At 48.4% G+C, this 277,345-nt stretch overlaps 13 protein-coding genes, 1 long non-coding RNA gene and 8 other non-coding genes across 36 annotated transcripts in view; 12 read left to right on the top strand and 10 right to left on the bottom strand.

Annotated features, from left to right (window-relative positions):
* CENPT (centromere protein T) overlaps positions 1–4,229 on the bottom strand; it is a 20,921-nt gene extending 16,692 nt beyond the window's left edge. The window contains exons 1-3 of one of the 3 annotated variants that reach the window (XM_067302817.1): positions 4,061–4,229; positions 2,028–2,154; positions 1,403–1,496 (exon numbers count right to left, since the gene is read on the bottom strand). In XM_067302817.1, coding sequence (XP_067158918.1) covers positions 1,403–1,496; positions 2,028–2,154; positions 4,061–4,135 — 296 coding nt within the window. In that variant the 5' untranslated portion in view covers positions 4,136–4,229. Of the gene's footprint in view, positions 1–1,402; positions 1,497–2,027; positions 2,155–2,720; positions 3,036–4,060 lie in introns of those variants that run through there. The other 2 variants (XM_067302816.1, XM_013942737.2) reach the window with 2 other exon arrangements.
* Positions 4,230–4,527: 298 nt separating this feature from the next.
* On the top strand, positions 4,528–7,676 carry THAP11 (THAP domain containing 11). The gene has a single exon (XM_067302818.1). It carries the CDS (start codon positions 4,650–4,652, stop codon positions 5,382–5,384), a length of 735 nt encoding a protein of 244 aa, XP_067158919.1. The 5' UTR covers positions 4,528–4,649; the 3' UTR covers positions 5,385–7,676.
* Positions 7,677–13,877: 6,201 nt separating this feature from the next.
* On the top strand, positions 13,878–49,855 carry NUTF2 (nuclear transport factor 2). 3 transcript variants are annotated; one of them, XM_067302949.1, is made up of 5 exons: positions 13,878–13,985; positions 30,557–30,681; positions 35,890–35,961; positions 41,294–41,392; positions 49,324–49,855. In XM_067302949.1, the coding sequence occupies exons 2-5, from the start codon at positions 30,583–30,585 to the stop codon at positions 49,435–49,437; spliced, it is 384 nt and encodes a 127-aa protein (XP_067159050.1). In that variant the 5' UTR covers positions 13,878–13,985; positions 30,557–30,582; the 3' UTR covers positions 49,438–49,855. The 3 variants fall into 3 exon arrangements, with proteins under 3 accessions (XP_067159050.1, XP_067159052.1, XP_067159051.1); XM_067302951.1 differs by lacking the exon at positions 13,878–13,985 and adding an exon at positions 14,362–14,527; XM_067302950.1 differs by lacking the exon at positions 13,878–13,985 and adding an exon at positions 14,546–14,677.
* Positions 49,856–52,245: 2,390 nt separating this feature from the next.
* Positions 52,246–92,204, top strand: EDC4 (enhancer of mRNA decapping 4). 3 transcript variants are annotated; one of them, XM_067302812.1, is made up of 29 exons: positions 52,246–52,363; positions 57,025–57,181; positions 58,316–58,427; positions 59,546–59,645; positions 61,263–61,452; positions 62,496–62,643; positions 63,180–63,284; positions 64,846–64,955; positions 65,546–65,629; positions 66,193–66,288; positions 67,320–67,422; positions 67,921–68,101; positions 70,329–70,401; positions 70,876–70,967; positions 71,632–71,828; positions 74,228–74,316; positions 75,120–75,273; positions 76,276–76,739; positions 78,433–78,534; positions 79,519–79,671; positions 81,062–81,098; positions 82,134–82,314; positions 84,165–84,320; positions 85,185–85,300; positions 86,060–86,225; positions 87,253–87,439; positions 88,710–88,929; positions 89,670–89,833; positions 91,187–92,204. In XM_067302812.1, the coding sequence occupies exons 1-29, from the start codon at positions 52,285–52,287 to the stop codon at positions 91,377–91,379; spliced, it is 4,209 nt and encodes a 1,402-aa protein (XP_067158913.1). In that variant the 5' UTR covers positions 52,246–52,284; the 3' UTR covers positions 91,380–92,204. The 3 variants fall into 3 exon arrangements, with proteins under 3 accessions (XP_067158913.1, XP_067158914.1, XP_067158916.1); XM_067302813.1 differs by lacking the exon at positions 79,519–79,671; XM_067302815.1 differs by lacking the exons at positions 89,670–89,833; positions 91,187–92,204 and having other exon boundaries at positions 88,349–88,796.
* Positions 92,205–93,142: 938 nt separating this feature from the next.
* On the top strand, positions 93,143–98,769 carry NRN1L (neuritin 1 like). The gene is made up of 3 exons (XM_067302947.1): positions 93,143–93,264; positions 97,504–97,663; positions 97,831–98,769. Exons 1-3 carry the CDS (start codon positions 93,207–93,209, stop codon positions 98,102–98,104), a joined length of 492 nt encoding a protein of 163 aa, XP_067159048.1. The 5' UTR covers positions 93,143–93,206; the 3' UTR covers positions 98,105–98,769.
* A 12,730-nt stretch (positions 98,770–111,499) lies between these two features.
* PSKH1 (protein serine kinase H1) lies at positions 111,500–160,677 on the top strand. 3 transcript variants are annotated; one of them, XM_067302810.1, is made up of 5 exons: positions 111,500–111,533; positions 112,043–112,216; positions 113,492–113,642; positions 114,774–115,805; positions 152,640–160,677. In XM_067302810.1, exons 4-5 carry the CDS (start codon positions 114,861–114,863, stop codon positions 152,955–152,957), a joined length of 1,263 nt encoding a protein of 420 aa, XP_067158911.1. In that variant the 5' UTR covers positions 111,500–111,533; positions 112,043–112,216; positions 113,492–113,642; positions 114,774–114,860; the 3' UTR covers positions 152,958–160,677. The 3 variants fall into 3 exon arrangements, with proteins under 3 accessions (XP_067158911.1, XP_067158912.1, XP_013798203.1); XM_067302811.1 differs by having other exon boundaries at positions 111,504–111,533; positions 112,049–112,216; XM_013942749.2 differs by lacking the exon at positions 111,500–111,533 and having other exon boundaries at positions 111,954–112,216.
* Positions 160,678–163,140: 2,463 nt separating this feature from the next.
* Positions 163,141–165,887, bottom strand: CTRL (chymotrypsin like). Its single transcript, XM_013942723.2, has 7 exons — positions 165,836–165,887; positions 165,468–165,571; positions 165,160–165,239; positions 164,642–164,723; positions 164,345–164,525; positions 163,608–163,741; positions 163,141–163,370 (listed from the first exon to the last, which is right to left on the bottom strand). The coding sequence occupies exons 1-7, from the start codon at positions 165,885–165,887 to the stop codon at positions 163,209–163,211; spliced, it is 795 nt and encodes a 264-aa protein (XP_013798177.2). The 3' UTR covers positions 163,141–163,208.
* A 1,638-nt stretch (positions 165,888–167,525) lies between these two features.
* On the bottom strand, positions 167,526–177,176 carry EXOC3L1 (exocyst complex component 3 like 1). Of its 3 annotated transcripts, none has more exons than XM_013942751.2 (13): positions 177,069–177,176; positions 175,751–175,911; positions 174,257–174,476; positions 173,281–173,941; positions 172,978–173,095; positions 172,663–172,788; positions 172,283–172,383; positions 171,723–171,833; positions 171,431–171,560; positions 170,185–170,307; positions 169,561–169,716; positions 168,888–169,012; positions 167,526–168,323 (listed from the first exon to the last, which is right to left on the bottom strand). In XM_013942751.2, the coding sequence occupies exons 1-13, from the start codon at positions 177,109–177,111 to the stop codon at positions 168,137–168,139; spliced, it is 2,262 nt and encodes a 753-aa protein (XP_013798205.1). In that variant the 5' UTR covers positions 177,112–177,176; the 3' UTR covers positions 167,526–168,136. The 3 variants fall into 3 exon arrangements, with proteins under 3 accessions (XP_013798205.1, XP_013798207.1, XP_013798206.1); XM_013942753.2 differs by having other exon boundaries at positions 171,431–171,521; XM_013942752.2 differs by having other exon boundaries at positions 172,663–172,764.
* A 1,528-nt stretch (positions 177,177–178,704) lies between these two features.
* E2F4 (E2F transcription factor 4) lies at positions 178,705–193,329 on the top strand. Of its 3 annotated transcripts, none has more exons than XR_010885309.1 (11): positions 178,713–178,860; positions 180,733–180,842; positions 181,358–181,519; positions 182,081–182,124; positions 185,154–185,215; positions 185,543–185,828; positions 186,483–186,674; positions 187,816–187,863; positions 189,125–190,537; positions 190,633–190,677; positions 191,028–191,046. XR_010885309.1 is itself a non-coding variant. In XM_013942712.2 (10 exons), the coding sequence occupies exons 1-10, from the start codon at positions 178,714–178,716 to the stop codon at positions 191,141–191,143; spliced, it is 1,212 nt and encodes a 403-aa protein (XP_013798166.2). In that variant the 5' UTR covers positions 178,705–178,713; the 3' UTR covers positions 191,144–193,329. The 3 variants fall into 3 exon arrangements, 1 of the variants encoding a protein (XP_013798166.2); XR_010885310.1 differs by having other exon boundaries at positions 190,459–190,537; positions 191,028–191,044; XM_013942712.2 differs by lacking the exon at positions 189,125–190,537 and having other exon boundaries at positions 178,705–178,860; positions 191,028–193,329.
* Positions 193,330–193,796: 467 nt separating this feature from the next.
* Positions 193,797–205,495, top strand: ELMO3 (engulfment and cell motility 3). Of its 3 annotated transcripts, XM_067302808.1 has the most exons (21): positions 193,797–193,811; positions 194,115–194,197; positions 194,290–194,330; positions 194,758–194,830; positions 194,905–194,955; positions 195,464–195,633; positions 196,380–196,479; positions 196,583–196,734; positions 197,694–197,772; positions 198,478–198,528; positions 198,890–199,012; positions 199,251–199,382; positions 199,704–199,808; positions 200,348–200,456; positions 200,701–200,837; positions 200,951–201,114; positions 201,304–201,416; positions 201,704–201,808; positions 202,373–202,455; positions 202,873–202,953; positions 203,927–205,495. In XM_067302808.1, exons 2-21 carry the CDS (start codon positions 194,120–194,122, stop codon positions 204,137–204,139), a joined length of 2,160 nt encoding a protein of 719 aa, XP_067158909.1. In that variant the 5' UTR covers positions 193,797–193,811; positions 194,115–194,119; the 3' UTR covers positions 204,140–205,495. The 3 variants fall into 3 exon arrangements, with proteins under 3 accessions (XP_067158909.1, XP_067158908.1, XP_067158910.1); XM_067302807.1 differs by lacking the exon at positions 193,797–193,811 and having other exon boundaries at positions 194,080–194,197; XM_067302809.1 differs by lacking the exons at positions 193,797–193,811; positions 202,373–202,455 and having other exon boundaries at positions 194,080–194,197; positions 203,927–204,012.
* Positions 205,496–205,646: 151 nt separating this feature from the next.
* On the bottom strand, positions 205,647–209,234 carry LOC136992893 (uncharacterized). Its single transcript, XR_010885333.1, has 3 exons — positions 208,071–209,234; positions 207,173–207,838; positions 205,647–206,542 (listed from the first exon to the last, which is right to left on the bottom strand). It is a non-coding gene; the product is annotated as an uncharacterized lncRNA (long non-coding RNA).
* A 267-nt stretch (positions 209,235–209,501) lies between these two features.
* TMEM208 (transmembrane protein 208) lies at positions 209,502–215,628 on the top strand. Its single transcript, XM_067302806.1, has 6 exons — positions 209,502–209,579; positions 209,651–209,746; positions 209,925–209,984; positions 210,260–210,396; positions 214,055–214,139; positions 215,176–215,628. Exons 1-6 carry the CDS (start codon positions 209,574–209,576, stop codon positions 215,311–215,313), a joined length of 522 nt encoding a protein of 173 aa, XP_067158907.1. The 5' UTR covers positions 209,502–209,573; the 3' UTR covers positions 215,314–215,628.
* A 1,067-nt stretch (positions 215,629–216,695) lies between these two features.
* On the bottom strand, positions 216,696–242,181 carry MATCAP1 (microtubule associated tyrosine carboxypeptidase 1). Its single transcript, XM_067302805.1, has 6 exons — positions 241,611–242,181; positions 234,977–235,120; positions 221,049–221,181; positions 219,859–220,164; positions 218,688–218,785; positions 216,696–217,748 (listed from the first exon to the last, which is right to left on the bottom strand). Exons 1-6 carry the CDS (start codon positions 242,130–242,132, stop codon positions 217,584–217,586), a joined length of 1,368 nt encoding a protein of 455 aa, XP_067158906.1. The 5' UTR covers positions 242,133–242,181; the 3' UTR covers positions 216,696–217,583.
* Positions 242,182–243,453: 1,272 nt separating this feature from the next.
* On the bottom strand, positions 243,454–253,473 carry LCAT (lecithin-cholesterol acyltransferase). The gene is made up of 6 exons (XM_013942719.1): positions 253,296–253,473; positions 249,022–249,178; positions 247,556–247,671; positions 247,063–247,158; positions 246,510–246,734; positions 243,454–244,655 (listed from the first exon to the last, which is right to left on the bottom strand). Exons 1-6 carry the CDS (start codon positions 253,441–253,443, stop codon positions 244,015–244,017), a joined length of 1,383 nt encoding a protein of 460 aa, XP_013798173.1. The 5' UTR covers positions 253,444–253,473; the 3' UTR covers positions 243,454–244,014.
* Positions 253,474–262,319: 8,846 nt separating this feature from the next.
* On the bottom strand, positions 262,320–262,391 carry TRNAE-CUC (transfer RNA glutamic acid (anticodon CUC)). The gene has a single exon. It is a non-coding gene; the product is annotated as a tRNA-Glu (tRNA).
* A 1,293-nt stretch (positions 262,392–263,684) lies between these two features.
* TRNAN-GUU (transfer RNA asparagine (anticodon GUU)) lies at positions 263,685–263,758 on the top strand. Its single transcript has one exon. It is a non-coding gene; the product is annotated as a tRNA-Asn (tRNA).
* A 2,140-nt stretch (positions 263,759–265,898) lies between these two features.
* TRNAH-GUG (transfer RNA histidin (anticodon GUG)) lies at positions 265,899–265,970 on the top strand. The gene has a single exon. It is a non-coding gene; the product is annotated as a tRNA-His (tRNA).
* Positions 265,971–267,072: 1,102 nt separating this feature from the next.
* TRNAI-UAU (transfer RNA isoleucine (anticodon UAU)) lies at positions 267,073–267,166 on the bottom strand. The gene is made up of 2 exons: positions 267,129–267,166; positions 267,073–267,108 (listed from the first exon to the last, which is right to left on the bottom strand). It is a non-coding gene; the product is annotated as a tRNA-Ile (tRNA).
* Positions 267,167–268,550: 1,384 nt separating this feature from the next.
* On the top strand, positions 268,551–268,644 carry TRNAI-UAU (transfer RNA isoleucine (anticodon UAU)). The gene is made up of 2 exons: positions 268,551–268,588; positions 268,609–268,644. It is a non-coding gene; the product is annotated as a tRNA-Ile (tRNA).
* Positions 268,645–269,746: 1,102 nt separating this feature from the next.
* TRNAH-GUG (transfer RNA histidin (anticodon GUG)) lies at positions 269,747–269,818 on the bottom strand. Its single transcript has one exon. It is a non-coding gene; the product is annotated as a tRNA-His (tRNA).
* Positions 269,819–271,958: 2,140 nt separating this feature from the next.
* Positions 271,959–272,032, bottom strand: TRNAN-GUU (transfer RNA asparagine (anticodon GUU)). The gene has a single exon. It is a non-coding gene; the product is annotated as a tRNA-Asn (tRNA).
* A 1,293-nt stretch (positions 272,033–273,325) lies between these two features.
* On the top strand, positions 273,326–273,397 carry TRNAE-CUC (transfer RNA glutamic acid (anticodon CUC)). The gene has a single exon. It is a non-coding gene; the product is annotated as a tRNA-Glu (tRNA).
* The last annotated feature ends 3,948 nt before the right edge of the window (positions 273,398–277,345 follow it).

Here is a 277,345-nt window from a genome sequence, read left to right as displayed (position 1 = left end):
CAAGTGTTGAGGTTTGGGGTCTTTTTCCCTTAAAAAACATATATTCTCTACCAGTCAGAAGTGTAACTGAATTTCATTGCTTGTTATGAACATAATATAAGTATTAGAATTAACTAGCTTGTAATGGGAAAGAAATGTAAAGCAGTGGAAAAGAAAACAAGATTGCTTGTTCTTTGCATCTATTCTGGAAGATGATATTACAGATAGGGAAAGCAGTGCATTCACAAGTTGAAGAAAGTTCATGCTAAGTAAAGGAATGCTGTGGGGGAGGTTTTGGTTTGTTTGTTTGTTTTAAATAGGTATAGACAATTTTTTTCTTAACTTCAACAACTAGCTAACATATGGAATATAAAACCCCACAAATATCCAACTGCTTGATCTCTTCAGTTAAGACAGGCTGATGAGAAGCACATTCAAAGACTTTTAGGAACTACGCAGGCAAAATCAGAAAGGAGTTAAAATAATATTGCTCTTCTTTTTAAATTAAAATAAATAAATAAATAAACAAGCTACTGCATTTACTGAAAACCTCAGACTTTCTTCCTCTATTAAACAAGGAGAAACCTACAAGTCAGTTTAATATTTTGCATGACCTGTTTAAGGTTGCTTATTGTCAATGCAAAACATTTATATCTAAAGACAAAACAGAAAGTAAATTGCATTATTTAAAAGTCTACTCTATTTTGCAGTGAGCAAAAATGCAAATAAGCACTCTGACAAAACTGGCTGGACCACATTAAGACCTATCACTGCTACTGACATTATTCTACCTCATAACAAAGTAAGCAGAAGGAAACATGCCATATTCCAATCATTCCAATTCAGTTCGGCTTATTAACTTAACATATTAACAGAAGCTAAATGTGAATAAAAGCAGCTGAGCCTCAGGCACACCTCACCTCCAACCAACTCCACAAAAAAGCAAGTAACTCTTAACAGTCCAATACAAGGACAATGAAGATGCAGTAACAACCTAAAAAGCTACAGTGGCTTACTCACTGGATACAAAACAGAGCAGTTGCTCATTCCCACACATTACACTCCAGGAGCCTCAGCCTGTGACCTGTAGCCTTGGGGAGGTCCAGAAACTACTATTTTGGTTTCTGTCATAGATAAATAAGGAAAGCAGGCTTTCATCAGGAAACTTAAACTTATTGTATCCAGCACTTCCACTGAAAAAAATATTAAAAGTCTGCAAATGAAAGAGGGGACTAAGCACAAAACTTAGCACACCTTAAAACTTAACACAAAAAATACTTTTAAAGATGGAAAGATGTTTCTGAAAATCCTGCATGACAGAATGCAATTTTGATCACTTAAATATAAGTAATAAGTCCTGCTTCCCAATCTCATCAATGTCATAGGAACTGCAGCTATATTTGGTAGATAAAAAATTACTTACGTGCTGGAAATCCTCTTAGAGGGTGGTTCTAATCCAGCCTCTTCTGTTTCTTCATGTTTAGATATCTGAGGTGCTAGAGGTGAAACTTGTGGTTCTGCCAACAAACCAAAACACTTCATTTCCACAATTCAATCTAGCAAGAATGTTAAAATGTAACAAAGTGTCAAATATACACTGCTTTCCTTACATTACATTTATTAATGGATGAAAATAGAGAGCTGGTAAAAACAATTTGGGATCTGCTTCTAGGAAAACTGGCACATACAAGGCTAACACTGACAAACAGCAGCAGCCAGCATTCCACATACTGCAGTAGAGGTGAACTGAAGTTTGCAGCAGCGAGTACCTCTAATTTATACATGATCATACAGCTAAAGGCAACACTAAGATTACTTGCTTTTCCCCCAGGATAAGACGACTGAGTGAAGAGAATTTTCAAGAATGTTTTCATCAATGCAAGACCTGGTCTTTGAAACAGAGCTGTCTCACATGACCTCATTCAGCTGCCACTGCAGTGATCCCTCCTCTTTTATAACAGGCTACAAATGAACACCTCCTATTCTCAACTTTGTTGAAGCACTGTACTTACGCTCTTTGCTTTCCTGAAAAAAGATGTTTTACTTACGGGTCTGGATGATTCTTTTGAGCATAAACCGTGGAGTGTCATTATCAAGGTCAGGCAACATAGTTGGTCTCTGCTTCAGCAAGGTGCTTCTACCAAAATTGTTTTCCTTTATTGAATCAGATGCAGTCTAAAGAAAGAAATTGAAGACATGCAATTCAAAATCTCATCTTCATAATTTAAAAAATCTTTGGATAAAAAAAATTCAAAATCTATCTTCTAACAGAAAGCTAAGCTAGTTAACAAGCAATATTTTTGAAATTCCTCAAAAGAAATCATGTATATTTGCTTTTTAAGAATGCTATCCTTTCATTTTTGGACTGAATACAATTCATGATGGTACACCATCAAGATAGGTTTTGATGCATAACTCTAAACATGGGCAAAAGTCTCAGGGATTCACAAGCACAGAGCGTGTCCCTTTTTGTTTTACAACCCTGACCTAAACAAAAATCAAAAAGGAAAAATAAAGAAAACATAGCCAAGGCTGTAACTGTCCTGCCACACAGTTGACCTGACTATTCTACAGCTTCAGTGAGAATGAAATTGGGGAACTAGACTAGTCAGTCTCACCTCGATCCCTGGGAAGGTGATGGACCGACTAATTCTGGATACTATTTCCAGGCACATGAAAGACAAGTTGTTGATTGGGAGTAGTCAGCATGGATTTACAAAGCGGAAATATGCTTAACCAACCTGATAGCCTTCTAGGATGAGATGACTGGCTTAGTGGATGAGGAGAGCAGTGGATGTTGTTTATTTCAGCTTTATTAAGGCTTTCAACAGTCTGCCATAACACCCTCATAGGCAAGCAGGCAAGAAGTGCAGGCTAGACGAGCAGTGAGGTGGCCTGAAAACTGACTGAATGGCCAAGCTCAGAGGTTTGCGATGAGTGGCATGAAGTGTAGCTGGAGCGCAGTAACTAGCGGTGCACCGCAGGGGTCAATACTGAGTCCAGTCTTCATTCAGCTTACTTGTTAATGATCCGGATGATGGGGCAGAGTGTTCCCCCAGCAAGTATGATACAAAACTGCAAGGAGTGGCTGATACACCAGAGGGCTGTGCTGCCATTCAGAGGGACCTCAATAGCCAGGAGAAATAGGCAGAGGGGAACTTCATGAAGTTCAATAAAGGGAAGTGCAGAGTCCTGCATGTTGGGAGGAGGTCACATGCAAAGGGCTACTAAAATGATTAAAGGACTGGAACATCTCTCATATGAGGAAAGGCTGAGTGAGCTGGGATTGTTTAGCCTAGAAAAGAGAAGGCTTGGGACGATCTTATCAGTGTGTATAAACATCTGAAGGGAAGGTGTAAAGAAGGCAGGGCCAGACTCTTGTCAGTGGCACCCAGTGACAGGATGAGAGGCAATGGGCACAAAGCAAAATACAGGAAGTTCCATCTGAATCTAAGGAAAAAACTTCATTATTATGAGGGTGGTTGAACACTGGAACAGGTTGCCCAGAGAGGTTGTGGAGTCTCCAGCCTTGGAGATATTCAAAAGCCGTCTGGACAGGGTGCTGGACAACCTGCTGTAGCTGACCCTACTTGAGCAGGGGGATTGGACTAGATGATCTCCAAAAATCCCTTCCAATCCCAACCACTCTGTCATCTTGTGAAGTTCAGGGGAATCAGGCACATTTTCCAAGTTTAAAGACTAATAACTGCAAGGAAGTTTCCTTTTGTTCTCCGGTTCCTGCTCTGAGGAGCTCGTTTTCTCCTTACACCGGGCGAAGACAAATCCGGTGCAGCTCAATCCGTCCCGGCTCCGCGGCAGCAAACGCTGGGCAACCCCAGCGGGACGGTCAGCCCCAACGGCCGGGGCTCACTCTGAGCCCAAGCTGGCTCTTCCCGGTTTATCGGCCGATCACGCCGTGAATCCCGTCCCTTCCCTCGGGCAGCGCCGTCGCCTGCCCAGCGTCGCCCGCCGGTAGCACAGAGCCTCATTGCTCCCCCGCCGCAGCGCGGCCGCGCTCCCGCCCGCCCACCCACCCCGGGAAGCCGGCCAGAGAAGGTAGCACCCAGGCCTTGCACAGTACCTTCCCCGTGGCCCGCGGAGTCTGCCGGCCGCCGCGGCTCGCCCTGCGCGGGGCCTTGGGGAGGCTGGCAGCCATAGTGCGAGGAACCCGAGCAGCCCGCTCGTACCACGACGCTCCCTAGGCAGCCCCGCCGGCTTAACGGTTGCGCGCGCTCCCGCCACTATTCGAGCCAAATCTCGCGAGATTTCCGGCACCGGCGCGCGGCGCCCCACGGGACGGGGCGGGGGCTGGCGCCAGCCTCGCTGACCGGCAGAGGGCGCCCCGCCCCGCGGCCCAGGAGCATGCCGGGGGGCGCGGTGTGCGCCGCGATGCACTCTGGGAGCGGTAGTCGGGGAGCGGAGCCGGAAGGCTCGCGCGTGTCCCCCGGCGCGCGGCGCAGTGTGGGGCAGGTAGTTCCGGCGCGGCGCGCGGCGGCGGCCCGTTGCCGCGGAGCATTGTGGTCCGCGTAGTTCCGGTGCGGCCGCGGCGGGCGGCGTTGGCGGGCGGCGAAAGGCCGCGGTTGGCCTTGTGGGATCTGTAGTTCGGCGGGGCCCCGCGCCCGCTCTCCCCGCTGCCGGGGCCGCCGAGGGTCCCCGGAGGCCGCCCCGCCATGCCGGGCTTCACCTGCTGCGTGCCGGGCTGCTACAACAACTCGCACCGGGACAAGGCGCTGCACTTCTACACCTTCCCCAAGGACGAGGAGCTACGGCGCCTCTGGCTGAAGAACGTGTCCCGGGCCGGCGTGAGCGGCTGCTTCAGCACCTTCCAGCCCACCACGGGCCACCGCGTCTGCAGCGAGCACTTCCAGGGCGGCCGCAAGTCCTACCTGGTGCGGGTGCCCACCATCTTCCCGCTGCGCGGCGTCAACGAGCGCAAGGCAGCGCGGGCCGCGCGCCGCCCCCGCCCCGCCGCCGCCGCCGCCGCCGCCGCCGCCGCCGCGCAGGGCCCCGGTCCCGCCGCCGCCGAGGCCCCGGCAGGGGGCGCGGCCGAGGACGTGAAGCCCATCGACCTGACGGTGCAGGTGGAACTCGGGCCCGGGGCGCCCGCCGGGCCTGGCCCCGGCTCCGGGAGACTGACGGCGGCGGCGGGGGAGGATGGTCCGGCGGAGGGTGGCCCCCCGGACCACTCGTACTCGCTCTCGTCGGGCACCACGTCGGAGGAGCTGCTGCGGAAACTCAACGAGCAGCGCGACATCATCGCGCTGCTGGAGGTGAAGATGAAGGAGATGAAGGGCAGCATCCGCCGCCTGCGCCTGGCCGAGGCCCAGCTCCGCGAGGAGATCCGCGAGAAGGACCGGCTGCTCCACGCCGCCAGCGCTGGGACCCGCAAGCGTCACGGCCTTTGAGGGCCAGGACCGCTGGGGCCCGACTTGGCCCGGCCCTTCGCGGGGGGGGGACCTGGCCTGGCCCTTCGTGGGGCTCTCCGGCCCCCCGGGGCCGGGGCCAGCCGCAGGCGGGGCTGCCCGAGCAGATCCTCTGCCTCCCTCAGGAGAGGCAACCAGGACAGTGTGAAGAAGCAATGGGCCTCGGCCCACTGCCCCCTAGCTCCCACAGCCCGGCCCTTTCTGCCCCCCTGCTGTTGAAATTGCCCAAATGCCAGACAAGCCTGTACTGTTGGATTCCCTGGTGTAGATGGGGCAGCCGCTGCCAACAAGATGACAAGCCCTGTTTTGAAGCCTATGTCATCCCAGAGTTAATACTGCCAGCAGCTGCCAGCATCTTGTCTATGCTGGGTCCATCAGCATCCTCTCTATGCTGGCAGCTGTGGGAAATGTTTGTTTTGTTTTAGTGTAGATGGGACCTGTGTCACCACTAAGTGGACATCAGTTCATCAGGGTATCAGTTTTCAGCAAATAAACTCGCTCTGTGTTAAGTGAGGTAGCAGCAACACTACCCCCTGGAGAAGGCATGTGTGAAAACATGGTTGGCACTGTACCCTTCATAGGAATGAACAACGTTTTGGTTGGCCTCACTCAGCAGAGGCATGAGGAAAGCTTTAGAAACCCTCTCAGGGTGATGTGTTTCTTCAGTAAATTACTGATGCCATAAAAGACTGCCATTTCTAGTGTGAAAGAATCCCCAAATTAAAGAGTGCTCTTGTACTATGTAGTGTTTGCTTTCTCTGCAGTACATATGTATCTGTTACAGATGTCTTGATGCTCTCAACACTAGTAAGGATTATGATCTGGTAAAATGAATCTGGTGGCATTTGATGGCTGTAGTTTATCTCATTGGCTTAAGAACTCCCTCTAATGAAACAGAGGCTTTGTAGGCTTTGTAACATACTGGGATTTAAATCCTTGGCTTTCATTCAGAGAACTGGGATGAAACAGTTGTAAAAGAAGCAAATTTATCTGCAGTGGTTGCAAACCCTTGCTGTCTAATCCTAAACTAGTTGGCATGACTAACAGTCTGTACTTTAGGCAAGACCTCACTGAAATGCGCTTGTGTGCTCTAAACCAAGATTTAAGAGTATTGTAACAAATCTACATGGAATGATTGTGTAGTGTCTGTTTCTAGCCAGCGTTAGTCCCCTCACTTTCAGCAACAGTAAACCAAAACAAATCTGGCTAGAAAGATGATAAGGTGAGAGTAGCAAGGTTATTAGTTTGGCCTAAATATGTACTTCCAGATTAGCCAGTGGAACAGATAGTTCAGTGCTTTAGAGGAGAAGGATGATACCTGGCACACCTGCATGGCTCTGTCTCGATGCATACATAGGAGGTACAGTTTAGATAGTGACATATATTTAAAACAAAAGGCAGTTCACCACAGTGTGTCCATAATTACATTAGAGGGAATGCCCAGATGTTTTCTGGGTCTATAAGATCTTTTTCCTGTAATCAGAGTGTGTTACACTCAGTAGATCAGGATGTCAATTTTACTAAATTTTATATAAGTATTTTCTAAATGTTAAAAGTATCTTTAGTTTGAAAATATTGTAATCTTTGTAACACTGGCTAACATAACTTTACAGCTGTCCACTGTTGTTGTCTGTATGACTGAACAAAAGGGCACATTGGGATTTGGTAGCTGGAGGTTTATCTCTTGATCATCTAGCCGGTTCAACTAAAAGCACTGGTTGTCACAGCCTGCTATGTGATGCATGGGTCATTTCTTTATTAATGTGTGTATTGAGTTGGATGGTTGACCATGAGGATACTACAGATCTATTCATGTACTAAATACTTCCCATTATTTCATTTTAATTTATTTTCTCCAATTTGATATGTAGCTCTAACTTCAGCTCTGTGGTGTACTGATTTTTCTGCAGTTCAGGTATGCAGCAAGGTTGGTTTTTTTGTTGGTTTTTTTTTTTTTTTGGTAGGGAAATCATTAGCAAATACCTGCTACACCATCTGATTTAACATATGTAATTGGTCCAGCAGATCTATGCTCCCATCAAGACAATAGGCAGCACAATGTCTCTCCTTACAAACGAGACCATTTGTGCATCCTAGCTTCTTGAGAATGTGCGTGTAGTAACAGTCATGGTACTTTTTTACCATTGTAATGCACTTCAGGATGTTCAGCCATTTGGCCTGCTGGACTGGTTAACTGCTGGACTGTTCCACTTCTCCAGGTTACACTGAGGTGCTAACATGCTTAATTTTAATAAAGTATATTTTGTTTTGTTATGTTTCCCGTTTCCATGCTGTATAATTGTGAGGGGGTCTCAGTGGGGCTGTTCCTGCAATTGGACAGCAGTTGCAGTGTGTTCTAGTCCAAGCTAGAACTTGGCAAACTGTCCTTTGGTTTAGACCAAAGGGACTTTCTAATCACCGCAAATAACAATATATTTAAATATTTAACCTGCTGCATTATTATTGACAATAGCAGTTCCACAGTATGTCTTATCTCAGGACTTCCAAGTTTCCTTTTAAATACCTCCTCAATGCTTCCACTGTCCCAGTGAGGGTAAAGTTTTATCTCTGTGATAGTCTGACTTGCTGAACACTCATTTTGGAGGCTGAAGTATTACTGCGAATGGAAATAGGATGCCTACAGCTAGGTTGACTGGATTCTGAAAGGTTGGTGGCTGCAGCTTGACTTCTCTTTTGAAAGGGCTTTTTATTCTTCATGAATCCACAGCTGCAACAGTGGGGATATCTTTCAATTCACATAGGATGAGGAAAGAGGACTTTGAGGTCTGTTCAGTGTAATTATGTGCCTGCCTACACACAGGCTATAGCTGCTTCGATGAGCAAACAGCTATTAGGCCAAGGGCACTCTGTAAATAGTCAGGAGTGATTTGAGCAGTGATAACCAGACTTCCCACCTGGCACTTCCATCAGAGAGACTACGTGAGTCTCACATATTGCACAAGGCTGAGGAAGGAGAAAGCATGGTTTCCTATGAACCAGTCTGGTACAGCGTGCAGGGAAGAGCTAGCATGTTATATGTGTGAATTTGTAATTGTACTTCTCAAAGTTCCTAATTTCAGATTTTTTTAGAACTGCTACTCTTGAGTAATTGTAAGGGGCAAAAAATTACAACTGGTGCCTCAAACACCACATTCTTGGGTTGCACTAGAAACATTAAATGAAGCTGTATGACAAAAGCTAAAACTTTTCCTCATGCACACTTTCTCCCAATTGCTGCTAAATTAAGGTAAGTAAGCAATTGTACTGGCAGTGAGTTAAGGAGCTGATTCTGTAGGAGGGCACCTTAATATGTAACCAAATAAACTGTATTACTGCTCAATGCAAATGCTTTTTCTTCCATTTCAACTCCTCACCCTTCTGTATCTTCTATTCTGATCTAGTGTATCCCCTTCCAAAATTTTTCTTCTACCAGCATCAACTGTTTTTGGTTGCTACATTCCTGCATGTATATTACGAAACATTAGTCTCCCCAAGGGGACCTAAAGACTCTTAATGTAAAATAGTTTTTATTGTTCTAAGAGAAAACCTTAATTTGATCTTTATAACAATCACCCCTAGAGATTAATAGTAACTCCCTTTCTGGGTCTTGTACCAATTTTTCAGTTATTCTTTACCCCAGTGGGTTACTAATTTTATTTTACTTAAGATCATGCATTCTTACTCAAGGTCCTCAAGCTGCAGAGCTCAGACACTAAATAAGTCAGGTATTTTCCAAGTAGCCTATATCAATTCTTTATGCTCAGTGTGGTGGCAAAAGTGAATGTACTAGTTCAGCTTTCCAGTTACACAGGAAATCTAGAAATGTATATATATACACATTTCTATTTAATTTCCCCAGCTATATCACATTTTGTCAGCATTTTTAGGATTACATGGCTATGTGGATGAGGCTAATACAGTCTGCCTATAATGGGAAGAGCTGCTACTCGGATTACCAGCTGGTTGATTGTTTTTTTTGGTGCATGCTGACTGATAGGCCAAAGAGGATTATATCTGTAGAAAGTTTCTCATTGTTCCTTCCCCCATCTCCCCACCAGTTTACAAAAATCACACGATTGGTTGAAGCTCAACCATTAAATGCTGAGCAAGCATATACCATTGGCTAGACTGAGTGAAAAGAGTTATCAACATGCTAAAGTATTTAGTCTTTACCTAATGGTGCTATGTATCTGTATGAGCCATGCAATCCACACTTGAATCAAATGAAAGAGCCATTCTTCTGAAGGTTGTGAGCCTTTGGCAGATGCCTAATCACTTGGCGCTACCCACACTGAAGGAACGGTTTGCATTTCCAAGGTCTAAGGTTTCTGAAATTTAATAAGGTAAAATCAGTCTTTGTGAGAACAGAGTATGAAAAGAACTTCGACCACAAAGCCCCGTAAGAGCACCTGTAGCCTGAATTCAATGTTGAGTTCTTCAGGATCAGATAAGGATGGGAAGGATTAGAGTTCATAATCTGATGCTGCTTTTACGTGACAAGAAACATTAACAAACAGAAACAAACAGGAGAAAGACACAGTCAAGCATAAACCTCCTTTTTCCTGTAGATGAATCCTTAGTCCTCATTCATGCACACACACAAGGTTTGCTCAATTCACCTGCACTTTAAAGATGAGCATTGCTCTTTTAAATTATTGGCCAGATGATTGTTTTTATTTTATTCTCTAGTGTTTATCAAAAGTTTGAGAAATTCCTCCTCCTCTTCCACTGCTAGAAATCCTTTCTTATGTGTTCCCATTCCAACTCCACTTCTGGTTTCCCTACCCTGTCTTCTGCCTTTAGTTTCAGAAACTGGCTTCTCTTACAGTACTTTCCACTCTTCCTACATCTGCTCTGTGACCAGGGCCCTGATCAGACAAGAAAGGAACAAAGCAGAAGTTACTGTGCCAGTGAATGTCACTATGCAAAGACTAAAGACTCCTCTGGGAACTGGTGTTCTAGAAAGCACAGACTGATAAGCTGGATGGTATTTCTCTGATACAACCTCCCAAATCTTCCCTGCTCTTTGTGCAGAAAGCAGAAATTCTGGGCTGAATCAGGGCTAAATTAAGAGAGATAAAAGCAATAACTCCAACCTTCTGTTCTTTACCTTTCTTTTCCTTCTCTTCGCCTCACCACATGCCCTCTTTTTTCTCTCATGATGGAGGTGCTGTGGCCTGTTTTGGGGCACCTCCCTCCTATGCAGGTTGGCTCCCCTTGGTATTCCTGATCAGAGCCCAGGAAATGTATGACAGGCTCCTTGTATCATCCCCAGATCCAAGGCAGCAGCCACAGCCTCCCAGTACCACTGACAACAAGGCAGCATCTAAGGCTTTCACTTCACCACTGAGTGGAAGGAAGAGCACTTCCAGGGTCCTCCCCAGCCTGAGTCAGCATCTTAAACTCTTCATTGTCACCTAAAAAGCAGCCAAGGAAACTTTGATCACATCCAGTCATGATGGATGCTACAGAGCCAAGTGTCTACTTTTGTCATGCTCTTTCATACAACAGCCCCTTCATCTCCTTGATTATTTCATGGTGTTTAGATTGCAAATGTTGTGGGGTAAGAATTGTCTCTCTTGTCCACTTCTATATAGTCACCAGTAAAACAAGGCTCTGAACCTGTCTAGGTTCCTAGTGACACCATTCCTACTACCCCTGCTAAAAAATAAGAGTTAGCATAACTCAACTGCTGCCCAGTTGATTCTCACTTCAAAGGGCAGATTGTTTCCCAGTAGAAATACTACAGCTCAGATGGATGTGCTGGGGCAGCTGCAGAGACCAGCCTGGCAACTTCAAGGCAACCAGCCACACCTGCCCTTGCCCCACAACTGTTCTGAAAATCATTATGTCAACAAAGAACAGAAGCTGTGTGTTCTTGTGGATGATGCTTTTACCATCTGCTGACAGACCTTCACTGCTTCACTCTTCTTCCTGGGTTAATGCATGCCATTCTGAAGAAATATGATTTATGAACAGCTCTCATGCAAGTAAAACATCCCTGAAACCCAATTACCTCCTTCTCAGGATGCTCCCTTCAACGTTAACCATTTCATCTTTACTTTTCCTCACAAATTGTACAGCAATCCTCCCTCAAATTCTTAATTTCCCCGAAAAAGTAAAAACTATGCTGCACAGAGCAGAAGGGAGTTGCTGTAGCTGTGTAGTCACATCCTAAGACATCCTTATCCCACTTTAAAGGCTACTACAGGAATATCAGAAGGAAAATCAATACCATTTGTGTACACATCCCAGACTTGGGCCCTAAGTTTGGAACTGTCTTCACAGAATCACAGAATGTTTGAGGTTGGAAGGGACCTCTGGAGATCATCTAGTCCAACCCCCCTGCTCAAGCAGGGTCACCTAGAGCACGTTGCACAGGATCGTGTCCAGGCGGGTTTTGAATATCTCCAGAGAAGGAGACTCCACAACCTCTCTGGGCAACCTCTTCCAGTGCTCTGTCACCCTCACAGTGAAGAAGTTTTTTCTCATATTCAGATGGAACTTCCCGTGTTTCAGTTTGTGCCCATTGCCTCGCGTCCTGTCGCTGGGCACCACTGAAAAGAGTCTGGTCCCATCTTCTCGACACCCTCCCTTCAGATACTTGTACATATTGATAAGATCCCCTCTCAGTCTTCTCTTCTCCAGGCTAAACAGGCCCAGCTCTCTCAGTCTTTCCTCATAGGAGAGATGTTCCAGTCCCCTAATCATCTTTGTAGCCCTCCGCTGGACTTGGTCCAGTAGTGCCACATCCCTCTTGTACTGGGGAGCCCAGAACTGAACGCAGTACTCCAGATGTGGCCTCACCAGGGCTGAGTAAACCACATCAAACCACATCAGCTAGAAGAAGGGACACTAGATGGTCCATATAAGGTAGATCATTATCCTTTTCCTTTCATATGACAAAAAAATTAAAAGTGGCTTTTCCTATATTTTCACAGCTTGGTATTGGTGCGCATCCAACCCAGTTCCAGCACATTCCTAGATAAATCTGATGGCTGAGGCTTGCTGTGCACAAAACGTTTATCTATGTAAGGGAGTCACAGACTCCACTATTTAAAAACTAGTTTTTTTTCATAACAAAAATCCTTAAGGTAAGTCTATGAAGAACTCTGTTCAGGATGGTATCAGTCATTACATTGACATCTTTCCCTGCAGAGAGGATGTCTGCAGTGGCCACAAAATACAGAAGACATAATCGTATCTCAGGCTGGCACTTAGAGATCTGATAATGTGATAAAGCCAATGAAAACAATGATAAAAGCCAATGAAAAAGCTCATCATTTTCTACCAGACATGAAACAGCTGCTCAGACACAGAAGAATGGAGAGAGGAAAGAATCACCTATTTATTGTTCAATAACTCTTTGCTTGGACTCAGAAATATCAGCCGCCTGCAGTCTTCATTTTCAGGCCATGTGGGATAAAAAGACATGAGATGGTGACAGACACAGGGTTGGCGCTCAGTTTTACCTTTTTTTTTTGTATAGGAAAAGCCTCCCAGCAAGTAAGACACCTGTCAGAAGGCACTTACTCTATTATTACCACATTAGAACAGTTTAGGAAAGAGGCTCAGTGTTAGCCACTCATATCTCATTTTCCTGGTAATGCCCCAGCTTCCCCGGCCTTCAGCAACAAGCCCAGACAAATGCTTTATGCACACAGCTCTTTCCAGTGTTGTGCAGTGCTGTCTCTCTAAGAAGCAGAATGATGACACTCAGGTTTGCCTGCAGAGACCTGGGAACCTTCAGGGCTGGGCCAAATGCAGTGCTTAGCACAGCACAACTGCTGAGCTATCTTTCAGACTCAGTCCTGTAATCTAAATTGCCAGATAACAAAGATGTCTGCACCTTTATACACCTCCCCTGCCACTACTTGCTGCTGCTTTACTGAATTTGGTGTGGGCTTCCAGTAGTATTAAGTTCATGTTTTTTTTAAGACGCTCCTCTGAAAGTAGTTACTTGAAGTATTCTTCCACTGTACCACATCCTTGTGTTTTACCTTCTTTCAAGACTCCTGAACTTCAGGATGCACAGGGCCAGTGGCTGCCGGACCACTTGCCTCCCAACAAGCCACCCCTGACCCCGAGGGCAAAGGCCTCCTGCCTAGGAAGTGCCTGTGGATGCCTGTAGGTAGCCCTGGGGCAGGCAGGAGGCCTGCATTTGGCAGGGAGAGGTGACAGGGCCCTGCCGGGGAGAAGACCCAAGCAGGGAACGGGTGGCTGACCCAGACTGGGAGGGCCTCACAGCGGAGGGGGAAGGGAAAAAAAAACCCACCCGCCACTATCCCACAATGCTCCGAGGCACAGCCTGCGGGGTCAGCAATGCGCGGTCTCCTTCCCTTCATTCAAATGAGCCACCGCGGGCGGCGGCGCGGGACACGCCGGGAGCTGTAGTCCTCCACGCCCCTTTCAGCGCTCTCCCGAGCGTAGATCCAGACTCGCTTTCCCGGCGTGCCGCGGGGCGGGGAGACTAAGGCGGGGCCGCGTCGGGCGGGCGGAGCGGGCAGCGCGGGCGAGAGAGGCTCAGGGGATTCGTGCCGCGCACGGTGCCGCCGCTGCTGCCGCCATAGTGGGAGCTGCGGGGTGAGTGCGGGAGGCGGGGCGGCAGCGGGCCCCGAGCCGGGGGGGGGGGGGGGAGTGGGGAGCGGAACGTGCCCGGGCGCAGGGCGCCGCCCCGCGCTCGCCGGCCGCGGCCTCGTGGCCCAGCCCCGTCGCGGGGCGCTCCGGGCAATCGCGGGCCTGGGCGCTGGCGCGGCGGGGCGGGGCGCTCGCGGCGGGAGCCGGGGAGCTGGAGCCGCCCTGACCTTCTCCGTCTTTGAGGCGCCGGCCGCACGGTCCCCGGGGGGCGGCGGCGGCGGCCGGGGCCTGGCGCCCGAATGTGCTGGCGTGGGAGCTGAGCCCCGGCGCTGCCCGGAGGGCTGGGCCGGGGGCGTCTCCTCGCCGGCGGGCTGCGGCTCGGCGGGCGACCCCGCCGCTCGGTTCCGTGTGGCCGAGCCCCGCCCGCCTGCCGGTTCTGGTCCCGGCAGGGTGGCCGGGGACCGTGGCAGCGGGCCGGACGGCGGGTGCTGCCGGCTTTCCCTGTGTGAGACTTGTCGCGCGGGGGACGCGGGATAGCGCTTTGAAAGGTGCTTTGGGATGGGGGGAGGGCCCCTCACCGCGGTTGCTCCGGCTGCCTCGGCTGCATTAGGGGCTTCAGCTGGGGTGAGTCCAGGCGATAGGCTTAGGAAAGAAATCTCTGGCGGCAAATGAGAATAACAGTTCCTCAAGCTGACAAGGTAAATGCTGTTCTTCTGTTCCACGAGAACACCAACACAGCCTTTTAAAGCAAGTAGCTCTTTAAAGGAGTGTTTTTCATGCACACTGTTCAAATGCTCCTGGGTGCAAATGATCTGTCTAATCTGTGCTGAAAGCTTCACTGTTATAACTGTTTTAGGCGTTGGGACTTCTTGATGCAGATATGTCCTCGAAGCCTGCTGCTTTGCTGATGATGCCTGTCTGTGCTCTGTGGTGGTCTTGCTTTACTTTGATGTGATTTGGTATCACAAAGGGGAAAGGCAAAGGCACTGAACGCTCAGAGTAAAATCTGCAAGTAGATAATTTGCATTGTTTCAAAGAAGGTGTATCTGAGTATGCTTTAGACTTCAGGTATTTGGTATTCTTACTGTATTACTGTCTTACCAAAAGAGTGTGCAGAGACTGAACTTAATCTGGCTAATGTGTTTGAATCACTTTGTCATGTAGAAAAACAAAAGGTTCACACTTCCTTGGAGTAAAACTAGCAAGGTGCGTATGCTCAGTGATCTGCTATAGACATCTATTTTTTTTCTTTGCCTTGCCCCTTTCTGGTGTGATTCTGCAAGAGCTGATTTTTCTTCCGACATTGTACCTGTTGTTATTTTTAGCTCTGAAAACTAAGAAAGGCTGCAGAAATTTACAGTAGCAAGTATTGTATGCTGTGTTTTGTTATAATGAGATAACTTTCTGTAAGATGTTAAAGTCCCCAAAACACTGTTCTAATGGTTCAAGTTTAACTTCCTGTCTAACACAGCCTATAATATTCAACTGCTCATTTTCATTTGAAGTCAGTCATTTCCAGGGAAATGTGTATTTTGGGTATGGGTTTATGGCATATACATTATTTTGCAGTCTAGCTGGAACAAAGCACAGGTAAGCACTTGAAGACAGATAGGAATTGGTTGCTCGAAAATTAAATCTGATCTTCATCAGCTGCCTTCTTAAGTTGATATTTATATTTTTGATTTCTCCTGTTCTGGGAAAAGTTGTATTCAAGTAATACTTCCTGTATTTGTGTGTGGTGACCTTTTAAAGTTTTCTTTTAGCAGGAGAAAAAAAAAGACATTTCACAGATTACTAGGTAAAAGTAGGGAAATTACTATATGTAGTATCATTTTTATTAGCAAAACATGTCATCTAATTTAAAATAGAGGAGTATTTTGTCTCACTGCTGGACTATTTAATTGTTTTGCCACTGAGATCCTAATTATTTAATGCTCCTCCCTAAAAGATTGCCAGTTATTCAGTAGCTGATTTGAAATACATTTGCTTTAACATCAGTGTTTATTCAGTTCCTTGGAAAAATGCAACTGATAACTTCTGCAGTTCTGTCTGCTGGATTTCTTTGTCTCTGTCATATTAATAGTGTGATAGCACAGCGGTATAGTAGGTTTTATGTAAGGATTGCAAAATATGCTAATAGCTGATAACTTTGTGACTTCTTTCAATCACCTTAACTTCCCAAATATGGCATCACAGATATTTCCAGAAACACAGTGAATCTATGGACTACTGTGCGTTTGCAGGGGCAAAAGAGAAAGCAAAACAGGAGGGAAAATGTGTGGTTTTGGGAAGCGTAAGATGAAGTGTTAGGTAGATATCATAAGAAAAGCTTCAGTAACTTTTTTTGAGGCATGTGTTGCATATCTGGAGCCCAACCAAAGGCCTTAGACCATATGAAGGTGAGGTTTAACAAGTCGTGCTTACACACAGGAGAAGCTTGTAGATCATAGAAATTTTCTCCAGTATGCTTTATGTTTTGAATCTTGCTGATCAATAGCAAAGTAATACTGTGGCTAATCCTAAAATTGTGGGATGATAAAATGCAGAATAGCAATGTAGTCTTGGTCCTCTTGCATTTGGCACTGCACCAAAACAGAGTTATGTTTTTAGGGATGATCACCTTTGTGGTATCTACTTCAGGGCTGTTATTCATGCAGTTGCCTGCTTTGTCATTATTTTCAAATGTTCAAGCTTCAGTTGCGAGCAATGAGAAAACTTGCAACAGTCAAATAGTAGTTGATAGAAGATATGTTTGTAATAAAAATTAATACTGAATATTATTGTGCTGCTGAGTCTTATCACTCTCTGAACAAACCTGGTTAAGTTTTAAGTAATAACAACACAGCTAGGCACAAACAGTCCTGGAGATTCCTGCAGAGCATTGGTGACAACTTCTTGACCCAGGTGGTGGAGGAGCCAACAAGGAGAGGTGTGCTGCTGGACCTGGTACTAACAAACAAAGAAGGACTGGTGGAAGATGTGAAGGTTGGGGGCTGCCTTGGCTGCAGTGACCATGAGATGGTGGAGTTCAGGATCCTGCGAGGAGGCAGCAGGGCACCAAGTAGGATCGCAACCCTGGACTTCAGGAGAGCAAACTTTGGCCTCTTCAGGGACCTACTTGGAGGAATCCCATGGGTTAGGGCCCTAGAAGGAAGGAGTGTTCAAGAGAGTTGGTTAATATTCAAACATCACTTCCTCCAGGCTCAAGAGCGGTGCATCCCTATGAGTAGGAAGTCAAGCAAAGGAGGCAGGAGACCTGCATGGATGAGCAAGGAGCTCCTGGCAAAACTCAACCAGAAGAAGGAAGTCTACAGAAAGTGGAAAGGGGGACAGGCCACTTGGGAGGACTATAGGCACGTTGTCAGAGTATGCAGAGATGCGACGAGGAAGGCTAAGGCCCGTTTGGAATTAAATCTGGCAAGGGATGTCAAGGACAACAAGAAGGGCTTCTTCAAATACATCAGTGGCAAAAGGAAGACTAGGGAAAATGTGGGCCCACTGCTGAATGGGGTGGGTGCCCTGGTGACAAAGGATGCAGAGAAGGCAGAGTTACTGTATGCCGCCTTTGCTTCAGTCTTTACTGCTCAGGACAGCCCTCAGGAATCCCAGACCCTGGAGGCAAGAGAGAAAGTCTGGAGAAAAGAAGACTTTCCCTTGGTCGAGGAGGATCAGGTTAGAGATCATTTAGGCAAACTTGACATGCACAAATCCATGGGCCCTGATGGGATGCACCCATGAGTGCTGAGGGAGCTGGCGGACATTATTGCTAAGCCACTCTCCATCATCTTTGAAAGGTCATGGAGAACAGGAGAGGTGCCTGAAGGCTGGAAGAAAGCCAGTGTCACCCCAGCCTTCAAAAAGGGCAAGGGGAGGACCCAGGAAACTACAGGCCAGTCAGCCTCACCTCCATCCCTGGAAAGGTAGGTGATGGAGCAGCTCATCCTAGAAGCCATCTCTAAGCATGTGGAGGACAAGAAGGTGATCAGGAGTAGGCAGCATGGCTTCACCAAGGGGAAATCATGCTTAACCAATCTGACAGCCTTCTGTGATGGAATGACTGGCTGGGTAGATGAGGGGAGAGCAGTGGATGTTGTCTCCCTTGACTTCAGCAAGGCTTTTGACACTGTCTCCTATAACATCCTCATAGACAAGCTCAGGAAGTGTGGGCTAGATGAGTGGACAGGGAGGTGGATTGAGAAGTGGCTGAATGGCAGAGCTCAGAGGGTTGTGATCAGTGGCACAGAGTCTAGTTGGAGGCCTGTAGCTAGCGGTGTCTCCCAGGGGTCAGTACTGGGTCCAGTGTTGTTCAACTTCTTCATCAATGACCTGGATGAAGGCACAGAGTGCACCCTCAGCAAGTTTGCTGATGATACAAAACTGGGAGGAGTGGCCGATACACCAGAGGCTGTGCTGCCATTCAGAGAGACCTGGGCAGGCTGGAGAGGTGGACGGAGAGGAACCTCATGAAGTTGAACAAAGGCAAGTGCAAGGTCCTGCACCGAGGGAGGAATAACCCCAGTCACCAGTACAGGTTGGGGGTTGACCTGCTGGAAAGCAGCTCTGCGGAGAAGGACCTGGGAGTGCTGGTGGACACCAAGTTAAGCATGAGGCAGCAAGGTGCCCTTGTGGCCAAGAAGGCCAATGGTATCCTGGGCTGCATCAGGAAGAGTGTTGCCAGCAGGTTGAGGGAGGGGATCCTGCCCCTCTGCTCAGCCCTGGTGAGGCCACATCTAGAGTACTGTGTTCAGTTCTGGGCTCCCCAGTACAAGAGGGATGTGGCACTACTGGACCAAGTCCAGCGAAGGGCCACAAAGATGATTAGGGGACTGGAGCATCTCTCCTATGAGGAAAGGCTGAGAGAGCTTGGCCTGTTTAGCTTGGAGGAGAGAAGGCTGAGAGGAGATCTTATCAATGTGTACAAGTATCTGAAGGGAGGGTGTCGAGAGGATGGGTCCAGACTCTTTTCAGTGGTGCAGAGCGACAGGACGCGAGGCAACGGGCACAAACTGAAACACAGACACTTCCATCTTAACATGAGGAAAAACTTTTTCACTGTGAGGGTGACAGAGCACTGGAACAGGTTGCCCAGAGAGGTGGTGGAGTCTCCTCTGGAGATATTCAAAATGCGCCTGGATGCAATCCTGTGCAATGTGCTCTAGGTGACCCTGCTTGAGCAGGGGGGTTGGACTAGATGATCTCCAGAAGTCCCTTCCAACCTCAGTGATTCTGTGATTCTGTGATAATTTGGTAGAGGGGAAGGTGATAAAATTGATATGTGACATCTTTGCTTCCCTAATTTAAAGATTAGTTCCCAGTTTTCTCTTTAACTGAAAGTTCTCATGATGATATGCATGTATATCTTTTTTATGTGGACTCTACAGATTACTTGATATTTTGAGGAGATTAAATGTTTTGTTACCCTGTCTATAAAGGGAAGGAAAAGTAGTGCAACTGCCCTTCTTGGCCCCCAACACTTTAAAGCTGACTGGTCGTGAGTTCCTCCTGGGGAAAAGAAAGAACTGACTTCAGCCTTGTAATTCTATTGTTGGATTGCCTCAAAAATACCCTGAGAAACTGCCAGATGTTTAGCTTTGTGGCTTTGACTTAAGGATAAGAAATTTAGTCTTCCTATCCAATTATATCTATAAGTTTGAAAATCATCTAAGCTGGCTATTTGTGACTGTCAGGTTGCAGATAGGATGAGAATCAGACTGTAGGCACAGTGAAAACTTTTCTGGAGTCCTCTCCAAATTGTTTTATTTACTAATGGCTTTGTACTTGCCAACATTTGTAACCAAAAAATATATTTCAGGTTGATATATTTCTTGCATTAATGTGTTTTAATGGATTTGGAGGGAAAAAAGAGGATTGAGAAGGAAAAAATCAAATATCTTCCTTCTTTCTCAGAAAGATGCAGTTTTTGCCCTGTCAATCTTCCCTTTCCTCTCTTTGCATCTTTCTGCTGTGCCCATACCTAGACTTAATTTTTTTTAAGTCAGAAAGGGTGTTTAGAATAATGTAATTTCTTGCACAGTGCAGCCCATAGCAATCGCTAGGTGAGAGTCTCTGTTGAAATCAACTTCTGATTAGTCTGGAACTGTAACTGTCAGGTTGTTAACCTCTGTGGATCCATCAACTGCTGTGGAGAAGACAACCAAGAGAAGCACTTCTTTTCAAAGTCTAAATGCAGCAGTTTGTAACCTCTAGTGGAAACTTCAGAGGTTTGAAAACTGAGAAAGATTGATAACTGCTAAGTCAGCTTTTTTTTTTTTTTTTCCTTAAGAAAGAGGTATAGTGGATTTAAGATAAATGACTGATAATGTATGATGTCTGGGTTCTGATGAACTGAATGTGTTCCAGTATTTCATCATCTCTGTTAATGTGCATTCTGTTTAGCTTGGAGAAGAGAAGGCTTGCCGGGGGGGGGGGGGGTGAGGGGAAGTGGGCAGGTGGAATGTGACTTAATTGCAGCTTTTCAGTATCTACAGGGTGATTAGCAAGAAGACAGAGCCAGGCTCTTCACAGCAGTGAATGGCAGGAGGACAAGAGACAAGGGACAGAAGCTGAAATAAGAGATTCTGACTGTATGTAAGGGAGGACCTTTTCCCCATGAGGATGGTCAAGCATTGGAACAAGTTGTCCACAGAAGTTATGCAGTCTCCATCCTTGGTGGTTTTCAGGATTAGACTGGATAAAGGCCTGAGCAAGCTGGTCTGATCTCCCAGCTGCCCATACTTTGAGCAAAAGGTTGGACTAGAGATCTCCTGAGATCCCTTCCAACCTGAATAAGTCTGTGATTTTTCTGATAATTTGTTTAGTTTCTTCTCCTGTTGACAGCATATGCCTTTGCTAATGAAAGATGATCTATTCAAATGATTTCTAGTGTAAGTTATTACATGAGCTGCTTGAGAGACTGATTAATCCTGTGATGCTGGTTCCATTGGGTTCCTAGAAAGTGTGCCCAAGAGGAGCTCCTCTCTTTTTAAGTCTTAGTGGCAATAGAAAAGAGATTGAAGGAAAGAGTCTTTAGCTCACTATTTTTATTCTGAGCCATCAAAAACAGATATAAATTTAAGTGGTATGAACATGGTAGAAATTGCATGACCAACTGGAACTGAAACAACTGAGTTCTTTTATTGTCTTTATTTGCTCATGTTAATGAATAGGGAAGGGTGCAGTGACTGGTAGCCTAATCATGTTTGCTATGGAGTTGCATGTACCCTTGGACCAATACCACCAATTTAAAGAGCATTGGTGCTCTCTTGTTACACTGAGTATCAAATTTTCCAGAAAACAACCTGTCAGCTTGACATTTTTCATTCAGCCATGAGAAAGTTTATTAACTTTGGTGCAGTGCTGTGTGGAGTCAGCTTTAATATTCTGGGAATGTGGTTTAGAGATGTTCAAATTACTTGTGGAAGTAGTGTAATCATACTCAGTAACTGGATAATAGGCAAATATTTTCTTTCCTTGTCTTCATTAGCATGTTAAAATGTGTCATTTGAGGCTTTTGTCTTTAAATGCTATGTTTTCTTTCCTGATGTTCTCAAATGGTCAACCTCACAGATCAGAAAGTCTTTACTTAGCTTATTTGCTCGTGATGGTTGTTTTTGATTCTTTGAATGCTTTCTTTGTGTGTGTGGAAATCCCTGTGAGTCCACCTTAATATTCTTTAGCAATTTACATTACACTATGCTATTGCTTGTATCTAAATGATAGTTTTAGTTGGCATTTTCAGAAAATGTAGGATTTCTTAGTAGTGCAAGTCTCCCATGCTTTGATTCAAAAAGACTTCTTTTTTTATTGATAGCAGTTAAGCTAACATGCCCAAGTGTGATAATGCAGTAAGTGTATAGACAAACACCCCCCCCCCCCCCCAAAAAAAAAAAAACCATAAAATGTTTCAGGGAAGGTGATCTGTGGGTTTGTGGGGCTTTCCTTGTTTGTTCGTTTTTTTGTCTGTTAGCAGGCAACCCTTTCTCCTTCTGTCAAAATAAAAAAGATGGCTTTTCTCAAGTTACAGCTCCAAGTACCTCTGGTGATGCAGCATCAAATCAATCCTTCCACTCAAGTAGCAGTGTGCTGACTGAGAATCATCTTTAGGTTGTTTCATGGTATCTTGATTGTTGAAGGTAGCAATGGGAAGAGTTATCAACCAAAACTTTTACAGAAATTGGTCGGTTGAGGACTGTGGTCCCCTTAGGAGTCCTGAGCAGTCCTCGTGTGTTCCTCCTGAACTCTAAAGTCCAGAATTAAGAAGGCAGGGAAGGAAGTGGGATGAGTGTAGAAGCCTAGATATGAATACCTAAGCCATGTCAAGTAATGGCAAAGATTCTGTTTCTGTATATTGTGGATAAAAAATCTGCTGCCTAAGGACAGTGTAACCCCAGTCTAATTCTGGATGGTTCATAGCCATGTGAAGGCTCCTTTCTCTTCCAGTCTCCCTCTTTCTTTCTTTCCTCCTTGGTGCTACTACTGTCTGGGGCAGGCATGCTGCTCCATGTGTTACTGGTGCCATCTGCCACATGCTGAAGCAGATGAGGGGGAGAGGCTAATTAAGGCAGTTGTCTCACCTGTGGACCAGTATGGCTGGTGGCACTGGACATAAAGCTGAGGAGCCTGTGGGGGAAGGGAAAGGCTTCAGGATGTAGTGTAGTCTTGGGCAATTTGGCAAAGTTGAGCAGCAACTGAGCAGTATAAATGGTGGGGGGCTGTGCTGCCATGATTGTGGGGCTATGTGGAAGTCCTGTTCATGTTGGGGGGGTTGGGGGGCTTGATTGTAGGTAGGAAAGCCTGATGTCATGGGCAACTCGAAAGCCCTGCATGGTGTAGAGTATCCTTCCATCTCCTGTATTGCAGGATGCTGAACACAGGAGTATTGCTGTATGATCAGGATTGCTATGTAGCCCAAGGAAATATGCAACAGTGGCAGTGCGGTAGTGAGTCTTAAAGAAGTGCTGTGCTGTATGTGGAGTGAACATGGAATGAGGAGGCTGGGGACAGGCTGTGTGCCATGGATCACCATGTAGGATGGGAATTGTGGGAAGTTCAGTGAGTGATGTGTAGAGGTCAGGAGAATATGCTTGAGGATATGCTGGTGTGTGGTCTGGCAAAGATATTGGAAAATTTGTTTTGGACATCATTAGGGGAAAGTCCCCTCTAGAGTAGTGAGCCTAATTCTGCGGCATCAGCACGTACCTGTTAGAGAGCTGCTGGCAACTGCTGCTGTTTTGCAATGATATGGATTTCAATTTGAACACTGACTGCCAGGTGGTATTCAAGATGGGGATAAATTGTCTAATATGAGCAGGTTCCAAGACATTTAAAAAGTAATGTGAGTTAAAGTATTATACTCCATCTGAAGCACATTGGTAGCTCAGCATTGCTACTGTGCTTCTGGAAAGAAACTGTTAATCAAATGGGCTGGGACATTCTTAAGTGGAGGCAGTGAGGTAGGTTTGGTTTGAAGTGAGAAAGGAAAAAATTAAATTGGCTTAATGAAGCTGTCTCCTTTTCCATGGTAAATTAATGTTAGATGTCAAATGTATATGAATATGCAGTGGTAACTTTTAGCAGGTGTTTCTAAAAGGATAGACAATGCCACATTTTCTGTGTTTTTGAGCTTATTGATACCATTCTTTTACCCAGTTTTAATATTAACTGTATGTCCTTGCCCCTGTAACCAAACTTAGAATGAACAATGGATAGAGTTGAGCGTGATGGCTCTGAGGCAGATGTGTTGTCCTCATGTTTGAAAACATCAAAACACATGCATTCTTCCTAGCTTTGGAACAGATGTTCAGTGGTTGATGAAAGCCCTTTATATTACACTTGCATTTATCAGGCTGTTATTAAAAGATATCAATACAATTTGATATGGACTGTATCTGATTTAAAGGCACTGGGCTCGATGACACAGATCTTTCCTATCTTTTGTTCTTTCTAGTATGTCTCTAAGCTGCTTAAACCTGTGGTGACATGCAGAAAACGGTGTGGAGTAAAAGGAGGCAAATCAGAAAAGGGGGAAAAAATTGCTTTTTGGCAGGGGGACAGGGAGGAAGAAGATGTTAAGCAAAACCATATATGAATAGCACAGGGAAAAAAGCAAGATCATAACAAAAAATTAATGAAGGATCACTAATTTCAGCAGCATTTTTTAAGTTTGGTTCTCATTTCTGTGGCAAAATCAACATTATAACTGGGCAAATTTATACTGATTTTTATTTAATGTTTTTTGACCTGCCCAAATACAAATTTCTTTGTGAGCTAACATACTAATTTTTAGTTTCAGAAACCATTCTCCTACTTCCTGTATTTAAAATAAATATCCTTTAATTTCTTACAGTCATAAAGCAAAGGCTTTCTCAAAGTTTCAGGATGAACAGAAGGCATCTGGTGCTTGAGTGAGAGGGTGTTGTGCCTCAAGGGCCAAGTCTAGATGAGATGCGGTACTAGCATACAACTTAATCTCAGGTTGATATGATGGTCTAGTGAGCTATTAAGGGTAAATACACATGGTGTATGAAAAAAAGACTTCATTTAGAAAAAGCTAACCTTTTTTAGCCTCAAGAGAATAAGCTGGTGGTTGTTTGCTATGTACTAGCTCAGCTTGCTGTTAGGTGCTTGGCTGTTTAACATGGTTATCTGCAACTAGATTTGCTCTTGAATGTTTAAGAAGGGTGTCTGGTATTTATCGTCCAAGTTCATAGTGGTGCAGTTGTACCTATGATGGTTTCCACCACAACCACTGTCCTTACCATTCCAAACTATATACCTTTAGGTACCTTCAGATCTTGAATGGAAGCAGCAGACTTCAAAACTAAATACAAGTACTTTGTTTTCCCCCAAAAGTCATAAGAATCCTCTCTTAATGGCAGGGTAAGCATTACCAAAGTAGATTTACAAGGAGGTTCTGCGGCTCAGTAAGCACCTCAAATAGAGCAGATGCTGCATTCTTCTTCTTTTTTTTTTTTTTTTTTTTTAATCTACAAGAGATTCTGGAGGAGCTGAGAAAGGGAACTACAGCCTGGCACAGTCATGTGATCCAGGGTTTCTTCATCACCACAGAAAGCGCATGTTTCAGAGGACCTGTGAACTATGCCATGGGCATGCTTGGAACTGCTGCTTCATGGAGGAATTTCTAGCTTATGTCCCTGCTGGGCCATGGAATAGCTCAAACTGTGAGCTGTCCCATCGGGGTTCTTCCCCTTCTGATGGTAAGCCTTGTGCTTGGGCATGATAGGAAAGTGAGGAAATGAGAGAAGGAAAGTATAGGTGTTTCTGAGGTGTGGACAAGCTAGATGTCACTCAGCATGTTGCAGTGTGCAGAGAGAAGGTTACAAGGGAGGCTTGAGGAATAAAAATCTGAGAAAAAGCTTTTCTGGGGTTAGAGTAGATGGCTACTTTCCCCAGGACTCTTGAGATAGTGTTAAGGTGATCCTCCTCTTCAGGGGCAAATCAGAAGGGATGTGGCAGATGTCATCCCAAGTGCTGGGAGAGCAACATAAGGCCTATCCACTTCTGCTGATCATAGCCCAAACTGCTCTCCAGTTTTGGACATGTTTGCCAGGACTATTCTGTGGCACATGGCAGGCAGAGATGCATCTCTGTCACCTGTGAATGGAAGGAAGGGTTGTGCTGCAGGAGCTTAGCTACATGCAAGCTGAAATCAGTTCTTACAAGTTTAGTTACTTTTTTTTTTCCTCTCTCATGTGGTCTAAAATGTAGAGAGGATGGTATTAGGGAACACAGATTGTAAGGGGGTTGTCTTGAAAGCAAGAGACAAATCCTAGCCTGTGGCACATCAAGAATTTGGTGGGAGGGGTGAGAACGACAGAGGGAGGATAGTGTATTGACATGTTTGACAGCAGGGCAATAAGTAGGATTGCAACCCTGGGCTTCAGGAGAGCAAACTTTGGCCTCTTCAGGGACCTACTTGGAGGAATCCCATGGGTTAGGGCCCTAGAAGGAAGGGGCGTTCAAGAGAGCTGGTTAATCTTCAAGCATCACTTCCTCCAAGCTCAAGAGCGGTGCATCCCTATGAGTAGGAAGTCAAGCAAAGGGGGCAGGAGACCTGCATGGATGAGCAAGGAGCTCCTGGCAAAACTCAACCAGAAGAAGGAAGTCTACAGAAAGTGGAAAGGGGGACAGGCCACTTGGGAGGACTATAGGCACGTTGTCAGAGTATGCAGAGATGCGACGAGGAAGGCTAAGGCCCGTTTGGAATTAAATCTGGCAAGGGATGTCAAGGACAACAAGAAGGGCTTCTTCAAATACATCAGTGGCAAAAGGAAGACTAGGGAAAATGTGGGCCCACTGCTGAATGGGGTGGGTGCCCTGGTGACAAAGGATGCAGAGAAGGCAGAGTTACTGTATGCCGCCTTTGCTTCAGTCTTTACTGCTCAGGACAGCCCTCAGGAATCCCAGACCCTGGAGGCAAGAGAGAAAGTCTGGAGAAAAGAAGACTTTCCCTTGGTCGAGGAGGATCAGGTTAGAGATCATTTAGGCAAACTTGACATGCACAAATCCATGGGCCCTGATAAGATGCACCCATGAGTGCTGAGGGATCTGGCGGACATTATTGCTAGGCCACTCTCCATCATCTTTGAAAGGTCATGGAGAACAGGAGAGGTGCCTGAAGGCTGGAAGAAAGCCAGTGTCACCCCAGCCTTCAAAAAGGGCAAGGGGAGGACCCAGGAAACTACAGGCCAGTCAGCCTCACCTCCATCCCTGGAAAGGTAGGTGATGGAGCAGCTCATCCTAGAAGCCATCTCTAAGCATGTGGAGGACAAGAAGGTGATCAGGAGTAGGCAGCATGGCTTCACCAAGGGGAAATCATGCTTAACCAATCTGACAGCCTTCTGTGATGGAATGACTGGCTGGGTAGATGAGGGGAGAGCAGTGGATGTTGTCTCCCTTGACTTCAGCAAGGCTTTTGACACTGTCTCCTATAACATCCTCATAGACAAGCTCAGGAAGTGTGGGCTAGATGAGTGGACAGGGAGGTGGATTGAGAAGTGGCTGAATGGCAGAGCTCAGAGGGTTGTGATCAGTGGCACAGAGTCTAGTTGGAGGCCTGTAGCTAGCGGTGTCTCCCAGGGGTCAGTACTGGGTCCAGTGTTGTTCAACTTCTTCATCAATGACCTGGATGAAGGCACAGAGTGCACCCTCAGCAAGTTTGCTGATGATACAAAACTGGGAGGAGTGGCCGATACACCAGAGGCTGTGCTGCCATTCAGAGAGACCTGGACAGGCTGGAGAGGTGGACGGAGAGGAACCTCATGAAGTTGAACAAAGGCAAGTGCAAGGTCCTGCACCGAGGGAGGAATAACCCCAGTCACCAGTACAGGTTGGGGGTTGACCTGCTGGAAAGCAGCTCTGCGGAGAAGGACCTGGGAGTGCTGGTGGACACCAAGTTAAGCATGAGGCAGCAAGGTGCCCTTGTGGCCAAGAAGGCCAATGGTATCCTGGGCTGCATCAGGAAGAGTGTTGCCAGCAGGTCGAGGGAGGTGATCCTGCCCCTCTGCTCAGCCCTGGTGAGGCCACATCTAGAGTACTGTGTTCAGTTCTGGGCTCCCCAGTACAAGAGGGATGTGGCACTACTGGACCAAGTCCAGCGGAGGGCTACAAAGATGATTAGGGGACTGGAACATCTCTCCTATGAGGAAAGGCTGAGAGAGTTGGGCCTGTTTAGCCTGGAGGAGAGAAGGCTGAGAGGAGATCTTATCAATGTATACAAATATCTGAAGGGAGGGTGTCAAGAGGATGGAGCCAGACTCTTTTCGGTGGTGCCCAGCGACAGGACGTGAGGCAATGGGCACAACCTGAAACACAGGAAGTTCCATCTGAATATGAGAAAAATCTTCTTCACTGTGAGGGTGACAGAGGACTGGAAGAGGTTGCCCAGCGAGGTTGTGGAGTCTCCTTCTCTGGAGATATTCAAAACCCGCCTGGATGCAATCCTGTGCAATATGCTCTAGGTGACCCTGCTTGAGCAGGGGGGTTGAACTAGATGATCTCCAGAGGTCCCTTCCAACCTCAACCAGTCTGTGATTCTGTGATGATACCAGCATCTTGGAGACCATAACTTTGGATGTCCACTAGACTTGTGCAGAATTCTAAATCCTGGGCCTTTTTCTGGAAGGTGTTTTGTAGGTCTGTCGTGAAACTTGGAGATGGCAAGAGTGTGTTATGAAAGTACCCTATTGCATGTTCCTGTTCTTTATTGGTTGTAGGTGAAACTAAAGGGCTACTACAATGGGTTCATGTAGATGTAGTTCCCATGGGATTATTTGGTATGTTCTTGAAACTTAACTTTCCCAAATGCAAGTGTAGGATCTAAAGAGTTTCACAGTTCTGTAGTGTGATAAGTCTGTTACAGCTGGGGAGATACGCTGGCAACGTATACTTCCATTGCTCAGGCACAGCCTAGATCTCTTTCACACCAGCATGGCTTCTGATAAGTCTTTTAAGGTTTAGGATGAAGGCTGTTTGAATACTATGAAGTGGTTTTAGGGAAATTTTCTTACAAAATGAATCCTTTAATACAGGCCAAAGTTATTTATTGCCATGTCTGTTCCAGGTTAGGCTGGTATGTGGCAAAAATGGTTATGCAATTGATATAACTTTTCTCCTGTAAAGAAGTGAGTTTGAGTTGTTTGGGTTTTTGTTTGTTTTTTACCCTGTTGCACTTGGATGGATTTTTCAATTTGTGATCTGTTTTCACAGAGTGACCCTGTTGGGTAAAACTTCTTCAGACTGAGTCATGTATTGCAAATATTCATGGGACAAATGCTGATTGTTATTCCAGACTGTGTATTGTAGACTTTCTGGACCAGTTCAAAGATTAGTTAAATAGCAGTAAGTCTGTGACTTTCTGGTCTACTTTAGCATACAGGATTACTGGTTTTGATGCTGATCATGTTGCCTAGAAAGTTGATGTTAGATTAAAATTGTTTCAAAGACAGGACGAGTATGTTTCTCACAAGTTCATTTCTGACCTCAGTCTTTCATCCCTGGACAAAATAAATTTCCAAGGTGCACTTGAGAACAAGCCTTCAGCTATCATCAGCTGTGTGTCAAAAACCGTGGAGTCTGTAGCTTGGTTTTGTGGCACATCATTACAACCAAGGCTCTTCCTGCAGAGCTTTTCCTTCACAGGCTACAAAACATCTCTTTCTCAGAAGGGATGACCACACTGTCACACAACTGTGTGAGTAATTGACATCCAAAGAGCCCAGAATAACTTGTCATGTCTTGTGTTCAAAAACAGAATTTCACGTCCTGCATACTTTCTAGCCCTGCAGTGCAATACAGACTGATAGTTCGAGGGTTCCTGGTGAGGTATTGCAGAAAGAGCCTAGGGACTGGCAGATCTTGACCTTCATCCAGAATAATTTAGTTTTCTTGAAATAAACTCAGACCTTAAAATGGAATGTAATGGTTTTTAAGCATAACATTTTTTTTCTTTGTGTTTTGACTTCAGCACAATTCTTCAGCTTGGGAGGTCTTTTAGAGATGGATCAGGATAAAGAAAAAACGAATTTGTTTTTGAAAAGTTCTATGGGAATGTAGAGTTGCTGTCTGTACTGATCTTGCATGATAACTTCTAGATCTGGACCTGTTTGGACTGGTGCACGTGACATATGTTTAATTCTCAAAAATAGTAGGGACTGATTTTTCAGAAGGGTTCGATACCTCTGAGCTCCCAGTACCTTCACTGGGAACTGCAGATGCTCAGGACAGTGAAAAATCAGGATTTGCATCTTTAAATTACTACAGCTTCAAAGATGCATGTCAAGTATACTTCAGCCTTATTGGCAGGATGAAAGAGTAAAGCAGGTCTTAAAGTAAGCTTGTGTTATGCAAAAAGCTAGTGGAAGTGAATTAACTCCTATTGTATACCACTGAAAGGACACTTTATTCCTCAGAGTGATCTGTGGCTGGTGAAATATATGAGGAATCACAAAATTGTTGGGGTTGGGAAGCATCTCTGGAGATCATGTGGTCCAACCTACTTGTTCGAGCAGGGTCAGGTAGAGCAGGTTGCCCAGGACTGTGTCCAATCAACTTTTAAATATCTCCAAGGATAGAGACTCCACAACCTCTCTGGGCAACCTGTTCCAGTGTTCAACAACCTTTACAATGAAGAAGCATTTTCCTGTGTTCAAGTGGAATTTCCTGAGTTTCAGTTTGTGCCCGTTGCCTCTCGTCCTGATGCTGGCCCCCACTGAAAAGAGTCCAGCTCTATTCTCTTTTCACCCACCCATGAGATGTTTATAGATAATGATAAGATAACCCCTGAGCTTATTCTTCTCCAGGCTAAACAATCCCAGCTCTGTCAGCCTTTCCTCCCATGAAGGATGCTCCAGTCCCTTAATCATCCTTGTGGCCCTTTGCTGGACTTGCTCCAGTAAATACCTGTCTGAGGGATTGCCATACTTCTTCCAATTGCCGTACTTCAGCAAATTCTGGCTGTCTGAGGGGTCTGCGTTTACCTCTGTTTAATACACAAGCCAAATACTATGCTTATTTGTGATTGTTCTCTCTGCTGATTTTTTTGTTTGTTTGTTTTACAGTCACTGGCTTTGGGTGAGGATTCAGAATGGGAGACAAGCCTATCTGGGAGCAGATTGGGTCCAGCTTCGTACAACATTACTACCAGCTCTTTGATGCAGACAGGACCCAGTTAGGAGCAATATATGTGAGTATCTCTAGAAAGGAAGTTGGGGCTCTGTCCCATAATCTGTCTAAATTTCCCTATTTTGATGTGTGGGAATACACAAGGTGGGCTAGTGGGTTTCATCCGGACTCCAGAATATTAGTCAAGCAATTGTACTTTCTGAACTCTTATTTCTTGCCTTCCTCTTATATGTGTCTTCTATTTAGAGCTTTGTCTGCCTTGTTGATTGGCAGTCAATCTCAAAAAAAAACAAACAACAACACCCAAACAAAAACAACAAAAACCCAACCCCCCACCCTCCCTCAACAAAATGGCTATAGACAGTGGCTTGCAGTGGGAGAGACTGGTGATTATCCTGTGATTAAATTCTCTGTAAAAGCAGCTGTGCTATCCTTAGTTTGCTGTTAGTTTATAGGCTTGGATTTGATTGGACACCTGTTAGGGTGGTAGGCTGTGGATTTTTCTAAGTCCTCCTCTGTTTAGCAGTTCTTACAGGTGTTTTTTGATCTCATGCTGTATGTTTTTTCAGAATGTTAAACTTGGTTTAAATTTTTAAATCTAGTTTAAACTTTTAAACTCAGTTTAAATTTAGACTTTTTTAAATTAAAAATTCTTAACTTTTGCCCCTTATTTGGGGCAAAATAAATTTGGATTCCAAAATTAAAGCCTGTAACTAAAAGGCCCAAGGGAGTGTTGGCCTCTAGTCCTGGAGGAGGACATGTTCTACAGAACATGCAAAATGCTAGTTGAGATTACCTGTGGTGAGGAATGCTGCTGGGTGGCTGAGTTGTTTCAGTAGGACACTCAAGTCTTGCAAGTCTTTTAGCATGTCCTGCTTTTCTGACCCTTGCTGGATGAATCTCATGCAGCTCTGCCAAGCTCTTGAGTGTTGGAAGTTCTTGCAGGAATACCATCTGACACCTCTCCCTCCACCTCAGCAGTCTCCGCTAGCACTGATAGCATTACTTTTTTGGATTCTTACTCCTTTGTGTATTTGCTGTCTGCTAGACTGTTGGCTGATTCTGGACAAGGAGCTGTGAGCAGAACCTGCAAAGTGAGAAGACCAAGTAGCCAGTATTTAATCCACAGCTCTAAATATGAAGCCTCTTTGCAGTTTCTGGCATGTTATGACCCAAACCTCTTCCAGCTGCAGAACACTGATTCATTCTACTGAAGACTAATGCATTCCTGGAAACATGGCCTTTCATTCAGTAAACACCTGGGCATTTTCTACCCTTGGGGTCCTGCTGCCTTTCATCATTCAATGGAGATTCCTATGCAAGTACAGGCAGGAGAGCATTAGGAAGGTCACTGATGTGTTTTACAGAGTTTCTAAACTATGGAGGGTATGGACCCTGGTTTTGTGTGGCTAAAATGCAGCAAGGATACAACTTCTCTAAATTAGAGGAGATTCTGTAGAAATGTTCTGCTTCTACTGAAGCCTTTTGCCTTCTGAGACCTTGTGGGATTAAATAGATCACAGAATCACAGAATCACTGAGGTTGGAAGGGACCTCTGGAGATCATCTAGTCCAACCCCCCTGCTCAAGCAGGGTCACCTAGAGCACATTGCACAGGATTGCATCCAGGCGTGTTTTGAATATCTCCAGAGAAGGAGACTCCACAACCTCTCTGGGCAACCTGTTCCAGTCCTCTGTCATCCTCACAGTGAAGAAGTTTTTTCTCATATTCAGATGGAACTTCCTGTGTTTCAGTTTGTGCCTGTTGCCTCGCGTCCTGTCGCTGGACACCACCGAAGAGAGTCTGGTCCCATCTTCTCGACACCCTCCCTTCAGATACTTGTACACATTGATAAGATCTCCTCTCAGCCTTCTCTTCTCCAGGCTAAACAGGCCCAGCTCTCTCAGCCTTTCCTCATAGGAGAGATGTTCCAGTCCCCTAATCATCTTTGTAGCCCTCTGCTGGACTTGGTCCAGTAGTGCCACATCCCTCTTGTACTGGGGAGCCCAGAACTGAACACAGTACTCTAGATGTGGCCTCACCAGGGCTGAGCAGAGGGGCAGGATCACCTCCCTCGACCTGCTGGCAAGGCTCTTCCTGATGCAGCCCAGGATACCATTGGCCTTCTTGGCCACAAGGGCACATTGCTGCCTCATATTTAACTTGGTGTCCACCAGCACTCCCAGGTCCTTCTCCGCAGAGCTGCTTTCCAGCAGGTCAACCCCCAACCTGTACTGGTGCGTGGGGTTATTCCTCCCCAGGTGCAGGACCTTGCACTTGCCTTTGTTCAACTTCATGAGGTTCCTCTCCGTCCACCTCTCCAGCCTGCCCAGGTCTCTCTGAATGGCAGCACAGCCTCTGGTGTATCGGCCACTCCTCCCAGTTTTGTCTCGTCAGCAAACTTGCTGAGGGTGCACTCTGTCCCTTCATCCAGGTCATTGATGAAGAAGTTGAACAAGACTGGGCCCAGTACTGACCCCTGGGGGACACCGCTAGCTACAGGCCTCCAACTAGACTCTGTGCCGCTGATCACAACCCTCTGAGCTCTGCCATTCAGCCACTTCTCAATCCACCTCCCTGTCCACTCATCTAGCCCACACTCCCTGAGCTTGTCTATGAGGATGCTATGGGAGACAGTGTCAAAAGCCTTGCTGAAGTCAAGGGAGACAACATCCACTGCTCTCCCCTCATCTACCCAGCCAGTCATTCCATCACAGAAGGCTGTCAGATTGGTTAAGCATGATTTCCCCTTGGTGAAGCCATGCTGCCTACTCCTGATCACCTTCTTGTCCTCCACTGCTTAGAGATGGCTTCCAGGATGAGCTGCTCCATCACCTACCTTTCCAGGGATGGAGGCGAGACTGACTGACCTGTAGTTCCCTGGGTCCTCCCCTTGCCCTTTTTGAAGACTGGGGTGACATTGGCTTTCTTCTGGTCTTCAGGCGCCTCTCCTGTTCTCCATGACCTTTCAAAGATGATGGAGAGTGGCTTAGCAATGACATCTGCCAGCTCCCTCAGCACTCGTGGGTGCATCCCATCGGGGCCCATGGATTTGTGGGTGTCAAATTTGCTTAAATGATCTCTAACCCAATCCTCCTCGACCAAGGGAAAGTCTTCTTTTCTCCAGACTTTCTCTCTTGTCTCCAGGGTCTGGGATTCCTGAGGGCTGTCCTGAGCAGTAAAGACTGAAGCAAAGGCGGCATACAGTAACTCTGCCTTTTCTGCATCCTTTGTCACCAGGGCACCCACCCCATTCAGCAGTGGGCCCACATTTTCCCTAGTCTTCCTTTTGCCACTGATGTATTTGAAGAAGCCCTTCTTGTTGTCCTTGACATCCCTTGCCAGATTTAATTCCAAACGGGCCTTAGCCTTCCTCGTCGCATCCCTGCATACTCTGACAACGTGCCTATAGTCCTCCCAAGTGGCCTGTCCCCCTTTCCACTTTCTGTAGACTTCCTTCTTCTGGTTGAGTTTTGCCAGGAGCTCCTTGCTCATCCATGCAGGTCTCCTGCCCCCTTTGCTTGACTTCCTACTCATGGGGATGCACCACTCTTGAGCTTGGAGGAAGTGATGCTTGAAGATTAACCAGCTCTCTTGAACACCCCTTCCTTCTAGGGCTCTAACCCATGGGATTCTTCCAAGTAAGTCGCTGAAGAGTCCAAAGTTTGCTCTCCTGAAGTCCAGGGTTGCAATCCTACTTAGTGCCCTGCTGCCTCCTCGCAGGATCCTGAACTCCACCATCTCATGGTCACTGCAGCCAAGGCTGCCCCCGACCTTCACATCTTCCACCAGTCCTTCTTTGTTTGTTAGTACGAGGTCCAGCAGCACACCTCTCCTTGTTGGCTCCTGCACCACCTGTGTCAAGAAGTTGTCACCAGTGCTCCGCAGGAACCTCCTGGACTGTTTGTGCCTAGCTGTGCTGTCTTTCCTGCAGATATCGGGGTGGTTGAAGTCCCCCATGAGAACCAGGGCCTGTGATCGTGAGCTACTTCCAGCTGTCTGCAGAAGGCCTCACTGACTTCCTCTTCCTGATCAGGCGGCCTGTAGTAAACACCCACAACAGTGTTACCCATGCTGGCCTGCCCTTTAATCCTTACCCATAAGCTCTCAGCTTGCTCTTCATCCACCCCTAGGCAGAGCTCAATACATTCCAGTTGCTCTCTCACATAAAGAGCAACTCCACCACCTCGCTTTCCTGGCCTGTCTTTCCTAAAAAGCACGTAGCCATCCATGACAGCACTCCAGTCATGCGAGCTATCCCACCATGTCTCTGTAATGGCAATGAGATCATGGCCCTGCGACCGCACACAGATCTCTAGTTCTTCCTATTTGTTCCCCAAGCTGCGTGCATTGATGTACAGGCATTTCAGGGAGGTGATCGAGCATGCAGGTTTCCCAGGAGGGGTAAAAGAGGGTCCTCCATAGCCACATCCCATGCGCACTTCCCTGGCTGCATGCACCTGCTGGAGGCATCCCAACTTGAACCGTGTTTTGCCAACTACCCTGTCACTATAAACTCTCCCCTTCCCCCATCTTTCCTAGTTTAAAGCCCTCCTTACCAGGTTGGCCAACCTGTTGGCAAAGACACACGTGCCCCGCTTAGTGAGGTGGATCCCATCTCTCCCCATCAGTCGTCGATCTTCAAACAGGGTCTCGTGGTTGTAGCAACCAAAACCCTGTTGCCAACACCGGTGGCGCAGCCAGTTGTTAACTTGGAAAATCCGAGAAAGCTTCTTAGCTGTTGCTGTTGTACTTATCATATAGCATAGTCAGGAGGTCCTCCCTCATATATTACAAGAGCTTGTAGACTGAAGCATTGCAGTCATTTCATTCCAGATGGGGCAGTCTGTTAGAAAACCTTTAGATGCACATTATGCTGTTCTAGATGTGAGTAGGATATGCAAATCAGTACTTGAAATGTAAAAAACATGGTGGTGTAACTCATTTTGTGAGACTTCTTCCTATCTTTTTGTCTCTTCATGCTTTACTTTGTGTCCATACCTTTAGATTTTTCTTCTGAAAGCTAACTTTGATCCAAAGGAAGGAACTCTTTCACTGGTAGAACTGTGACAGTGAAATTTCATCTACTTGATTTTTAATTGACTTTTCTAAACTGTTTTAATTGCTCTTTGTGGTTTCTTTCTGTCTTCTTTTGCAGTAGTTTCCGAAAAGCTGGATTCTAAAGGTATATGCCAAGTAAACAAATCTTACCAAGATTGCTTAAGAGTTACCTAAGCAGGTTGATGAATTTGTTTTTCTTTCCCTTCAGATTGATGCATCATGCCTTACGTGGGAAGGACAGCAGTTCCAGGGCAAAGCAGCTATTGTTGAAAAACTCTCTGTAAGTGTGTAATCCTTACTGAATGTTCTGGGAAACGTTTCTGAAGACTGTAAATTAGTCACTCTTCAGAATCTGAACTAGAAGTTTAGCAGCTTAAAACTCTTGAAAATGAGACTTGTGCTTCCAGGTTACGGTCTTCAGAAAATGTTACCTGTGGTTTAATTCTGTGTGGTGGGGTGTTAATTGGCTCTCTTAGTTTGCAAGATTATTTTGTGACTCTGAAATTAGATTTGACATTGCTAGCTTACTTTTAAAAAAAGTACAGTCCATACTGCTGACCCTTGATCTTTTTTAGAACAATGCTGTGGAAGTAGCACAGCAAACCTGTTTGGATTTGCATGTGGTAAAGATCCAGCACGTTATCGCTGCCAGGAGCTTTCTGTTTTCTGATACATAAACTGCAAACAATTTCTGTAGCATAGACCCTGGCTTATTCTAAACCCAGAGTTCATCAGCTATTCAGAAGTTATGGTTCAGGATTTTGAAACTAGTGCTTCCTTTAAGTGGGAGGAAAGCATTTCTTACTGTATAGAGAATGTGAGGCTCTCACTCTATGTTCACTTAGTTAAACATGGAAAAAAAATTATTCTTTTGAGGAAAATCTGTGTTAATGGTCTAAAAATGGGTGTACCTGTGAGCTGTCATGAGATTAGAAAGTTTGTTCCTCTTGCAAGATCTGTAGAGGGCATGCTTTAGCTCTTCTGACATTCTGCTCAGAACATGGTCTATCAGGCAGAATAAGACACCATTCAGAGTCTTCATTACTCTCTGAGAAGAAAAACCTTTGTTACTTGAACACCTGTCTAGTTGCACAGCTATTGTTCTTGTGTTTTGGAATCACTGCTTTCATTCAAGTTCTCTTCAACTGTGAAGACCGTAGTTTGTCCTTGGATCTGTATTTTAGGTGCCTACTTCGCCTTCAAGAAGGCCACGTACCTCAGAAGTAACACAGCTTGCAATTGTTTACTCCCAGATAAGGCAGAAGATACTCAAGCTGCAGAGCTGGCTGTTTGTGTACTCACTGTTCCTTAGACTTCTGGGCTAGCAGCCATTTAGACACCCAACCAGCTAAACATTTGCTTGGCTAGTGTCTAAAACTGTTGCCTTGGATCTGTCCCAGTGCAGATCAGCCCATTACCCTCCAGGGTGATACTCACTTTCTTCTTTGCCTTCCCTGACTGTAGCAAAAGTCAGACTTCCTGAATTCATGTGCCTGCTGCACAATCTTGCTCAGTGAGTGGAGGCACACTTCTTGGCCCCAGGGGGAGCTTTTTCTGTCGCTATCCATTTGATTAAAGCAAAGAAGAAACGCAGTGAAATTATTCAATGCCCTTCTGCTGACATGGCTTGCTATGGAGCTGTATCAGCTTACCCCAACTGTGATGTCTTTCAGCATGGCTCTGTCAGCACCAAGCTACTCGGGCTCTGTCTGCGGTTCAACCTAATGTGCTTGTCTAGCCCGTTTCTGCCCCTGGAGCATCTGACAGTGCAGGTCACTGACAAAATTTGGCACTTTTTGCTTTTGCGCTCTGTGGTTTTGTGTACTTCAGTGCCTGACCTAACCAGTACTGTGCCCTAAGCACCAACAAGATCTCTCCTGTATAACAGCAACACAGCAGCACCTTTTCAACCCACTCTGTGTCAGATGATGCTAACACTATGGGACAAGGCTGGAGTGACATTGGTTTGCCAATGCTGGTGCACCTGTAACAGAGTGGACAGTCCTTCTTTCTGTCTTAATTGGTGCCGGACTTGGGAATCATCATCTCAAATAGAATGCCTGCCCTCTTTGGTGCAGCCTGTTTTGGCTTAAGCATTTGAGATACTCCTTTAGTTCTTCTAGGAGCTACACCAAGGGAAGAAGCTACACCAAGTTGCTTTAATGACAGAATATCTCCAGACCTACTTTAGCGCATGGTGGATTGTCTTCACATCTCTTAGCAGAATTTTGTCACAGCGTGCACATTCTGCATTAACCAGACTTATCCAGAATCTCATCCCGTAAATAAGGCATTCTTAGATTTAGCGTGCTGAGTATTAACAGGCCTCTGCCACAAGGTAGGCAGTTCAGAAAATAGGTTGGTGTTTTCAGGTAGTCTAGGAAGTGGAATGTGTTTATGCAGCACAGCCAGCTCCATCAGAGAAAGCCAAGAGTGCCCTTCCCTTAAGTGAGATTGCAAAGAGGATGGATGCTAGAGAGGATAGAATTTGCTTCTCATGCCCCTTGTTTAGCCTGCTAAAATACCAAGCACTTCTTGCCAGGCGTGAGTTTTTAAACTACTTGACAAACTTTATTTTTTCAGAATTTGTCTTATCTGACTTCAAGAAAGGCTTTGGAAGCCCAGACAAGTTCTCAAAGAGGCTGAAAGCTTTGCTTGTTGTATAGTTTTGCATTTGTGTTAGTCACTTACATTGTACTATACATCTCAAGAAATGCTTCAGTACAGATGCATGTTCATCCTTTTGAGGGAGTTTCCCTCTATCCTTAAAAAAACAAACAAACAAACACCCCAGTGATCTTTCCTATTAGCTGATTCTACTCTGTCCAGCAGGATTTTTCCCCCCTGGGTCACAGGAGAAATAGTTTACTCAGCTGGCTGACCATTGGGGTCACTTTCTCTGCAGGTGACATTCAGATACTTGAAACAGGCATCACCTTACCCAACCTTGTCTTCAGTTTGTGTCACTGCTTTGGGGGGCCTTGAGGGAAGGGAGGTCTTTCCTTCCTCCCTGTTTTCTGTCTCTAATCTCACCTCTCATTGGCATCTCATCACACTGGAAACTGGGTTCTGGGTACAACCACATTCATTTCAGTTCAGCCCTCTACTCAGCCTTTTTAAGAGACTTTTCCTGCAGAACTTGTTCAACAGGAAGTTAATGTACTGAGGTAAGACCAGGTTTCACAGTGCTCTCACTTTTGTCTAAGGGAAGGTGTCCAATGTCTAACTTGTATGTTCAAGTTCAGAACAGTGACCCTGGAGAATCTTCTGCTGACAGTTCAGAAAAGACTGCTCTGCGGTTTTTTGGGGTTACAGGATGTCTACTCCACATTATAAACAAGTTGGCTCATTTCTCTTCAGTTCGTGGTAGATCAGGATCGTTATCAATTTAGTGTACTCATGTTCAGCCTGTTTGTGGCATTTTTCATCTCCCTGCCTCCTCCCCACTGTGTACTCGCCAAGTCACTTGTGATGGCCACAGCAGACTTTCTCTTCATGTCTTGTCATGATTGACTGATAAAATTAAGACCAGGTTCTGTTTGATGCTGTTTTCAAGGCACATATGAGTATTCAGAAATTATGACTGATCCTCACTCGGCTGGTGGAATTTTTGGGCAACTTGTAGACTAATTTGAAGGCTTACCTTTCTCCAGACAGGTAGTAGTGTCAGCTGTCAGCTTTGATTCAGCATGTGTTACCACAGCAAACACTAGGGCTTGCTTTCCTTTCTGGCCTCTCCCACTAGCAAATATGTTAAGTGTTCCATACCAAACTTCATCTCAGGACCAGTGTCTTTGGATCTCTATTGTCTGTGTATAAGCATAATGCTGCTTACTCTTTGGGTCATCATTCCCCAGCCTTCGAAACATTCCTGTTCTGAGAGCTCAATTGTATCAGCGTCTGCAAGCAAGTACTTAATTATCCCCTTCCAGCATTTGTTGTCTGATTGCAACAGATGGGGCTCTTGGTAGTTGGAACTTGCTTAGACAGTTGACTCAAGGTCATGGTTCTTTGAAGAAGTGCAATCTCTGCAGTAGTATTCTGGACCTCCATCCGTTCAGACCACATTCAAGTCCTTGTGAATGCAGGTGATGACTGATAGCTCGTGCTGCATAGCACACTGCAGTTCCTAAGAACCAGCTCCTCCTACTGTGTTAGGAGGCACTGAAGCTGTGGCTCTCGGACTGTATTACTTATGCTGTACCCCTCCAGCTTTGGATCTGAGGCAGGAGGCTGGGTCTATTTCAGCAGATGTCTTTCCTGAGTGAGGGATCCCTTGGCAGATCTGTTTGCAGTCTAGGCCAAGAGGAAACATTGCAGACTTTAATAAAGAGTGTTCTTCTAATGTTCCTTTGTGACTGGAGGACTGCTCTACGCTCTTCCTTTGCTTCCCCAGGTCTTGATTCTTCCAGAGTTTTCTGTGTTCTCTATTAGCCAAAGGATTAGCTTCCTGATACCCTTCCTGAAGCCTTACGCTTGTAGGGCGAAGTCTAAACTTCACATCCTTGATAGCAGCAGAACTCTTGTCTTCTGTTCTTAGACCTAGGCCTTCTATTAAGTCTCTCAGGCTGGCTCTTTCCACTGGAGGGAAATGCAGTGCTTGTCCAAGTGGATATTTGGATATGTCTCAACCTGTTCTGGAATTGAGAAAGTGGAGCAAAGTGGTCAGAGCACATCCTACAGGTTCAAATGACTGCATGCCACTGCCCTGTGTGACGCCTTGACTCTGGATATCAACTCTGTGATCACTTGGAGCTCCATCCATGCTGTATTGCCACTTCCATCACTAATGCGGCATTTGATAGATCAGTGTCAAAATTGCGTTTGTGTGACAGGACTCTGAGATCCTCGAGGTATCTGTGTTCACAGCTTGGAGTCATCTCTGGCTGGAATGTGAATGTGGCCTAAGTTGAAAGAGAGAATTGTTATTCGCCAGTGTCTGGTGTTTCTCAAAGTGTGTACTTCACACTTAACTCCAGGTGTACTCACAACTGCTACATAAGCATGGAAAGCTTTTTTCTTTTCAGTATCTGTCTATGGTTTGGTCTCCTCCTTGCCCCTGCTCCTGCCTGGCACATGGCAGAGATGCCTGTCACCATTTCAGTTCCCCTCAGACACTGCTATCTAGGAAAGAATCAAAGGGAAAAAGTAGATATGTGGATTTCAGGTACTGAACACGGATTCTTGGTCAGCCATCTTTCCTTTCTGTTCATAGCCAATTTAACGGGGAAACATATTTGGAGTTGCCTGGTAAATCCCACATATTGGGTCACATCATCTTAATACTGTTCAGAGCACAGAAGTTTTGTGCTTTCATCATACAAAGTTTTAGCCTGTAGATGAGCGGAAGCTCTTATGGCACAGTATAATAACACTAGGAAAAAAAGTGCTACTTAATGTATGCGGTGACATACTATTTTATGTCTTGGTGCTTTAAAAACATGTAACTGTCACGGTCAACCCAGCTGAGCAGTGTTGAGTTGCAACAACTCTCCCTGCAGTACTGCCAAAATATTCTAATTCTTCAAATGTTAATTTTTCTTGATCTTTTGGAAATAAGTTAAATTATGCAATGATTGTACATTTCCTCATTTTACTTTTTTTCATTGTAGAGCCTTCCTTTCCAAAAAATACAACACAGCATCACAGCACAAGACCACCAACCTACACCTGACAGCTGTATACTCAGTATGGTAGTGGGACAGCTTAAGGTAAATTCTTTCCATTACAGGGTAACAAATGCTTATGTCTTTTTTTTTTTTTTTTTTTGTAGAACACTAAATCATCTGATTTCCGAAAAGCTTAAAATGCTCTCTTGGGTGGGGAGGGAATACTGGTAAGCTTACATTGCAACATCGTTCTTCTGCTGTTCAAGACTGACAAGAAACTTCCTCTCTCAAGATAACTAGCACTAAGTAAAAATGTCCTGTAACCTAGCAGACATTTCTTCTTGTCAAGCAAAGCACCATGGCCTTTACTGTGTATACGACTATAATACAGGCTCTGAAGACATCAATATCTTCCTTACTCAGTTACAGTAAGGTTTCAGTGTCCTCAGTTGCATTTAAAAGTATCATTATAGTGTTCTTGGACACTGTAAGCACATCTAGTTTAGTGTTCTTTCAGCCCTTTGAAACACATGCATCATGCATTGTGTTGTGATTCAGTAGCCTTTTTTGTTAGCTGACAACCCTTCAGTAAGATCATGCTTTCCCTTTGCTGTCATAGGACATAAGAATAAAATTCTGGTGTTAATGCAGTAGTCTGTAGTCAAAACTGGGTCAACAATGGGAATGTTGCCTGTGAGCTGAAACACTTAATGTTGAAACAGCTCCTTCTTGTGAAGAAGTTGGATCACTTTTCAGACTGTAATATGGTTGCATTGCTGTTTAAGTTATGGTACTGAACAGGATAAAATTACCAGTCTCCTGTTCTTCTGAGGAAATGTTGCATCTTCAATATACCAAGGCCACAGACTTGTAAGTTAATAAGACTATTAACAAAAGAATTTGTCCTGGGATCTGCAAAGTCTTCTGCATGTAAAATCACTTACAGGCAGAACTTGCCCACAGTGGGGCAGTGTTTGTTTTAAAAGTGTGAAATCACCATAGACCTGTCAGAGTTAGTCTTTTCAGGGTTTGGTTCAGCCATGCTGTCAAGTCTGGATTCTGAAACCATCCAATCTTTAGAGCTACTTTGCTCAGTTTCTCCTAAAATTGCTGCTTAGACTTCCTTTTTCTGCTAACTGTGAATGGCATTTCTAGGATCAAAGCCTTCAACCTCCCACAGAATGTTCTGTTAGCTAGGCAAACCTGGGCCTGAAAGTTTGAATCTGCTTGCGTCCTCAAAACGCTTAGCTGGCCTTCATCATTCCAGGCTGGCCAGTGAGAAGAGCAGTTCCCAGTGTATTGCATCCACTTCTAAACCTTACATAGATAGCTTTGGTTCTCAATAAAGTTGCTTCCTAGCCGCAAGTTGGATTCCAGTTTTCTTGTTGCTCGCTCCTGCCTGCACATCCTCTGTTGAGGAAAGACAGCCACACGTGGCCACGGAAAGCACTGAATTCCGGGGCACGTTTGAAGTCGGGCATGCGCATCTCATCCTTCTGAGTTTTGGGTGTGCACAGAACTCAATGATGTGACAGAGGCACATTTTGACTCAATGTTTTGGACTGGACACAGCTGCAATGGTTATGCACTGTCATGCTTTTAAGGTTATTTGCATAATCATCAAACAGATTGCAGCCTGCAACAGTGATTCTGTGTTAAATCCCATGGCAAGAGATGAAGCTCTTAAAGAGATTCTGTAAAGCTTTGGGATATTCTCATGCTGTAGTATGGTCATTAGGCTGGTAGATGCAGTCTGGGAGCTTTCCATAAATACCATTGCTTGGAGCAACATTTCTTACTGTGCCATTTTTATCCTCCTAACTATTTCAACTTGCTGAGCCATACCTGAGTAATTCAGGGATCACATCATGGTGCATCTACTTGGAAAGAATATGTTGGATTAAGCAGAATATTCACTGTTGTCATGACCATATATAACCCGTTTGTGATTTTTTTAGTTGGAGAGGCAACTTTCTTCCATTCCTCACATGTGTGAGGCTTCAGTCTTGGCTTCAGAAAGCAGAGTTCAATGCTTGGGATTGCTGCCTCTCACTGAGGAACTGTCCAGAAGTTCTAATTTGAACTTTCTGGCTTTTTGCTTCTGCCTTGTGTGATACTCATTGTTGCAGCTGGACAAATGAAATAACCAGTAACAGTTTATAACATGATGTATATGGTAACCACTTCTGTTAATACATGAAACTGGTTGTCACATGCAGACAATACTTTCTTTTGTTGTGTTAATCTGTGTATGTTAGCACTGAGATGGACTAAAATGATTGCTATTCTAGATTCAAAGTAGTAACTAAAAACAGCTAGTTTGTTAGGCATTTTAATAAGTTGCTCATCTGTTGTTCAAATAGACTGTAGCATACAAAGGTGGAGCTGCATGCTTTAGTTATCTAAAGGTAGCCTTCTTAATGGTATATCTGCTCTGCACAGCTCAGGTTTGTTCATCTCAAGGCAGACTTAGAGATTAACTCACACAAGAAGGGGACTTTCAGGACCCTCAGCAGAGTTTGAAGGGAAAAGCCACATTTCCCACTTACTATTCAGTTATCCTATTCATGGATATCCTATATCAGTTATCCTCGCTATGAGGCCAGATTCTTGGAAGCTTAGTATGATTAACACATCCTTTTGAATCCGTTGTGTTTTTTTAAAACCTGCATTGTTTTATGTAGTGAAGGAACTTGCATATGCTTTTACTGGAGTAATACAAGAAAATAACTTAGGCTAGACATACTTGATGGTTATATAACGTGCCCTTTTTAAGGAGTTGTTCTTGGTATGATATTTGAATGGATTTTTTTGAAGTCTCTGAATTATTAGTCCTGAAAATTCAGCAGAAACTCATTCTTAAGTGAGTTGGGCGCATTTTGGCGTTTCTTCCTTAAACCATTAAATTCAAAGCTTGTTTTGTTTTAGGGAGAAGAAAATCCCAAAGTACTTAGAACAGAAGATCCTTTCTGCTTCCTTCTATATACTGTGGGATGAGCTGTTATCAAATTGTCACAAAGCCTCAGCTCCCTTTACTATGCTGGAGTAGTCCTGAAGAAATGACGGACCCAGGACTATTATTGTCAAACTCATTTCCTTTCCCAGAGTATTATGCTTTAAGAAAAGATGATGCAGGTTTTTGGGGGTCTTAAGCCTTTGGCTCCCCTTTTGTAGTTGTATTTAATTGGATCAGTTGAAGCATTACTGCCCAGTGACAAGGTCAGGATGTACATCTACCTCTGTGCTGCTCCAGTCTATAGCCCAGCATGCTAATCCCAATAGGAACTATAAAATATAACATCTTTTAGAGCAGGTAATAATCCCCATTGAGGGGATTGGACACAGCAGCTTCTTGGAGATGTTTGCTTAGATGCTCTATTACTCTCAGAGTGGATGAAGTCACATTCTTTAATGAATGTTGGGATAGTTGATCATGTTTTAATTCTTTGTGGAAGGATAATAAATATACCTCTACCGATTCTAATTCTCCTCATCATTTTTTGCTGCTATTTGTTGCCTGGATGCTTGCTTGCTTCAACGAGGAAGAACAAGCATCAGTTTTGAAGCCTCTAGGAGCGAGTTTCACTTGGTGACGCTACTTCACCAATATTCATCTAGGATGTCATGCAGTATTTCTAGTGTGCTTCACCTAGTAACATATTTCTCCTCCTGTCATGCTCAGGCAGATGATGACCAGGTTCTAGGCTTCCACCAAACCTTTTTGTTGAAAAGTTTTCAAGGTGCCTGGGTATGCACCAACGAAGTCTTCAGGCTAGCCCTCCACAACGTTTAACCTCTGCCTTACCTCTGTTCCATGCAGTCCTCGCTGTCCTGGCTGAGTAAGGAGTGCTCTCTTCTCGCTCTTCTGTCAGTTGAGCTTGTAGTGGCTGAGAAGCATGGCTGTTGCTTGCATATTCTCAAAGCAGTGTGGCAGATCTGGGGCTCTCCCTGGAGTGTGGATTTTGAAGTGATCATTGCAGAACTAATTGTGAATAACTAATTCTGTTATGCGGTGTTCCCTAGCCTTAAAAGGGGAAGGAAGTTTGCAACCAAAGTCTCTGGTTTTTGGTGGATTTTTTTATGCATGGTGAATACATCATTGTTTAAAGCTTGTTAAATGAGGAAAGTTAATATCTGAAGGTACCTGTTAACCAAAATAAATAATTGGCTTATCCTTTGAGATAAAGATAGTTATGAGTTTGCAGTTCAATCAACAGTTGCTACAGGGTGCTGGTGAAAGGAGAATAAAATTGTCTCTGACCAGTCAAGAGGAGAAAAGTTACATTTTTCTACTAGAGTAAGTTTCGGACTAAACTTGGATCACAAAGAAATATTATATCTAATGCTCTGAAATGGTCCACAGTTCCATGAGTTGAGGACTTGCCACAGTTTTGGGCCTGCTAATTCATCCAGTCTAAGGGCCTCCAGGTCAGAAGGAATGTAGAGAAACTGGTGAAGGTCCAAAAGAGGGCTGCCAAGGTGGCCAGGGTTCTAGAGGGAACTGAACTTGTTGAGTCTGGAGAGGAGGCAGTGCAGCGTACAACTGCCTGAAAGAGAGGTAGCTGGAAAGCAGTTAGCATACTTTCAGTACTGGCTAATAGTTTTCCTGGTGGTGCCAGACAGTATAACAAGGAACAGTGGTTGCAAGCTACAGCTTGAGATGTTCAGATTGGACACACAGGGAAGATTTTTCACCAGAAGGATGAAACCCTGGGATGTTGCTTGGAGAGATTGTGGAGCCTCCATTGTTGGATGTTTTGAAGACTCTGCTGGACAAAGCTGTGGCTGATATGATGCCTCTGATAGTCCAAATGTGAGCAGGAGGCTGGACTGGAGACCTCTGGGGCTCTTTCCAGTCTGTAGTTTTGATCTCTATTCAAAGATCACGTGGCATGAAAAAGAATTTGAACTGCATGTAGGAAAGTTTTGTGGGGAAAAAACAAGCCCCTTGTATTTATAACCTGGGTCACACCTGGAATGCATATATTGAAATGATACAGATGAATTTGGATTGGAAAGTAAAGGTAAAGGGAGTTTCAATGAGGCTGCTTGAGATGTGATGGAGAGCTGAAATAAAGAGATTGCCTTGTAGATCATCTCAAGTAACTCAAAGGATGCTCTTTGTCAACAGTCATGCAATTCTGGCTGAATTCTTGGGCATGGTGGTTCCTCTGTGCTGTGAGAACTTCTGTTCTGTGCTGTGAGAATTTCTATGAAAGAAATAAAGCTATAATATGTGACTTCATTGTGTGAACTGACCATGCGTAGAGCAGCAAGAGGAAAGAATTCCTTTTCTTTCAATCTCTTCCATTTACCCAGTCCTGAACTAGGAAAGAAGAAATTCCCCTCAAGCCAAAGTACTAATGACTACAGTGCAGCTAGGCTTACCACAGATTGAGGAAACATACCCCAAAACTAGTATGATGATAATCTCTCACTCAGTAATGAGCAAGCTTAAATTTAGTGGGGAAAACTGTTTTTCTGACTTCTAGTAGGTCCCTCAATGACCTAAGAGGAGGAGGCCAGAAAGCAAGTGATAGTATATTAAATGCTTATTAATAGTTGTGATTCAAAGTGATCAGAGCTGAACAGATTCTGCCTGGCTGTAGTCTGAGCCCAATCTAAGCCATTAGAAAGGAGCTGGCATGAAGATGAATTCATTCAGACTTGGTCAAAAAGGTTAACTTTAAGATGGCTTTGCAAAGACATGTCAAACTTAGGTGCACAGCGCTCTGATATTCTTCAGTTTTGTTAAAAATTCCTTTAAAATTCCTTTTAAATATCCATCATTAACTTACCTACTACCAACTATTTAGCAGTAGTGGGACCTTACTACTACCCGCGTTTTTCAGTGCACAAGCTACCTCTCCTTTCTGGGAAGATCTAATGCTGATAGTATGTCCTCTGAAATACCTGGTATGTCTGCTGCCATACGTACTAATGAACTAGATGGGTAGCTGGTCTAATCCAGCACAGTTGCTTGTGTTCACATCAAGCTAGCTATTATGGAACCTCTGCCTAATGGAAAAAAAGACTTTATCAAAGTGACAAAAGGCTACCCAGTACATCAGCCTGTAGAATAGTGACTGTGTTAGCACTTGGCTTGGTTCTGGGATTTTTTTTTCCATGGATTTATCTACTCAATGCTTATACTTCTGGTCTCATTTGGTGCCTTCTTATTTTTTGGCTGTAGGAAAGTATTTTCCTTTTCACTTTGTCCTTCATGTTTTATAGTAGTTCGATATATATTACCCTTTCTCCCCACCCAGTCATGTTTTCTGCAGTTAGAGTTGTGCTTAACTTACTTTCATCAGTAGGAAACTGTGGATCATCTTTCTTGCCCTTCTCTGGCCATTCCTTATTCTACTGTTTTATAAGTGATAAGAAATGCATGCAGGATTTGATATGTGGGTGCTCTGTGCATTTATGTGGTTGCATAATTATGCATTTCTACTCTGTTTCATTCCTAATAACTGCTAACATTTTGTCTTGATAGCTGTTGAGCTCTGAGCTGATGTTTCCCCCCGAAACTGTCCATAATGATTTCAGTATCACTTTCCTGAAAGGCAGTAGCTAATCTTAGGGCTCTTTTTGGTTTTCCTCCATGGATTAGCCTACACTTACTGATACTGCATTTCATCTACCATTTTATTTCCTAAGCAGTTGTCACTATGAAATCCTTGCGGTCAGTTTTAGATTTGAATGCTCCTTTTATGCTTTAGGTATGCACTTGATCCTACCAGTGCTCCAGCAGACTTCCTGTTTCCAATGTAATTTATGTCCTTAGCAAGTTGCTCCTTGGTTTGTTTCATAGTTAATTCATCATTTGTGTTCTACTCCTTTTTTTCTTCTTTTTTTTCTTTTTTTAAGATGATGCTTGGTTTACTTCTAGCAGCCTCCTTTGCTCTTTAGTCTTGGCTTTTCCATCTGCTTTTCTTGGTGGACTGCAGAGAACTCAGATCAACTCAAAATGCTGTTCATTCAGCATTTTAAGTGTTTCATGCATTCCTCTGGCTGCTGCTTTTTAATGCTTTAATGCTTTTTTCACTTTTTTTGAAGTTTAATAGTTATGTGCTGAAAGATTAAAGCTTGAATTCTCTGAAAAATAGTGAATAGAGTACGTTATGGTCAGTATCAGAAGGTTCTTTTTGTAGCTAGGTACTGTGTACTGTTCAGAATTAAATGCTATTGTGTGATCTCCAGCTGATTTGAGAATCGATTATTTATGTTAGGTTAAGGCTTTAACCTCTGCATGATGTCACTGAGGAGACTGGTAAACATTAGATGGGAGGACTAGTCTCTCTAATACTGTTTTCTACTGCTGTAATGTAACACAGGCACTACAGCAGTTAGGGACTATAACCCCCCTAGCTGAATTGTCAAAGGCAGAAGTTGAGGCACCACTACGAAGATTCACTGTGCTAGAACATCCTGTCACAGCTACAGCAACTGTTTAACTCATTTTGAGCTGTTCACGTACAGCAGAAATACAAAGTACTACATGGCTGGCCAGCTGTACATGCTCTGGGAAAGATTTCAAAAGCCTAGATCATTGCAGAGTTCATTCAGGCAATATTACTGATACTGACTCCTACAGAAATTCCCTTCAATGACACATCCATACTACAGCAATTACCAACTAATTTTTAAACACATTAATTGTAATTGTTTTACACATAGTTTCTAGGCTATGGCTCACAGGAAATTTGTCGCTAAACACAATGAGGCAGGCATGAACTTATCAGTGATGTGAAGTTGCTGGAATGAGACATCTGCAACAGTCTTCCAGAAAACCCCAACAAAATCCAGGAGATTCAGATCCTATTGCAGGATTTCTGTATTGTGAAGCTTTAGGTGTTTGTTTGCCAAGCAACTTAGAACAGAGCCTCTGGTGGTATTAAAGTGTTTCTTGAGGTATTAGACATGCACGTGACCTTTTAAATCTTGTTTTGAGTGTTGGAATGCATTTCTCATTTTTAAAAAAAACTTTTTAAACCTTTTTTCCCTCTCTCTCTCTCTCTCTCTTTCCACAGGCTGACGAAGATCCTATCATGGGATTCCACCAGATTTTTCTATTAAAGAACATCAATGATGCCTGGGTTTGCACCAATGACATGTTCAGGCTAGCATTGCACAACTTTGGCTGAGCTGGCAACCCTGAGGCACCCATGCTTTTTTTTTTTTTTCTTCTCTCCTCTTACTGATATTATTCACACTCACGGAACATTCCAAATATCATACACAAACCTGCGGCACTGCAGAGCGTGAGCAAGCAAGACCTGTGACCTGCCCTTCTGCTGAGTTTACATTGTCACTAGATGAATTCCTTGTGCATGATGTTTGGAAGTTAGACTTAGCTGCATTTGACAAAAGAAATTTGTGTTGTACCAGCATGCCTCGGAAAGAATTTATAATGCAAAAGGTTGCTGTTTATGTACTGACAAGATGCTCTATAACCCAAAGAAATGAAAGAACAGCAGCCTGTACAGCCCAGATATTGATTTGTTCAGATGTTTCAATGCTACATTACACAATAAAACCATGAGATTTTCTTAACAGTTTAAATTGTTTTTATCAGTTGGATATTGAGTATATGATACTACTTGAATTAGTTTGGATACCCTGTGTCTGCCTGGTTGGGAAATGTTTACAAACCTAAACCCCCAAATTGAAGAACACTTGAGACTTTTACCAGTGAAGGCTGTTCAGGTATGCCCTGGGGCATACAACTGCTTTCACTCTCCTTTTTAGCAGCTATTGTAGTGGTGGCTTCTGGCTCAGTTTTTCCACATTCTGCTTGACCAGTTAGATCTTGGCTGTTTTTAGGCTTTTGCCTTGGCAAAATACAAGATAACACACAAAGCTGACAGTCATGGCAGCCTGTATTTAATCTTCATGACATTTATTATGTTAACCCTCAAAGCTAAACAAGCCAGTTGTATCTTCTTCATAGGCAGACACAGCATGATACTTGCCTCCAGGTGTCTGAAGTACTTATACAGTCTAGTATCCTTGAATTTGCATCCAGCCCAGATGCCCCTGCGCAGGTTTATGCTCTATTGTCCTTTCAGCATCCCTTCACTATAATTCGAACTAGTTGATAGTACTGCATTTGCTGTGCAGTGTGGATGTGTTTCATTTTTTTTTTTCCCCCCCCCCCTATAATATCATTGGCTGTCATGTATCATCCTGAAGGTGGCAGCATTTCACTAGTGGATAGATTTATTAAATACTCTTTCCAGGATAAGAAATGCCACATGAGCAGAATCGTGTTTGCTTTACCTTCACAGCTGATTAAATAATTAGACCCTGACTTTTGAGGGCTTAGCATGTCTGGCTGCAGCCAGACTTTCAAAGTATGCTGAACTTGGCATTTCCCTTTGAAACTTTTCAAGAAAGCTGGGGATGCAGTGTGGTCAAGCTGATCTATTCTCAAATCTGGCTTTGATATTGAAATGGGAATGGAGCTTTTTTGAAAATTGATCTTAGGGTCTGCCTGTTTTGTATCACAACGTTTCCATATATTCCCAGTGTGCTGACTGATTTGTTTCAAATGAAGTACTGTTTTCCTGTTGCTGTTTCTGTGCTATTGAAATAGCACTCAAAATTCATCACTTAGAGACTGGCGCTTCTAGTAGAAAGAGGCATTTTGCATGGTCATTGCTAGGCAAGGATCCTTCTGTTGTAGACTCCAGATCTAAATGAAATCTGGCTTATGAACCTTGCCCTGCAGGAGGATCTTGTCCACTATGTGCAAATAGTCCTCTGGTGAGTAATGAGCTCAAAGAGCCAAGAGAGAGGTTTGGTTTCAAGGAATGCTACATATTGCTGGTATTAGTTTAAAAGCAAATCTAAAATGAAAATCCTTTAAACCCTTAAAACTTCAAAGACGTTATCCTATGCAGTTGCAGCTAGCTTGGGGGGGGGAGGGGTGTCCCATAATAGTACTCCCCCTCCCCCTTTCTCCACAGAGTCATTCATTCCTGGTTCCTTACCTGGGGGAAGCAAATGCCAGTGTTTCTAAATCAGGATTGCTTAATGCTTTTGAGATCTGCAGGTCAATTTTGAGGCCCATGATATGTGAACAGGTTTGCTGCCTCTTAACTGAATGCTTCTTTCTTGTACCCTTGTCTCAGTGCAAATGTTAGACTGAGCCTGAATAGTCATGTTCCAAGTTAGGGAGCTTCTTGGAGAGGTGGACATAGCTGCCCATAGCTGGAGAAAGGGAGCATTACATGTGAGAGAATGTGGTGGGTGTTTTTTTTTTTCTTCCCCAAATGACCTGTCTTCTTTCAGAGTGAAACTTCTGGAATCCTCCCATGGTATTGCATGCGGTTTGGTTGTAATATCATATTAGCCTTGCTACCAGTGGTATTCATAGCCACATTAAAAAGATGTCTTAAGAAAACTCTGAATGTGGTTCTTGAAGGCAACAGGTCATCTACTTTGCAGGGAGTTACTTGAGGATAGGGAAAGGAGGAACATTTTCTTGTCCTGAAGAAAGGAATGATTTGCTTCCCTTCTCTCCTACTTAACATCTGCCTTTTAATCGTCTGAAGAAAGTGAGCCCCAGTCCCGGTGAGAGAAGGAAGGGCAAAGCCTGGTCCGGAACCGCGGGTGTCAGGGTGCCAGGGGCGGATCAGGGGCTCGCGGCAGCGGTGGCTCCCCGGCCCCCGCGCGGCTGGGTCGGGCCCGTGCCAGAGCCGTCAGTAGCGCTTTCCCTGACGAAGGGGACTCACTTCAGCCAGGCCCGCGGGAGCAGCGGCTGGGGGCCGCGGCGGCACGGACCCGCGCTGTCTCCCGAGGCAGCAGGAGCCCCGGGACGGGGCGGCTCCGCCCCTGCCGCGGCCGGAACGCGCCGGTCCGGCGGAGGTTTCCGCCCGGCGCATCAGCAGCGGGACCGGAGGCGGAAGTGGGAGCGGCGGGCCGGGGTGGGCAGGGGCAGCGCGGCGGCGGTTGCGCGGGCTGCGGCGGCGGGAACCGGGCTGGGCCCCATGGCCTCCTCCTCTAGTATCGACATCGAGGACGCGACCCAGCACTTGCGGGATATCCTCAAGCTGGACCGGCCGGGAGGTGAGGGGACCGGGGCTCGAGAGTGCGCGGGGAGCCCGCCGCCGGTGAGCCCGGCCGCCGCTGTCGCCGCCGGGGCGGTGCCGGCTGCACGGCGTCAGGAGCCGCGCCGCAAACCTGCCTTCAGCCGCTCGGCCAGGCACCTGTTCCTGGCCCCGGGTGTGCTGTGGCCTCGCCGCTGCCGCTCAGGGCCCTCCACCCCGAGGCCGGGCCCTTTCCGCAGTCTGGGCCTCGGGCCCCACGCGACCGGAGCAGCGCTGCCGTGCACCGGCCGCTCCCTGCCCGCCTCCCCTGTGCTCACCGCCGGGGCGCCGGTGGCATCATTCTCCGCGGCTCCGGGCGGCTGGCTGTGCCTCTCTGAGGTAACAGTGAGGGCGGACAGGCGGCCCCGCTCACCCTGAACCTTTTCCCAAGGAGTGCAGGCCTTGGTGGTGAAGTTTGTACCGGCTGGGTAAGGAGAGGACTCCAGTGACTGGTAACTTGAATAAAATCCTGAGCAGGTCCTCACTTACAGGAGACAGTATCTGTTGCTGAACAGGGAGTGGGAGCCATTTGGACCCAAAGCTCACTTTTTCTAGCACTCTCCGAATTCTCTTTTCCAGGGGGTGTGATTGTCTCTGAGTAGATCAGCACAGTTCAGTTCTCAACTCAAGCTTCTCTTCGTTGTTAAAAAAGTTCTGGATTTTTTTGCAAGTTTTCTTACTGGGCCTAGTGCTTTGGGCTATTTGGTCTCTCTGAGATTAGCACTATCCTATTCAGTCTCTTTTTTTATTTGAATGTGAAATGGGATTCCTGTCACAAACATCTCTCTAAAAGCACTGGTGAATCTTCTCCCTTTGCTTTGAGCGATTATACTTCTCTGCTCTGAGTTCAGTGGATCAGTTTCTTTCTACCCATGGGCAATATCCATGGTAGACAGCAGTGTTCTTAGCAGTCAGCTGTATAAAATGTGTTCCAACTCCCTTTTAGCATAGTATCACTCTCTCAACCCCCCTCATAGCTTTTGAACCTTCTGGACCATTTCAGTCCAACCTGATAGGGTAGCGGTGGTCTGAAGAAGACTGTGTTCCTAGATGTTTTGCAAAAACTTAGCGTCTGGAGAGAGGACAGAAGTTATGCCCTTTTTATGCTCCCAAAAAGCAAAGGCAAGAAAAACTTCATTTTTAAGTGTCCTGAGAGTCAACAGCCAGTCTGTCAGTACAAATACACTAGTGCCAAAGCACTACTGCATGTGCTGTCTTTTGCTTGGTCAAAAAGAAGAGAGCTTGGATGCAGGATTGTTGTGAGGGGTGTGGAGGTACATGGGGTAACAGACAAATCTATTGTAAGCCAGATTGTTAGTTTTGCTATCCGTAGAGAAACTTCTAATTACTTGAAGTAGTTTCTCTTATTTCTGGAACACTTGGATGCCCCAGGATTTTAATTCTAGTAATGTAAAAATACATTTCTCCTCTATAATGCAAGGCTTTGTACTTGAAAGACTGAAAGGAGAACTCAATGCTGTGATGGGGAACATTTGTTTCATGAGCAATTCATGAACTGAAAGAATGTGTCATGGTTGGGAAGTGGTTCAAGTTGTTTGTCTTCTCTCAGAGTGACTTGACTTCCCCCGGAAGCAGCTTCTATTGCTGGTAGAAGCAAAGGAGATATTCACTGAGAATGGCTTGTATCTTTTCATTTTGCTTCTTTGAAATTGGTTTTTGTCCTTTGCATCTCATTTTCTTTATACCTTCTTTGTCAACTCTAGTGCATGAGAAAGTAGTTGGGAGGAAAAGGAGTAAGTCAAGCAGTAATGCACCTGTAGTTGTGCTCAGCAGGAAGTGCTGCCTGTGTAGTAGCAGAGACTTTAAAGAACTGGACAAAATAAAGAGCAAGAGTACTTGTTTGTTAACTGAAAGCCTCTGAAAGTCCTATGAACACAACAAAGGGAAGGGAAACTGAAGGATCTATCAAAGCTTTTGAATGGGAATAGAAGCAGTGCCATGAATTGTGTGTATTGGGCTAGTCTTGTCTGGCATAACAGCTGCTGCTGTCAAGATCCAAGTTCTAATTTCTGTTATTCCTGGGATTTACAAACTGAAATATCCCACAGAGAATAGTGTAGTTGCTTTCCAAGCCTTTTAATGCTAAGAAAGTTTTCTCATACTAGATGCATGTAGTTATGAGCAGTATTATGTTATTTTGAGTGCTCTCCAAGCATGTGATGAGATACTCCCTGCTCCGAAGAGTTTACAACTATTATAACACTGTCTTAGTTCTGCTGGTTTTGGTGGTTGTGAAAATGCAATTCCCCACCTGTACCCCATCTATCTTGACAGAGGTTTCACTTGATTTCAACATACATCATTCACGACTTCAGCAGCTCTTGCCCTTTTTTGATGTCATACCCTCAACAAGGGAAACTGCATGATTAAGCCATTTGTCCTCCAGCTGAGGCATGACCCCTCTTCCGAGGGGTGTTGATGCTAATGCACTATATAGGAGAGTCCCTGCTGGGATTCTAGGCAGAATCCTTTAATCCATGCTGAAATCTCTGTTGATACTAGGTGTTATGTGGATTCACCCAACTCCCGTGACATTTATTGGGGAAGTATTCTGTTTAATACAAAATAGTGTTACCTGGTGTAAGTTCTGGTGGAAGCAGGAAGCATTCTGTATCTTGCCTCTGATTATTACCTGCTCTCTAAAAAGGTAATGAATATGACTGGCTCTTCTTTCCTTTTGATAGCCAGCAGTAGTGTGAGTTAACATTTGTTTTTGTTCGCAAATTTACTGAAGATTGAGCCTCTTCCCTTCTTTTATGCCTTCAGGGTTGCATGCACATTGCACCTCTACCTGGATCCCACTAAGATGGAGAGATGGGCTAAGTCCTGACTTCAGTGTACTGTTATTGTGTCCAGCAACCTCTGTGGAGTGTTTTCTTTTTCCACCTCCCATGGAGCTGACATGAGTGTCCTGCTGACAAGAATAAAAAAAGCTGAGACATTTATGTGAGCCTCTCTTGTTGTTGCAAATAGAGCAAAGAATGTAGATGCTTTTTGCATCATCTCTCTCTGGCAGCCTGTGATGTTTTTGCTGCAGAGAATACTTCTCTGCTTTTGGTTGCAAAAGGACCATTGCAGTTGATGGAAGTTGCTGCCACTGGGCAAATATCATGTGCTATAAGAATAATTGGCACAGTCTTAATCATGCAACAGCAAGCACAAATGCACTAGGTGGTTACAGGATTGCTTTCTGGGGCCTGAAGTTTCCTTGTACAGTGTGAGTGCAGTTTCTGTTTTCTTCATGTGATGCAAGTCAACTGAGGCCTTTGCACTCCAGGTGAACACCCAGTCAGTCTCTGTATTGGGATACCATATAGCTGCACCTGCTTTTGGTGTCCATCGTGTAGTTGCTGATTTAATATCTTTGTTCATAAACTGGGAGGTTTTAAATAAACATTCTGGAGAATAAATATTAGCTGCAGTTACCTCTGTAGGTAACAGCACTTATCCTGATATATTAAAGCAATTAAACCTGTTTGGTAATTTAAAGTTTGCCATGTTTTCAAAGGACATGTCTCTTGCCCACAGTTCTGTTTAGGTTTGTTATATGTGCCAGTAAGAATGGAGCTTCTGGTCCTGTGAGCAGCCATTTTATGAGAGCTTAGCAGCAGTTGTTACCAAGCAACACTACATGAAATTTCAGTTTTCAAAATCAGTGAAAATTTCGAGCAAGATTTTTTTTGCTGAGACAAGTGGCTTTGACTTCTGTGTATTGATGTGTAAGTGCAGATAGACTGGGCTTGCTTTTCAGTACGTATTGTCAGCTCTTCACCTTGCTGATAAAATACTGAGAGAGAAGATTCTCCTTCGCCCTCTGTTGTATTCGTCCCCTTCTAAAAACCCTCAGAAGGTGAGGAGGGAAATAAGGATCCTGGGATTAAAAGGCAGCTTGTGCTAGGCCAAATATATGAAGTCAGGACGCATACACTCTTCAAAGCAGAGCTGAAATTCTGAACACAGGCTAGCTTTACACAAAATCTATGAGTGCTTTAAACTTCTATGTAAATAGTAAACCAAGGGAAAGATGTGGGAATTCCATGGGCTCAGCTGCACAGTTTATAGCTGAGTTACTGTGACACCTGGACTTTGAGATCAGGTCCTGTAGTCAGAAAGCAGTTTTGGAAAGTAACAAATGTATTGTTTCCAGCCATCTCCAAATGTTGCAGCTAACCACTGTATTTACTTGCTGGACTTCAGAGAGCTCTCTGCAGCTATGACAGTTAGAAATAGATCTTTCAAGAACCCTTATGTCTGGAACTTGAATATGAGATCAAGGCCTGAGTCAGCTCAAGCCTTTAGTCCCTCTGATTCAAGAGTATTCACTCCTTGAACCTGATGAATTCCTTGCTCCTGTTCATTCATATCTTTTTCTGGTCTGCTGGGGTTGCTTAATGTAGGAAAAGGGCTGTGACTTCCTCTTTTGCGTGGAGATAAGTTTCTTATATGGGAGCTATCTTACACATCCTTTTTAGAGCAGAATATTTTTTCCAACTAATTCATCATATTAGTAAAACTGATAGATCAGTAAAACCTAAGAAAAAAAATTGGAAGTAGTATACTTCACACAGCACTATATCTTTTAAGTGGATATTGTGCACAGTTGGTCATGCTTTTCCCTAGGTTCCGTAAATGAGAACCAGAGATCATCAAATTCATACAATGGAGACCTGAATGGGCTGCTGGTGCCTGATCCCATTGTGACTGGAGATGGACCTTCCCTGGCTAAGCCGGTGCATCGCAGCATTTCTCTGGGAGTCCTGCAGGAGAAGCAAGTCATGTAAGTGTTGTCCAAGAAAGGCTGACAGAGTGAAGAGAAAACTGCTAAAAATTAGTTCTGGGGAGCCTGGGCAAGCATGGTGGGAATCTGACAGTGAGTTTTAGCTTGAATTGAGCTGATGGTTGTGAGTTGATGCTGTTGACCACAGGTGTCAGAGCTCTGGCTTTTGTGACACTGGTGCATGGAGCCTGACATCCTTGCTATTCAGGAAATGAAGAACATTGGCGGAGCTGTTCAGGGAGAAGGGGAGGAGGACTGGCCAAATGATGGAAATAGCAGGATGGAGTTAAATTAGCAGAGCTCCGGGTGAAACTTAGTGTTCTTATGTAGAACTCCAGCTAGACTGCTTCAGGCATGCAAGTTGCCTGAGAAGCAACTTACACCAGTTTGCAGGGGAGACCACATGCTTGTTATAGTATTTATTTCCCCATAACTTAGAACAGAACAACTGATCCTGAGCTGGATTCCTACCTACCTAAGTTATGCATATAAATAGGTGTATTTTGGACTGCATAAATGTATTTGCTGCTTATATACTAAAGAGCATATGCCTGTAGAATACTTAGGATTTTTTTTTGTCATGCGAATAATAACACAAATCATACAAACACACTGCTATCATACATCAGTCTAATCAGTGTAATACTTGCCTTCATGCAGTGACTCTTAACATTAGACCTCATGTAAGTAGCTTTTGTTTTGCTTCTCTGTTCATAATTCTGAGAGAGGATGCTATGAGAACTGTGAGTAATGTGCATTGCTGCTGCTGAGGTTCAGCTGGTTGGCTTTGGTCTTTTTGCACTTTTTAGTGGTGGATAGTGATCCAAAGCTGCTTTGACCAAATGTAGGTCTGTGCTCAAATCAAGCAGATTAATGGGCTGTGAGAGGAGACTGGAGGTTTTAAGCTGAGCAAGCCAGGTGCTTCACTCTCACAGAATACTGAGAGATACATTGGGAAGGTAGATTCTTAACTGAAAATAGCTTTTGTTTTCAGTTGTTCAGCTCGGACCTACTAGATGCACAGATATACCTTCGGCAGTGCTGTTCAAGATTATGGATACCAAATAGCTAACCTCTGTTTATCCTGTTTCTGTGAAGTCCTTTGTGATTTTTGCCCTTTGCCTTTCTTAAAAGCTGCCTTTCCGGTGATGACAGCTCCACTTGCATAGTGATATCAGCAAAAGATGTGGAGATAGTGGCCAGCAGTGATTCCAGCATCACCAGTAAGGCCAGAGGGAGTAACAAGGTAAGTAACAAGGGAAAGCATATTTCTGTCTCTTCTTTTTGGTCACATTAGCTCAGTGAACGTTCCTACTATTTTAAAACAGAAGTGATGATCTTCTTTCTTGTATTGTAGGAGCTTATAGTTACATAGAAGTTTATCTCAGAGGTTACCAAGGTGTTTAAAAAAAAAAAGGTGGGGGGAGCAGTATCTTGCAGCTGATTATTATTACAGAGTCTGGCTACATTACCTTCTACTTCTCAGGGATAAGTTCCATGGCATAAGCTGTAGGTTCCTGTGAAAGTGCCCTTCCTGAACTCACAAGCTTCTCCTGTTGATTCTTTTTTTGCTGGTAGATCTTGACTATGGAGCGAGAGTTGCTTTTGACAGCTTGTGAGCGTCAGTCCTGCTGAAGGCTCCAGCTAGCAGATCAGAGCTGCAGAAGAACCAATATGCCGAACTTAGAACTAGTTTTGTAGCAGAATAGTAGCATGGTATTGCTCAGGAGACAGAATTCTGGTCTTGGTCCTCTCAGCACTTTCCCATATTGTGTCATTTTGTTCCTCAATGTGTGCTGAATTAAGGGAACTCAGAGAGATCATAAATGAATAGCTTACTGTGTTATCCCTGTTTTTCACAGGTAATACTGAAGATACAGGTGAAAGGGAGGATCACTGCCATGACTTCCATAGTATTTCTTAATCCTTTATTCACAGTGGCAGTCAAATATGGCCAGGACTCTCAGTTTCTTTGAAAGCAGTATTAAAACTAAAGAGCAAGCACAATGCACCAAATATATTTCTATATTTCAAAAATGTTTCCAGGAACTGGGATCCCAGACATGGTACTAATAAAGAGGTGAAGGCTGCTTTGCTGTAGTTGAAGGTAGAGTGTTGTTCTGCAGTAACACTGAAATTCAGTGAGTTGCATTCCTTCTTGCAATGGAAGGAAATAGTCATCAGCCTCTAGAACTTTGAATATTTAGGGCTCTGCTACCTGAGACTCAATATGCAACTCTGCTTGCCAACTGCTGCTTCTAAGAGTTGCCTATTGAGCATTATTGGTCTTTTTTAGAGGAAGTCATGTGTTTGGCAAGTTTATTCCAGACCCTTCTAATTTTTTTTTTTTCCTTTCTTGAGCAGGTGAAAATACAGCCTGTTGCTAGATATGACTGGGAGCAGAAATATTACTATGGCAATCTGATAGCTGTTTCAAATTCTTACCTGGCTTATGCCATTAGAGGTGAGATATCTTCCTGTCTTGGATGTGATTTGTATTGATTTGCACTGTGCATCCCTAAAAGAGGCAAAGTGTGCCTCAGAAGAAGGTATCTGGCAAAAAGTGAAACACTTATTGTAATACCCAGATCAGAGTGCTGTTGTGGTGAGAATACAAATGAGACTAGAGCTATAGGAGAAGGAGCAGTTGGTGGTGTAAGAGAGTTTCCATTAAGAAGGAAAGCTTCTCTGAAATTCGAAATATAAGAAAGAAAAGGACTCAGCGGGGATGGGAAAAAGTTGAAGGATTGCACTGGTTTCACTGGACAGTAATCTGATGTTCAGATTATTACGCTAGTGAAATATATCTGTAATAAACAAGTTTCTCTTTGGCTAAACGTGGAAACAGTCCTATGGTAATTTGAGCAGATATTTGAAATAGATTTGCTTAAATAAATTTAGATTTGAGTTTAAGGTTAAATTTGGAGAAGGCAAAGAGCAATGCAGGTAGACCGTGTTTTGGAGCAGGGAAGGAGAGGAAGGCAGAACAATGCAGAAAAAAAATGTTTCACAAAATATGTGAAACAAATGAACATTTGCTCATCTGCAGTTTCTCTTTCTGCTCCGATATAACCACAGATTTGGGGACCCGTTCAGCTCTTCCCTTTCTTCTTAGAATGGCACCCCATCAGTTTGTCTGGTCTCTTACAAAATCTACTGCTCTATTTCTTTGTTTTATCTAAGTGAGGTTATTCTAGAGTAGCTGTTCTTAGGATGCTTAGCCTTTTTGTATTGAAGCCTGCATGCGGTAAAATACGGAAAGTTGAGTGATCTGCCAGGGCTGACTTGGGCATCAAGAAGTGGAAACAGTAGGGTCACCTGCTTGCATTATAGTGATGCTTGTGTGAAATGGGGAAGTTGGAAATTTTGGTCCAAATATGCGCACTCTAGAGCATTTTCTTTTTAGCTATGCAAACCAAAAAGCAGTACTTTTTTCCACATGAATATTTATGATTTCACATTGCCCTTAGAGAAGATGTATTTGAGCTACCTGCGCCTCCATGACTCTTTAGTCCAGTTACTGAAAATCAAATTACAATTACAATTAATCCACAGTCACTGGAGGTCAATCCTGGAAGTTTGATAGCCTTGTCATCAGCTTGTGATAAAGATTTAGATCTTGCATTTCATGAAAGAGTCTTCCATGAGAAGAATCCTGTCCTTGGTGAGCTGTGATGTCAGTGCTTGTTGTAAAGAAACATTGCAGTGGCCTTCTGTTTTGGAATGAACTTCTGTTGACTTTTTAAGTAGAATAACTCAGAATTTGCAGTGTTCGAGAAGCTGTAAGAGATGTAGGAAACTGAGCTGCCCCTTAAAAGGCAGGCAAAATCCTTCTTCTGTTGCAGCAGTTCCCTCCTTCTGCTCCAAAGCTGAAAAGTGCAGTGAATGTTTGTGCATGTCCTGGGTCTTGAAAGGGTTTGTTAATGTAGCATCTATTGGCATGGATTTTCAGTGTGCCACCAGTGACAGCTGATAGCAGGATGGAAGCAGGAAATGATGGACTGGCTGCTGAAAATAAAAGCAGTCCTGTAGGGAAACTGCACAGATGAATGGTGACTTCTCCCTTCTGTCTTTTCTGCAGCTGCCAGTAATGGCTCCGCTATGGTGCGGGTGTTGAGCGTCAGCACTGCTGAGCGGACCTTGCTGAAAGGATTCACAGGCGGTGTGGCAGACCTGGCTTTTGCTCATCTCAACTCCAACCAGCTGGCATGCCTCGATGAGGCTGGCAACCTTTTTGTCTGGCGCCTGGCCATGGATAAAGAGAAAATTCAGTATCTTGTCAAAGCAAGCCTCATATCAATGTTTGTGTAATGGTTAGATGTGAATGCAGCCTCAAAATTGCAACTTATTGCATAGCCCTTTCAGAATATCAGCTTGCGGGAGGTCGGTCGGTAGTTTTGCCTATCCAACAGAGTATCAAAGAAGCATCCAGTCAGTCAACCTGTGCCTGTACTGAAATTCTGGGAGTGACATCGCAGTGTTCCTCCTGGCCCAGGCAAAATTAACTAGCGAGGAGGATTTTAGCATCAGTGGGTCTGTGCTAGCTGGCCTTACACCTGGGCAGTGTCCATTTGACCATGTGGCAAAGCTTGTTACTCACATTTGTCTAGTCCTAGGTCTTTTCCTCAGTTACTTTTCTGGAGAGGAAGATGTGACACTCACTTAACTTCCTTCCAAAACTGCCATCCCTGTTCTTTTGATGGTCTTGAAATTGATTTTAAGGTTTGACTGACTACCATAAACCTTTTCCTTGTAATTGCTAGCAGTGACTGCTCAATGCTTTTGGGAAGCACATCAGTCTATAGGATGTGGTGTTTTGGGTTTTGTCGTCTTAATTTTCTCGTTGATGTGTGCAATCATTTCAAAAGCAACTGAAACAAAGGTGTTTGTAGTTTAAGATCTGTTTTGTGTGGGTGAACTGGAGCACTCAGCCTAGGGCAGCATGATAGCTTTTCTGTCTTTCTGTGGTATTTATTGTTGTTGTAATGCTAGATGAAATCATTAATCCATCGACAGTCATTTGGATTGCACATTCAAATGTGGCTGTGTACTTCTGTTGTGACTATCCTGCTCTGATCTGCAGCCAGCAAATGAAAATTATGAGAATCTAACTTTTGTCAGCTTAACTCTTTTCTGCCAGTGAGGAAAAGCTAGCCTGCCTTCTTAGTAGAATCCTTTTAACTGATTTCTCTTGGAATCTCAGTGATCTGAAAAGCTTGATGTCCAAAAGTATTTGGCAGAGGACCACAACCAAATAGGTTATTGCTGAACATCAGTAACAGAATGTTTTATGTTCCTTAACCGCGGTGATCAGAGAGGAGATCTTAGTGAACATCAAACGACCTGACAATACCCCATTGAACACCTCTCGAAGAATCATCTGGTGTCCTTTCATCCCAGATGATAACGAGGAGAGTGGTGAAGAGGGAAGTCAAACATTGGCATTGTTGCACGAGGACAGGGTAAGGAAACCTTGACTGAAACATTGTCCCTTTTTATTGTTAGAGGGAGAGGGGAATGAAGGGAAGAGCCCATGTGGTTATAGGTGTAATGCTTTCTGTCTAATCCAATCTGGGAATCCTCCCATAATATAAGGGGCAGGACTTCTCTGTTTGGAAAAGAGGTCATGCTTATCTCTCTCAGTGGCTCAGGCGGAAGGAAAGTGATAACTTCTGCCCATCGTCAAATATAGGTGGCTAATATAAACAAAATGTGGAGGGCCAGAGGATCACTCATCTCCATGCAGGCTGAGTCAGTACCCGGGGGAGGAGGTTGGTGAGCAGCAACTGTAACTGCCACAAACAGCTACCTATACTAAGTACAGCTGGGTGTGGGAAAGCTTCTCATGGCAAAATCGGTTGGAACTATGAATGTTTATATCACATAACTTGCCATTGGACTGGAATATAAGAATAAGGTAAGAATATAAGAAATCCTTGACTGGATGAATCCAGTAGTTGTAGAAATAAGCCTGTGTACATACATGTTTATTTTTCAGGCAGAGGTGTGGGATTTGGACATTATTCGAACAAACAACAGCTCCTGGCCAGTGGAAGTGCCTAGCATCAAAGAAGGCTTCATTGTAGTGAAAGGTCACAGCACGGTAAAAACCTATTCCTTTTGTTTACTACTTCAAACCTCCCAGGAAACAGGGATACTTGCAGGGAGGAAGATTTTTCTCCCCAGATAGCAGTGCCGAAAACAGTAGTAAGTCATCTATCTGGCATGACTACACATTGCAATTAAATAATTAGATATCAATAAGTGATACAAACAAAGCAAGTGGAGTTGGGCTGAGCTGAGCTGAAATTCTTAACTTCTTGTTTGACTAACGTAGTGCATCCTCTGTGCGGCTGCTTACAGCAGGGACTTCCAGATCTGTCTTGGGCGCTTGAGATGGGCAAGAGTATCGTTCCTGAAATTAGGCTTACAGGTCAAACTTGTTCACGTTTTAAGACTGTGACAAGCTAAATCCACGGTGGTGATAAATCACTTCTTTCCCTCTCTGTTTGGCATGTCCAGTGGGCATGGCCACTGCTTTTGGAAGTGAAGTGAGGCATCTCGCATTTGTCATAGTTGACTGTTAACTCTCCAACCCTCCTCACCCTCCTTCTTTATCTCAGTCTGAGAAGGCCACCTCTGGAGGAGTGTTGTATCAGACCATGAAAACTTTTGCTAGAGTAATCAAAGGAGAGTTTAAATATTCAGGCTAACTCCTCTTGGAGACTTAGTGCTCTCCCCTATGCTTGAATTTCTGTAAAAGTTTGGAGCCCTCCTGACATGGTGTGTTACAGATCACGTAGGTTCTCTTTCGGTTTTAGAATATCAGGAGTTGTAGTTCTTAGGATGTAAAATGGGTGTAAAATAGGTGTAAAAAATAGATGTAAAATAGTTTCTTAGCCAGTGGCCTATGGGTACGTGCGCACGTAGTAAGTGACCTTTGTTTCAAGAGCCAAGATGAACTTGTAGTCGTTTCCTTTGAAAATGACTCTAGGAAAAAAGGCCTATCTTTCCAAGGGCCTGTTTGGCAATCTGAGCTGTATTTCACCTATTTTATTTTATCTTCTGATAAATGGAATGCTGTTACATTGCTGTGATTTATTCCTGGATGAGAAGGGGAAAAGCAAGCCCAATGTCATCTTTACTCTTCTCTCATTCCCCTAATGAATATAGCTGTATTTGTGAGTACAGTGTGTGGACCAGGACTGTGGCTGGGTATCTAGTAGGTGATGCTTTGAATATAAAGGACAAAACTGGAAAGAGACTAATTTCACTTTTTGAACAGGATGATGAGAATGTAATTGTATCACCTAGGTAAAGCAAAGTATTTAATGACTGTGAACAGCCAGAAGATCCCAAAGCAAAATGAGCCCTGATTGTAACATGAGTGACAGTGGAAGCAGGAGCAGCATTATCTATTGCACTTAAATTTCTCTCTGGAAAAGGTGACTAGGATTAAAAAAATGCCCTGTCAGTTCTGTGAAGGGATAAGTTGCCTGGTGAGGTGTGGGTTAAAGGTATCTTGCCTCCTGTCCTACCAGACTGTTAGTCAAATTCCTGTTTGAAGACAGTATTCTTTTTTTTTTTTTCTTGAAGAGTTATAAAATAACTTCTCTCTCTCTCTCTCTCTCTCTCTCTCTCTCTCTCTCTCTCTCTCTGTTTAGTGCCTGAGTGAGGGAGCACTTTCTCCAGATGGAACTGTGTTGGCCACAGCAAGCCACGATGGTTTTGTCAAATTCTGGCAGATCTATATTGAGGGACAAGATGAGCCAAGGTAACTGGAGAATTAGAAGATGGGGGATCTTCAAATAGAGAACAGCAGTTTCTCTCTGAGATTCTTCCTTGTTACAAAATCACTCTCAGGTCATTATGAAGATACAGGGTGAATGTTTATAAAGTATTTTGTGGCTGAAGAGTGCTGTTATATCACTGAATATCACACAAGCTTAAAGTTTGGTGAACTTCAGACAAAAGCAAAGAGCTGTGTCTGGAAGCATGAGTCCTGTGCATTGTACACACTGTGGCCAAACTCTGTTGTACTGTCCTGCGCATGCAGAAAGTGTCTCTGAGCTGCTTGTCTCGGTGTTGATGTCTTTTATATAAGGTGTCCTTGTTGAAACACCAAACCAAAGCCACTTTTTATTTATTTATTTATTTATTTATCACAATCTGTGGCTGCATGGGGTGTGATCCCCTTGTCAATTTATATAAGCTTGTAAACAGCTACCAGTTGATAACACTTGGTGACTGCTGACATAGTGCTCTGTTCAAACAAGTGATAAGATGTTCAGATCCCACCGTTTATTCCCACCACCCCACCTTCACCAGTCCCTGCATTCTTGCTGTTTTCTGATTCTTTCCTAGGTGTCTTCATGAGTGGAAACCCCATGATGGTAGGCCCCTCTCCTGCCTGCTCTTCTGTGACAACCATAAAAAGCAAGACCCAGAGTAAGTCCCCAGTCTACTTTGAGTAGCAGAGTTTAGCAATGTCTTCCGACTCTGCCTTTGGAGGTTTCCTTGTAATTGCATTGCACTTGCACAAATTTAGCTTTGTGGCAGGAGCAAATCCTGTTCTGTTTTTGCAATAAGTTATCTAGTGATGGAAAAATAAGGCACTGGAGCAGATCCTAAAGTTACCTTAACTCTAGCGTCAATTCCAGGACTGTGAAGAGCTAAGCAATGAAAATTCTGAGTCATAGAGTCTTTCCAGGTTTGTAGTATCGTCAGTTTTACATGGCCGATTATCAACTGCAGTAGAAATTTGATGGACAAAAAGAGCTTTTTTATTTTTATTATTATTCTTTCATTAGTCAGTTATGGCCTTATGTTTGTTGGGGGCTGAGAGAGCTATACTGTTTTTTTAATGTGCCTCAGAAGCAGAAGTTTTCTGAGAAGTTTAAGACACTGTTGGGCAAAACCAGTCATGGGCAGACTGTGAGAAACTTCTCTGTGAAATGACCTTGTGGGAGAGACCAGATCTTTAAGACAATCTATTTGTATTGTACCTGCAGGGTTCCCTTCTGGAGATTTCTTATCACAGGAGCAGATCAGAATAGAGAGCTGAAGATGTGGTGCACTGTGTCTTGGACCTGTCTGCAGACTGTCCGGTAGGTGTTGATATGCTGGCTCCCCTAAACAGTTAGATTTAGTTTGACGAGTCAGTGGATCATAGTAAAGCTCTAACCTTTTAGGTTTGCTTGCTTTGCAAAGGTGACCCTTGATCTCTAATAGAGTCTAGCCCCAGCTAGTATCTCTTCTTTTGCCAATCTGTCGTATTTGTTGAAAGATATGAGGGCTGTGGTAGACTGCCAGGTCAGGCTTTGGTAGTGCAGGACCTGTTATACAGGCACACAGGTGTTACTAAGACCTTTTGTCTTCCCTTTGGTCTGTAGAGCACAATCATACCTGTAGCCCTAGGAGAGGAATTCCAAATAGCACTCCTTGAGTGCTTTCTTCTGTAAAAAATTAGCTATTCAATAACCAGCTTAGCATCTCTTCCTATTAGTGCTTCTCCTGATTTAAAGAATTAGAAGCTGCTATGTTGACAGGACTGAAGCAATTATACAAGACTTATTTGCTGAGCCCTATAGCTCCAGAAGTTCAAATTCCCCTTTAGTTCATCTCTTCCTTCAACTTGCTAGATTCTTTGATTTTATTTTTCTGCTGGTGAATCATGGGCTCTCAGGTCACATGCACATGTAAGGCCATTCCTGAATTGCCCTCCTAAAATGAGAAGAATGTGGCACACAGCTGAGTACTGCTTTTTCCATCCCATACTGCAGAAGGTCAGAGTCCTAAGAAGGGTTCTTCTGGTTTGGTGGATCTCTGGCTTTAAACCTGTAGCTTTGGGCCCAGACCTCCTATGAATGTGGAACATGTTAAATAACTACAAACTGTCATTTTGCATTTAAATGTTCAGAATCCATAATTAGATCCTGTCCTGTGATCTTCCTACTGGTCTCTTAGCTGATGTCAGCATTAATTTCTGTGATGATGTTTTCATTCTAGTGGGTGGATGCACTGTAATATGGCTGTAAACTCCTTAAGATGTTTTTTAATGAATTCAGTTTCATAGCGGTTGTTCTGATTGTGTGGATATGCCTTACTTTCTGCATCCCCCTCTTGTTCATGGATCTAGCTTTTCTCCAGACATCTTCAGCTCTATGAGTATTCTTCCCAGCCTGAAAGTCTGCCTCGACCTCTCCGCTGAATATCTGATACTGAGTGATGTGCAAAGAAAAGTAGGTGGCTTATTTTTTTTACTGATTGTGTGGGTAATGGTGACAGAAGGAGAAATAGCCTTCTCTGTGACTCGTTCTGCTGCTTGTGTCTAGGCTTTGCACATTAACAGCTGAAAACACACAGAGGTTGGCCTCAGCTATTTCTCTGTAAGAAGACAAATACTAACAATTTGGCTGATTAATCTCGAGGAGCCTCAAGGATTATTTCTGAACATTAAAGTAAAGCTCTTGTTTGCAGGAATCTGAATGTGACACAGTAGGATTGAGTTCCTGATCAGCATTGACTCAGATACAGTGTGGTTTTTTTTATGGTCCCTTGGGTGTTCTGTTTCAGATTTAAATGGCTCAGACTTTATTCCTTATGTTATTCCCATGGTTCCAGGTCGTCTTCAGGTGCTGGGCTTTATAGTACAAATGCATGTGCGCGCTCTCTCTCGCTCTCTCTATCTCTCTCTCTGCTCTGAAATCCCAGTGACTTGCTGTTTCTTATTCTTCCAGGTCTTGTATGTGATGGAGCTGATGCAGAATCAAGAGGAGGGCAAAGCTTACTTTAGCTCCGTCTCTGAGTTCCTCCTTACCCACCCAGTCCTAAGCTTTGGCATCCAGGCAGTGAGCCGCTGCCGCTTAAGGCATACTGAAGTGCTCCCAGCAGAAGAGGAAAACGACAACTTGATTGTGGGTAGGTGGCAAAGAATTTGGCTGCTGCGAGATCAGGATGTCTTTTTCAGGATGTCTTTCTTTTCAGTGGAACAGGTTGCCCAGAGAGGTTGTGGAGTCTCCTTCTCTGGAGATATTCAAAACCCGCCTGGACACGATCCTGTGCAACGTGCTCTAGGTGACCCTGCTTAAGCAGATGGGTTCGACTTAAATGATCTCCAGAGGTCCCTTCCAACCTCAACCATTCTGTGATTCTGTGATTCTTTCCTGACTGGTTCTGGCTTTCTCAAAGAAGGCTCGCTTTCTTCTTCTCTTCCTCTGTACGAAACTCCTGCTGTACAGCTGGATTACTTCAGAGAAGCACAGTAGAGTTGGTTACAGGGGACTTTCTGGAGGTCTCTGGTCCAACCTCCTGCTTTGAAGCAGGAATATTGCTGGCAGTAGATTAGATCAGCTGTGGCTTTATCTAGTTGTGTATTGAAGGCCACCAAAGATGGCGGTTCTGTCTGTGCTCTGGTGTCCTGACCCAGGGCTGCACCCTTTCCTAGAGAAAATGTTTTTGTAATATCCAACCTGAAATTCCCAAACCACAGTTTATTGCCCTTGCCCCGTACTATGAGGAAACTCCTCTGAGGTGTTTCTGTTACTAAAAAATAGTGCAGGGTTGTGCAGGATTGAGTCAGTGGAAGTGACCCTTTGGTTAAGGTGTAGGATTAGCTGCCCAGGATCTGAGTGGTGATGGTTGGAGGATCACATAGCTTTCTTGCTCTCAGCAGAACACAGGCAGAATATTGCCCTACCTCTGACATTGTAGGGCTGAGTCTCCCTTCAGCACAGCCTGATGCAGGCTTACAGGAGCAAAAGGGTTCCTGGAAGAATTGGCAGGATATATTTCTGTGACTGCTTGTCTGAGAAAACTGTGCTTAATTAAATATCTGAAGTTTGAACTCGTGGTCTGAGATCCAGTTGATTGCTTCTGAACTGTATTGCCAGAGCTATGCCAGGATGTGAGGACAGCATGCAGTTTGAGTTGCTACATTTGGACAGAGAGGGAGAGATTCTTCTGCATTGCAACTGGAAGGCTTATTCCCAAGCTGTGGATTGAGACCCACAAAGTTTCTTGCAGCAAAAATGAACAAGTAACTCCCTTTAGAAGGGAGGAGATGACAAATGTGGGCTTGCAGCGCTGAGGGCTCTGCTTTAAAAAAGGCTTCTTAGAGACGTGTGAGCCATATTCTGGCAATTACTGCAATGGATATGATACAGATTTCTGTGGAAAATTATCCCATGCAAGCTTCCTTGTTTGCTGCTTCTCTTGGAGTGTTGGCTTGTTCCTGATCTCCTACCTTTCTGTTAGCAGAATTTGGAAAGGTGCTTTGAATAACATCAATGCATTTCCTGTAAATGAGATTTCTGGACTGTCAGTGTAGCTTTATGATATGCTTCTCAGTGCCTGTTGTGGTACATAATCATTATAGTTAATTTGTGTTATTGTCAGCATCAGTGACTCATTGGCTCCCAAAGAAAAGAATATGAGTACCCTTTTTTTTTGTAGGGGCTCTGGCACTGAAATATAGAAGAAAAGATGATTGATACAAGTAACAAGTCAACAGCAGACTGGAGGTGAAAGTTTGGGTTGCAGATTGGTGCTCAGTTAATTTGGAGAATTTGCATAGGAATACCTAAATTAGCTTTTTGTGGAGAGTTAGGCTTGTCTTTTCTTCTCAGCCTCCTTAGCTTTCCTAGCAGCAGGACTGATTCAAATATTCAGTGAATGTTGTCAGCACTGGCTGATAAAAAGTTATTGCAGGGCTTTGCATAACTACTGAAGCTTAAAGCTGGGAAGGGTGGTTGAGTCCTAGTCTGAACTTCTGTGTGATGTAAGCCAGAGAGTGTCTTTTAAAACGTATCCAACCAGTCACTTTAACAGCCAGAACAACTTACTGGCAGTTCCAGACTGCAGCTTCCTCCTGTTTTCCTAGCAAGGTGATTTCCACGCCCCCAACTCCCATCCTTGGGGCTTATTTGACTTCATTAGAGCAAATTTGATTGCTCTCACAGTGAAGAGTAAAGCAAGCATAGGATACATTTTCCCATAATAGGATAAATCTACCTCTGAAGTGGAGAAGTGTCAAAGCTGTATGGAGCTGTATTGTTCTTTGCTGCTGGTTCATCTGCTGTGAAGTTTTTCTAGTAGTTTGTTTGCAGTTTCCATCCAAGTTCACATTTTATTTTTGTCTCATTTCCAGAAGGTGCTCAGGGAGCTGGGGCTGTTGAGTCGGCAGCAGGCGTACTTATAAAACTCTTCTGTGTGCACACCAAGTGAGTATGCCTAGAAGCTACCATGGGCAGCTGTCCCCAGTGGTCCCAATCCCACGCTGACCTGTAGAAATGAACTGCTGTTTACTTACCAATTCCTTCCACTGATAATAAAAACTACTTGAACCCATAGAAACTTCTAGCTGCCATGTGTTCAGACTGTCCTTACCAGGAAGTGGTCCAACATGGTGCCGTGACAAGCTAGGTTTTTTTTGTTGTTGTTGTTGTTGTTGCTGCAAGCATACAGCAACTTCAGAGTTCTGCACATATGTATGTCCTGGCAGCACCTTTGACATGCTCTCGGTGCCAGAACTGGGTGACGCAGCTGAATAAAGATCAGCTTCTCCTTCTTCCCTCACAGGCAGGAAGCACTAAAGTGTATTCCACAGGAATCAGTTCCAGGAAGAGCAATCCTCTAAGCCTTAGGCTTCTGTAGGTGATTCATAAGCTAATCAGAGATGCCTGAATTTTCTACAGGGCCCTACAGGATGTGCAGATCAGATTCCAGCCTCTCCATAGTCCTGACGTGGCTGCATCCATACCTTCCCATGGTTCTCATGAAGAATTTGGTGAGCGTTTATGTTCACTGGGTCTTCAGTATTCTAGGCCTTTAAAGGTTGCTGGGGTAGGAGTGTGAAGGTTGGTGGCCTGCTGGCATCTTTGGATGCCTCTTTGTATTAGAGAAGTGTCATTGTGTATGGGGTTCTGAGTATGGACTAGCTTTAGAAGCAGCCCACTTGCTTAGAGCCCAGTGTGAGTACAGAGCAGGGGGAATGTGTTAAGCTAGGAGCACTAATGCTTTGTGCACACTTAGGTTCACCTTCCTAGTTGATTTGGCACTGGTTCCAGAAATACGATGTTTCTCTCTTGTCAGGTGGAAGAGATCTCGGTGACACCAGAGCTTTGGGGGTAGAGGAGACAGGGATGTGTGCAGTGTGCTCTCTTGGATCATTCACCATTCTGGGATGTGGCTGTTAAAACTGGCCTTAAATTCAGGGAAGAAAGGAATTTCTCTTGTTATTAAAGCCTGATAACATCCACTCTTTGACAGGCAGAAGACAGGATTTGCATTGCTCTTAACTTTGATTAGTTCAGGTGGATGTTGCAGGGTTTCTGCTTGTTGTCTTGACATCCAGTATGGTTGACAATGGCATAAGTGTGTACTTTGTGGAGTTAAAGCTTTAGCTTTTGGGGGAAATTCCTGTAAATTTGTTTGTATTTATTCTTTGGAAGCCTTTCCAGACCATATGGCTGATCTAAGCACAGAAGGGCTGGGATCTGAAAAGGGATCTGTGCACGGCTCTCAACCAGACTTACGGCGTATTGCCGATCTCCCTGTACCAGCAGACTTTCTTTCTCTCTCAAATGATGCCAAGCCTAAGTTGATGACTCCAGATGCATTCATGACGCCAAGTACATCTCTTCAACAGGTAACCAGAGGAGAGCACTGTTACATAGTGGTACAAGGGATGGGTTGGGATTTTGATCCTTTTGAACTTTTTCTAGGCTGTAATGACTCAGGGAGGCAGAACTAGTGAATGTAGAGCACAGAAGAAAAACTGCCTTGTGTAACCAACACTGAATAAAGACATGTTGGCCTGTCTAAAATGCCAGGCTGGCCTAAGCTTATGTTGTGAGTGCTGTATTTTACTACAAAACTGCTGATGTAGCTGTGTTGTGTGGAAATAATGGGTATGCTGAATAACTGTATCTATGCTGGGAGACTGCTTTTACTGGTTTACGCATGCTGTTTGGGGTTGTGATGTAACTATAATGGCAGAAAAACCCTGTCACCCTGGCTGTCTCTGCATGTTCTGTCCGACAAGATCCTTGGGAATGCATGTCTAAAACGGTCAGGTGGGAAGATGGGACTGGAACATCTTCTGCATAAGATCTCCTAATTGACAGTCCAATAGTGCAGTGAGTTTTTAGCTGGATTTACTTTGAAACTTGTCTGGATGGAAAGGAAACAGTTCCACAAGCTGAACAGCATCCTGTTGATTGCTGAGTTGGCTTGCTGTGGATCTGATGCAGCAGGCCTTAACTTGTACTGCAGGCAGTTCTTCCGTACTTGCTCCGTGGATTTCAGGATCAGGAAGTAAGTGAAGTATTCCTCAGGATTTGCTGTATGAGAAGGGCACCAGAGTCTTTTTGTGAAGAGCCATAAGCAAACATTTCCTCCTCAGTGGAGCTCCAATGGAGCAGTCAGAAAATGGTGAATTGCTCTTAATGCTCTGTCACATGTGTGGGGCCAGCATCATGCACCTTTGGGTCCTGCTGGGCACCTCTAGAGACTGTCTGGCACTGGCAATGTTTGTCTGCCTACCTCAGTGCAGGTTTCTGCTGCCTCCTCTTGGTTATGACAACAAGCTTAAGGGCTGGAGCTCACTGCTTCTTGTCCAAATCTGCATCCAAATCTCATGCTAGTTTGTCTTAAACCCATTCAGATGTTCTTGCTTGCTTGCATGTCCTCCCTTATCTCTGCATTGAATTTGTGACCATTAGTTTTCCCATGTGCTTTTAAAGTTGGAATAAATGTATCTTAAAAAGTGTTTTTAAAAATATACCCTTTGAAAAGTGATCTTCAATATAATTACAAGGGCTTAATTCAGCTGGTGTGAAACTGTGCTGTTTGCAAGGGCTTTTCCTGCCTGCCTGTGAGAAATGGACTGTCAGCAGTTATTTGCCATGCTGACATCGTTCTTACAGGCAGTGGTGAGAGTGCTGATGAGCAGCACTCTGCGTGCCCATCCTCAGGCAGGGCTTCCGCTTCCAAGGGGGGAACGAGAGGTTGTAACCACAGCTTATATATGTGCTGGAGGAGCTTGTGTGAGTATGGGCAGCACATGGAGATGTGGAGCAATGGAGTTAGTGCTGAGATGATTGAGATACACCCACCCCCAGTGAGAAGTTGGGGAGCAAAGAATAAATTAAACTCCTCATAAAGGTTTTGATGTTGCTAGCAAAGTTGCTGAGTGCAGAAGTTAATTATGTGTCTGAGAGCGGATAGCTTTCCCAACGTGAAGATGAGCCAAGGGAGTAGAGAGGTGTTGTTGAGGGGATGATGACTGCACATACTGTTTGCTGCAAGGACCAGCTCACTCTTCATGTTCAGTTTAAACCTGGCTTTTCATTGTTATCTATTTTATGGCAGGCTTGTTCCTGCTGGCACCAGCACCTAGGAGCATTGTAGTGTGGACCAGCCTTGGGTTTAGCTTAATCTCCACTATGCTGTAAAAAGTGTCAAGAGTCAGAAGCTTGGCCAAACAGGCTTTCACTGCTTTGTACGTTTGTGCATATGTCGGTGACCTCTGTAGCTGTTTCTTGGTAGCCAGAAGCAGCAGAGAGGTCAGCATATCCTGCTGTGCTCTATACTGCTAGCCGGCTAAGGTGAGCAATACCCCTTTCTGTGCATTTATGCATTCCCTTACCACCTATTGGTAGTGCTTACGTAGCAGGATCCAAACCTCAGGCAGATTCTGGCCTCGCCAATGGCAACAGACCTTGACAGGAGCAGTCTAGCTTGAACAATAAAATGTGACCTGGTGCTGAGCCCTGCAGAACGCCACTTCATTTTTGGACTGCAAGTGTGCCTAAAGTAACTTATTGTTCTCTGTGTCTTAGCTAAATACAAGCAGTTGTGGGTCATATGATGGGGATATATTGGGGCCTGCCTTTGACCAGCACCTGTGCATCCCAGCAGCACACTCCACCAACATTTTTATTCTTCTTTTGCCAAAGATTCTTTGGGAGTTCTTCTGGGACCAGCATTCTAAGTTCTGCTGTTGGACTCTTGTCACATTCTGACCTCTGTATATATTTTTTGTAGATCACTGTATCTCCAGGCAGTAGCGTCAGTTCCCTGACTGCAGTCACAGCCATGAGTAGCACTTCTGTCACTGACACCTCTATGCCCAGGTAAATAGAGCATTAAATATTCCTTTGCAGCTGAACTAATACTGTCCTGCAGGGTGGAACAGAGCTGTAGTTTATCTTGCAAGAGAGAAGATTAAGCAGAGTTAGAAACTGGCCTGAGTCCCAGAGCCCCTGTATGGGCAACTGTTTGCATCCCTAAGGCAGCTTGGAGCATGCCTGTTGTCATCCAAGGGGCCAACAATAGTGTTTCATTTGTGCCTCGTAGGGATTCTCTTACTGCATCTCAACTTTGTTGCTTTCCATGCTTCTCCCAAAGGGCTGTCACTGTTTACAGGTAAGGGAACACTGCAGGCATCAAGGACGAAAGGATAGTTGGGACTCTCAGAAAAATTTTGCCAGGGGTGAGGTGGGTTGGGCTGCATAACTAATAAGGAAAAACTTCATTTCTAGGGTCAGGGAAAAAGACTAAGGACCTATTCTCTAGTGTCCTGTTTCTCCCTAAACTCCCCACAGTGTGAACTGAAGATATAATGGGTCCCTTGTCTCACTGACCCCTCAAATTCTAATACTTCCTCAAACAGATTTCAGTGCCCCTCTTTTCTTTGTTTCCATTTAGACTTTTTTTGGCCCGTATGGTGACTAGGAAATGCAGCTGCTAGTTGACAGGGAGTAACTGACCACAGAGTAAAGAGGAGAGAGCTTGGAGAGGACTGATGAAATTTGGGTTGGGTCCTCTATTGGCTGCTCCATTGACTTGGGAATCCAGACTCCTCACCTGCAGTGTTCAATGCAGATCTGTATCATTAAGTTGGCCTGCCTGATTTGGTTTTGTCTGTTTTGTACAGGGCGTCGGAAGACTTAACAGTGAGCCCCAAGATGCAGCTGGACACCAGCCTCACGCTGAGTAGCAGTAGCAGCAGTCTTCAAACCAGTCCTAGGAGCCATTCAGTTCTTATCCCTGGCCTCCCTGACAAGCTAACACCAAAGGCACCTGTTTCAGTAAGGCTCCAAATGCAGCTTGCTTCTTTCTCCTCATGGGCTGTGGTACCTCTCCATAGACTTTTGCAAGCTGAAATGAGGCTTATTTGTATAATAGCAGGGCCAATATCTACTCTTTGGAAAGCAAAGCTGCCAGCATAGATCTGCAGCTTGGTTTATCAGTCTATTAATGGAGCCTGACCCTGCCGCAAAGCAGGATGTCTCTGAAAACTAGAGACAGCTCTAGCTTATGCTATCTCTATCGTGATAGTCAGAAATTGTCAGTCTGTGTGTTAGGAGACAGTGCTACCTGGAAAGGTTTCTTCCTTCTTATTGGTCTTATGGGTCTGAAACTATCATTTCTTATTCTTAAATTTTTCTTTCCTGGTGTGATGTAAAACAGATTATGACCAAAGCTTAAAGCTGAAATCTTTCAGTTCTGGAGACACTCAGCATTAAAACTAACCAGTTCTTTTCCCTCAAAGAGGAAGGATTGGGGAGCAAGTCAGGGAGGTAGAACCAGCGTTAAATTTTCTTTTGGAAGTGTGTTCAAACTAGAACTTAGTTGTGTGTGTTGCTGGCCTTGCTGGGAGACGGTATAATTTTGGGTCTAATTCTGTATTCCCTTATGTGCCAGTCAAGGGTCCCTTTGATTTAAGGAGAATGTTGATAGGAGGAGGCTTATGTGCTGAAGAATCAGTAAATATTTCTGCAAGTAGTTGACAGATGTGGAAAAAACATGCTACTTTTGCGTTGAGAAATTGGAGGGATCCTGGAGCAAATGAAGGTGGTAGCGCACAATCTCATTACAAGTCTTGGGGCCCTTCTCCATCTGCTGAACACTTTGGGTGCACAGGTATCGCATGAGGAAGGGATACAGCCTGGCTGTCCTCAGAGGTGATTGCTGGTGCTAGGGCAGTTGTTCGGCAGTTGGTGAGAGGTGCCAGAGTGTCTTGGGATGTCTCTGTGAAGGCTGAAAGCTCTTGTTTGATGTTATGTTATGCTATATTGTTTTGAACTCAGGTCACGCCAGGAAACCCCTCTCTAGCTCTGGAACTGCAGGAAGTGGAGCCCTTGGTGGTGCCTCAGGCTTCTCCCACCCGTGAACGTTCGCCAGACGTCATTTCCTCTGCTTCCACAGCCATGTCCCAAGATATCCCAGAGATTGCTTCCGAGACCTTGCAGCGCAGCTTTGCAGCTGGTCCGTCTGGGCTCCCTGCAGAGGTGCTGGAGCCCAGTCATCATGCAGACAGTATGGCATCCGCTGCTTCAGCCTTGCATTTGCTGTCTCCGAGGAACCGGCACAATTCTGATCACAGCCACCACTCTTTGGACATGCCTCAACTAGAGGTGGACAGACTGAATGCTCCATCATTACTGGAGACTGCTTTAACTCAGGAAAATGCATCTTCTGACAGTGTTGTGAGTCAGCCATGGCCAGCAGCTCCTGACATAACCAGAGAAACGAGGAACAGCATGGCGGACAGGTAGTCACTTGGGTGTGCCTTTCTTGGGGCAATTCCTTCGCACTTCCTGGGTTGCTAGCTTGGTGAAAAGCTCTTATATTGCAGTTGAGCTAGAACAGTTTTCCATCCCTCCTTTTCCTTGAAAGACCCAATGATTCAAATTTCCTGTGTGCCTGGTTTATATATGCTGTATCCTAAACTTCCTAAGCGAGCTCTGACTGTGTGTGCCCTCTTGTACCCCTTTCAACTCAAGGGATCTCTGTTAACAAGGTGAAATATCCCCTTTAGTGGCCCTCGTGTTCTCCTGAGAATGGAGACTTTTTTTTTTAAACATAATTTCTGAAAACAAAACCAGTACAAGGTAAATTCTACCCCTGGTGATCCCCTTGCAGGCCTTGTTTGAAAGAATTAGCACATAATTGGCAGGTTTAATTATAGGTTAATTGTATGTCTCTCTTCTGTGATTGGCTTTGTGCAGCTAGCATTAGAAATCAGACAGAATGTACCTTAAAAGTCAGGAAATGAATGATAATGTCTCTGTGGAACAGGCATGCAGATTGGGGCAGCATCACATCTGCCTGCTTATCAGAAGCAAACCTTTCTGCTGGGGGCAGTGCTAGGATTCATTGCAGTATTAGTGTCCGTGTCTTCTAGCAGGACTGGAACCACAAGATGGACCTGAGTCTCTCTAGACCAGGGCTGCGTGCACCATGGGAGTCAGTAAACACCTTCCTTTTGAACAGGTGTAGCAAGCTGGGAGTGTCAGTGCATTCCTTCTAACAATGCAGAGCTCTTCTGTACCCTGTCAGAATTACAAGAGGCCTGTCCTTCTGCCTCTTCAGCTGAGGATACTGCTTCAGAAACAGTCTCGGTTCTGATGACTCTGGGGAGGGCACTGAGGCTATGTCTTCATGCTGTGTTTTTTCTTTTGCTCATGATTCAAAGCCCAGAAAAGATTTTTTGGGGAGTTCCCAACTCTCCTTAATCCCACTCTCTCTGAATTCTTTAGGACTTCTCAAAACAGAATATCAGGATATTTTTGGATCTGAGATATTTCACTTGCTCACTGCTATTAAAAAATAAATAAATAAAAAAAATTGACTGGACATGTTTCAGTTCAGTCAAGCTATCAGCCTACGTGAGAGTAACAAGTACTTGCTTCTGTTCAATGATCTTCCTGCATAATGAATTTAAATAGGCCTAGTTTTAGAAGCATGTGCAATTTGCTCTGAAAACCTTTATGAAGCTCCGACTGGTTTCACTACTGCAGTCCTATCCTATCTGGCAGAGCTAAGCTGTCAAATTGTCATGCTTCCCTCTATTCTTTTCAAAAGCTTGGGAGAACTGAGAGGCACTGAATTTTGCCCCAGTGATCAGTATTGCTTAAGGAAAAACAAGCCCAAGATGATGATATCCACTGGCATGCACTGTACAGCCTCTTTTGAGTGGTGGACTACTTCTTCTGCATGACTGGTTGCTGGGAGATTATGTTCTTGGTTACTGCCTGAAGCATAGCTGAACTGCTTGTCCCTTCCAAAAGACAAGTGTGCAGTAGTTTGTGTTAGTATCTCCAAACACGTGCTGCTCTCTGGATCTGTGCAAATAGATTTTTAGACTTTCTAACAGTATGTCCCATGAGAAGTGGAGTGAGCAAATATCCAGCTGAAGGAGACTTTCATTATGGTATTTTCATTCTTTTTTTTTTCTTCTCTAGCCCAAGGGATGAGGTTGAAGAAAAGCACAAGAGCTCTTCCTATCACCGACACAGCTACCACCTGCTGCAGCATGACAGCCAGGATGCTAGCGCAGAACAAAGGTACCAGAGTGCTCAGCCCCCTCTCTTGCCCTGCATGAACTCAGTTCAGGCTACACTCGTGATTCTGTCCCCAGGAAGCCTTCACGTGTGGGGTGAATGTCTTTGCTTTGTCTCCTGACTTAATGTGTGTATGCAGTCCCGCTTCCATAATGTCCTAATGACTTCAGCTGATCATGAGATGGACCTCTGGAAATTGTCCAGTTTATCCCCTGTAGGGAAAGGTTTGGCTGTACTGCTCATAAGAGCATGAAGCGATCTTGGCTTAATTATCAGTGTAAACTTATTAAGGGATCAGTATGGAAATACTGGGTTTAAAATAAAGTAGTGGGGTTACCTCAGGAGTCATAGCTTCCTGTTTTTGGTATCTTTACTCTGTCATGAGCCCCCCTAAAGCTCTGTGGCCACCCTTTGTGTGCGTGGCAAACTAGCCCTGCTTGGCAGCTGAGGGCTTGTTTGTAATCCATGCTTCAGTTCGGACCAAAGTGTGTAGCTGGCCAGCAGCTGAAAGGCTGTAAGGTACCAAGGACCACACACAATTCCTAGGCTCCATCTGATTCTCCTTTCTTACTGCAATACTTGCTGCATTAGGTGCTTTCTGTCTGTAAAACTGTCAGGATACGCTATGCTTGGGTTCCCCCACTGGGTCAGCAGTTGCATCACAGGGCTTCTGTGCTAGTGTGTGTCTACAGCAAGAACAGGCATCGAACTCTGTTCCACTGCCTGACCCACAGTTGTCTGTAATGCAGAGGACCTTCAGGTCCTGTCATGCAGCATTGAAGCTTGGCCTGAGCAGTCCTGGATCAAAATGGAGCAGGCTATGCTGAGCCCTGTAGAGGTCTCTGCATTAAAGATCAAAGTGGCAGGAATCCTTAGCTGAATGACTCTGTGTGGATGCAGAGCAGAGTGTGAACCCTTCTCCCTTAGTGAAGGCTAATGCTGTCCAGTATTGCAAGTGATGTCCTCTCCCCTACTGTTCCTTCATAGTGACCATGATGATGAAGTTGCAAGTTTGGCTTCTACATCAGGTGGATTTGGTGCCAAAGCATCTACGCAGAGGCTGCCTGTGAAGGACTGGAAAGCCAAGGCATCCCCTCGGGCTTCCCCAAAGCTAAAACGGAAGGGCAAGAAAGATGACGGGTATGCCGGGCTTGCTAGGATACAGGTGGCTGTGGGAGCAGCTGTGTAGGGCCACAACCTGATATAGCCATTAGCAACAAGACTAGGGTCTAAGGCTGTGCTGTGGTTAAGTGTTCCCAGCCTTGCCCCATTTGCAACCCCACTGAAAGCATTGTTGGCTACTCAGACACTGGCTGTTGCTTAGGAGTGTGGGAGTAGGATCTGTCCTACCTTTCCAGCTGGGACTTGGTCCAAAATATAGTCTGGGCTTCAGAAGAATTTGTGGAAGGTAAATCACTATTGCACACTGCTGGGGGACACTGGATCCATGTGCCTGTTTCAGTGAAGGCTTCATTGGAACTACAACACTGTGGATATAGCTTAACATGGCCTTGATTTCTGGTTGGCTTCTGGACGCTGGCACAGGGCCCTATTTGACAATATCTATCCATTGTTACCCACTTGCTGCTTTTGTGCATTTCTAAACGTGGCCATATGAATGTCTTGTAATTGAAACTTGATGACTAGAAAGATCTGCCCATGGCAAACTTGATCAACCTGTCTGCATTAACTTGACAGAAGTAGCATAGCTACTGCAGATAGCTTTCTCCTTTTTTTTGTGCTCCCATGGCTCTGTGGGTAGTTTTGGAATTCTAGCTATGCAGATCTCAGGAAAGATGGATTTGGGCATTAAGTTTCTGTTGTGGTCTCTTTCTGTGACACCAAGAAGTTCTCAGCCTCAGAAACGCCCTTCTTTTTTCCTGCCTCAGTCCTTTCTGAGCAGCTGAATGGATCCAGTCTGTGAACTACAAATGTGCACTTTCCTTCTGATAGTGTTTGGTTGTTCATAGGTTGTTCATAGGTGATTCATACAGCTCTCCCAGTGTTACTGGATCAGTGGTTTTCTTTATTCTGTTTATGCTAGAAGGTATCACTGGTTTCCTCTCCTTGAGAGCTGGAGTCATTCTAGATGATATGAAGCTCATTAATTCTATATTTAACAAATGAGTACTAGGTTTTTCTTTGTAAAATATCAAGAAACCTTCAAAAGCTCAAATGGCTTCCCTGGTTTTGAATTTGGGTAAGGCTGAAAAATTGGTGTGCATTTTTCTTTGTAGCAGTCCTCATTAAGGCTTGGCAAAAATCTCTGCCATTTGATGCAAACATCCCTGTGAAGAGACCAGTCTGTAAGGCCTGTGAATAGTGGAAATGATGGAGTCAGTGCTATAGGGATTGGGCTTACATCACATCCTGTCACTCTCATGTTATACTAGGCAAAACAAATGCATGAGCTGAAGTATAAAATCTAAAACAGTCTATAAGGTGTGTGGTCTGTTTTGGCAGAGGACTTGGATAATCAGAGCAGGTAATTGACCTAATTACATTACTGCTTTTTTATTTTTATTTTCAGGGATGTGAACCAGTCACCAAGATCATCCAACAACCAGGTGAGTCACAGAGCTACTTCTGCAGTCCCTCCCAAGGGCCTGATGCTCCAGCTCTGTTTACTGGCTCACTAAAGACCTGAAGGAAGGACCATCCTGGTTCCTTCAGCTACCAAGGGCATCTGCTGTGCTTGGGCAGGCTGAAATGGGGCTGTGCTTGGGCACTTGCACCTCCCTACAGAGTTTCTTGGCATTGCTCAGTTCTGTGACTTGTGCAGCCGAGAAGGAGCTGCTCAGTGTTGTCCAGAACAATGTCTTCCTCCTTACCTTCACATGTCGATTTGCATTTCTGTGTTCTCACGAGCCCTGTCTCATCTGAAACTCCACCCCTCATTTCTTCTTCCCTGATGAGATGACTTGCAGGCATCATCAGCAGGACAAGCTGTTCCCAACACGCTAAGGATCAGAATGGAACCAGCCTCCTGGAATTTCTTATCCCCGTTGATAGCACCTTCGTATTGGGCAGCAAATGCTCTCAGCTGAGTTACATCCGCTCTTTGAATTGTCTTTGGATACTTATGCCACCTTTAGATTTTTGAGCAGATGAATAGACCCTGTGAACTACAGATGTGTACTTCTCCAGTTGTTTGGTTATTCATAAACATACAAGAGAACTGAGAAAAGCGCTCTAGGGAAGCTCCTTCTTACTCCACTGATTGCACAGCTCTTTTGTAACTGTTTGAGGCCCCTGTTTACATCAGAGTTCTAAATTCTCTTTCTTGGTATGTGGCCGAAAGTGAATAGGATCTGGTTTGTCCTACTCCCATTTAGATGCCAGAGCTTTGAAGGGAGTCTTGAATCTAAACAGTTTAGGATATTCTGAGCAGCCATTTGTGAAGTCCATGTGGGAATTTCATGTACCTTGCATTATTAGTTTATTTCTTGGGACAAAAGTCTTAGAACAAGGCCAACTTAATGCCTATTTTTCTGCCTTGTTTGTGTCCTGGGCACATGGGGTAACTCACTACCTAGCAGAAATCTTGACTTGATTGACCTCTGATCTTATTAGAATTGAGTGCCTATCCTCTCCACCCACAGATGACACCTGAGTTCCAGGATGAGCTGATGTGCATATTGAGGAGCCAACAGCGGGAGCTCTCTGAGCTGCGTCAGAACCAGATGGAGCTGTTGCAGAGACTCACGGATCACCTGGATGCAGTTCAGAGCTCCCTCATGGGCCATGTGGAGAGGGTGATTGACTCCCAACAGGAGCAGGAGCGTATCCTTTCTAGGAAACTTTCTGTGGGTGTGCATCGCACAAGCCAGGTATTCTGGACTTGCTTTTCAGAGACATTGTTCTCTTTCCTCCGGACCCTTTAACCTAAAATGTTAAAATCACTCAGGTGTTTGCAGATGTTGCCTGAGAATTAAGCAGCGGAGGGCTGCAAGACAAATGAGACATGAGAAGAGCTAACAAAGTTCAAAGATTTTAGTAGTGTGGGCCATAGGTATGTTAGAAGAAGGCCTGGCTGCAGTGCAACTATTTCAATCACTGACTGATCTCCATCCCTTTTCAAGGGCAAGAAAGTCAGAAATAGAATGGAGAAGAACTGCTCCTTTGTCCATGCCACTAAAGTCTTTCAGTTACCCGTTAAGACCTCAAGTGCTGCAATGCTGGAGTAGACTAAAGGTGCATCTACTACATTATCCTACCTTAGGCAGTGGCAGTTGCAGAAGAGTGTGTTTATGGGGTGATCCTGTCCTCCTTTCATTTGAAACAGAAATTGCATCTGACCACCATACATATATACTTCTGGTGGCTTTGAGGTCCACAGGTCCCTTATGTGTTGTCTGAAAAGTGCTTTCATTTGGTTTTGAGCCTGCTGTCTGATCATTTCTTCATGTCTGGTTATTGTGTTGTGAGTAATCGGTTCTTGTATGTCTGTTGCTATAAGTTTCGTCACATCCCACTCTGCTGTTGAGGGGACACTAGCCTATTTCATGTCTTGTCTGAAGGCACTCTTAACTGATGATCCATATTACTCTGCTCTGTACCTTTTCTAGTTTTATATAAAAGAGAGAGGAACTATTACCACATGTAAGATGTTGGTGTACTGTAGATTTCTACAATGACTTGACAATGACTTCTGTTTTTCCTGGTGATTGGCCTTGATTTTCTGTTTTGACCATGAGGCTGATATTTTCATAGATAATTCAATTACCTTTCTCCTGAAGTTCAGAGTCTATAGTTATACTGTAGTATTAGAATCCCTTTTTCCTATTTTCACAATGTCATATCTACGTTGAATTACATCAGTGGTTGAATTGTCTTTTCAGCAAATACTGTGTTCTTTGCAGTCAGCTTTAGTTTTGATGATGGTGAATAATTTTGTATGGTAAGTTTTACCATCTCTGTTTCTGGCTGATTTGTGCTGAAAAACACAGGCCCCTATAGTGAATTTCACTCATAAGTTCCTTCTGTTTTGGAAAGTGACTGTGTATTCCTGTTATTTGTTCCTCCCATCCCTTTCTTAATTCACTGGAAGATCTTACCTCTTAATTCTGTGACAGCTAATTTTCTTTAATAGCCTTTGGTAGGGGATCTAGGAAAAAGAGTTGTGGGTTTTTTGCTTTTTTTTTGTTTTTTTTTAAGTTGCACATGCATCTTGATATCTGTGTGTTGGTCCCTTCAGAGAATACAGTTGCTCCATGAAGTATGGCTAACCTTTATGAAGGCCACGTTCGCTCCCCTGCAGTAGATCACTTGTGTCCATGTCTCCACCGATTCCATCCCATAGAAAAGTTTTTACCTATTTGCTTTTTATGGATATTAGATTTCTTGGTTTCTGTAGGGAGCATTGCTGCCAAGCTTCTCTTAGCTGTTTGGCTTTTCTACTACAGCCTTATCTTCCTCCAGAGCTTTTTTCTCATCCTGGTCGTCTGTTTGACAGAATCCTGTTATTTGCAGAGACACATCAGTCATGTTCTAAACTCCTCTCTCACCAGCACTGTAGATTCACTCTCATTGAGCCTCTGGAGGTGAGGCTAGTGTCCATCTTTGTAGGATGGGAGTGTTGCTGGCAGAGAGGAAATCTATTGTTTGTGCTCCTTAATGTGTGTACTTACTAGAGAGGAGACTAGACAGAGCATTGACAGAAGGACAGCAGCGCAATGGACAGCTCCAGGAGCATCTTTCTCAGCAGCTCTCTCAGTCCCTCTCCACTGCAGTGTGTAATCGTCTGGAGAGAACCATTCGTGAAGAGATGAAGAAGACGGTACCCCAGTGTAAGTGTCACTTTCTGGATTTTGAAGGTGGATCTCCACAGTTAGCCCAGTACGGATTGAAAACATGCTGTACAGAAATGCTGGCACTATATGAAATAGGATTTAAGTTACAGGAAGACTAGTCTGTGCACCTTGAGCTGTTGTGGGCCCCAATGGAGTCTGAGAAAAGCACAGGGGTGGAAGGAATATGAGGCTCCCAGAGGTATAACTTTTGGGAACACCTTTCCAGAGAGCATGGTATGACCTTTGTTATAAACCATGAAGGTTTTGGAGTCTGTCCTTCCTTTCTGTGATGGAAGGCACAAGGAGGCCAATGAGTTTGGAAGTGCTGAGACTTGACTGAAGCAAGCCTAAACTTGTGTTTGCTCTTCCTTGACACACAGGCCCCTTCCATGTAAGGAAGGGTTCCTAGAAATACTGGTGGGAAAGGCCTCTGGAATCTTTAGTGTCCACCCTTCTGCCTGAAGTAGGACTACCCACAATCCTTGATCAGGTCAGCTGTGACTTTGGACAAGTCTTGAAAATCTTCAAGGGTGGAGATTCTGTAGCCTCTCTGGTGACTTCCAGGGCTGCACCACCTTATTGGCACAAAAGTTTCTCCTAATGGCAGGGCAACTGCTCTAGCTGACGCTGCTTGAGCAGGAGGGTTGGACCAGATGATCTCCAGAGGTCCTTTCCAACCCCAACTGTTCTGGGATTCTGTAATGTCTAATCTTAGCCTCCCAAGCCAGACCTTGTGACCATTGCCCCTCGCTGTATCATCTGGCACCTCCAGGAAGAGTTTGACTCTGTCATCCTTCTCAGATTTTGAAGTTTGTCTCTGGGCTTAGAGCTTTGACTTTGACCTATTTGTGTTATGCCTAGGCATTTCTAAGAGCATGGAACCTGTTGCTGGCCAGCTAAGTAACACTATTGCCACCAAGCTCACTGCTGTTGAGGGCACACTGAAAGAGAACATCACCAAGCTAGTGAAATCAAAGGTAAGGAGAACCAGACTGTAACTTTCTCTGGGGACACTGAGCTGTCACCTCCCTGGCTAATGACTCCTCATACCTCTTCTCCTCACCTGTCTCTCCAGGTGGGTCTGAGGTCTGTTTAGCTGCTAGTGATCAAACAAAGCTCTTTTCTAGCCTCATCAGGAGAGTAGGAGAGTTCTGTACTCTCCTGCCTCCTTTGCCTCATTAGCCCTTTCTTTAACTTACTTGTTGTTCATTTTGTACTGACTTGTTCATTTTCTACTGGAGTAGAGATTCTCACTACTGCTGTTAGTACTGGAGTAGAGTTTTTCTTTACTGGTTTTTAGGACTATCTCAGTCAGCCAAGTGGTGAAAGTTTGTCTTGCTCTTCTGCCCTCCACTCTGTTCTCCATTTCTCCATTACTTAGAGAGCAGAAGCTTGCTTGCCTTGGCAGAGGGAATAGTGGATTGTGGGAGGGAAGCTGGGGAAGAGGAAAGGAGCCCAGCCTGACTGTGCTGCCTCCCCTGAGCTACAGGGAAGCAGTGATGTTCTTGGGCAGTCTGTCAGCAGGCAGGTTATCTGCCTGCCATAGTTGTAGTGCAGCTTGATCAATGGAAAGAGTTCGGCTGCTCAGGGGAACACATGCATCTGACTGACACTGGACTGTCCTTTCTGGTGTGCATGTGTTGCAAGGATGTACAATGTTCATTCACATCTTTGTCCTGCAGCAGGATGCAGGATGTTGTTAATTTTCTGGACCCTCTTCTGTGTGTGCTTGTAAGAACCTTACAGATACTGTTGTGAGGGCAACGGCTGATACCCTGCAAGGACCGATCCAGTCAGCATACAGGGAAGCATTCCAAAGCGTTGTGTTGCCAGCCTTTGAGAAGAGCTGCCAGTCCATGTTCCAGCAAATCAATGAAACCTTCAAGCAGGGCACACAGGAATGTGAGTAGGTTTTCTTTTCTGTGTTTTCTCTCCACAGCATATTTGTGTTACTGGCTGACAAGATGGCCTTTGCTTGATGCCTTTGCCTTTCAGAGTTTCATTGGTAGCTGTTTAATCTCTTAGCCCTTCTTCATGGTCTGAAAATATACTCCTTTTCATGCTTCAGAAACAGAAGGAGAAGAGAGGAGGTCTTTGTAGGGGCTGATATAAGAACAGGGATACACCTTTGGTCTTTGTAGACTGTGCAGCAAAATACTTTTCTTACTTCTGTGGCCCTTTGCTTTCATCTCTGAGTAGTGAAGCCCAGCTGTAGGACTGTCCCATCCTGACATCAGGAGAATGAAGTGTGGAGAAGGTAGCACTCCTACAGATGGTCCATCCTCTCAGAGATGTAATAGAACTGGAGAAGGTTCCTTGCTGGCACAGGGACTTCTTTTGTCCCTAGATCTGCGGATTGTATCCAGCTACTGTTTATTTTGTACACTCCCCCCCACCCCCAACAGGTCTCCCAGGGCTGCTACAAGTACCTAAAACTTTTTTTTTCTTCTGCCTTTTGATCAGGCCAGTTCATAAAATATTTTAAAATACAACTTTTTGATCTGCAGACACTGCTTCTTGTCGGAAATGTACCTCCTCTTTTCTCTTAGTGATTTTATTGACATTCAACTCTGTCACTAATGCAGATCATAACCCATACTGTGTATGAAATACCCTCACCCCCATCTTTATCTTGCCCTGAACAAACAGTCCCTGTAAAGAATCTGTCACAAAAGAACCCTTGGCTTTATCGCTGTGTCATATAATACTCTGATGGAGAGGCTGGGAGCAGGGTTTCTAGGTTAATGTGTAACACAGTCTAAAGCAAGGCTTGTGCATTCTGCTCCCTGCTCTCCTGCTCTTGAACACTTGCTAAGTAATTGATCCTGCTGGAGAATGTGTAGAGCCTGGCAGCTGGATCTGTGCCCTGACCATCTCCACAGCACCGATGGCATGAACGTCTTCCTGGGAAACTCTTTGGTTGTTGCAGATATCCAGCAGCTTGAGACTCACATGAAGAACAAGAAGGCACGAGAACAGGAGGCCCGGGACCCGCTGCTGAATCAGCTTCGACAGCTCATCAGCACCTTCCAGAGCACCACTGAGCAGCTGGCTTCCACCATTGCAGCCAGTGTCCATGCTGAGGTGCAGCATCAGCTGCATATTATTGTGGGCAAGTAAGTTGGCAGCTGGGTTTGTTGAAAGAGATGTCAGTGAGAGGTGTACGTGTGCATGACAAAACCTCTCCCTGCTCGCTTGTGGCAGCAAACCCTTTACCACAAGTGCTATAGGGCTGCTTGTAAGCCTTGTTTGCACAGTATGACAAAAAAGCATGTGGGCTGGTATAACTGCTGCCCAATGAGGCACAAAACAAAGGTCACAAAATACTTCTAATGACCAGCTGAATCTCTGCTGCATATGGGAGCTTGGGCCCTGCTTTTCAAACTGACCGTCTCATGTGCATTTTGGGAGGATGAGAGGACCTAATGCAAACCAAAAGCACACTCGAGTCTGCCTAGCCTCCCTATTCCAAAATGATTTTTGGGTCTCTGCTAGGTTTTTCCTCTTTACTGTGTGTCCTTATGCATACAAACCATTTCTGCAGGCTATTCTGTCCTCCCACCTGTTCTACAGTAATTTGTGCTTGGCCATCCTGGTTTTGGGACAGAATCCCAGCAGTACTTTCAGCACATTGACACCATGAAGCTGGTGACTGGCTGCAGGGCAGAATGCCCCTCTCTATTTTAAGCTGTTATAACATATGTCAGTGTGTGTTAGGAGTCTTCAACGCAGACCAGACTCACCAGGAAACATACCAGACCAATGCCAGTCTCATTGCATGGGCTGTACACAGGGAAGTTTTGCTATTCTAACTCTGCTGCAGTAGGGCAGGTTTGATCCTTTGTACCCTTGTAAGAGGGGAGGATCCTGTCCTGGGGAAACATACAGTGACAGAGCCTGCACTCTGAATTAGCCATCTATGGAGAGGTTACAGGCTCAGGGAGGGAGGTTGTTCTTATTTTAAAGGTGTTATGTGCAGACTGGGAAACTGCATATAGTTGATGTAGAAATTTGTGTCCATTCAGGGATGAATGGAGAGCCTAGTAGCCTTGCTTGGAAGCCAGATTCAGTGAAGATTTTAAAAACTGGAGAGAATTAGCTCTGTGGAACATCCCTTTCTCACAAAGAATCCCAGCACCGTCGGCATACACCCCTGGGACTGTGTGTTGTTGGCCATAGAGCTTCCCTGCGCAACTTGTTCTAGATGCCTGCGCCTCAGCAATTTGTATGAACCCTTTGGAAGCCAAACTAAAATAAACAAGCCTGTGTTCTTTCTCACTGATAAAAGCTTTGAGCAATGTAGTCCCTCAGCTCTTCATTTTCAAAGATGCTTTGGGTGTGTGGGTTTTTTGCTGTTTTTGGTTTTTTGTTTTTTTGTTTTTTTAGCATGCAGGAGTCTATTCTGGCCCAGGTGCAGAGAGTCATTAAAGGAGAAGTGAGCTTGGCTATGAAGGAGCAGCAAGCAGCTGTCACCTCAAGCATTGTCCAGGCAATGCGCTCAGCGGCAGGGACTCCAATCCCCTCTACTCATCTGGACTTCCAGTCTCAGCAAACTCACATCCTTCAGCTGCTGCAGCAGGGACACCTCAATCAAGCTTTCCAGCAGGTACACAGGCTTCCTTGCAAAAAGCCTCACTGCTTTGCTGGGGGATGCACTGGGGAGAAGGGCTTCCTGAGGTGTGGACATAGTCCCACAACAACTCATACAGGAGCAGGCTGAAAAGACCTCTGGCTGCAGACTGTTCAAGGGGTGCAGTTGTACCCTCGTGCAGGTCAGGCCACAGTCATGCAAGTTCCATGACTGCATGGCATTTAAGTTTCTTCTTTCTTGCTGATACCTTGTCAGTGCTCCTAGGTTACTTCAGAGTAAGCCAGATTGTTTTGCCATCAACAGTGGCACATGGCATACCCCTGAAGAGCAACAGCTTCATAAGCCTCTCCAGGCAGATGTACCAGATGAGTCCTGACCCTGTCTTTGCCGCTAAATATGTTGGCAGATCATTTGAGCTGTTGCAGACAAACTCCACTGCTAAGAGGTAGTGATGCTGTGCCAGTGAACTGGCAGGGGAGTCCAAACATGGCCCTGGTCCATGCTGACTGTAGCCTGCTCCTGTTTCTGGTTGTGGTCTGTTACCTCCCTTCAGTTTAGAACAAACAGAGGTGTCCTTTGACAGCCTAAACACTGTTCTGCTTGCATGTACAGCATGGGTTGCAGAGCCCTCTGCTCCCAGAGGAGGTTGGTAAGCCATTGAGCTGTCCCCAAGCAGACAGCTATCTTGTGCTCTGTCCTGTGTCCCTCACCTGTCTGTTGTTTCCTCTGCATTTCTAGCTGTATCTTCCTTGCAGGCTCTAACAGCAGCTGATCTCAATCTGGTCCTGTATGTCTGTGAGACTGTGGATCCTCAGCAAGTGTTTGGCCAGCATCCATGCCCACTGTCCCAGCCTGTGCTCCTGTCTCTCATTCAGCAGCTCTCCTCGGATTTGGGTACTCGTACGGAACTGAAATTGAAGTGAGTATGATCACAGAGCCAAATTTGAACCTATGCAGGCACATTCCTGGCTCTGGCTTTAAATTCACTACATGTAAGTGGAAGGTGGTGCTTCGACAAAGGTTAGAACTTGTTTGGCCTGTTATTGGCATCTGAACAAACTGTTAAGACCTGGAAGAAGATCTAGGCATTGCCACAGAAAGCTTTGCTGCCCAGAGGTAGAAATAAATAGGTTCCTAGCTGTAGATGTTGTTAACTCCTGGTCTCGTAGTCTCTAAATATTGTTTGCAGTCTGTGCAGCAATACCATGTAACCAAGGAGCAATTCCCATGTGGAGGTAGAAGGAGAGATAGTGTCATCGTCCCTGGATAGCGTAATATCCAGAGCAACTTTGCTCTGCCCTTGATTCTTAATCTGTTACTGGACTTTGTGCTAGCAGTTTCTCATCATGACTGCCAGAGAGGTTCAGTGCGAGGTGGCAGCAGGAGCTTCTGGAAGAAGCCTCTGTTAGATGCTCTAAGCAAAGCTCATGTGACAAAATAGTGACTGTGCTGGTACTTACCATGGACACTTTTAGGTTTTGAGTCAAAGCCCTATTATCTGTCTTGAAAAACTAACTTGTTAAGTTGCCTGAAGTTTTTGACCACGGCTTTCATGGAAAATGTCTTAAATCCAGTTTTTAACTCAGTTTAGCATGGGGGGAAGGCAGCTCAAGCTAGAAAAAGCTGGAAAAAGACTTTGAGTTACAGAAGAGCTGGTAATCAGAGTTAAAGCCACTGTTGTTGAGTTCAAGCTGGCCAGTTAGTGAATATCTCTTGCAGTGACAACATGGGCTTACTTTCAGGCTATGATTTGAAAATTTATGGCTTATCTGAACTTAAGAAAGGTTTGTTGGTAAAATTCTTGCTCTTCCCATTCCCTTCTTGCACAGGCATAGTTATATTGGAAGCAGACCTTAAATATATCCCTACATGAAATAAACTCACTGCTGAAAGTATTTTTACTGTCAAATAAATAACTAATTCTGCTTATGCTAAAAAGCCATCAAAGAAAGTATTTACACAACTCTGACCAGGCACAGCCTGTGGCCAAGTACCATCTCCCTCCCTCCAGGGAGTTCTAGCTTGCTGTTGTGCCGACTTGGTTCAGGCAGCCAGGCTGTGTTGCATGTCTGCAGACTGGACCCTTACACGTTGAAGAAGGTATAGCTGGACTCTGCCAGAAGTCAGTAACATTATTTTCTAATGGCTGAACTTACTGCACTGAGTGTGGTTAGATGGGGGACAGAATTTTATGTCTTCAGCGCTAAAATGAACTGAATTGGACTGGGATCACATGTCGAGTTTGGCTCTAAACCTGGTCTCTCTCCTTCAGTTACTTGGAGGAAGCAGTGATGCACCTGGACCACAGTGACCCCATTACCCGAGACCACATGGGGTCTGTCATGAACCAGGTGCGGCAGAAGCTCTTCCAGTTCCTGCAGGTGGAACCCCACAACACGCTGAGCAAACCTGCCCGTCGCCTCATGATTATGCTTCAGGGCCTGGTCACCCCTGGCATGACCTAGGAGAACCTCGGTATCTTGTGGGCTGCTCCCACGGAAGCCCACCCAGCAGATCCAGTAGTAACTAACCATGTATGGCTTGTGTTAAGAGCTCTTGCCAGGAAATCTATCAACATGTGTGTGATGTCTCTAAGGCAAACGCCATCTGTGTATAGTCCCAAATAATCACTGAACACTCACTTGGCTTATTTTCCTGAACAGCCTCATTTTGAGAGTTAAGTCTCCTCTTCACCTGCCCATCCGTTCCTGAGGCCTAGCTGGCAGTCCAGGTTGCATTCAGCAGAAGCCAGTGGATTTCTTACCCCATTAGTTTGGAGTCTGTGGCCATGAGCAGAGAAGGAAGGTGTGCACTGAGCCTGAGCAAGAGGGCTGTAGGGACGTGCGCTCCTTGTTGACAAGAAACTTGTACCTGTACCTTAGTCAAGGAGTTGGAAACCCTCTTCAGAGGGAGGTGCTCCCTGGTGGGATGGGTAGGTGGAAGGATATCAGCCAAGGAAGAAGAGGGGTTTTTATCTAACTCCAGATCTGCACTGCCACAGCTGCTCTCACACAGTGCAGGCAGATATGGGCAATGGGGCTGCGCATGCATGTTTTTCTGGTTCTGGAGCAAGCTGCGGAGGTGCTCTGGATTGGAATGGTCAGGAAGCAGCAAGCTACAAGAGCCCCTCAGGGCCTTTGGTTCTGTTTGTATTGGAGCATGTCCATGGATCAGATGTTTCCCTTAGTTTTGATTTTACACCAGGGTTTTTCTTCTTATCTAAAAATTGAATTTTTTTTGAAATAACATTAAGAAGAATTCAATAAACAACAAACAACTTTTTTGAGAAAAACAAATTGCTGGAGTTGCTTCTGTTCTTCTGGAGGAGGGAGGCGGCAAGGCTTTTGGAACAGGTCCACTGCTGGAGCATGTGAAGTGACTTGGAGAGCTCTCTGGTCTGGAGCTTGAGGCGAAGGGGCAAGATGCCCTCTGTCCCAGGCCTGCCCCTGGGGAAGCCCCTAAGTTGGTGCTTGAGCTGTTGTGTGTTAGTAAAAGTGTCTTTCATTCCCAGGAGAGCTGGGATGCTCTGTTAGAGGTGGTGCTTTGTTGTCAGCAGAAAGTCGCTAATTCCTGCTTTCGCAGCACAGCGCATCTCCTGCTGTTCTGAAAGCCTCTTTCCCTTCCCCATTACTGGCTTATCCTCAGGATAAGCCAGCATTGACCAAGCATTGACTGGCAGGGCCTGTGATGCCTTTGAAACCAGGCAAACTCAGGGGTCTCCTTGGCCTGAGCCAGTGTTAGAAGAGATGTGAGGGATCACCAGGTGGAGAACAGGGGATAGGGAAATGGCAGAAGTTTCTCCTTCCCAGGCTGTGAGCAGCACATACAGAAAAGGTTCCCCTTCTTCTGGTAGGAGCATCCCTGCGCCCCCCCCCCCCCCCCGGTCCCATGCCCTGTGCCTCTCCTGGCAGCAAGCTGGGCACCCCTTGCCCTGTGCCTCGCACCTCCCCGGCGGCCAAGTGCTGGCCGTGCTCTACCCGGGGCTGCATGCGCTCTCCGCCCTGCGCAGCCGCCCTCCCGGCCCTCCCCGCCGACCCGGGGCCAGCGCGCAGCTGGGCCGGGCCGGGCCTCCCGCTGCTGCGCGGGAAGCCGCGTTTGAGGCGAACTTGCGGCCGGGCCCGAGCAGGAAGCGGGCTCGCCGCCGGCTGGGGGAGCTCCGAGCGAGGCCGGGGCGGGCCGGGGGCGGGGCGGCGGGGCCGGGGCCGGGCCCGGGGCGGGGCGGCGAGGCTGGGGCTCCCGGCGGCTGCGGAGTGCGGCGCACACGGCGCGGCGGCGGCGGCGGCGTCCGCACCATGAGCTGCGGCTGCTGGGGGCTGCTGGGCGTCGTGTGCCCGCTGCTCCTGCACCTCGGTGAGTGCCTCCACGGCGGGCCGGGAAGGGCGGGCCCGCTCCGTGCCCGGACTGCGGGACGGCTCCGGGGCTCTCCGGTCGCCGCGGCTCAGACCGCAGTCCCGGGCAGCTCTTCCTCCGGAGAGCCTGAACTGCCTCCCCGCCGGCGGACCCGGGGCAGAGCCTCCGGGGCGGCGGCGGCTGCGGAGCGAGCAGCCCTGGGCTTTCCCCGACGCGCCGCGGGGCTGGGATAGACTTGTGGGCGGGAACATCCCTCCGGCCGGGACCGGGGCCCCCTGGCTACCTCCGGCTTTGCTGCCTCCCAGATGCCCGTTTGCCTCCCCAGTGTTGCAGGGCCCGTGGTCCTGTCCCACCCCAGCCCCGGGGAGCAGCCTGCCTCGGTGGCTTTCCAAGTACAGCGGGGTGCTCATGGCTGTGCGGGGCTGAAATGATCACTCTGTCTCAGTGCTGGAGATGGAGGAAAGTAGCTTTGTACCATTGCCCTGGTGCCTGTCTGCTCAGACCAGGACAATCCCTGAGCTGAGGTTGGGTTTGCACCTCTGGCCCTCCTGCCCAGACCGGTGACCCCAAGCCAGCCCTTCCTGCCAGCACCCTGTGCTCCTAGCTGCTTCCCCCCCACACCTCCACCTTCCTTCACCAGAGGCCTGGAATACACCCTGGCAACTCCCGTGGGCTGGAGCCACTAAAGCAGGCAAATCCCGCACCTCTCCTGTGCCAGCGTGCTGTCTCCATGTTCTCCCGCTCCTTCTAGAGCTGAGGAAGGAAGCTGTCTGGCTCCAGGCACAGCGTTATCCAATTGGTGCTCTTGCCCTGAAGAGGGGCACATGGAGCTGGGAGTCTGGTGCTGTGCTGAGAGTGGAGCATGGGGACCACCGGACCTGGGGCTAGTGAATGATTTAGGCCCTTCCCCAGAGGTGGGACAGCTGCATCAGTGCTTGCTTGGAAGCTAGTGATGCTCTGCAGCATCCTGGGCTCCATCTGTGTTTCCCTTGGGGCTCTTCCTGGGTACCACTGCTGTTGTATGACGCTGCCGGAGCTGGGAGCAAGTTTGTGCCTTGTGGTTTTGCTGCAGGGTAGCAGAGCTGATTTGCGCTCCTGGTTTCTCCTTCCTGCTGATCCTGCCCTCTTGCCCAGTCCGACCTCACAGCAAGGGAGTGGGGTGGAGAGGAACACTCAGGCTGAGGTGTTAGACTGGGAGGCCAAAACCCAGCTCACACAGCATGGCAGGGACCATGAGATGCCCCTCTGGCTGGCTGATAGAAGGCGTCTCTGCACCTGCCAGCCTGGCCCTGCTATTCAGCAGCTTTCCCAGGACTGGTGTCCTTGGGGTTGGTCTGATGTGCTTATTGCTCAGCTGACCTGAAAGAAGAGCAACAGATCCTGTTTATTATGTTGACACCTGTGATATTGGTGACCCATGTGGCTGGTATATACCTGGCACCAGAGGCTTTTCTTGGTGATACTATCAGGGTTTCCTGTTTTTGTGAATATCTGTTGTTCTGCACAACGGGCTGACATTTCAGACTTGACCCTGCTCTGGTCTCGGCTGCAGCCGCCTTGTTCAGGGCCTTGCTCCAGGGGAACAGACATGGGATGCCATCGACACGTCACAAGGCTCCCTGGAGACCTCCTGGCTTCCTTTGTAGTTGCCAGACTGCTTTTGGCTGTCTTTGGGGACTCTTTTCCGCCTGACAACCCTCTGGTTTCCCGCTCCAGATGGCAGGGCTTCCAGTGGGACTTTTCTCATGCCTTTTTAGCCATCTTCAACTTACAAAGCCCCTAAGCACACCATGCATGGCATTTCTGACAGTCTCATGATTCCTGTGATGTAGCCCCGGATATCTGTGTCCCTCTGGTGACAGCTGTACCTCCTTGGCTGATCAGTGCAGAGCTGGTGGCTTCCCTGGGAGCCACTGTGGGCACTGCAGTGTCAGCAGATTTTTCCATTTCTGCCTGTCCCGGCATGGTGCCCACTGTCCCCCTATATCAGCTTCCAGGTTATTGTGAGCCTGAGTGGGCCAGTCCCTGCTGAGGGGCTGGAGACGGAACCTGCAAGCCCGCCTCGGTGTCTGTCCTGATGTGATGTCCTAGTCCTGCCACCATCCTGCCAGAATGACTTGGTGGGTCTGGGAGTGAACCTGCTGTGGGAGTGTTACACATGTGGGGGGACCCCACTCTGGTCTGGGCCCCCACAACTTGGTGCTGGGGCAATGTAGGTTCACTTGTTCCTTGATTTTTCCTTGCTGGATCTGGCCCGTCATCATTATGCAGGTTAAAACCAAAGTGGCTTGGGTCTGCCCTGGCGCCAGAAACCTCCATGACCCTCTGAGCTCCTGCTCTGTGGGGCTACCCCCTGGACCCCGGAAGTGGGAGAGGGAAGCAGAGGCATCAGGTGACTCCCCCAGCTCCACACTGTCCATGGTGGCAGATCCACCACCATCCTGCTGTGCAGGACACCCAGGGCAGAGCTGAGTCAAGCACTCAGCACTTCCAAGCAGCCCAGCCGCACAACAGTGCTTTTTCGGTTTCTCCTGGCTGTGGAAGCACTAGCACTAGTCCCAGATATGCCCCTTCATCTGCTGTCCTGCAGCCAGCATCAGGGTTTGGCCGTTCTCTTCAGTTTATCCCTTGCAGAGCACAGTAGGGAACTGGTGCTTCCCAGGGTGAATCAGCTGGAGTTGCACTTGTGCCCCTCCCCCCCCTTCCCCTCCCCTTTCCCCCCCCCTTTTCCCCCCTTTTTCCCTTTTGTGAAGGTTGCTGTTAGAGCAGGGACTCCAGCTTGCTTAGCTAGTCAAGTCTTTGCTTTTCTTTGTTGTAGTCACAAATTAATCTTTGCTGTTCAGGGATAAAAAGGCTGGACAGATGGCTCTGGAGAGATCCTGGGAGGCCCGAAGCAAAGTGGGCCATCATGCTGCCATTTGGGTACAGCTAATGGCAGTATCACTTGCAGGATCATCAGATTGTGCCACATTCTTCTCCCAGGCCAGGAGCGAAGACTCAGTCAGAGGAACATTTAATTCTGAGGGCTTCGAAGAAACTAGCTCTTCCTCCATGCATGGATGTGAATACCACTGCTTAGGGCCTCCCAACAACAGCTGCTTTTTTCCCCCTAAAAAAATTACATATTTTAGTTATTTCACTTCTTGCTTCCTTCTGTCGGGAGCAGGCTGAGGGGGATAAATTCATTTGCCAGTGGTAATTACAGAGCATTAATTACCTCTTTGTGGAGTTGGTGGTTGGGCTTGAGAAGGGCTCACAGTCCTTTCACATTAGCTGTGCTGGCTCCATTTTAGAGTTGTTTTCTGGCTCCATTACCTTCAGGACCCCTTGCCCGGGATGGTTTAGCCCAGCCAGAGTGAGTGTGCGCCCTGTTGCCCAGCAGCAATGAGTTCACGTTTGTAGCAGCACAGCCCCTACCGCTACCAGCCCGCAGAGACCTGGAAAGTTTACAACCTGGCCAAGCCAGAGCAGTTTTGCTTTTAGCCCTCAGGGCCCAGTTGGGTTTTCACTGCACTGACTATGTGATAGTCACTTCTGCATGTCAAGACCCCTCATGCAAGCATCCCAGTCCCCTAATGACACTGTGCTTTGGAAGCGGATGCAATTGCCTCCTGTCTCCCGTGGTCACCTTGCTTCCTCATTTTCCTCTTCCTGCTGGCTCTTATGTGGGTTTTTGCAGGTTTCATGGCCAATGAGGGGCAGTTTTTACCACCTCGCCATCCTGGATGTTTCTGACTGTATGGCCTGGCTCAGGCTGTGTACGAGAATGGCTTGGGTTCCCCCTCCCTGCCCTGTCACTCAGCCTGCTTGGCAGTGAGCACTTGGGGAGAGGATGCCAAGGAGCCTGGAGGGATGTGAAAGGGGTGTTGTGGACCCTCACCCAGCTAACAGTATTTCGAAGCCCGGTGTCACCCTCCCCACATGTACCTGGTGGTGGGTGATTGCAGCCGCCCTGCATGGCATGGGGTAGGATGGGAACTTTGCATAGGGACAGCCCTGAGGATACAGGGGGGGGCCTCCCACATCATGTGGAGTTCCAGGGCTGCAGGCACTGCAGCTAGACACTGAGCATCCCCACAGCAGGATGAATCCATGCTGCAGAGGAACCCCAGAGACCTGGCTGGTGCATGGGTCTCCCTGCAGCCGGGTAAAGCTGGGGGCTGGCTTTGTGTCACTGGTATGACCAGCTGGGGGGTCCAGAGGGCAGGCTCAGCTCTGGCTTTTCTGTCCCCTCTGCAGTCATGACCCAGGAGCCCGTGAGCATGGCAGGGAAGTGCGACACCATCTACAAGGGCTTCGCTGGCTGCCTCATCAGCCTGGGGGACAGCATGGTGCAGAGTGTCCAGCAGCAGGAGGAGGAGAGCAGTCAGGAGGTGCAGGAGCTGGACACCATCTGCAAGTGAGTGGGCCACGGGCCCTGATGCAGCCCCGGCTGCCCCATGCTTGCAGGAGCCACCACAAGCTTGCGCGGCAGTGGGATGCTTGCCTCACTGCGGGGCTGGCCTGGGGCAGAGATGGAGGTTCCTTGTGGCTGATGGACTCCCACACATTCTTGTCTCCCCCCAGGTCCTGGGATGACTTTCATGCCTGTGCCAGCGGGGTCCTGTCGAGCTGCCCCGAGGAGGCAGCTGCCATCTGGGAGTCGCTGCGTGAAGAGTCCCGCAAGATCCAGTTCCAGGGAAACCTGCATGAGCTATGCAGCGCCCGGGCCCATCTGGACAGCGCCCGGGGCTCGCCGGCTGCCGAGACCAACCAGGAGACGCTGCGGGGCTCAGCCACCCCCATGTACCTCAGCCTCCTGCCCTTGCTAGCACTGCCATTGCTGGCGCGCTGGGTCTAGCCCTGCGGCAGTACTGGGACCCCTTTCTGCCCAGCCCGGCTCGGGACAACCCCAGGATCTGTTTGAGGATGAGGGTCCAGGAGCACCACCTCCATTGTGGCAGGGAGGCCTGAGCACTAGGGCCTGTGGTGGGGTCATTGCCTTGCCACCCACCTCACAGCCCTCACTGCCAGCACCGAGCTGAGGCAGCTCAGGGGGATGGTGGCATTTCAGGCAGCCTCTTCTTCAAGTGCCACTGCTTCTAGGGATGTCTGTCAGCTCTGCCATACCATGCTTGGAGCCAGGGACTCCGCATGCTGGAGCCCTGTCCTGAGGGACAAAGGCTGTACCCAACCTGCAGAGCCAGACCTATTCCCAGGGCTGTTTTGGGCTCCCTCCTCCTTGTGGCCCTAGTGCTACCAGGGACGGCTCCGATGCAACTGAGGGACCGGGGAGGGGGGAGGCCGTGTGGTGGCCCTTGCCCCTGGTGGGGCTCACTGCCAGCAGCTCAGTCCCTCGCCATCCCTCCACAAGGTGAACCCAGCCCCCTTGGTCCCTTATCCCCTGTGGCCTCAGTGCCCACGTTGTGCCCAACACCAGGACCGTCTTGTGAGGGCATAGTTGTCTTTCTCTCCTGGATCCCTTCAGATGTATTTATATTTATATTAAAAGATGCTTTTACATTTCTCCAGTCTCCCTCTGCTTTGGGTCCACCTCACACCCTTCCCCAAGCCCCCTTTTTGCTCCCTAGGGCTTTGGACACTGCTGCAGGGAGGAAGGATGGGAAAAGCTTCCTTGGACCCAGGTGTCCAGGGCAGGGGCTCCTTTGCCTGATCCATAGGGTGGTGGGACAGGAGAGGCTGTGAAAAGAGCAAGTGTATGGGAGGGGAGGCTCTGCAGCCCCACATCTGGGAAGTCACAGGGCTCAGGGTGGCATTTGGGTGTCCCCCCAGGGTGTCCCCTGGCAGCTCTGCAGGACACCCGAGGGTACCCAGGCCCAGGGTGTGTGTGGGGGGGGGTGGAGAGTTGCTGGGAGGCAGCAAAAAAGCTACTCAGGTAATGCGAGCTGGCTGGGCTGGCCACAGGGCACACACCCAGGCATTACCAGGGATTTTTCATTCCCTCTCAAAGGGTATTAAGGGCTTTGCTGGGATTTTGGCTTGGCTTTCCGGTGAGGCTGGCCCATAATGTAATTAATTTGCCTTTTTACTTGCGTGAGCCGGAACTCTCAGCCATGGGGAACCCTCGGACTGGGGATGCCACCGAGGCACCCGCATCAGGCATGCCTGTGCCTCAGCCTGCGCCAAACCCCAGGAAGCCAGAGCCCATGTTCATGCCTGCACTGGCATCAGCAGCCAGGACCTCCCCCACCCCATGTATCAAAGTTGGGCTTGAGACCAGGCCTTTGGAGAGCTCCCGGTCCCCAGTTCTGCACCCTGGGGTCTGGCCCTGTGTCATACTCCCCGGCCCTTCATGCCCAAGGACAAAAGCCCCCAAGGCTAACCTGAAAGACAGCTGCCTTCAAGGCTAGACATAAAGGAAGTAAAGAGATAGGGACCTTTCTTTATTTTAAAGCACATTTTAGGAAAACATGGCACATGTATTTTACTTTTTTTTTTGCATCCATTAGCTTGCCTGCTAAGGCACAATTCCAGTGGCATCATACAATTTTTTTGAAAAATTCCCATTTTCTACCTCCCTTATTTTGGTGCTACTTTGCCACATCTTAATGGGAATCAAGGAAATTGAGGTTTGCAGGGAAGAAATGGGGTTTTCTTGGACCAGCTGGTCTAGCTGAAAAAAACCCCAAGGAACTCAAGCTCATCCCCAGCTCTGAAGTGGGATGTATCGAAGTTAAACCGAGATGAAGCGCTGGAGTTTAACTTCTTGTGTCAATCAATGAAAGTAGCTGTAGAGCACAGGTTCCTTGCTGCTGTTACAATGCAAACTGTAGGCTTTTCTGATGAAAAACAGTTCCCCTGGACCCAGGTTAGCAAGATGACCTCCTCTCCTCATGAGGGAACATCCATCTCCCCTCTCCCCCGCCATCTAAAAGGACATTAAAATTGCAAATGACCAACCCCCATCTATTGCACAAATCACTTTCTTCTCACTGGAGCACCTCTGAAGCTCCTTGTAGCTGCAGCAGGTGGATCGAGCTGTAATAGCAGTACATGAGATTGCATCCAGCTTGATAAATGCAATAGTGTACTGGCTGCCAAAATCCTTCAGCTAAGGTGAATGCCACGGAGTCCCAGACCAGTGACAGTCTGTCTGCTGTGCGAGGCTCAAATAAAACAAGGAGTGATGAGAAAAGTAGCTACATGAGGTGAGAAGCAACTCGCTACGGTTTTTTTGATTCCCCACCTGACTTCAAGGCTATCCCAAAAATACTCCTGCAGTGGGTTTTTCCCAGCAAATCCCCTCCTGGACTGGGACTAGTGCCAAGGAGACAAATGTGCCGGGGACACATTTTGGAGTCTCTGTGCTCTGAGGCATCCTTGGTACTGGAGGAAACCTCTCCCCTTTCAATCAAGCCCTTATTTTCTTTTTGCTTGACTCAAGGAGGAACTAACATAGTTGGCAACACAGAAGGCTGTGGTGTTTTAGCTAAGGATAAATCTCAGAAGATAGTGCTGTTTAATCTGCTGCTGCACTCAGGTCAGCTGCATCAGTGACCCTAAATACATTGTGCTGCACTTCTGTTGTTTTGACTGTGGCTAGCATCCTCTTTTCTGTATTTTTTTGTATTTCTTAGCACAAAGTTTTGCGTATAAGAGTCCAACAGCTCCTACAAGCAGTCTTGTTTTTGTCCTAGAAGCCTATATCTGAAAGTCTTCTGTGTACCAATGAGGAATCCAATGAGTAATCACCTGCTATCAAAAGGATGAGCAGTCACTGCTGCTCCCTAAGCTCTCCCTCCCTGTTTTACAGGAGCAATCTCCTACTCCCCTACTTCAGGAGTCATGTTTCAGCCAGTGGGGCTGGTTATCTGGCTGTTTTCCCCTCTTTCTGGGCTGTCTCACAGCATTGTGTCCCTCTTTACCTTTGGGAAGGGCTGGGAGACCAGCTGCGTCAGACATCGAGCCCAGGCACCTCACAGAGGGGAGGGATGTTGGGCACAGAGCTCCTGCAGCCAACCCCAGCACCGGCAACCCCAGCCCCACTCCCGGCTGGATTCACAGCCCCCGCATCCAGCCTTGCTGGCCCAGTGCCCACCACAGGTAAAGGGGGCCTGCATGGATAGGCAGAGACCCTAACACTCACCCTCGGGCTCTCCCGGCCACAGGTAGGGCTGGGCTAGGCTTTAGGAGCGCATCGCCTGCCTTGCACTGGGATCAGCTGGGCCAGTATCACTCCTGGCAGATGTCAGTCTAACATCTGTTGGTTTTAAGGCTTTTCAGCGAGACAGCGATTCTGGCACTTTTAGTTATTACAAGTGTGGCATAACCTGCTATTTATTTCATTAGCAAGCCTGGAGCTGGCTTTGGGGAGGTGACTCACAGCTGCTGGCTGGGAAGGACAAAATATAGCACAGGCAGAAGTGGCGATGGGCTGCGTGCACATTCCAGCTGCCACATATGACCCCCCCCCCCCCCCATTGGCATGTCCACAGGAGCACTGTGATGGGGAACTCGGCTGCCATGCCCCAGCTCAGGCAGCATTTGCTGGGGGACTGTTACTTAGCCCTAGGATGGGCCAGGTTCCTGTGGCATCAACTCAGCGGGGTGAAGCACCCTCTCAGCTCTCCTCTCCCAGCAGCTGCCTTCTCCCTTTGGTTAAAGCAGCCGTTGGGCGGATAATCTGCCTCTTCTTTCATTTCCAATTTCTGACAATCCTGTGTTTAAGGGTGAATTAGTGCTGGATCCCTGCAGGATAGCTAAGAGGATAAGTGCCAGCCAGGTGGCCGCCTGCGGACTGACTGCATGACACCCATTACCCTGACAGCTCTGGCCCAGTGGCACCTCCGAGAGGCCTGGAGTGGCCACCCAAAACAATGGTCACATGCCAGCCACTGCAGTCTGCTCCCTCATTGCCTTCTTTTAGGGGGGCTGGAGGTGATCAGGGATCTAGAGGCCCATCAAAGTAATGCTCTTCCAGACCATCACCACAATCGTCCCCCTGACATACATCAAACTGCTTTGCTTCAATCAAACCCACTGACCTGAAGCACACAGATGTTGGGAATGGACGCACTTCTGATTGTTTGACACTAAATATTTCTTGTGTTTTTGCTAACCATTCCAGTTCAGGAAGAGGCAGGATATGGCCAACACCAGGTCCTCCTGCAGGACCAAAGGTGGCTTTTCCCTCTAAGCACTGACCACAATCTGGGGCAGTGCAAAAATGCTTTTGAGGAAAGAGTGTCCTGGGATTATTCTCCCAATCTAGCCCAAGAGATGAACAAGGCACCACAGCGCTGCAAGTCAAAGTATCTTGCTGTCTCTCCAGGTTACTGGTTTGTGGGACCGCACTATGAAGCTGATCAGTGGGATTGTCACAACCTGTGGTATGGTATCATAGGCACAGCGCGCAGGGTGCCACATGCCTGTGCCAGTGTGGGAACTAGCCTCCAGAGTCCAAGCCTTTTAATGGCCTACCTCTTACTGTCTTTAAAATCACTTCATAGGCTAAAATCAAAGAGCAAATCTGTAGAATTTATCTCACACTGTCCAGCCATGAAGGCATCAGCTTGGGCATTTTAAAATCACTCTTTTTTACTGAAGCTGTTTTAAAAATTGTCATCACAATGGGATGTTAAAGAGGGATTTTTCCCCTACAACATAGGTGGAGGAGTAATTGCCAATGCCTGTCTGTCTGTCTGGTGCTCCCAAGCACTGCTTCTCCAGCGGAGGTCACGCTGCTGGCGGTGGATGTTTCCTCTTCCCCAGCATTTTACTTCCATCCGCTCCGTTCCTGCATTAGACACAGCCTCCTGGTGCTCCCATTTGCCTGCCAGCCCTTTCCTTGAAATCCCAAACCCAGCTCTGATGTTTTCTGGTCCTTGGCAGGTAAATATTCACGGTAGCACCACGGCCATTTGCAGCTCACCCTTGGGACTGGGCAGACAGGGCATGGCAGCGCCCGGCACCTCTGAGCACCTGCTATGTTGTGAAAACGCATTGCTTTGGTTATGAAATGCCAGCGACCTACTTTACACTCCCCGCTTTTGTTCTTAATTCCCAGATATGGCTGCTCTCCAGATTTTGCCCATCAAGGCAAATTAATTGGAGTAGATCCTAACTTGCTCTCTGCTATTCTTTGGTCAGAAGATTAAATGCTTTGCAGACATTATTTCCCTTTCTCTTTTCTAAGAGACAAACCTGAATTATTTCAAAAAAAAAAAAAGATAAAGAAACAGAGACTTAGGTTGAGTTGATGCATAAATTCACTTTTTGTAACCACAAAAGGGGCTGGGGAGGCTCCTACATCCCTGGGCATCTGGAAACAGATGGTGACACTATTTTGGTCAGCTTTGTGACTGAGACACCACACGTGGAGCATCTCTCCTATGAGGAAAGGCTGAGAGAGCTGGGCCTGTTTAGCCTAGAGAAGAGAAGACTGAGAGGGGATCTTATCAATGTATACAAATATCTGAAGGGAGGGTGTCAAGAGGATGGGGCCAGGCTATTTTCGGTGGTGCCCAGCGACAGGACAAGAGGCAACAGGCACAACCTGAAACACAGGAAGTTCCATCTGAATATGAGAAAAAACTTCTTTACTGTGAGAGTGACAGAGGACTGGAAGAGATTGCCCAGAGAGGTTGTGGAGTCTCCTTCTCTGGAGATATTCAAAACCTGCCTGGACGTGATCCTGTACAATGTGCTCTAGGTGACCCTGCTTGAGCAGGGGGGTTGGACTAGATGATCTCCAGAGGTCCCTTCCAACCTCAACCATTCTGTGATTCTGTGATTCTCTGGCACTGAGACAGGAGGGTCAGCCTCCCAGCCACGCCATCTTCTGCTTCTACCGCTCAATATTTTAATCCTCCTTTCCATAGCCCAAGGAATTTCCTGCTGGCGAAGGTGGGGACCTCTTCCTCTGTGGGGACAGGCATGGGCTTGTCCCGCAGCAAACCAACATCAGTTTGTCTGATGGAATGGGCTGAAATTGTGGCTGGAGGCCTTTATGCTGCAAGGGGATGGTGCTCTACCTTCTCTCTCGCTTCAGTGTTTCCTTGCCCTCTCCTCCATGCCCCAGCTGATCTCAGGGGCAGTGGAGGTGGGATGGCTCCATCCTTTCCCACAGCCAAAAGCAGCTGCTGCTGAGCCCTGGGTGCCTGCAGCATGCTGCCATGAACCCCGGGGCCTGGCCTCCACAAGGTCTGATGGGCAAAGCACCTGCCGCAATGGGCCGAGCTGCCTGCAGCACTGCAGCATCAGCTGGCACCCCAGCACACCATCTGGCCTGGGGTCTGCCCCACGCCTTGGGGCTGGGCTGAAGTGCGTGCCTTATCCAGGAGTGCTGTTTTCCAGTGGGATGCATCTCCAGGCCACACGGCTGGGAGAAGGTGGCTGTTACACTGGTGGCATCTCCCTGCTGAGCCCTGATGAGCAAGTGCTGGGACGCAATGGGCGCTGGGGGGGAGATCAAGCCATGGGAACCGTGCATACCCTGGAGGATGCAATGTTGCAGGGCTGGTCTCCATCCGAGCTCACACAGGGATTTCTGCTGAGCCAAATGTCAAACTTCCCATAAGGAACATGAAAAGGCAACCTCAATCCCTGTGGATTGGATGCAGCTGGAACAGCTGAGCTGGAGTCACCTCTGCTGCTGGGGGCAGTGCTCAGCCCCCAGCCTGGCACCCTGTAACATCCTAATGCGCTCAGCTTTGGGGCTTTTTCTCCACCAAGGCATATGGAAAGTTGGATTTCTTTTTTAAGCAGATTTAATCGAACATCCTCCCTCTCTGACCTTTGCTCAGCCTTGTTGGGATGACCTTGAAATCAGGCCCATCATGGCTGCTTTTCACTATGAGTGGGACTGGCCGCTGATGCTACAGGCTCACCGCCACTTAGGTCTAGGACATGGCTCAGATGCAATCCAGATTTCCGGCATCACTGCAGGTCCATTCAATGGCACATGAGAGACTCTTATCTCCTGCACTGTGGACTTTTTATTGCCTGGCAGAGCGGGAAGCAATGGGTTCCCTGAGTTACCTCAGTGCCCTGGCAGTGCTGTAACATCATCTGGAGAGAGTTGCCCAGTTCTTGGGGGTGCACACGTGTGATCGGCCCAGCCAGGTGATGGAGGTGCAGGTGATTTCCACCAGCCTACAGGAAATTATGGTTCATTGTACCCTAGTGAAACTCAGGATTTGGATCACAGCATCCATATCAAAGCAAAGGAGGCTCTGGAGGGCTCTAGTCCAAGCTCCTACTCCAAGCAGGGTCAACATCATGGCTGGAGCAAGTTGCTCAGGGCCTTGTCCAGGTGAGTTTTGCATATCTCTAAGGAGGGAAGATTCACCACCTCTCTGGGTACCTGGCATTGGCCCAGTGGTCCCAGCAGGCTACCTACCGCCTGTCTTCAGAAGGTTCCCTGGGGAAAAGGAGAGGGGCCTCCTACCAGCACTGGAGAGCTGGGCACAGGGACACATTTCTCAGAGGTCTGGCAACTGCAATCCTCATTGCTGTCATTAATGCCCACAGTATCTCCAGCCCTAGGAAATGACCCTGGAATATGCCTTGTTTGTTGTCCCTTGGGAACAATCTTTCACAGGGCCGAATCCATATGGTTCATGTCACTTGAGGTCAACTCATTACAATTCTCTACTTCCCCACCACCCTCCGGCCAACCTGACCTGCCCCCAGCTCTGCTTTACCTTGTCCCACAGCTTCATAGGGATCCCAGGCCCTTCCCACCAGCATGGTGTGGGAAGAGGTGCAGAAGAGCAGGCAGCCCAGGGCTGAGAGGGCCAGGGGGTTCAGCTGGCTACCTTGGGAAGGGAGGAGAGCCCTACTGCAGCAGCACATACAGAAGGGCTGCTGGAGAAGGTGTTTGGGGTATAAGTGTTTGTACGGAATTTGCGAAGGGGTAGGCAAGGAGGAGCAGGGTGAGGTATCCTCTCTTGGTAAAGCAAAACATTGGAAATGAGGAGGCAAAAACAGGTGAAGATCAGTCAAGAAACAACAGGAAACATGACAAACAACATCCCTTTCAGCAGGCAACAGAAAAACAAGCCATTAGACCATGTCCACATATAAGTGATACTGTATGAGCATGTCAAGAACTGGCTGACTTGAACTTCCCCAAAACCCCATATTGGTCCCCTTTTGTAGGAGAGAGAGAAAGGTCAGAGAGGTGCATGGACACGGCTGCAATGTAGCTCAGGCAAGGACCAAGGATGAGTGCTGAGCAGCTCACTTGGCTCTTCCTCACACCTTGGCTGTGTCCCAGCAGCCTGCTCCCTGGTTACAGTTGTGCCACTGCAGAGCTGGCTGGGAGCCTAAGCATGCAAACCCTGGTGGGGGCAGAGGCTGCAGAAACTGCTCTGCTCCTAGGACCCTCACAATCAGCACCCTGGACACCCAGCACACAAAACATTTATCTTGGTAATAAAACATTTCTTGCTATAGTTGGAAGAATGCCTCTAGGTTGAATGACAGGTTTCTCAGATGATTTGTTCCAGGTGAGTTTTCATGTCAAGATTAATCCCCAAAAGCCATGCCTTTGTCAGATTGGCCTTGATCTTTTCCCCTCAGGACCAACCCAAAAAATTAGCTGGAAGTCAGGGATGGTTCGTCTCACAGCAGTCTGGCTTGTACATGAAGCAAGTTTTCTGTCTAGTTCTGGATCCACACCCATGAAGTCCTAAAAGATCCATCACCAGATGGACATCCTCCATAACCATTCTTCTTACTAGGGGCTGTACAACTGACACTGTCCCCAACCTCAAAATGGGTGCCAAAACCAGCATGCAGAGGCTCATGTAGAAGAGAGGACCATTCCCTGAGATCTCTGACTATTCTACCTACTCTTAAGCTCTGAATCACTGAATCACTGAATCACTGAGGTTGGAAGGGACCTCAGGAGATCATCTAGTCCAACCCCCCTGCTCAAGCAGGGTCACCTAGAGCACATTGCACAGCATTGCATCCAGGCGCGTTTTGAATATCTCCAGAGAAGGAGACTCCACCACCTCTCTGGGCAACCTGTTCCAGTGCTCTGTCACCCTCACAGTGAAAAAGTTTTTCCTCATGTTAAGATGGAAGTGTCTGTGTTTCAGTTTGTGCCCGTTGCCTCGCGTCCTGTCGCTGGGCACCACTGAAAAGAGTCTGGTCCCATCCTCTCGACACCCTCCCTTCAGATACTTGTACACGTTGATAAGATCTCCTCTCAGCCTTCTCTTCTCCAAGCTAAACAGGCCAAGCTCTCTCAGCCTTTCCTCATAAGAGAGACGCTCCAGTCCCCTAATCATCTTTGTAGCCCTCTGCTGGACTTGGTCCAGTAGTGCCACATCCCTCTTGTACTGGGGAGCCCAGAACTGGACGCAGTACTCCAGATGTGGCCTCACCAGGGCTGAGGAGAGGGGGAGAATCACCTCCCTCGACCTGCTGGCAACACTCTTCCTGATGCACCCCAGCATACCATTGGCCTTCTTGGCCACAAGGGCACATTGCTGCCTCATGCTTAACTTGGTGTCCACCAGCACTCCCAGGTCCTTCTCCACAGAGCTGCTTTCCAGCAGGTCAACCCCCAACCTGTACTGGTGACTGGGGTTATTCCTCCCCAGGTGCAGGACCCTGCACTTCCCTTTGTTGAACTTCATGAGGTTCCTCTCTGCCCACCTCTCCAGCCTGTCCAAGTCTCTTTGAATGGCAGCACAGCCCTCTGGTGTATCAGCCACTCCTCCCAGTTTTGTCTCATCAGCAAACTTGCTGAGGGTGCACTCTGTGCCTTCATCCAGGTCATTGATGAAGAAGTTGAACAAGACTGGACCCAGGACTGACCCCTGGGGGACACCGCTAGCTACAGGCCTCCAACTAGACTCTGTGCCACTGATCACAACTCTCTGAGCTCTGCCATTCAGCCACTTCTCAATCCACCTCACTGTCCACTCATCTAACCCACACTTCCTGAGCTTGTCTATGAGGATGCTATGGGAGACAGTGTCAAAAGCCTTGCTGAAGTCAAGGGAGACAACATCCACTGCTCTCCCCTCATCTACCCAGCCAGTCATTCCATCATAGAAGGCTATCAGATTGGTTAGGCATGATTTCCCCTTGGTGAAGCCATGCTGACTACTCCTGATCACCTTCTTTTCCTCCACATGCTTGGAGATGGCTTCCAGGATGAGCTGCTCCATCACCTTTGCAGGGATGGAGGTGAGGCTGACTGGCCTGTAGTTCCCTGGGTCCTCCTTCTTGCCCTTTTTGAAGACTGGGGTGACATTGGCTTTCTTCCAGTCCTCGGGCACCTCTCCTGTTCTCCATGACCTTTCAAAGATGATGGAGAGTGGCTTAGCAATAATGTCCGCCAGCTCCCTCAGCACTCGTGGGTGCATCCCATCAGGGCCCATGGATTTGTGGGTGTCAAGTTTGCTTAAATGATCTCTAACCCACTCCTCCTCCACCAAGGGAAAGTCTTCCTCTCTCCAGACTTTCTCTCTTGCCTCCAGGGTCTGGGGTTCCTGAGGGCTGGCCTGAGCAGTAAAGACTGAAGCAAAGAAGGCATTCAGTAACTCTGCCTTCTCTGCATCCTTTGTCACCAGGGCACCCACCCCATTCAGCAAAGGGCCCACATTTTCCCTAGTCTTCCTCTTGCTGCTGATGTATTTGAAGAAGCCCTTCTTGCTGTCCTTGACATCTCTAGCCAGATTTAATTCCAAATGGGCCTTAGCCTTCCTCGTCGCATCCCTGCATACTCTGACAACATTCCTATATTCCTCCCAAGTGGCCTGTCCCCCTTTCCACTTTCTGTAGACTTCCTTCTTCTGGTTGAGTTTTGCCAGGAGCTCCTTGCTCATCCATGCAGGTCTCCTGCCTCCTTTGCTTGACTTCCTACTCATAGGGATGCACCGCTTTTGAGCCAGGAGGAAGTGATGTTTGAATATCAACCAGCTCCTTCAGAGACTTCACACTTCCACCAGACCCTCCGCAATGAGCTACGGGTCCTTCCTACCCTGATCTCTGGGTAGTTTTCAGGATGGATACTGCTGGCTTCTTGTGCATGCCTGGTGTAATGTTCTTTTGGCTCTGGTGGGCCTCCAAGCACTACCACAGTACAAATAATACAAGAAAGATCCACTCTGATTGAAGTTCTCAGAAGTCTATGGTTCTGATCCAAGAGTTTGATACGTGTTGGTTCTTTGACTTTTTTTGTGCTGGCAATTAGGGGTGGTTGTGATGGAGACCTATAAGTGCCGCCTTTGATGCGCTCATGAATCAGCCAGGAAACAAAGCTGTGAGGAAACTGCTAATGAAAGATGCAAAACTCTAAGGAAACCCATCCTTGGAGAGTGGTTATCACTGTCAGAGAAGATGTAAATAATGTGAGGCTGTCTGTCCTGGGCCCAGTACTATACACACTTCCACTAACAGGCTGCCTGATGAAGGAGAAGTGCATGCTTTTCAATTTGCCAGTGGCACCAAACTGCAGTGGGCTGCAATCACCTGGGAGGATGGGACAGGGATTCAGAATGATCCTGAGAAACTGTCTAAAATGATGGTATCAACTGTAGTAGGAACATGCTCAAAATATTACCTTTAGGCACAGGCTAATTCACCTCACAGAGACAGTGAAAGGAACAAAAGGCTGTGAAACCAGTTTCCAGAAGAAAATCGGGGGGAGGGTGGGAGGGGCAGGGAGGATTAAAGGACTGAAACTGTACCTGCAGTGTCATTAGCGTAAGAGACAAACAGATGTCAGCTCTGTACAACACACTGGATCTGTCGTGTACAATCCAAGCACCCCTTCTCAGACGTGTCACTTGCTACATGTACCTACCTTATCTACCAGCGTCCATATAACACTGAAAAGATCATGACAATAGCATGTGTCAGCAGGTATAACTTTATTTATTATGGTATCACTTATTATGCATTTTAAATAGTCAAAGAGCTCGGGCTCACAAGCCTGACAGTGTTGTGTTTACATTTTCCCCAGAGTAACAAGTACCATAAACACCTATGTAATAAAGTGTACCTCTGCAATAAGATGTAGTGCCTTGTCCCTGTGCTTACAGGTCATGTAAAGCTGCAAAAGGGAATACTTGGTTTAAGGTTGGGAAAAGGGTAGGAGGAAGAAAGTCCATCAGCAGTTACCAAACAAGCTTTGTGTGGGTTTTGTGACACTTAGTAGCAAGGGAAAAGAAAGGAAGAAGGAGTGTACTTCATTATTCTGTTGTGCACAATAGCTAGCCCAAAGGCAGAGGGGTTCACTGCCAAAGAAGAGGGTCGATTTTTCCAGGCGACTTTCTCACAAGGGGAATATTTGCCAGAATGTGCCCTGAATCCACTCTGCTGAGCAATGCTGTGCAGGGGACTCTAAGAGCCACTCAGTGGGGAGCAGCATTTCCAATCTGAGGATCATTTGAGTTTGGTTGACTCCAAAAATCAGGCAAGAGTTTTCCCTCCTTGGACAGTGGGTCACTGCAGTCATCCTTAACAGGCAGGAGCGTGGGGAGGGGGAAAGCTATGCCTGTTGGGGTCCTTGCTGTCCCTCACACATGGGATGAGTAGGAACAGGTCCATGGCGTTGTGGGGGCAAGTTTAGCCCCCTGCCTGCCTTTTAGGGTTGGCATGTGCTGGACACTGTTAGCTTCAGAGCTCAGCCTCATTCCGGGGCCCCTGCCACTTGGTGAATGAGTGCACCTGCTCCCCTGCTTGCCCCATGGCCCTCGTTTCGGTGTGGAGGGGATGGCCCACAGCTCCTTGCTGCCCACGGGGGCGGTCACCCTTGAACCCCAGGCAGCACCCTGCGGCAGCCAGGCTCCCAGCCCCTGGGAGAAGCTGACAGTGGAGTCGGCAGTCACCCTTGGGTGGGGACAGCACCCTGGGGGCCCGTGCCTGGGACACAAGGCCTGGGCAGTGCATCCGCATGGGGCTGGGCACGGTGGGTCAGCCCTGGAGCCCCACATCAGGCTTGGCTGACAGGGCTGGTGGTGCCCAGGCTGGGCCTGCGGTGTCAGGGGGCTTCTGGGGCATGTGGGGTCAGGGGGGTTCCCGAGCCAAGTGGCGGTGGGGGGGATCCTGGGGTATGTGGGGGGCCCGGGGGTACGTGGGACCGGGTTGAGGGGGCCGGGGAGGTGCAGCCGGGGGCCCCCGGCAGGGGGCGGCAGAGCGCGGGCCCCGGAGGAACTGCGCCCCCTCCGGCCGCGGCCCCGCCCACCGCCTCCGCCAATCGGTGGCCGCCGCGGTCACCCCGCCCTCCTACGCGCAGCCCCGGCGCGCGGTGGTGACGTCAGGAGGCGGGCGTCGCGCCACGGGTCGGGCCGGAGCGGGTTGAGGTGAGTGCGGGGCCCGGCCGGTGCCTGGGGTCGCTCCCGCTCCGCCCGCGGCTCGGCCCGGCTCGGCTCGGCTCGGCCCGACCCGGCCCGGCTCGGCTGCGGCGGGGACGGCGGCTGTGGCCCCGGCCGCAAGCTGGCGCCGCCGTGGGCAGGCGGCTGGCCGCTCCTCCCCTCCCCTCCGCTCCCCTCGTCTCCCGGGGCGTTGGCGGCCCGGCCCGGGGCTCGGGAGCCGCAGCCGCTCGCTTGCCCTCGGGGCACAGGCAGCGGCGCGGGCACGGTGGGCCCCAGCGCCTCAGCCCTGCCGCTGCCCGAGGCGAGGGACGGCGGGCCGGGCGCCTCCCGGCGCGTCCCGTCGGGCGGTGTGCGGGCCGGGAGCCGAGCCTCGGTCCGGCGCTGCCCTGCCGTGGGGTCGCTCCCTGGAAACAATGGTGTAAAAGTGGTCTAGATATGGCTAAGCTACGGAATGACCCGAGTTTTGGAGCTCCCGATTTATTCTTCCCGTTCTCTAGCCACAGGCTTTGACACAACTTCATGAAGGTCCACATCAACCCCCAGCCCACAAATGTGCACTCAGAAACCTGCAAAAGACCACAGGGGGCTACACTGCCCTCCAGGCAATTAGTCGTGCGAGATTTATTTGAAGCAATGAGATGTACGTTTGAGATTTGCTAGTAAAATTAAAGGTAAGGGTTTCAGAAAGTTCTCCGCATAATGCTGTGTTGGCATAGGTGTGATTTAAAGATTAGTATGTGAGCATTTCTTATGCTATTTTCTCAGTGTTAAGAGCTTATTATTTTCAAATTTCCGTATTGGCATCCCATGGTAATGTGAAATTCAATAGCTTCAAGTTGTGTGAACTAAGAGATGATGGAAGGCCTGCTAGGCCTCACATGAATTACTCAGATGACTGACACTCCTTATCCACAGAGACACCCCTGAGTGGCTTATTAAACCATTAAGGGTCTAATTTTTCCAAGATATGGTGGATACTTCTGAGTCAGCAGGAGCTGAGGTGTTGCTTTGCTGAGCAACAACATGTAATGTGCCACTTATCTAAGGAAAGAAGTGGGTAGATATTGGAGCATAAAACTAATGTTCCTTCTCACCAATTTTAACTAGCTAAAGCATGCTGTCATTTCCCAATGGTTTGGGTACCTGCTGAGTATATGATTTCTGGCTCTGAGGGGGCTTGTAATGCTTCATTTCTCTAATGCATTAGTTTCTTCTTCCCCAAAACTCTTGGTAATGTTCCACAGAAGCATTTCCATCTGTACTGGTATGGAGTTGAATAGTTTGGGCTCAGCCAATTCTGGCCACTGTACGCAGCTCTGGATTTCCGTAGACTTCACTGCCATGCTAAGACCCTTATGTGTTTAAGTGTATGAGGAAGAGCCATTAAAATATTGTTAGTTGACACCTGGTGTCAGCTGAAGTTATTAGCAGCAGTGGATTAATATATAATGTTTTCTAGGTCAGCATTTGATCCTTCTTACTGCTTTTGTTTACTGTTGAAACATTTTACAAAAGCGCTTCTCTATGCGTGGAATTACTCTGTAATAATCTTGCTTGTGGATGATGTTATTCCACTTCTATGTTAACTTAATATGCTTTAAGAGTTAGGTAAGAAAGGGTAAGATACAATAATGCTGAGAACTGTCCATGTGAGGTTTTTTTCAGAACTAGCAGTAGTACTTTATTTATTGTCACAATACCTGGATCTGACTGAACATCCAAGTATGAAACAGCCCTCAGTGAAATTCAAATGTCAGTTAAACTTTCTGTGAGGCTGATCTTTATTTCTGCTGCTTGCACCCTAATATAGGCATGTTTGTATATGATTGGTATACTTGAGTTTGCAGTACTGCCAGGAGGTGTTACATAAGAAGTTTCTGTGTTGGTGTTTTGTTTTAAAGTTGTATCTGAACAGTAGATTCACTAAAACCTTGCTTTCTTTCCAGATTTAATGTAGTCTAAACTTCTTGATGTCCTTGTAAATCACTTCTTTTCCACCTGTAATTCTTCTGATGGAAGACTGGGGCTCCCTTTCTGCTGTTTGAGCTAAATATTGTGTGGAGAGGTGGTGAATGAGTGAAGATACGTTTGGTGATGGTAAGATGTATGATTACGTTTCAAGGCTAACAGTTTTTCTGTAATCTTCTGTGAATGCTCAGGCACCATATTGATGGGCTTTGAGCCAAAGAGTAGACACTTAAAACTGTTAGGCTAGTTGCCAGAATGCATGTAGGCAGTTTTTCCCTCTCCTAGCCAGTTATCTTGTTGTAATCAGCACATAAAGTAAAGACTTGCTGAAGTGCAGCTGATTTGGTTCCATTAGAATACAGTGTGATGAACAAGACCTGTGTTTGCTCTAGTCTGGAATGGGGGGTATAAATTCTACTTCCTCATTGCAGGTAGACACATTTCCATATGGAAAAACAGAAGTGCTGCTTGGTACCCGAAGATGCAAAAGAAAGCAAAATTGGGCATTCAGATCTTGAGTCAGGATGTTAGAAAACATCAAAGCCCACCAGCACCATAACTGAGAGACAGCTCTGCTAGCTGGAATCTCAGGCGTGAGCTGACTTACAGCCTCCATTTCAAAGCCTGATATGGCTTGTCCTCTGTGCTAAGCTGTTCCATTCTTGTACTAGACTAATTAGGGGCTTCTGTGTTGTCTGGGCTGTGCAGCAGCTTAGCATGTTCTAATAGCAAGTGAATCTTGGACAGGCTTCTCAACTGCCTGTAACCAGGTTTGGAAATGATCTCCTTTGCTTTTCAGAACCGTCACCATCATCTGCCTGAAATGTCTTGAGTTACAAGTTAGAACACAGGATAGTTAGGAGCTGAACTGGGCTGAAGTACTGCTTAAGGCTTTGGAGGATTTATTCCACGTCCAGTCCTAACTGGTATTTTGATTACAGTTTTGGAGGTTGAAGAAGTCAGACTGAATCAAATTAATAGCTGGTACAGAGATCAAGTTTCACAAATACCTGGATGGACAGGAATAGTCTACGTTATGGTTAGTGTAAGTGAGTGAAGTGTTCTAAAAATAAGCCAAAGGGAGAGCCAACAGAGTGAAGCAAGTAGATATGTGGATATAGAAGCATAATATGAGATATTATACTGTAGGAATAACTGGCCAGGCAATTATAGTAGCAACATGATTGGACAGAACAGATACTTGCTGACTGTGGTGATTTATTGTTTTTGTTTTGTTTTGTTTTGTTTTGTTTTTTGAAGGTTCAAATGTGGGAATTGCCCTGGATGTGGTTGCTGCTGATGCTGCCCTGGGAAAATGCCTTGATAGGGAATTAACACCATTCAGTGATGGGCTGTGGGACAAGCAAAGTGCTTCCTGAGCCCCCCAAAGATGTGCAGCTAGATCTAGTTAAAAAAGTAGAACCTTACACAGGCCACAATGACATATACAAGCATTTCATCAAGGATGATTGTGGGGCTGTTATCAAAGCTGGCTCTCCCTCACCTCCACGTCATACTAACCCATATCCTGGTAACCACCTGCCTACCCACATGGACCAGCCTGAGCCCCGCAAGAACAAGGTGGCTAAATACCGTGCTAAATTTGACCCCAGAGTGACAGCAAAGTATGACATTAAAGCCCTGATTGGAAGAGGAAGTTTTAGCCGTGTTGTGCGGGTGGAACACAAGGCTACCAAGCAGCCGTATGCGATCAAGATGATAGAAACCAAATACCGGGAGGGGAGAGAAGTGTGCGAGTCAGAGCTTAGTGTGCTGCGACGGGTCCGGCACACCAATATCATCCAGCTTATTGAGGTGTTTGAGACCCAGGATCGTGTATACATGGTGATGGAATTGGCTACTGGAGGGGAACTGTTTGATCGAATCATTGCTAAAGGCTCCTTCACTGAGAGAGATGCTACACGTGTGCTGCAGATGGTGTTGGATGGTGTCAAATACTTACATACACTGGGTATCACGCACCGGGACTTAAAACCAGAGAATCTGCTGTATTACCATCCTGGAACAGATTCAAAAATCATGATTACAGACTTTGGACTGGCAAGTGCTCGGAAGAAGGGAGACGACTGCCTGATGAAAACCACTTGTGGGACCCCGGAGTACATAGCTCCTGAGATCCTGGTCAGGAAGCCCTACACTAATTCTGTGGACATGTGGGCTCTGGGTGTGATCTCATACATCCTCCTCAGTGGCACTATGCCCTTTGAAGATGACAACCGCACCCGTTTATATCGGCAGATCCTGAAAGGAAAATACAGTTACTCAGGGGAGGTGAGTGCGGCAGGGGTTAAAGTAAGGGGAAATCAAACAAGAAGCTCTCCATGCATGGGTCTATGTGATGACAAGAAGCTGGCTGTCATGTGCAGGATGATAACACAAGTGTTAAAGATTCTGGCCTCTAAAATCTGGTCCTGCATTCTCTCTGGTTTACAAAACTGCTTCCAGTGCAGAATAATGAAATCCTTTTAAAAATGTGTATCTAAAGAGAGAAGAGCTCACTTCCTGTAGAACAGAACAGGAGGAACTAACAGAACTTGGGATGCTGGTGGGATTTTCATTTTGGAAACCTGAGCTGTCTTATGCTGCTGTTTGATGCTTTGCTGTTGAAACTCATGCCAGAGTGAGTGTTTGAAATGTAGCGTGCACATACCTATCTTGATTTTAGATACAAATTCAAGTGTAGTCTGAAAAATACTGAAATTGCTGAAAGATATGTTTATGCCATACAAAGATGCACTTGCTTTTTAGGTCCTGAGACAACATTTTTGTACTTAGTCTATATTGTTTCTTGAACTTAGTTTGTGCCAAAATTGAGGAGAGAATGATGGTTCTCTTAGATAACTATGGGAAAGAGAACCTTAGGGGGTGGTTTTTAGGCAGAAGATGGGTGCCTCCACACCTCCTGGAGTCCCATCACTCCACAGAAGTGGACATGTGGCTGGGTGCCAGGCTCCTGGTCATGTTGAGAAATCTGGATTACGAGCCAGCTCTTCTAGCACTGTTGCTAAGTACAGGCGTAACCTCAGGTTAGGAGTCACACTTATAGAAAGAGGGACTATCCACATTTGCAAGTTTGGGTTTCTGCCTACATCCCTTACTGGAAATATTCAAAAATTAAGATTTTATAACTGTTACCATGATGAGGGAGGAAAGTGTTTAGTTTCTTGAACATCATGACTTTGTGAGATGAAGCCTGCTGGGAAAGTGTGAATGTGTGACTAAGTTTATGATGCAGAGGATTCTGAAATGACAGTAAAGTAACTGTCAGAAAAACAGAACACGCTCATGATTGTTCTGGTATTTTTAACTGTGACAGGTATGTTGGCATTTCAGTAATGGATGGGGGGAGTCTAACCTGTTTAGTTTTTAAACATGTTAAGCTCCTTTAGGATTGTGTTCGAAAAAAAGTCACTCTCTGAAGGGTTTTCAAAGGCGTCAGTAAGCCTTTTATCCTTTCAAGTTGTCAGGCCAGCTTGTGTTAATAGTTGAAATTTCCGAATTAAATGAATATTGGCATTTGCATTGGAGGCCACCAAGGAGAGCCCAGATTTGACAACTTTGTGAAAGCTGTTTTTTATTCCTTTGAGTACTCCTCAGAAAGTCTCTTGGTACATACAAGAAATGCAAATGTGAGGGGTCAAAAAAGCCAAATGTCAACACTTTTTGGACAAAGTGCATTGCTTCCTTTAGAAATAGCAATACTTGATTAGTTTTTTGCCAAAAGTGTTCTGTCAGCTGTTTCTTTGAACTCCAAGTTTCAGCTGATTTTGGCAGCCTTTGTTTCTTTTGTTAACTTGCCGTACTAATATGAATTATTAACCAGTTGCAGAGTTTTAAGAAAGCAATCAGGTTATCCTAATGCAGAAATAGATTAAATATCAACAGCATATAAGATCTGTAGGGTCATGCTGAAGCGTAGTTTCCTAGTTACCTTATAACCAGCAGTAGTAGATAGATTAGAAAGCATGTAAGAAATGAGCCAATACAGTGATTTTTCTCATGTAAAAAGATCAGTTCATTCCAAAGTTTGTTGCTTAGCAAAGCTCATTCAAGTGCATGTGTCTTCTTGCAGTTTCTTGTTCAAGCAGTAGGTAGGTCTGTTTTTGTTCAGCCTTGATCTTGGCCTCTAGATTTTAGACTGTTCTAGATTGCTTGTCCAAACTCAGGTTTGGTCCTTTTTAGCTCACTCTACTGTGTTTGTCTTGGCCATTCATTTTCTCCTCTTCTTGTGGTCCTTTTATTTTGAATTTTTTTTTGTTTTCAATTTGAAAGTTATCCCTTTCTTGCTCCATGAGTTTTTGAACCCCAAGTCTCTGATATTCAGAATTCAAGGAATGTTGGTAGCTGCAGGTGGCATCTTGATTATCCTGCTGAACAGTTGCAGGTGCACCAACAGTGTCTTAGTTTTGGCAGAGTAGCATATCTTGCCTTTCTAAATCAATGCATTTTTCTAACTTTAGATTTCTTTCCCTCTGGCCCCAATGTATGAGTGCATGAGGTTGCTCTCCCTCCAGATGGCACTCTTCCTATGTCTTAGTAGTGTTTCAAGTTCCTCTTCTTCCTCACACATTCCCTGCATTGATTCCACTAATTCTTTGTCAGCCCCATGCCTTGAGATGCCAGAAGGTCAGTGAGACAATTTACTTATTCTCTGTGAATTTGCTTCTTCCCTTTTGGGGAGCCTGTTTTTATTCTTAGCCTCTCTAACACTCTGTGGCAGTGAGTTTCATAGTTTATTTCAAAAAACACATGGAAAAAGTACCTCCTTCTTTCAGGTTATATCAGGTTTTATCTGCCTGTGGTCATTTCACTAGTATTTTTCTATGTATGTTTCATTAGCCCCTTTTACTTGAGAAACTAGTGAGTAACTGTTCCCTGTTCACATATAAATTATGATGCTATCTATTATACTTCTTTAGCCTGGAAAAAAGAAAGAACCTGAAGATAAGCTGTGTTTAGAGCCCCACAGAGAGTGTATTTCGTAGCTCTGATCTTTGCTGTTACCCTTCTCTAGTTCACTTATTATTTTTGAGATGGGGATGATTATTCATACTGTTCAATATATGTGAACATCTTGGCTTTGTGCAGTGGTATAGAAGGTTGTCTCTGACTTGTTCACTGCTTCTTCTCTAAGGGTTTCTGATACTGTATTTGTTTCTTTGACGCCTCTGAGCAGTTGGCTGATGATTTAGAGAATGGTCTATTGTGACTCCTAGACATTTTCTGAATGTAAATAGTAAATTTTGTCTGTCATGGTATATATATAATTTGGCTTATTTCATCTAATCTCTACAACCCTGTAGTGCATGAGCTTGTGTTTACTGATACTAAATTTTGTCACTTGCTATTTCTACCTTTTTGCAGATATTTTGACTAAATTAAATAACACAATATCCAGGACAGATTATTTCCCTTATTGTGAAGTGTGGTAGTTCCAGTGTCCTAGAAGAAAGCATTGGGATACAGGCTTGACACCTAATAAATTATCCTGATGATACTGAGCTATTAAGCTTAAAAAAAAAAAAAAAGCTGTCTGAGATGCAATACAAGAAGTGAGAGACCACATGATAAATTGACTAATGTGGACAAGTATGTGTGGACAAATATGAGGTGATGTCTGTGGGAGAAAAGGTCCCCATACTTTCCATAAATGATGGTGGACCCTGAAATACTACTTTCTCTTCAGAAGAGACAGTTTGAGGCTAAACATTTCTACACATCAACTTGATACTAGTGATCAAAAGCCAACTGATATTAGGAATTAGTGTTACTATTTCAGGAGTCCTTGCTGTGCCATGTCCATCATGCATCTGCACCTTGGATATTGAGTGGAGTTTCAGTTCCTGCTGAGAATAATACAGAACTGAAAAAGATGAAGAAGGGCAGCATGAATAATCAAAGGGTGTGGGCTGTCTTCCATGTGAAGAGTGAGAGGACAGACTAGGGCACTTCATCCAAAAAGTAAATGTTTGGAGAAGGGAATATGGCAGAGCTCAACACTCTTATAAGCAGAATAGGGAGAGTGAATAGAGAGCAACTGTTCTGAGCATTCCCTGGAGTAATTTAATTTGATGCTCTCTAGTCCTCCCGTCAGAGTTGAATTATTTTGAAAAACCTTATGAATTAATTGTGACTAGGGCTACTGGATTCCTGTAGGTTGCATAAACAAAGGTAGCACTTGTGCTACAGAGAAAGCATTGGACTGTATGTATTTTGACAGTGCCAGTACCCAAGCCTGAAGCATTTTACTTGTTGACCACTAAAAATGACATGTTTTAGGAGGCTATTCTCAATACTGTTTGTGATATGAGTGGTGGTTTTGGAAAGCTGCAGATATTTTACTCTTTGGTGTGAGATATGTATCAGCCAATAGCCTTTATCTTTTGCCCGGCTGCTTTCTGTTCTTCCAGAGCCAGTAAAAATGGATGCTTTAATTTACCAGTTTAACTAAGCATATGTCCCTAAATTGCAGACATGTTTGACTGTAGCCACATATTGGCAGAGATGCAGTAACAGGCTGCCCAGTTTGTGAATGAATTCCAGGTAGAAGCAAAGTGAGCCAGAGATTTGGAGGTGCCTGGCATGTTTCCCACACCTTGCCAGCTTTCTTTAAGTATTCTTTTCTGGACTTAAAATTCTTCCAAATTTCTGATGTTTACAGAAAATTTCTGCTTTTTTTTATGTTACATTGGAAGAAGGGGGAAGATGTCAGAAGTGAGCCTGTTGATAAATTTGTCAGACTAACAGGGAAATGGCAGGAGCTGTAACTGATGGTTTATTTGGAGCAAGACTGGACAAGACACTTGACTTGCAACAACTGTCTGTCTTGGATAGATACAGAAGCATGGATTTCCTGGGAACAATTGATTTTCTTTTCTACAGTGTGAATTTTGAGGATGTGAAATGGAAGAGGAGATGTTAAAAGAAGCCTGCAAAGTAGTGGGCCCATAGCTGACAGCTTGAGTTGTGTTGGTCAGACAAGTTTGATGGTCAGACTAGGGAACTTACAGGAGAGGAGGGAGCCATGTTCCTAACTGTTGCTGTACCATGTCACACAGCAGCAGAGGCACAAGTTTGCAGAGAATCAGAGTTGAGTCCCACTTTTTGAGAGATGATTGCCCTCAAATCCTGGTCAAAGAGGACAAAGCTGTATTGAGAGAGGAATAAAAGCCAAAATGCATGCTGACCTGAGAAGCAGTTCCATTTTCTTGAAAAACGAGTGAGCTCACGTCCAGCTAAAGTAATTGCTTTCTGACAGAGATCTACTTACCAGTGCTCTCCTATTCCTGGAGTGTGAGGTCTGTTTGAAGAGGCTATTAGCGGATCAATAGACAAGGTCTCCCGTAATAGCTCATTCAGGTACTGCTGACATCACTGCTCTGATTATCTCTTGTATCTCCTTCTGTGCTCTCTGAACTGCTTAGAGTAATGGGTAGGGTGAGGAAGAAAAGCTAGCTTGGTAACAAGAGCATCTCTGAGTAAAGATTATGTGGCCTATTAAGACTGCATTGTTGTCTGCTACAAAATCAGTCTCTTCTACTTGTTTTATTAGAGCTCACTAAAAAAAAAATGGCAATATTGTAATTGAAATCTCGGGCATAAAACTTATTTCTGGGGCTCTCTGTGTAGCTTAGAAAGTTGCCTGATGCACAAAGCTGGAATTCCATTCATAGTTACTATTGAATTTGAAACTGGAGGAATGAATGCCAGGTCATCATTATCCTGCTGAGACAGGTTTGTTTTGATTCAAAGCTTGTCCTTTTCTTGAATACCGACTTTATTTTGCTTTAATATACCTGGGAAAGTTGCTGGAAGAGGCAGGATATAATATATATTTATGGATAAACTGGGAAACTGGTCTAGGGTATGTTGCTGGTTCTGGTTTTGGTAATCACCATTCGATCTTGGCAAATCATTTCACCTTGTGCCTGTTTCCCATTCACAAAACAAAACCAACTTTTTGCAGTGTGTGGACTGTGGGTGAGTTTGGTGAGTGCCAGCATAGGAACCTCTCTTAATGGAGAAGTTGCTGAAGGATGTGCTTTAAATTGAAGCAACTATAGAAGATTGGGAAAACCAGCAAAAGCAGTTAACAGGTTGTCTGAATCAGACAGCACTGACCCAAGGGTTCTATAAATTCAAAGATGGAATAGGTGAATTACTGACAGTGGTACGTAACCTCTCATTCAAAAGCACAGTGGTATTATGATATTTAGTCAGTAGGGTAATGCTGGTTTTAAACAGAGTTCCAGAGATTGTCTAAGGAATTTAAGTTGAGTAAGCTTGATATCTCCCCTGGGAAAATTAGCTTAAAAACAAAAAAGCTTATTCTAAATAATGACACTAGTGGATGCATTTATCAATGTGGCATAGGGAGAGTCAGTTGCATTTAATAAAGTCCCTCACCAAAGGCTCTTAAAAAACCTTTACAGCTGTAATCCAGTAATGGCCTTTGTATGGATAAATAATTTGCTGAAGGCAAGAAGCACAAAGTTGAAATAAGAGGTCAGTTCTGTGGTGGAAGAAAAATTGGTGTAGTTTCCGAGGGATATGTGCACAGTGCCCTTCTGCTCAAAACTGATCTGAACAAAGCTTGCTAATGAGGCAGCATGATTGCTGATGATACTGGGTTCTTTAGATAGGGTGTGTGGACCTCCTTGATGCAGGGAATTGTGGACCATAGAAGTTTGCCTGGGTTCAAAGAGCAATTGGATGAACTTATGGAATCAATGGAGAGAATGACATTAGAAAGTCCAAGTGTGGATAAAGTGTGGATCTGTGTCCCTGAGCCACAGATTTAGGAGGCTTGAGAGTACTTGAACTAGGGGGATGGGGGGGAGGAAGGGGTACTGCAGCATGCTTACTGTTTTCTTCTGCTCTTTTTTAGGCATCTGCTATCAGCTAATGTTGGAGACACAATACTGGACTCCAATACAACCACTCTCTGATGTTCTTAACCTTTAATTAGAGGTTAAGAGGTATCTGTAATACCTGTTGGGGATATTAGTATTTCCTTCTCTCATTTCACCCCTTAGTTTGGGGCTTGGTCCACTTCCAAGAGTTATTGGTCAGGGCAGGCTGAGTAATACACAGCCTGCAGAGTAGATAGAGCTCTGAGGTCGTGTGTGCCACGTTTGACACACCTGCTTATGTGCTGGTGGCATTAGGTGGTCCCATTTGACAGTAACTGAACAGGCAGTGCATGTCTTGTGCAGGTTTGGCTTGTGGTTTGGAGGCAGCATTATTTCAAATGAGGCTGAGAGTCAGAAATAATCCCAAGGCTTACCAACTCCCACAGGTTAATTTTATTTGCTGTATAATACTCCTCTGAAAAGGCTAGAAATGTAAAAATTGAGGAGGCTAAACATTTCCCATCAAATGGAAGTGTTCTTGGGCTCCTTAATTATGACCTAGTACTGGAGTTCCCCAGTAGGTTGGTGAAAAGGAGGCAACACTTATAGGCTTATTGGTAAAGAAAAGTGCATTCTGCAGATGATGAAATTAGTTTAATTTCCTCTTCTCCTGCAGAAGCGGTATTTTTCTTGGGATAAATGAGTCTGTCTTGACATTATACACCTATAAAGGAAAATCTGGTGCGAAATGTATTCTCCTTGTGACTCTGCCCTTCTCTATTTGGTGACTCATTCAGACTTGAACATGAACACAGAACCTATCCACTTGTCCTGGCTGGCTTGCTCCCTAGTGCCCTTAATATGACGGCTTCATTTTTTTGACAGCTCTTCTTGCTAGTCAGTTTTGCTGTTTAGGATTTTGCTTGCTTATTTTCTTTGTGCTCCTTCTAACAGGCTGGGTCAGCTCTAAGATGCTATCTTCCACAGCTTCTCCTGTTGCTTCTACAGTCAGATGTGAAAAGCTGACAGCAATTTTGGGGAGGGTGGCTAAAGCCCTAAGTCTAAGTGTTTAAACAATGGCTTGTGATCTCTGTGAGTGTGTGGTGACTTTCCTTGCTGACTTCATGTGGAAATTTAGCCCTTCTGTAGTTTTAGAAACATGAGTGTAGTTCAGGAATGTTTCTTTTGGGACAGTGCCAGTTGAAGAGAACCTGGTTCCCTGCCCTTATTCCTGCTCTCAGTTGTGCCAGCACAGCTGTCTGTGCAGCTGCACAGGTAAACGAGTTTGGGGACCTAATTTCAGTTAGAAATAACCATTTTCTCTGGGTTATTTTTTTAATTAACCTCGATCAGTCACCGTGTGCTGGCACAAGTGGTGGTACCACCACTGTTGAGGTTAGAGGAAGGGTGGGTGGCAATGACTTTGGGGAAGGAGACTGCATATGCTGGAACTGCTGCTGAAAGAAGCACTTTCTGCTACCCCTTTCTCACTGTGAACAAATCTGCCTATGGTACTGTGCAGCATGGCTCCTGCTTATCTTGTCCTTGTGGAAATACTTTGCCAATCTGTACCAGGGCCACCTTTAAACCCATTGGGGTGGCTGTTAACAAGAGGTATCAAGTTCTGATCACAAAAAAAGATGCAACCCTGTTGTATATGATTAGAATCTAGAACTAGATAACTTCTCTGTTGAGATCCCACTTCCGATCTAGCGTGAAATCTGGGAATTTTCTGGCCTCTTGTTCATGAGAGAGCAACAGCCAAGTTTGGGACTGTATTCTCCCCAAGCTCTGAAAAGCCTGTCCTGAATATTATGTTCATTTTGCTTGATTGTTTCAAAGGAGACCAATCTCTACCAGTTGGCTAGAGCCACTGCAGTTTTGTATTTCCTTTTGGGGGTGATGTCCTAGAAAGATAAGTAATTTGGAGAGTTCCTTTTGCCTCTGTTTTGCAGTCAAGGATGTTTATATTTTATTATGTTGATTACCTTTGATGTATGTTGGCAAGAGTTCTGTCATGCTGATAGCATTTCAGGTTAAAGGACCACAAAACTGAGGATGATTTTTACCAATAAAAAGGGGTGTTCTTTAACAAGATCAGGGTCTGTAGCTTACACTTGGCATCAAGACTGAGGTATTGTAGCCACGGCTTTATATGGCCTATTTGTCCAAGTGACAGTTGCTTTCTTGTGGAGAGATTGTCCCTCTGACTGTCCAAAATGTCCTACAGTGGCAATTCAATTGCCCACATTGATAGAAATGCAGTTTTTTCTCCGCAGTCACAGTTGTTCCTGACAAATAAACTGACCCCCTTTGAACTGGAGAGGCTCTTTGGATACTGGTCTTCAAATAAGTGTTGTCTTCATATTCATGTCCTAGAACTGTAAATGATCCAAAGTGCATGCAAGGTCCTTTGTCATTCTTGAGACTCTTGTATACTTCCATGCAATCTACTGTATAAACAACCAAGGAGTAACCAGATCATGTCTACTTTTTCTGGAGTGGACAAAGCTGTGGATGTGGAATATTGCCAGTCATGTCTTAGAGAAGCTGGGCAGGCAAGCCACCAACTCTCTTATGGATGACTGAGTAGGACCACAGGATCATGAGTGGAAGATGGGGCCAATCACGCTTACTTCATTACACTGAAGAAGCTGAGCCATTGTCTTAGTCTGGTGAAGGTCCACTTGATTACCTCTGCTCTTTCCTCTCAAATCAGTTGAGTTTCCTGTTCTCTTACCCATGTTGAAAAGTATTCATCTGACTTTCCCTTTTGCTTCTCAAGCCTTTAAACTCTTCTCTTTGTAGTTAGAAGGTGGAATTTTTTTTGGCTTACCACAACAATGAGAAATCTGGGAGAGATTCAGGCACTTATGGCTGTCTTTCTATGTATTGTTGTTCTTTGAAGATGGATTTCTTTTCCCAGGATGATCAGAGTTCTGTCTGGGATTTCAGTCTCCTGATAGTCTTCCTGAAGCCTTACATATCCACAGCTGAACAGCATCAAGGAGGGTGCTTTAGGGAGTTTCCTGAATGGCCTCCGCTGGAGGAATATCCAAAGGCGCTGATGTTTAGATAGTCTGCAGGGAAGTGGCTCTTCAATTGTGTGTGCATTGGTGATGGGACTGTGGAAGAAGAGCTTTAAGTGATGGTTACAAAACCTCTGTCAGAGCCCAGGTGACTTCAGTAGGAATGTTGCTAATGTTTCCATTCAAGACCCTTCCTGTGTGTTCACCTGGATTTTTTTTTTTTGACACAAGTGCAGTTAAGTGATGTCACATCCATGAAATGTCCTGGACTGGTTCAGTATTTGGTGGTGTAGTACTTAAGTGCTTGTTCATAGGTGGGGCTTGGGTACCATTTACCAGGTTGTTGATTCTGGGATAAGTCCCTGGAGTCTGACAGTGCTAAGTGTACATATGAACTCCCACTCAAAGAATGACATCTTAAAAATAATTGGTGTTTTTTGAGAGGCTGTTCCATGTGTTCATTATCTCCTGTTCCTTGTTCCCCTTGCTTTGAGATTCTTCCAGCAATGGTTCTGTGCTTGGGAGAAATGGAAATGGCAGTGGATTTCCTATGTCGAGTATGCCATGCGCCAAACAGGAGAAGGGAAAAATGTCTATTCCATGGATCCTGTGTACAGTCTCCTGCAGTAGGTCTCAAGTACGTGCAGTGTTAGGATGTGGACTGCACATCAGGAACAAGATTGATTACAAGGAAGTAACCTTTTTTGCTTGAGTTGGTTCATGCTTTTATGAACCCTTTGGGTGCCAGTAACCTTTTCTGGCTTACAACAGTTAAAGTCAGTTAGGATCAAATCCTCAAGGCCCCTTTTCTTCCAAAGAAAGTGAGGCAGTTGGCCATCATTCGTAGATTTTGGAACTCTGCACAGTCACAGCTGAAAATAAAATTGAAGGAGATGTCATGTCTATACTCTCATTATTGCATCAAAGCCTGGGCTGCACTAGCTCTCTTGATGGGTGGAAGTTATGAATTTGATATTTGTTTTTAGAAGGATTTGGGAAAGTGGCCTGCTGATGTCTTCCCTCTCCATCTGCTTTCAACATCCTTTGAGTTTCCTTCTCCTCCATAAATCACCGAGTTGCAGAATGGTTGAGGTTGGAAGGGACCTCCAGAGTTTATCTAGTCCAACCCCCATGGTCAAGCAGAGTCACCTAGAGCATGTTGCCCAGGATTGTGTCCAGATGGCTTTTGAATATCTCCAAGGAGGGAGACTCCACAATCTCGCTGGGTAACCTGTTCCAGGGCTCAGTCACCCTCACAGTGAAGAAGTTTTTTCTCATATTCAGATGGAACTTCCTGTGATTCAGTTTGTGCCCATTTGCCTCTCGTCCTATCGCTGGGCTCCTATCGCTCTAAGAAGAGTCTGGTCCCATCTTCTCAACACCCTCCCTTCAGATACTCCTACATATTGATAAGATCCTCCCTCAGCCTTCTCTTCTCCAGGCTAAACAGGCCCAGCGCTCTCAGCCTTCCCTCCTATGAAAGATGCTCCAGTCCTTTGATCATCTTAGTAGCCCTCCGCTGGCCTCACTCCAGTATCTCCAAGTCTCTCTTATAGTGGAGAGCCCAGAACTGGACTCAGTACTCCAGATGTGGCCTCACCAGGGCCGAGCAGAGGGCAAGGATCCCCTCCCTCAACCTGCTGGCAAGGCTCTTCCTGATGCACCCCAGGATACCATTGGCCTTCTTGACCACAAGGGCACCTTGCTGCCTCATGCTTAACTTGTTGTCCACCAGCCCTCCCAGGTCCTTCTCCGCAGAGCTGCTTTCCAGCAGGTCAACCCCCAACCTGTACTGGTGACTGGGGTTATTCCTCCCCAGGTGCAGGACCCTGCACTTCCCTTTGTTGAACTTCATGAGGTTCCTCTCTGCCCACCTCTCCAGCCTGTCCAAGTCTCTTTGAATGGCAGCACAGCCCTCTGGTGTATCAGCCACTCCTCCCAGTTTTGTCTCATCAGCAAACTTGCTGAGGGTGCACTCTGTCCCTTCATCCAGGTCATTGATGAGGAAGTTGAACAATACCGGACCCAGTACTGACCCCTGGGGGACACTGCTAGCTACAGGCCTCCAACTAGACTCTGTGCTGCTGATCACAACCCTCTGAGCTCTGCCTTTCAGCCAGTTCTCAGTCCTCCTCACTGTCTGCTTATCTGGCCCGCACTTCCTGAGCTTGTCTATGAGGATGTTATGGGAGACAGTGTCAAAATAGTTATTGTGGGTTTAAATCACCATACTATGTAGTACCCCCTTCTAAGATCTCTGGCTTGCTCTGTGCCTGGTGTCTGTGTGTCTATTGGTAGACAGTCTTGGAGTGCTGCTCGGCCTGGTGGACATATATCCAAGGATACAAATAATTCAGAGAGGAGAAAGTTCAGTATTTGAAAGAAGAACCATGATGTTTGCCTTCCTACAATGCTGCGTTATACGAAATTCAGGAAGAAACCTTCATATGGTTCACAAAAGGTTCAGAACTCAGCGGTGTTTACATGGGTTCATGGAGCTTCAAAATATTAGGTGCTGCATATTGACACTAGATTGAACAATGAAAGTATGTTTGGTATCAACTTTACTAATAGCCAGGTAGAGTTTGCTACCTGCCAGTATCCACTCAGATATGGAAGGTCAGAGAGGACATCTTACTCTCTCCTTGTTTTTCTCTGAGTGGCTCTCCTTTCCCCTGCAGAGCTGGCTGCAGGAAGAATAGGGAAGAAGAAGAGGAGCAAAGTAGCTTGGGGATAGTAGCCAAGGAAAGAGTATGTTGCAGTCCTGGTAGTGTTGTAACAATGAGGGAAAATTATATCTTACTTACAGTGGTGGCACATGTGCTCTTGGTGAACTTTTTGTTGGACTGGAAGAGCAGCAGTTCACACCAGTCCAGTAAGAACATGTTGGTGGTTAAAACTTGCCATGGGACCTCTGTCATGTAGAGGATTGTAGTAAAACCACACTGAGGGAAGGTGGCATGGAAGGAACTGCATGTAGTTCACCAGATCTGGTCATAGGTTTCCCCTTTCATCACCTGACTTCAGCTGTCCATCAACCCACTCCTTCCTGTCCTTCTCATGTCTTTTACATCTTTACAAACTTGATGTCTTTTTGTCTGCCTTCAGGTGCCTTCAGCTTTCTCCTTTCTTTCTCTCTCCTGTTGCATTTGAATGGTAGTAACCTATTTATCTCTCACAGACAGCAGGAGGCTTTACAAAGCATAGTATGCACCTTCTTGTCAAAATGACATCTCTGCCCACTTCTCCAGACCTTGCTCCTTTTGCCCAGATTTAGGGGCATTTAAGTCTGGGATCTTGTGAATATCTAGCCATCAGTTAAGCTAAACAAGAGCAGTCTTTCTGCCCTAGCACACTGCATTCTGTCTTCCTCGATCTGGGCAGTACTGTTGTACTGTTTGTTACTCAGGCCTCTGACTATGTCCCCTTCAAACTGGATGGTTTTGTAGGTTTCCGCTAGACCCTAATATTTAAGGCTTGCTCATTCTTAATTGAAAACTGGCCTTTTCTCTCTACCTACACAGCACACCCTTCAGTCAGACTCTCACTTTAAGTCTTAACTTTTGCAGTATTCTTTCCTTTGGACTTGACAAATACATTCTTGCCCCATACTCACTCATTCAGATTTCTGCTGCCAGCTTGTTGCAGTGGCCATATCCACACAGATTTCATCTTCTCCATCTCTTTATCTGGGTTATTTGTTTGCTATCTAAGCTCCTCTGCAACCTGGGTTTGCCCCAGTCTGTGACTGCTCATTTGGTAGTAAAGACCGTAAAGCTGAAAGGGAGTGCTGTCATCTGTTAGTCTGTCCCTGATATGGATGGTGATTTCCTAGGAAAATCAGTAAGACTGGAGACTTATTCATATACTTCAGGTGGCTGAAATATGGAAAAACAGTGGATAAACATAATGAAAATATGTAACAATTCTATAATATTTTTGCCGTGATTTCAACTGTTGAAGTTATGTCAAATCAAATAAAGAGGACCTCTTTCTAAAGCTACATGCCATTATTTGTGATAACTTTATGAAGAAATTGCTATTATTCATGAATTGAGCCTATATTTTGTTTTGAAACAAACTGCCAAGCTCCAGTCCAGACAGCATCAACAAATAGTTGGTCTGGCTTGCTGAAGTACACTGTTGCAATGCATACAGCCAAAGTTAAAATCATAGGAAGATATAGGCTCAAGTGACCTCAGGAAATCTCTAGTCCAAACCCCTGCTCAGAGCAGGTCTAACTTCAAAGCTAAATGAGGTTGCTTAGGGCCTTGTTCACTCAAGCTTTGAAAGTTTACATGGATGGAGATGCTACCACCTCTCTGGACCTTGTCGCACGGCTGTCGCACGGCTGCCCCACTCTCATGGAGAGCAGAATTTCCCTAGTTGCAGCTTGTGACAGTTGCCACTTGTCCTTTCACTGAGTGTCTCGAGATGCCTGGCGTTGTCCTCTCTCTAGCTGCCCTGATGGTAGCAGACGATGTATTTAGATCCCTCCCCCATTTGTCGTCATCTGTCCATGAAAAAGACGACTCTCTCAGCATCTCCTCATGCATAACCTGCTCCATTCCCCAGCAGTTTCAGTAGTTTTCCACTGGGCTTGCTCTAGTTTGTCTCCTTCCTGTACTCAGAGTCCAAAACTGGACACAGCACTCCCGATGTGGCCTTGTGAGGGCCAGATAGAGGGGATAATCACTTCCCTCGACCTGCTGGATGTGCTCTTGCCAGTGCAGTCTGTATGTGATTAGTCTTCATCGCCACAAAGGTGTCTGATGCCTCATGGTCAGCTTGGGATCCTGGTGGATGATGAGACCTTTTCTGCAGCCCTGCTCCACAGGACTGTTCCCTCCCAGGGGCGGGATGTTGCGTGTGCCTTTGCTGAACTTTATGAGGTTCCTGCCAGGCCATTTCTCCAGCTATCTGAGGTCCTTCTGGATGGTAGCCCTGCCCTCCAGTGTATCAACAGCTCTTTCAAAGTTGGTACAGTAACTCAAATTGAGATACTTCAAAATGAGTAATGAGGGTTGTAAGGCCTAATCCATGAGTGTTTTAAGAAAACATGCAAAGAGAGCCAAGATGTTCCTAGTTTTAAATGCAAAAACCACTGAGAAATGCAGATGAGAAAAAAGGTATGAGAAAGTGATTTACAAAATGCTTTGAAAAATAGGTGATAGAGCATAGATGTGTGCAAATATTAGTTAGGAGCAGAATCTAAGAAGATACTAATGAAGCTGTAATGTCACTTGTTATCTAATCAAATCTAATCTAATCAAATAATCCCCCAAATCCTGGCCAAAACTAACAAGAAGCAAGTGCTAAAAAAATTGTAATGAGAAAGAGAAAGGTTTGCAGCACAAATTACTTCAGAGCAGAACCAAAGGATAGACTTAGTCTGCAGAATGTTTATTTGGGTAGAAATTCTTTTTTCTGTTGTTGCCTATTCACCATCTTAACCAACGGTCATCTGCCCTAGCTTGGAGTTGAAAGCTTCAAGTTAAATGCAGATATTGAGTAAACTTTGCAGATATCATTAAGGCTGGAAGAATGCAATTAATTACATGAAAACCCAGGTGTCGTAGTAGTTGAGAGTAGTGTGAGTACTGCCCCAGTAGTATCTAATGACATCCATTTAAGTAAAGAAAAGAAACACTTTCTCCCAAAACAATTTTCCCTCTCTGGCCAAAGCTGATATTGGAAGCAGGAAGACAGAAGAGTACTGGCAGGTGCATTAGCAAACTAATTGTATGTCTGTGCTGTTAGTTGCTACCTGAGAAATAAAAAGGTACAAAACATAAAAAGCAATTTCAAACCAGCTGATGATTTTGATGCATGAGTTACGTCATGAGTCCTTACACCAGGTACGTCAGTAAATCCGCAGTGTGCTTCCAAAGTGTTCTTGTAATTGTCCTCCTCATGGAGACTGGTTAAAAGACTGTGGAGGACTTGTAAACCCCCAAATCCCTGGTGACACATAATGGAGAAGTCAGATAATAGTCTTGTCAACTTTTAATATTATTTCCTGCATTTATTTAACTTTCTGGGAGAGAATGGGGTAGAACTTAAACACAGACTTGTTAGTCAGTTGAGAAATGGTTACTGTATCCCTTCTGCCTCTCCAAAGGGACACATGTAGGTGTACTGTGAGGATGAAGGTTGGATTTTCTAATAAATTACAATCTTGCACTAGATAAGGCACAGGCAACAAACAGATGTCATGAGGCAATTACTCTTGCTAACCTCCTTCCTCTAAAAGTTGCAGGCAGAATTATGTAGAGGCAGCGATCCATAGCAAAAATCTGAACTTCCTATTTTATTTACTTTTATTTTAATGTAGAAACTGATTTCCTGTAAGAGAGGAAAAAATATTTTCACATACCAAGGAAAATGTTTTTCCACAATCCCTGTCACTTTGCAGGGGAGTTCAATCAGCATAGCACAAATATTTTTACATTTTGCATCTGGCTGTTAAAAGAGTAGAAAGTTTTGTATTGATACGGCAGCAAGTGTGATCTTTTACTGTCTAGCTACCAGTCCTGAATTGGCACCTGCACCTTTGCACTTCTTGTAACTTAGATCTCTGAGTTATTTGCATATACATCTATGTAATTGAAAAAAAATAGCTTTTGTTTGTTACTTTGATAACAAAAAGTGCAGCTGCTTTAGAAAAAATACCCACCCCCCAAAAATCAGGTGTTTAATATTGTATTAGCTTTCTTTTCTATTTTATGCTTTGTTTGCCCCATACCTTTGTCCCTGTCTTTTCCTGCAGTGCATAACTATAGCTTTGATAAGTATTATAAAAATTAGTGTAATACGATGTATGCAAATGAAACCTATTGCAGTGTACCTTAAAGTCAAGAAAACTCTTCCATCGATGATTTCCTTCCTGTACATCTCCTGTTTAAGACAGGCAGTAAGACAGCCTGGCTTCACCTTTTTTGGACTGGAGTATGTTTTCTGGAAAACATTCAAAGTAGATTTTAAAAATTGCTAGGAATGGAGATGCACCACTGCCATCTATTGTTCCAGTGGTTCTTTACCTTTTGTATTAAAAAAAAATAAAAATGCATCTACAGCAGGCCAGGAAGACTAATATCTGTAACCCACTTATTGAAGATTTACCTTTGCGTGTTAGCCACTTTGTTCTTCTCTACTTTGGCATGGTGCCTGGGAGAGTCAGAACACTGCTGGACCACTCGGTCATAGGGACTACAGCCAGTCACGCTGACTGATGGTGTCCCTGCCCTCCCTAGCTATCCCAGTCAGTCTTTTGGCCCATTAGAAGCTTTTTCGGAGACGCCATCATCATCTCGTTCTCTGATCTTCCTGCCATCAGAAAGGGTATTTTTCAGATCAGCAGGGGAGTCCATTTTTGCTCTTCTGCCTGGAAACCGAGTGTTGTTTCCAAACTGTTGAAACGTAACATAACAAGGAAAGCAGGCACAGGGCAAGTGAATACAAGCTTTTAAACCACGTTTGCAGTAGTTATTTGCATGGTTCTATGAGTCTCTGGGCCCGTGTTTTAGCCTCCTTAGGGGAAGAGAGAGGCTTTTTCTTATAGCAGCCACTATGTTTTTTTTTTTCTCCTGTGAGCAACATTAGGCAGTAACAGTACTTTACAATAGTCCTGTTGTGACAGAAATGCATGCATTTTTTAAAAATCATAGATTTTTTTCCATGTAAGGAAGAATTGTTTTTTTTATATAACTCTGCCTAGAGAAAAAAAAAATCAATTTACAGAGGAATGTGCTTTTACATTTCTGTAAAAACGTGAGAACGTGGTGATTTTTAAGTAGAGCCAGAAGAGTGTTGGTGAGATGCAGTCAGATGGCTCTCTGTGAAAAGGGCACTATGCTGTCCTTTGAAGAGCTGAAACACTTGAACAGGATGAAAGTGGGCCTCTCCTAGCCTGACACAAAACACTGAGAGCAGCCTCATAAATGTACTTCTCTTAGCTTCTGCTCTTTCTTTTCTCTTAATGCATCTGCTTAGTGGGGGTGAGTATGGGTGGATTTGTGTTGCTCCATACATGTCTGATAGCTGAAGTGTTTGTCCAGATCTCTTCTACTGCAGGAGCAGATATCTTAGGCTCTCTGCAACATTGTAAGTTGAGTTAAAACCTGGAAAATCCTTCAACCTCCTGCCAGGCATATATCAGTGACCATGCTGCTGAAAAACTTTAGCATGGTCTATTGGAAAACACTTTATTTAAAAAACACCTCCTCCATTAAAAGGACACTGTGCAGGCTTAAAACCAATGCACGCATTTAAAAATCAATTCCCCTTCACTCTGGCTACTTCCTGAGGTTTTGAAGGTTGTTTCCTCTGAAGGAATTAGTGTGTCACAAGGACCTTTATCAAAATCATTCCTGTTGCTTCTGTACCGTGTGCTTCAGCTTATGTTGTGAATATTACCTGTGAAGAGAACTCAAAATCCTAAGGCAGGGTAAGAATGGAGAGAAGTGATCTTGCTTTGCATACCAAAAGTATTCCTTCATTTCCATGCAGCTGCAGTCTGCAACATCCCGTTAAGATTTTATGTTTTGTAGAATCATGCGTCTTGTCAGGTCAGTGAATTTCCGGAATCAGTGTCTCGTGGCAGATGAGTTGGCCAGGCTTTCCACGATCTTTTTTTTTGCAGTTTCTGTGGCTAGAAGCATCTATCCAAACGATAGTGAGGTGGAGATACCACAGCCTTCACTTTAATGGCTTTTTTGCACTGCGATACTCAAATTTATTTTGGTGTGTTGAGCAGAGAAGCACAGGGAGGAACCCATGCCCAAGCACCTAGAAACAAAGAAGTAGTTTCCGGTATAGGCCTTGTCCCTGACACTGCTTTCCTTACGTGTAACACCTGAAGGTTCAAGACAGTACAGCAAAGGTGAAGGGCAGCAGCTGAGTATTTTGGTTAAGATTTTGGGTGAATGACTGGATTTGGAGAAGTGGTGCTCAGTGTACGACACAGTTATTTTAAGGGCGGGGGAAGGAATGAGCCAGATCTGAGGGAAGAGGACTTGAGATAATGCTGTAATATAAAGTATTATATTTTTCATTTCTGCATCTCAGAGCCCTGTAAAATCCTGTTAATGGCAGAATAACATTTCTGGAGAATTAGGGATATAGGGATAAAGGGACACTGTTAGGGTAGAAAAAGAATATTAAACTGCCTCCATTCAGAATATAAGTTATTAACAGAAAAGATTTAAACTATCAACTGTCACTGATGTTTTTGTTTGACCCCTTTACAATTCCCTGAAACTAGACAAGGCAACTTCCCTTTTTACCTTCGGCTGATTTCACTACCTTGCTTGTTTACTGTGGCTCACATGTGTTTCCAGTACCCCAGTGGAGGTATATTTTAAGTGACAAGACATGCTGTTGCATGCTCGTTTGCTTAGGACCAAGGCACAATAAGTAAGAACGTATGTTAATTCTTCAGTGAATAGAGCTCTGATCGGTGAGAAGCAGCTCTTACCCACCAGGATGATGGTTTGCAATTGTCCTTGCTTGCTCATCTGAATCCAGTGTTTCACTTAGGCTTGTATATGGGTGACATTGTGGTGACGATGCAGGGGACCTGCTAACAGTATGCTGCCTTCTCATTCCTCCACCAGTGAACGTGGTAAAAAAGTTGAGTTCTCCTACAAGGCTGTAGTCAGGAAGAAAGAGTAACTGCTTACTGCAGCCCTATGGGCTTTGAGAGGTGATCTCTGCAAACCTGTCCTATTTTAAATACAACAGCTGTCCACTCCTGCCCTTTGCTGGAGATAGTCCTGCAGTGGGAGCCTGGGCTGCTGTGCAAAGCTGTGTTTGAGGTTAAACTGCTAACAGAGCAAGGATTGAGCGAGGTGCTGAACTAGGACTAAGGCAGCAGGGCAGAAGCACTCGTCTTGTTCTGTCATTGCTGTGACACATATGGGAGTTTCTAGCAGCAAGTTGTAGGGGCAGGATAAATGGGGACGACCTCTTAAACTAGTTCACTTGGGTTTGCAAGACCTGATCTGCCAAAGACCTTTGGGGCTATGAATCCAGAAGATTATATGGAAATACAGAACTTGCACAGCAGTTCAGTGCTGTAGAGGCACAGGAAGCCCTGACTGTCATCTGTGAAACATCTTCAAAGTGAGGTTTTGGGTGGGTGCTATAAATGGGTTGCGCCCTGGATAAAACTACAGCTTCCTAGGTCTCCTCTGAGCCCTGGAACTGAACACTCTAGAGTTTGAAGTTTTTGAAGAGCTGGCACCTAGTAATACTTCCAGCTACTGTCCCCTTTTGCATGTTAAAAGGTGGTTTTATTGTATAAAAACTGTGGTCTGGGAAGTAGGGCTGCAAGTGTGTGCCTTGTTGCAAATCTTTCTCTGGCTGCCACTGACCCTGCCTTTGAGAGAGGCCAGTTGGACCTGATATATTTGGAACAATCTGCTGTGAGTGATGCCTCAAATTTCCTGTGGCCAGAATTTGGAACTCCCATAACGGTTGCAGTGTGCTCCTACTCTGGGGTGAGACGACAGAGTAGTTTACCAGCATGCACAGTGTGGGTAGTAAACATGAATCAAGATTTTGATCTCAGATAGTTAAGATCTCTTTTCAGTTACAAAAGCTGTTTTGAGGGAATTATGTCGGTGCTGAGTTGGAGGGCTAGAAGGATGTTCCCTAAACCCAGAGTTTTTCTTGGTACTCTCTGTACTGTGAAATCCCTAAATCTGACAAAATTGGTATTGAAGCTTTCAGGCTGGCAGACACAAGGGAACCGAGTTAGTAGGTTTGGTCAGCAAGGGGTGGCACAAGCCAACAGCAGTGCATCTGAGTTCTGGGCCAGACATTGGTGTTTTGGAGCATGGGCTTCAGTTCTGGTCTCTGGGCAGGCTCTTCTGGTCTTGTCTCCCCATTCTCACCAGCTTGCTTCCTTACCCTCCTACTGCCCCGAGTGAGTGTGAAGATAGAAATCACAGGCATGTTTTGCAATTCATTTGTTGTTTAAGTGGATGCTTTTATGGATTTTTCTGAAACCTGAGCTTTTACTAATACATCGGATTAGCATTGATCGGTGAAATGGGAGTCATGCGGACATGTCAGTGAGAGGAAAAACATTCTTGTACTTAGAGGTACCTGCTGTTATTGCAGCATACACCTACCCAGCTGTGTAGATATATGCCTCACTGTGCGTCTCTAGCTTTATAAACTTCCATCAGCACAATACAGTCCACGCACTGAATGCACCCAGCATTTCAGGCTTTTTGACTGATTAACTGAAGAGTTTGATTTGGTACCTAACCAAAGATATAATTGAGCCATCCTTAGGAACTGTCTGAGAAGGAAAGTATTTGCATATTTCCTATCAGCGATTTTTCTGTCTGTGTCTAAAGAATATATTTTTAAGGGATTCTTTCACGATCTGATCATTTTGAGTATGTGGTGTGTGGTTCCAGCATAAGAAATGCTTTTCATTATAGCTGGGATGACTCAAAGGAGTTCATATATTGTTATATCAGGTGCTGACAGAAATGCCTGGAATTATGGTTTCTTATCTCTTTCCACTTAAAGTTCTCAATTTTTCTAATTTCCCTTAGCTTTACAAATTTCAGGAATTCTTACTGAAATTACTAAGCTACCTTTTTTGCTTAAGAGGCTGATTTTGAAAATTTGTGCAAAACTAGCTTGGCTCTTAGATGAGGATGGTAAAGTAATCTCATGGAATATTCATTTTGTAAAATTCACAGGAGTTCCTGTACTTCCAATGTTGGAACAGGGACTTGGCAAGGATGGATCTGGGGTTGAAAGTATCTTTAGCCATTTCATAGTCTCTGAGAAATCACTGTTTGGAAACACACTGTAGCACTTGATAGTCTTGGTTTGAAAACCCAGGAATATTCTTTCTGCGCTGAATGTGTGCCAAGCACATGCAGCTTCTGAATAGTCGTAAGGGTAAGTCATATGTGCAGTATCAGTACTTAACAAACTGAAGTGGTGAACTAACAGCATCTTCAGACAAAGGAGAGGCAGAGTTTGAATTGTTCCTCTTCTTCTGAAAGCAGGGGGCCTTCTCCTCTCCCTGGCTTTGAGCAAGCAGCATTGCCTTGCACATCCTCTTCCTCATCTGACGCCTTCTGTGTCAGTGTATTAGAACTACTGTGGGAGAGTGGTTTTGGCACTAGGAAAAACCACACTCTTCCACTTGCTGGTACAGATCATTTTGACCTCATCTGCCCTTCAAGCTGAACAGAACTTCATACCCTTTGCCTAGAAGCTAGGAAAGTAATATTCTCCAGTCTTTCTGGGAACAAAAACTAGCAAGCAGATTCTGCTATACTGCATTTTCAAGATCTGTCACAGGTGTTGCAGGGAGAGGTTGGGGCCAAACCTGTCTTTCTCTTGTATTTCCCAGAAGCTGTTTTAAAATTGGTAAGGACTTGCTGGTGGCTCATCATCAAAGTGGAATATGTAGTGACCATGATTCTCTAGAAATTTGCTAAAGGTCCAGTGTTACTGGAGGCTTTATTAACTAACCCAGCTGAGGAAAGAGGGGGTATGTCCACTGTATTTGCAGATGATGTTGAGCTGGAAGGGCTGCAAACTGCATTAAATTCCAGATGGCCCTAACAGATTTGAGCAATTCAGTTCAATAGCAGATGCAATTTTTTAAAAATAAGAATAAGTAAGTACCCCAAAATAGGTGAGGAATGGAAGATTAGGAAGTGTTGGCTTCTCAGAAAAGAGTCTAAGTATGGATCACAAACTATATGTGAGTAATATCACGCTGTTGTGAAAAAAACCCAAATGTACTGGGATGTATGAACAGAAGGATAGCCTGTACGTGACATAATCCTGCTCCATTCAGTGTCGGATGCAGCATGCCAAACTGAAATTCTGACACTTCTGGGCAACGTACTTCAAAAAAATTGCAGGCCAAGTGGAGAGACTTGAGAGAAGATCAGCAAAAATAATCAGGGGTTGAAAAACCACAGTCTAGGGAAGATTGAAAGAGTTTTGTCTGTTTCACCTAAAAAAGATGTGATGGGAGTCTGCAACTGTGCAAAAGTCTGCTTCAAAGACGAAAAGGAATAATCTCTTTTCTAGATTATGGTAAATAAGGGGCTTAAATTGCACCTAGAAAGACTCATGTTAGACATTGTAGAACACTTTGCTAGTGCCTCATGCTCCTAAAATAAATTACCAGGAGGATTGCTGAAGCTATCTTTAATAACAAGTTAGGCAGTCATCCGTCAAGAATCATGCATCTGTGGTGGATTCTTTGGGGACTGTGGGATGGATTAGATGATCCCTGGGCATCCATTACAGCCTTATTTTTACCCTGATTTCCTGAGGAAGCAAAGTTTATGCAACTGTGCTGTCAGTCTTTCAGTCTCCCACAATTAACTGTTTAACTTGTAGGTCAATTTCGGACAAATTTGAGAGGTGTGGAGAATTCAAAGACCTCAGATTTCTGTGAATTTTATGCAAGTCAGTGGCTCAGTAGGAGAGAGAACTAAATTCACATCCTTGCTGTAAGAAAGGTAACTAAATATCAGTCTGAATTTATCCAGAGAGCTGTGCATGTTTATTTCTTAACCACTCGTAGCACGCTTGACCCTATTAAACACAGGAGGGAGCTTGGGCAGTGGTATGTGTGGGAAGGAGGGATGTGCTGCTGCCATGTGAGGGAAATGCCAGTACTGACAGGGGCAGTGAGAAGAGTATGGGACACAAAAGCACTGAAATCATAGAAACCTTAGTTACAAAAGACCTCTGGAGAGCTCTGGTCCCATCCTGCTTGAGATGGGACTGTTGCCAATACTAGATCAGCTTGTCAATGACTTCATCTTCCTAAGTCTTGAAACAAGGATAGAGATCCCCCGTCTCCCTGCTGACTTCTTCCAGGGCTGCACCACCCCTGCAGTGAACTTTTTTTCCTGTTGTCCAACCTGAACCTTCCAAGGTGCAGCTTCTGCCTGTTGCCCCTTGCTGTATCATCTGTCACCACTGTCTGGCTCTGTAATCCTTGTAACTATTTTCAGGTCATTGTAATCTGCTATTATATTGCCCTTAGGCTCCTCTTTGCCAGACTAAAGTCCAGCTCCCTCCGCCCTTCCTTGCAGGCCATGTGCCCCAGACCCCTGGTAATCTTGGTAGTCCTCAGCTGGATCTTCTCCATGTCCTTCTTGAACTGGGGAATGACCATCACCACTAAGTCTTTTTCAGCAGGTTCCTGTGCAGCCATTCACTTCTCAGCATTTACTGGTTCCTGGGGTTATTCTGCCCCAAGTGCAGAACTTCCCACTTACTGAACATTGTGAAGTTTCTTTTGAGCCAATCCTCAAGTTTAGTAGTGTCCTTCTTGCCTTTTTTTAAGGTGGGTGTGACATTAGCTCAGTCATCAGTGAGCTCTCCCAACTGTTCCTCTCTTTGAGGGAGGAAAAGCTTCATTAGATCCTCCATATACGGAATGATTTGTTCTGTGATTCTGGGTGCAAGGAGACAGTTTGACTCCCCTAGGAAAGTTACAAACAATGAAATGGACCTAATTCACGACACACGTAGCTGTCTGTGGACTTACCTGTGATCCCAAACACAGTACGTCGTATGCTTACCATTTCTAGCTCTGCTGATATGCTACAGCTTCAGTATTCAGGGTAGAAGGGTGCTGCTTTCCTTGACAATGGCCCTCACACTGAAAAAGTTTGTTCTGGGGTTGCTTCCCACCCTTTGTGGATTGTGTAGCAGCATAAAGGGACTGAAGTGGCGAAGGAGATGTTGTCTAGTTTCTGGTCTGCAATGTGTCAGACTCCATCCTGGCTCATCTGACTAAATAACCTTGTAGAAGTGTTATATCTGATTTCTACATTTGTCTGTGTTTCTGGTACCTACCAGACAGTTCTTTCTTTTAGGCAGAACCTTTTTTTCTATCTCAGAAAAGTTCTTTAAGCCGCTCAAGTGCTGCCCTGCAGTAACTAGAGCCCTGAGAAGATAATAGCTTACTGCTGATACTAGCTGATCCTTTAGATCAAGTTATAGAGGTTTGAGGTATGTGTTTTAAAGAGCTTGTTGTTCTTGTTGTTAACCAGGCTAGGCAATATTTAGTATGACTCCACACAGGAAACTGAAAACGTTTGATCTGCTTTTTGGAAAAAGTGGTGTAGGAAATAACAGAATAAAAGTCACACTGGTATAAGATTTTACTTGCAGAGTTGGGTATGTATAAGTTTAGGGGTGTTTGAGTTAAGGTTGTCCTTGCTACATTAATTTTGCCTTCTTGTGTATATGCAGGTTGGTGCAGTTTCAATTACAAACTTAGTTGTTCAGCAGAATCTCAGTCTCTTTCACTGAATAGTTCGGACGATGGAAGAGATTGGAAAGATAATAAGGAGAAACACATTGAAGTGAGACCCAGAACAGTTATATTCTACTCTTGACTCTGAGAAAGACTTCCCAAATAGTGCCAAGAAAGACAACTGTAAACCAGTCATCCAGGAGTGAACTGTGATGGTCCAAGCAACCTTATTTTTAGTATGTCCTAATGTTTTGTGAACTTCAAAGTTTTCAAAATGGTAATAGTTTATATCCAACTTACCTACTCTAAGCAGTGCTTTCTGGAAGAGGAAGAAGAGCAGGGCATCATTAAGTCAGCACATACTTATCTAACTTAGGAAGCACTTAGGTACTTTAACCTAGATTTTGTAAGAAATGCTAAGACAGGAGGAATGGGCATTTCACCTTCTCTGACCCATGCTAGAGTTGGACTATATTTAAAATTGAAAGACTGACTATAATGAAAAAAAGTAAGGCAGGCTGAGCAATGGGGCAGGTGCTGCTCCTCTTCTGAAACCTGAGTACTACTGATGTTTTTAGCACAGCTTCAGTCCTGTTTGCTGCATCTGGTGTTTGGGGTTGAGGAGCTTAACAGAGCCTCTATGCTGTCCTGAGAATCAGAGCAGAGCTAGTGCCGACCGGGTAGCAGGGCATGGTTAGGCTATCAACTAAGGCTGTCTTAGGATTTGCTCAACTTTGCTAGTTCTTTTAACTTTGCTAGTTCTTTTCCTGTACACACCCGGGTCTTGTGTATCAGCAACTTGAAACCTGCAGAAAGGTGTGTGTCCCCAGAAGTTTATAAGTTTATCTGTTCATCTCCCAGCTGCACTAATCAGTGTGATAAAAAAATAGTCTTCCTCCCTACAACCATTGTCTTGCCTGTATCCATAGCCCATTACAGCTACAGCAACACTACCATGCACACATAGAACACAGAGGTGCAGAAAGATGTGAGCTGCAGGGTTGAATGTGTGCTGTGCTGGTGGAGTGGACAGATGGGCCACAGGCAGATGTTCCCAGAAAATTGCTCCCAGTAACAACGCGTTAACAGTGATTACCCTTTCCCAGTAGGAAAACAGGAATCAAAGATAATGAACAGTGCTCTCACTAGGGTCTGGAAGGCAGTGCAATTCTTTAGCTAGAATCACTTTAGAAAAGTGTGAAAAATTCCGATGCTGTGCAAACCCCTTCAGTGACCTACACAGCAATATGGTGCAGCATCACAGTGCAGAAACAAAGGCTTCTGCTACTGGTGTCAGTGAATCAGGTGGCAAAAGTTGCAATGTGGTTTTGCTCAGATCCTGGTATGTGTGAATGTTTCTGTTAGGGATTGCCATATTTTATTTGAACTGTTATTCTGAACTAGTAGCTAGGAACATTTATTAACTTCAGTTCTTGTTCACATCCAATAAAGACCAAAGATGATAATTCAGATTGTTTGAGAGAACAGCATTCCGATCAATTTCGAGAGTTTCTTTTGAGAGTGAAAGCAGTAGAGATGTCAAGATACTCAGATGTCATTAACAGTTTGGGAAAGATATTTCCCCATTTAGCTACTGAAAATACCATTGTGAACTGGTACTGTAGCAGTACCTTGGGAAATTGCTGACTGTTTCCCTTGCTTGGCTTTTTACTGGCAGTCCCCAGCAGTCTGTACTTGGTGATCTAGCCTTTTCACGTACATTTTTCTGAGTCCAGGTTTGTTAGCCATGACCTCTTGCAATACAAAATTTCTCAGCCAAGGTAGTGGTTAAAGATAAGGTTCCCTATGCCTAGCTGTAACTTGCTGACACATTTTTAAGAGATGGATGTAAAGTGGTGCTAGCAGAAATGTGGTATTCACTCATTTTAGCATGCTGGTTATTTCCCTAGGCAAAGTAACAGCATTATAGTTAGGAGAGCCATCTCTGGCTGTAGAGAAAAGCTTTGTGTTTATTGGTTTTGTAGCTGCTGTAATTTTACTACATGATTCTGGCTGAATACTCTGTGCTTGTACAGGGAAAATCAGCTGGCTATTTCCATTCAAAAAGCTGGGTTATAAAAGTTCACAGCACCAGATGGCTGCGCATACTTATGATGCTGTGGATTATTAAAGGGCTGTTTTATTTGCCCCTTTCATCCTTCCTTTATTCCTTCTCCCCACATCAACAAATTAAGGCTGAATGCTTGGGAATCTGTCCTGCACAGACTTTAGCACATTACATCTTTTCATTGGAAGCTTTTTGTTCCAAATCTTTTGAACTGTTTGGTTTTGATCACCTCTTTCCAACTGCTCTTGGGCTAAATAACGTCCTGGACTATGCAAGCCTTTCATTATTAGAGCCTAAATTCAGGCCTAGTCTGGTTCACCATGTGACATCTCATAGTTGCTGTCCTCAACCTGCTCTTCCGGAGTCAACACTTTCCATTTTCTGAAGTCATGCAGGAACCTCCAAGATTGGACAAAGCAGCTATGTAAACTTGAACACTCCAAAAACTGTCAGCCCCTGGCCAGCAACCTCAGATGACTTTTGAATGATATCCTTGCCTAATACCATGCTGATACATATTTTGCTAAGAAATTCCTTCAACAGTGATACAGTTTTTACTGTTCATGCACCCCAATTGTTATATGAAAGATGTAGTGCAGAATACTGGGGCACCTTCGATTTGTTTATTTTTGAAAGTCACTGGCATGTCACCTGTCAACCACTAAAGACATCTGAATTTTAATATGTATCTACTCAGAAAAATACTAGATGGATAGATGTGCTCTGCCTCCAGCACCATGCATATCCATTAAATTGAGTCACTTCTGTGAAAAAAGTCTTTGTTGCGTTCATATTAATGAGACATGGATGAGATCTGTGTTCGGACTAACTTGCTTGTTAATGGTTTTATCTACGTCCAAATGTTTTCAACGGGATTGCTAAACAGCAGCAGTCAGTGAACACAGAATGGAAGTGTATATAGGGACAGTTAAACAATGTTTAGCAGTAGTATGGCCAGGTATGATCCATAGGCTGGAAGGCAGGTGTTGAGCCTTACATCCCATAGGTTCTGCAGAGCAAGAAAGGCTCACCATGATGAATGTAATCAGCATCCAGAATAAACTCCTATATAGTAAAAATTTGGACTGCCTGAGCTGGGGGGCTTTGCAACTTTAAGAGTTCTGTCTGGATGGTCTCTCCTCTTAGGGATACTAGCATGTATCTGGAGGAGGATGTACAAATCTAGGGACATCCTAAAACTGTTTTAAGAAAAGGAAAAGATACTGAGCTCAATAACTTAGAAGCCTGAGTATAATAGAAATATTTTAAAGAACTGGTGCCCAATAGTGAAATGGACCAGAAACATATTCGCCATCTGTTTTAAGCTAAAAATAAATAAAAAGCTAGTATAAAGCATTTGTCTTGTTAGCAGTGCAGGTTTCAGTGAACACTTGACAGGGGCATGTGCTTCCTCCACAGGCAGAGTAAAATCCAGCATCTCTGCTCTGGTATCTAAAGCCAGCCCAGGGGATTAGTTCTAATTACATGAAAGCTGTTCTCCCTAAGTAGTCATGACTTCCACCCCCAAGCTAGGTTCCTGCATTTGTTAGATGAGAAGACTCATGTTGGTAATACAGGTTGGAATTTCATTTCAGACGTGCATGTTAGGAGCCCTATGCAACGTACTCCAGGTTCATGCTAGCTTCAGCTTTAAGTGAGAGAGGTGGGTTGGTTGTTCAAATGAGAGAACAATGTGTGTTTGTTCCCTCTGTGTGCCAGTGTGGACTGTGCTTCAATAGCTTTTTTTTTTTTTAATTTAGTAGCTGATATAAATAACAAGCAGGGGTGTTGATGGGATTTAATCACAAAGGGCCTAGCACTATATGCATTCACCTAGGCTAAGTGACACTCATGTGAGGATCTCTTGCTTTTCCTCTTCCTCCTCCTCCAGAGTAGGAGCCTGAGTTGAATAAAATATAGCACACTTGAGAGCGCTCTAAGACATTGTGAATGAAGCTGCCTTCCCCTGGCAGCTTCACACATGTTTACAGCCCATCTTCCTTCCCCTCTTCCTGAGAGGCCTTTTAATCTCTTGGATTCAGTTGTTGGATAGAATAACCTTCACAAAAGATAGAAGTGAGGGATGGATGACTGCACAACTCATCTCAGAGACTGTGTTAGTTATTAGTGGCTAGTTTTCTGCTTCAGATATCCTCACACTCACTAGAGAAAGTCAGCGCTCTCTTCCCTCCTCCTAGGGATCTGCACATACCTGAAGGGTTGTGCTAGTTAGTACGTAGGGTGTGGTTTTTTTTCCGTTTAAGGGTGCTTTACAGGTAACAGCAGCTCTAGACTTTGCTGCATCTGGTTTCCTCGGATCTTGGAAGCACTGCAGTCCTGATCCTGCATAGGAAATAGAAGGGAGAGCCCCTTAGAGCTGTTGTGGTGTAAGCATGAGCTGAGAAGTCTTCTCCAGCACTTCTTGATGATTAGATCGTGGAAAGCAAAATGATGGCAAGGCATCATCCCTTTTCTCTCTGCTGAGCCTGCACACAAGAGTAAAGATGTACTGTTGTTTCCTTTGCTTGTTGCAGGGATCCTAGTTATTCCTATGTTAGTGTGAGCTATTCAGACTTACTAGTTAGTGCAACTCTTTTCCTCTCTTATTTTTTTGGAATCCTGCTGGATGATATTTCTCAACATTCTATTAAATTCTGCAAATGCAGACATTTTTTTCCAACTGACATTCAGTCCTCCAGCACAAGAGCCAATAGTTTCCAGTGTTAAAACTAGTCTGTATCCCGTGTTTATTTCATGAGAAATGAGATTTGGATGCTGCATCAGGCATCCTAAACAAAGTACCTTATTGCAGGTACTTGAAAAGTTGGTCACCTTTGCAAGGTCACCACTGACATTCAGCGAGTACTGCTGAAGTTCTGCTTGGAAGATGATTGTTCTGCCTTTTTAAAGATACTTAGAAAGATAACAGAACTACTATAGTACCTTTTACTTCCAAAAGAATACAGTGTAACAAAGGGAAGTATACAGCAATTATGATACTTGAACTGCTTTACACTTGAAATCAATTCATAGAGGAACAGGGGTGCAAGGTGAACAAATGGTGACTTCTCCTCATTTTTGTGACATTTCTGCGCCACAAAAGAGAGGAATTTGTTATTACAGCATTGAGGTTAAAGGTAGGGCTACCTGCTATGGTTTGAATGGGTTCACTGCCACTGGATGGGAGCATATTCCTCCCAAGCCGTGCTCTGGTTCTCATGTCACTGCACCATGAGTTGATTCAGCTTTCTAATATGGCAGAACACTATTCTAGCAAGAAATGAGAGAAAGGGACAAGTGGAGAGGGATGATAAGGGCTGCTCCTTTCTGCACTAGCATACTGCTGCAGTTCGACTGTAATGTCTCTCTGCATTCTGTGATGAGTGCTAGAGCTGGTGGAAGGGAAGGAGCAGAGGGGCAGAATCACCCTAGCACCCTTCCTTGCTGATGGAGAGTTGTTGTCTCGGTTTGGTCATGTCACCTTGTATACTGCACGTGTCCTTCTTAGGGTTCCCAAAACATGTCAATGCTGGCCTTCCTCAGCCTTTACACAAAATTCTGCTGCTGCCTTTCAGTATTAATCATCAGGATTCATGGGGTTTTGCTAAGTTAAGACTGATGTTTTGTCAACTGATGCAAGGTTTCTGGAAAATGGATTGAAAAATTACTAAATTCATTCCACTTGGTACTTCAGTTGAATGTAGTCTTCCCTGTATTTAAGGAAAGGTCTTCAGTGAAATAAAACCAAAGATATGTACGGTACAGCAAATGAAACCTCCAGTTGCATAAACAGATCGATAACCTGATTTGCGTTTGCTGACCAGAAGAAAAATCTAATTGCAGGTACTCCATATTCTGCATTTGTGGTGGAACTAGAGTAATTGGAGTAATAGGAAATCCAATCTGCTTTAGTATGGAGTTTATTTTTGTTTCTTTTTGATTTAACTGGACTGGTGTAATGCATAGGCCTCTCAAAGCTGAGTCTGGTTATTTATTCCCAGTTTCTAGCTCTTCAGTCAGACTGACATATGCTTTACTGATTTCTTCAAATTCTAAATTGTCAGGTTTGCCAGCTCTTAATATGACATGAAAGGACTGAAGTAATGTTGTTCCTGGTGTTTAGAGACTCATATGACCTACCAGAACTTTTTGTACTGTGTTGGGCAGCCGTGAAATTTGAATGCATCTGAACAAAATAACTCTCTCAGTTGCTTTAAGTCCCAGGTCTGTGTGATTATTAATATCTGCAAGGGGAAATAATGCTTTCTTGAAGATGTATTTCTGTGAGAAGTATTGTTGTGTGTCAGTCCTCAGTATTTGTTCATTTGAATGCATCTTTTTGGATTTAAGTAAAAAAAGAGAGGATGGAGATCCTGGTTTGACTCATTATATATCTATGATAGACAGTATTCAGAAAGATAAAAGGTTTTAGATAGATGTGAACAAATTCCCCAGGAGAAGCAATCAGGTTGGAATCATTTGGATTTGTTTTCCCATTTGAGAGGGACAAAACCTGTTTCAAGACATCTAAGTCATCTCAGTTGCTGGTAACTATTGAGGTAACGAAGATGGTAATAAAGAGCTGTTAACAACAACAAAAAAATCACTGCAAGGAAAATAGAATTGTCACCAACATTTAATTTGTCTTTAAGTGAGTAACTTGGATACATGTTGTTAGCACAGACTTGTCATTAGCATACCATGTGATTTGGAGAATGGAAAAACAGTTCTTTGAGAAGGAAACAGAAGTGAATGAGCTTTCTGTCTGCTAGGATGAAGAGAATTAAGGAAATGATTGGACGTTAATGTATTTTAGACAGATAATGATGAATTTGTGATTTTAACTGTATGGATAGCTGATATGAGTTTAAAAAAGAGATACAGAAAAAAAAGTGGTTTTGAAGGTGAGCCTGAGGAAAATGTTTTAAATATTTAAAAAAAGCTGTTTTGGAACTATTTTTATGTAAAAGAGCAAATTGCTATTTATAACCCACTTCCGTTTCACTTTTTCATAGGGTCATAGGAAGATTTAGGTTGGAATGGACCTCTGGAGATCTCTAATTCAACCCCTTGTTCAAAGATAGATCGCTCACATTTGAGTTAGCTTTTCTTTAGAATGATTTTGGTGAAATACCTTAAATCTCATCCATGGGGTTCAAGAGAGAAGTTTTTTGTGCTTTCTGTGATCTCTGTGCTATAGACAGACAAGGCTTCCCAGTTTTGCTGTTGTCACAGGGACTCCCTTCTTATAGCTTGTTGGTTTATGTGGGCAGTGTCATCCCACATTGTGCACCCCTTCCCAATCTATGAATTGCGTATCAGATACTGATCCGGATTCATCAGGGACTTAACTTTTAGAACTGCCTCAAAATTAAATTGCTACCTACCTAATGAGATCAGAAGGAAGGAAACTTTGCAAGCTACAAGTCAGGAAAAAAATCAGGGTCAATGGCAGCACGGCCTAAATTCTGAACCCTTCAGTGAACCACCCTTGTATAACTCTGATACTACATCCATGAACACTAAGCAGATACCCAGACATAGGCTTCCAGTGTCATTTGATGTGCTGTAGGATATCTATGACATCCTTGTGGAGTGAAAAATACATGATGGAGGACCTTCAGGAGACCTGTGCCCTTCTGGACCAGCAGCTGGAAGCCAGATGGGATAACACAGGCTATCGGCGCCATCTCTAACAGACCTATTTGCAAGGCAAGCTTGGTGTTAGAGCTGGTTTTGTTGTGACTGTGTTCTGCCTTAATCAGGCAAGGCTTTAAACTAATGTAAACAAATTGACACAAATTTATGTATGGAGTTACTCACTAGTGAAATGAGACAAAAGGCCCTGTAGACAAGTTGTCAAGTTTTTGTAACTTAGTAGTGCATGTTATGTAAAATGTTTCATTAACTTTATCATGCTGGAAAGTACAGATTAGCAAATAGCTTTTTAGCCCTTTTTTAATGTTGAATTACTCAGAGATAGCGGTGAGAGAGTGTTTAACCAGACAGACCATTTTTAACTGATTTAAATAAAAATGAATAGGAGTTCCTTATTTACAAGTGAGTAATAACTCCTACCTGCTTCGTACTGAAGTTTTGGCTGCTCTTGACTTATTTTGAGTCAGATCATTTTGAAAATCAGTACTGAGAAGAATAAATTTTGTACCTTTTGCATCAAGAGCCAGTGGCAAGAAATGAACAGGCAAAGACCAAATCAAGGACTAGAACTCAGTTTCGTTGCCTCTCCACTCATTAGACCCATAACTTCCTTGATCCAAAGACAAAAATAAAACCACAGAGGACATAGCAAAATGAAAGTAAAGGCAAAACCTCTTATTTCTGGGTGTCGTTTAGTTTCTTCATTCTATGGAAGAGAGAACCCAAAGGTCATCTGCAACTGGAGATCTGGAGTTTGAAAGGACTAGTACTTAAATGAAAGATTCCCTCTGGGTTGATTCCCTTTGCTGTATATTTAACAAAGGAAGCACCTTATCCAAAAGTCTAGCAAGTCTGTAGACTTGAAGTCTGATTTATAGCTCTCTGTGTCAAAGATTTGGCTTTTTGGTTCCATTGTTATAAATAGCATAAAGACTGCACTCTTCAAAAGGTACATAGCTCTCATGTAAAACAGACCACTATGTTCAGTTGCAATTGTAATCTTTATTATTGTGCTTTTTACTACATTTTAAAAGTTTTTTTTTTTATTTTATTTGTCCTCTTTATAAACGAACACTTTAGTGAGTCAGCTACTCTGATCAAAGATCGTCTATATTCTATTATATAACAAGTGCCTGTTTTTTGTTTTTTTTTTCCATTCATTGTCAGGATGCATTTCATCAGCTAAGTAAGTTATTTAATGGCAGGTCATGGCAAACTAATTATATTTGAGAACAGTAGACAGAACAGCTTGAACTTGATGACATTTTTTGTTAACTGATTTTGGTCTTGAAACTTGGAGGGGAGTGTGTTTTGGACACTTTTCCAAAACACTAAACTGTTATGGAAACTTTTCTTTATAAACTGATACCTAATCCATGGGACAATGACATGCCTCTTTCCAGAATGTTATGGCTGTAATGATTAGAGGTATTGCAATTTTGATCCTGAATGCATTCAAGAGCATTTATAGCTTTTTATTCCTGTACCAGTATTTTCTTTTAGTTCAGGTAGTTCTTATCATTCTTTCTCTTGCTCCTCTCTCTTCTCTTATATGTTTATTGACAGGGATCCTGTATCTTCTGTGACTACTCTAGCTAAGCTAAATCAGCCAGACTGTTTTAGTCTTCTCTTGTAAACTAGACTTGCTATACCCTGATCATTCTAGTAGCCAGTTCCTTAACTAGAATCTGAGTTTCTCCTTCTTGGCCACAAAGGACAGAGAAGGACACTGAATGTAGGTAGTCTAAGGCAGGGAACAGTGCTGTACCTCTGAGACCATCCTTCCTTTCATTATATAATTCTCCAATGGATTAGCTTAAGCTTTCCTTTTTACCAGTGGCTTCAAGTCTTTTGAAAGAGAGAATTGCTTTTGGTAGTGGTAAATTTCAGACCTCAAAAAAATCAGGATATAACTTTTTTTTTGGCCCTTTCACACAAGAAAAGGGCATCATATCTGACTCTACAGTTTGTGGATTCTATGTTTTAAAATATCTGGGGTTTTCTCCTTCCTCACCAAGAGAAGAGAGGAATGAAAGACATGTATATTGGTTGAATTGCAACCTTTTTTTTTTTTAACAAGCATGTTGTTTTCAGCCAGTTACATGTGTGCATTTGTGTATGACCTCAATTATTGTATCCAAATCTTCACTTCATTGCATGAATCTACTCAGGCATTTTTTTAATGCCACTTGGAATATAGTCTCCATGCTCTTGAAAACTTAAGCACGGGTGGTTTCAGGAAGTGTAGGACAGCTACACAACAGCATGGGATTGCAGAGACCTGTTGTTGCCTGAGTGCATTCAACATTTTGTTTTTATGCTAGCCACGCTGTCTCCTCCATTTCACTGTTGTGCTGGATTTTGCTCATAGTTTTCTTCCTAGTTTTGTCCACAGTTGTACCTCATTCTCAAAGAAATGTGCCTATTTCTCATGTTAGTGCTAATATAGTATTTTATCAGAAGTGAAATGATTTCAGCATGCATAGCTGTAAATGTTTGTACTGTTGTAAGTTTTTATGACTGTCCTTCTGTGTATTATGGGGATATACGAGTAATGAATTATTTTCTGGCTTGTATGTTTTTGTTTCTTTAAAACCAATATTTTGTAAGCAAATTTCCTACCTATTTTGTTGGTATGTATTCACAAAAATTCCTTATTTCAACATTACCTGTTGAATTTAGAACTTTTTATGGAATGGTTTTCAGTCAGCCTGGGCTGACTGTTTTAGGGTTAACTAGTAGCAATGTCTTTTATATTTACATGTGGTAGTAAGACTGAGTGTCAGTGCAGAAAGATCTCCCTAGGCTTGGTTTCAGGTTTGATGCAGATTTCAGTGCTTGCTCACTAGATCTGTGCCTTAAGAGGAAGGCACAGAAGAGGACCGGGGATTGGGCAGTGTGTCAGGGTCAATCCTCTGAGCAAGAGGATTGCAAACAGTAACAGCTTCCTCAGATAAGAAGCATTTGGACTGAGGAGGGTCTTCAGTGGGATACACTTACCATTAGTTTTGTAACAGTTATATAGTTTTGGAAGATGTGAAAATATGTGCTTTGATTAAGGAGGGAAGCGAATGTTACCAAGTCAGGATGGTTCCTTCAGGATTTGTGAGTAACCAGCTTAAATACGACATCCCATTCTTTCTGTGAATGAAGGTGCTAATGAATATCACTGCCATATTGGTTTGTCTCTCCATTCAGATATCTCTTAAGAAGATATCTGAGTAGAAAGATGAAAAACAAGAATGTACAATTATAGCAAATTTTAAGCACGCTTTCCTTGCCCCTTTTCCCTTGCTTTTATATTCAAGAATTGGCTTTTACGTTGAGGAGTTGCCTTTAGGACTTGTGACAAGTGTTTGCTTAGTTCAGGCAACCAAATACATTTTGTACCAGAGCTAAGTGAACATCAGAGAAAAGGAGGAATTATCTGAAAAAGTCTGGGGACCACAAGCAATTCAGTGTGAGTTAGTAGCCACTTGTGCATATTAAATAGTGAATTCATTTGTTGTGAGCTATTCATGAACAACCCCTCAGCTAAAATATGATCAAGTTATTGGTCTCAGCATCCATTTTTAAAAATCAGAAATCAGTAATGGGCAAGAGAAGGGCTAAATTTGAAGGAGGAATTGTTCACAAAATAGTGCAAGTGCTGAAGTTCCTATACTTCATATATAACCACATAATGATTATTCATCATTGTGCCATGTCAAGAGAAGGAATGATGAATTTCCCAATGAGTGTGCATCTTGCTGTTGAAAAAGGTAGGAGGGTTTTCTCAAATACTGTTGGGTTAATGAAGGACTGGAACAGAAAATCCTCTTTTTATAGCCAAGTGGTTACCTCAACACTATATACCGAAAGCATCACTTTATGCACCTGTAACGTTGGCATAGAACAGTAGTGCAAACTTAAAGGCCCAGATCCTTAGCTAGCACAAATTAACTTATGTTTTGAATTAACTAAAAACTTCTGAATTATACCAACAGAGAATTTAGACTGTTGTGTTTTGGGGAGAAAGGGAATTGTAACAGGCAATTTGGGAATGTCTCTTGAAGTAGCTGTGTCTTATTCTCCATGGCCAGATAGTTACAGCTTGGAAGATTTGAACATGGAGGACAGAATGGAAGAAACAGAATGCCCAGAAAAGCTTTTTTGGAATAGGAGGAACTGATGGATCAGCAAGGTTATGCCAGGATGTTTCACTCTAATCCTCTCTCTTTTGCGTTTCAGCCCTGGCCCAGTGTGTCCAACTTGGCCAAGGATTTCATTGATCGTCTGCTCACAGTGGACCCCAGTGATAGGATGACAGCCCTTCAAGCCCTGAAGCATCCATGGGTGGTCAGCATGGCAGCTTCTTCCTCCATGAAGAACCTACATCGTTCCATCTCTCAAAACCTTCTCAAGAGGGCATCTTCCCGCTGTCAGAGCACCAAGTCTGCACAGTCTACCCGCTCCAGCCGTTCCACCAAATCCAACAAGTCACGGCGGGTGCGGGAACGGGAACTGCGAGAGCTCAACCTACGCTACCAGCAGCAATACACTGGCTGAGCATTGCATGAGAACCTGCCAGAAGTCTTTCCAGATACCTTCCCTGTGGTGTAGGTGTGCAGCACCACTTGCCACACACATGCTCAGTGAGGGACATCCAGGTTCCTCCCTCCCTTCCTTCAGGTGTCCCCCCTGTGACCATGAGGTGTGGAGGAAAAGGAACCTTGTGGTGGCCATCACACCCTGTGAGCGCTCCTGGGTGAGCTGAGCCACAGGATCTCAATGCAGGAAACGGAGTAGCAAAATCCTTCCCTGAGTCCTTGTGGGCTCAGAGCAAAGTTCAGAGCCTCAAGTAATAAGCAAATTAAGGAGCCACACAAGGAGAAGAGCTCCCTCCATAGCCCAGGAGCTTGGTTGTTCATAGTTATTTATTAATTCTAGAGTGTTAAGTTTCTCTCACTTCCGTATTAAAAACAAAATCACTTTATGTGTGTATGTGTGTACATGCACGCACGCGTGTGCATGTATGCACGTGTAGGTGTGTATATGTATTTAAAAATCATATATATATACAAATTTTGAGCTGGTTTAGTCAGACTTTGTGATGCCTTTGCAGTGAAGCTGGTATGAGTCACATGCAGTTAGAACTAGGATAGCTCTGACTCACCAGTGCACTACCCACCAGCTTCTCATCCTGATACAGTGCCAAGGAGATGCCAGACAGCAGTTTTCCGTGACAGCTGTGAAGCTGAGAGGTTTCCCCCAAGGGCTGCCATTGGCATGATGACGTCAAAGGTTTACTCAAGTTGTGTGAGAGTTGCTGTGCAAATTGGCAACCAGAGTGAAGTGCTGTCATCTTGGAGCCGTAGTCTAAATCCTTTTATGCTGACTGGGTGCTCCTGATGGAGGAGTAGGAAGAGGATAGTCATCCTGCTTGAGCTTCATGGTGCACAGAAAGGCAGGTTTTCTAGAGGTTCCTTGCTGTCCTCTTTGAATTGTCCTGCAGCAGTTCTCCGTTAGGGGAAAGGGTGCTTGTGAGTTGTTAGAGAGCAGCTGTAAGGAGTGGTATGTAGGAAAGGCAGAAGGGAGAGTTCTGCACTGTTGGGGCAGTTATTTTGCATGTCTTTTGAGGCGTAAACACAAGAGCGAATGTAAGCACTCAGTTGTACTGGTAGGGGCTTTTTTCCTGTGTGCAGCAGGGCCAGTTCCTACTGTGCAGGGTTCATTCTTGTTGTTGTGACTTAGCCCTTTCAGTGCTGCAACCTGTTATGCATCTTGCATCCTTCAGACTGGTGTTTCTGACTGTGTTGCTTCAGCACACCAAAACTTTGGTTGTTCCAGATATTGCTCCCTGGTGCCAGATTTTACTGCAGGGCTCCCTTGCTCCGCACACCCATTCTGCCCCAGTGTAGCCGTTCTTGCTCTGGGAAAGTGAAATGGTGTTGGGCAGCTGTTGGGATGGCCACAAATCTCTCTGCAGGATCAGGGTGGGGGCCTGAGTAGCAGAGGCCCCGTTCTGGAGTGTCAGTGGCAATAATGCTCAGGAGACATTGCACAAAAGCCTTTTTGAGCTGTTAGATCTGGCTTAAATCCAACATGAAAAATCTGTTTTTCAGGTTACCTTGTGCTAGGAATGGGGGGGGCCTCTTGTGAAGGGCCTCTCGGGGAAGATGGGTGCTTGTAGAGCTGAGCTTTGCACATGTCCATTGACTTATTATCCCTTACTAGTCAGTGCAGCAGAGCAAGGCTGTTGGCATGTTCAATCTCAGGGCAGATTTGGCCTCTTGAAATAGCAAAAACAAGGTTGGCAGTGAAGGTAAATGCTGGGTTTTGAAGATTTCCATATGAAGCCATACAGTTTGCTTCATACTGTGCACTTAGGAAGTGCTTTCTCAGCTCTGGCCTGGCCTGGAGAAGTAGTTTCTGCACACACCTGGGGCCCTTAAGGGGCTGGCAAGCATGGCCTTTCTGCACTAGGACTGATGTCTGTGCCGCTGTATTTTAGTGTCAGCAAGGTTGTAAGTGGTCTATTGTATTTCCAGGGAGCTCTAACTCCTCTGTCCACAGCCCTCTTGCTCAGCAAACAGCAAAGCATCACAGCTTCGAAGGGAGAAGACTTGATTTTTCTGTGCTAAGAAAAAAGGAAATTTCTGAGGTTCTCCACCCCAAAGCTAGGATAGGCCATAACTACAGTGAGCACAGCTGGATGTTCCCAAGCTTGCTATGGGGAATATGAGTGATGAAACCTGAGGACAGTGCTCTCCCTCACACATGTGTAGCAGGAGAGAATTCTAAATCCTTTGTGTGGTTTTACATGTGATTTTGGAAATTCTGGATCCTTTGTAGGCTGCCCTTTTGCTGAGTGGCCATCCTCCCTTGTCACATACAGCCTTCTCTTTCCTCAGTCAGTGTTAACTGATATCACAGAGTTACCAAAAACTGTTTTTTTTTTTTCTTTTTTCCCAGCTCTATGGACTACCAAAAAGATTTCTTTGGCTTCTTTTACCCTTTCATCTAGTTTTCACTGTTTCATTACCATGTATTAGAACTACAAACTAGACATGTTTTCTGACAAAACGGGCAGCTCACCACAGTTTTCTTCATAAACAATTCAGTGCCCCTCATTTTGCTGCAAACAACTCTTCAAAGCAGCAACCACTTCAAGACAGGTATTAACTGTGGAAACTGATTCTTACCCTACACATTAAGAGATGGCAGGATGCTCTCTCAGAAGGCTTCTGTTTTTAAGCCACTACTTGTAACAGCTTTCTGCAAGTTTAGAGCATCGTACATAACCACTTTTATCTGTATTGTCTAGCTAGGTGTTTTCATGGCCCTCCCCAGATTATCTAGCATGTGTCTCCTCAAAATAGGTATTTTACCTATGCAAGTAAGTCAAACTGGTGAACTGAGCCAAGACCTCTAGAATCTGAGACCTTTCCGTTAACCACTAGACCTTCCACATGCACATATTTTGTACAGGCCTGTACCCACAATGTTCCTTCATGCTTTCCCTTGTAGGGGATAAATGAAGGTGAAGAGAAGATTGGGGTGTTGAGTTCTGACCTGACCAAGCTTGTTTCTCTGCCTTCAAAAAGCAGAACAAGAGTCTTTTCATCTATGACAATTTTTTGCTTTACTGCTCTTGAGCAATTGGATTTGCACCAGGAAAAGTTGTAACTGATGTTGTGCATTCATCATGTGATGCTCTATGACCAGGAAGTTGGTTGACAGAAGAGAGGATCCTTCAGATATATGAGCAATACAGGACAGCTGCAGGTTGCATCTCTGTTGTATGGAGATGCTTCTGATCCTCAGGCATCACACTGATTAGGGAATTGCACTGAAGAGGACCAAGTCAGTCCCATAAGGAGCTTTGTCTTTTCTAGAAAAAGAATTTCAGTTCTCTTTATAAATATAATGTTTTCTTTTGTATGGAAAAATCAATATACACATGGGGATACTCTTTATGTGCTCTCCTTTCATCATTTGATTATAACAGTCTTGGTTCAATCCCTCTTTTTTTTTTTTTTATTCAGTATTTGCAGGACCTCTTCTACCCAGACAATAACATGCATAAGTGGAGAGACTAGGAGAGCTCTGTCCAAGTGTCTTTTGGAGACCCTGGTGACCTTTGTGTTTTCACTTTGCCCAGAAAGACATGATAGTCCAAATGCTGCAATGCAAGGTCCAAGTTAAGAACAATTCCTAGGGTGCTTTTATCTTTGGATCTGTTAAGCGGGGAGAGCCAATGTGCTGTAATTTTGAGCACTGGTTCAGGTGCCTTCAGTCTGCTCTCTAAGAAGCTCTTCACTGTGAATTGTAGTGAACGTCTGTCTTCATATATATTCCACAGGCGCATCTCAGCTCTCAGTTTTTCTTGAGTCTCAGGAGTTTATGCTTTTCAAAAGTGCCTTGTCTGGGGATTTCAGAAGTTTAAATCTCTCTGAAATTTCTCCTGCTCTGAAGTTTAATTTTTAAATCTCCTTTTTTGAGCTTTTAATGGTGGTTCTTAGTTTGGCTCCTGGTGTTTTTGGAAGACTTCCTCTAGTGCTGAATTACCCGGAAGAGCGCAGGTAACAAAATGTGCATGTCCCAGGCAATAGCTGAGTTCCGGTCTTCTGTGTTAGCTAGGGCACAAATCTCAGTAAATGAGCGCTTCTGTTTTCCGTACTTTTGTTAATGCAATGAAAATGAAGCTGGAATGACACCTAGTGGCAAATTGCAGAATATCCTCATCCATATGTATCCCCCTTCTGGTTATGTTCCCACTGTTTTGGGGTGGGATGGTCTTATTAAGAGGAATCAGGGTTTGGTATGCTGAATAATGGGCCTGGGCATTACCGCACCAGCAGTCCTAGACGTTCAGCAACCTTTGTGGTGACATGTTGATGATAATGTCTTATCGATGACCTGTCACATGGCACTGTTTTCTCCTATACTGATCATTAATCCTGAAGAACAGGCTTTTACCACACAAAGGTATGAGCACATGTTCACGTGCACCCCCTAGAAGGGGACTCAATACTGGGGAAATGACACTGTGCAGTGAACCTGCCAGTACCTTGAGGAAACGTTCACAACCATCCTGCCTTGGGGCATATCTCAGGGGACACTAGGAGAAAGCAAAGACTAAAGATGCTGAGGCTAGAAGCACAAGGTTTTGGACTTTCTCCCATCATGAGACACGATGGAGCAGCTCAGGGTGTTGCTTTCCAGCATATTCCGCTTCAGGGAAAAGCAGTTTTAAGGAGTAAAGGGAAATATGTATATTTGTCTTTTGGAACTTAGCGGTACTGTGTAAAACAATCTCTCGTCTTGACCTGGGAGTTTTCCTGCTCTCTTGGGGAAGAGAATTACAGCTTCAAAGAATGTTGCCTATTGATTCCTTGATATTTTGGAGAGTTATTGGAAATGAATGTAAAAAGGTCTTCCAGAAATAACATTAGGTGGTCTTCAGACTATTAAGCTTTGCATTCAGATTTTTGAACACATAATATATTTTTCTACATGTTTTGCTTAAACAGCAATTACTTGTATATGTTTGATTTACTTCTCACCCTTTTCAGGCTTCTAAAAACTAACATGTCAGCCCAGTAGCAGAAGAAACATGCGTTCCTTCAATCCAGAATAAGTCTGTGCTATTTAACACTGAGATTGTGATAGCATCCAGATGTCCTGCCAGTTCCTGGACTCTGTTGTGCTTGGAAACCTACAAACATACGTGAAGGACAGCCTTGTGATACATGTAAGCCCAGACAAAAGAGTTCTGACCTGCTGGCTTATTTAGTGATATGGAAACCAGCTGCGGTATAGTGTCAACATTAGATATTTGTTTTGAAAATAATAAACTTTCAGATTATTAACAACTTTGGAATTTGGATAATTTCTTCCTTTAGTTCAAATATTTTCTGCTCTGGTAATTTACATTCCTTTGCATAGCCTGCTCCATTTCTTGATCCCACTTTCTGCCAGAGCCGTAGTGTTTAGTTGAAAGACCAATATAGTCAACTTTCATGTAATGCACAAACTAGAATATGACTTGTGGATAACTCAGCTACTGGGGCAGCAACCCTGGAACTGGTTCTGCAGGAGCCATGCGCAGTCCTGGAGCAGTGTAACAGCATTTGTGTTGTGCTTTGCATGTGGGAGAATGCTCCCTTTGAGGACTCCGCAGTGCATCAGCCTTCACCTTTCTCTGCAGCCTCTCCATTATATATATTCTCATTGTCATTTTGCGGGTGTGCATTCACCTCGTTTGAGATTGCTCCTGTTGTTCTTCTGCTCGTCGATCCCACACTGGGGCAACTGAAGTTGGCTGTATGAATGTAGGTGCTTCCCTGGTGACCCATCAGTTCTGGTGCAAATAATCTGAGAATAGTTGGGGATGAACTGAGCAGGGTTGTGCACTCTTCATCTCGCTCTGATAACTTGGTTAGAACCTAAACGAGCTGCCCAGTATAGGACCATCTCTGTAAGAACCCCAAAGTGAATCAGGACTGAGTGGACTTGCTAGAGAGGATGGCCTGACTGCTACCTGCCAGTCTCCAAGCACAACTGCTGCCATTTAAATTTGCAGCTTTACTGAGTGTCGGAGGATGGAGTAGAGAGCAGGGTGAGAGAGGGGGCAGGCCACTTGTTTCCATCATATGTTAATATGGTAACTGTACTATTTTACAGCAGATATCAAGGTGTTCTTAGGGTGTCCTGTTCCCCCAGCAAGTGTTTTCTTGGAGCTTGTCTGTGCTGTCTGTCTGGAATACCTGGGTTATCTGTACATGCTGTCATCATTAACATTTGTAGAGTGACAGGCTTGGGAAGAATGGTCAGCAATAATGTCGTGTACTGCTAGTGCAGATTGAACTGTAAACAGAGATGTGAGAGTCTCTGATCACTGTTCAGACCACATTTTATTATGTTCTTCCTCCCTATCAGCACGTTTCTGGTTAGGAAGGATGTAGCTTGCATGTCAGAATATCATCTGTCTTTCCTTCTATGCAGTCCAGCCAGCCTTACCTATATTGGTGGTGTGTGTGAGAGAAGCTGTATGTGTGTTACTGTTAAAAAGAGATGATCTTGTACAATGTATAACACTAACAGGCCTCTTATTAGACTGCATGGGGCCACATTCCTCTTTTAGGTGATCGTACTACAGATTCTGAGGGCTTTTTTTGTTTGTTTTTTTTTTTTTTACAGTAAATTAAAATCTCAAATTTTTGACTTAATTTAGTATTTTAAATGCTGAAAAGAGAAACCAAGATTGGCTTTTGGGATCAGACCCTCTGGAGGAGTCACAAAATGTTATCTGCTATTAGTGTATTCCAGATGGGCCACTGGATGTGCAGTGAGGATGGCTGTGTCCCCGTCTCCTGTGACCCCACGCAGTCTGTGGGCCCAACTCAGATTCATCCTGGAAAATGTAACAAAGTGCCTATACCACTCAGTGCTGGATACCCAACTCCAGGTGGTATGCACCACTCTTCAGAGGTTTTTGGTGCTTTTTCTGACCACTCAGTCTCCTCTTTCAGCCTGGATTAAAAATGCAGCTTTTGGGTGCTGCAGAGACAGGTTCCTGTGTGTCAGATATGCATTACAGCAAATTTGCCAAAAAATGTGAAGCAGCAGGGATGCGCTGTGGTAATGGCATCACGGAGCTTGGTACCCTCCACCTTTAAGTGTCCCTTTGGTGGAGAGGGCATGGGAGGCAGCAGGCTGCTGTCTGCCCAGTGATGGTTTATTTTATGTGCTTGTCTCCTGCTCTCCTGCTCTGCACAGTAATACTGTAGATCCCTTGTGTGTGATGGACAAGCTACTTGCTGCTGTTGCAGATGTATTGCACTGTATTTGTCTGTTGAATGTGGAACAGATCCTGGTGCAAACTAGGTATGTGTGAGAAACGAGCACCTACCACAAGCACACACAGATGCTGTGGGTTTTCCTGTTGCCTTTCACTACAGAAAGACACTTCCCAGGAAGCTCTCAGGACTGGAAGTCTTCCGGTGCTTGTTATTTTTGGTTGCCAAATTTCCTGTGCTGGGTTGGAGCTGCTTGGAAGTAATCCTGTCATGTCCTGTTCGTCTCCTAACAGGGGCTGTTTGTCTTGAGAAGTATCCGGTTTTGTGACTTGCCTTTGACTCCTGTTTTTACACTAAGGACTGTCTTGCAGAATGAGGTCTGAACCATTGTAATTAGTCTGTAACATTATGATTAGAGTGTACAGAATTATTTATTTTGTGTACTCAGTCTGTTAAACATGTAAATGTATTCTCTGTATCCAATAGCTCTTTTGTCATTATTTTTGGCTGGTGGAATGCAGTCTGACAGCTGAAAGATGCTGCTTTCCAGGGTGTGAATGACTACTAAATGTATCGAAAGTTGGGAGCTTCTCATTCCTCTTGGACCAGAGCAAGAAAGTACCAAAATGCCTGAAGAGTTTGCTTGTTTTCTCCTGGCTTCTTAAATGTACCTACTAGGCTAGGAGCTGTGCGAGGGAGACCTCGTGCAGGGGATGGGATGTCCACTGGGGTGACATTTAGCTAAAGCTCCTGTTTGGGGGGCTTTGAGTTGGGAACTCAGTCCTCTGTTGGAAGTCACCATTTGGATGTTGAGCAGGCACTTTTGGAAATTTCATTCACTTTTCTTGGTTACAAAGGGAAATAATCTGGCTTGCACACAGCAACTCTTCACCTCTCCAGTTTCCGTCAGAGCAGCTTTTATGGGCCAGCAGAAAAATCTGTAATACCAAGTGAAAATTGCACACTCCTTCTGAACCACATCATCCTGGAAAGGAGATGATTTTTCAAGGGCAAGAGACCCTGTCACAGCAATGGTAGGGTGACAGTGACCTGAACTCACAGAGTGAATGACCCATAATGCTGCAGCTGATAAATTCCTGTTTGATGCTCTGCGTGCCTAGGAGTTTCTTCTGCCCATATGCCCCATCCTCACATCTCTGACATCTAAGTGTCTTTAGGAGCTAACCAAAGCCTAAAAAGAATATGCTTGTTTTGTGTGACAGGTTTTATTTCAGGCACCTCTGAAGCAAAGCACAGTCTCAATGTCATGGTGGACCATCGGAGTTGGAGTGTTCCTAGTGCAGGTGCTACTGCTTGCCTTAGGGGAGGTTTCCTTGACAGAGATCTGCAAGGAATTCAGCTTCAGTGCCCTTTCTTCCCTGCATCCCAGACCTTCTTTTCAAGGCAAATGAGTCCAAAACCTTCAGAGGTTTCTCACAAGCCCCGTTTCCCAGTTTTTAGTTTGCTTCAGTTGGTCTTGCACCCTGCAAAGCACACCCAGGAAACTGACCACTTGTGAACTGAATCTTATCAGCCCTGGGATATTTCTTATCTCAACCATATGTTCCAGACTATTTTTGTCTTTAGTCCCTGTTTCTAATCTATAACAGTCCCCACCCCAGCCCCTGTAGATACAACTGTGTGTGTAGGCTTGTGTTTTCTCTGGGACTGCAGGATTTGAGAGCAACTGCAGCATTTTGGGGGCTGTGATTTACACAGCAAAGGTTTTCTATCACACATCACTGGTGAGGAAAACAAACCCCACACCTCATGCTGGGACAGCGTGATCCTGGTCCCTTCAGTGATGTCCTCATTACCAGCTCTGTTCTGAGCTACCGAGAACCAGCTGTTACTCCATCGAACATGTACCTTGTTACTTCCATGTCACAAAAGACTTTTTCTTAAATCATGATGACACATAGTACTGAAGCAAACACCTTGGAAAAAGCCACATACACCTGCCCAGCTGACCTTGTCCAGCACCTGCCATTGTCTCAAGAACATGTTTGTGTGAAATGACCACTTTCTTTTGAAAATATGTTACCTGGCCTTGAATTTTGTTTTCATCCTCAAATTTTATTTTGGGAGGGCCTTAAATTTACTGCCCTGTCAGTTTGCTAATCTGCATATGCTAACCAGTGAGTCGTTCTCTGGCCACCCCCTTCTAACTTTCCGAAGAGCTAGAGCTGCCTCTGGCATTTCTCCCTTTCAGCTCCAAGTTCCTAGGCTGTTACATGTTACTGCTTTAAAATCTGGGCAAAGACCTTTTAAAATCCCATGTGCCCACCAGCACCCATCTGTCCTTTCACTTGATGCAAGTCCAGAAGAGCTTGCAGGTGCGATGCCTGGCAGGCTGCAGCTCTGCAGCCCCTTCCCGAGCCCTCCCAGCAAAAGTTTGCATGCTGGTGCCTGGATGTAGATCCATTTGCTTGAAGAGACCCTGAACAGTCTCTGAGCCGTGACCAGCCCTGCTCCCCCCAAGCCTGTGCATTTTGTCCTGCCTTCTGTGCACCCTCTGCAGTCCTCTGACCTCTCTGAGCTCAACAGGTCTCAGCCAAGCACTGTGCTGCAGCTCTGGGAGATGCAGGGATTTGGGAGAGGAGCACCCGGGTGTGTTTCTTAGACACTTGGCCCTTTGCATAAAAAAAGGCTGGACAAAGAGGTAGTGATACAGTGGGCTGGTGGTGGAGGGCTGTGGCAGGGGCTCATTGGCACACAGTAACACTGCACAGGTGACCATCTTCTCGGCAGCATGGGGAGCTGCAGCTGGGTGTGAGCCCCAGGCTTCCCCCACGCCTCATGCACCTTGCCATGCCAGTCTGTGCTGCAGCAAGAGGAAAGGAGCCAGATGTAGTGCCTGACACAAGCAAACACTGACTCTTTATTACTCTGTGGAGTGGGGTGTCTGACTTCCAGCTCAGCTTCTTGCTGGCAGGCCCAGAGGCACCAGGAAGCTCCACTGAGCTCCCCTTGCCTGGGGGCAGAGCCCAGCAAAGGGATCTCTCCAGCACTGGCTCTATTCCAAAGTGACAACGTTGTTGATCCAGTTTCGGAACTGGCTCACACGGGTGTAGACTGCAGGAATACGGATGTTGCAGTTGCTGTTTCCCCAGGAGACGATGCCAATCAAGGTCCAGACGTTCCCATTCTGGTATACGAGAGGGCCCCCAGAGTCACCCTACAGAGAGAAAACATCCTGCTTAGTGGTGCTTCTGCCCTGCCAGCTCCTGGCAGTACCAAGGTCCCAGCAGAGGCGTGAGCACGTGCTCCACACTCGTCCCTGCTGCCCTGGATGCCCAGTCCCACCAGGTACTATAGCTTAATCTCAGGCTCCAGGAACACAAGACCCCATGGATTCTCTACCTTCACCCTCCCAGTGCAGATACTGTGATGCAGGGGCAGTTTGACTCCTTACGTGGCAGGAGGAGGCACCGACTCCCCCAGCGCAGATCATGGAGGTGGTGATCCGGTTGCCCCAGTACTGCATGCATTGGCTCGAGGAGATCAAGGGCAGGGCTACCTGCTGCAGGCGCTGTGCCAAGCTATTGGCTGGGAAGAAAAAGCACTGTTAAATTGGCCTAGGAGAGCAGGTCATCATCAGGAGTGCTCAGGCACCTGGGCAAACTCACATTGGTGCTCCAACCCAAACATATGGGCACCACCATGCAAAGCATCTTCCCCTTCCATGCAAACCTACCCTGTCTTCTCTGTGCATGACCATCAATTTGTGAATGTGCAAGTAGGCCAGTGGAAGGGCACCCTCATGCCTATGCACAAACACCAGTGGGCGTGCATACACATCCACATCCTGCACATATACATGGCTGGACAAACATGTTCCTACATCCATGTCCGCACCAATGCACAGGTATGCACAACCAGACATGGTCACTCCACCACACAAACCCACCACCTCCCCAAATGACAGGTAGGCTTACCCCACCAGGTTTCCACAGGTAACTTTGCACCTGGATGGACCCCGGGGACATCCATGTGCAGCTGTGCATGCACTGTTTTCCCTGCACTGAAAGAGGAAGCTCGCGAGGCGCAGAGGCTCTGGGCTGTGGCACTGGTGGACATGCCGTGCTCAGTGGCAGCACCAGGCTCCTCTGAGTGCCCTCCCCAAATCTGCTGTGCTTGCACCATACATACAGTTAGGGTTGGTGCGTCCCCAGCCGGTAGTGACGCACTGGAGGTTAGCAGGCAGAGCCACGTTAGCAGGGGGCAAGCAGACAGGGGACACACGGGGCCCCAGCTGGGCAGGTGAGGTGAGCTTCAGCAGGGTGATGTCATTGTTGAGGGTGGAGGCATCCCAGCCGGGGTATGTGATCGCCTGCCAAATGCTGTGGTGTCTCATCCCAGCCCTCTGAGAGCAGCTGCGCCATGGTGCGGAGCTGCAACCCACTCCCAGGACCAGGTGGGGGCTACGTCTGCATCAGCCTGGCTCACCTTGGCTACTGTCTTCACTTGAATGGCTTCTGCCCCGGAGAACTGGTCATATTCCCCGAGAACAACGACGTGGGCGTATGGGCTGTGAGAGGGAGGGAGTCACGGGGGGGGGGCTAAGGCAGCCAGCACCTGGTCCAAAGGTTCTCCAGCCCTGGGACTGCCAGCACAGGAGCAGACAGCGCTGCAGGTTCCTGAGGGCAGGCCACAGCTGAGCCCTGGTGCCTGCTGCAGCCCCTGACAGGGTATGGTGCATGGTGTCCCCAAGGGATGCCACCCCAGGGACGACTGGGGAGGGAGCTACAGGCTGCTCAGTTCCCTCGGTGCCAGGCATTGGGCTTTAGGGCTGTGCTGAGCACCGCTCTGCAATGCCAGCAAGCCCTGGCCCTGCTGCCTGTCCCTTGACCAGTGTCCTCTGGCACTAGGCAGCCTTGCCTTGGGCTAGTGGGGCCTGCAGGTGCCTCCCCTGGGCCCACAGCAGCCAGAGGCCAGTGGGGGTGCAGCAGGGCATCATTCCTCACTTGAATTCGCAGTGGGCAGCTGTGATGACCCAGTTCTCGCTGATCAGGGAGCCGCCGCAGAAGTGGGATCCTGAGCGGGTCTGGGGAAGAGAGAGGGAGGAAGAGTCAGGGCTGGGCAGGCTGAGCCACACGGACCTGTGCCCAGAGCTGGCAATGGGCAGCAAATGTTGCGAGGCCCCCTTTGGGCACCCACTTGCCTCCCAACTCCACGGCTTGACTTGGCAGGCTGTGCTGCCACAGCATTCAGAGCACCCAGCACTGCACCTGCTCCATGCCCGCCATCTCTGGGGAGTGGGATGGTGACATACCTGCAGGGACACTTGCCAGGGCCAAGAGCCAGGCACCGCATTTTGCCCATTGATGATCTTCTCACTGTACTGCACCGAGGGGCTGATGGCGGGCACCCCGCAGCCTACAGATGAAGTGGAGGGACATGAAGGTGGCCAGGCCCAGCCTAGCATTCATGCCAGGGGTTTGGCCAGGCTGGTGCAGATGGTTCTCCAAGTTGCCATCCCTGGGCTGCCCCAAGCTTGCCGCGCCCCAGGGACCTCCCAGCACCTCAGCGTGCTGGGCATGGGGGGGAGTGGAGGGACATGAGCTCTGCAGGCCATAGGGATGTTGTACCTGGCTGGCACAGCGAGGCTTCTCAATCTGTCTTACCATGGGCAGCACTTACCTGAGACAGTGCTGGCGAGGGCCAGGCAGATGACTGCCCACAGAAACACCATCTCGAGAGAACACTGAGGTGCCCCAGGGTCACGAGCTTTATAGCAGCCAGGAATTGTGTGGCCCCCTGCCAGGCAGGGCAAGGTCACTGCACTACCTTCTCACAGTTGTGGGCAGCAATGATGGGCCAAACCTGGCAACCAGCCTGCTCCAGTGCCAGTGGTCCTGGGAAAGTGCTGCGGCAAAGTGCCTGGCATGCACCCCCCCGCTTCAACCATTGCTGAAACATGTTATGTGAGTTCTCGCTGCAGGCTGCAGAGAGGCAGCCCACAGCAGCAACCTGACGGGGGGTGGGGTGGGGCAGGGGGGCTGTTTGTGGGGGCTGAGCTTTGTTTGAACACAGGTTGGGTTAGCAATGAAGTTGACAGTGCTGGAGGCACTGAGACAGGTAGGGTGCCCAGGTTGCCCCATCTCCAGGCCTGTATCAGATCTGCTTGGCACCTGAGCTGTTTCCTTGCATCACCACAAAAGTGCTTGCCTGGGGCAGTGTATGTCCCAGCTGGACTTTCCCAGGGCCCACGGCCACCCCCTTGAACTATGTCCCCATCACAGATGAGCATGTCCCAGAACCCACTGGGACAGGTGGGGAGAGCAGCTCCCTTCCCAGGCAGCTGGAAGCCATGGCCAGCCTGAAGAGTTGGGCAAGGGCATGGAGAGCTGGGAAAGGGCATGGCCAGCCCCTTGGGGGATGGCAGGCACCTTCCTGAGCAAGGGCTGACCCCCATCTCGGTGTTCCCTTGCTGCAGCCACCTCTTGATGCCCTTCTTGCTGGGAACAGTGCTCTGGGGAATGGTCCAGCTGTCTCCGTCCATCTCCCCCTGCCTCCAATACAGGTGCTGCAGTGGCTCCACCATCACCCATGTCCCTGGGTTATGCTCCCATGGGTGGCGCTGGGTGTGGGGAGCCATCCCTGGGGCAATGCTGAATGTGGGGATGGATTCCCACCCTTCGCATTGCCCACAGATCCCAATCCCTGCCCTGGCCCACTGAGAAACAGAGTCCAGATGCTGGTGAGTGATTGCAGAGTCCAGCCCTTTATTTCCAGCAGTGGCACAGTACATGGATAGCGAGGCCAATCCCACAGGGAGGAAGGAAGCACAGCAGAGCACAGAGGCCTGACAAGAGAGCCCAGTTCTCCTGCTGCCCCAGGTGCTATGAGGGCTGGGCACAAGGATGCAGTCCAGGCACAGTACAGGACAGGAGACAATGGCAGAGTAGGGCTGTACAGCCCATCCTGAGGGAGCAGAACGCACAGACACTTTGCCCCTGACCTATGCATGGCAGCTGGGGCGGAGATGACCAAGGTGTGTATAGCAGTAGAGGACAGAGGGACAGTCAGAGGCTGGGGTGGTGCTGCCCATTGTTGAGGATGCTGGGATAGGAGGTTACTCAACAAACCAGGTGCAACTTGGTTAATGTTCTCCAAGACCCTGGAGAGTCTTGAACTCCAGTGCTCTCTTGGATGCTGGAGAGGGCAGGGGCCAGGAGTTGCCAGGAACTCAGACAGAACTGTCCCTTTGCACTGTCAAGGATGGGGTTGGCAGCACTCCCCAGGGTGGTGGGACACCACAGTGCCCCCTCCGCTCTGGGGCTGTGAGCCACAATGAGCTGGCTAACATGGTTCCCCCCCCCCCCCCCAAGTTCTATGCAGGGCCCGGGCTGGTGCAACAGGGAAGGCAGACCCAAACTCTGAGCTGAGCCAAGTAGTACAGAAGAGAAGCAGCCCTCACATGGCTAAAACTCTCCTGCAAGCCTGGGTCTAGCAGGGCTCATCCTTGAGCCAGAATTATAGCAGAGTCAGAGACCAGGATACACTCTGCCTCAGATGGCTGGCTGGATACTCAGGGAAACCCCAAAATCTCTGCAGCCCCATGGTCACTGTTCACCCCACCTGCAGTCTCTGTTCCTTTCCTCTGCTGCTTACCTTTCTCCTGCAAGCAATAGGCTAGTCCTGACCAGACCCAAATTACTGCCTCAGCAGGCCAGCAAAAGACCTATAGGTTGATCTGCTCCCACTCCAGGTTTACTGGCACTGGTGCTTGGCGGAGGGGGGAGTAGTGGTGAAAGTAGGCTCAGTGAGGCAAGACCACAGGAGCAGGGCATGTGTTCAGGTTGTTGCCAACCCAGGCCCGGGTGGTGTGCATGGGGGATGCCACATGTCATCTCCATTCTGCTCCACATACAGCTTTATAGATGTCCCATTTGGTCCATACGTCTAGGGAGGCAGGGGAGCAGGCTGGGGTGCCCCACATCAGGCACACTTGCCCTTGCGAAGGCAAAGGGGCAGCTCTGGCGCAGGGACCAGGATCATGCTGAAGATGGGCTGGTAGCTCTCAGGCAGGGCCTGGGGGTGCTGCGCCATCATTTCCAACACCATGTGTCGCACCTCCTTAGAGACGTCACCCCGGAGATCCAGCAAGGTGGACACATGCTCATCGCTGGGCAGAGCAGGAGGTGAGCTGAAGTGCAGCCAGCCCATGGCATCATCCTTTGAGGCCCTGCATGCCATTTGCTGGGACCTCACAGCTCACCACCTGTAGTGCTGGTGCCCCCCCATTGCAAACCTCCCATGACCCAGGGAAACAGAGCTGAGGCTAGGGTAGAGCTGGCACTTCAAACCAGCCAAACTGCAACATTTGTTTGAAAATAACCCTGCAAACCTTGTGATTCTTGGTTTTGACATTTCATAGGTTTGGTCTGATTATGACATTTCCAATTTGGTGTTTTGTGATTTCTCTCACATTTTTTTGTTTTGGCCACCAACTACAGTGAGGTGAAGGCCACAGCAGAACTGCTTTTTCCTTTACATTTTTGCCCTTGGGACTTTGCAAGAATCCCTCAAATTTGGAACACAGAAAAAGGAAACCTGAGGGACAGGGGAAAAAAGCTCAGGTCTCTGCACACTTTACAGGGTAACCCCATGAGGTCCAGCCCAAGCCTGGCTCCCCTGAGCAGAGTCATATCTGTTCCATCCCATGGGAGAGCAGAGCTGGGCTTCCTACCTGACGTCAGGGTACTTGGTGATGAAACCCAGCACCTCCAGGCTGAGCAGTGCCGGGTCCTTGAGGCAGATCAGCTCACGCAGGGCAAACACAGCCTCAAGGCTCTGCTGGCTCCTGTCCAGGCCCTGTGAGGGAAAGTGGGCTGTCTGGGAGGGGGCCACTATGGCAGCTGGAGCAGAGATGCAGCCTGGCCCTTGAGACGCTCACCCAGGCCCAGATGGGGCCCCAGTCTGCAGCTTGCCCCCCCCCTCCCTTGAAAGGATGCTTGTGGCTGGTGTCTCCTGGCTTAGCAGTGTGCCCCAGCAGTCTGGGCTGGTTTGGCTCCCAGCACAGTGCCCCAGCCTGATACGAGATGAGGCTGTGCAGCCTCAGCAACCTGTGCTGGGCAGGATGGACAGTCCTGCAAGTTCTTAATCCAGCCAGTTCCTCCCATCTTGGCCTCACACCCCTTTGCCCACCCTGGCTGTAACAGCCATGCCTTGCCTGTCAGTTGAGGTCCTCATTCTGTCTGCTGTGAGCTGGGCGGGGGGGGGGATAGGAGGGTGATGGAGGCAAGCTATGAGCTGTTTGCTGAGCTGGGCACTGACCTCCCTAAGGGGCAGCCTCGTGGCCTGTGCCATGTCCCCTCTAGTGGCCCAACCCTGGCTCCCTGCCCCACTCAGACGCTTCTCACCAGGCCACAGAAGAGCTCCCGCAGCTGTGTGGCGTCTTGGAGCAAGCGGTCGCAGAGCTGGCTCCGTTCCTCCTCACTTTTGCACACCATCTTCTTCTGCATGAGTGCCCGCAGGTATTGGCTTGTCACCAGGCGCTCGCTCTCCATCAGCAGGAGCTGGACACCAGGGCAGGGGAGAGCCATTTGCTGTAGGCACCCTGGGCACTGGCCTGGGAGCCAGGCATGGATTGCTTGGGAAAAGGCAGAGGGGAAGAAGCCGAACACGATGCAAAGCAGTGGGGACAGCCTACTGGGAAGCTCCCTTGCCCTGGTCAGAGGGGCATAGAGGCCAGCTGAGCTTGGGGAGAACCCTGAGTATCTCTATGTGATGGTGCCCTCTGGGCCACTCCAGAGGAGACAGACTCTTCAGCACATCCTGCAGTGACTGTGATCTGGAAACTCTTCTGCAAAATCAAACTGCTCCTCAAGCAGGATGCAGCCCTGAACCTCCATTCCCCTCCCAGCACCCTGCTGTCTCTGGGCTGCATCCTGGATCCCAGCATGGCACCCAGCTGCCCCACATCCTCGCCTACAGATGAGCAGCTGCTTGGAGGACGCATGAGGGATGCCCTGCAGCAACCATACCATGAAGATGGGTTTCCTGACGCGGGAGAAGTCTTTTGCATACTTGTCTATCACTTCGCACATGCTGCTGACCAGCTGGGACCCAGAGAGCCACTTGCGGGAAGGCAGCTGCATGCACAGGGGCTGAAAGAAGCACAAGCACAGTGTAAGGTGCCCTGCATTGCACTGCCCTTGCAATAGTTCCCAGTCAAGGGGCAGCACAACATCCCATAGCACCCGCCCTGATGCTATCTTGCAGCCCGTCTGCTTTGCCTTGCAAAACCCCCAAGCCCGTTGCTACAAGAGGGTCCTGCCAGCCAAAAGTCAACATCAAAATGTAGGAGTGGTCTAGATTAGGAAAAGTATGGAAATACACTGGGGGCTGCCCCTCTCAGGCCACCTTGACACCTGATGATCAGCATTTTGGGGGTTCATCTGGGTCTTGAGCTTCGTTGTCACTGCTGGTCACCTCCCTGTGGGTAGCACCTGAGGCCTGGTGCAGTGAGCTGCTCCTTGCACATGTTTTTGGCCTGCCCTGGTGGGATTTTATTTTTAATTTCCACTTATTTCCACTTTCCATGTGTAGACATAAAATACGGTTTTGGCTGAGGACTTTGACCTCCTCCTCCCCTGCTGTCCTTTCAGGCTGCATTTGCCTTTTCTGTGCCTGGATGTACACAGCTCTGCTGGGGCCATGGCAGTCTCCATGTTGCCTGTGAGTATTTAATCTTTTAGCTGCCCCTTTGTTTTCATAGCATGCACCTTCCAGCACTAAATAGCACTGCCTTATTTTTTCCAGATTTTATCCAGCCTCCAGGGATGCTAAATTTGACTACGCTGGCAGGAAATGATTCAGGCAGTTGAATGTTGGCCCATATCCTCCGCGCAGCCATTGCCTCTCTCCTGTTTAGTTTTTCTGGACAACCACAAAAACAGCAGTAAGGAAGCTCAGGTGGGTTCTGGCTCCCAGTCTCTGTCAGTTACTGGTTTTGGGGCCATTCACTGTGTGCCCTAGTGATAGAGCACTGCGCTGGCTGGCAGCAAACACTACGTGAGCTGCCTGCAGTTTACCAGGGCCCAGGGAGCCAGGCCGGCAGAGACATGTGCAGGGTGATAGCAGGCCAGATGCAGCCTGATGAGACAGGGAATGTGGTAGGTATCGTGGGCAGGAACAGGTCCATGTCTGGGGGTGCTGCAATGGTGCTGCTCTTGCTGGGGACAGGGCTGTCTCAGTCCTGCCAGCCTCTGGAGTTGCAGACACACGTACCTGCAGGTCCAGGAGCAGCTCCTCCAGCAGCAGCTGGCAGGCTTTCCTCTGCATCCTGTCTAGAGCGGCCCGGAGTGACACAGGGACTTCACTGTGGGCAGTATCAGGGTGCAGAGAGGGGACAGAGGAGCTAGGAGAGAGAGAAGAGGGGGAGAGGCAGCCTGGGAAGCACAGTGGGGACACTGGCCCTGCAGGAAGCTTGGCAGGGGGCTGGGGAGGATATAGCCTCCTTGTGGGTAGTAGGGTTGTTCTGGGAGGCAGCCACAGGGTGGTTGGAAGTGGTGCATGTTACCTGAGAGCCAGGTTGTTGTTGAGCACAGCGAGGAGGTAGGGGACGTAGTACTTGGGTATGGTACGGTCCTTCTGGTGCTCCTTCCCACATTGCACTAGGGCTTCCCGCAGACTGCAATACAGCGAGCAAACCATGACGGGCAGAGCCCCAGACATTTACCCACAAGTGCCTGGACCCAGGATGCCTCTGCAGCTCTTGGAGGCACATGGGCTTCTTGCAACCCTCCCAGCTTTTATGGCTCTTCCCAGGCCCTGCTGCAGGCTGGAGAGAGACAAGGCATTGGGAAGGGCAGGACAGGGGAACCCATTTTGGACCCCTTGGGAGAGCAGGCCTCAGTGCTACCAGAGAGGTTCTTGGAACAGCAGATCCCCAGAAGCTAATGGTCCCTGGAAGCTGAGACAATTGCCCATGAGGCCCTGGCAGATTGACTGTTAGAGCCCACTGTGACCTGGATCAGCACTGGGCACCGCATGGCAGATCTCTGCCATCAGCCTGTGGTGGCAGGCTGTGGAGGCCTGGGGGCTGTGAGAATGGCCAGGGCCATGAGGGGCTCCACTGACCGGCCCAGAAATGCCTCAAGCTCCTCCATAGCCATGCTGTAGACCTTCTGCTGCAGAGAGCCTGTGATCAGGGAGGCCACACGGATATTCTCGTTCAGCATCTGCAGAGGGAGAGGAGGGCAGGGTGGGGATCAATGAGAGGCTACGAGCCATGGCCCCCTTTTTGGGGGGCTCTCAGCATGGCCCTGCCCCACCTGCACCTTGGGGAGCATTGCACATCCATCCCTTTCTTGGTGGCAGCTTGGGCTGGGGGAGAAGAGAGCCTGACTACTTCTTGGAGCCACAAAGAGCACAATGTGGCCCTGAACAAGCCCCAGCACCAGGTGGATGCAGTGAGGGCACAAGATGCCTGGTGCCAGCCTGCAGTGCCAGGGACCCACCTGCATGACAATGACAGGCAGGGCTGACTGGAAGAAGCCCTGGTAATCCGTCTCAGGTTCTTCCTCCCTGAACCATTCCTTGAACTCCACCTCCAGGGTTCTCTGCATCCACTCAAGCACGCTGGCCTGTGGGACAGAAACCCACCATGGCCAGCCCAGGGAGTCCCTTCAGACCCAACGCATAGCATAGCACCATGTCACAGGCCTCATGGGGCTTGTCCCACAGCTCAGAGGCTCATGCTGCTGTTGGAGCTGGCACAGTAGCCATGGTTGTGTCTCCCCCTGTCCATTGTACACGTTACTCTGCTCACTTACCTTGACTTTCACCACATATTTCCTCTCTGTGTGATCCACAAGGTCAGGAGAGATCAAGGGGCCCAGAGCTGAAACATCTACTTCTGGGAGAAGGCCAGGGTGACTCATCATCTCTGGGCTGGAAGGCAGAAGTGGGACAGGGCTGGAAAGACCTGTGGTTTAGAGCAGTTCCTCCCTCTCCCTCTACCCTCCTGGTGTTCCTCCCCAGGCACCCAGAGCCGCTCTTCTGGCCTGCCTACATGTCAGTGACACAACCCAGCTCCACTCACCTCCCCTGCTCACAGAGCCAGGGTTGGCACTGACCTGTGGTATACATGGAGCACCCACTCAAGGAGGAGAAAAAGTGCCTGTTTGTCCAGGTCCTCTTGGAGGATGTCCTGGAGATGGCTTGTGAGGGCCTGGTGGTACATGGCAGTGCAGATGCTGAGGATGTTGTAGTGAGCTGGAACACACTGCACCATCAGGTCCTTCACCACATGCAGCTCAGCCACGACATCCCTCTGCAGTGCTGCCAGGTGTCTGGACAGCCCTGGGCCTGTGGTGTCCGTGCAGGCAGTGTGGAAATGGGATCCTGTGATGGTCTCCTGGAGGATATGGTAAAACTTCTGCCTCCATCCCTTAGGACGGCCAGGGGGCAGGAAGGTGGCATCCAGGAGCAGAGCGTCATCTATTTTCTCCTCCCGCTCGATGATCCTTACAGCAGAGACGAAGAGGACTGGGTCCTCCTGCACCAGCTGAAGGCTGCGACCCACGATGCCCCACAGCTGCTTGGCCAGGCTCTCGTTGAGCTCTTGCAGGCCACTGAAGTAGGACAGCACAGTGGCCTGGGCACTGGAGAGCCCACGGAGGTGCAGCTGGAAGAGGATGTCATCCCGGAGGTGCTCCAACATCATGAGCTCAGCATGGGCCTCCAGGAGGTGCTGCTCATGGAGCAGCTGCAGGGTGTGGGAAAAAACCTCATGGACTGTGGGAGAGGGAGGAGAAATTACAGGATTGAGCACTGGGGATGAAGGGGATTGGCACTGGGGCTGTGGGCCTGGGTTAGCACGGAGATTCCAGGGGGAAAGGTCTGAGACCTGGGGCTCTGCGAAAACTGTGCTGGGACAGGTCCTGGGGAGGCAGTGGCATCTCCATCCTGAGACTTTCCAAACCCAACTGGATGAGGCCTGCACAACCTGCTCTAACTTTGCCACCAGCCCTGCATGAAGCCCAGAGTTGCGCTGGAGCACTCCCAAGTGCCTTCCAGCCAAAACCCCCATGGACTGGGCCAGCACCTTACCCGAGAATAGCTGGGGCAGCACCTTGACCACTGAGGCTAGTTGCACATGTTCTGCCATCAGCGCCCGCATCTGCTGTAAGACCTGGAAGTGGTCAGCACTGTCGAGGAGGGCCCACCGTGCAGCTCCCAGGTCTTGGCACACATTCTGCACCTCCTCGGCCGCTGACCGAAGCTGCTCCAGCCCTGCACTCACCCCCTCCAGGTAGGACTGGACAGTCGACTGGGGAGCAAAAGAGGATGAAGGGGCAGTGGGGAAGCTCTCAAAGGATGGAGGACTTGCACACCCTTTGTTCCAGTCCTGCCAGGCCTCTGCAGCACATGGTCTCCCACTCCCACAGAGTTGCATCTACCTCTCTCATCATGCCATCACATCTCCCACAACATCCCCATCCCACAGCTCCTGCTCCCCTCATATACACCCAGCCCCAAGAAACCTGCTCCAGCAACAGGAATGGCCCATTTCACCTTCCCACTTTGTAAACTAAGTCAGTAAATCACAGAGCAGGGTTGGGGCACAGTGGCTGCTGTGCATGAGGGGGATCACTTTGGGTTTACCAAGACAGTGAGGTAAGCAGTAACCAGACATCTGCTTTCAGCTTTAAAATAATACTTTGCTTCTGCAAAATATTTGCAGGCCACAGGCCCCCACGGTGTCCCCCAGACAGACTAATGGTGTGAAACACCTCAGTGGCCATACAAATGCTCCTCCAAAATGCATTTCCATCTTTTCGGCCCTATAGTGGTACTGGTATGTCTCTATGCCCTCTCTGCTCATTTAACCCCTGGCTCCTGATGTGAAGAAGCTTTTTTACCCAGCATTGACAGAAACAAGTTGTTTTCTCTGAGGCCACATTATTTAAAATGAGTCCCCTCCTGGACAATTTCCCCACATTTGGGGCAGGATAAAGCATCTCCAAAATCAGGATAGCCAGGACAAGGTTCAGGGTGCTCAGACCACTCAGGTCCTGAGGTCAGTCTTTCTTCAGGTCATGTAAAAAGGGATCATAGAGTCACCCTGACCATACATATGTGCACAGGGACCAGTTAAATCCCTTATTTCTGTGTGTAGAAATACTGTTTCTCCTGCGGGGATTTGCAGGCAGGGATGGGGCAAGCTGGAGCTCTTCACCGCCTCCCAGCCATGGAGAAGGGGAGCCCTTGGTGCTGGGATAGAGCAGCAATGGGGAGCACTGGCTCCTCCACATGGGATGCATCGAATACCCTTGGTATTTTGCTTTTAATTATGGACAGAGACACAGGAATCCTACTTTAACACTTCAGCCAACACCTGGGGTTAGGGCAGAGGGGTTTCTACCACATCTTTTCCCCCAAACAATTGCATTTCTCCCACCAACAGCCAGTGCAAGGACAAGATTTTTCCAGAAGTGGAAAAAAAGTGATTTGATGCAGAAGACCAGACCCTGGCTGGGATCCCTGCAAGGGGAGAGGGTCAAGCTGTGGATGTTCTTCAGGTGGGATGTGGCAAACACCCACCTTCAGCCGGGACTGGATGGAGCTGTTCCTCTGTGTTTCTCGGCTCCGGTACTGCCCAAGTGCCTCCAGTTTCTCGGGGCGGTAAAACACCCCTGAAGCCCATTTCAGAGCAGCTCCTCTCGCTAACTTCTCAGCCTTCTCCGCTTCTGGCCACTCCTCATCTAGGGGTGAAGCCAGGGGTTAATGAGTGAAATGTGCCTCTCCTTGTGGGGCAGGAAGGGCTCCCAAGGCCAGAGGCAGGAAGCCAGCCACAAGCGGATGTTCTAGCACACACAGATGTGGGAAGCCGGACAGCATGGCAGCAAGCAGGCCCTTCTGGGAGGGTCCTGAAAGGGGTCCCAGTGTCACAGGTTGGGGCCGACGCAGCAGTCATGGCAGAGGACTACCCCAAGGAGCTGCCAACTGCCCTGCCAGCTCAGGCTGTCACCCAGGATGAGAGTGTGTCCCCTTGTCGGGTGGGGGCAGGATCTCACACCACCTGGGAGGTGTTGGCAGAACTGAGTCCTCAGCAATGAGTCAGCAGGAAGAATGGAGGGGCGACAGCTTGCACTGTCTCTCTACATGAAGAAGTCCCCAGAGGGGTTGATTTGGAGGGGCTTGGAGCCACCTTTGCCTGGGCAGCTGCACTGCTGCAGAGCCAGGCTGAGGTGAGGCCAGGAGGCTCCTGGACTTGTGGGTCTCCCAAAGGCACTGGCTGCAGCTGTGTGGGGCCATTGTGTCCTGCCTTGGCCCCAGCACAGGGTATGAAGCCATGCCAATAGTCATCTTTCCAGCACTGGGGGCTGAGAGCTGGCACAGTTATCACATGCTCCCCCCCATCCCCAGCACCTGGATTTATTGTTTTCCCCCTTCTGCAGAAGCTCTCCCAGCTTGGGACTCTCCATAGCCCCACAAGAATATCACCCCATCTGGAGCCAGGGTCCCACACTGCTGATGAGCCTGTCTGCACTGGTGTCGTGGACTTCAGGGAAAACCAACGGGTTTGGGGAAGAGCTGTGCGGTGAGTAGCACTGTCCCCAGTAAGTGCTAAAAAGGTGGGCAGCTCACCAGGAAGGAGGGGAGATCACCCTGCAGAGCAAGGGATGATCCCAGCCTGCTGCAGTTAGCACTGTCAGGAAGCAGGGCTGGGCTTCCACCCACCCAAGGGCAGAAGGCATTGGCCCTGGCATGGGGAAAAGGTCCATCAGATGGTCAGGCAGAGGCTGGGGGAGCATGGGCATCACTGAGAGCCCCTAACCCTGGAGATACACTGCCAGTGGTTGCATCCCTCCCCTGCCCAGGATGCCAGCTCCCCGGGGGGCTGCGCCATCCCCATTACCTTTGGGGTTCACGGTGTGCTCATCCTCTGCAGACATGCCCATCGTCTCAATGCTGCGTGCGAGCTCCAGGGCGCAGGGCTGGGCTGTGCGGAGGAAGCCGGCAGCCGTTTCCTCAGCGAGTGCATGCATGCTCCTCAGGGGCTCATTGTGTTCCCGCAGACACACTCAGGATGTCAGGAACGGGGCGGGGGAGTGGGGGAAGGCACCATAGTCACTGCAGGTCTCAGGCTTTGCAAACAGAAATCATGTCCTGCGTGCCCTCCCCAGCCCACTCCCCCCCCCCCCCCGCCCTTGTCTGGTTCATCTTGGGCATGCAGCCAACACAGACCCAGCGCCTGCCTTGTGGGGTGGCCTCACTCACAGGTGGATGTTGCAGTGCAGGGCTGCAAAGCAGCTCATGTGGCTCAAGGAGAGTGGTGAGGTGCCCCTAATTGTTATCCGCTGCCTGGGGGGTGCGCCTGCCTGGGCAGTGTGAGCAGGGACCGTGTTTTCATTGCACTTTCTGTATCTGTAGCAGGAGCCCACCAGAAGTCAGTATGGTCAGGAAAAGGTCTCTATGTAACAGCTGCGCCCCAAAATGAGAGCACAAGGAAGCTGGATGGACTGTTCCCATCTGTGGTTGCTGCGGAGGGACTTGGAGAAGTCCCCATGCCACAAAACACCTTTGCAGGGCTCGGGTGGAGAATTCACCTCCAAAGCAAGGGCCAGGAGGACAAATTTCAGAGCACACAAATACAGTGCACCCAGGAGGTCTAAAGAGCCCAAGTACGAACTCACTGAACTCTTAACTATAGTGTGTAATTTTTGCTTTGGTACCACAGAACTGGGAGGGGGTAAAAGCACAGCCAGTTTTGAAAAAGGGCTCCAGGGATCCCAAGATCTGCCCAGGGAAGACTGCTGCCATACACATCTCTGGAAACAAAACTATGAACTGAATGAACTGGAACTATGCCTGGATAACAGCAGCCTGAGAGGACTCGTCAGTGGGACTTTCAGGGTGCAGGCGGGAAGGGGTCCAACCTCAGCAATCCGAGGCACAATTTGAAGGCAGGGTATACAGCAGGGACACCCAGTTCATAACCTACCGCGATTGCCAAACTAAATGTACAGTAACAGGTTTCTCAACAAAGGCTACCAAAGCTGCCATGAAGTTTGAGGGAAAGGCCTAATACCCGGTAGCAAACCAGAGACCACTATGTTACCGTTGTATAAACGCGACAACGAGTTTCCCTGGGCTTCCAAGAGTTGTCACCAGCGGCACAAAGTCCAGCTGGCGGCCAGACACTTGTGGTGTCCCTCAGCGGTCGGTACTGGGGTCAGTGCTGTTTAACGTCTTTATTAGCGACCCGGCTGAGGGGCCGAGGGCGGAGGGCGAAGAACGCGCCTCCGCGAGGTCCGTGTCTAATGCCAGCTTTCCCCGCTAGTCGGCAGCAGCCGCCCCGGCACCCAACGGCCGCCCCCCTCGCGCCCCCCAGCCCCCCTCGCGCCTTCCGGCTCCGCCTCGCGCACATGCGCATGCGCGCTGCCCCGCCGCGAGCCCACGCCGCCCCCTCCTCTCTGGCCACCCCGGGGCGGAAGTTCCCGTCATGCCCCGCGGCCCGGAAGCGGAAGCGCGGCGGGGCCGGAGCCGGCGGCGGCGGGCAGATGGCGGAGTGCGGGCCGCAGCCCCCTGGGGGTGGGAGCGGGGCTGCGGGGGCGCCGAGCCGGCATGAGAAGAGCCTGGGGCTGCTGACCACCAAGTTCGTGTCGCTGCTGCAGGAGGCCAAGGACGGCGTGCTGGACCTCAAGCTGGTGCGGGGGCTACCGGCGGGTGGTTGAGGGCCCTCCCGCCCCGTCGCACTGGGGCCGGGATCAAGGGGAGCTCCTGTCGGTGTTGGGAGTCGGGAGCCTTCTGCTGGAACTCCTGCGGGCACAGCTGAGCTAAGCTCCGGCAAGCCCGGAGATGGCCGGTCCTCCGGGGAGTGAAGCAGGTTTTGCGGGGAGAGCGTAGAAATGGCGGTCTCTAGTGAAGCAGATCTAGGGAGGTGAGGCCTCCTCACCAGGCACAGCTCAGTCTGGGAGCGGAGTCCTCAGGAACACCTGGGGATGCAGCAGAACTACCAAACTGCGCTCAGAGTATGCAGAGGTGGCTGTGTACCTGCCATCACAGTTTAGATATTCCCTCCTGCTGCTTCCTTCAAAGTAGTTCTTGTTGCTCAGCGTTTGTGTTTCTGTTCGAACTGTGTTTGGCTATCTTGTTCTCTTCCATGTTCTTGGCCAGGTTTTGGAAGGCCAGGTGCAGGTGCTGTTCAGTCCAACATGCTTTCTGCATCATATTTGCTCTGTTGTGTCGTGCCCCACTCTTCCCAACCTGCTATTTGAACTCAAACACTGTAATGATAGATCCCTATAGTGCTTCATATAAGAGCTGTAGAAATGGAGAAACTGTTGCTCCTTACCGTATTGTGGTCCTCTAACATACAGCAGGAAGGCAAGTGAAATAAGAATCATCTCTGCCAGGGACTGTGCCCTGATGCCTTTACACTGCAGAGAAGTGTTCTGCAAATATACCTTGCTCAAGCATTTTCAAGATCTTCATCTAGAGGAAGTAACTCTCTTAATGAAATATATGGTACTTATACCTAGGCCTCCTCTGCATATGAAGTTCTTTCAGTGTGGTTTATATCAATATCTCTTGTGCGGGTATATGTGTGAGTTCACTCTGACAACCTCTGTATAGGCTCCAGGCAGGTGTGGGAATGCACAAAAATGGAAGGCTGGGAGGAGTCTTTTGGTTGTAGACTCCAATCCTCTGCTATGGCAAATTGTCAGCTCTTTGGATTTTGTCAGAAGACTAATATTTTCTTGCTCAAAATATACATTAAGTGGGATTCATATTTGTCAGTGTGATTTGAGCAGTAGTGCTGTGTAGGGTCTCTCTGAAGCCCTGGTCCATTACCATGAAGGTGTGCGAGAGGAGAAGGTCATTTCTGTGCTGACCTGTTCTGCGTGCAATGCCATTCACATTATTCTAGCGTACCAGCTAAGCTTGTGGTGGTGCTAAGTTGCCCTGTAGAAGTGGAAACAGGAGGCTCAGCATTGTCTGGTGTATCCAGCAAGCTGAAGAGAACTGTGGTAGTGGAGCCCATGGGGCAAAACAGCAGTGAGCAAGACTGCGAAGTCCAAGGGTTGCTCAGGAGCTGCATTCTTACAACCATATTTATTGTCCCCCCAGTGGAGAGTCTTTCATATAAAGAAATCTGTTGAGAAGGTGTTGATTCTCTCTATTAAAAGGTAGAAGATTTAGATAGAAAAGACCTTTTGAATATCCACTTGAACAGTGATCAGTTGTGCAGCCATCTCTTTACCTTCTCCTTTCCATTCCTATTTCTCTTACTCTGAACAAGCACTGAATTTTTAGGCTGCCAGACTAGTGTCTTCTAGCACAGCTTTGCTGCTGAGGAGCAATGATTTTTGCACAAGCCCTGAGTGAGGTGGCTGGAATTTGATTTGTGGGGAGGTTGCTGGGTAGGAAAAAGAATGAAGGGGCAGTGGCTTCTTCTGATTGTTGCAATGACATTAAGAACACGGCTTTGTAGTTTGAGGCACTGGGGCAAAAGAGGTGTGAGGTGGGGAGCAAGGCATGGCTGAGAATTTGGAGTTAAGTCTTCAACTTTTCTGCAGGCTGCAGATACACTGGCGGTGCGGCAGAAACGACGAATATACGATATCACAAACGTCCTGGAAGGCATTGGGCTGATCGAGAAGAAATCAAAGAACAGTATCCAATGGAAGTGAGTGACAGAGAAGACTAAATTGTTTATAGATCCCTTTTAGTCCAAGGTCCTGTCTTACAGCTGTCTTTTCCCCATGCAGGAAAGCAGGGCTTCATGTGACTGTTGTCTAAATGACATTGTGGTTAAAATGCCCTGCTCAGAGCAAGCTTCCTCAGTGATCTATGCATGCTTGTACTTCCCCCAGCTGAGCTGTGCTGATGGTAGTAATGAGGAAAGCTGAAGTACATGTGGCATGTTATTTGGGTACAAACTAGGTGTTTGTAGTGCCTTGGATTAGAAAAGATGCCTGCTGTGGCACTGCAGAGGGAGAGAGTCCTGCCAGCCTGTGGATGTGGGAGGATGCACTAAATGTTGCTGTGCTAGGAGGGGAGTAGGGCAGGTACAGGTAAGGCTTTCTAGGAGATCTGAGCTTGGCATATGGTAGAGGTGGCAGCAGGGTCTCTGAGGAGTGTTGGAGTTGGTTTGGATGGCTCAAGACGCTGATGTATATTACTCCTTTTTACATTGCACAGAGGGGTGGGTCCTGGCTGCAACACACGTGAAATAGCTCACAAACTCATCGAGCTGAAGGCAGACATAGAGGACCTGGAGCAGCGGGAACAGGAGCTGGAGCAGCAGAAGATGTGGGTCCAACAGAGCATCAAAAACGTTACAGAAGACGTGCAGAACAGTCGATATCCTTTGTGTGAACTAATTACTCTGTCTCCTTGTTAACTTGCTGGGCTGGAAAGCAGAGATGTGAGGGCTTGGTTGGCAGACTGCTCTTGTGGGGGAGGTGGGGGTGATGACCTTATGTTGCTACAGGATCTGCACTGAAAGGGTCAAGGAGCAGTGCCTTGCTTTGCAAGTGGAGTGCTTTCCAGCATGGGAAACAGCTTCCCCTGCAGTGCACACAGCAGTGTGAGACAGTGAGCTCGTTGTGCACCCATGAGTCTTGTCTGGCTTTGTGAAGTTCCCTGGGGCTGTAATGTTGGTGCTGATGAGAACTCTGTTCCTCTTTGAGCCACGGGTGCCGCTTTCTTGCATGTGGTGCTGCTGTTGCGGCTTTTCTGTCCTCTTAGGATATCAGATTTGACAAGTATGTAGCTTGCAGACCTCACCTTCAGACTGCTTCAGAGGATGGCATGGAGAGCCTTCTAGGAATGCTATTTCTTGGGCTCAGGAAGGAAACATCAGATGCCCTTTGAGTTCTGTCTTCACAGGAAACTGTAGCCTTTCTCCTTAACTCTGGAAACGTTAGCGTATGTGACGCATGAAGATATCTGCAAGTGCTTCACAGGTGAGGAAACAGTGCTGCATAATAAAGATGTTCGTCCCCTCAGTCTATCCCAGCTGCTCTCCTTTGCTCAGGAAAGAGAAGGCAGCAGACCTTGGTTTAGGTCCCGACATGGACTGCCAAACAGCATCAAGAAAAAAGTAGTACAAGCTCTGAACCCATCCTGTGGTTTACGTACCACTGAGCTGTAGCTTTCTCATTGCCAGGGTGCTGAGGGGGCAGGAGATTTCATTGCACTCGTATTTGAAGGAGTATATCAGCTATTCCTGAGGCAGTCTTAGGAGATCTTTCTGCTGGGTATCACTGTACTAGTGATGCTTGCTGTCCAGAGCCTTTGCACATGACACTTCCTTCTCTTTCTACATTTCTTCCTTTTCTTTTTATATATATTATGTTGCAAGCATGGTACAAGCCTTTTATTTTGAGGGCTTGGGTAGATAATGTTCTCATAATTATAGGGAGCAATGTTTTACTGTAAGGTAGAAAGCTGGGTGTAAGCAGGAAAATAGTGGAAAAAGTGTGTTTCTCTGCTGCATCCTGTTTTCTCCCCAAAAGAATGTGAAGAGGAGGTGGTAAAGAGCAGGGCAGGAGGGATATGTCACTTGCTGTGACCTTGGTCCATTGTGTGCTGCCTTGCAAAAGTTGCAAGGTGCTTGTATATATAGCCATATGCTCTGTCTCTGTGGGACAGAACTGAAGGAAACCAACAGGAGTCTCTGTTTCTTCTCTACTGGCAATTGTATGCTAGATGCAGGACCAAAAAAAGAAAAAAAATATGGCCAGCGTGCAATATGTCAGCCTGCAGTACATAAACTGTTCTTCCTAGCAGTGGTGGTGTGGAGTTGCAGCTCCTTTCTGCTTCAGTGAACATCTGCCCTCTCCTGACTGCGTGCAACCTGCATCTGGTTGCTTGCATCAAAGCATATGAGATTGAAGCTACTTACCCTGCTTGCCCCAGTCATGTGTAATCTCACCCTTGTCCAACTCTCTTCATCTCTTCCAGGGCTATTTTCTCACCCTGCTCTTTGTTAGTTCTTCTATTTTGCTTCTTTGCCTTTGCGTGCTTTCCTTGTTTTCCAGGCTTTAGTCTCTTCAAGTTCCTGCCAGTAACTTGTGCGTGCCACCCCTTGCTTTACTCTTTCTTGTGGTTTAAGTCAGCACTTCTTTGGGGCAGGTATTGTGTTTTCAGTTTGACAGTGCTTGAGGCCAGGTAATTTGTAACAGACTGGAAGAGTTTACTGGAGACCCGCAGACAGACTATTGCTTGGTTGACTGAGTGTTTTGCATTTTATTGCACCTGTTTTTCTAAGTCAGTTTACATCTGAAGCCAGACCTCACCAAAACGTGCAGAGCAGATTAGATGGCAGATCTGAATTCCTTCTAGAACAGCAGCTTGCTGCAGGTTTTCTTCTTGGCTCTTCAGTGTGTACTTGATTTCGCTGTATGAATATCTGACTTACTGGGTAACTTCTGTTGTACGAATATATGACTTACTGGGTATATGACTTACTTATGGGATATCTGAATCTCCTTGCAGGGTTTTTTTGTTGGACCTCTTGTGTCCTTGAACTGTGGTGAAGGCTGAATTTCAGCTCCCTTTTTTGCGATTGACTGCTATTGAACTCACGTTCTCAAAGTGAGTTATGGTTTGAAGGTTTCCATGCTTGGCCTTTTCTCAAATATGTATTCATTATTTGGATTAAAAAAATAGTAAGGATGTGTTAATTTTTTAGTGACCGGGTAACAGTTTTCCCGTCTGTTACTGTAATATATTTTGCACCTGCAGAATCAAAGAGGAATTGGAAAGTGTACATTGCTTGTTTTGTAAAATTATTTGGGACTTAGCTATAAAGGAAAATAGAAATGCAATGCCTGTATTGTTGAAGCTAACAGGTCTTAAAGCTTGAGCTTGTATCTTTGAGCTTTATTATACATTTTTAACAGCTTTTAACATTTTTTTTTTTTTTTTTAAGTGCAGATTTGCTAAAGGAATCCCATCTTACTGTGAAATCTTGTGGTGTTTTTAATCCTTGTATCTTCTGTTGCTCTGACCTTTGATTTCCTGCCTGAAATTAAAGGATGTGTTCTTCTGCTGTCCGTTCTCTCTCATCGCTCTGGAGATCTTCTGTGTTAATGATCAAGTGAAGTTTAATGCAAAATACCAGTGAAGTGTAAAGACATGAATACTAACCACACAAAAGCTTACATGTTCAAAGTGAAAGCTGCTAACTGCTCAGCCTAAATATGGCTAATGTCCACGGCACTGGTATTTCTTTGTTCATGTTTCCCTTTTTAAATGTAAACCCCAATGTGGAGCGGAGGTTTTTTATCTGTGTTGTATTAAGGGTGCAGATCTTAAGGAGCTCTGGAATTTGAAAAGGAAAGATGCTGTCAGCCTGGCTCCCAGCCCAGTGTTTGCTGAGCTCTGTGCAGGGTCCTACTACAGCTAGGACCAGGCAACTCTCTTGCCAGTGAAGACCAGAAAGTGTTGTATCTGGGTATTGGTCCTCCAGCATGAGGTTGGCATGCTGTTAGCAGCCTGTCTCCTAAACTACACCGTTTCCTTGTTGGCAGTGCAGCTCTGCAAGTTGTGTGCTGTTTTGTTCAAGTTCAAATCAATCAGAAACTTATGACAACAGGATGAAGGATCCTTCCCTTGGGATCCAGGCTGTTCTTAGAGTGAATTTAAGCTAGCCCCAGTGTGCCCTCTGAGGGGAAGAAAAGTGGATCCTGCTAAGGATGCTGCTAAAATGCTTCATTTTCCCTTTGCGGTTGCTTTGGGAGAAAATTTGCAGGTTGTTTGTGCTCTTAGCAGTTGGCACATTCAGTGCGATGTGATTAGCAGCTCAGGTGGGATAAAAGGCGAATCTCCAAGGAAATGAGGACAGTGTGGCCTGTGGGAAGTGCAGGGGATCAGATGGCTGAGGATGCCTCTGGTGTCTCTGGTAGATAGTGGAGGGGGCTTTGAGGAGGGGCTCTGTGTCAGCATAATGGTTTGTGCCCACTGAATGCTGACCAGCCTGTTTTCACAGGAGACACCCTCCTTGCAATTCGAGCCCCGTCAGGCACACGTTTAGAGGTTCCCATCCCTGAGGTGAGTGATAGATGTGTGGGCAGTGAGCAGGTGGGGAGGGTTGCTGGATTGACCAGGCTGGGAGTTGGTGGTGGTGGGTGTGATGGAGTTGGAGGAACTGGCAAGCCCAAGGAAAGCCCTGGGTATTAAGTACTTGCCAGGTCTGTTGTTTGGAAGTATGTGAGTAATTGCAGGGGCACCAGAGGGAAGCGTAGTTCTGGGAGTTGGGAGAGAACCTCTGAGAGAACTGTGGGACTGTCCAGAGCTGTCTGGACAGCATGCTGTGCCTCTGGAAAATTCCTGTTCTAGTAATGTATGTCTGTGGGTTTTGCTTCTGGCCTTCTTCAGGGCATAAATGGGCAGAAGAAATATCAGATCCATCTGAAGAGCACAAGTGGTCCAATTGATGTCCTCTTAGTAAACAAAGATGCTTGGAGCTCTCCTCCTGTAGTGCTACCTGTCCCTCCCCCCGAAGACCTCATTCAGTGCCAGCCAGTTGTGCCCTCAAAACCACAGATACTACCACTTGCCCACTTCCAGGAGGCATCTGTTCCCAGCAGCACCCAGCCTTCCACACCAACGCCTACCAGCACTCAGGACCACAGCCCTCCCACACAGAAAGCTACTAGCACAGGTGAGAGGATGGATATGGAATCCTGATGTCTGAATCTTCCAAGCTGCAACTTGTGTCTGTCGTCCTCGTTGTATCATTTGGCACCAATGAGAAGTTGGCTCCATCCTCTTTGTAACTGCCCCTCAGGTAGCTGTAAGCTGCTATTAGGTTGCCCTTAGCCTCTTTTCTGCCAGACTTTATAAGCCTGGTTGCCGTTACCCTTCATTGTAGGCCATGTGCCTCAAACTCTAGCCATTCTGGCAGCCCTCAGCTGGATCTTCTGATGGCCTTCTTGAATTGGAGGGTGGTCAAAGCTGGACACAGTGTTCTAGGTGCAGTGTCCACCTCAAGCGGGAGGATAATAACTTCCCTTGATCTGCCAGCCACACTTTTCCTGGTGTAGATTGCTGTGTGACTTGCATTAATTGCTGTGAGAGCGTGCTCTTGGTTCATGTGCAGCCTGGCATCACAAAGACTGCTCTCCAGCAGAGCTGCTGCAGGACCTGGGAGTTCCTGCTGGGAGAAAGAAAAAAGCCTTCTTTCTCTTGCCGTACAGCTGTCTGCTTGGTCAGCATTGCCAATGAGGGTTTGGTCTGTGCTGTGGTTGCTTGCTTTGGGGCTGGCAGGGCGGATCTCTCAGAGATAACATTTGTGTGTGTCTATGACTTCTTCCAGAATGCAGTGTTTCAGTGGCAGAGTCCAAGAACAGTGGTGGCTTTGACCATCTCAGCTCTGTGTCTGCACCGGCCAACCAGACAGCTGGGTTAGATACCCAGCCACTGCAGTCTTCTGCCTCACTGGACAGTGGCTCCGTCCTACCCAACCCCTCTACCTCCTTTGAGCCGATCAAACCAGATCCCACAGGAAGTGAGTATGCGCCCTCGTTTCATTTGTTGCTCCAAGAGCATGCTACTGCAACAGGCGGAAAGGCTGCTGGCTCTGCAGAAACAAGCTGAACTCCATTCTGCCCTTGCTGTGAGGCAGACTGCAAGGGATGAAAAGGCATCTCCCTGTGAGAAGGAGCTGCCTGTGTGAGGGTACTGAGGAATGGTACAGAATTAGAATACCTGCAGGGGGCACCCACATGACATGTGTTTCTGCTGTTATATGTAGAATTATTCCCTTTCAGCCCTTTCTCTAGCGCAAAGTCCAGGTTTTGAGACTATGTAAAGCTGTAGAGTTTCCAGCCTTCACCAGGAGCACCTTTGTAACCCACAGGAAGTTTTCCTTTACTGACAGAGCTTATGTCTCTGTTTTGTTGCTCTGCTGAGGAATACTTCATCCATCTTTAGTGATGCTGCAGTCTTAATGGTCTTGCAGTGTAAGTTTGGGGAGCTTCCTGATGTGCTTGGTGAGGTGAAGTGGGCTTTAAACAAGGAAGGTTTAGGCTTTATGGAAGGCTGGCCAAAGTAGAGAGAAGCATGCTCTGGGTAAGGCAGTGTGCTTTGATGCTGTGGAACCTGCCTTCACTGCAGAAACACTGGGTTAGAGAGTTATGGTTAGAAGAGAGAATCTTGCCCAAATGTTAGCTTATGCAGTGCTTTCTTTACACTTTTGACAGCGTGTCTTCATCTTGGAGTAGTCTTGATTGTGGAATTAGGCCTTTGATGCACATGTACCTTCTGTATCCCAGTAGGTCTGTACTGACTGTCTAGAGGCATGCCTTCATCCTACACAAGATAAATGAAGGTGTTTTATGGAAGCTGAGGCTGCATGAGGCTTGCATATGGGCAGTTACTCTAGAGCTGCTGCCTGTGTTAACATGTTCATGTACCAGGGCTCCTACAGTTATATTTTAAAGTAGTCAAGCTTAAGTATTTTATTGCATTTATTGATCATTTGAGCAGATATAATTGATACAGTGCATGGAAGCAGAACTTCTGGATGGTATAGGACGATTTGGGTGCATAAGGAATTGAGAGTATAGCAGGACTGTAGGCAATTATGCCATAAAGCATGTCAGGCTCTTCATGTAATGATGCAAACCATTTGGTTTGTTGTATTTCAGTACTGGAACTTCCCAAAGAGCTCTCGGAGATGTTTGATCCAACAAGAGGTATGTTCCTTCCCTGACTATGGCCTTGTTCTGAGCCCACCTACCTGCAGAAACAGGACAGTTCATTTTATTCATTTCCTTTTGGATTGTTTTGGGGATGTAGTTTTGCAAGGTGCTTGTGGTCAGTGGTGGCTGCTGGCTCTCTTGCTTGTAGATGGACGCTCTTAACATTACTGTTTTCTGCATGTGTCTCTCTGTCTTCCTGTTGCCAACAACCTCTGCAGAATTTGCCCTACAGTGTGTAGATGAGGGCTTTCCAGCTCTCAAGCCCACGCTAATCTGTACTCTGGCTTCCCATGCTCCTTCTCCAACTTGTCTGCACCATCTGGAGTTAGAAGAAAAATCCCTGTTAGTCTTGTTTCAACTGTAGCTTTTCCAACACTAATTCAAGCAAATAATCTAGGGAGTTAGTCTCCTCTCCTTGAAACATCCCTTAGTGGTTTTGTTGGTGCTCGTAACTTGGGAGCAATAATGGAGGGGATGCTGATAAATGTTAGATGTTCTGCCTCGGTCCACAGAACATCTGGGGGTCACTGCCTAATTGTGGAACAGACTTTGGTGCTAAGGGCAGGAGAGGTGATGGAAGTTGTTCTAATACAAGCCTGAACTGGGAAACATTTCTTTTTTTTTCCCTTCTAAATTTGCACATTTGGACTACTGACTTTCCCTTTGAAGTTGGCATAGTACTTTTTAGCCCTGCAGTTATGCAGAGCTGAGTACCCACTGGCACTTTGCAGAGGTGAGAGGATTTGTTAGAACTGTTCCCTGGAGTCCCTAGTCCTCTGCTTTAGCAGGTGCTTTGTGAAAGTGTTGCCTCTGTTTAAAAAACCCACAATCTCAAACGCCATCTGCACAACCCTCTGATCTGTGTGGTGGGAGCCCTGGGACAGGCTTCAAGGGAGGCCTGGAGAGTAACTTTCATCCATGCTCAGCCCAGCACTCGGAGCACTTGCTGCTGTAGACAGCAGATGAGGTCATGGTAATGATTAAATACATCCAAAGAGTAAATTGGACTCTTTGCAAACTGCTGCAAGGCTCCAGCCCATGCAGAAGAGCTAGTTTAACCCAAACTGTCTGTACTATGTGACCATATGAACACTATTAAAAAAGTGATGCTTACTGCTTACATTCAGGTATGTTTATCTTGTTTTATGGATTATTCCTGCCAGTGTGGAAGGGGAAGGCAGAGATCTAGGAGTGAAGGCAAATACAAATGGCAATGTGAGATTTTAACTGTGATCTCCTTTTGAATTGCCCATAGAAGCTGCACTCTGCAAAATAGAGGTGACAACTACACTGGCAAAGCTCAGGACTGAAAAAAAGCAACACTCCATTGCTCAGAGAAATGGGCCTTGTAGCGTACTTTATGCATCCTCTTCCATCCCTGTGTGATTGTAGTAATGTTGCCCTGGCATTGTCTGCTGCTTTAAGGCTCTGCAGTTGAAGTATGAGAGCCCAGAGTTCTTCTTTAGTGCTTTATATTGGAATTACTTTTGCTGTATGATTTTCTGTCCCTTTTAAGTGGGTGATAAATAACTGCTTGTTTTAAACTCATGTCCTGGAAAAGGCAGAATTGTACACACGCTGCTGTATTACTAGTCCTGAAGAAGATCAAGGTTCTGTATTTAATTTCTGTTTATTGAAGCTGGTATTATTCCTGTCAATTCACTTGGCGTTGAAATTCTCCCATCTCACAGCACCAAATTAGGTAGGTTCCTGTCCTCTAGGAGAGTAGCCTGTTGTGGATAAGCACCTTTAAAATGGGCTCATTTGAGTTCCTTTTGTGAAAGCTCATTTCAAGTGTGGGTAGCATCTCATCAGTCCAGTTAGATTGAGTTAGATCTTCATTATTTTATCTTGGTTAACTGAGAGGGGTATTGAGAAACTTGTTTTCAAGTGCATAGTTTCTTAGAGAAGAGACTGATCTGGGCATGCTTTGGCTGCCTGTCTGTTTACCCCTCAAGTGCCTCATGAACCAACTAGCCAAGATCAACCACACTGGAGGAAGGGATGACCTTTCAGACATAATTAAGTTTTTAATAGTTTTGTGTGGGCAGTAGAGGGGGGAACAGAGTTAATGGCCTATTGAAGGAGGGATATGAAGGAGGGATATGAAGAGCTGGGATGTTCATTCTGTTTGGTAGCAGACAACCAGAAAATCTGCCTGTGTGTATTGCTGGATTAGCCACTTCACAGCTGTTGAACGAGGGAAGCAAATTAGGGGAACAAAGGGTACAAATCTGGAGGAAAGTGGAGATTAATTAGTTCTGCTTATAGAACAATGTCTTTTTTTTTTTTTTCCCCTCTCCACTTTAGCAAAGCCAGTGGGTATTTGAGGACTGTTAATATCTCAGGCTTTACCAGCTCAACTTCAGATACATGTTGAAGAGTTTCTTTTGGATGAGTTTGGGGGCATTTCTGGAAAGAGGGTGTGTTCTTTTTGTGCATCAGCTAGCACACCAATGTAGGGATAAGGCATAGCCCATCATATGAAAAAATTGGCTTATGGTTGAGCTAAGCAGGCAGAAATCTCCTGCAGAATTTTTTTGATGTTGCTTGAATTGTCTGACATAGATTTCCCTTTACTCATGCCAGGAGGCCCAAGCTTCCTTTTGCCACTGCCTGCATGTACTCTGCCTGCTGCCCTCCCTTAGCCAAAGAAAGGATAACAAGGGTGAGGACCAGGAGAGGCTGGGAAGGGTGGGAAACAACACAGGCACAGACCAGGAAAGTAAAGTGAGTTGCTTACCACGCTCGTCTCTTCCCCAGAATGTATGAACTCTGAGCTACTGGAAGAGCTGATGTCATCTGAAGGTGAGTCTGAGTTTCCACCTCATGCTACAGACTATCGCGCAAAACAGCCTTCTTTTCCCCAGACTTTACCCAGGCTGTCAGCCTTGCGCTTGCAGGCTCGCTCTCACCTTTTTCAGGCTCTGGACATGGACTCAGTTCTTATTGTCCTGCTAGCCCCTGAGAGATGGGTAAGGACTGGAGGAGCTTGCCTCTTCAATACTGCAAGGCTGATTCAAAGAAAACTCAAAGAAATGTCACTGTGAAGTGGCCTCCCTGTATCATAAGGAGCTCCCACAGCTCTGTGCCCCTCAGCAACTCTTGGCTAGGTGTGGAAGTGCTGAACTTTGTAACCAAGGGTTTCTCTTTCCCAGTGTTTGCCCCGTTGCTCCGCCTCTCCCCTCCTCCTGGAGATCATGACTACATCTATAACCTGGACGAGAGTGAAGGCGTCTGTGACCTCTTTGACGTGCCTGTCCTCAACCTCTGACTTCTCAGTGCGGCTGTGAGCCTCGCAAACACAGACCATTTTGTAACTCTGCGGAAAGTGTCTATTTTTGGATTCCTTTTGTGCTAGAGCTCGATGAGCGAGCAATTCAGAGATGCTCTCATATGGATTCAAAACCAAGAGATGTGGACTTGCAGGCCGGGAGCTTCCCTGTAGCTTCTTTTTCTCCCTGTGTTGCACATGCGAGGTCTTTGACTTAACTTGTCCCGCTGTATCCCTGTCTCTCCACTGGATCCTGGGCCTCACTTCAAAGGGTCTGTGTTTGAGTGTTCCCAGTTCAGCTGTAGAGTTTGCCCATGTGCCTCTCCAAGCTTCCTCAGATCTGCATGCCTTGGATTTCCTGCAATCCTAGATGCACTTTGCACCTCCTAGGTACCAGCTGCTACAAAGAGCCTTAGTATTGTGGTCAGTTCACAAGCCCGGAGGTAGTTAGCTAGATTTTCAGTGTGAGCGGTTCAGATTGGGGTAGTTATGTTTTGAATGACAACAGGGGGAAAAATACGGCACCAAAGTGTCCATTTCTTCCAGTGATTCCAGACCAAGTTAATGTTTTACAAGTAAAAAGCACTTTTTTAGCCAGCTGTGCCTCCTAGTAGGAGCCAGGAGTTGAGCAGAGTGTTTCCCTGGTTGTGCATCAGCAGGAATACTGTTTCTGCAATGGTGTAGTTCACCACTTTGCTCATGCACAAGCCCAGGGGGTCCAGCTTCTTGGGCAGCAGCTGTGCTGCTTCTACAGGGCTAAAGAAGGGGTGCCAATTTTTTTTTTTCCTGAGTGGAGAGATGTTTGAAAGGCCGGACTGCTTCAGCTGTTGTCTGTAAGGTACTCTAGGTACATCAGAGCCTGCTCACATTTGCAAATAGCTGTATTCTCCAACCATTGCACTTGAGCCTTCAGCTGTCTAAAAGGCAACCAGACAGTAACAATTCAGTAGTACTTTGCTGTGACAAGTTACATAGGTGTTGTCAGAATAGACAGTAGGTTTTTTTCCCCTTTTACTCTCTTAGCATCTGCTCAGGATCAGACTTTCTGTATATTTGAATTTGCTCCTCCAGTGTCCATACCCATGCTCCTGATTCCTGATCCTGTGGCAGGTTGCTACCTAGCATGATGCTTTCTCTGCATCATTTTTTGCAAGTTTTTCTTCACTGCTTTGTAATGGAAGGTCTACTGTAGGGTCTTTATGGAGATCAGGTGATACCAGTCTTGGATCCCATGTGTTTTAGTTGTTGGAGTAAAAAGCCCTCATGGGCTTATGTTGTGTTTTGCAAGCCCCAGCTTAGGTCTTTGGGCAGATCCTGTATTTGAATGTCTTAGTTTTGTACATCTTCCTGCCATCGCAGTGGTAGCAGCTGTCATGTCTTTCCTGCTCAGCAAACTGCCAGAGAGGGGGCCGGGCCAGGAAGCATGGCTTGCTGTTGCAGGGAGGTAGCTCTCAGCATCCACATAACCAGTTGATGTTTTACTTCTCTGCTCAGCTGCCTACCGTATGTGAACCACAAAACCAGCCCTGGCTGGGGCACCAGCAGTAAGGCATGTAAAACCTTCAATTGTTGGAGCTTACAGAAGTGAGGAGAGATATGCTTGGGACTTGTGTTCCTGCTGTGGTTCTGTGTGCTGTCATTTTTTGTGGGACTCCTCCAGAAGAACTGTTCCTTTCTGCAGCTTGGGAAGCTCATGGTGGCTGAGTTTTGCTGTGAAGTACCGGCATCCTCTTCAGAAAAGTGTGAAGAATTCAGTAGGAACAGACACTACTGGGCATTTTCTAGTTCAGCTGCCAGCAGTGGGCAGCTAGTGCTGATGAGACAGAGATCGCGTGGGAGCCCATGAGGGCAGTGAACTTCAGTCTGCATGCACTAGTTCGTAAACCTTCCCTCCTTTTGCATGGAAGGTACCTGAAGACTGTTGGTCCTCCATGTGCGTTAGCTAGGCTCCATGGCTTTTGTGTAGCTAGAGCTCTCAGTGTACTGCCTGACCTGTGCTCTCCTTCAAAGTGTTAATGTTTGCCATCAGTTAGACAATGTTTGGAAAAGATATCTAGAGAAACTTTACAGTAACAAATGAACTTTGATTCATATATAAAGATTATTTTTATACTTTTTGCAAGGAAAGAAAATTGCTGTAATATTTGTACAGTGTTCTCTGAGTGAATAAACAAACCCTTTCCAGAGCTTCCTCTCCACCCTCTAGCACGCTCCTCCACCTTGCTAGGCCCAGAGCCTCAAGTCAGCGGGTCCAGTAGCCCTGAAGGAAGTGGGCTTGGTCCTGGGACAATCCTTGCTTACCTGAGCTCACCCACTGTAACTGCTCGAGTGGTTTATACTATTTCAAAACAGTGTTGCAGGATAAGAATCAGCTTGTAAGCGGTGTTGGAAGCACCCGGCCACTCCCTCAGGCCTGTGGGGCATGGGATGAGGCTGACAGGGCCGCGGCACTTGTGTGTGCAGTGGAGGTTGGTCCTGCTGTACCTGGTGCGTGGCAGATCCTGTGCGTCAGGTCAGGTGAGGGGGAAGGGCCAGGTGCGTGCACGGGGCTGGGACTGGCAGCGGGGTGTCGGGCCAGGGCTGGCTGTGCCCTACTCGGGGCCGGGGCCAGGTGTGCCCTGCGCCGAGACCAGCAGCGGGGTCTCGGCCCGGGGCCGGACGGTGCGAGGTAGCGACCCGCGGCGGGGGCGGGCCGTCGGGCCGGGCCGGGCCGGGCCGGGCGCCCTCGCCGTCGGGCCTCGGGCCGTGCTCGCTCGGCTGCAGCGGCCGCGCCAGGGCGCGGGGTCGGGCCGGGCACTCCCAGGGGCGGGGAGGCAGCGGCGACCCGGAACTGCGGCGCGTGGGGCCGCGCCGGGCCGCGGCGGCGAGGGGGACGGCGGCGCGGCCGCCCGCCTCGGGGCCGGGGCCGGGGCGGCGGCGGCGGCGGCGGGCGCGGGGCAGGCGGCCGGGCCGTGACGGGGTGCCGTTGCAGGAGCCATGGCGCCGCCCAAGGACGTGGTGAAGATCGCCATCCAGATGGTGGGCGCCATCCCGCAGCTCATCGAGCTCCAGCAGGTACCGCCGCGCCCCCCCCCCCCGGCCCCCCGGCGCCACCCGGCGCCGCCGCCGCCGCTCCTCTCACGGCAGTCCTCTCCCCTTGCTTGCAGAGCAAGCCCCTGGCCTCCGTGCTCAAGGACATCTGCGACGTGTGAGTACACCGGCTCCTGCCCTGGCCCAGCACCCTGCCCCAGAGGGCCGTGACCTGCCTGTGGCAGGCCATGACTGACCATGGCAGCCTGTAACAGGCTGTGATGGGGCCATGACAGGCTGTGGCAGGCCCTAACCAGGCCGTGGTGGGACTGTGACAGACCATGACCAGCCTGTGGCAGGCCTGTGACAGCCTGTGATGGACCTGTGACCAGGCTGTGTCAGAGCTGTGACAGCTAGTGACAGCCTGTGGTGGACAGTGACAGGTCATGACAGGCTGTGAGAGGCCATGATCAGCCTGTGGTAGGCCACGAAGAACTATGACCAGCCTGTGGTGAGCCGTGACCAGGCTCTGGCCAGCCTGTGGCAGGCTGTGACAGGCCACAACAAGGCCATACTCTGCCATGACCAGCTGTGTGTTGCTGCAGGTGGAGCCTGCCCAACGCGGAGCGCTATGCCCTGCAGTACGCAGATGGGCGCCAGACATACATCACTGAGTCGGTGAGTGACCACCTGCCCTGTCCCCAGCTCCCTGTGGCTTTGCATTCTCCTAACAATTTACTTTCTCATTACAGAATCGCGGGGAGATTAAGAACGGAAGCATTTTATGGCTGACCACCTCTCCGGTACATCCCTCTGTCTCCCTATCTCCTTCTCTGAAACGTGCTCTGGTATCAGCCTGCAGCTTCCTGCAATGGGGAGGATGAGGCACTCCAAGCCCACCCCAGTGACACTCTGCCAGGGCCTGCTCTGTGACATCTGGCCGATCGTGGCTCCTCTCTGTGCCTCAGATCCAGCAGAAATAGTGTGGGGAGACTAGTCTCAACCTTCTTTCTCCCTCAGTAGAACTCAGAGGAGTTCGAGGAGAAACTAAATAATATCTTGCGAAAGGCTTTGGACCCATGGGCGGACTCACCAACTATGCTTACTACCGCTCCGGTCTGACTTCCTTCCTCAGTTCCTGCTGGTTTCTGCTCTGATTGCTCTGTGTCTCAGTCCTTTTCCTCACTGGAGCTGTTCTAGCCTGAGCCTCCTTCCAAAACTTATACTTAAGCTCTCCAGCCTCTGCCTCCATCTGAGTTTCTTGCTGTCTTTCAGTGAGCCCCTTTGGCTTGATTCTTTCCTTCCTGGTAGGATCAAGAAGCAGAGGGGTTGTACAGCGGGATCCAGAGCAACAACTTGGATGTCAAGTCTGACTCACTGAAGAGGCTTGCAAGCCTTTCCCAAGATGTTACCTTTGCTCAGGAGTTCATCAACAGAAATGGCTTGAAACAGATTTTCTCTATTGTGGAAGAGGGGAATGAGTGAGTATCAGCAGAAGAATTTCCACGTGGTTGTTGGGTTTCCTTCTCCCTTGTAACGCTGTACAACCTCTGAGCTGGGCATTGCCTGGCTGCTCTGTTCAGTATTCCTGGATTATTGATCCCTGTGGTCCCTTTCTCCAGAGGCCCTGTGCTGTGGCACAGAGGGCAGCACTGGCAATAGCGCTCTTGGTTCTGCTCTGAGGGTTTTAGCTGCCAGAGGTCTGCAGGCAGCTTGAGAAAGCCCTGATTGCCAAACTAGTGGCTTTCTGACTGTTTTCCTCTCAAGATGCAGTGCTGTGTCTTCCTTGAGCTCTCCTTTCACAGAGGATCTGGAACCTAAAATTGGACAGTGTACTCTCTAAAATGTTTGCAGGTGGCAGGGAGAGATTTGGGAAGGTTTGAGTTTCCTTAGGGCTTGTGTGCGTGGTCTTTGTACCATGGTAACACAGCTTTCCGGAAACTGCAGAACTCCTCCCTGCCTTGACTTCCTGGGGTGACTGAGTTTGATTTTTCTAAACATTCTTTCTTCCATTCTCTCTCTATTCTCTCCATTCTGCATCCTCCTCTGCTCACCTCCATTCTCTCTCCTCATTCTAGCCTTTCTTTCTTCTGCTCCCTCTTCTCTGTTTTTCTAGTTATATCTGATGTACCCAGCAATGTGTAACTGGGTGGTTGCACTCCCACCTTACCGTGGCGACTGTAGGGTATCTGGACCATTCACTGTGTTTTTTCTTCTGTTTCTCCAGTACAGGGGAGATACTAGCTCACACCCTGAAGGCCTTCATGGAACTGATGGAGCATGATTTTGTTTCCTGGGAGACACTTAGTGCAGCCTTCATCAAAAAGGTAGTACATTCTGCAGATTCTGCAGCTTGCGCCTTTGGGATACCTTGTTGCTCTAGTTACCTAGGCTCAGCCTGCCTTTGACTGATGTTTCTGTGCATTGCAGATAGTGAGTTATGTCAATATGAATTCAATGGATGCCTCTGTCCAGCGGCTCTCCTTGTCAATCTTGGAGAACATGGTACCCAGCAGTCGCCTCCTCTTTGAGCTAGTCAGAAAAGAAGTGACTCTGGATCGTCTTCTCACCCACCTGCAGGTGTAAGTGGAGGGGCTGGGGCCTTGTTCCCCCTGCATCCTAGAGCCACTGGGAATGTGGCACTGGAGGGCGTTCCCTGGGTCTTGGAGATGTGTTGCTGATTATCTCTGGCGCAACATTGTATTGTCTCTTCATAAATACATTCTGTGTGATCAGTCTGTTCTGTCCCCATTGCCATGAAGCTGGGGGAGAGATAGACTGTCCTGGAATCCCGCTGCTTGGCAATTAGAAACCATCCCATTTCCAGGTCAGATTCATTCATGTCCTGTTTCGCCTGGGTGTTTTTGTTCTTTAGCTGAGTGGCTTTTTTTTCTGGCATTGGCTCTTCCTGCCTTTCCCCGGTGTAAACAGTAGTGTATTCCTCACAATTTTGGGGGGCTATACTAAATAACCAGATTTTGTTAAATCCCTCTGCTGAGACAGGTTCTTTGTTCCTTCATCTTCCTCATACCTCTGCATCTCTTCAGTTTTGAGGTTTTCTATTTAGAAAATGGGGATGCCTAAACTGTGTCCAAGACTCCTGCCAGATAGGAGTCTGCTGCTTGCCTTGGATTTCCTCTCAAGCCTTTCCTGTGGCTCCCAAATGCTGTCCCCTACCTTTTCACAGAGATCTTGTGTCACACAAACACTTCTCCTTCATGGCACTTCTTGGTTTATTGCTTCTCAGAGCTCTCTAGGAAGCTGCACTCACAGACGTGTCCGAAGCAATATCTGTTTTTCCGTATAGGGGTGCTCCTCAGTCGTAGGTGTGGGGAGTATCTCTCTCTTGGCCCTGCAGTGCTCCTGGCTCTGCTGCCAGCAGCTCTTTGCTGATGGCTCCAGCCTTGGGGCATCGTTTCCTCAAGTCCCCCAGCTCAGTGCAGTGGAGTCCGGCAGTCAAGGGGGAGAAGAGTCTGCCTTGGGGAGGGCAAGACCATCCTCTCACATGGTGAATCTCTTCATCCTCCTCCTCCTTCCCCAGGACAAATACCCAGTTGCAGCTGAAGGCGATGGCCCTGCTCATTGCACTGCTGCTGGCTGCTACTGATGCTGAGCGACGGGTAAGGAGCTGCTTTCCCTGAGAGCAGTGGGCAGGACTGTGTGGCTGCAGAGTGGTGGGTGACCGCAGGGCAATGGGCATTGCAGGCCTGAGCACAGCAGCGCAGCCATTGCTGGGGTGCTCTGCCAAGAGGCTTCTGGTGTTTTACTCTCTGTAGAGTAGTTTTGGCGGATACAAGAATTCAAATGCTAGGAGCAGCATTAGGTGTGGTGCTGTCACAGGGACTGTGATGGCCCAGATGCAGAGCACAGCATGGCTGAGTATGGCATGGGAGCTGGTGGTGCAGGGCAGGGATTCCCTCATCTGTGATGGGAGGTGTGGGCAGCTGGGGTCCTGCACTGTAGTGTTTGCATCCTCTAGGACTGCAGGACTGTGAGGAGGTGCCCAGAGACATTTAAAGTTAGTCTCCCTGCTCTGCCTCTTCTCTTTGGCTGGCACAGCTTGTGTCAGCATCCTTGTGGGACAGGGTCTATCTGGGCCCTGCTGGAGCACACTGGCTCTGGGTGCCAGGCTGATGGGAGCTGAGGACAGGTTTCCTGCTCGCCAGTGTCACTCCTCAAACTGCCTGTTCCTTTTTATCCCTACCCTGCCTATGGCCTAGAGCCTGGCATAGCAGCAGTGGGGGTCTGTAAAGGGAACACTGACTTTTCTGGGAAAGAGTAGCATGCTGAACTAGGGAATGTTTCACAGTCTCTTCCCTTCCTAGGATATGATGGACTACCTGAGGGAGAGGAACGTCAGGCAGTTTATCCACAAGGTATGAAGCAGGGGTCATACAATGGTCTGCTCTGTGCCTCTTCCTCTATCTTTCCTCCCTAGCCTCTGCCTCTTTGTGTGTGCCCCTCTCAGCCCCTGGCATTGGTGGCTCCCTGTCTGCTTGGGTTAGCTGTGTGTCCCACACCCCTTCCTTGATGCCTGCTATGGGTGCTGTTATGTCCCTCTGAGGGGACACCCCAGCTGCCTGTAGTTCAGTGCACCCAGCTCTTGCCCAGCTCTGAGGGGAGCTGCCTGCCTCCTACAGTCCTGTTATGCAGCAGGGCCTTTGGCTGTTGGCCCTAAACCTAGAGGGACTGGGGGCAGCAGCCTGGGGGAACCTTCTCACTTGCAGTCCCTTGTAGAACATCATCCACAGCTCGGAGCCGCTGGGGGACGAGATGGCCCATTACCTGTATGTGCTGCAGTCCATCAGCCTCAACCTCCACGAGCGCCGCATGAGGACCCCCATGGATCCCTATTCACAGGTCTGGGAGTGCTCTTCTTGTGGGTCTAGCCCTCTGCTCTGTCCTACTCCCTCTCTCCTTCTCCCTGATGCTGCTGCCCTGAATGGAACTTTCACTTCCACCTGTGGAAGTGGAGGTGGATGAAGATTTGCCTTTGGGGTGTGTTCCTTTCCCAGTGGAGTTCATTGTTGGTTTTAGTCCTGGGAGACCCTGCTTGCATGGGGCTTGCTGGCATCCCTTCTCTCTGCTCTCCCTGCAGGAGCAGCGGGAGCTCCTCCAGTCACTGCGCCAAACCGCCTTTGAGTCGGAGAGTGAGACGCCCACCAGCAACTTCAGCACTGAGCGCCGGCGCTCCCTGTGTGCCAAGGAGTTCCGCAAGCTGGGCTTTGTGGTGCGTCTGCCCTGTTCCCCCACCCCATCCACATGCCTGTCCCACCACCCAGCCTTGTCGGGGCCTTCCAACATCTTCCCTGGGCCTGGCATCCCTGTTGGTCCCACTGGGCTGCTGTGCAGGACCTCCCTTCTGCTCCTTCAGCACCACTAAACAGTGAGTGCTGCAGAGCTGCCATGTACTGCAGGGACCATTAGTACTGTCCTTTGCTCTACTTGCAGCCCTTGTTTTGAAGAGCAAATCCTTGGGCTGCAGCAGGGGGGGCTCTGCTGCTTGGAGAAGAAAGCAGTTGCTAAATTGCATCCTTTTGTGTCCTCTCAGAACAACAGCAACCCAGCACAGGACCTGTACCGTGCCCCCCCGGGACTCCTTGCCCTTGACAACATGGTGTATTTCTCCAGGCATACCCCCAATGCCTACAGCAGGGTGAGTTCTGTCACTTGGAGAATTCCCTGGCAGAGAGGTGCTCGGGGATCTCCTGTTTCTCGGACCCATCCTTGGCCAGACCCAGACTGGGATACTACTGCCTCTTGAGCTGGTGTCCTAGTGTTGCCCTGTTTGACTTTCAAAATGCATCTGAGTCCTTCCTGAGGAGAGGAGCCAGCCATTTGAGGCTGACGGCACTCCACTAAAGGGCCCCTCTATATTTTAGTATTTGCTTACAGCTTGGTTTCCAGGTCTAGTTTGAGTCTAAGCAGATCTGGGCAATTTGGGCACAACCAGTTAGTGGATGCAGAGCATTAGCCACACTCTGACCTGTTCTGCCTGTGCTCAGCTCCAGCACTGAGGCAGGAGGATGAGGAGACTGGGACTAGTTTTCAAGGAGAAGCTAAATACTGCTGTTAGGAGGGGATGGCTGAACTAGAAAGTGCAGAAGGAGCGTGAGGGGTCTGAGCCCTGTATTGCTGGGACATCGCTCTGATTCTGTGGCCTGTGTAATGTGAGGCAATGACCTTTTCCTCCAGTTTGTCCTTGAGAACAGCAGTCGTGAAGACAAACATGAATGCCCGTTTGCTCGGAGCAGCATCCAGCTCACCCTGATCCTCTGCGAGATCCTGCACGTGGGAGAGCCATGTATGTGTGTTCCCCAGCCCACCCCTCTCTCTGCCCTGCTGCCTCCTGGCTGGCAGGAGTGAGGGCAGGCATGGTGCCATGGCTGGGGGGCTGTGTACATGCCTGCCCAGCAGTGCAGCAGGCTCCAGTGTGGCTGACACTGGGGGAAGGGAAGATAGGGCTGGGAAATATCTGGGTTCTCCTGGATACTGAAATTCCCTGGAAAAATTGGGGAATCTGGCATCATCTGTCCTTCTCACTGCAGGCTCGGAGACGGCTCAGGCCTTTTACCCTATGTTCTTCGGGCAGGACCATTTCTTTGAAGAGCTCTTCTGCATCTGCATCCAGTTGGTGAACAAGACCTGGAAGGAGATGCGCGCTACCCAGGAGGACTTTGACAAGGTGAATGGGGATGTTAGGACCATGGATGGGAGCCAGGGCCACAGGGTGCGTGTGTGTTCAGGGGCTCTGGGGAGCATCGCCAGGCTAGGAGTGACACTCTGCACCCCCCCCAGGTGCTGCAGGTGGTGCGGGAGCAGATTACCAGGACCCTGTCCCTCAAGCCCACCTCCCTGGAGCTATTCAAGACCAGAGTGAATGTGCTGAACTACAGTGAGATCCTCAAGCTGCGGCAGACAGAGCGGCTGCACCAGGAGGAGACACTGGCTGTGCCCGTGCTGTGAGTGGGGTGTGGGCAGGGAGCTGGAGCTGTGACAGGGCCGTGCTGCTCCAGGCAGGGACTCTCAGGCAGGGCTGCAAACCCTACCTGTGGTGGGAGGGAGATTCTGTGGGGCAGAGAAGGCCCTTGGAGAGGTGGTGGGTCAGTGTTGAAGAGTCCATGCTCCTCTCCTTCTGGCTGTTGGCCCAGAGAGTTGCGTGAGAGGCTGAAGCCTGAGCTCCTGGAACTGATACGACAGCAGCGTCTTCTGCGTCTCTGTGAGGGCACCCTCTTCCGCAAGATCAGCAGCCGCCGCAGGCAGGGTAAGTGTCAGCCCTGTGCCTGCTCCCTGGACAGGGGTGCCAGGGTGGGAGCAGATGCCGAAAAAGTGCCCACTTTTCCTGCCACAGGGGAAGCCACAATTAACTGTGGCCATTTCTGTGGTGGGCAGTATGCCAGACTCTCGAGAAGGCTGGGTCAGGCTGAACTGCATGGCGCCTGGGTTGGGGGGCTGCGAACACGGGTGTGTGAATGGGGGGCTACTCCATTCACCTGGAGACTGGGCACTCGGCTCGGGGCTGAACATATCCCTACGGCCTTTCTGCTGCAGATAAGCTCTGGTACTGCCGCCTGTCACCCAACCACAAGGTGCTGCACTATGGGGATGTGGAGGAGGGCGTGCATTCTCCCCCCATTGAGAGCCTGCCGGAAAAAAGTAGGTGATGGTGGAAGAGAGAGAGAGAGAAAAGAGAGAGAGAGGGAGGGAGGGAGACAGGGAAGGGATCCTCCTTCACACTGAAGCTCCAAAGTGCTGGGGATGCCAGAGGGTGGGAACTGGCCCCCTGCCCAGGTGCCACATGTTTGACCCAGTACCTACTGGTGCTGTGGGACTAAGGGCTGTGGCAGTTCAGACCAGGGCTGGCTGGCTCTGGAAAGAGCACTGCAGAGTAGCTTGAGCTCTGCTGAGTAGCATACGGGTACAAGAACTGTTGCTCGGACTCCACTGAGCTCTGAGCACCAGGTACCTGAAGGAGACATGGTGTGGGGGCAGGTTGCTTCCTGCCACTGCCAACAGCATCTCCACAGCCTTCCCTTACTGAAACTGGCCCAGAGCCAGGTCTGAGCCCAGATGTCCTTCTGGGACTGTGGCTAATTGCCCTGCATCCTCACATTGCTGACCCAAGCGGTCTGCAGTGGCCTGGGGTCCCTGCCTGGGGCAGCAGTTTTGTGGGTAAGGAGGGAGGACAGTAGGCACTCACAGCTCCTATGCCTGCCCCAGTTCCCGTGGCAGACATGAAGGCACTACTTGTTGGAAAGGAGTGTCCACACACGAAGGAGAAGAGCTCTGGGAAGCAGAACAAGGTCAGCACTGCCCCCCACCCCGCACAGTCCAGAGGGCCCGGCTCGCTCCCCTCCCTCCTCCTTGTGCACACTGGACTGCACTGTTCTGCCCACCACCGCTTGCTCTACATCTACCACGTGCCACCCTCTACCCAGACATGTCCTGAGGTACAGCTGTCCTTGGCAGCTGGCCAGGATCCAGGACTAACTGTCCACTCCAAAACCTAGAGGCCTCTGAAGGAGATGTGGAGATGGGCTACTGTGTGGCAGGTTTTGGCCTGTCTAGGTGGGGGGGAGATCGGAGGCATGTTGGGTCTTCTGGGCCACACAGGAAGAGGCTGGGAAGGTAGCCCCTGCTGTGACCCCCACTAGGGCAGAGCACATCCAGCTGAGAAGCCAAGAAAGCTTTTTTTGCCAGCCCCTGTGCTTTTCCTGCAGGATGTCCTGGAACTTGCCTTCTCCATTGTGTATGATGTGGAAGAATACTGTCTGAACTTCATTGCCCCCACACGGTATGAGGTGAGCTCTGAGGGCCAGGGGTGCTGGAAGGCATGCTGTAGCCAGATGTCCTTGCCAGGGGGCGAGCAGGCAAGGAAGGGCTCATCTCTTCTCCCACCCTTGGAAAAGGAGGCCTGCTGCAAAGTCCTTTGAATACTGTGGTTCTCAAGGTGCCATGTGCACTCAGCAAAACAGAGGAGAGAAGGGGCTGAGGCAGGTAAACTGGCAGTTGCTGGCTTTGCCCTGGATTTGGACATCAAAGGGTGATTTGTGACACTGGGAGAGGAAGTGCCCACTCCTGCCCTTCACTGCATAGCCCAGAGGAACTGGGATTCCCTGGCATCCAGCTAGCGTCCCAGCTAATGCCAGAGGGACAGTAACTCCTTTGTGCGCGTGGCTGAGGCCTCAGAGGAATGTGAGGACTGCTGCTCTCCAGCTGGCTGCGAGATTTGGGGATGAACAAAGACCCAGCCAGGCTGGGAAGGTCACACATGGAGCTCAGGGAGTGACACTGGCTTGAGGAGGGGCTGTGGAAGTGGGGGTAAGTGGCTGGGGGAAGGTAGGGCTGAGGCCACATGCTGGAAAGAAAGCTGATGCCTTCTTTGACTGGAAAGAAAGACAGATGCTAGTCTCCCCCAGGGCAGCACTGCATGTCAAACATGCCACTGGGCTTCCCCAGGGCTCTGGGCCAGGCTCCGCATGGCTGGGAGCTCAGTGCATGGTGGCAAGGGAGAAAAGAGCATTGCTTTTAGCTGCATGCCTCTGCTGGAGCATGGGCGGCCAGTTAATGGCGGGGGCCAACCTGCCCTTAGCCTAGGCGAGGGCAGGGTGAGAGTGGCATGGTGAAGGAGGTGTGGGGAAGGAGGAACTCAGTGTAGGGCTGCTCTGGGCACATGGCCTGGGGTGGGTGCTGTGGCGGGTGCCACACAGATGGAGAGAGGGGTTCCCTCATCACCTGACAGGTGCTGGAAATGCCTGTTCTTTGCTCCTCCAGTTCTGCCTCTGGACAGATGGGCTGAACATGCTCCTGGGCAAGGAGATGACGAGCGAGCGAACACAGACAGATCTTGATGTCCTGCTGTCAATGGAACTCAAGCTGCGACTCCTGGACCTGGAGAACATCAGCATCCCTGACACCCCCCCTCCTGTTCCAAAGCCCCCCAGCAACTTAAACTTCTGCTATGACTTCAGCCATGCAGAGCAGTGAGTTCCTGCATCCCTCCCTGTGCCCACCTCCCCTGTCCTTCTCTTTCCTCTACAGGCTGCCCTATTTGGTTCTGTGGTGGTCGGAGCTAGAATCATTTTGCTGTCTGCCAACAGCAAAACCCTTCCTCCGAGCTCTGTCCTCCATTCCTGCCCAAAGGGATGAGCCCAGGTGCTGGATGGTGGCCTGTGCCTGTGCTGCCTGTCCCCTTCCTGTGTGCAGTAGGCTGTGAGCAAGCAGGGCGGTCTGTCTCCTCTTCCACACCTCCTACTTGCCCAGCCTGAGCTCACCAGCACCCCAGACCAAACTCCCCACCCCTCTTCACCTGTGCCCTGCTCACCCTCTCCTCACCATGAGAGCACAGGGCTCAGCCACTGAGCTTCAGGCTCCTGCACTTACCATGCTACTGTTAAATGGAGGCTGGCAACTTGTCTGCTTTGCTCCCCTACCATGGGCAGGTGAGATGAAGCACCTTCCAGACAGCTGAGCCCTTCTGTGCTGGTGCTGCCCTCCCCCACTTTGTTGCAGTCAGGCTCTGGGAAGAGGGCAAGGAAGCCAGCAGGAATAAAGGTACAGGTGTAGGGCTGTGACAGTGTGGGGACAGCATTACAAAGGTACAAGTCTGCACAGCCTGACCCTCCCCATAACAGCTCCTCAGGGTAGAGACGCCCCTTTTGGAGAAGAAAGGGGTGAGAAAAGAAAAAAACACCCCTGCTAAGGCTAGATGACCAGATGGCATTCTCCCACAGGGTCAGTGTCGTGTGATTACCCAGCCAGGCCACGGCCCTTATGCAGTGGGGGAGCTTATGGACAGAGCAGTATCCTAGCACCAAATGGGTTGACTGATGGGCCAGTCACTTATGCACTGCAAATTTTCTGCTGAACCCATCTCTCCTCCCATCCCTTCTGCAAGTGCTCCCAGAGGTCAGTTAGGGCACAAGTCCCTTCTCCCCAGCAGAATTTGAAATGGTCACAGGCTTATCGCAACTGTGCCTAATGCGGCAGGGAGACCCCCAGTCTGCCCTTGTCGCACAGCACTGAGATGCTTGGGCTAATCCTGGTGCCTTCCCCCAGATACTTGCACACTTCAGCCATGCTGCTGCACCACTGCAATACAAGCTACCTCCTCTATGGCCCCAAACATCTCCCACCCTGGTGCCCCTACTGTTAATGGTACCCTGGTGCCCTGTGCCTCCTTGTGCCTACAGCTTCTCCAATGGCTGTTTACAACAAGGGATTAGCCTGTGAGCCTATGACTGTCTAAGCACTGTAACCACACATCGCTGGGGTGGCATGGGCTGTGACCGCACCTCCACCTCCTGCGTATTTGGACAATAAACACTTGTGAAGAACTCAGAACCGTGTCCTCTTGAAAGGTTTGGGGACTGGGTCAGGCTGAATGCAGGCAGAAAGGCCAGGGCCACAGTGGGAGGGTGAGACAGGGCCTGTGTTGTAGAGCTGGACAAGGTGCAGCATCATGCTCTGCCCTCCTGCCTGCATGTACCAGAAGAGAACCACACAAACGGACTATTTCTTGAAGAACAACATGTTGGGCAGCACCTGGAATGCAGACATGCATTTGGAAAACACTGCTTCCTGCACTGCAGGAACAAGCTGGGGAGGATGAAATTAGGCTGTCTGGGAAACTGCAGCACAGTGCTTTAAGCAGCCTATAGGATGGCTATCAGGAAGATTTCATTCCTACTGCTGAGTGGAGGAGCAGGCAAGGAGTCAGGTCACTTCAGAACAAGCTGGCTGTGGGGCTACAGCTAAGACTTACTGGGCTGGAAAGGGCATCTGGAGCACGGCAGATTGCCCCAGGTTGATCTGAAGGCAGCGCACTATGTTCCTGTCCTTCCACAGGAGTGTTAGGGCCTTCAACCCAGCACACAGGGTATGCTGGAGGCTAATGGTCTCTGGTGTATTGTAGCTCTTCTCTCTGTCTTGCATATCAGCCAGAACCACAAACTACTTTCATCTTTGAGCAGGAGGCCCTCGTGAGAAGCCATTTCCTAGCTGTGCTGTGCAGCAGTGTCCCCAGCATAGCCTGGTGGGGCAAGCTGAGGGAGTTGCTGATGTATCTGTAGTTTGGAGGAGTTCAGCTGCTTTCACCACTGGCCAGTAAGAACATCTTGGCCAGCAGGCATAAGAGACATCTGGGCAGCATGATCACAGTCTCCAGGCCACATCTAAGACAGGAATGTTTCTTCAGCTGTCCAAGGCCAGGGTCTGCCCCTCACAGGATGAGGGAAAGCTCTGCCGTCCCCTGAAACCATGACCGCACACATGTCTGCAGGGGGCATCCAAGCCTGAAAGTGCTCTGTATCTGTCATACCGATCCCACTCCACATGGAGATGTCCAGGCTCTTCAGCTGTCTTCACTGCTTGCTGAGAGCTGTCAGTGTCCTGCAAACAAGACAGCATTCAGGGCTGTCCCCCCCCAACAGTCTGGTCCTGGAGCCCACCCAGGCTAAGCTGCAGCCCCACTTCCAGGGCCTGTGAGGCCCACACTTTTGCAGCAAGAAGAGGGGACCTGGGCCTCCGCAATACCTACTGGTGAGTGAGCTTGTTGCAGTCAGAGATATTTAGAGTCAGTCTGTAAAAAGGCAGCTGCCTCTATAAAGCCCCCATTGGTCAAGTTTCCACAGTGGCTCAGCGACAGTTGCTCTAGGCTCTGGCAGACCCTAGCAACTGTTACCAAGCTGGTGTCAGTGATCTCTGAGACTAGGCTAAAGGACAGCCACCTCAGCCCTGGGAAGTAGAGAACCTGGACAGAGGGCAACAGACATCAAGTAAGCCAGCCAGCCAGCTCCCTTTGGCTCTGTGGCTGTCAATGCGCTCCTGCACTTGCAGAACTGCCCTGCTTTAACCCAGGCCACCACCTCCGCACACACTCAGCAGGAGAAGTGCCATCTGCTAGACTTCTCTAAGGGTGACAGGACCTAGAGCAATATTACCTGAAAACCTGGCATTCCCACAATGTCACCTCCTCCTCCCCTTGCTGCATCGTTGCTCTTTACAGCACCACACCCATACCTTGCTTAGACTCGCATCAGTCAGCTTGTGGCAGGAAATTAGGTCCAGCTCCTGCAGGTGCTGGAAAGCCTGAAGAGAGGCTTGAGTCTCCTTCTGGGACTTCTGACAGTCCGAGTCAGGAAGGATCCTGGAAATTTCCTCCAGGTTTGGGTAGGGTAGCAGGAAAAAAACCTGTATTTCCAAAATTCCTGCAGAACTTTGGCTCTACTTCCTCCTGCCAAGGAAAGGAGACAGAGGTTAAAGCAGCAAGGAGCAAGGCACATGCTCACTGTCCCAGCGCAGAGCTGCAGCAGGAGGATCGACTGCCTCCCATGACCCTGCTGATGGCCCGCAGGGGAATTCCAGTCCCAGTGCCATTGCCACACATCAGTTGAAGGAGAGGCCTGGCCAACAGCTCACCACAGCAATGTCTCAGTGCTTAAAAGGCCACTCCAGGTCATTCCCTCTGTCTCATTTGGGATGTCCACATTTCTTACCTCTCTGCTGCTATGAGGCTTCCTTCTGGGCTCCTGTATGCCCAGGAGACCCCAGTCTGTCAGCTACTTACACCAGGACAGATGCAGGACATTCAAGAGGGTGAGATGGGAAGAAATAGCTTGGATATTTGCATCGGTGACAGAAACACACAAGGAGAGATCTAACGCACGCAGACTGCTGCTCGGAGACCTGGCCAGGCAGAGGACAGAACTATCCTTAGGAGAAGGCAGCAATGGGTGAGAGGCCAAAGCACCAAAGACAACACCCCAGGCTGCATGAGCCATAGAAACGCCTGCCCACACAGCTTTGGGACCTCAGCCCAGCAAGCAGTCCACTGCCTGTGACAGCTCTTGCCACCTGAATATGGAGACAGGCTCTGACAACAGCACCTCTCAGAAGTTGCCATGACTCAGGAACTTACTCTAAGCAAAGAGCAGAAGGTGAAACTGAAGGAGGCCAGTTTAGGCTGCCATTCTGGAGAGGAAAAAGCCTTCACCAGCTCACTGCCACTCGCTTGGCTGCACTCAGACACATCCAGGCTCTGCAGGCTCCTGAGCTCCTCCATCCTCCCGAAAGCCCCCTCAGTCAGTCTGCAGAGCTTCCCCAGGCACAGGCTCTGGAGGCCCAGGAGATGGGCTGAGACAGTGAGGGTTGCCCTGTCAGGGAGCTCCGTGCATCCGCTCAGGTCTAGGCAGGTCAAGCCTGGCTGATGCTCACAGAGATGCTTTCAACAGAGAGGTTCTGGCAGTTTTGAAGTATGAGCTGCCAGAGACAGTTTCTCTGCTTGCACTAGGGTTTTCATAGCCTGCACTCTGATGCTGGTGCCACTCAAATTCAAGGCCTGAAGGCTGCTCTCCCGCTCCCTCAAGAACCTCAGGAAGTTGTGGAAGGTTGGTATGGAAGAGGACTTGTAGTTGTCAGAGTCATGGTAGAGATCAAACTCAAAGGTGAAGTGGTGGTGGGCCGCAGCGTGCAAACAGTCAGGCTGTTGAACCTGAGCACAAAGTAGCGCAAATTGGACAAGTTCAGTTCCTGCAGGTAAGTCGGGGCCTCTTGAGCTCAGAGGATTGTCTTGGGCTTGGAGAACAGAGTCCCGGACATAAAGAGGCCACTCAGATCCAGTGAGGACAAGCAGGAACATGCAAAGACAAAGCTGGTGAAAAAGGTCTCTGTGAGGTTACTGTTCTGCTGAGCCAGGCTTTGCAGCTGTGGCCGCAGGCACTGCCCAATGCACTGAATCACATCCCAGGAGAGAGTGGAGCAGTCAAGGGAGTCAAGGGTGATGCAGCTCACACGGTTTTTGATGGTCGTGCAGGACTGACACCACCAGGATGTTGTAGATAACTTTCTCCTGAGAACCAAGGGGCAGGGGATGGGAACAGATGGGCTAGGGGGGCTGGGGTGGGAAGGGGAGGCAGCAACACCCTGAACCCATGGGCAGCAAAGTGGGACTGGGGTGAGGCCTGCTGGGACCCCCAGAGCTAATGGGGAGATCTCCCAGGGCCAGGACAGGGGAAACCTGCAGGGACCCTTGGGGCTACCAGAGAGGACTCAGAAGGATGCCAGGACTGGCATGGGGGAGGCCTGCAGGGACTCCCAGGGCTAGAGAAGGGGACTCGGGGGACCCTCAGGGCCGGGGCAGGGGAGGCCCGCAGGGACCTTGTCGCCCGGGCCGCCCGGTGCCGGGTGCGGCTGACCAGCGCCGCCTCCCTCCGCGCCACCGCGGGCAGGAAGATCAGGACTTGGGCCAGCACTTGCGGCGAGGCGTCCGCGCGCCCCTCCCGGCCCGGCCGTTAGCTCGGGCAACCGCCCGCTGCTGCCCTTCTCTCCGCCACGGAAGCGCGGCGGCCCGCGGCGGCCTTCCGGTAAGGCCGCGGCGCCGGAAGGCGGCAGTGCTGCGGCGGAGCGGCGGGCCGGCGCAGCCATGGCGGTGAGTGGCGCGGCGCGACCGGGCCGCGCCGGGCCGCGCCGCGCCGCTGACAGGGTCTCTTTGCTCCGCAGCCCAAGGGGAAGGCAGGCACGAAGGGCAAGAAGCAGATCTTCGAGGAGAACAGGGAGACCCTCCGGTTCTACCTCCGCGTCATCCTCGGAGCCTCTGTGAGTGCGGCTGGGCCCGAGCGGGAGTGGGGCCGGGGCCGGGAGCGCGCTGCCCCAGGCCCGGGCCGAGCCCCGCCGTAAGCGACGTGGGGCAGGCCCGAGGGTCTCCGCGGCTGGGGCAGCGCCGGGGCAAGGCCCGGTGCCGCTCCGTTGCAGCCTCGCTGTGTTCTTTCCGCAGGCTGTGTACGCAGTGGTGAACCTGGTGATCTGCTACCCCACCGCCTCTGTCTGGACATGGGTGAGCACCGGGCTGCTCTCCCCCGCGCTGCGCAGGAGGCAGGATGGGCCGGGGAGGGAGGCAGTCGTTCCTTTCCTTCGCTGGGACCATGAGGGCCTGTTACTGGTGGTGTCCCTGTATGCACCCAAGCCCAGCAAAAAACCTGGTCCTTTCAGGATTAGTCCTGATGTCAGTGATGGGCAGGCGCTGTGTAACAGCAGACCTGTGTTTCTGCCCTTGCTGCTTTATCTGGGGAGTTGTGGCTTTTGTGGCTGACCTCTGTTTCCATGTTGCAGCTTGCGTTTGTGTTCAGTTTGGTGGTATACGGCACCAGCTACCGCTCCATGAACTCCATGGCAAAGCCGTCTTTCACAGATGATGGCAGCCTTGCTGACGGGGGGATTGACCTGAATATGGAGCAGGGGATGGCAGAGTGAGTGTCCACACCTGCACAGGTGAGCAGGACCTGCTGCCTGAGCGTGCGAGGAGACCCAGGAGAGCACTGGAAGGATGAAGCCAGACCTCAGCTCCAAATCCAAGTTGTCTCCCAGTGCATGTGTGGGAGAAGCTGGAAGCACTCTCTTTATTGCACATTCTGCCTTTAACCATTTTTTTCCAAGAATGCACCTAACTGTTCTCATTATCTGAATGCCTGACCTGGAGTGCATTAGTAGTGAGCCACCATGTGAATGTGTTAGCCTGGAATAGTCACTCTTCTTAGGGCATTTACTCAGTACCAGGTAGAAGACCGCAAGCAGTTCAGCTGGAGCAGTTGAAGTTCTTCCAGTGAAAAAGCAGCATTGACCCGCTGCATACTTCTGCACACACAGTGAATTTTTTTTTCTTTTTTTAGATCACTACTGCAGATAGCATTTGACAGACCAGAAAGGCACGCACTGTCAGTTACTCCATCTCAGCTAATTCAGTTGCCTTCACACCAAAAACCTCCATTTTGTCTGAACCGACTCATCTCACCTGCTTAGCTTTTTCTGTCTTTTACACCTGTGTGTAATCCAGTTCTCTCTCCAGGCAGTGCAAAGTGTTTGCCTATTTAGTCTTCTTGGAGGTGACATTGCTGTGTTTTTCTTGGTCAAGGAACACACAACAATAATTCCTGCAAAGTGATGTTAAGTAAAATAATGAGATAATAGTACTGAAGCAGTAGAAATATTTTGTAGATTTAGGTGTCTTCCAACAAGACACAACCCAGTTACAGAAAACAGTCAAATAATTGTGCATGCTTCAAGTTTTGTTCTCAGGCCTCTCTGCCCTCAGCCTCCATCTGTTGGTTCATTCTTTGTTATTTTATTTTTTTTTAGCATGTGTTCAGTGATGTATCCAGAGTGCTTGGTTCCTTCCCTCAGATGTCCATAGAGACTGTACACTTTGGGGTTTAGGACTGACTGTCACTTGCTGCCAGTCTTTTGAAAAAACTCAGTGGGGCCATGTTCTCAGTAGATCCCTAGGCAGAACTGTAATCCAAACACGGCAGGGCAGGCAACACAAAGCAGGAGGCAGGCAGGCAGTTTGTGTTGGGTGGATTATCAGTGCAACTGTCTGAGTGAGGAGGCAGTACTTGAGGAGTGTTGCTGGTGTCTGTTGTGCTCTTCTTGGTAAACAGGTCTCTTGCTGCAGTTTCTTACATGCTGGTCAAGAGGAGTTACATAATAGTCATGCTCAGGGAAGCAGCTCTGTGTCATGTCATGTTCTCAAGTGTTCCTCTTGCTGGAAGGGCCATGAATTGAGTTTTTTTCATTTCTGCAGCTAGCAGATCCATTAGGATGTTAGCAGCAGGCTGACTTGTGCAGCACAAAACCTACTGCTGTCTCTGTACAGGACAAAGTCTCACCTGCTGTGGTTTTGTTGGAGTAGGAAATTTTCTACGTGCAGTCAAAGTGGCTCAAAATGTCCAGTGTAAGAGATCCAGTCACAGGGAGGAGGTGGCCAAAACCAGAGGAAATGATTTATTTCTAGTGTGGCATGTGAGCTGTTTGTTTTTCACCCTGTTTGTCCTGTAGTAACTTCTTTTTTCTGCTTGTCAGCATAGCATTTTTCTCCTGTCTTATACTTGCCATCTCTTTTGGCTCTCCTGATTTATTATAGAAATATAAAGTATTTTGGGTACCTTTGCATGTGAAAGACACAATATGGGACATTTGAGTAAGGAAAATTAAAGAAATTTGATGTCATCTTGGGTATCCTCCTAGTTCTAGGAGAAGCTGTTGGGATGTATAAGGCACCAGAGCACACTGGGTGCCCCTGCTAACTGATCCATGGATGAGTGAGATGGCATTGTCAGGGGAGATGACTGACAGATTTCAGTATAGGGATTCTGTTCACCTATTGTGAAAAGATGACAAGTGCAGTTGTAACACCTCCGCAGTCCTGGCTGTAGATGCAGAACTTTCCCTGGAAGGTACTGGGGCCACTGAAGTATTTCTGTCTGAGCAATACACAGTAGGGGTGTTTTTTCTGGTAGACTAAAATTAACTGATGTTTGTCTGAGGTAAATAGCAGGGGCTGTGGAAAATATAATGCAGCACATAGGTAGTGCTGTAAAAACACAAACTGCACAGTTGAAGTTACCATCCCGTTCTTGCCCCACACTGTTGTCTCCAAGCCTTTTCAGAGCCCTCAGCCCTGAGAGTGCAAGCCCTTCATTATTTTAACCACTTTGATCCTAGAGTGGCAGGTACACAAATGTTACCTGTTAATGAACATTCAGTGCTCCTCCCACTGTGTGTGTCCATTTGCCACGTGAAGCACTCTAAATTAGCACTTTGTAAATCAGGGAACAAAGCTAGAGGTTACTTTCAGAAAGCAGTGAACGTTTTCCTGTCTTTCAGTTGACTGTGCTACAGTTACAGCATATTCTTTTGGAAGTGTTTCTTGAACACTGCTGATTGCTGATTGAAGGTGTTTCCCTTATGATGTCCGTAACTGAAACGGATGCTGTACATTGCTCCAGGATTGAGGAAGGCTGATCTTACGGTGTAGGGACTTCCTGGTCTCTTTGAAGAGTTGAGTTCAGTGGGAGCCATGACCCTCTGTGTGACCTTGGGTAAAGTGCTAAATTTCTGAACCTCAGTATCACAGAGCTGTTGATGGTAAATTCTGCAGTGTCTCGAGTGCTTGATGTGGTGATGATGTTCTACTCTAAACCAGTTGTTTCTGGTGCTGATTATCTAATCTCACGTTTTGAACTGTGCTGCTCAGAATGAGACAGGCTAACTCATTACCATTGCTTTTGCCTTTGTTTTCTTAACTTCATTCTTGGATGTGCCTTGAGTGTTTCTTACTCCAGCACATAATGATTTAGTGGGAGTGAAGGAGTTGGCATTTTTCTAACCCATCCCATCATGACTCTGTGTGGCTTGTGTTGAAAAATAAGTAGCTGTCTGTGTGTTCATTCTGACATGCTTTCCTGAGCATGTTCCCCCAGGAGAGTGGTATTTGAGATGTCGGCAGCTTGTCCTTGTCTGTGGCTGCCCTCAGCGCTGCCTCAGGTTGGCATGGAAAATCCCAGAGTCAGATGAGCAGGAGTAGAAGCTGTGTATTGTTGCAGCTCAGCGTGTGAATGATAGTGTGTTTGTCCTTACAGCACCCCAGCCATTTGGTGACAGTAGGCACAGCTGAGTGTGTCTGTCTGCAGAAGAACTAGCTGTCAGCAAGTGAAATGGCACAGTGAAGATTCATGCTTTCCCCTAGTGCAGCCAGCCATGAGCATGTGAGCGACTATACTTTATGCCACAATATTGTTCAAATAAACAGGCAGGTGCCTGCTATTGTTGCAGGCTGTTGGGAGGTTGATTTTGTTGCTGATATTCCCCTCACATTCCTCAGATTTCTCAGTGTCTCTTTTGGGCGGGGGATCCTAGCTCCAGGCCCTAAAGAGGGCTGGACTTGTCAGATTTTTTTTGGTTATTGCTATACTTCTTCCTAGATTAACTCATGTAGCAAAATGGGCATAGTTGTAGGGACAGCTCCTTTGGTTGGGACCAGACAGGGTTGTTCCCTGAAGTGGAGCAGGCGGCTTGTGTTGGCACAGCAGCAGGGGCTGGAACTAAAAGATTTTGCTTTTCTTCCCTCAGGCACCTCAAGGATGTAATCCTGCTGACAGCTATCGTCCAGGTGCTGAGCTGCTTCTCGCTCTACATCTGGTACTTCTGGCTCTTGGTAAACCCTGCAATTTTCCTTGTTGCTCTAAGTTGTCCCTGTCTTTCCCTGTTTTCAGAACTGAGGACTTTATTGATCCATTTCATTTCTTCATGTCCTGTTTCAGGCCAAAGCTGGTTTCTGATAAATTGTTTAATCTCTCCATCAAATCTTGTTAAAAATGAGACCATAATACAAAGGAAAGGGAATTTCTGATCCCTCTGGTTAGACCTCACAGTAAACCACGCAAAAATTAGGCTGGTCTTGGCCTTTCTCTCTAGTCCTCTGGAAGGGCAACAGAAAACATGCAGCAGATTAAGTGTGTAGAGCTTTGTGACAGTCTAATAAACAGACTGTGTCTCTTCGTGTTTGGTCTTCATACTCATTCACCTGCACTGACTGAGGCTGGGAACTGCTGGATGCTCTGCCATTCAGTAGATCAAACTCTGCAGGCTTTGATACCATTAACATACCAGACGCTTTTAACTCCTGAAACATTTGTCCAGCTAAAACGGCTTTTGCAAAAATTAAAAATCTCCAACCAATTAAAAAAACCCCACAGCTGCTTTATCTCATGAACATGTATAAGGCAATCTTGGGAGAATGGAAAGACATCTTGTTTCAGTCCTTACAAGTTTCTTTTGTGCTGGTCCTGGCAGAGGGCAGCCTTGACTGTGACTACCCCAGATGCCGCATGGATCATGTTTTTTCATTCAAAGAAATATTTTTCTTCCTGAAGGAGGGAGAGGCTGGATGTCTGGGAAGCTGGATCTTTCTGGGTAATTCAGAACTGATGCTGGGATTTCCATACATGAAGCTTAAGTGCTGTGCTCTCAGAGACATGTGCAAGTTCATAAATTCTATGAAATCAGGCCATTTATTTTGGGTGCCTGCCACTGCCTTTGATTTCAGTGCATCTTACGGTGCCCATTTCAGCCTGTAGACATTTGCCAGCTCCCTTGGCTTCCTCTATAGGACCAGCCCTCCTGACCTTAGCACTGCCCCTGCCCCTGCTGCATCCAAAGTGACTGAGTTTGCTGCCACATGTGTTTTGCAGGCTCCGGGGCGCGCACTCTATCTCCTGTGGGTGAACATCCTGGGGCCCTGGTTTACAGCAGACTCTTCGGCTGCCAGTCAGGAGCCAAATGAGAAGAAACAGCGCCGACAAGAACGCCGCCAGATGAAGCGCTTCTAGCCCTGGCTTGGGAGATGGATTAATGCTGTCTCTCATCTCCATGCTGTTACTTCATCAGGGATGCAACTGAAACCAATCAGAAACCATCGCAGTATCTATGTTGCCCTCTGTCATTGCTGCCATTTCACTGTAAAGGCTGCAAGAGACTTCCCTCGGTTGGTTCTTAGTGCCAGTCGAGGCCTTGCTCCTTGTGATGACAAGGGTGGGTTATGCTGGGATGTGTGTAAATACCTTTTTAAAGCAGTGCTGTATTGCATTCAGGGTTGGGGGTTGCAATGTTGGAGGAAATACTATATTAAAGAGCAGTCTAATTGACCTCGCTGGCTGTGTGTTTGTACAGGGGGGCTTGCAGAGGGGAGCTGTTAAAAATACTAATATATCCCTGGAGGCCTGGACCAGATGAATGTGAAATCCCCAAGAGAGAGCTGATCTTGTCTCTTCCCTAGCTCGCTCTGTGCCACAGTGTCTGTTCCCTGGAGAGGGGCTTTAGGTGCCCTGTGAGATCTAGAGTGTGCAAAGCAGCTGGAGGGGCTGTGAACTGGACTCACAACCAAACTTGGAGCTTTCGGGATTGAGACTGGGCTCTTTGGAGTCACAAATTGGCCTGTGTGACCTTTGGGGGAACTCAACAGGATAAAAAGGCTCCAGCTGAAAGAGGCTAAAACCAAATCCATGTTTTATTTGAAAAAGAACTCTCCCAGGGATGGTGTAGCCGGGGTGCAGAGACTGTGGCAGAGATCTCATGTGTTAGGGACCAGGAACAGCCCGGGGGAGCTAGGCAAGGAAAAAGTTCTGAAATCAGCCTTGGTTGATGGGTTGGGGCAGGCCTGGGGTACAGCCAGACTCAGAGGTAAGCTGAGCTCTGGAGGTATCCCAGAAGTTGAGGCATTCTGGATTGCTACAATGGTACCAGGTTTTGAACTATGATCTGTGAATGTATACAGTCCTTTCTGAATCCTTCCAGCCTCTGCGGCATCCTATGGCCATGAGAGCTATATTTAATGATGTGCTATCTGAAGTGATGCTTCTTACTGGCTGAATATCTGAGAAACAGCTAATGGTCATGTACTCTCCTTGCAGGCTCAGGTGGTGACTTTGCTCCTGAGACATCTCAGGGTACCTGAGCTGAAACAGGCCTTTGTGCTGCAGCCACTTCCTCTTGCAGATGACTGACCATCTGCTTTTGGCTACTTTGATTTATTAATGTTAGCTCTGCTTAATGCCTTGCTTTGCATGCTCCGGCGACCCCTTCCCACTCCTGACCCATAGGCTTGGAGACGAGCAGCCTTGCCTAAGCAACTGAAATGTGTGATCACAATGTTAATAGTGGTACCAGCCTGGCCTTCTGCATTCAATGCCCTCCATAATCTATCACTCACAGGTAGTTTCCATTACATAGTTTTATTACAGGTTTTTCCTAACATCAAAGCCCATTCCCCACCCTGAGTCCTCCTGTGCCTCAGTGCCAGGCAGAGCAGCTGTGGGGGGTTGGAGGGGGGCAGAGTGACAGTTACTTGGGGTACTGAACAGTCTGCAGGGACAGGGCAAATATCTGGTGGGGGGGGTGGAGATCAGAGATCTTTTTTTGGTGGATTAAAGTCCTTCTCACTGCTGGGGGAGGGCATGAGGGGAGTGGTGAGTGAGTGGGAAGCACCTGAGTGGAGCTGAGCCATGGCTACAGGCTAGCCCTTGTTCCCTGCCAGGGCTCCCAGGCACAGCCCAGGGCCACCAGCCTGTGTTTGCTGGCTCTGAATACAGTCAGAGCCTCTGCTGGAAACACCCCATGGCACCCTGAGGCCCCCCCCCCATGCTCTCCTCAGTGTGACTGGCCCTGCACAGCCCCCTGCACCTACTCTGGGCCCCTGCTCTGCTCTCGTCCCTCTAAACCATCTTGTACGCCTGCTCCTGAAAAAAACTCGTGGAGCAGTACAGCTGCCCCTGACACACACACACACACACACAGAGCTGGGGAGGCGGGGGGGAGCATCAACAACAACCACACCGGCCTTCTCAACCAAGCTACCCTACACAGCGGTACATGCATGTTGGCCCCCTCCCCAGCCCTCCCAGGTGGAGGGGAGGGAGGCCTAAGCTGTGCCGTTTCCTCCAGGTGAGGACTGGCTCAACAGCCCCAATAAATATCAAATAAATAGAGCCCAGGGCAGCCAGGCACTGGGAGAGCTGTGCTCAGGCACACGCGCGGTGGCCGAGAGGCGCCAGCCTCGGGAATCAAGCCCAGTGGGGTACCAGGGCTGTGAGCCAGGACCCGCTCAGTCAGGCAGCAACTGCTCCAGCTCCTTCTCGTTCAGCCTGTTGGTGGTGACGATGTGGTCGAGCTGCTTCATGTACCGCTCCAGGTCCTGCATGAAATGGGGGATGCGGGTCTTCTCCAAGACCCCAAATTTCTTCAGGCGATTCACATCTTCATAGGACACCTAGTGGGAAGCAGAGAGATGTGTCAGTCCCCCTCGGACACTAAAACACAGGCCAGAGAGCCTGGACTGCTTCTTTAGCCTAAGGCAGAGCTGCAATCAAATGAGTTTGCACAACTACGGCAAGCCTGTGGTGTGGGTCATCTAGAAACCATGCCACCCAGGAGTTGCTCCTGTTTCCCAGAATGGGTACCATCACCTTAGAGGAAAGGCAAAGCTGAAAAGGCTCTGTGAAGAGACTGCAGAAATAACTGTCCTGGGAAGGTGGAGGAAGTGCATCACAACACATGAGCAAGGGCCCAGCAAGCAACACCACTACAGCTCCGACCTGAATGCAGTCCTCTGGGAACTCAACTCCAAACTGACAGATGCTTCCAACAACACCACTGCTAACAATGCTTTAATAAGAGTTTAAAAAAAAAAAAAAAAGGTTCCCTGCTTTCTCAGCCATTCCCTGAGTGCTGGAGGCCCAGAGGAGACTCAAGGTGAGGGCAGCTGACCCCTGGTTCTGGTGGAGAGGACAGCCAGGTCTGGCCTATCCTGGCAATGGCTCTTTCCTGCTGGACCAGCTGCAAAAGTCCCCGAGAAAGATATAATAAACTCCTAGAGATGCTGAGGAAAGTTGCCAGTGACCTAGAGGGACATGTCTCACTCTCTGAGCTTATTTCAGCTGTGGGATGGTGGGCTCTTCTCCAGGTTATGTTTTGGGAGCTAAGTTATGTGGCTAATGGGCAGTGAGACCTCCCAAAATCCACTGTGTGTCCCTGCTGATGCTGCACATGAGTCTGCATGTGGGCAAAGCCATGTCTGGCCTCCCACCAACCACAAGTCCAGCCACCCAGAATGGCTCACAGCCTACCGTGGCCTCCTGGGCCAGGAAACATCCCTTCTCCCAGTGTGGTGCCAGACCCTGGCTCTAGCAGCCATCCCAGCCCATTTTACCTTTCCAAGCGCTGCCAGCAATGGAAAGTCAATGGTCTGACGATGTCGCAGGATCCGGAGAATCCCATCCAGGTACACCTGATCCTTACTGAAACAACCTGAGAGAGAGAGGGAGGTAAAGGGGAGTGTGACTGGGCGCCAAGTGCCCCACTGTCTGCAAACAATGTGCATACCCTTCTTTCATATAAACCTTTGTAAATCACCAGTAACTCGACTGAGGATGCTGAACCAGAGTGAAACAAGTGTGCTAGGGCCCACGCGTTGTTGGGTACCATGACCAGTGCTTGCCAGGGCATTTAGCATGGAAAACAGGGAAATCAGGCAGGGAAAAGAAAGGATAAGACTCCTTTGGGGACCTGAGCTGAAGAGGAGTATGTGGGATCACCAGGGAACTAAGCAAGCTGAAGAAGTAGGTAGCATGGGCACCATGGGCAAATACGATGAAAAAGTCCAACAGAGAAAGGAATCGGAGCTCAGGTTGGACCAAGTGATATCTGAAGGAGGGGATGAACCCATCTCTCCTCTCCAGGGTATAGAGATTTCCCCAGGACCAGAGTTATGCTCCTGAGTGTGATAGGACTGGCAGGAAGGAAAAGGCACAAAGGACAAGCAAACTCAGCCCTGCAGATCAGTGCTGGGGAAAACTACGGGCAACTATGTGCAGTGAGTCTCAAGTCCGCAAAAGGCCTTGGGTGACAGGCAGTGTCCTGTCACAAGGACCGCTTTAGCACTTTTGCCATTCCTTCTGACTGACTTTTTTTTTTTAATATTAAACCACTGAAAAAATATAAACACTCCCCCAAAATGCTTATCTCATTTCTCCTTTGGCTGCTATCTCCCTGTGAGTTTCTGTAAGACACTCTACTCAAATGCATGAGACAACTGGAAACACCTTGTGTGGGCTCCTTGGGCTGCCATGTCTGGCCATGCGTGAAATCAAGGAGCCAGAGAGTGGTGATACTACTGGACTGTACGTAAAATTTTAAGAGATTGCTGTCATAAAGATATCACTTATGAGATGTAAATCCATACAAAAGCAGAGCTGTGGATGAGGTACTGTGCAGGATGTCCAGGGGCAGAGCAGTGCCGCTGCTTTGTGGGCTACATTGGTGGTGTGCCTCCATTTGAAATCCACTCCCAAATCAACGCTTTCCCTCCCATCAAGCTTTACCTGGCTGAGATGTGTCTGTCTGGCCTCGCTTCGCCCGCACGCAGTACTCCCACCGGACCCCAGCGTCCTGGACATACTGCTCCAGGTCCCGGAAGAGGGCAGAGAAGGAGAGGCGACTGGCCTGATGGATGGTGTAGTAGAGCAGGGCCGCTCGCCACAGGAAGGGCTGCTTGCGGAAGAGGACGCTGTGCAGGCTTGCCAGCCCTTCCTCGGTGGGGTTGGCGGGCTTCAGGCTGTACTGCTTGCGGCCCTCAGAGCTGTGCCAGGGCTGGCGGGTGTTGTTCACTCCCCGGATGTAGTGGGTACCTGGGCAGGATAAGTGTGAGAGCCGTCAGACAGCCATATGGCCCACCTCTCTTGGGGCCCTGAGTTGGCACCCCTTGGTTCCCCGATCCCTGCTTTGCTGCTGTGGCATTTCTGCTTTCTCCTGCACCAGGGCTGCTGGGGGAAGGAGGCATCTCCACTGGGGCGGACCTGACACCCACCAGGCTCATCACGGGGATGGGGCAGCCCTTTGCTGCTGGGGCTGCACAGCGGGGCAGTGTGCTGGCACAGGCACATGCATGCACATCGTGCCAGGTGCACACCCAACACTTTCTGCCTTGCCTTCACAGAGGGATCCCAGGACCCAGCTGGCCTCAGCCCCCTTCGGAACTTGCCTGTGGTGTCATGGCCTGGGAGGACACCTCTGGGACTCCTTGCCACAAGACATTATGGGTATGAACAGTTTGCAGAGGCTCAAAAGGAGAGTGGACAAATGCATGGGAGGGAGATCCATGGGATCACTAAATACACAGAAACCACATCAAGCTTAGGAAGCCCTCAAGCAGAAAATAGCTGGGGTCTGATAGAGGATTTAGGGAAGTAACATCTCTGCTTGCCCTGTGCTCCCCACTGCTGGGGAGATCTTCGCACACACCCCACTGCTGTGTAGCTCCTCATTCTGCCTGGCTGTGGCCCCCGCAGCCCTGAGCCTGGCCGGACTCTGCTCTGGGCCCTCCCCAGCAGCAGGGCTGCATGTGAGGCCTTAGGCCATTACCCGGATGGCCATCAGAGGATGCTCACAGCATTCTTCCTGTGCCTCCATGGCCCCTTCTCTGCCCCCCCCCCCCCCATGGCCCAGGGTGCTGGGCAGCACATCCATTACTGCAGCTGGCCCCCATCGCCACCCTGTCCCCAGTCCTGCTGACCTATCTCGTGGCGTAGCATGCCTTCCAGCCAGTACTGCCGGGCTCCGGACAGGTTGATCGCCAGTGTCGGCCGGCTGTCCTCCACCATCATCACGGCCTGGGACAGGAGGTCATCGGTGAGCTGCACCACCACCTGTGGAGGAGGTAGAAGGAGGCAAGCAGCATCAGGACTTTGGCTGGGAGGAGACGCTTGGCAGGGCTGTTCTAAGCAGAGGCTGAGATCACTGCGGACAATCAGAAAAGCCCATTACCACCATGGACAGCACTGTGCTACACAGCTAAGGAGCTGCCTCATTATCTCTAAATCACATTACAGCTTCCTAAAGCACTGTGTGAGGAACATATGACTCATTAATGTGAAACCAGGTTAGTGCAGGAGGCAGCTAACCAGAGCCTCAGTCTGTGCTGAGCCTTTCAGCAGGACCGAGCATTCCCTCCCTGCCATCCTCCTTTTTTTTGGCCAGGCAAACAGGCTGAGCAGTCCTCCTCGACATGCATTCAAGGGCCATTAGAAAATGGTTTGTGCTATTCCTCAAAAGGTTGGTATACCTAAAGAAACCGTGCTAACAGTGTTCCCATTCCAAAAGGAAGCACCCCAAAACCACAGACACCAGGAGACCCCCTCTGGACTAGATGAGAAAACAGTCGCCCTAATACATGTTGGCAATTTTCCTGTACCCTGGGAAAGCCACGGGAGCTGCTATTGGCACCTCTGATATCAGCTGTGGTTGGGGCAGAGAAGAGAAGCACAGCCAAAGGTAGCCATGAGTCCTGAGCAGGCAGTGCAGGGAAGTCAGCTGCTCAGGACACACATTCAAGTTACTACCTTTCTAAGGAGATGCTTCTAGTGGTGCCCAGCAAGCATAGATACCAGGAAGGAGAGAGCAAATCCCAGTTGCAGGGCCACCCAGCCATGACCCCTGATATCAGACCAGGTCCTGGCACTCCTCTTGGACAGCCCAGCACCAGGATCCCTCTGGCTATAGGAACCTCCCAGCTCACTGCTGGACCTGACCACCACAGCTCCAATGGCTGTAAGAGGGACAGGCTGAGAACTGGGGAGGTGTTTCAAGAAATCTTACCACTCTTTTGTGTTATATAGAGGAACGTAATCCTCCTGCCTCACTGCTTTGTGCATTCCCATCCCTTTCAGCTGCGATCAGCCTGCCTCCAGGCCGCAGTGAATGAGGGACCTCCCCTTTCCCAAAGCTCCAGGTCCCTCAAACAAACACTGCCATAAGTCACCCTTGGGCAGCTCTCTAAGGGGACTGTGTGTGAATTGGCCTCATAATCTTCCAGGCTGCATTTCTGGGAAGTGACAGCCTACAAGATTGAGGGCTACATGCAACTGTCCTCCATCAGGTTGCATCATCAAATGAGGCAGCCCACTTCGCCACTGCCTCCTTTCCCCTCACTGGGGACCACAGCAATACTCACACATCCAGGTGGGCATGCAGACACCTTTCTTTCCACGTGGCTCTGCAGGATTTTGTGGCCACACACAGTGGGAAGTCTGGGAAGCACTCCATGAACACAGGGGACCTAGCCTGCAAAGCCGCTCAAGCAGCTGCAGTGGGTTATCTGCAGCAAGCAGTCGCAGCTAAAATGCCATTTTTCCTTGAGCACTTTTCTTGCTCCCTTGAAGACACTGCTGTTTGGTGCCAGTGTCTGTGTTCTTCAGCGCAGAACTGGTGCCTGCACTCCCGACAGTCCCTGGTCCCTAGGTCTTTGATGTTTGACCTGCAGCTTTTATAGGGAGCACTGGACATGAGGCACTTCGACAGCTTGTGGATCTGCGCTGTCAGGACACCAGTTACCACGTGATGCTCAGCTGACAAAACAGGCTTTCTTTTATAACAGCTTTGGAAGTGCTTGCCTATCCCCTGGCAGCAAAATCAATCAGTTTGGATGGTCCATCCCAGTGCTAAGACACCACCGGCACAGCCCTCAGGGCTAACTCCGACTGTTTGTGTCTTACCTTCATCTCCCAATGGCAGCCACAGAGACTATTCCTACCCTGGCTACTCAGGGCATTTTGCTTTTTGTGAAAATCTGTCCAAGATGAGGCAAGTTACAAGCCCCCAAATCTCTCTGTTCCCATTCCTGCTAGCCTGGGATAGTTGTAAAACCCTACCTTCAGGAGTGAGCGGGTCTGAAAGGTTTCTACCTTCCCAGCCCTAAACTGCTCAGTCCCACTCCTGCACCCCCCAAGAGCCTAGTCCTTCGTGGGGCAGCACTGCAAATTTGGTCACTAAAATGACCCAGCTAAAAAACAAAAGAGCATGCTTCTGGAGGACCATTCTTAAGTTGGTTTGGTGATGTGAGCTACAGCACAGCCTTGCAAAAAGCTGGGCCAGTCCCTCTAAACACATGGCAAAACACAGCTTGGGAGTGGAACAAGCACTGAGACTTGCACTGCTTTTGCACTGAAGAAAACATATTGTGAAACTGCCCCTAAATTCCCCAGAAATACTGCCTTCATGAGCCACGCTGTGGGCACTCTGCTCTTGCGTGCAAAGGCACTGCACACATGCCTCTTTGTGGAGGAACTGAGCACGTGGCTGAGACAAACCAGGACTTTGCTTGTAACTAATCCACAGCACTGTGGAGCCTGAACATGGGGATCCTCTCTCCTTTAATTCCTGTGTTCCTTCTGCCGGTGAAAAGCAGTCTGACCCAGCAGGCAGGTTGGTACAGAGAAGGGAAGAGCTCAAAGGTAGGGGATTTAAAGAACAGGAGTCATACAGAAAGATCAGGGAATAAACCCACAGAAGAAGCTGGGAGGGAACCTACACAAAAAACAAGGTGGTCAGGCCAAGATAGCATCACACTGCACACAGAAGACAGCAGATGACATTTGCACAAACAGCATTAGCATTTGCTATTGCAACATTCCCACTTCTCCAGTGAAGTTTTTCCAATGTGATGCTATGTCAAACAAAGTAAAAAGAGCATGAACTTATCCAACTTCTCCTTTTATCCACTCCTTTTCTGAAGGTCTGCACACAATCCTACTTTGTCCTGCATAGCTCTGTGTCAGGGAATTTCTTGTTTCCTCATATTGCTTTAACTGTTTTCTTTGTTATGGGCCCAAAGTGTAAAGTCCTCATAGCAAATATCCCATGAAGGAACCAAGCCTCTGGCTCCATCTTCATGTCTCCAATCTCTCCTTCATACTTGCCCTTTTAAGGCTTCAAGACAAGAGCAATAAGGACTGATCCATGCCAACACATACTAGCAGCAAGAGCTGAGATGTGACAGTCATGTGCATTGTAGCCAGCCTTTCTACCTGTGCATTTGCTGGCTGTGATTCACAGCAGGGATATGCAATTTGTTCTCAGGACTAGTTAACCTCTTTATACAAAAAGAAACAGCTATTTGAGGAAATCTGGTCATTGTGCACCATGCAGCCAAAATAGCTACTTAAATTAACATGAGCTCCTGCAACCCTCACCCAGAGAGATACTGGCGTGAATTCCACACCTCCTCAGCCAGGGCATCTCAGACCAAACCCTGTTCAACTGAGCATACAGGACAAGTTTTCATTACAACAACAACATTCTTCCAAAGCGCAGTGAGCAGGCTGCTCAAAAAAAAATAAACCAGAGACATGTGCTGTCAACAAACAGTAATTTATTGACAATCCAACTTCAAATCTGCAGTGACTTGAAAGACACAGCAATGCATGAGGAAATGGAAGTCAAACAGATCTGACAAGCCAGACCAACAGCAAAGTGCCTGTGTCCCATACTGCATCCCCAGAGGTAGACACTGCCTTGGTTGTCATATGCAAGTTTTGGCAGCAGCAGCAGCAATGCTTGGGACATTTGGGCGTTTAACATTTTCATCTTAAAATCCTTCCACTCATGGATATGAACTCCACAGACATTCATTTTGTGGCTTACACTTTCACGGCTGAAAAGTAGAAATCTGACAACATTGCACTCCTGAGCAAGAATTGCTTTTCAGTATCCCCAGGGTGGTGGTGGTGAATCCATTAAGAGCCAAACACCAGGGTGCTACCAAAAACTTGTAAATACACACCACAGCATCTACGCTGTATTCTGTAGCAAAACAGAACCATGCTTCACACCTATGGGAATTGTCATTCCTGCAGAAAAGGTTGAAATCAATTCCAAGTTTTTGTGTACACTGAATGAGGGACAGCTCCATGGGATCCTATTAGGCACATCCTGAATGAGACAGGACTGCAACAGCAGTGCCTCTAATGGCCTCAGAGAGGACATGCTCTGTGGGTAATGGGCATTCTGCCTAACTTCTCATGCTTTGTTGTCAAACTGCTAGCATAACACAAATTGCTGTGCACATTCATACTACTACACTACAATTCTTATTTGTTTTGAAAAAAGAAGTGGAGACAGTATTGGTTTGTTTTAACCCAGATTTATTATTGTATATAACTGTTCACTAAAGCCAGAAGTGCAACATAACAGAACAGATCCTACTACTGGGCAAATCAACAGCATGAAGAGACTATGCTGCAATTGTTTAACTTTACCAGAGTGAAAGACAATCCCTCTAACTCAAATAGAGAAAAGACTTGACAATTTACTTCCAACTTGCGTGCATCCTTGAGCTTTATTTCTGCTCCATTAAGCAACTGAAAATAAATAAATGTTGCACTTTCCCTGCCCTCTCCCACATCCAACCAGCACACACAGATCACATCTCAGGACTATGCTTAGGCACAAGACCTGACTTGGGACCCTGGTGAGCTGGGTCCTGCAGAAGTTAGGACACATGGTTGAAGACTGGAGACAGCTTCCCCCCACAATACACCTTCTCCATCCCTCACTACTGACACTTAAATAGCTGTAAAACACCTCCCCAAGTGAGAGGCTGCAGCTTCCACATTTGTGTATCCTTGTGCTGATCCTGGATCAGCAAAAGCCAGCATAAGCAGTGAGAGGGGCAAAGCCTTTTGCTCCTGCTCCTCCACCCCATCTGTGTGAACATTTACGCAGCAGCACAACAAAACAGAGCAGGGAACTGATCCAAACTAAAACTGGCTTTATTCTCTAGGTGAATTTCCAGTAAGATCACCACCTGGCCACATGAGCTCCCACGCTAGCACAGGCTCTTGTGGGGAAGAAGAAAGAGTACATTTCACTAAGCCTTTTGGCAGCTAGCTTCTGCTTACAGCCCTATCTGGAGATACAACAGGCAGGAAGAGTCACAGATTCATCATAATTGGAAATTAAGGAGGCACATATGAACTGAACACAGCTTTTTTTTTTTTTTTTTTTTACTTTCAAAGGCTTACCTTTGCAATCTTTCATTTTATTTTAACCTTTTCTAATCTCTTATGTCAGTTCTATGCAACAGGAGTACAATCTTGTCATTTTACATTGCAATCCCAAATATAACTAGTTGAGGTTGAAACCCTGGGAAGGGAAGGGGAGGCAGAGGATAGAGTTAAGAAAAACAACCAAACAAAACCCCACACAGATAAGGAGTACATTTCACTGTTACAGCACTTTTCTTGTTCCCTTGAAGACACTGCTGTTTGGTGCCAGTGTCTGTGTTCTTCAGCGCAGAACTGGTGCCTGCACTCCTGACAGTCCCTGGTCCCTAGGTCTTTGATGTTTGACCTGCAGCTTTTATAGGGAGCACTGGACATGAGGCACTCTGACAGCTTGTGGATCTCCACTGTCAGGACACCAGTTACCACATGATGCTCAGCTGGCAGGGAGTGGACGTCTTGCTCTCTTGTCACTCTTAATTGCCCTATATGAAAAAACAAGGAAGGTTGGAATTTAGGATACTAGATGCTGGACAGATACAGGAAAACTTCTTTCCTAGAATAAAAACTCTCATTCTTAGACATACTTTCCCCCAGCCTATATATATATATATATATATATATAGCGCACTCTGCTATTACTCTGCTTTCTTCACTTTCCGATTGCACATCCTTGACCACATTATGCTGAATTCTTCAAGGCATGATTCACAAGTGACATGAATTCAGACATTTCCAGGTCTCCTCCAAGCTCTGTCCCAATGGAAAATGCTGCGTTGGGATCATCCCAACTCGTGACTTCTGGGGGGCTGGTGCTCCTGTGGTATCCCCTGAACAGCTCAAGTTTCCCTCATGTACCTTCAAAAGCTAACCCTGAGAATGACACTATTCTATGAGCACCTGCCCAAGTGCCAGAGCTATTACATAACCCCAGCAGTTTAACTGTTGTGATAAAGCTACACAGATAAATTCTCCATGTAGATAGTCCCTGACGTTTTGATGCCGCACAGCTCTCCTTTCTGCATTAGCTCCTTAACTGAGCACTGAAGGAAACTATCCAGGCTTTGTTATAAACTGAAAATCTGTCCACCACCTGCCTATTTCCTTTTCCTCTGCAGTATGGGGAATGTTGTGTCTTATAACCTACACTGCACTTTCACTGCTGTCACCCATGCTAGCTGATCCTTTCATTCTGTTCAGGCACTGCCAGATACCGGCTAAGCTGCCAGATGGTACTGCTGGCTTGCAAGACTGGCTGCCACAGAAGCAGGAATGCTAGCTGGGTGTTGGAGGGAAGCTACCCCAAAATCACTGTCAGCACATTTTTGGCATGGAGGTAGTATAAGGGAGATTTACGTTCTTCAGCATAGCATATCTGTTCTTTCATTCACAAGGCAGGTAGCTCCTTACTCAATAGAAGTGTTTGCTGGAAATGCACATTTTTTTCCCCTCCTGACTTTGATTTCTTCCTCTCATATCTCACCCAATGGCAAAAAGTATATCTCACAGTCCAACTGTAGCTTAGATCTCTCCAAAAAGCACAGGTTTCTAAAACTGCATTCATTTAGATGCAGCTTTAACAATAAGAAGAATTAGTTCTGGATGACAGGATTATGCACACTAGAGTTTGTGAAACCATGCATGCTCTCAAGCTGACACCTTCTCCTGGCCCAGCTACATCAGCTGAGGAGGTAACTGCTCCCTGTTACAGGGTACTGCACTCACTAGACTGTGGGGGAAAATCCCCCCCATGTATGCCAGGCAAGGTAAAACCACTGCAGGTATACTACTAGGGCTTAGTTTGCCTAAAGCAAGTTAGAGAGGCCTCCCACAAACTGTTCTGCTAGCAAGGCTGTGGGCGATGGTGTCAGAGACCGGGGCAAGCATCGTCTGTCAGTCTTCGGTATCATGCCTGATAAACAGGAAGCAGACTGAACAGTTCCAAGCCAACTGTTTTCCTTCCCTCTTCATATCAGACTGCCATTTATAGGGTGAACAAAGGGAAGCAAAACAAACAGCTGGAAAATAAGAGGCAGCTAAGAATGTGATGTTCAACTGAAAACAGGTCTTGCTGTCAAACAGCAACAGCACCTTTTAGGCAAGCCAGCAAGAGCTAAAATGAAGGATGAAGCATTCCTTGGAACACTGCTTGGAGAAAGTTCCAAGAACACAGAAGAATGCTGTTTGCAAGGACATGCTGGAACACTGCTCAAGGCTGAACACAGAGGGAAGGGGGCAGTTTAAGTGGTAACTGCTCTTTTTTTTTCCAGGAATCAAGGAAAATCTCAAGCAAGAACATATCAGAGTCTTTAGAGGAAGAATTCAAGTCACAGGGAACACTTATTTTTCTCTCTCATGGTGAAGAAAAGGTAAGGACAACACAGAGATGGCAACACTGAACTCAGTCATATGAAATGGAAACTATTTCTTCTGGTACAAGACCTAGACGAAATCAAATGAAGTGATTAGGAAGGAGGTCCACAACAAACAAGCATAAGTAAACTATGGAATTTGTTGCAAAAGGTTTACAAGTGTTCAAAATTAGTTAGACACATTAACAGAAGAAAAAATTATCAAGGGTGTCTGCACACAAACACCACTAGGGATTCAGGAAGAATCTGGACTGCAGCGGCTGAAGGCTGGGAGAGTAGGTCAGGGAGAAGTTGCTACCCACTTTCCCTGTTCCTTTTTTCCCGGAGAATCAACTATTGCTACGGATAGACAGACACTGGGACAGACAGAGACAGGACTGACCAGTAGCACTACTATGTTCTTATGATTTTTATTGGGGCTGCAAAGCATCACTTCCTCCCCCACCCTGCACCTCCCTCCTCCCCAAGTAAAGCCTCAGTTAAGGCAGAATAAAAAGGAAAAGTTATTCTTACAGATGGTGAAAAGATAAAAAGGATAAAGCAGAAAGAGTCCCATGTTTCTGTTCTCCTCTAAATGCCACATGCTCTCCATGTTCCCATTCTCCTCTATATGCCACACAACATCAAGGGAAAAGGGATGAAGGTCTCCAGATAAGCAGGAGGAAGAAAGAAAACAGAGTTGGGCAAAGGTACAAAAAGGACAAGGGAAAGAAACAGACCCAGTCGAGGACTGGGAAACAGGCTTAATTGCCAGTCAGAGAGAATGAGAACCTCTGCAACCGCAGGTAGAGCTGCATTACCCAGTCCACATGGGAGAGTTGGCAACACTGTCTCATGGAAGCACACAAGGTGGCTGGGGCATTCCACAATTAGAAGACAACAGGCAAAATCCACAGTGTAACTATTTTTCCTTTCCTTTTTAGGAAAGCCTAATAACTTTTTAGAGGCATCGGCTTGTGATCCTTTAAGTGTGTGTGTGTGTGTGTGTGCGCGCGTGCGTGTGTTTGACAATGATTTGACAGTATTGTTTTGTCCCATTAGATAGAGGGTCCAAGAGCTGCTCTGTGTGAGCCAAACTAGCTGGGTGCAAGTGAGGTCTGAGCCAAATGGTAATAATAATAATAAAAAAAAATCTCTTCAAGAAGAATTGTGTGAAAGTCTGTCCAGGAATCAGAAGGGAATCTGAAAAGCTTCACAGAAGACTGTGGTCTGCATATTCATATTACACTGCCCATAGCATTTTGCTGGATTGGGCAGAGCACTGAAACCTGAGGCTTTCACCAGATTCATTCAATGTCAGCCCAATTCCAACCACCACCACTTTAGAGTGCACTTGGCTCTGCCTCTAACATCTTAGATACAGAAACATAAGTCCTCCCCACAGCCCAAATTTGAAGTAGAATAATGTATTGCAGAATCAGATGGAGAAGAAAATACATTTTATAAGACTGCCTACTGCTGTCTGAGTAATCAAGTTAACTCCGCACAGTAATTGCATCATACAGCCCGTATACTTGATGGGCAGTATCAGTTGCCTTATTTAAGAATCATAGGGCAAAACAGGAGAGTCCTGACACAGATGCACAGAGGCACTGAAGAGGTACTGTTAGAATAGGGTGCTATAGCTTCAGCCAAAGTTAAGTCTTACTTCTGGAGCAGCAACTCCAGCTCTCCAGATCTGTGATTTCTCTCATTCCTAAGGGGATTCACAGCTAAGGCCTGAATTCAAGGCATGACATCAGACCATCCAGCCCATCATTTTGATCCACAAAGCTGTCTGCTCAGTTTGCGAATGTAATGACAGGCAAAGAGCTTGTCCCCAGAAACTGAGTGAAGAAGTGGAGAGTGCTCACGGCTAGCCACAGCACTGGGGCAAAAGCTCCTGCCTTTTCCCAACTTCAGCAACACTGACAGCAGTAGGCCCATCTGCTTAGTACCTTGCACACTTCCTGGCACTTGGAAGCTCTTGTGCACAGGGGCAGGGCCAACACTGCCAACAGGATCTGTAGAGTTCTAGCTAGCACTGTGTAGTCTAATGACATGTCATAACTCCATGGATTACTATACAATACTTACCAATATAGGCAGGGATTTCTTTGCTGCAAACTGGGAGCAGCTGGGAGATCCACATAAGCAGGCATCTGAGCTCTGGCAACATCATCTCAGTCCTGAGCCAGAACAGAACCAGAACAGGTTCAGTATCTACAGCTTGAACCACACCAAAGAAACTTTTGAATACTCAAAGTCAATTATAGTGCAAATACTTACCCATGAGCATGCTCCCTGGGGTGCTGGAAACTGGTATCCTGCCTTCACAGATCAGCACCATCCCTCCACACCTCAAGTGCCAGGGATGAATGTAGGGGGATAAAGGGGAATAATCTGCCTTTGCACTGACCTGGCAAACAATGCCACTGGCTCTGCAGGCAGTTCAGGCATTGGAGCGAGGTTTGGCTCCTATTCTACCAATAACCAAGATACCGTCTTTTTTGTAGCTACTGCCTGATAGTTTTGCAAAAACTAAACTAGATGCTACACAAACACTTGTGCTGGAACTTTACTTGGGTCAGATGGCTCTATTTTAGCATCCCCAAAGGTTTTAGTTGTTTGGCAATTACCTTCAAAGATAAGAAGCACAAATTTCAACTTAGATAGCACTTCTTGCTGTCACGCTGATTGTTACTGAACACAGTTTCAAGGTACAGAATCCCACTGTGACAGACAGAAAGGGAGCCAGGCCAGGCAGAAAAAGCAGCAGCAATGTCTGTGCACCCTAAATTTCCTCACAAATACTTAAGCTGCACTAGTGACAAGCTTTTGACCATGTTTTCTTCAGCTGCAGGCTACAGCCGACAGCCTGTGCTGTATCCCCAGCTCACTAAGCTTATGCTGAATAAGCAATACCGTGCAGGTTCTGGATTACTCCCAGGACCGAAGTCATCTCTGCAACACAAACTCAAACAGCCCTGGGAACTGTTCTAAGCTACAGCAGCCTTCCCAGGCCTTTCTACAAACTCACAACACAGGGCAGTCCCAGTGGCATGCAGGACAGCATGGTCCCTGTGTTCCTTCCAAGTTTGATGGGAAAGCCACTGCAGGGCTGTAAGACCTGTACCAGGAAAATCTGTACTGATCCCTTGTGAGTTACAGTGCTTTCACATCCTGCCAGAGTGACACTTACAGCCAGCAAATGTGACAAGGCACAAAAACCGTATGGTGTTTTCAGTTGGTCTCATAGCTAACGCAATCCTAAACAAAGGGGCAACCTGTGGTGGCCACACGTGCTAGAGTTTCTTTTTTTTAAGAAACACATCATGATCAATATGAAACATGGAAGCAGCAACAGAAAAGCAAACAGCATTACAGAACAGACAAGGAAGCTGGATACAGCGGATAGAAGTTAGGAGTTACAGATACAGGCAAATGGGAGGGAAGGTAGATAGATGTCTCTATGAAAACTGCCCTGTTCCTAGACAAGGCATTATATTATAAATAATGCAGAAATGGCAGAATATATAGCAAGTTTCTATCCTGTACTGGGATCAGAGTTTGATGATATTCCTATATTATGGACATTTTCCTCTTCCTTTCCCCAGAGAACTTCCAACTAAACTTGTAATGGGTGGTAATCTACAAACCAATGCTCAAATGGTTTTAAAAACATTTATCAAATGTTATGAAAAAAACTAGAGCCATATCTTGCACTCATATGTGTAAACATAATAATTAAACACATAGTTCCCTTGAACAAAGGGAAAATTCCACAGGGCTGGAAAAGAGCTAGTTGTACACTAACACATAAGAAAATGTGACTCTGGGAAATACAGACCAACTTGTTTGGAAAAGAGCAGAAGAGCTGAATTTAATCATTTAATAAAAGTAAGGGATAGAACAACTAGTAAGTTAACATATGTTCACAGACTTGAAGAAAATGTAATTTTTTTTCTTTTGTAAAAGTACATAGCTGGCTGCTAAGTAATCCCTGTAAGGCAATGAAACTTCTGTAGATTTTAAATACATAACCTCTTCATTTGTTTTTTAAAAAAGGACAACTATCCAGTATCAATCTAGCATGTACAAAATAGGATTGACTAACTGCCAGACTGGATACTGGGACTGGTTCTGGGTACTAAAAGGAAGCTAAATAATTGGAAAAGACTTACAGAAATCCTTTCAGCTGAAAACGCTGAGGAGGACCAAGGTACTAAATTCACATTCTAGTCATACATCTGCAGAAGAATCACAGTAAACCATGGAAAGCTAGAACTGCAATTTCACCTGAACCCTGCAGTTCCTCCTCTGCCCATGTATTACTTCTGGGAACTGCTCACTCTCACTCTTGTGGGCATGAAAAGTTCTGGGTAGTGCCAAGTATCTTAACTTCAGGGAAGTGCTTGTGAATTACCCTGTTAGGGGAGGGGGTGAAAATCAGAGGTAGGGAAACAGTCTGACCAAGAGGCAACAATGAGGGAGCCCCCTTCACCACCTAACACTACCATCTATGTCCTAGGGTGCTACAGCCAACAGCAAAAGGTTACCCTGCAAGAAAAAGCAAAAGGAGGTCCAGAAATTTTTCTAATCATTTCGATCTGGGACAGAGGAAGTGTTTTGCACACATCCTGCAAGCAGGAAGAAAAAAAAGCCTCCTCAGTGAAGCTGTGGCACATCCCTCATCCTTGTACACATCCAGCTGCCAGGAAATGTCCTGGAAACACAGATAATATAAACACACTGGCAAACCTTCAAGCTCCTCACCCTGCTTTATAACCACAGTGATCTCCACTGTGTTAAAGCACAACAGGTTTCCAAGCAAACAACTATGACAATGACATCAGTGGTAAAAAGGAGCAAGCAGAGATCAGAGTCAGGTGAATGTACAAGGGTACATTTTGTTTTTCATCTTTTCATTGTAACTTAGAGATGGGAGAGAAAGGGCCAGTGCTACTGACAGAGCAGGAACCAGAAGGGAAATGACAAGAAAAGCAGAACAATGTCTTTTTGCCGAGTATTTAAACCCTCAAGATTTCTGGCTTAGTTCCTTGTGATTACACTGTTACATTTGGCTAAGCACAGAAAGCAAGCTGCAGAAAATTCCTTCTGCCTCATTAGACCTAGACTTGCCACCTAACAGGCACCATCAGAAAGGAGCTCAGCACATACAGCAAGGCAACCACTGGAAATTCCTCCCAGCACAGAGGCAAGCCACAGTACTTATTGTCTCTGTTGGGCTAAGGTGCATCAGCACCCTGATTTGGGCTTCTTGGGGCACAGATAAACCGTACGAGCTAGAAAGAATAAGAGATGCTGAACTTCCCACCCTCCTTCCCACACAGCCGAGTTACTACTGCCTCATAGCTAGAGTAACATCACAACTGAGTATTTTCCAGTATTAAAACCTGAGCTTGGGGTTTCAAAGTACCATAACCCAGTATGTCCCAAAGAACAGCAGGAAATTTCTCCTCCATCTTTGCGTTTGAACATGTGAATGAACCCAGATGTCAGAGATTTCTGCCATACCACTGCTAACAAAAATAGCTTATTCCTTCCGACAGTAATTGATGCCTCATGTACATAGCAAAGTACTCCCCACCCCATACGCATGGCCACGTGGACAAGCAGCAGCTCCTGTCTCTCTCAAACATAAAGGGAGATATGGCTGGACTGAAAAATCAGGGGAGGTTGGTGGAGAAATAGTACTGACTTCCTAACTCTGTGGCAAGGAATGCAACCAGCCAGGAGCCATGCCAGAGATGAACAGAAGACCCAGTTCAGAGTAGGAAAGAAAACACCTTGACCCTGAGCTTGTATCAGGCAATTGCCAGGCCCAAAGAATCCTGTAGTTGTATCACATTTCTTCAAGCCACATCAAGATTCTTACGCAGTGGTGGCCTCTGAGAGCTAGGACAAACTGGGAACCATAAACGGCCTGAAGAAGTCGTCTAGAACCAGCATAGTACTTCCAGTAGCAACAGAACAATACAGAGAAGGACAGTTAAAATACTTCTTCTCCATGCAATGTCTTTGCTAATAAAAATGCCATCAGATTTGTTTATATCACCCTGCACTACAAACTCAGGTCTCAAGGTAGCTTTTACTCCTGCCCTGAAAGCTGAGTTTCTCAAGTCTCTCTTCCTCAGTGAGTATTTTTCTTCTTTGCACGCAAAATACTTCTTAATCCAACTCTTCACTATCAGGATTAACATTGCTGAGTTAAAACAATGGTTAAAATAAATATTTTCTAAATTTATTTTACAAATAAAGATTTTGTAAATAAAACAAAGGATGATTATTACCTCTCCCACACAGCCTTCCTTCTGCATGTACTTTCGGATAACAGACCAGATTTGGCATTTGCTCAGCAGTCTTCCTCCAGTGGCAACTTCAAAACTCTCATAGGTACCATACTTCTCCAGGACAGCATGAATGATCCTAATTGCCTGTCACACATACAAATAAAATATCAGTCAAAACACCTTCTCCACTCTCAAGTACCTCTTCCACAGCACCAAAAATCCCATGCGTAATGAAACCCAGTTATGAGGATCCCCTATAAAGAATTCAAAAGCCTGTAGTGTCAAGTGCTTGTGAAGTGAGATAAGTTTTTATGATCTACAAAAAGATTATGACTGAGCCAGCCAAAACATCACCATGGCAGATGGGTACCCAGGGCAGATAGATACTTAACCAACAGGACCCACAGTAAATTCTTTCTGCATTTTATTGTTTCATTTTTCCTCACAAGTGTCTATTGCTGGAACTAGGCAAAGCAGAACTGAAACAGCAGTATCATGGCATGCTGTCTCTACATGTTAAAACCATGATTTATTTTAATCTTTTCTGCTTTCAATTCTTCATTCAAACTTTAGTGTTTGCAAAAGAAGATCTATTTTATCAGCATACTTTTTAGTCCAAGACTTTTTTATTGCAACACTGGACTTCTTTCAGGAACTCACATTACAGAAGACATTTGACAGGAGCACATCTTTTGGCACAAGATGTCCTCTGGCCTGGTATAAAAGCAGCAAGTACAAAAATGGGATAGACACATGACTGATCCTGGAGTTACAGAAAGATCTTTATTCCTCTCAGCTAGATAAAGCTGACAGAATTGGAAAAAAAAAAAAAATAATCACAACTAAGCTGTGGAAATTCAAAAATGTTAAAGAGGAATTAAAATGACTGTGGTAGCTCAGACTTTTTTCTTCACAGGCTACTGTGTCTACTTTAGTGAATCTCTGTAGAAACTGCACTTTCAACAAAGCGCTTCAAGTGTTAACACATGCAAGAGTCAGGACTACACCTGCAATCTTCCACTCTCACAAGAGAAAGGCAGGTCCTGTAGTACAGCTTAGCTGCAAAGGGAAATATTAGTTATGCAATGTTGTTTCCTCTACTTCAGATAAGGTCTCAAAATGACCAGTCTACCAAAACCCAGCAATATTTTAATAAAAACAGTGTGTGCCATTTTATTAGCATTAACATTTATATAGCATCTTTACAACATGAGCATTAGCACATTTTCTCCCCACGAAGTGAATTTGCATCCTAGCCATTTTCAAGCAACATCTTTCTCTAGCCTATTAATATATATCCCCATCTGGATGACTACCATCACTCTTTTGTACATTTTCTGGAGTTTTTCAGCAGTTCCCAGAGCACTATACATATAAAGCTGGCTGATGCCTGCTTACCCTCTGCTATTGATTTTTTCAGCCCAGGACAATATGCTTCTCCTGAAGTGTGTGTGTGTTCTACCCCCTCTTGCTGAGTTAATCCCTTTGCTCTTTGTCCTCCTCTCCTCATCTAGCTTCAGCTGTTTTCCAAGTTCAGCCCCTAAAGGGAACTCTACTTACTGCAGGAGGGATGTTCAACACAGGTATGTTACAGCCTGGAAAAGATCATGGTGTTAGAGTACAGCGACCACCACACAAGAAATAGCTTTAGCGCAGCTCTAGAGCTAGAAACTGAATTTGGCCATACGGACCTGGGAAAGAGCACAGAGGGAGCTGAGGCAGAAACCAGACCAATACCCTGCTACAAAAAGAGACAAATGTTCTGGGAGAAGAGTCAGAAATAACACAGGAGCCTGGCTGCAACAGCACAGTCCTGTACAGCTTGGTTGACTGTATTAATAAGCCAGACTCCTTGCAGATTTATTCTCCACTGAACAGAATGTGAGTAGGTGTGGGGGGATGGGGGGGGTGCACAGGAGGACATGCTGTTTCAGTAAGGAATTAAACACACCAGACTATATAGTTAAAAACAAACTGGCATTCACACCATTGCCCACTACACAGCGGTGTTGGTTTCATTAAAACTCATATTCCAATTATAAATAGGACCTCTTTTATTAGATTAGTACTACATCATAAACTTAACTTCCACTGAACCTCATACCACATACAAACTAGAAGCCAATTTCACAGCATGCATGTGAGCTTACATCTTAGATCAGACCTAGGACCTGTGTTGTCTGAGGCCCTTTCTCATGGGCACCAATATCAGAGGATCAGAGAAAGATGAAAGAAAGTCTCCTGAAACGCAGGTGCAGGTTGCTCTTCTTCCACCCTGATCAACAGTAAAGCAACAGGTCAGAGCCCTGCATTAAAGGTTCCATCTCCTCCTTTCTGCTTAAAGATGTCCAGGATTATGATATGAATGCTTACTGCCCACACAAACATCCAAACCATCTAAACATCATCTCTAGTGGCCCCAGAGAAACCCTGTAAGAGGGATACCATGTGTGTTGTGACCATCCTTCTGTACCACAACAGATGTTCCTGATTTTCCTTCCCTGAACAGTCCTCTGTACACCGCTGATTTTATTCTCAAGTAACTTATTCTGTCTTTGCAGGAGAAGCTTTTTATGCTCTGCTTCTGTAATTGCATTCCCTTCCTCTGATCTCTCCGGAATATTGCTGTCTCTGTCTGAGATGAGGAATCACAGCTTGCTACAGCACAGTCCAGACCCAGGGAGCACTGACACTCCACACCTTGTGCACCCTCCCAAAAGTTCATTTGTTCCTAACCACCCCTCTTCAACTTGGGGAGGTTTCTTTAAAGTTTGTCCCCTTTTGGGAGCTAAATAATTAAGGCCATTTTTGCAAGTGCTCTCTGTTGCTCAGCCTCTTTCCCGAGCCATGAGAAGGGCACTGAGCCCCGCTCATGAAGCGGCACTCATGAGAGCCATAAGGAACCTCCTGCTGACTTTGATCAAAAAAGGACCATTTCTTCCTGCCATCTTTTGCTTAGTCACAATGAAACTTTGTCCCTCATCTCATAAGGCCCGCAGCACTGAGTTGAGAAAAACTCAGGGCAGATGGTCAGCAGGAGTAAGATCACGAAAAGGCACGCTTCTTCCTGACTTTTAGAAGAAGCAACAAAGAACAAAATTTCTACAATAGACCATTTACTTTTCTGAAAAGCTGATGAACATCACATCAGCCCTTCCTGCCCAGGCAGTGCCCTCTTTGGGTCTCCAGAGCAAGAGCTTATCATCAACTCAGTCCACAAACATGCACAATTACACACGCAAAGCGATAACAATTACTCAAGTTACAGGTCAAGCTCCGTGTTGATGCTGTTCTCACTCCTGTGTGACAGACTGGGATGCTGCCAAATGGGCCATGTGATCTGTAGTGTAATGAGCCTTAATGTGGCTAGAAGGATTCTTCTCATTTATTCAAAGTAGTTTAAGTTTCTATTAAAAAAAAAAAAAAAAAAAAGCACATGCAGAATAGCTGGTTCAGCAGAAGAACTGAAGTGGTCACTAAGCGCAAAATACAAAAGATAAGAGCAGAGAGCTGATTTTCGTTTGTGTACTCTTGCCCAAGGTTGTTAGCTTAGCAAAAAATCTACGGCTAACTCAGGGTTTTAAAATAAAAACAGCTTATAGATAATGATTGCGGTTCCCAAGGAAAAAAAGTCTCCCAAAATAAGAGATTGGAAGTAGGTTACTGCAGTGTTTGAGCAAATACTGTCAGGTCCTCTATTCATCTACTGTTTAAATGAGCACTCACCTACATGTGAAGCCTCTCCATCTTCAAAATATATAAGTGGAGAAGACTAGGAAAATAAGTTAAATATTTCTCAACAATTCCTAGCCATAACTGGTACAGTACATACTGTTTTTTCCAGAAGGCAGAAAGGCCCCTGTTTTCCCAAGATACATCATGTACTCATTGGAGAACTTGTAAAGACTGGTAGAAACATTTAATACTGATCTCTTCTTGCTTACAGAAAGACACTGAATAATCTGGATAATAATTAATGCAGAGATATAGAAAGCAAAAGCTGACATAACCGCAATATACCAAAATGAAAAGAAAGGTTTGGGTTTTTTTTTAATAAGTGAATGTTCAAAAACCGAAAAGTAGATCAGTGAACAAGTTGTTCTTTGAAACAGTACATGTAAGCTCCCAGATAAGAGCTGTGAAGAAACACCTCTGCAAATATGAAGTCATTTATAATAGTTTTTCATCTTCTTTCTTTGAAGCAACTCAAATTGATCACTTTTGCAGAAAGGATCTCTTGTTAATCCAGGAAGCCCAACCCTGTGAGAGAACTGGTTTTAAGGTACTGCCAGGCTCCAAGCTCACAAATATGGACTATTAACAAAGATGTGAGCATCTGACAATCTTCAACACTGCAGACAGCCCGTTCTTACACCAGCATATGCCATCCCAAGCTACGTCAAAATGACTCTCTAAAGGCTCCATATAATGATTAGTTACATGCACAGTGCATCCATTTTTGCTCTCTGCACTACTTAATTGAATAAAATTAAACTTTATTTCAGTTATATGGACATAGCAAGTTTAAAGACCTCACAGCACAGCCTGTTGATAGCTGCTTCTTGGAGCAAGCCACAGCTGTCAGTCTTCAGTTCCCTTCCCTGCTTCAGTCTGACAGCACCTGGAAAAAAGCTAAGGCTTGTTTTATGTGCAGAGCATCAAAAAAAGCACACTCCCTTTTTGCTTCCTTCCCACTTCCTCTTGTTCAAATGACTGGATGCTGTTTGTTCACTGCCCACCACACATAATTACTATCTGTGGCAGAGAACAAGCCAGGAATATTTCAGTAGCATATGAGCAACTGGAGCAGTTAAGCAAAAAATACAGATTGCCTTAAGGGCAGTCTATAGCCAGCTGCTGTCATAACCAACCAAAAATTGCTGATAGTTTTATGTTAAGGTTGCTGCCACAAAACACAACCTTTTGCTCTTCTGGAAAACAAACCAGACTTAACACACCAAGGGGTTAAGGATTAACAGGGTTAAGGATTGCTTCACACCAGCTCTAGCTCCTTGCTCACTACTTCTACGGCAACAAATACAAAAACAACAAAAACCCCTAATAGCAAAAAACTCCCAACAGACCATCAGTTCCTAACTGGAACTGTGCATTTGTAAACAAGAGGCAGTTTGATGCATGTAGCAAGATCCAGCAGGAACATGCGTCACTACCCCCACATCAATTATGGAATTTGTACTATTACTGCAGGTAGAGTATATAATTAAAGATCATCTCTTCCCAAAGAGTTTAGAAATAACAGGGCAAATGTGTGAAAGGCAAAAAGCAAGAGATGTCAAGCAATGCAAGATCATAGAAGCAGTCCAGCAGCAGAAGCCAGGAAGAAAAGCAGGATGAAGTTCTACCTCTATGAAAGATTTCACACAAACTACACAGAGCCTCAAACCATTTCCTTATCAACTAGACCACAAAATGCTGCAGCTGTGAGGAATTCTGGAAGCAGCTGCTTCTGCATATTGGGAAACAGAGATCCACAGAGCTAGTGCTGTTCTTACAAGTGGAGCCCAGACAACAGCATCTTCTTAAATCGGGACACTAATACCTTTGCACTTGGTTTTCTTCCCACACTATTTTCTTCACAGGGCAGGGGAAGGGGGAAGAGCACATACTTCAGGATTCCTAGATTTCTTCTCCAAGGCTGGTGTTTCAACCCACACCATGTAGGTGAGACAGGAGGCAGCATCTCTTCAGTGTGATGAATGCTTACAATGGTGATTGCTTACACCACCAGAACAGAGGTATCTTGTAAGCTATTATCTCAGCTGGAAATCAAAGTGTCAGAGGTTCTGACAATTCTCTAGAGCAACACATACTTCCTTGCAAGTGAGGTATCAAACTCATACAGACTACTTTGAGTACCAGACATGTAAGCTGTGGCTAGTGATCCATTACATCCATTACCCACAGCAACACGCAGTTACATACTGGCACAGTCAAGGCTGTATCTCAAAGGAAAGTATCGGATCATTGCCAAATGTTACACATCTTTCACAGCGTGCAGTTCCCCCAGGTCCAAAAGACCCAGGACAGCTTTCCCTGGTACACAGCGAAGGGAGCCACGAGTACCCAAGTACCAGCTCCCATGTGCAAAAGCTGCTCTGCAGGTCACAGCTCTGAGGCCAGTGCTCGTGGTGGTTATCGTGCCCTACAGCAGCCAGGCCAGCGGAGCCCCAGGGTCCTGCCATGCCATACACGGGCCCTGACAGGACTTCTTTCCACCCAGAGCAGCGCACAGCGACGGGCAGGCTCCCCGCAGTGCAGGGCCTGAACCGCCTGCGAGCTGCGCAGCACAACCGCCGTGGGCCGCTCCCGCCTGTAGCGGCCACCCATGCCAAGCGGCAGAGGCGAGAGGCGCTCGCGGCCCCGGCCCAGCGGCCGCCGTGGGCTGGCGCCCGGGGAACAGCACGGGCACCGTCCGGCGCCGCCTCTCCGGGCCGCCGCAGCACCTCGCTCGCCTCGTGAGGCGGCGCGCTGCCTCCCGCCCGCGAGGCCCGCCGAGGCGAGGCCCAGCCGCCCACCGCCGCCGCGGGGAGAACGCGGCCTCCGAGGCCGCAGGCCGCCGGACAGCGCCGCTCACCACGCCTGCGGCCCGCACCGGCCTCCCCCGGGGCCCTACCTGGGCGACGAAGCGGTCGGAGGCGGCGCGGTACTTGTCCAGCACGGTGTCGGGCACTGGCTCGGCGTACTCGAACTGCGGGTCGTAGGCGAAGCGTGCTCGGAAGAACCGCTCCCGCTCGGCCTCCACGTTGCGAGGCCGCAGCGCCACGAGCAGACAGGGGCTCCGACGGGCGCCGCCGCCCTCCTCGGCCCGCGGCCGGGCGATGTGGGGCAGCGAGGCGGCGGCGCGCATCCTCCCGCGGGCCCCGCCGCCGCCGTTCACGGCGCACGTGCTCTCGCTCCGCCGCATCCCGGCGCCGGTCTCCGACAGCCGCCGGGCCGCGGCCCCCCGCGTGCACCGCTGCGCGCCGCCCGGCCCCGGCCCCGGCCCCGGCCCCGGCAGCGGCGGGGGGGATGGGCAGGAGAAGAGCCGCGAGCCATCGCGTTCCGGGAGGCGCGAGGACGCGCTCTGTCCGCGTGGGCTGGCGCCCAGCACGGCCCGGCCCTGCTCGCACGCCGGCGCCCCCGGGTCCAACACCATCGCCTCCAGCGCGGCGGCGGCACGTGGGCTGCACGGGCCGGGCCGCGCCGCGCCGCGCCGCGCCGCGCCGGGCGGGAGCGAGCCGCCACCTCCCCCACACGCTCCCACCCCAAGCAGGCGCCGCGTCCAGCCAATCAGCGCCGCAGCTGGTGCCACAGAGCCAGTGGGAGCAGCGAGTGGCCGGCAAGCCCCACCCTCCCCGAGAGCGAGGCGCGTGCGTGCTCCCCTGGCGGCCGCGCGTCCCTTCGGTGTGGAACGGCCAATCGCCCCCGCACGTACCGGGCGGTGTCCCCCGCCGCTCGGCCTCGCTGCGGCCCCTTCAGCCGGCCCTTCCCGCCAGCAGCTCTTCCTGAAGGTGGGCGGTCGCTGCGGAGCACCCGCACCGTGCCGCGGAGCTGGGGCCAGGCCGCCCGGCGGCAGGGGCTCACTAGAAAATGGCCGCCTGCCACCCCTGCCTCCTCGGATTTACCCTCGCCCGGCCTCTTAAGCCTCCGCAGCCCAGCGGTGCCCTATGCCCGTCTGCAGCTGCAGACACGCCTGCGTGGGGCTCCCACCCCCTCTGCCGCTGCCCACCTCCTGTGGGCCTAGCAGGGTGGGCAGGAGGGCAGTGCAGCTCCCCGGCTGGGCAGGCAGCTCTCCTGGCAGCAGTCACAGACGGGGCTGTGAAGCTCAGCTCTAGGCTGGGGCTCACAGACGGTCCCAGGTTTGTAGGGCTCTGCAGGGGTCAGAGACGCCCTGACACGCAGGGCTTGTCTGCCCAGGCAAAGAAGGCCTGCTGTGGCCAGCTGCAGAGCAGGGCCACCATGGACCAGGAGCCCAGTGAGGACTTTACTTCTGAATGTACGAGTGCTTTTTCTGGGAAACCTTCAGCTAGTGCTGCAATTCCCTTCATGCCCCTTTTTTCAATCTCACCAGTATGAACTTGCCACACAGCTGAAGGGGGTGATCACATAGGCACGGCTGAATAGAGAAGCCTACATGTCTCTGACATGTATTTTCTGGGCCTGATCACAGTGTTCTCTTTAATAACAGCCCTGTTTTTCCTTAGGGGAACCAGAACACAGGCTGGCAGATCAGACTGAGGAAACTAATTTGCCCAGTAACTCTAAATTCTTCTGTATGACTTAGTGAGGTTTTGGCATGTGGGCATGCCTATGATTTTATCATGGAGTCCTACTGAACATGTTGCTTTTCTGGAAGCCCCAGCTTCTGGAGTCCTGTGAAGAAATGAGAATCTTAGTTTTCAGTTACAAATTGGTTTGTTAACCAATTTTGCTTGTGGAGGCAAGCTGGAAAGTGTGACACAAAGGAGGCTCAAGAATTAGAAGCAAAGAATGTTTATTATTTAATAAATCTGATTTTAAGCCAGTGTGGCACTGGGATCCTCGCTCGTTGCCTGCATGCTGGAAGCTGGCAGAGGTACTTTTGCAACATATACCTGTCATGCTACCCTGTGCCAATCACTGTGACTGCCCTGGTACCAAGTCAGAGCCCACACTTGTTATGTGACTGCTAACAGATTCTGACGAGGTCCTGTCCCAAGTGAACAGAGGCACCACTGGCCCCACAGCCTCTAATGTGTCTAAACATAGCTTGCTAGCAATGAGGGGTTGCGCATACACCGTAATCCGCGAGTGTGATATTAATGAGTTGGCAGCGCAGTTAATTATCCATCTGCTAGTGGGAAGTCACAAGCCTCTGAAGTATAATTAATCACCAGTCCCAGAACAAAAAACAATCAGTGTGGAAGTGGGTGTTGGCCCGTCCCCCTGAGCTGTTGGTCTTGCTCCTTTTCACAGACACTTAGCTCTGAGTTCTTTGCTCCCCTGCATGGCAGTGCTTGGGGGCTACTGGCATGGAGGGAAGCTGGCCTCCGTTTCTTTCAGTTCTTTCTGGGCTCCTTAAGGACTTTGTGTCCAGGTGGGATCTTCTTCCCCCTCCCTGGCTCTGGACTGGATCTCTTCCACCCGGGCTCTCCCTGCTCCTCGGTGCCAGCCCCGACCTGTGGGCTCCCCAGCAGTATGTCATTGATGCAACTCAGCGTTAGGTTGCTAAAGACCATATTGAGGTGGTCAATGCCTCGCAGCTCCTGAACATGTACTTTCTGCTTCTGTTGGTTGCGCCACCGCTTGCACAACTCAGAACTGCGTGTGCTGACAGTGTCATCCCCATCCCCATAAATCATGTCCACGGGGTCCTCATAAGGGAAATGCTCATCATATACGTAAGTTTCCACGGTGGGATAGCCTGTACCATAGAGGCAATAGGTGTCCACGCCAGGAGGGGGTAAGTCCTTCAACAAGTCCTTCATGTCCTCCCACATGTACCAGCCATCCTCCAAGTTGACGTCAGTGAAGAAGCGTTGGTAGTCCTGATAGGTGTAATTGTAGGAGGGTGTGGAGATGAAAATGTGGTTCTCAGGCCAGGCCAGGCTTGTTGGGAACATCCAGGGGCTGGTGGTGGTCATGCGTTGCTCTTCACGCAGCTTGATGTTGGACATGAGCGGTATGCCCTGGTTATCACCTGCAGGACACGCAGGGACTCATCAGAACCAGCAGCATAACATACTGTAGCAAATGGTGCCCCTTGGGTTACCTAAGGGGTCATACTGGGACCAGCCTGTCCATCACTGACTAACAACTGTTTCCTGGCTGGGCTATGTGGCAATTGCTCCATCTCAGATCTGCCCTGTGATGCCAGCAGAAAGGAGAAGAAAGATTCTAAAGTAAGGGCAAGGGGGCCTTTGTTTACAGCACTGAGCAGAACAGCCTCCTGCAGCCACCTGCCCTGCCCAGAGCAAGGGAAACACTCTAGCATTTCCGCATATCTCTGGGGTGTCAGAGGGAGTATACAGGCTCTGCAGCACATGCCCAGTGAGTCAGACACATCTAGGATGCAGAGGGTCATTGTACACATGATGCCTACAATATTTGGCATTTGCTCAAGAAGTCTGGCACCTCTTAGCCACCCTGGACTCACAGCACACATCTAATTTGGTAGGGTAGTAGGCAAACTTTCAAATTATTCTCACCCGCATAAAATATCTAGCTGGAGGAGGAGTCTGAGTCTAGACAGACCTGGACATATAATGGCCCTGACCAAATCATCCACGGATCTTCCCTGCAACCCCTACATCCTCACACCTGTCTGTAGGAATGTGGGTGACCTGAGGCCAAGGTGCTGATAACAGGTGGCCAGTCTGCATGTTTTCTGCAAGCCAAGGTATGTTTAGTATTCCTGGAGTTCTGAGACCATGCAAAAATCTTAGATTGCCTTACAAAATGTTTCTGGCCCTCATGCCAAAAGAGAAGAATATCAGAAGGTGACTGAGAGTGATGCAAGGGGCCAGATGTTAAAAGGCAAAATCTCCCTCTCTTGAAAGTTTTCAAGCACATGATTTTAAATCAATCCCATGTGTTTTGGAGGCCTATCTTGAGACTTCTAGGTATCTGGGCTATCCCATTAGGCAAATGATTGTGGCTTTCTGGACTGAAAAGAGACTAAAGAGGAATTGGGTGAATGGAGTTTTAAGCCTGAAGACAGAAGAGCCTATGGGGGATGGACTCTAAGATATGGGGAGATCCTAGCAACTAGCGCAGGATACTGTGAGTGTCCCTTAGATGGCCTCCATGTTCTCTGCTGCAAAAGGGCTGTATGAGGTTGAAGAAAAGGTCCAGCTAGCTCACTGCCCTGCACTGACAGAAGCAGAGCAGATGTCTGGGGAAGGCAATGAAAAGCGGTGAGCCAGCCCCAGGCTCTTACCCTGGCCCAAGGATTTGTGGCTGAGGTACTTTCTTGCCTAGGACGGGTGTTCCTGACTTCAGGGTGCACCCCTACCCCAGAAGACATTCCTGGGCTGTCTGCCTCTGATCATGGTCCAGGGTGTGCTGCAGGCTGTGGTGCCACAGGAACAGTGTGCAGTGAGAGCTGGTGCAGAGGAAGGGGGGAGGCCAAACTACAGCTGGCCCCTTTTAACAGCCATTTTCCTGCAGCCACCATTTCTATATCAGCTTGGCCAGAGACATACAAACCCATCAAACACAGTCATGCAATCATGGAGCCCAAAGAAAGCTCCAGGGAAAGCCCTGTGGTCACTTTCCTGCTCCCAGGGCCGTGGCAGGAATCTCAGTGGTGCTTTCTTCACCGCTGGCTTTCCAGGGTGCAAAGGAATGCACCAGGATGCACATGCTTGACTCTAAAGCCCACGCTAGCACCAGAGCATGAGTGCTCCCTCCATAGACCCCTTGGCAGTACTGTCCCCTAGCTCTTCCATCACAATGTCCTGCCCCTGCTCCACTGACCTTGGTCCAGCCACCCTTCCATTTCTGCAGGAGGGAAAGAAAACACAGAGGTCATTGTGCACAGGAAATCACTCACCAGATGCCAGGACACGCAAGGGCTTGACGGACCCTCCCCAGGGGGCACCCAGGGAGATGAAACCCCCAATGTACTGATCTTTCCAGGCTTGCGTCTGCTGCATCAGGAAGTAGAGGATGTGTAGGTTGCCCATGCTATGTGCAATGAGGAAGACACGTCGCTGGTACGCATCATGCATTTCCTCTATCAGCGCCTTCAGGTTCTGGAAATATTCGGGTTGCTCATCTGTGGGCAAGAGGGGCACCAGCTCTTGGCCAGTTCACTCATGGCCATAAGGCTCCAGGACTGACCCTAGGAGCCCAAACTAGAGAGAAGCATGAGTACGGATGCCAGGAGAAGTGCCACCACGCATATTCACATGAAAGCATAACTAATGGCCGTATGGTCTAGGCCACAGACAGCTATCCTTGTCCAGGGACTCTCTTCCATGCGGTACCACCCCACTACTCTTCATGAGCATATTGGCCTGAGCCCAGACCCAGGCATCATGCTCACAGGGGGGCCCTCCTTCTTCCCTCCATGCATGTGTGACCTGGCCCAACCCTACACTTACGGGGCCCAACTCTCCAGTCATAGGGGGCTGCCCGAACTGTCTGGTCCCTCACGTAGCCATTGTTCACCAGGTTCTGCACCAGCGTGTGCAGGTAACCTAAAGACAGAGAACAAATGAGAATTAGGTCTGTGGTCTTCCCCATTATCCTTTTCCCACCCTGATCCTGGTCGCAGCAAGAATTGCCTCTGGTAGGCACCATAGCTTGATCATTCCATCTGGAGATAGCAACTCCACGTGTCCTGGAGGGGCTGTGCCCTGGGGTCAAGGATGGGGTGGTGCCTGCAGGCAGTGGGAGGACTTGGGGCAGGAAAGGAGTGTGTCCCTAGGGCCAATCTCCCTCATTCTCAGGTGGACTGGGCTCTGGCCAGCTCTGCAGAACCAGGTCGCGATGAACCCTGTAGGCACAGGGACCCCTGCTCCATTGCAGGAGTAAGAGCACAGAGTGCATTGTAGCCCTGGGCACCCTACGCCTCTCCACAAAGCTGGCTCTCACCTGCCAGTTTGCTCTGATCCAGGTATTCCACAGAATAGGTCTTGCCAAAGCCAGGCACACGGATGTGCACCCCAGGGGCATTGGACATTCTTCGAGAGGTTCGGTTATACACCACTCTGCAGGGAAAGGACAGAAAGTAGCAGCAAGGACAACTCCACAGGGGATGGGCAGAGATCACTGGGTGGCATTTGGGACCCAGGTGGCTGCTTCCACAGTCTTGTGTGGAAATAGAAGGGCACAGACATGGACTGCAGATGTCAGCTTTGCCGATGTCCCCATGTTTTCACTTTGGCCTCCCTGTACAAAGGTCTTTATAAGAGATTGAATCTGGGTGAATCTCTGGGTGAAGAGATTGAATTCAGGGTGCAGCTCAGCAGACTAGGCTGAGATGAGCCCATACTACAGTGGTATTGGTATGTGGGGACCTGGATGGACCCACAATGCATGAGGCAAGATGGCTGAGGACCGAATGTGATCTGTGCTCTGCGCTCTGCAGTGCTGGCCATGGCTTCCCAGGGCAGAGAGCATGGGGCTCAGGTAGATGATGTCCTTGCCAGGATATCCCCCAGCAGGGACATCTCCAAGGCACAGGCTTGGCCTGCTAGCACATCTCTCTGCTCCTGTACCAGTTCCCAGCAAGGATCCCAGGTACCTGAAGAGCACTTTTTTTGCTGGATGTCACAAATGTCTCCCCTTGACAAAACTGGGTGCTGTGTTGCTTGCCAGGGCTTGCCCACAACATGGGGAGGGTGTCTGGAGGTGTACTGTGCTCTGGACACCCCTGGTCCCCTCTGCAATGTTGGCAAGGGTAGTGCAGACAGACACACAGTGAATTTGTCTGTGCAGCTGGCAGGAAGGGGTGCCATAGGAGGGCTCCTGGGGGAGCTGCCTATCCCAGAGCTGGGAGCTATTCTTCTCCTTGGGTCAGCATCATGGCACAAGGAAAATCCTGTTCGCCCTGGGGAAATGCATGAGTTTCCTCTGACCAGCTCTGAACAGCCTCTACCATGTTACATTTCCATCATTCAGACCCTCTCTCTCAATGATTAGGCACTTCTAGAGCCTCTTTAGCTCATCCCAGGCTGGTATCTCTGCTTCAGCACATGAATTGTGATCTGTGAGTGCCAACCACCTGGGGGTCAGGACAGGAAGCTCCGATGGAGTGAGCTATGGCATCTCTCTCACCCTGCTGTCCTAGACAGGATGGCAGCACCTCTAGCATGTCCTGAGGATAGTCTGGATGGCACGAGCACATGGCAGGGAAATGGGAAGGGGGCATTTGGAAAATGTTTGTCCATGAGAGCTGGAGCCAGGGAGCTGTGTTAACACACACAGGGTGTTCAGCCAGGCAGATGCTCTGGTGGTTTTCTGTGTGTGCTGGGTCAGGGCCAGGTGGGGAGGAGAGAGGAGGGAGATCCCTGGTAGGTCATTTCCCTGGGAGCTCCCTGGGTGGGGGTGAGTGGTACCTGGTGTTATCGATCCAGCAGTCTACTCCCACTGGCAGGAACGTGTTGAGGTTGAGCCAGATGGTGAAATAGTCCTCGGTTTTGCGGTAGCACATCCAGTTCACCACATCTGGCTTGTCCAGCTTCGCTTCCAGCTGGTTCCCAAGGCACCCAGGCACTGGAGGCACCAGAGAGGGAGACAGAGGCAGTTAGACCTCATCTCACTGGCTCTCTGGGGCTGCTTTGGCCAGGCAGTGGTCAGGGCACCCAGCACTTCCCACAGTCCCACTAGCCAGGGCTCCATTGAGGAACTTCCTGTTTGATGCAGTTGGAGAAGCATCCATGGAGAACAGCCTGCACAGCCCCTTGTCCTACCAATGCATAGTTTGTGTGAGGGCTGCTCAGAGCTGAGATGCAGGGGGAGCATGGAAGCAGTGGCAGCACACTAAAAACACATTCTTGGGGACCCACTTAACTGCTTTTTCCCATGGCTTCTCCTGTACATGCTGCAGACTGGGCCACCAGGGGATGACCCCAAGAACAGGCACCCTCACCAAATGTCTCAACATCAGCCCAAACGTGTAAGTCCCTGCCAGCGCATAACATCCTGGAGTATTTCCCCCTGTCTGGATGGGTTTCCATGCTCCTCTCGTCCCTGCAGCCTGAGGGAAGGAGTCAGTGCTGCTTGGACTCAGTCCTACTACATCCGCTGACAGTGGCTGTACCGCACCAGCTGTCACCCCAGGCATTTTGCACTGCGGTAGCAGATCGGCTTGGGGCTGCATAGAGAGGCCCCAGGGAAGTGTCCGAGGTGAAAGTTGTCCCAGTGCTGACGCCCAAGGCCCACACACTGTTTTCCTGAACTTTAAACCCTCCACACAGGCTGAACAAGGTCTCCCTAAAATGATTCAGCTCTGAGCAGGACTGTACCCTGTGGGAATTCAGTGCAAATATCACTTACAGTAAACACAAAGCTGTTTTAAACAAGTTCACAGCCTGCCACATGTGACCCAGGCTCCCTCAACAGATGTAGCAACAGGACACCCTGTCCACCTCCATGAGCTCTTGTTCAGTTTCTTGGCAGGGATGGAAGCCATGCCGCACTGGAACACGTCTCTGCCCTGCCACAGCCCATGCTGGGGGGACATGCTGTGGAGGTTGTTTCCAGTCAGTGTGCAGAAATTGAGAGCTGTGCTGACTGTACCCCACAGCCCCAGCAGGTCCACCCTGCTGTGAGGGCTGGCCCTAGACACACTGCTGGGGAATGGCATATGTCTTAAAAGCTGCCACAAGCACTGTCCTCTATGTGGCTCACCACGTGACCAGATAAGGCAATTTCCCACTGCTGACTGAGTATATCAGCAACAGAGCCTCATCGCAGTCCCTCACGCTCGGCAGAACTGGGAGAGCATGGGGATGGGAAGAGCCTGGTGGCACGGCCGGGACAGCTGGGCTTGGCCTAGCTCCTCCACAGGCCCTGGGAGATGTGGTCCTTCACATCACTTCTCCCAAGGATGCAACAAACCGCTCTGTGGCAGCAACAACAGGATTGTGGCCAAATGTCCATGTAAGATGCCTGCCCTGAGCTGGCCTGCAGCCTGGAGAAGGGCTCTGCTGTGACTGTGAGACCCCACAAGTACAGCTGGATGTAAGCCATGCTCCCTGGCATTAGGGATTCAGCCACAGGTGAGACTGTCTTTGACCTGAGAAGGATGTGCCCCATCTGTCAGATGCCAGCTGGACATTTCCCCCAGCCCCTGCTAGGCCCAGGTGTCCCTGTGCCCAGAGGTCTATGGGAGTGGGTGTTCAGGGGAGCCAGGGTGGTGCCACACCTGCCCACGCAGAAAAGCATGAAGGCACCCTGGCCAATGCTCCAGCCCCACAGTACCTATCGTGGCCCCAGCTAAAGGATGCGGAGCATAGCCACAGCCTCTGAAAGTCTTGTTCCATGTGAGAGGGGAATGGGATATGGTGGTTACCTTGTTCAACCTGCTTCATAGCTCCCTGGCATCTGTGGCAACTCCCCAGGGATACAGGAAGGGCCTAATCCTGCCTTCAGATCACCTGGTGGGAGTAAGGACATCCTTCCCCAAAGCACCTGGTGGGGGTCAGGATATCCTCCCCAGTGCCCCAGTGGACCTTGGCATATGAGATACCAGGCACAGGCAGGGGAGTGGGCAAAGTGGCTGCCGGACCTGCCCTGAGAGTGAGAGAAAAGCCCAGGGGAGCTTCCGGCAGTCACCCTGAGCCCCCCAGGGTCACAGCAGAGGACTAACAGCTTCCAGAGGTGCCAGGGACTGTCAGACGCACCCATGGCATGGGAGCAGACATCCTGTTGCCTTGCTGGACTCCTGTGGCTGCAGTCGGCTCCCAATCTGTGGGCACCAGGCCCTGCGGGCATCAGGCCTCCACACTCCTGGTGTGCACAGCCCTGAGCTCTGCCTCACCTTAAAAAGGACATTAGGTAATTATTAAGGGAGTTCCTGTTGGGGCAAAGGGGTTATCATTGGTCTCAAGGGCACTGGGGGTTTATGGGACGCCCAGCTGAGGGGGATGGGCTACGTGTGGATGCTGACAGGCACATAGGGTGTCTGGTCCCAATGATCCTGGCTGACTGCATGTTCCTGGCATGTTGGCCCAGCCCCAGCAGTGGGAGCAGCCCCAGCGGCCTGAGTGCCCCAGCCTGGGGCACGGGGCAGAACCAGGAGCCTGGTGCCATGGGACACTGCCTCTGCTGGGATAGGAGGTGCAAGTGCTTTGGAGGAAGCAAGGCTTGGAGCTACAGGGACCTGCCCTGGGGTGTGGGGACCTGGACCTCAGACTCTTGTGGGGCCAGGCCAAGGCAGAGGAGCTGCCCAGGGTCTGGAGGAGCTATTGGTGGGTGGCAGAGCAGCTGTGGGGGAAGGCCCATGCTGCTCCATTTTGCAGGGCCTGTCAGAGGAGCAGTGGAGAAGCCTTTATTGCCACAGATCATCCTGAGAAGAGGCACAAGGTTACTTGCACCACATCATTCCCTACCCTGCGTGGTGATTGCCACTAGGCCTCCTTGTGTCCTCCTGGCCTCTGGCATGGCTAAGCAGTGCCTGCACTGTACCACTCAGGCTCCAGATACAATACCATGGACCAGGCTGTGCTCTTTAATTCTGCTGCCTCTAGCCACTAAGTAACAGAGCCTGGCAGGCCATGGCTGACCCATGCCTGCCATGTGCCAGGCTGTGGTGCTCTGTGCAGGCTGCTCCACTGCCCCAAAGCAGAGGCCAGCCCATGGGGAAGTGAGTTTATAGGGTCAGTCCAGGGCCATAGGTCAGGGAGTTCTGCTTTTCTCTTCTCTTTTTAAAAGGGAAACTCAGTTGGTTTAATTCAAGAAAAAGGAGAAGAGTCTCTGTTCAAAACAGATTTCATGGCAAAACCTCATGTCAAGCCCTCAGTGATGGCACAGGGGACAAAGGAAGGCAGATCTCAGCCATGCAACACTCAGCAGCTGTTTGCAAACAGCCCTGGCTGGAGTTCAGGACAGAGGTACCAGCTTTGTGACTGGTGCTCACATCTGTACCTCACCGATGTGATCCCCCAAGCCTCTTCTTTTGCCTCTCTGTGCAGCTCAGCTAATGGGAGAAACTGCCTGCTAGTTTGCCTTCCCTTATGCTATTCCCCAGGCAGGGTGGACATTCGGTCTAACACGAGATGGATGCTCTTCAGCAGCAAGGGAGGATGAATTAACCATCATGGAACAACAAAAGACATGGGGGATTGGGACAGACTTAGAGGGCAGCAAGGGGTGGGGGATACAGGCTCACTGGCATGGCAGCAGCAGAAGCGGGAAGCGACAGCGCTAGGGTCTCTTGCAGCCCCTGTCCCTCTGCCAGCACAGCCCCCACAAATGGACCAAGCCCCAAAACACCATCTCAGCCAGCTCTGACATTCTGGAGCACCACTTGCTTTCTGGGGCACCCAACCTGCCCTCCTGGCTCTAGGGAGCTGTGGCCAGGCATGGCAGGCCCTGTATTCCCAGCACTGTTGGTGGGTGGGGGACTGGGAGCTCTGTGTCACCACCCTGAGGTGGCTCCTCTAGCACAGTAAGACAGCCAGAGACTGCAAAGGGGGTTGCAGCCTCCCACTGCAGCCAATAGACACGCCAAGCAGTTCCCAATGCTGCCAGGAACAATGTGCCCAGGCCTTGCCTCCAGCCAGCTTTGGGTCTGTGTAGTACCCCAGCAAGCAGAGCCCAGGATGCCTGCTGTGCCCCTGCTTGGTGCCAGGGCTGGCAGGTTGTGGATCAGCATGCATGACCTTACCGAGTACCACGGGTGGCGTGCTGTTGGTCGGGGGCGCTTCTGGGGTGGAAGTGGGTGGAAAGAGCACGTTGAAGAGCCAGAACTGGGACGTGGGCTGCAGGAGCAGCAACAGTGTCAGCAGCGCAGCCCCAACGCCTGTATTCCCCATGGCAAACTTGGACGGGATCCTTTCAGCGTCTCCAAGCAAACAGCCTTTTATATTTTACGCAGGTCCAGCCAGAGGCACCCAGACTGCAGGGGAGGGGAGAGCTGCAAGGGGCTGGCCGCGATGGGGAGGAGGGACGGGGAGGGCCAAAGGACTGGCCTTGCAGACATGCCATCCCCTGAAAGCACAGCCCTGCTGTGCCTGTGGGCTCTCTGCGCCCCTGGAGCCCTGCCTGTGGGTGCAAGCCGGAGCAGGCAGACAAATTTTGCAGCTGCGTGGTGCCTTGGGTGGCCTTCAGCTACGTGCTGGGATTGTGACCCCTGTGCACTTTCCTTTGCACAGTGTGTTCTGGGGTGCTGGCTCCTTGCATTTGTGAATGCAGCACCCCTCCACATCTTTAGTGGGATGGTAAGGAGAGGGAGGGTGACTGGCACTGCAGACATGACCAGGTGGACCTCAAACCTCAGAGGTTCCCATCAGGGCTGGGACAAATCAAGGCAGCCCCTCGCACGACATGGCAGCAGCATTATCCCACAGCTCCTCCAGCACACCCACAGGCACTGCCACTTCTCCATGCCCACCTGCCATCCTGCTAGCTGTTGCATGTCCCCTGGCACAGGCAGTCAGACCCCCACCCTGGGACTGGCTGAGCCTGAACACATTCCCAACCTGCGGCCATGCTGTGCCTTGCTGCCAGAAACATGCTGGAAAGAACTGAATACTGAGGGCCGCAGGGCCCCGGGATATCCCTCTCTGTGCAGTCCCTGGGACACCCCAGAAAGGTGCAAAAAAACAGCCTATGGGGAGCATGGCATGAACTCGGTGGCCGCCCAGGAGCAGAGGGCAAGTGCAGGGCCCGGGCAACAGGGTGACAACAGGCAAAGCCCTGCCCACATGGCCCACTGCCATGCCACTGTGGGGCTGCCTCCCAGTGGGGTCTGGCAGCCTGCAAGGCCTCTGCTTCGCGGGGCACGGGACGGGGATGGGCACGGTCCCGAGGCGAGGGAGCCCCGCAGAACAGGCCCGGGGCCGGGGCAGGCCGAGGGGCACAGAAAGGGCTCCCAGGAAGGGCTCCTGTGTCAGCCCCCTCTCCTGCTCCTGCTCCTGCTCCTGGCGCCGCAGCTGAGCTGAGCTGAGCTGAGCTGAGCTGAGCTGAGCCGGCTCCGCAGCCGCGACGCTCCCCCAGCACCCCCAGCCACGGCTCCCCGCTCCGCCGGCGGCAGCGGCCTGCTGTACCGCCCCGCGCCGGGGGATACCCGGCCCCGCCGGCCCCGCCCCGCCCCGCCCTTCGGGGGGCGGGTCCCGCGGCCTCCCGGCTTCCGCGCTCCCTCTGCACTGGCCCGGCAGGGGTGGCCCGCGGGCCGGTAGCACCGCGGGGAGCTGGTGGGGGTGTGGGCCGGCCCCACGACGGGAGCAGCAAGGGAAGGGGCCGGGGTGCAGGAGGCAATCCAAGGTGCGTCTTCCCCAAGGAGAGGGGCCGGATCTGGGGCTGGTGGCGGGAGTGCTTGGTGGCGCCGTGCTGACCTGCTGACGCCAGGGCACTGCTGGTTTGGGGTGACTGCAGGAAATGTGCCCCTCGGAGCAGCTGGTCCCTGCCTGGGTTCCCCTTGGACCATCTGGCCCACTGCCAGTGCTTAAGGCCCGCCCGGGGCTCTAGTGGCACTGGGAGAGATGCCAAGGGGGCTCCTGCTGCTGCTAGCAGCTCCCTGGTGATCCCCAAGGCCTTCCCCAGGCACTTGCCCGGACTGTGGAGGTGGTGGCTGGTGTGAGGAAAGGGGAGCTGGGAAGGAGCCCCAGCCAGGAGTTGTTTGACCCATGTGTGTGGGAAGGAAAAGCCTTGGTGGGTCTGGAGCAGGGCCCCTGGGCCTGCTGCTGTGCCCAACCCCCTGCTCTGACCCTCCCCTCCCCCCCCCGAGGGTGTGGGAGGTGGAACTAGGTCCTGCAGGAGCTGGTGGTGGAGCAAGGACCTCTGTGTCATCAGGGTTCTGGGATGGCTGGGAAAGGGGGATGCTTTCAGTACAGATGATGGTCATGTGTGTGCCCAGAGCAGGGGGGTTGTCAGGAGAAGTTTCTTTGCAGGGCGAATTTCCCAAGGCATTGTGAAATGAGCCCAGCACCCAGACAAGGCAGTGCAGTGAGTTCCAATCCCAGCCTTTCAGGCAGCAGAGCAAAGCCCATCTGCTGTGTGGGACCTGGGCAGGTGGAGCGGGCCTTGAGGAGTGCCCCTGGCTGTGTCCTGGGGATGCTGCTGTTGTGCCAGGGTTGGCTGAGGTCCTGCTGTGGCCCAAGGTATGGCACAGGCCAGTGCCAGTGTCAAGAGGAAGAAGAAGAGAAAGAATCAGCCCTGTGCCACCTGAGCCCTCACCTCCTCTCTTTCAGGCTGTGCAGCACCAAGCATCCCAGATGACAGGAGCATGCCAGTAGCATGTGGCTCCAGGCATCTCTCCGGGCTCCAGTCCTCTCTGCCATGACCCCCAGGAGCCCTCCATCCTGCCCAGCATGGCCTCATCCCTCCCAGCCTGGCCTGGGGAGGATGCTCAGTGATGGCTGGAGCAGCTGGCCAGATCCTGCTTTCACTGCAGACCCCAGCACTGGAAGCTGCAGAAACTGGTAAGAAAAAAACAAACCAAACTTCCTAAATATGATGCCTTCTGCTTCTTCTCTCAGGGGCAGTGCTGGGAGCTGCCCTTCAACAGCTGGTAGTGCCAGGGCTGCCTCTCCCAGCCAGGGCAGATTTCCTGCAAGCTCTGAACCCAGCGCAGCCCCTGTTTGTGGCTGGGCCAGGCAAGGAGAGGAAGGCTCCCCCAAGTCTCTCTCTCAGCTTTTCATCTCTTTCCTTTCTCTGCTTCTTAGTAGCTGAAGGCAAGTTATTTGTATTGCTTTGGTTTCCCTGAAGTTATTAGCAGAAATGGTTTGGTAGGAGAAGCTGGAGCCCCTCAAATCTCATTTTCCCAGCAGAACCATGGCCTTGTAAGGTAGCACTTTCACTGATGCAAATTGCTGGCTGATACCTTCTGTCTTCGGAGACCGGTGTGCCCAAGCCTGGTTGTGCTTCCTGCAGCACAGTGCCTGGGCTGTGGGCAGAGGAGATGTGCTCCCTGCTTCCGTCCTGAGAGCAGTATGGAGCAAGGGCTGGGTGCCAGGCTGCATGCTTAAGGAAGGGCTGCAGGACAGGCACTGAAGTGGGTTGTAGGAAATGGAGCTGTTTGCTTTTCTTGATAGCATGTCCTGTGCAGTGGAAGTGTTAGTAGAAAGTCAGTGAGATGGGCTGGACTCATGCTTGGCTCAACCTTCCCCCAGGGACCCAATCCCCTAGCTGAGGGGAAGAGCAGCCCCTCTGCAGTGCCCCTGCCCTGGTGAGATGCTTTCCGTTCCCTGCCTGGCCAGCATCTCTCAGCCCAGCTGGGGGTACCCCTCTCCCCAGGAAGGGAGCAGGGAGGCAGGAGGTGCTGGGAGACCTGGGCACACCCCACCATGGGGCTGCTCCCTCTTCCCACAGAGCTGTTCCTCCAGGCAGCAGTGGCCAGGCCAAGGCCAGGTGATGCTGGGGATGGGGCTCTGCCCAGTTTCAAGGTAGAGACATTGCTGGGAGCCCCTGTCTGCTCATGCCAGGTCCCCTGCAGCTCCTGGGCTTGGCGCAGCCTCATTTCCATTGCCATGGGGCAGTTCTCACCCTGGCAACATGGCAGCACTGGGGCTGTGGCTCAGTCCCTGTGCACCACTGGGGGCAGCAGGAGGGCTACCCAGCTCTCCCGTGGGAGCAGGCATCAGAGCCCATGGGGATCCCGTGGCACCAGCTGTGGGGAGGTGAGGCTGGGGCCAGAGGAGGGTGCTGCAGCCCCAGCCTGTACGAGGTGCTGAGTGCCCTGTGGTGACAGAAGGGGAGGCAGGACAGGGGCTGGGGCTGGGACAGGGCACCTGTGACTGAGGGAATGGGGGTTGGCCCTCCCCAGCCCTGTTGGGCCCTGGAGGCTGGTGGCAGGCAGGACCTAAGTGGTCCCACATCTGCTGTTGCCACAATAGCCCTCTGGTCCTCTGTGCCCCTGGCTCAGCATCAAGAGCTCAGCTGTGCCCTTTTCCCTCTCCCTGCAGGGCATCCTCACTCATTTTCTCACCTTCCTGGGGACCATCCTGTGGGACTTGTAGCTGCTGTGTGTTGGCCAGCTGAAGGCCAGGGTGGACGGCCAGAAGCATCCCAGCAGAGGGAGAGTGAAGTCCCCATGCATCTTGCTGGATAAGAGCCTCATGGCCCAAAGCCCCTGGCTCCCAGTACTGGAGGTGACAGGGAAGGTGTCCCCAGATCCCTGGCATAGGATCTGGAGTCAGATCCTGGCAAGGTCCTTGAGGACATCGGCCCATTTTGGGTTCTCCAGCACAGCACCACTCCTTGCACGAGGACAACCTTGGCTGGCGGATGCCAGCAGTGGCAGCCGTGGTCATGACAGCCCCATTGCATCTTGTAGGAGGCACGTGCGATTGCCACAGGCAGCCCCTTGCCCTCAGACAGAGTCCTGCTCCCCACTGGAGGAAGCTCCTTGCTGACACAAGTCACCTCCACCTTGGTGAGTCTTGTTCTGGTTTGGGCAGCGGGAGCCCCTGCTGGCACTCCATCACTGATGCTGGCTCACTAGGTTTCCTGCAGACCTCATCTCGACCCTCTGGCCAGAGAAAAACAGATGCAGGCTTTGGGCATCCTGTGGTGACAGCCCCCAGGCACACACGTTCCCTGTGAGGTAGGAGAAAAGGCTGTTGTTTACCCTTCTTTCTCCATTTTTTTCCCCCATCACCTCCCTGCCTCAGTTTCCCCTTCTTGGCATGGCACTAGCCCCCAGGCAGCCTGGGGGCTGGGCTGGAGGAAAGTCAGACTTGAGGCTCTCCAACCATCAGTATTTGAGCTGAAGGTGCCAGTCAAAGCAGAGCTCCAGAGTGGCGTTCCCTTGTTTGTCTCCTAGCAGGACGTACAGGCAGGACTGTGGTATGGGACAGGATAGGGCCGATGCAGTGTAACAGCATAAAAAACGGCTGGGGAAAGAGGCTTGGTTTGGAGCTGTTGAGTGGAAAGTCTGCAGTCTGCCCAGGCGAGTGCAGGATGAGTGCTGTCCTGCCAAGAGCCAGTTGGAGCGGGACCAGGAGTGGGACCAGGATGGGGACCAGGACCGGGATGGGGATGATTAGGGCAGCCCGGGGGGCAGCAGTTGGTGGCAATGCAGGGGAGGCTGGAGTGAGGGCAGCCCCTGGGAAGCAAGACTGTCTGCTTTGTTGTAGAGCTGGGGCAGGTGAGCCAAGATGTGCAAAATGCCCTGTGGGCTGATAATGCAAGACTGGGGGCTCTGGAAAAATGAGGCAATTCATTAAAAAAAAAAAAACAAAAAACGAATCCCCCCAAAGGAACAGTGCAAAAAGCAAGAAGCCTTCAGGTGGCTAAAACGCCTGTCATTAAAAGCACAAACAACCTGGGTGCTATGACTGGAATGGTGAAAGGGGCGCAGTGAGCGACTGCCCAGCTCTGTGGGAAGGCAAAGGGGCTGCTGTGGGGCAACAGTGGGGTGATGGGGCTAACAGCAGTGTCAGGGCTGCTAGCTTTCCCTGCAGCAGCATCTCCTGCTGCCCAGGGAGCAGCATGTTGTTTGGGGGGACCTCCGTTGCCCTTTGCTGGCATACTGTGTTCAATTCTGGGCTCCCCAGTACAAGAGAGACATGGCACTACTGGAGAGAGTCCAGTGGAAGGCTACTAAGATGATTAGGGGACGGGAGCATCTCCCCTATGAGGAAAGGCTGAGAGAGCTGGGCCTGTTTAGCCTAGAGAAGAGAAGACTGAGAGGGGATCTTATCAATGTATACAAATATCTGAAGGGAGGGTGTCAAGAGGATGGGGCCAGGCTATTTTCGGTGGTGCCCAGCGACAGGACGTGAGGCAATGGGCACAAACTGAAACACAGGAAGTTCCATCTGAATATGAGGAAAAACGTCTTTACTGTGAGAGTGACAGAGGACTGGAAGAGGTTGCCCAGCGAGGTTGTGGAGTCTCCTTCTCTGGAGATATTCAAAACCCGCCTAGACACGATCCTGTGCAATGTGCTCTAGGTGACCTTGCTTGAGCAGAGGGGTTGGACTTAGATGATCTCCAGAGGTCCCTTCCAACCTGAACCATTCTGTGATTCTGTGACTGGGGAAAGGCAGAGCAGCTGGGCCTGGCACCCCAACCCAGCAGAGCAAGCAGGGAGGGAACAGAAGCACCTTGTGGTGAGTCCTCACGATTTTTGGAGTCTTGGGTTTATTCCCTTGGGATTATTCCCTTGGGGTTTTACTCCCTTGGGGTGGGATCAGCGCCTGGCCCATAGAGCCCAATGCCCAGCTCCCAAGGGCTGAAGAAGACTTTTCTGTAGAGGCATACCTCGTTTTATTGCTCTTTGATTTATTGCACTTCACAGATACAACAAGAAGGGCTTCTTCAAATACATTAGTAGCAAGAGGAAGACTAGGGAAAATGTGGGCCCTTTGCTGAATGGGGTGGGTGCCCTGGTGACGAAGGATGTAGAGAAGGCAGAGTTACTGAATGCCGCCTTTGCTTCAGTCTTTGCTGCTAAGGACAGCCCTCAGGAATCCCAGACCTTGGAGAAAAGAAAGAAAGTCTGGAGAAAGGAAGACTTTCCCTTGGTCAAGGAGGATCGGGTTAGAGATCATTTAAGCAAACTTGACACGCACAAATCCATGGGCCCCGATGGGATGCGCCCACGAGTGCTGAGGGAGCTGGCGGACGTTATTGCTAGGCCACTCTCCATCATCTTTGAAAGGTCATGGAGAACAGGAGAGGTGCCTGAGGGCTGGAAGAAAGCCAATGTCACCCCAGTCTTCAAAAAGGGCAAGAAGGAGGACCCAGGGAACTACAGGCCAGTCAGCCTCACCTGCATCCCTGCAAAGGTGATGCAGCAGCTCATCCTGGAGGCCATCTCCAAGCATGTGGAGGAAAAGATGGTGATCAGGAGTAGTCAGCATAGCTTCACCAAGGGGAAATCATCCTTAACCAATCTGATAGCCTTCTGTGATGGAATGACTGGCTGGGTAGATGAGGGGAGAGCAGTGGATGTTGTCTACCTTGACTTCAGCAAGGCTTTTGATACTGTCTCCCATAACATCCTCATAGACAAGCTCAGGGAGTGTGGGCTAGATGAGTGGACAGGGAGGTGGATTGAGAAGTGGCAGAATGGCAGAGCTCAGAGGGTTGTGATCAGCGGCACAGAGTCTAGTTGGAGGCCTGTAGCTAGCGGTGTCCCCCAGGGGTCAGTACTGGGTCCAGTCTTGTTCAACTTCTTCATCAATGACCTGGATGAAGGCACAGAGTGCACCCTCAGCAAGTTTGCTGATGATACAAAACTGGGAGGAGCGGCCGATACACCAGAGGGCTGTGCTGCCATTCAAAGAGACCTGGACAGGCTGGAGAGGTGGGCAGAGAGGAACCTCCTGAAGTTCAACAAAGGTAAGTGCAGGGTCCTGCACCTAGGGAGGAATAACCCCATGCAGCAGTGCAGGTTGGGGGCTGACCTGCTGGAAAGCAGCTCTGCGGAGAAGGACCTGGGAGTGCTGGTGGACACGAAGTTCAGCATGAGGCAGCAAGGTGCCCTTGTGGCCAAGAAGGCCAATGGTATCCTGGGGTGCATCAGGAAGAGTGTTGCCAGCAGGTCGAGGGAGGGGATCCTGCCCCTCTGCTCAGCCCTGGTGAGGCCACATCTGGGGTCCTGTGTCCAGTTCTGGGCTCCCCAGTACAAGAGAGATGTGGCACTACTGGAGAGAGTCCAGCGGAGGGCTACGAAGATGATTAGGGGACTGGAGCGTCTCTCTTATGAGGAAAGATTGAGAGAGCTGGGCCTGTTTAGCCTGGAGAAGAGAAGGCTGAGAGGGGATCTTATCAACATGTACAAGTTTCTGAAGGGAGGGTGTCAAGAGGATGGGTCCAGAGTCTTTTCAGTGGTGCAGAGCGACAGGACGCGAGGCAACAGGCACAAACTGAAACACAGACAATTCCATCTGAACATGAGGAAATACTTCTTCACTGTGAGGGTGACAGAGCACTGGAAGAGGTTGCCCAGAGAGGTTGTGGAGTCTCCTTCTCTGGAGATATTCAAAACCCGCCTGGATGCAATCCTGTGCAATGTGCTCTAGGTGACCCTGCTTGAGCAGGGGGGTTGGACTAGATGATCTCCAGAAGTCCCTTCCAACCTCAGTGATTCTGTGATTCTATGAAGCTGGCTCTGTGGTCTGGTGCTCTGGCAACTGGGGACCGTCTGAGGGTGCCCCAGAGCTGCCGACTGACAGCTGTGTTGCAGAGCTGGGCTGACTGGTCAGGAAGCCTGGCAGGGACCCTGTCCTGGGCATAGCTGGCAGGTGATGGGTCAAGACCACGGAAGGGGAGCTTCCCAAAGCCCTGGTCAGTGTGCAAGAGCACCAGCCCTCATGCCAGTGGTGACATGCACTGGGAAGCACGGGAAGGGTCTCTCATGGGCTTTACTGCAGAGTCGCCTGCTCCTGCCTCTGTGGGACGGGGTAGTGCAGGGAGCTCAGGTCTGAAAGATAAGGCAGCTCCTGTGGCAGGTGAGTCACATCCCGCAGACGCAGAGAGCCTTTCTGTGTCATCCAGTGCCTCCCAGGAGCCACAAGGAAAAAGGGTATTCTCCGAGGGGATTTGGCAGAAGACAGGACTAGGACTGCCCTGGAGCTCGACGCACAAGCAAGCCCAGGATGGCTGTTGCAACAGAGGAAATGCCCTGGTCCTTGTGCCTGCTCAGAGCTCTATTGTGGGTCCGATAGGGTCCCCCACTTCCTTTCAGGCTAAGCTGCCCCCAAGGGGGGAGGCCTGGCTTGCTGGGGCAATAGGGAGCCCTTTCCCTGGCTGGGAATCGAACCCAGGCCGCGGCAGTGAGAGTGCCGAATCCTGACCACTAGACCACCAGGGAGGAGATGCCCAAGCTGCCCGTGCACCTGCTGGTGGGCACCAGCCCAGCCCTGTGGGGGACCAGCCCCTCCAACCACAGCCCCACACAGCCGGTCAGGAAGGCAAATTGCCACGGCAGCCAGAGCCTTCCCGGGCAACTTCGCAGGCATTCTTCCTTCTTTCTGAGAATGCTGCCCTCAGAGGGCCAGGGCCTCTGGGCAGAGGGCACCTTGCAACAGGAAGGCCCAGGGAGCGCAAGGCAGTGATGTGGAGGGGGCTGGTCACCGCTGCACACAGGTTTGCGCCGTGAGCTATTGGCAGTGTGGTTGAGGCAAGGGCCTTGGGGCTCTTTCTGCACATTCAAATGCCCTTTTGCGCTGCTGAGATGGCCCCGGCTCTAGTCACGACACGCTGCCAGGAGGACACAACCAGTCGAGCTTCATAGCTCCTAACACCTTGGCAAAAACACCCTCCTGCATTGAATTCGGCTGCAGCTCTCCTAAGTGCGCCTCTGTGGGACGAAACTGCCCGTATTTCCGTTTCAAGCCAAGAGGGCTCACACACTGCTGTGCTCACAGAGCACTGAACTGGCTCCCTGGGAGGGGAGTCTCTCCTCTGCCAGCGTCAGTCCATCGCCACGCAGAGAGGAAGCCACCATGTGCCTCACTCGAATGCCTGCTCTGAAACAACCCCTGCCCCAAGCACTTCTTATTCTGGAAGTCTCTGAGAAATGGTCCTGAGGGCGCTGGCAGGGTCTGATGGTGCTGGGGCTCACAGGAAGCACAGACACCACTCAGTACCTATGGGCAGTGGACCCCGGGTGCTCAGGGCCCGTCCAGGAGAGGAGCCTCCTGCTGCTGGCACCACTTCTACACTTTGCTCCGTGCAGGGGTGGCCAGAGGGAGAGGAGCAAATCCCTCGCCCTGAGTCACCTCAGCCAGGTCAGCAGTGCTGTGTGTGTGGCCGCTGTCCTGCCTCCAGCACCAGGAGCAGAGCAGGTGGGCACGGGAAGTGCCCTCTAAGGAGAGCTGCGCCCACCAGCTCTCTCTCGACACACAGCGTGTGGGAAAGCGACGCTGGAAGAGACTGAGAAAAAGCCTGTCCCCGAGCCACCTCCACCACGTGGTGCGTGCACATGCCCTCCACCTGCGCTGCTCTCTGTGCATGCAGCAGCACGGGAACCGGGCTGCAGCTCTGGCTCGGCCTTTCCCTGGCTCTTGGGATAGGGCCCAAGATCAGGGGCATTGCCAGTCCCTCAGCGCTGAGGTGTGCGATGACACAGAAGGGAGCATCACCGAGATAGTCCTTGGTGGGGGTCTCTGTGGCGCAATGGGTGAGCGCGCTCGGCTGTTAACCGAGAGGCTGGTGGTTCGAGCCCACCCAGGGACGGCCTCCTTTTGGCAGCACGTGTGGTGGGCTTGCCAGCAGGGACCCGCTGCTGTGCAATGTCCCTGAGCATCAACAGGTGCTCACAGTGCACCACCCACCACACTGGTGCCCTCGCCACAGTCCCTGAGCATCAACAGAGCACCACCCACCACACTGGTGCCCTCGCCACAGCCACGCTGAGTGACACTCCTCAGCGTCCTCAGCACCTGCTGAGGGGAATCGGGTGCTGGCTTCTCCCACATCCCTCCTGGGAAACTGCTCCTCTGCAGAGTGAGTGGCTCTGGCTGCCTGCAGTTGTGCTGCTGCCCTTGTGGGCAGCGCTGCCCTGCCGTGACCCATGTGCCAAGGCCTGAGCCCTGCGGTAGAGGCCTCTTGGCACCCTTAGCAGTGGTTCCGTCTCATACCATGAAGATCCTGCATGCAGGCCTCAGAGGAGGCCGCTGCTCAGCCTTTTGCTTTGGCTTGGGCCTGACCACAGGAGCCTGCAGCACCTGCTCCTCAGCAGAGAGGCAGGATTTGCCTTTTTCCCTTCCCCGGCGGGGCTTCCACTCCCAGGCAGAGACAGCACCAACTCTCCAGCAAGCGGGCTGGCCACTCAGTGCCCAAGGAAGTGTGACTGGACCCTGGGTCAAACTCTGCTTCCAGAAGATTTACCTAGCCATTTAATCCCGTCATGGTTTTGTTGTCCAAGTAAATCCCCAGAATTTATGCATCCGCTGTACAAATGAGAGTTAGGTCCCGAGAAGTGATGCTGTCTGTGCGGGGGTGAACTTCCTCTTAAGGCCGAGGTGGCAATGGGCAAATCTTGTGTCTTCTCCCTCGAGTGGCTGGAGGGTCCACGTGCTTGGCATTTGTGACCAAGATTAGCTTGGAGTTGCTGCAGCTGCTTTGACTCTTGGTCTTGGAGCAGAGCATTTGTCTGAGAAGGAAAACTCTCCTTTTGGAGCCCTGAGGACACAGCTGAGCTGGCGGGACAGAAGTGCTGCATCAACACCCACAGGACCCCTACCTTGCCTGGCCTCTCTTCCGAGGACGAGGAATGGGGTCACTCCAGGGAGGTACCAGGGGATGGCTCACATTTGCTCCTTTGTGCCTCTGGGGGCAGTGAAAAACCAGAGCAAACAGATAAAGCGGAGGAGAAGGAGAGCTTGAGAAGGGCTGGGGCAGTGCTCTGGAACTATCAGCTGGCCAGAAATCTCAGCAGCCTGAGACAACAAAACCTGATGGCATGGGCTACGAATCCGCCTTTCTGAGAAACCGGAGCCAAAATCCAGCTCCTTACACCGCTCAGCTACATCACCTCACGCAACATATCCGCTGTGGTATGCACATGCCTTCCCCCTACACCACCCTCTGTCCAGCTGGCTACACGAGCCGCTCTTTGCGGAGTTGTCCTTTCCTCATCGCCAGCCCCTGGACATGCTGTGAAACCGCCCCGTAACTTCCTTCAGTGCAGTTCTTTGCCATCCCCAAGAACGGATAGTTCTGAAACGGCGAATATAGAGCGTGAACTTGCCCCCCCACTCCTAGGGAGGCACGTGAGGGCTTGCTCTGTTCAGGTGCTGGTCCGCAAGGACACAGCCTCACATTTTCTGGCTTCTCCCTGCTAGCTTGCCTTCACCTGACAGCTCTGACTACTCAGCCTTGCCGCTCCGTGGTAATGGGGATATGCGCACATCTGCTGAAAGCAGGGACTGAGTCCCCAGGCGCAAGGATTGTGTTCCCAGCCCTCACAGGCTGTGGGGCCAACGGCTTGCTGAGGAGCGCTGAGAGCAGGCTGTTCAGGTGGGCTAGAAGGAGACTCCCAGGGAAGGAAGCGCTTCCCTTGGTTGGCTTCCTGCCTTGCGAGAAGGCTTCCAGCCTCCCTTAGGTAAGGGGCGGGCTACTGGAGACAGGACTTTTGTTCTGCCCCTTCTCCTGGCATGCGGTGGGGTCCTGGCAGTTGAGGCTGGCGGCAAATGCGCGTGATGGGGCTGCAGAGTCAGGTGAGCTTTTGTTGCTCGTGTGAGCGTGCATGGGGGCCGGATGCTGCAGGATGCTGCAGGAAGGGCAGTTATGAGGCCCTTGCTGTTCCCACCCTGTTGCCTGAAGGAGGCAGGAGGGGAATATGGCCCAAGGAGGAAAGGCAATCGCATGGGCAGCTGTGATCGTATAGTGGTTAGTACTCTGCGTTGTGGCCGCAGCAACCTCGGTTCGAATCCGAGTCACAGCAAGGGTTTTGCAAAGCCCGCTGCCTGACAAGGAGACTTTGAAAAGACGAGGGAGGCACCTGCAAGGACGGGCCAACGCGTTGGTTTCCCAAGAGGCCATGGCCTAGGAAGGAGGTACAAGCTCTTCTGTGCTCTCTGCTCCAAACATTCCACGGGCTCATGCCTAAAATGATTTCCTGGTTTCTAGTGATTGTGCAATGTCTTCTCCTGTGGGGCTGCCGTGGCAGCTGCGCCTGCCTCTGGGAAAGCATTCAAGTTTCTCCATTCGCCAGGCAAAGCTTGAGAACTGAGAGACTCTGCCTGGAAAGCACCCAGCTCTTCACCTCCCCTTTCTCTTGCCCTTGCTCCCCATTTTGCAATAAGGGGACTCTCAGCTCCACACCGAAACCACCCTGCAACCCTAGCCCAACTGCAACTGCCACCCCACTCCATAGAGACCCAACACCACTAGCTCTTCCCCGGGAGAAAGAGGACGTTTTTTTCTTCACGGGGAGCGTGTGACTTTTCTGAGGCTGTGCCACCACGCTTGAACTCTTTATTCCTGTTCCGGCCAAGCTGTAAGCTGGCTGTGGGAAGGACACCCTCCATGGAAGGGCAGAGCTCCCTTTCTGCCTTGCCTGCAGAGTGAGAGGAGCTGTGAGGCGGCAGGTTTTGCCTGCAGCTCCACCCCAGTGCGCGGCTGCGGAGAGCCAAGAGTGCTTCCTCCTGGCCTGCCTGGAGGTGGAAAGGTTGTCTAGGAAGGATCTGCCACAGCGAGGCTGGGCAGCTGGTGCTGGGAGAGCATCCGCCTGGAGGGGAAATGCTGAAAAGCCAAAGGAAAATGATAGCGTCTGAGCACTGAGTGGGGTCTGGACGCTCTGGGGAAGAGGTGCACCTGCTGCAGAGAAGAGAAGGGAGGAGAGCCCAGCTCTGCCGCCGGGGTCCTGAACTGAGTGCTATGTGGGCAGGTCAAGCCCAGGTCAAGCCTGGAACGGCCCCAAGTGCTTCTGCTGTTCCAAGGTGTCTGTATTGACGGTTCCCAGCATGTCTGTATTGCGACAGATATCACTGCTAGAAAGCTGCACTGCCCAAGGGAAGGGGAAGCACTGCTTGGTCAAAAGACCATGCTCCAGGTGAGGCTTGAACTCACACCCTCAGCATCCCTCTGCTTCGCACTGCTGCATAAGTACTGCGCGCTGGCCCATTGCGCCACTGGAGCACACTTGGAAAGGTGGACTGGAGCCCACGAGCAAACATTTTTGCCTGTGATCACCGTGGCTCATCAGCATTAACCTGGCACCTCTAGTATTTTCCTCTTGCCTCGTCCAACAAGGAGCTGCAAGTGTGCGCCTCCCCTGCCCCCCCAGTTGTGTGCCAGGCTTGCAATATACACCAGGACACAAAGTGCCAGGGCAAAAGCACCAAAGGTTGCCTCTGTTGAAGGGAGGGATGATAAAGTTATGCCTCACCAAAACAGATTGTTACTCTTGGCTGTGGGGCTTTTTAACAACTTCTCCCTCACAGTAATGAGCAGGCAAACACGAACAACAGCAGCCACCTGCCCTGCTTTTTTGCAGCAAGAGCATGGTGACCAGGACACAGCTGCACCGGATGTGCCCACAGCCCCGGGGTGCAATAGGGGCTGGTGTCTGGGGACCCTGGAGCCCTTCTCAGGATTGTATGGGGAAGAGTTAAGGGCAGAGGAGGAGAGTTGCAGCGGAGTGCAGCTGTGCTCTGTTCATCGCCTGGAGGGCGCATAGTGTCCCCATCCCTGCAACCACTGACTGCTGCCTGCAGGTGGAGATGCCTGCCCTTCCGCATGCACAAGTGTGTGCAATGCCCCGTGGGCCAGGGGAGCCCCTCAGGCACCCAGGTTGGGGCTCTGAGGGTGGGGAGCAGATGCCCTTTCCCCTCCTGCACGGCCCCTGCTGGGCACACCCAGGGGAGGAAGGCAGAGCCCCTGCCACCCCAGGAGCTGTATGAGGCCATGAACTCCCCCCTCCTTGTGCTGGGGGCATCCCCATCCCCACAGGGTGTTCTCCAAGACCATGCCTCCCTCCCTACGGGGCATGACACAGAGCCACGTTTTGCTCCTTCCTGGGCTCCAGCCCTGTCCTGTCTGCCATTGGCCTCAGGGATACTCCGAGGATGCTCCTGTCCCCTGGACCTGCTAGGCCAGGAGCACCTCCGAGGTCCAGCTCTGCAATCCTGCTGTGGTACGTGGTGGGGAGACAGGCCACCAAGACCCCCGGGTCCTCCACAGCTCTGCAAGTCACAGGCTGTAGCAGAAAAGGCCAAGGGGCAGGAAAGCAGCATGCCTGTGCTTGCCCTTCTCTTGCCTCATGGACGGGGTTGATTTTTTTAGAGCTTTCTTGAATTAGTTTTCAAAGCTGCACCTAGTAGCTCCCTGTAAACCACGGTCAGCTCAAGGCTGCTCAACAGCCCTGTCAGCCTTTTCCAAACTCTGGGCTCCCTGAAGCCTGTCCATGCATCTCCTCCGAACCGGGAACAAAGCACTAGAGGTGCCAGGTTAATGCTGATGAGCCATGGTGATCACAGGCAAAAATGTTTGCTCGTGGGCTCCAGTCCACCTTTCCAAGTGTGCTCCAGTGGCGCAATGGGCCAGCGCACAGTACTTATACAGCAGTGCGAAGCAGAGGGATGCTGAGGGTGTGAGTTCAAGCCTCACCTGGAGCATGGTCTTTTGACCAAGCAGTGCTTCCCCTTCCCTTGGGCAGTGCAGCTTTCTAGCAGTGATATCTGTCGCAATACAGACATGCTGGGAACCGTCAATACAGACACCTTGGAACAGCAGAAGCACTTGGGGCCGTTCCAGGCTTGACCTGGGCTTGACCTGCCCACATAGCACTCAGTTCAGGACCCCGGCGGCAGAGCTGGGCTCTCCTCCCTTCTCTTCTCTGCAGCAGGTGCACCTCTTCCCCAGAGCGTCCAGACCCCACTCAGTGCTCAGACGCTATCATTTTCCTTTGGCTTTTCAGCATTTCCCCTCCAGGCGGATGCTCTCCCAGCACCAGCTGCCCAGCCTCGCTGTGGCAGATCCTTCCTAGACAACCTTTCCACCTCCAGGCAGGCCAGGAGGAAGCACTCTTGGCTCTCCGCAGCCGCGCACTGGGGTGGAGCTGCAGGCAAAACCTGCCGCCTCACAGCTCCTCTCACTCTGCAGGCAAGGCAGAAAGGGAGCTCCGCCCTTCCATGGAGGGTGTCCTTCCCACAGCCAGCTTACAGCTTGGCCGGAACAGGAATAAAGAGTTCAAGCGTGGTGGCACAGCCTCAGAAAAGTCACACGCTCCCCGTGAAGAAAAAAACGTCCTCTTTCTCCCGGGGAAGAGCTAGTGGTGTTGGGTCTCTATGGAGTGGGGTGGCAGTTGCAGTTGGGCTAGGGTTGCAGGGTGGTTTCGGTGTGGAGCTGAGAGTCCCCTTATTGCAAAATGGGGAGCAAGGGCAAGAGAAAGGGGAGGTGAAGAGCTGGGTGCTTTCCAGGCAGAGTCTCTCAGTTCTCAAGCTTTGCCTGGCGAATGGAGAAACTTGAATGCTTTCCCAGAGGCAGGCGCAGCTGCCACGGCAGCCCCACAGGAGAAGACATTGCACAATCACTAGAAACCAGGAAATCATTTTAGGCATGAGCCCGTGGAATGTTTGGAGCAGAGAGCACAGAAGAGCTTGTACCTCCTTCCTAGGCCATGGCCTCTTGGGAAACCAACGCGTTGGCCCGTCCTTGCAGGTGCCTCCCTCGTCTTTTCAAAGTCTCCTTGTCAGGCAGCGGGCTTTGCAAAACCCTTGCTGTGACTCGGATTCGAACCGAGGTTGCTGCGGCCACAACGCAGAGTACTAACCACTATACGATCACAGCTGCCCATGCGATTGCCTTTCCTCCTTGGGCCATATTCCCCTCCTGCCTCCTTCAGGCAACAGGGTGGGAACAGCAAGGGCCTCATAACTGCCCTTCCTGCAGCATCCTGCAGCATCCGGCCCCCATGCACGCTCACACGAGCAACAAAAGCTCACCTGACTCTGCAGCCCCATCACGCGCATTTGCCGCCAGCCTCAACTGCCAGGACCCCACCGCATGCCAGGAGAAGGGGCAGAACAAAAGTCCTGTCTCCAGTAGCCCGCCCCTTACCTAAGGGAGGCTGGAAGCCTTCTCGCAAGGCAGGAAGCCAACCAAGGGAAGCGCTTCCTTCCCTGGGAGTCTCCTTCTAGCCCACCTGAACAGCCTGCTCTCAGCGCTCCTCAGCAAGCCGTTGGCCCCACAGCCTGTGAGGGCTGGGAACACAATCCTTGCGCCTGGGGACTCAGTCCCTGCTTTCAGCAGATGTGCGCATATCCCCATTACCACGGAGCGGCAAGGCTGAGTAGTCAGAGCTGTCAGGTGAAGGCAAGCTAGCAGGGAGAAGCCAGAAAATGTGAGGCTGTGTCCTTGCGGACCAGCACCTGAACAGAGCAAGCCCTCACGTGCCTCCCTAGGAGTGGGGGGGCAAGTTCACGCTCTATATTCGCCGTTTCAGAACTATCCGTTCTTGGGGATGGCAAAGAACTGCACTGAAGGAAGTTACGGGGCGGTTTCACAGCATGTCCAGGGGCTGGCGATGAGGAAAGGACAACTCCGCAAAGAGCGGCTCGTGTAGCCAGCTGGACAGAGGGTGGTGTAGGGGGAAGGCATGTGCATACCACAGCGGATATGTTGCGTGAGGTGATGTAGCTGAGCGGTGTAAGGAGCTGGATTTTGGCTCCGGTTTCTCAGAAAGGCGGATTCGTAGCCCATGCCATCAGGTTTTGTTGTCTCAGGCTGCTGAGATTTCTGGCCAGCTGATAGTTCCAGAGCACTGCCCCAGCCCTTCTCAAGCTCTCCTTCTCCTCCGCTTTATCTGTTTGCTCTGGTTTTTCACTGCCCCCAGAGGCACAAAGGAGCAAATGTGAGCCATCCCCTGGTACCTCCCTGGAGTGACCCCATTCCTCGTCCTCGGAAGAGAGGCCAGGCAAGGTAGGGGTCCTGTGGGTGTTGATGCAGCACTTCTGTCCCGCCAGCTCAGCTGTGTCCTCAGGGCTCCAAAAGGAGAGTTTTCCTTCTCAGACAAATGCTCTGCTCCAAGACCAAGAGTCAAAGCAGCTGCAGCAACTCCAAGCTAATCTTGGTCACAAATGCCAAGCACGTGGACCCTCCAGCCACTCGAGGGAGAAGACACAAGATTTGCCCATTGCCACCTCGGCCTTAAGAGGAAGTTCACCCCCGCACAGACAGCATCACTTCTCGGGACCTAACTCTCATTTGTACAGCGGATGCATAAATTCTGGGGATTTACTTGGACAACAAAACCATGACGGGATTAAATGGCTAGGTAAATCTTCTGGAAGCAGAGTTTGACCCAGGGTCCAGTCACACTTCCTTGGGCACTGAGTGGCCAGCCCGCTTGCTGGAGAGTTGGTGCTGTCTCTGCCTGGGAGTGGAAGCCCCGCCGGGGAAGGGAAAAAGGCAAATCCTGCCTCTCTGCTGAGGAGCAGGTGCTGCAGGCTCCTGTGGTCAGGCCCAAGCCAAAGCAAAAGGCTGAGCAGCGGCCTCCTCTGAGGCCTGCATGCAGGATCTTCATGGTATGAGACGGAACCACTGCTAAGGGTGCCAAGAGGCCTCTACCGCAGGGCTCAGGCCTTGGCACATGGGTCACGGCAGGGCAGCGCTGCCCACAAGGGCAGCAGCACAACTGCAGGCAGCCAGAGCCACTCACTCTGCAGAGGAGCAGTTTCCCAGGAGGGATGTGGGAGAAGCCAGCACCCGATTCCCCTCAGCAGGTGCTGAGGACGCTGAGGAGTGTCACTCAGCGTGGCTGTGGCGAGGGCACCAGTGTGGTGGGTGGTGCTCTGTTGATGCTCAGGGACTGTGGCGAGGGCACCAGTGTGGTGGGTGGTGCACTGTGAGCACCTGTTGATGCTCAGGGACATTGCACAGCAGCGGGTCCCTGCTGGCAAGCCCACCACACGTGCTGCCAAAAGGAGGCCGTCCCTGGGTGGGCTCGAACCACCAGCCTCTCGGTTAACAGCCGAGCGCGCTCACCCATTGCGCCACAGAGACCCCCACCAAGGACTATCTCGGTGATGCTCCCTTCTGTGTCATCGCACACCTCAGCGCTGAGGGACTGGCAATGCCCCTGATCTTGGGCCCTATCCCAAGAGCCAGGGAAAGGCCGAGCCAGAGCTGCAGCCCGGTTCCCGTGCTGCTGCATGCACAGAGAGCAGCGCAGGTGGAGGGCATGTGCACGCACCACGTGGTGGAGGTGGCTCGGGGACAGGCTTTTTCTCAGTCTCTTCCAGCGTCGCTTTCCCACACGCTGTGTGTCGAGAGAGAGCTGGTGGGCGCAGCTCTCCTTAGAGGGCACTTCCCGTGCCCACCTGCTCTGCTCCTGGTGCTGGAGGCAGGACAGCGGCCACACACACAGCACTGCTGACCTGGCTGAGGTGACTCAGGGCGAGGGATTTGCTCCTCTCCCTCTGGCCACCCCTGCACGGAGCAAAGTGTAGAAGTGGTGCCAGCAGCAGGAGGCTCCTCTCCTGGACGGGCCCTGAGCACCCGGGGTCCACTGCCCATAGGTACTGAGTGGTGTCTGTGCTTCCTGTGAGCCCCAGCACCATCAGACCCTGCCAGCGCCCTCAGGACCATTTCTCAGAGACTTCCAGAATAAGAAGTGCTTGGGGCAGGGGTTGTTTCAGAGCAGGCATTCGAGTGAGGCACATGGTGGCTTCCTCTCTGCGTGGCGATGGACTGACGCTGGCAGAGGAGAGACTCCCCTCCCAGGGAGCCAGTTCAGTGCTCTGTGAGCACAGCAGTGTGTGAGCCCTCTTGGCTTGAAACGGAAATACGGGCAGTTTCGTCCCACAGAGGCGCACTTAGGAGAGCTGCAGCCGAATTCAATGCAGGAGGGTGTTTTTGCCAAGGTGTTAGGAGCTATGAAGCTCGACTGGTTGTGTCCTCCTGGCAGCGTGTCGTGACTAGAGCCGGGGCCATCTCAGCAGCGCAAAAGGGCATTTGAATGTGCAGAAAGAGCCCCAAGGCCCTTGCCTCAACCACACTGCCAATAGCTCACGGCGCAAACCTGTGTGCAGCGGTGACCAGCCCCCTCCACATCACTGCCTTGCGCTCCCTGGGCCTTCCTGTTGCAAGGTGCCCTCTGCCCAGAGGCCCTGGCCCTCTGAGGGCAGCATTCTCAGAAAGAAGGAAGAATGCCTGCGAAGTTGCCCGGGAAGGCTCTGGCTGCCGTGGCAATTTGCCTTCCTGACCGGCTGTGTGGGGCTGTGGTTGGAGGGGCTGGTCCCCCACAGGGCTGGGCTGGTGCCCACCAGCAGGTGCACGGGCAGCTTGGGCATCTCCTCCCTGGTGGTCTAGTGGTCAGGATTCGGCACTCTCACTGCCGCGGCCTGGGTTCGATTCCCAGCCAGGGAAAGGGCTCCCTATTGCCCCAGCAAGCCAGGCCTCCCCCCTTGGGGGCAGCTTAGCCTGAAAGGAAGTGGGGGACCCTATCGGACCCACAATAGAGCTCTGAGCAGGCACAAGGACCAGGGCATTTCCTCTGTTGCAACAGCCATCCTGGGCTTGCTTGTGCGTCGAGCTCCAGGGCAGTCCTAGTCCTGTCTTCTGCCAAATCCCCTCGGAGAATACCCTTTTTCCTTGTGGCTCCTGGGAGGCACTGGATGACACAGAAAGGCTCTCTGCGTCTGCGGGATGTGACTCACCTGCCACAGGAGCTGCCTTATCTTTCAGACCTGAGCTCCCTGCACTACCCCGTCCCACAGAGGCAGGAGCAGGCGACTCTGCAGTAAAGCCCATGAGAGACCCTTCCCGTGCTTCCCAGTGCATGTCACCACTGGCATGAGGGCTGGTGCTCTTGCACACTGACCAGGGCTTTGGGAAGCTCCCCTTCCGTGGTCTTGACCCATCACCTGCCAGCTATGCCCAGGACAGGGTCCCTGCCAGGCTTCCTGACCAGTCAGCCCAGCTCTGCAACACAGCTGTCAGTCGGCAGCTCTGGGGCACCCTCAGACGGTCCCCAGTTGCCAGAGCACCAGACCACAGAGCCAGCTTCATAGAATCACAGAATCACTGAGGTTGGAAGGGACTTCTGGAGATCATCTAGTCCAACCCCCCTGCTCAAGCAGGGTCACCTAGAGCACATTGCACAGGATTGCATCCAGGCGGGTTTTGAATATCTCCAGAGAAGGAGACTCCACAACCTCTCTGGGCAACCTCTTCCAGTGCTCTGTCACCCTCACAGTGAAGAAGTATTTCCTCATGTTCAGATGGAATTGTCTGTGTTTCAGTTTGTGCCTGTTGCCTCGCGTCCTGTCGCTCTGCACCACTGAAAAGACTCTGGACCCATCCTCTTGACACCCTCCCTTCAGAAACTTGTACATGTTGATAAGATCCCCTCTCAGCCTTCTCTTCTCCAGGCTAAACAGGCCCAGCTCTCTCAATCTTTCCTCATAAGAGAGACGCTCCAGTCCCCTAATCATCTTCGTAGCCCTCCGCTGGACTCTCTCCAGTAGTGCCACATCTCTCTTGTACTGGGGAGCCCAGAACTGGACACAGGACCCCAGATGTGGCCTCACCAGGGCTGAGCAGAGGGGCAGGATCCCCTCCCTCGACCTGCTGGCAACACTCTTCCTGATGCACCCCAGGATACCATTGGCCGTCTTGGCCACAAGGGCACCTTGCTGGCTCATGCTGAACTTGGTGTCCACCAGCACTCCCAGGTCCTTCTCCGCAGAGCTGCTTTCCAGCAGGTCAGCCCCCAACCTGCACTGCTGCATGGGGTTATTCCTCCCTAGGTGCAGGACCCTGCACTTACCTTTGTTGAACTTCAGGAGGTTCCTCTCTGCCCACCTCTCCAGCCTGTCCAGGTCTCTTTGAATGGCAGCACAGCCCTCTGGTGTATCGGCCGCTCCTCCCAGTTTTGTATCATCAGCAAACTTGCTGAGGGTGCACTCTGTGCCTTCATCCAGGTCATTGATGAAGAAGTTGAACAAGACTGGACCCAGTACTGACCCCTGGGGGACACCGCTAGCTACAGGCCTCCAACTAGACTCTGTGCCGCTGATCACAACCCTCTGAGCTCTGCCATTCTGCCACTTCTCAATCCACCTCCCTGTCCACTCATCTAGCCCACACTCCCTGAGCTTGTCTATGAGGATGTTATGGGAGACAGTATCAAAAGCCTTGCTGAAGTCAAGGTAGACAACATCCACTGCTCTCCCCTCATCTACCCAGCCAGTCATTTCATCACAGAAGGCTATCAGATTGGTTAAGCATGATTTCCCCTTGGTGAAGCCCTGCTGACTACTCCTGATCACTTTCTTGTCCTCCACATGCTTGGAGATGGCCTCCAGGATGAGCTGCTGCATCACCTTTGCAGGGATGCAGGTGAGGCTGACTGGCCTGTAGTTCCCTGGGTCCTCCTTCTTGCCCTTTTTGAAGACTGGGGTGACATTGGCTTTCTTCCAGTCCTCGGGCACCTCTCCTGTTCTCCATGACCTTTCAAAGATGATGGAGAGTGGCTTAGCAATAATGTCCGCCAGCTCCCTCAGCACTCGTGGGTGCATCCCATCAGGGCCCATGGATTTGTGCGTGTCAAGTTTGCTTAAATGATCTCTAACCCGATCCTCCTCGACCAAGGGAAAGTCTTCCTCTCTCCAGACTTTCTCTCTTGCCTCCAGGATCTGGGGTTCCTGAGGGCTGTCCTTAGCAGTAAAGACTGAAGCAAAGGCGGCATTCAGTAACTCTGCCTTCTCTACATCCTTCGTCACCAGGGCACCCACCCCATTCAGCAAAGGGCCCACATTTTCCCTAGTCTTCCTCTTGCTGCTGATGTATTTGAAGAAGCCCTTCTTGCTGTCCTTGACATCCCTTGCCAGATTTAATTCCAAACGGGCCTTAGCCTTCCTCGTCGCATCCCTGCATACTCTGACAACGTTCCTATATTCCTCCCAAGTGGCCTGTCCCCCTTTCCACTTTCTGTAGACTTCCTTCTTCTGGTTGAGTTTTGCCAGGAGCTCCTTGCTCATCCATGCAGGTCTCCTGCCTCCTTTGCTTGACTTCCTACTCATAGGGATGCACCGCTCTTGAGCCTGGAGGAAGTGATGTTTGAATATTAACCAGCTCTCTTGAACACTCCTTCCTTCTAGGGCCCTCACCCATGGGATTACTCCAAGTAGGTCCCTGAAGAGGCCAAAGTTTGCTCTCCTGAAGTCCAGGGTTGCGATCCTACTTGGTGCCCTGCTGCCTCCTCGCAGGATCCTGAACTCCACCATCTCATGGTCACTGCAGCCAAGGCAGCCCCCAACCTTCACATCTTCCACCAGTCCTTCTTTGTTTGTTAGTATGAGGTCCAGCAGCACACCTCTACTTGTTGGCTCCTCCACCACCTGTGTCAAGAAGTTGTCACCAATGCTCCGCAGGAACCTCCAGGACTGTTTGTGCCTAGCTGTGTTGTCTTTCCAGCAGATATCGGGGTGGTTGAAGTCCCCCATGAGAACCAGGGCCTGGGATTGTGAGGCTACTTCCAGCTGTCTGTAGAAGGCCTCATCACCTTCCTCATCCTGATCAGGTGGCCTGTAGTAAACACCCACAACAGTGTCACCCATGCTAGCCTGCCCTTTGATCCTTACCCATAAGCTCTCGACTCGCTCTTCATCCACCCCTAGGCACAGCTCGATACATTCCAGTTGCTCTCTCACATAAAGACCAACTCCACCACCTCGCTTTCCTGGCCTGTCTTTCCTAAAAAGCATGTAGCCATCCATGACAGCACTCCAGTCATGCGAGCTATCCCACCATGTCTCTGTAATGGCAATGAGATCATGGCCCTGCGACCGCACACAGATCTCTAGTTCTTCCTATTTGTTCCCCAAGCTGCGTGCATTGATGTACAGGCATTTCAGGGAGGTGATCGAGCATGCAGGTTTCCCAGGAGGGGTAAAAGAGGGTCCTCCATAGCCACATCCCATGTGCACTTCCCTGGCTGCATTCACCTGTTGGAGGCATCCTGACTTGAGCAGTCTTTTGCCAACTACCCTGTCACTATAACTCTCCCCTTCCCCCATCTTTCCTAGTTTAAAGCCCTCCTTACCAGGTTGGCCAACCTGTTGGCAAAGACCCGCGTGCCCCGCCTCGTGAGGTGGATCCCATCTCTCGCCATCAGTTGTCGATCTTCAAACAGGGTCCCATGGTCGTAGAAACCAAAACCCTGTTGCCAACACCAGCGGCGCAGCCAGTCGTTAACCTGGAAAGTCCTTCTCCTCCTCCTCTCATCCATCCCCCTCACTGGCAGGATTGAGGAGAAGATGACCTGGGCTCCCAGACCCTTGACCACCATCCCCAGAGCTCTGAAATCCTGCT

Source organism: Apteryx mantelli, chromosome 10 (genome assembly GCF_036417845.1).
Source record: "Apteryx mantelli isolate bAptMan1 chromosome 10, bAptMan1.hap1, whole genome shotgun sequence".
NCBI lineage: Eukaryota > Metazoa > Chordata > Aves > Apterygiformes > Apterygidae > Apteryx > Apteryx mantelli.
Note: the sequence above shows the minus strand (reverse complement) of the source record. Positions and strands in the feature narration are given on the sequence as shown.

Bases quoted from the DNA above. Each gene is read 5' to 3' on its own strand.
- PSKH1 (XM_067302810.1), top strand. From the start codon at position 114,861: ATGGGCTGTGGGACAAGCAAAGTGCTTCCTGAGCCCCCCAAAGATGTG. The intron at 115,806-152,639 runs GTGAGTGCGGCA...TTTGCGTTTCAG, and splicing joins AATACAGTTACTCAGGGGAG to CCCTGGCCCAGTGTGTCCAA.
- TMEM208 (XM_067302806.1), top strand. The intron at 209,747-209,924 runs GTGAGTGCGGCT...TTCTTTCCGCAG, and splicing joins GCGTCATCCTCGGAGCCTCT to GCTGTGTACGCAGTGGTGAA. The intron at 210,397-214,054 runs GTGAGTGTCCAC...TTCTTCCCTCAG, and splicing joins ATGGAGCAGGGGATGGCAGA to GCACCTCAAGGATGTAATCC.
- MATCAP1 (XM_067302805.1), bottom strand. From the start codon at position 242,132: ATGGTGTTGGACCCGGGGGCGCCGGCGTGCGAGCAGGGCCGGGCCGTG. The intron at 235,121-241,610 runs GTAGGGCCCCGG...TATGTGTGACAG, and splicing joins CCGACCGCTTCGTCGCCCAG to GCAATTAGGATCATTCATGC. The intron at 217,749-218,687 runs GTAAAATGGGCT...GCTTCCCACTAG, and splicing joins TGCTGGCAGCGCTTGGAAAG to GTGTCCTATGAAGATGTGAA.
- E2F4 (XM_013942712.2), top strand. From the start codon at position 178,714: ATGGCGGAGTGCGGGCCGCAGCCCCCTGGGGGTGGGAGCGGGGCTGCG. The intron at 178,861-180,732 runs GTGCGGGGGCTA...ACTTTTCTGCAG, and splicing joins GCGTGCTGGACCTCAAGCTG to GCTGCAGATACACTGGCGGT. The intron at 186,675-187,815 runs GTGAGTATGCGC...GTTGTATTTCAG, and splicing joins CAAACCAGATCCCACAGGAA to TACTGGAACTTCCCAAAGAG.
- ELMO3 (XM_067302808.1), top strand. From the start codon at position 194,120: ATGGCGCCGCCCAAGGACGTGGTGAAGATCGCCATCCAGATGGTGGGC. The intron at 201,809-202,372 runs GTAGGTGATGGT...TGCCTGCCCCAG, and splicing joins TGAGAGCCTGCCGGAAAAAA to TTCCCGTGGCAGACATGAAG. The intron at 202,456-202,872 runs GTCAGCACTGCC...CTTTTCCTGCAG, and splicing joins GCTCTGGGAAGCAGAACAAG to GATGTCCTGGAACTTGCCTT.
- NRN1L (XM_067302947.1), top strand. From the start codon at position 93,207: ATGAGCTGCGGCTGCTGGGGGCTGCTGGGCGTCGTGTGCCCGCTGCTC. The intron at 93,265-97,503 runs GTGAGTGCCTCC...TCCCCTCTGCAG, and splicing joins CCCGCTGCTCCTGCACCTCG to TCATGACCCAGGAGCCCGTG. The intron at 97,664-97,830 runs GTGAGTGGGCCA...GTCTCCCCCCAG, and splicing joins GAGCTGGACACCATCTGCAA to GTCCTGGGATGACTTTCATG.
- LCAT (XM_013942719.1), bottom strand. From the start codon at position 253,443: ATGGGGAATACAGGCGTTGGGGCTGCGCTGCTGACACTGTTGCTGCTC. The intron at 247,672-249,021 runs GTACCACTCACC...CTTTCCCTGCAG, and splicing joins TGCTGGATCGATAACACCAG to AGTGGTGTATAACCGAACCT. The intron at 246,735-247,062 runs GTAAGTGTAGGG...TCTTGCCCACAG, and splicing joins TGACTGGAGAGTTGGGCCCC to ATGAGCAACCCGAATATTTC.
- NUTF2 (XM_067302949.1), top strand. From the start codon at position 30,583: ATGGGAGACAAGCCTATCTGGGAGCAGATTGGGTCCAGCTTCGTACAA. The intron at 30,682-35,889 runs GTGAGTATCTCT...CTTTCCCTTCAG, and splicing joins CCCAGTTAGGAGCAATATAT to ATTGATGCATCATGCCTTAC. The intron at 41,393-49,323 runs GTAAATTCTTTC...CTCTTTCCACAG, and splicing joins TGGTAGTGGGACAGCTTAAG to GCTGACGAAGATCCTATCAT.
- EXOC3L1 (XM_013942751.2), bottom strand. From the start codon at position 177,111: ATGGGCATGTCTGCAGAGGATGAGCACACCGTGAACCCCAAAG. The intron at 172,789-172,977 runs GTAAGTGAGCAG...TCTGTCCCACAG, and splicing joins AATATGTGGTGAAAGTCAAG to GCCAGCGTGCTTGAGTGGAT. The intron at 171,561-171,722 runs GTAACATGCACC...TCTCTCTCCTAG, and splicing joins AACAACAACCTGGCTCTCAG to CTCCTCTGTCCCCTCTCTGC.
- EDC4 (XM_067302812.1), top strand. From the start codon at position 52,285: ATGGCCTCCTCCTCTAGTATCGACATCGAGGACGCGACCCAGCACTTG. The intron at 85,301-86,059 runs GTAAGGAGAACC...TGTGCTTGTAAG, and splicing joins CCAAGCTAGTGAAATCAAAG to AACCTTACAGATACTGTTGT. The intron at 87,440-88,709 runs GTAAGTTGGCAG...TTGTTTTTTTAG, and splicing joins CTGCATATTATTGTGGGCAA to CATGCAGGAGTCTATTCTGG.
- CTRL (XM_013942723.2), bottom strand. From the start codon at position 165,887: ATGGTGTTTCTGTGGGCAGTCATCTGCCTGGCCCTCGCCAGCACTGTC. The intron at 165,240-165,467 runs GTATGTCACCAT...TCTCTTCCCCAG, and splicing joins CCTGGCAAGTGTCCCTGCAG to ACCCGCTCAGGATCCCACTT. The intron at 163,742-164,344 runs GTATGTATGGTG...TTTTCTTCCCAG, and splicing joins GGGACGCACCAACCCTAACT to CCAATAGCTTGGCACAGCGC.
- THAP11 (XM_067302818.1), top strand. From the start codon at position 4,650: ATGCCGGGCTTCACCTGCTGCGTGCCGGGCTGCTACAACAACTCGCAC.